Below are 214943 nucleotides of genomic sequence, written 5' to 3'. Positions count from 1 at the left end.
GAAATATGTAAATGAAAACATAGTTTAAGGTAGTTTACAATCTTTAAATAAATGAGACATTTCTATTAACATAGTTGTAAAATGGTATTGTTTATAATTATTCAGGCGATTCTTATGCTATTAACACCTAATAAAAATTTAGAAGGTTTTTCTTGGCTTTTTGCAAACACATAAATTACGGTATATATAAGAGGTTGGAAGAAAGGGAAGTGATCAGAGTTGAAACTCCAGGGGTAAATTACTATGCCAAAGAAATTGCACTGGAAAATTTGTCCAAATGGGAGTCTTTAAAAAAAAAATTTTTTTTTAATGTTTATTTTTGAGAGAGACAGAGACAGAGCATGAGCAGGGCGATGGGGCAGAGACAGAGGGAGACACAGAATCCCAAACAGGCTCCAGGTTCTGAGCTGTCAGCACAGAGCCCGACAGGGGGCTTGAATTCACCAATGGTGAGATCATGACCTGAGCCCAAGTCGGACATTTAACCAACTGAGCCACCCACGTGCTCCAAATGGGAGTCTTTTTGAGGAATTTAACAAGATCGCTTCGGCTGCAATGTGAAGAATGGATTGGGGGTGAAACCTGAAGTAAGAAGACTAATTTAAGAACCTGATGTAGAAAGCAGGTAGGTAGCCTGAATTTGGATTGGTGGCAACGGACAGACAGACATACTGATTCATGAAATACTAAGATTCAATAAGTACTTAGAAGTAGAAGCAAAGATATACTCAAGAAGTATTAAGAAGTAAAAGGGATAGGATTTGGAGATTGCCTGGCTGTGGGGTGGGGTAGGAATAAAGTAGACAAAGTAAGCACAATACCCCAAAGTTCCATATTGGAAATTACAAGATTATTAAAATAGGGAAATAGAGGGGAGCCTCGTTGGCTCAGTTGGTTAAGTGGATGACTCTTGATTCTGGCTCAGGTCAGTGATCCTGGGGTCAAGCCCCATATTGGGCTCTGTGCTGACAGCATGGAGTCTCTCTGCTTGGGATTTTCTCTCTCCTTCTCTCTCTGCCCCTTCCCTGCTCCTTCTGCTCTTTCTAGAGGCAGGAATGTACTTGGGATAAAAGATAATTTAACTGTACGCATGTACTATTTTGGAGGCACTGAGATGTCCAAGCAGGTATGTCTAGTAGACACTTGGAAATCTGAGAATTAAGTAGTCTTGCAGAAATGTCCAGAGTAACAAGAATGTAAGGCCCCACCAGAAAAATTACCAAAAGTTAAGGGATTGAATGAGAAATTTGAGACTGGAAATTCTTTTCTCAATGAAGCATTAAGAAAATTCTGTAAGATAGTCTGTTAAGTGGAAAGATGAAAGGATTTGGAGTGAAATACTTGGGTTCAAATTTTGGCTCTCCTATTTATTAACAATGGGACTCCAAGAAAGTTAATGCTTCTTAGCCATCTGTAAAATGGGGATAATGATAGTGACATTCATTTCATAAGGTTTTTTAAGGATAAAATGAAATAATAACTGTCAACATTTTATAAAGTCCTATGTAAATAGTATTATGAGAATAAGCTAACAAAGAGTTACATTGTCTTAGGAGTTTGTTGTAAATAGGTCCATAAGTAATTCTGAGAAATACATGGGAGAGAACGGGCAACATAATTTTTACGAAGTTCAGAAATCTGGATTTGAATTAAAGTCACAATTTATTAGTGCTAATGTTAGATTTATTGAACAAGGAGAATATACATACTGGCTTCATGGTGTAAAACAAAACATAGCATTTTATGTAATCATAATGATAATCATAGAATATTGTGATTTATCATATAGACTATTGACTTAAAATAAAAAAAAGGTTTATTATTCATGAGGATGTACAAAATGGCTGGGACTAAAGAAAAAGATCAATATCTTTTTTTTTCTGCATTGAGTTTATTTTCACAAAAAGAACTCTTTTTCACTTCTCTCTTGACTGGTGAGACTTTTTGAAGATGTAGGCTTTAGGCGACGTTACCCCTGTCTCCTGGAAATACAACTTCTCTGCCTCTACAGCCATGAAAACTTTGAGGTCCACACTGATACATACACATTTTCTCTCTTCATCCTCAATAGTGTCTTCCAGAGCACACAGAATTCCTACTTGCTTACCACTCATGGCTACATTCACATTGAACACCTCACTACAGAACAGAACAGATGATGGTCAGACCAAAGCAGCCCCTGAAGTTTGAGTTTGTGTACATCATGAGGGCATCTTATTTGGAGTTCCAAATCCTCCCAACTGGCAGTAGAGTACTTGAACTTGTTTCATAAACACAACAAAACCCAGCTAAAAAGTGCAGAATAACGCTTAGCAGCAAAGCCATTGGATAAATGGCATTTTAAATTGTTTTTAGCTCCACGGATAGAGAGGACTTCAGCTCACTGCTATCTGAAAGCTGTATAAATATTTATAAAGTACTCTACTGAGGTGTTCAAAACATCACACTGCTCCAATAGACTACAATTTCAGACTGGAGTAAAGTGGACAGGATAAAAAATTTAAAAAAAAAATGGAAAAAATAAACCAGACTACATCATTTATCCACTTACGCTGTTCTAAAATAGATATGAGTACTATTTTCAATTTCTACTTCTGGGTGGAACATTTACCTTAGTAAAAATGAAACCACCTCACAAATAAAGTGTTTAGAATGTTCTTAATCCATCAGAGGTGAGACAGGGAGTTGGTCTGGTATAGTTTCCACGAGCCAAGGATTGGAAAGCCAGAACTTTTTTTTGTTCCTCATGCTAGATTTTGTCTGTCTCTTCTCAGACTAGTTAGAATGAAAAAAAGTCTCCATTAGCAGAAAGTCTGCTTTTTTAACTTAAAATGTTTTAAAATTCCACACCTGCCCCCGCTATTCTGTACAACATCATTATAATGGGAATTGTGAAGGGAGAAATGTCCATTTATGGCTTGTATGCTTAGCCAGAAAAGGGAAACATAGTATTCTTGAAGGAATAAAGTTAAAAGTGCTACTTCTACCAAGGAGTACAATTATATGTAGATACCCTCAAGTGAAAATAGAATGAGGAATTTGCCTGCTAGCCCAGTTAACATGTTCAAATGTTTATTTTACAGTTGAGAAAATATTTTTCCAAACAATAAAAGAATTCATATTCCTGATTACCCATTTTCCTATGCCATCTTTATTACCTGAATAACTTTCCTTTTGACCATTCTACTTGGGGCAAATAAAATGAATCATCTGAAAATCCATTGTAGATGATAACAAACTGCACTTGCTTTTACAGAAACACCTCGTGGTCTTACCCTCTGTTGTTCCATTCTTTTGTCTTCATTCAAATCTCCAACTTGTTCTTTGAAAGAGTTACTTAAATCATTTTTCCAACTTAATGAAACATGTAGGCTTCTAATTCTTCTAGCCCTTCCAAGAACAGTAAACAGTGAAAAATACAAAATGCAAAGACTAGTAATATGAGACGAGTAATAATAGATACTAGACTAGACAAATAACTTCATATCTGAAGATAAAAAATTGACTATATATATGTATGTGTATATACATATACATATGACCTAAAAAAAAACTTGTCTTCCAAATATGGCTACTTAAAAACATTTTTTTAATGTTTATTTATTGAGAGAGAGAGAGCACGTGCATGTGCATGAGTGGGGGAGGGGCAGAGAGAGGGGGACACCGAATCCGAAGCAGGCTTCAGGCTCTGAGCTGTTAGCATAGAGCCTGACACGGGGCTCGAACTCACGGATCCGAACCACAGACTGTGACATCGTGACCTGACCAAAGTTGGATGCTTAACTGAGCCACCAGGCACTGCCAAATATGGCCACTTTTAAAAGGGCTTTTATACTTGTTGTTTACACATCATTAAACAAGAGAGGATGACTGAAATTGGGCTTTTTTCAGTTTTCAGAAGACATTTATCAAAACATTAAAAAATACGTAACACAAAACAGAAAATAGATAAATATTTTAATGTATTGTTACCTTCATTTCCATTAGAATACATTCATGGTATTTGAACCTTTACCATTTCTTTGCTATTCCTTTTATTTACATATAACTATTCACCTCTTAGAGGTAAGCAATGTTAAGAATGATTATTAATAATAATTTATACTTAATGATTTTCCCTGGGTATAGGATTATCTGAAACTAAATTCATAACTACATTTTGTTGATATTTTGTATTTTATTTTACTATCTGAACATGGAAACCTAGAACTCTGCGATGTAATCTTAGATTCTCTAAGTACATTTGGAGTAAAACTGAACCCCAAGTCATCATACTTAATAATAATCAAGGCACATAATTTTCTACTTACTTATGAAGTTTAAATTTTATTATGTATCTAAATGTCTAATGTAAGTCAATTTTGTCTACAGTCCTGATACCAATCAGCTTTCTTCAATTACTAAGAAAATCATTGTTCTTCAGGAAAGTTTTATCTAAGAAAATAATCACATTTAAGTTAAATGATTTTAGTATCTAAAATTGTAATTAACAATATTTGGTAAATTAAATTTGTTCTTATCATCCCTTATTATAATTTATTCTACCTATATTTTTAGTAGTAGTTTCTACTTCCTATTAGAGGGAGAGTCTTGCAGTGGGCTATCCAGTACAGACCGTTAAAATTAAGTTATTTAACTGTAATTACAATTAATTGTATTAACAATAGTAAGTTGTAATTGTGTAACTTTCATTGATTAATTAGTTGATTCACCTTTAATTGATTAAATTAGTTAAATTCATCTTTCAGGATTTCTTTTTCCTTATCTATAAAAGAATGTCACTGAACTACATATATCATTCTTAAGATCTCTTCCAGTTCTAACATAATAAACAAATTATATAAGTTTATACATTTATAGACTTAATTTCAAGACAGCCTTAAAATATGACAGCTCTATGTTACAAAATTGTGAATTACTATTTTCCTCTGATTCAGTTCTAAAATACACTTATTTTATAAAGGCTTCTTAGAATACGCTGAAAGAGGGCTAAAATCAAAATGTTGCATTTGAGTTTAATATTAGTAATGATTACATAATTTTTTGCTAATGCAGATATATCCCTTATCACAAAATGACATAAAGCCAGTGTTTTTATTGAATACGTAAATCTGGGAAATATTTAGCATCTGATTTTTGAGGTGAATTCCTTTCAAATACATTTAATTTCAGTGAAAAAGCAGAGAATTCTGATTTGTCTTAAGAACAACTTTGAGTATAACAGATTAATTGATTTTAGGTTTCAGGGGGAAGTCGCATACACAGTGGTACGCTCTCACTTAAGGTCTCCTTCCATGAAGGCACAATATTCTGATCACTGCAGTTGTTAACGTAGAAAATTCTTAACACTGATCAAAGCAGACTAGTGGCAACACTATAATAGCACCACTGCTAGAACAAAGGAGCCAGAACAAAAAATGGAATACAATGGGAAGTGAGCAAAAATCAGCTACTGACAACTGAAAGAATCTTTGTAGTAATGAAAAGACTGAAAATGAAGCTTAAAATTCATTAAAATTATTTTGTCTCATTTCTCAAAAACAGAAATATAGTGATTGGTCTAATGCTTAAAAGAGGCACTGGAATTCAGGTTTGTTTACATTTTTAGAACATACATCTTTACGACATGATTTTTTTTTTTTATTAGAAATATGGTTTAGTGAGACAGAACTGTGAAGCACAATCTAAAAAAATGTTTGGAGAAGGCTAACTCAGATTTAAAAAAATCTGAGGTAGTGTTGTATTTTATAAAAATACAAATTCTATGGTTAAGATGGAAAGTACATGTTGAAAATATTTCTGAATCCTAGTATGGTATTTTGTGTTGTGACATTCTAAAAAGCACCAGATTATTTCTATTCTCACTTGAGGAATAAGTGGTATTAGAAGTCAATTAATATTCAAAGTCTAGTTATTTGATTTAGAGATTGGGGTTCATTCCAATCCAGTGTTTGATTAATTGATGTGCAATAGCTCGGCTTGGTGGCACAAAGAATGCCTGCTGCTTCCCTTTGGTCAGAACATCCACAACCTAAAATATACCATAATAAAATGTATTAGGATTTCAACACTGTCACACTTAAATACTATTCTTATGCTTATACAATCCAATTAAACATGATGATTTTTACAGTGAATAACAACAGGAGAAAGTGACAACACCCAAGTTCAACATGCAAAATTTAGTACAGTAATTTCAGTAGATTCAATGAGTTAGTGATTTAATTTAACAAAATATTCCAGAAAGACATATTCTCTTATGAAAGTAAGGTCACAAAAAAGAAAAGTATATGCTCCACATTTATTTTCAAAGTGAAGTCAACTTTTGGAATGGGTTCCCTTTTATAAAATTTTGAAAAAAAAAATCTGATTTCTACTTTTTGAGGTTGAGCATAAAATAAAATTAATTTTGTTTAGGCAAAATCAGAAAAGATTTCAGGTCCTCACTACTAATAGTGTATCCATTTTTTTTCTACACAAATACTTTAGGTCATGCAAAACACAGATAAGTAGTTTATCTTGCCTTCTAGTACTGGAGGACAATGTTTTAAAAAGTTCTTGTGAGTGTATCTTTGTTATATAGTTTTTTTATTCTTGTCCTTAAGCATATTTTAAAATGAACAAGAACTTTTCAATAATTTTAAGCATTTGTATTGATATTTTTTGAGAGCTACTTGTTTTAATGCTGTAAACTAAAATATAAAAAGGTTAAGAATAATATTCCTATTTTTCATCTTTGAAATAATGTTTACCTATTTTAAGTCCATTGAAAGGTATCATTAATCTGAAGGATTGGCATTTGAAATTAGAAAAAGGCACAGAATCATCAACTAGAAGACTCCCACAGAATGAGTTAACATAGGACACATCAATTACATTGTAATCCATGCATGATGAGTGGGCCATAGCCATTCATTCAACTTGTTGAAAACATATATCCTTGCTGCATGCCCAAACTGATACAGTCAGAGAACAATCAATAGAAGAAGGAAATTAAATTGAACTTTACCTGTTCTCTAGTGAACCAGCGGGCATCCTCTATTTCATTCTTGTCAACTTTAATTTCTGTAGACACTGCCACAGCTAAGCAACCAATCATTAAGGAGGAGGGCATTGGCCATGGCTGACAAGAGACATACTGAACATGGCCAACTTTGACTCCACTTTCCTCTTCTACTTCTCTCCGAACAGCATCTTCTATTGTCTCCCCTAATCAAATAGGGCAAAAGAACAAGTAGCTGATGAACATCTCCTAGACATTTTGTGCTCTGCATGGTTCAAACATTTGGAAATCACTTTGGACAGAAACCCAATTCAAAGAATCAGAATGCAGAGCCTAAAACTAGACTGGAATTCAAGAAAACATGATTTCTTTTAGTATATGATCACATGAATAATCAAGATTCCATAATACTTTTCTCAAGGGTCCAAATTTTTAGTTACATTGTAACAATTATAACATCTACAACTATCCAGCACTGATACTGGCTAAACATTATGCAAGCATTTTATATATTATCTCATTTATTTATTATCACTAAATAGTTACAAATTATTATTACAAGATTTTTATAAAAGGCTAAAATTTCTTATGTAAGAAAGTTTTTTTCTTATGTTGTCAAAAAATCATTGCAGATAACTTTTCTCAAAAGAGCTGAAGACCACATAAAACTACAATTCTAAAAACCACAGAAAATGAAAGTATTTTTTCTTTCTAAATGTTTTTGTTCTTCTAGAGGACTGCTGACTCAGCTATGATAAATAATGCCTATAAATATAGTTTATATTTCTGATTTGTTGGAATTGGGAAGTAGAATAAAGGTTTCTAAGTTAAGTTTATCTGAAAGCTTAATAATATTTTGCTATTTAAATGTAGCTTTTTATTTGAAATAGATTTATATAAAGGCATCTGGGTGGTGCAGTTGGTTAAGTGTCAGACTTTGGCTCAGGCCATGATCTCATGGTTTGTGTGCTGGAGCCCCACATTGGGCTCTGTGCTGACCGCTCAGAGCCTGGAGCCTGCCTGAGACTCTGTGTCTCCCTGTCTCTCTGCCCCTGCCCTGCGTGTGCTCTGTCTCACTCTGTCTCTCAAAAATAAAAATAAAAAACACTAAAAGAATTGAAATAGATGAATATATATTTCCTATATTAAAATTAACAACTTATGTTCACCAAAAAATATAGTGGAAAGGTAAGTCATAGACTAGCATTAAGATATTTGCAAGACCATAGCTATAGATTAGCATACTGTAAAACTTGTAAAATAGAAAAAAAAGGTAAACAACCAAAACAAAATTAGACAAAGAATATAAACATGCAAAATTCAGAGAAAATGAAAATTGGATGGCTAAAACACATTTGAAAAAGATGCTCCATCAGCAAAGTAATGAAAACAACAGTGACATTATTTCATACCCATCAGAATGGCAAATTATAAAGTATGAAAATCCTAACTTAGTGAAGATGTGGAATAACAGAACATTTCATATGCTGTTAGAAAGAGTGTAAATTGGTAGGGATACTTCAGAAAACAACTTGGCAACATCTACAAAAGGTTAGGATTCTCATATACTATGAGTTAGCAATTCTATTCTCAAGTATAAACCCTTCATGACTCTTGCAAATGTGCACAAGTAGTAACATAAGAATATTCTTGGGGGTGTTTACAATAGCAGAAACTCTGATATAAATTAAACATCCAAGAGCAGAATGGGTAAGTTGAATAATATTTATAAATAAAATGGTACACAGCAGTTAAAAATATAGTCTAGAATTATTAGAGACAGCAGAGTGGTTAACAGCATGGACTCAGCCAAAATGTCCAGGTTTGTATCTCTGCCCTACCCACTCACTAGCTATTTGATTTTGGGCAAGTTATCCAGCTCCTGTACCTTAGTGCCCCATCTATAAAACTGCTGTAATAGTACCTATTTTATAAAGCTGTATGAGGATCATATGATTCAATATATGGAAAGCCTTCGAAACAGAGTGGCACAATGTATGTTTACTATTATTACTAGTGCAGATTAATACTGGAAGTTAAGATTAAACATGTATATTAATTATCATTTACTCCACAAATTATTTATTGAACTCTTACTGTATATAAGGCACTGTTCTAAGGGTTTGGGCTACAACTATGAATGAAGTAAGGTCCTAGCCCTTATGGAACTTACTTTCTGGTGTGAGTAGATAATAAATAAGTAGATAGATAAACAGATACAAACATACATAAGATAATACATACATACATACCATGTCAGGTGGTGATGAGTGCTGTAGGGAAAAGTCAGGCAGGATGACAGAATTGTGAGTGTAGGGTACAAGGCTAACTAATGTATTTGGGGCTACCTGAGAAGGCCTCTTTGAAAAGGTGACACAGTTGAGTCCAGTGAGGTGTAAGTGATACAGATACCTTGTGTAATAGCAATATATTAAAGAAGAAATGTTGAATTATCAAAACCAAATTATTCTAGTAAAAACAAAATTATACCACTTAAAATACACAGAAAAATAATTTAAAAAGATCCCAATTTCATAGCATGAGAATTTGTCAAATGCTATCTAGAATTTTTATTTGTGAATTATAAGTTAAAGGAAAATTAAAGTTATGAAGAAAAAGGCTTACCAGGTTCAATAAATCCAGCAAGGCAAGTAAACATGCCTGGGGGAAATCTTTTCTGCCTGCCTAAAAGGCATTTGGTCCCATCTGGATGAATAACTTGCATGATTACCACGGGATCTGTTTTTTAAAAATAAGATGAATGAATGATAGAAAAAAATAATTTAGACTCATTGTGTAAAATCACTGTCGAGTACTATAATAAGAAGTTGTATCTCCTAGAACAAGACTCTTGTCTAGTTATGTGATGGTTTCTTTCTGCCTGATGACAAAGTATTTCAGGGAAATTGCACAGAATATTATAAACTAAAGGAAGACCATTTCTGTCTTCTAAATAGCAACAATTATTATATACTTATGGTATGCTAGGCATATTGTTGTTTTTCAATTATAAAAAAGTTACAGAAGATATTACATGGCATAAAGAAAATACAAATTTTACTATGTAAATGTGAATTTCCCTCTCCCTTCCATCCTAATCCTGAACAAAATGTTTTTTTTTTTTTTTAATGTTTATTTATTTTTGAGACAGAGAGAGACAGAGCATGAATGGGGGAGGGGCAGAGAGAGAGGGAGACACAGAATCGGAAGCAGGCTCCAGGCTCTGAGCCATCAGCCCAGAGCCTGACGCGGGGCTCGAACTCACGAACCGTGAGATCGTGACCTGAGCTGAAGTCGGACGCTCAACCGACTGAGCCACCCAGGCGCCCCAACAAAATGTTTTTAAAAGCTAATGTGGCTCTATGATTAAATTTTAAGCCATTAAAAAAATAAAATTTAAATTAAGTAACAGTTTATTTCCCAGAAGTCACTAATCCACTAGGTCATGACTGAGAACAGGAATCAAATGTAAAATGCTCCTGAGCAGTGAAAACAGGGTTCACCAAGTCATGCACTTTACTACCAGGACACCTGCTCAGATATTGCTCAGACTATCTATTTTTTTTTTTTCACAAGTTTTAAAGGACTAGGTTCTCAGATTTCCAAACCTACAGGAGACTCCAAAGCAGCAATTAGAAGGAAGAGAGCAGGAGGCAGACACCAGCAGTGATGAAAAGCTAGTTTTACTGCTTTGGTGATGCCTCAAACAGGCACTGAAATGTTGGGGCTTTTTTTGTTTGTTTGTTTCTGCACTACATGGATCCAGATTGGTGGACTTTTGAAATCACCTATTTTAATACATCAAATTCATATTGATTAGCCATTTCTTAACTATGAGTTAATTATATACAATGTCCCTTACTTAAAAGTCATGAAAGTATACATACTTGTAGTCTTAAGAGTTAAACATACTTTTAATAAAAAGGTAAACCCCTGAACAACTCAAAATCTTGTCTTCAGAGAATGTCTTATTCCCTAAGATTCCAGATGGCTGAGATTTCACTGTAGATGAAAAGGCTTACCAACTCTTGGATAGGATGTATTGTGAACACCATGGAGGCTAGGACAGCCTTCTTTTAAGCATACTCTTTTGTAGCCACCTTCTTCGATTTTAGTTGTACTTCCACACGTTGGGCAGAACTTATATCGACTGTGCCAGGCAAGAACAGATCTTGCTTGAGCTACAACCCCTTTAAGAGAAGCATAAAAAGTTTTAATTCTGTGATAGACCGTAAACAAATTAATATCAAAGTAAAATGTTAAGTCGGTAAAGGCATACTCTATATTTTCTGAGTAGCTCTGTGATCAAGGATGTTAGTATTCCTATTTTTATGATGTGTATATTTCTTTTAAAGTAAAAGATTTAATCCAACAGATGACAAATGAAAATTAGATTTAACTTTAATATGAACTAATAAATACAATTCTAATAACACAGATGTACTAACATCTATCTTATATACTATATTACCTCAGGCTTTTACTATAGATGATTTTTAAATTTTGGATATACAAGATTCTAGTGTATAGTGATTTTATAAAAAATGACTTTATAATAGAGACTTTTACAAAAATACATTACAAAGCCAGTTCCTAATTTAGACTTGGACTATATAAAAAAAAATATTAGTAGGAAACTGTAGGAACTTCTCTTTTCCTGGGTGATTAAACTACTGTTCCTTGTCACTGTGAAACATATCCTGTTTACAACTGGAAACTTAATGGAATGTTAAAAAAATACTGTATTTATAACATTCATGGTTAACTTTGTTCATGAAAAAAAAATGCCTACAAGAAAAAAATCTTAGTATATATATACTTTGGCTAGATACCCTGGTATTTCAAAAAAGAATATGGCCTGACCAGAAATATTACAACTGAAGCAATAAAACTGGAAATGCTACATTTGCATTTGCCTGACAAACTTGCTCTCCCTAAAATACATTATTTGGTCTAAGGATTTTTGAAATAAGCAAAATAACCATAAATAACAATATTTTAAACTGGGAAACAAAAACTAATAAACCATACATAAAAACAAATGTAATACTGAAATTCAATGAACCACAGGCAACATTAAATATTTGTCTACTACATTACCTTGTAGTATGTAATTTATGCTAAATATCTACATTATTTCAATAGTTTCAATAAGACAAGCTAATATTTATTGAGTACATGCTATATGCCAACATCATGCAAAGATGTTTGTATACATGATTTTATGTATGTATGTATGTATGTATGTATTTATGAATGAATGAATGAATGAATGAAGAAAACAGGTATATTTTTATTGGACTACCTGAAACAGAGGATAGTGTGGTATGGATGGATAGTATGAATGACAAATAATACAAATATATTTTATGTGAAATAAAAAGCAGCTCAATGGGTTACATCATCTTATTTAATGGTTAGAGCAATGATACAGGTACTATTATTATCTTTTCCTGAAGGAGGAAAATGAAGCATGAAGAGGTTACATTAACTATGTAAGTTTACACACTAAATGAATGAAAGGTCCTCAGTTTCCTAACTATGAAAAAAAGAGAGAGAGAGATTGTTTTGATATTAAACTTGTATTGCTACAAAGAAATTTTCTTTAAAAAGTGCAGGGTTGGGTAGGTCAGTCGGTTAGGTGTCTGCCTCTTGGTTTCAGCTCAGGTCATATCTCATGGTTGGTGAGTTCAAGCCCTGCATTGGGTTCTGTGTTTACAGGACAGAGCACAGCTGGGGATTCTCTCTCTCTCCCCATCCCTCTGCCCATCCCCCCCCCCCAATAAATAAACTTAAAAAAAAGTGCAACTTTGGGGCGCCTGGTTGACTCAGTCGGTTAAGTGTCCAACCCTTGATTTTAGATCAGGTCATGATCTCACGGTTGTGAGATCAAGCCCTGCATTGCTCTTCATGCTGGGCTTGGAGCCTGTTTAAGATTCTCCCTCCTACTCTGCTTCCCCTGAGTGTGCGCATGTGCTATTATAAAAAATTACGTGTTCTCCACAGATGTGAAGAATAAAACGTATCAATCCAGACATTGGGAGGAGGCATCTAAGCAGCCTCTGGAAGGGCCTACCACACATTTAAGGAAAGGTGGACATTGAGAGTGACCTCTTCGTTACCTCCCATTAACTTTTCAATCAACCATAATTTAGCTTATATTCCTTTCACTCCACTGATATTCCACTTGTTAAATTCATCAATAGCTTCATATTCTAAAACCAAAGATCGTTTAAAAAAATATTTTTCTATCTTACTCAAATTCTCAACAGCATTCGGTATATTTGACCACTCCCTTGAAATACTCTGCCATCTTGGTTTCCATGAGCATTCTCCTGTTTTCCTCTTAGGTTATAGCCACACTGTCAACAATACCTTAGATGGCTCCTCTGTTTCTACCTGACTTCAAAATTTAGGGGAATTTACATGTGATTCTAAGGCTTTTTCTTGCTTGCTCTCAATTCTCTAAGTAATCTCAGTAGTTCCCTGAGATTTAAATATCACCTTCATGTTGATGACTCCCATATGGGTATTTCTAGTTTAGACCTCTCCTCTGTGTTCCAAATTCTAATATCCTTCTCTAAAACTAAATATGCCCAAAGCTAAAATCTTATTTCTTTCAAGTCTGTCTTGCTTCCTTTGCTCAACTTGTCACCCTATGCTATTTTATCAAGAAATATCACTATCTACCAAATTACTAAAGTCTCAAACCTAGCAATTATTCATGATCTTTTTTCTTCATCGTTATATATCCCAAACCCAATCCATCAACAAGTGCTGAAGATTTTCTCTCTAAAATATATCTTGAACATGCCCCCTTTTCTCCATCTCTGTCACCTTCATTCAGGCTGTAGTCCAGGTTACTATCCTCTCTCTCAGTAGTCTCAACCTACTGATTAAGCCCTATCAATTTTACCTCCAGAACATCTCAAACTCTCCCTTTCTCTCCATCAACCCAATGCACTGTAATCTCTTAGCTAGGCTACTGTAACCTTCAATCCCCTCTAATAAGACTTCTGACTTCACAATTAATTACCTACAATTCATGATCTACAAAGCAGGCAGAGTGAGGGGTTTTGTTTTTTGTTTCTTTTTAAAACATAGGTCAGATTACAACATTTAAATGAACTTTAGAATAAAACTCCTAATTTCTTACCATGGCATATAAGATCCCACCTGAACTAGCATACCCAGCAACAGCAAACAAAATAGTCAAGGTCTTTGCCATCAGGCTCAGTGTATAGCAGGTGCTTAATATTATTCAGTGAAGAATCAAATAAAACCAGCATGCAGTAGGATTAATTCTAGGGAAACTAATCTTGGCTGATTAGAACTGCTGTTAACTGCTCAGGAGAGTAGTCCCCTAGAGTGAGAACTTCAGGAAATTTCTAATGAAGATAGCCTAACTTCATGGCTTGATGAAAAAAGTGTGCCTCCTAGAAAATGCAGATACATATAATTCCAACCCAGTTCCCAAAACCAGATTATTACCAATACAAGTAAACCGTATTCACTTCTTACCAGCTTCTTTTTCTTTCAACTGCAGAAGAGCTGGCATTGGAGGATGAAGAAAATAACAATTTTCATGCCTTTGCTTAAATTCTTCAGCAGCAACAGGATCTATACCTAGAGCAAACCAGGCAACCAACCCATCTTCTTCTCTTGGGACTTCTCCAGCATAATTAAATGACTCTTTCTTCACTTCAAGTTCTACTCCAAGGAAAATCAAGGTGATCTTTTCAGGCTGAGCCAAATAATCTTTTATATCTGTGTAGCTCAGCTGACAAAGCCTGACTTCCGGCTGTTGGAAACTTTCTTTATTGCCACCTAGAGTAACCAAGGGATTTAAATCTGAGAAAAGGATATAAACTGTGGCTGGATGGCTTTCTTTAGCTACTAGCCAGTCAGAATTATTTCTTTTTTCACTTTTTCGGTCTAATAGTGTTCTGCTAAAATAATTTTCACATTCTTCCACTTCCTTAGTTAGGAACCAAGGCTTCATCCCACCTTTAGCATTAGCTAGTAAGTTAGCTACATGCTTATAACCCCAAAATTTAGCAATGTCCAGTGCAGTCTGCCTTGATTTATTGACAATGGATCTGTCACACCTACAAATGGAAAGAAAAATAAAATAGGAAATAAAAATTTTCTTTAATATTTATTAAAGTAAAATATTTCCAGATGCACATAATAGCCCTCTAATCATTATTATGTAAGTTTTTTTTTTTTGTACATGATGTACTAACGGGAAGGTTAAAAGACATAATCATAGATGATGCAAAGTTAGAGATAGCCAGATATTTAAAATTTGTGGAGAACTGTAAAATAAAAAACAGTAAGTTTTATGTGCTATAGGAAGAAATTACAATTTTACAAGGGGTTCTTGATAGCCATAGTGGGTAGATCTACATTTTCTACCTGGGAGAAAAAGTAGACTAACTCATAAATTTGCTTTGTTATTAAGTATGAAGGGTTCCTCTCTCAATAGAAGAAAAGTTTTTAGTTAGGTATTTTTCTATGTTTTTATATAATAAAACTGGTCAACAAGTTATTTAGAAGTCTATTGGTATAAATATGGCTACATGAAAAATTTAAAAGGAAATATGTAACCCAGAAATGAAACCACAGAGCCCTTCAAGTAGTAGTGCCTAAAATGTTTACCCTTTGTCAAGTAGAAATTGGACAACATCTGGGTGTCCATTCCTTGCGGCATACATTAAAGCAGTCCAGCCATTTTCAGAAGTTTCGTTGAGAAGAGATGGAGAATGACTGAGGATTACGGTTAACCTGGCAATATCTCCTTCTGCAGCTGAATAGTGAAACTGGGAAATTATTTCTTGCTTTGGGCTTCTTTTTATAGAAGACATTTCTTCCTTAAAAAAAAGGAAAATAGAAAAAAACCTTTCATTTTCATTTGCTTTTTGTTCAATGCTAGAACATTATGTGAATGCTGATATAATTAGAATAGACATGGTTTGTAAAGCTATATACTCAAGAGGTCATTTATAGCCAACTGTCATCATAGTATACATTTCAAAATTGTTATCAGTTGAGAATTTTAAATATAATTCACCATGGGGGGTGTATAACACAATGTATAAAGATCTTTGGCAATAAAAGAGAATGGGGGGGTGCATATCCTTGAGAGGGGGTGTCAAGGTACCTGAGGCAGATCAGAGAGATTTCAATATAGATCAAGGGAATGAGAGGGGTTAAAGCAGACAGAAGTCAAGTCAGAGGGTTTTTAGCAGATGATAACTAGTATTCTCTTAGAGGCAATGTTGTCAGAAATAGGTGCCTGCCTTTAGGAAAATTATGATCCTACAGCTAATTATTCAAAACCTGTGTTACGTTTCACTTGAAAACACTTTTTTGCATTCCCTTGTACAATTAATTCTACAATCCATGTGGGACTATTTTTGTTCATGGTGTAAAGTAGCAGCAAGATTCATTTTTATCCAATGGATAGTCCATTTGACTTGGCACCATTCTTGAAATTACCATCTTTGTCCCATTGTGCTGCAGTCGTCATCCTTGTCATAAATCAAATGACCATGTATTTTGGATCTCTCATTGAACACTGTGCTGGTGGTCACTTTGTCAAAACTTGAATGACAGAAACTATTTAAACCATTAACTTTGTCTGCTTTGTTACTCCATTTTTTCAGTAAGAACAAAATATATAGAAAATGTTTCCTACCTCTTTATAAAAATTGTCTTATTGTGGATTGAATGTGGTAGGGCACAGACTGAGGAATTCTTTGTGGAAACAGTTCATGCTTAAATTCTCTAGGAGTTATGTTCTGAGAACAAAGTACTTTTTAAGGTATGAATTTTCGTTTAGTGAAATGCTACTAAGAATTGATTTGTGATTCTGACTACACTTCTATCATTTTAAGCACGAAGATATTTAGCCTAAAAAGGAAAGGTTATAATCCATACATTTTGACTTCTTTTGTGTCTAGTGTTCTCACAATGCAATTTGGCCAATTTTATAGGAGTATGAACAAAATTTAGGGGAAACATGGGCCAAAAAGATTAACTGTTCACCTTTCCTGTTTGTATTTTTCTGCTACTTATAAAAAAGGTCAAATCTGACTACTCACAAAAGGGGAGGGGTGTGTGTGTGTGTGTGTGTGTGTGTGTGTGTAAACAGGTGATGGGGATTAAAGAGCACTCTTATGACGAACACTTAATAGTGTACAGAATTGCTGAATCACAATATTGTACGCTTGAAACTAACATAACACTGTATGTTAACTATACTGGAATTAAAACAAAAAGCTTAAGAAAAAACTACTCACAGGAACGGTGAAAATATGTTTACAACTTAAATTAGAAGGAGTGATTTCTATATTACAAAACAACTTTTTCTTTCTTTTGATTTACCATAGAATTTATCTCACTGTTCTCTTCATATTGAGATTTCTAAATGCTTTACGAATATTATCAATAAGAAAAACTACAACTTTCCAGGACTTTTATTTTGAATTATTGCTGTATACTGACTCATGTATGGTCTCCCTTCCAAGTTGCCTTTCCCATAAATTGATTTTCCACAAAATATCACACAGGTTCTTCAGTTAGGTTTTCTTTAAGCAATATTTTACTGTCTTACGTTCTGAGGTCATTCATTTCTTCACCTTCCCAAGAGGCCACTCCACAGGACAGAGTGCAAAACTGCCCTCCAAAAATATAGTACTATTCACTATCCCCAGTACAGTTCTTAAGGATTCAATATTCTCAGGAGAAAGGAAGCTTTTTTTTTGGCAGAAAAGCCATCTAGAAACAGAACCGTTTCTCATTCCAGAAAATTACACAAAATCTGAAATACAGCTCGGCTGCTGCATTTATTTTTTCGTTTCTCATTGACGGGTTTTCCACAAGGTAAGGATTTGAAGGTAGGATAAGGTGATTTAGCTAAATGCCGCCCTTGCTTTCCAAAAAGAACACACCATTCTGAGAGGTCGTTTAACGAAGGTTAAAAGGGCCTTAGATTTTAACGAAACCACATCCATTTTTGGGGCGCCTGGGTGGCGCAGTCGGTTAAGCGTCCGACTTCAGCCAGGTCACGATCTCACGGCCTGTGAGTTCGAGCCCCGCGTCAGGCCCTGGGCTGATGGCTCGGAGCCTGGAGCCTGTTTCCGATTCTGTGTCTCCCTCTCTCTCTGCCCCTCCCCCGTTCATGCTCTGTCTCTCTCTGTCCCAAAAAAAATAAATAAAAAGCGTTGAAAAAAAAAAATTAAAAAAAAAAAAAGAAACCACATCCATTTTTACCGATGTGTACCCGGGGCCCATGCCTCGCTCAATGTCACATGGTTCAAGAAACAGGGCAGAGTTCAAGTACGGCTCTGTCAGTGAAGTTACTGCCCATTATTTAACGATTTCCACGTCCTTGGGCATTGGAGGTGGCCATTTAACCAGTCAAGCAACACGTACGCTCTCTCCAAACGCTTAAATGCCTTGAGATAGTTTCTTTTCTTGTTATTACTGTGAGATTCCTTCTTTTAACGTGAATCTACAGTTGAAGCAGCATTTTGTTTTCCCCACCTCAAAGACTGGACTGGAAAGCCAGCAGCAGCCGAGAGGCTGCGCCCCCGTCCCCCATCGGGAAGCTCCCACGCCTGCACCCGCACCGCACCCCGAAACTGCGCCAAACCACCCAGCATGGGCAGGCCGACACCGCTGAGATCAAAAAGCACTGAGAACTGGCCACCCAACCCAGAGCGGGCACCGGGGACGACTAACTTGCCGTTGCTGTTACTAACCAAAGGTAACCAGAATAGAGGAAAGCAGGATACTGCCGCAAGACCGGGAAAACCCCACGCTCACTCTTCCCGGCGTCAGAAAGAGCCTTCCTGACTTCCGGCGGAGGGTCGCTGTCCTCGCAAGGTTTTATGGGAAATGTAGTTTGAGGATCACAAGTTGTGCGTGATCCGTGAAGGGGAGGGGCTTGGGGGTGAACGCGTTCGGGAGCCTGGGCGGGGAGGTCACTGCTGTTAAGGTCCAGCTTCTTGGTGGTGAGTCAGGGGCTGGTTTTCCTTTTCCGTCATACCGAGACGTGTTAAGTGTGGTGCGGACGATGGAAAACCGTAGGTGTGTGGAAACGGTTTTAAGTTTGTCAGTATTTCACACCAGTCACCTAACCTCTCCTGTATGCTTTAATGCAGTGGCGTGTTCAAAGTCGACTTGCGCGTTGAATAAACCTGGTATATTGGCGGGACCAACTTACTCCAGTATATGACCTTAAATAAATTCTGGGCCTCTGAAACTCAACTCCTCATGTGCAAAATGGTACTATATATTGATTCTTCATTCATTTAATCGTCCTTTGAAGGGTGTATATCAAGCTCCCATAACACCTCTTTGGGTTATGAGGTTAAAAGAGGATAATGCATTCAAAGCTCTTAGGAAGTTGAGGGTTTAGCTAGTACTCACAACACCATTATTTGTGCTGTTAATTATTTCATTTCCTAAAGCCTAAAGAAGTTGCGTGAGTTCGAGATTACAAAGCTAGGTTTTGGTAGTCTCCTGGACCAGAGGTTTTTTCTTTACTGAAATGCATCCTTGGCATTCAGCATATTAAGGAGTCTGTTATGTTAAGGTTGACCACTGCTTCCTGCCTGAATTTGAGATATTGGAAGCTTTCTCTCATGACAGTGAAGTTATGTATATCGGTCGACATTTGCTTTCATTACTGCTGTTTTTATTCTTTTTATTTTTTTTTGCTTTTGTATTTTTTTTTTCTAAAGTGAATGAATGAATGAATGAATGAATGAATTTAGTAACCTCTACACCCATTGTGGAGCTTGAAATCAGTATGCCAAGATCGAGAATTGTGTGCTCTTCTGACTGAGCCATCAGGCACCGCATCTTTACTGCTTTTTAAACCTGTGTATGGTGCTTTTTTTTGTGAGTAGTTGTCTTTAGTCTTTAATGATTTCCAGGATCACATAGGACCTCAGAAATACTAAATTTTAGTTAACTCACTTGGAATACCCAATCTTGTATTCAAACTTATATTAAATAGATTAGTATAAGGAGCACTCATATATTAATCATATAGTGTAAACAATTATAAATATATAGTCATTCCAGCCTTTAGTATTCTTGTGAAGTAAACACCAGACACTATATTATTTTATTAATAAATATTTAAGGGTAAGCTTTTTGGAATTATGAATATATATGTAAGATGTAAAATGGCTCTTAAAAAGAACATAACTATGTCATTAGTACAACTAAAATTTTAACAGTAATTCCATAATATAGCAGAGATGTTCAGTATCAAATGTTATTGTCTCACATTTTCTTTAATATATTTTACAGTTGATTTGCTCAAATCAGGACATTAAAAAGTCTCCACATTACATTTGATGTTTTTTGATCTATAGATTCTCCTGTAGTTTTTCTTGCAATTTATTTGAGAATAATGATTATCTGCTCTGTAGAGTTTCCCATATTCTGAATTTTGTAAATTGTATTCTCACATTATCTTATTGCCTATATTTCTTGTAAACCGGCAGTTAAATCTACAGGATTTTTCAGATTAAAAAAAAATTTTTTTCCATGAGGAGACTTTATAGGTGTTATTTATTACCTATTATTTTACATTAAGTGGCATACACTGATTGTCTATTTCATGTTACAGTTGGTTATTGGGTTTAGATATTGTTAGGCTGATAAAGTTTATGATAAACATAAATTATCCCATCAACTTCCCAGCTAATAGTTTTAGCAGCCATCGATTATTATTGCTTACTTCCATTATTTCATTACAAGTCGCAAAATGATGATATTCTGATTTGATCATGCTACATTTATTAACAGAAATTCTCTTTTATAGTGAAGAACTTTACCTCATTTAGTACAGTTTACACAGAAAAAAATGGCATAAATGTGAAATTTTCTCATTTATTTCCTAGTTTTTAGAATGAGTTAGTTCCCTAATATCCTTCAAGTTTGTTTTTTAATTTTTTAAATGTTTATTTATTCTTGAAAGAGAGAGACAAAGAGAGAGAGACAGAATCCGAAGCAGGCTCCAGGCTTTGAGTTGTCAATACAGAGTCAGATGTGAGGCTCAAACTCACAAACCACAAGATCATAACCTGAGCCAAAGTCAGACACTTAACCAACTTAGCCACCCAGGCGCCCCCTTCAAGTTTTTAAATATACTTAGGAACTCATGGATGTTATAAATTTTAATATATTTCAAGTTATTGAAGATATTATTATCTAAAAATATTTCTATAATATTTATTATTTTGATGTTCAAATTACTTGTTTGGTCAGTGGGAACCCTAAGTGGGTCCCTGGGTTCTTTTGACCAGGCTACTGTAGTGTTTGACAGTTTACTTCCTTTCTGGCATGACAAAATGTTTTAAGCTCTTACTGTAAATATTCTGCACAGATCTGGAATCAGTCCTTTTTCCAAGGAATATTGGTTCCTTTTAGTAGAAAATGGTATTTAGATACCATTGGTATTTAGATACCATGGTTCTTTGAATTTCAGGTGCTTATCGCTAATAGGTTACTGAATCCTTTCTGCATGTAATCCTCCCCCAACGAAACTGAACAGATTCAGTTCCTATCCTATAGGATTTTACATTCCAAGGACAAGAATGGTGCCAACATGGATATTAATGCCATAAAGTAATGTTTTTATTTTATTAATTGTCCTGCTTGGACACTTAATGTTCCTCAATATTTGGGGAAAAAGTTAAAACTCTTTAGCCTAGCATTTCTGCCTTCTGTAATATGGACCCAACACATATTTTTTTTTGCCATATTTTCCCAAGAATATCCTATATAAACTGTTTCCATGATCTAGCCAAACTGGCTTATAACAGATCTAGGATGCCTCTTATGCTTTCTTACCTCAATGCTTTTGCTCATGCCACATTTCCTAACTTAAATGCTTTCCCTTAACCAAATCCAACCCATTTCTCAGAGTCCAGCTCAAATCACACTTCTGATGGGTCTTCTAGATTATTTCCATCCACATGTTGATCAGTTTACCACCAATATACCCTTGCTCTTGCCATGTCAGTGTATGCTGGCTGTTACATACAGCAATCGTATTCCTTTGCCTGAGGACTCTTTCTTGTCACCAGAGCCCACTTTGCCTTCCTGCTCAGTAGACCAGCAATGCCAGATAATTAATACTGCCTGGGAGTATCCCTCAGTTAATGACTGACATGAATGACTATATAAAACTATATAAAACCCTTTTCACCCTTTCACATACTGGCTACACTGCTGTAAACTGGTTGCCAGATGTCCCCAGAGGAATTATTATTATTATTTTTATTTCTTTTTAATCCACAGTGGATACTTGATTAATAACCAACCCTTTATGCTTGACTTTCCTTCCAAGTTTCACTTCTGTCTTACCTTACCATTGCTTTTTCCTATATAACCAATTGCATATGAATCTTTGTCTCAGGATTTGCTTCTGGGCAAACGTTAACTAAAACATTTTTTTGCGCTACCTGGGTGGCTCAGTTGGTTAAGTGTCTGACTTCAGCTCTCAGGTTATGATCTCACGGTTTATGGGTTCGAGCCCCACATTGGGCTCTGTGCTGACAGCTCAGCCTGGAGCCTGCTTCAAATTCTGCATCTCTCTCCCCTACTCATGCTCTGTCTCTGTCTCTCTCTATCTTTCAAAAATAAAATAAACATAAAAAATGTCAACAAACTTTTTTTCCTCTTTTTAGTTCATAATCTCTATTATATAGTAGTTAGCCTCCTCTGCATAGTTTGGGAGAATCACCAACTATCTTTAAATATATAAATCCCTATTACCACTCATTCTGGTACACACTATATCCTATTGTATATATGAGAATTGCTGTTATTGCAAACCAGTGCATGGAATTTGGATTGATTGCCTTTGAGTTGAATAATTTGGAGTTCAAGTTTGAAACCAACGAATTTCTCCCTGCCCATCCATAGCATTGTTTTAAATGCTAAAATGGCCTATCTCGCATTATCACCACCCCTTTAAGATTTCATGGTCCTTTTGTTGTACTTTTTAGTTTTAGCTGCTCTGGAAAGTTAGTCTCTACCTTTTTTGGGTGCCCTGCAAATGAATATTGTATGTAACACACAGACTGTTTCTTAAGGCAGAAATATGCCCACTGTATCCTGCAAATTTAGTGAAAATCCATCTAGTCCATCCATTCTTGAAACTTGAGTTTATGGATAATATAGAAATAAAAGTTTATGTAGATAATTTTATTTGGTAATTAGCCTTATACTTTCTGAAGATATGTCTTATTCTTGTCACACATTGCTTTAAAATTTTGGTATTAACTCACACTTCATATATTTTTGCCTTATTTTCTAAAAGATTGTATTTTTTTAAGTGAAGAGTCTGATTTAAAAAAAATTAAATATGATAATAGCTGCTTTTCTTTCACATGTAAGGCACTTAATAACATTGATGGTTGATGGTGATGAGATATGCTGGGAAGCGTGCTTTAACTCTACAATTTAGAGGTTAATTCTGTAAAAGTGAGAGTATCTTGAACTTTACATAAGGTCCTTATTGCAAGATAATTTCACATGTAACTATAGTTAGGGGTGTTTCTAATTTATATGCATTGTATATATATTCTACATTCTTGAATATACTACATTTGCTTTACACTTTGGACTAGCTGTATTCTCCTTTTAAAATACCCTTGCTTTAGATTTTCTAATTGTTGGCTTCTTATCATCATGTGTCTCTCAGATGTTACCTTTATAGAGTGCTTCTCTGATCAACCTGCTTAGGTAGCTCTCCTACTGGTATTTTCTCATTTCTGGCATTCTTGTTTTGGATATTTGTTTCTGATGTTTATTTATTGTATGTCTTTATTAGAATGTGAATTTCTACATGTAAAGGTCTTTGTTTATGTCAATTACAACCGTTCTCTCTGAACCTAGATTTTGATTGGCATACAGGAAACATTCTGTGAATATTTGTTGATGTTGAATAAACGGTTGTTTTCATATTACGTTAAAAAATTATTATTTTTATTTTGCTCTTTTATTTTAGAGAGAGAGAGTGCAAACTGGGGAGAGGGGCAGAGCGAGAGAAAGAGAGAATCTTAGCAGGCTTCATGCTAAGCATGGAGCCTGACACGGGGCTCAATCCCATGACCCTTGGATCATGACCTGAGCTGAAATCAAGAGTAGGACACTCAACCAATTGAGCCACCCAGGCACCCCAAAGTTAAATATATTTTTGATGTTCCTACCATATCTTAGTAATTAGAACTTCTCAAATAATGTTAGACATGCATGCATCAGACTTTCTGTGATTATGTTTGTTTCTGTGTTTATGGAATTTAGTCAGGAAGACAGCATCTGGTTGTTCCTTTCAAAGAGCTATTGACTAATGAAGTAAAATAGATAATAAACAATTTATATTCTATGGTGGAGTGAAGACAAAGTGGAGAGTGCATTGTGGGTACTCAATCTACACTTATAGGATAGGGTTAGAAAAATGTATAGTGGAGACTTAAAGTACTTACCCATGTGTTATTCTTCTCTTTTTCCAGATCTACTGGGAAGGGTATATGGCCCAGGCTCTTTACCGCTAGGCATGGCTTTGTGACTAATTTTAGCCAATGCCCTGTGGACAGAAGTGGTGCCCTTCTGGGCCAAAGCAGTTATGAGATAGTACCTTGCTCTCCAGATATTTATTAACTTTTCATGGCAATATGAGTATGGCATGTTAAGATAACCCTGTCACAGAGATAGAACTGGCACTCACCAGTTGGAAGCTGCTGTGGAGAGCTGCCAGACTTGAAACAGACTTTGTATGAGTGAGAAAGAAAACTTTGGTGTAAGCTGAAGAGATTTCAGAGTTAACTCACTACCTCACCATAACATTCTGAGTAACACAGAAAACCGTGAGGAAGTAACCTGTGAACTGAGATTGGAAAAGCCAGGAAGAATGAAAGGGCAAAATCAGTTCATCAGGGATTACTCCTTTCCTTCTTGCCAGGGTAGAGCCTGGTCCTTTGAAAGAGTGAGAGCGAACTTAGAAATGGCAAGTAGGTTAGTACTCCAGATTCTAAGCTGGCAGTAGGGTTTACTAAGTATCAGATATGTCAGGAAAACACGCCATAAAATCCTGATATTCAAGGGCCCTGGTAGGCAGAGTGCAGACAGCGCTTTGTCAGCAGTCCCCAACTTGTCTGATTTAAGGCCTGTTGTGCTCACTCTGCTTTTGCAAATACATTTCCCCTTACTGAAAATGACAGCATGTAATAGCAGTTGGCAGAGATGACCAAAATAAAACACTTTCCCCTTTGCAATGCGTACATCCAGAAATGCATTTAATCTTTAAATACACTCATTTATGATTTTTATGGGTACCAAGCCACTTTTGTTGAGTTTATGGTAATTTCATCTGTCTCATGATTTTCAAAAACAATTTTCAGAGTTTTTCACTCTTGGAAGTGTATGGAAATGACTGTATTTTTCACATAAACATCAATTTAGTTTATGTATTTTATGAAGAATTCCCAAACAACAGTTTATTCTTATTTATAAATCATTTCTCCTCTTTTGCTGTATGAGTTGTGTTTTATGAAGCAACAACCTTGATATGAGCAGGAGTCTGTCCGATCAGAGGCAGAATTAACACTGCTTTGAAAGAGCAACGTTCTTTCTGTGTACTCAAGTTAATTGATGCAGTCATTTAATCATTGAGCCATTGCTCACATTTCATGTTTAAGTCACTTAAACTTGATTTTTTTTTTCTTTTCTAGAATGTTTAGGCTGATGAGGATTTGAAAGGATTTGTAGCATTTAAAAATGTCCCCAAACCGGATTGCAGCATGACATGCATTCGATTCTGTATTCAGTTTTAGTTTAGTTATTTTGAAGCTATCAGATGAAAAAACATCTACATTTAATATTCTGCAACAGGTTTTTCTATCACCATGCCAAAGCCCAGAGGAGCACAGTATATTTTTTTAGTTTTAGTCTTCTATTTTTCCTTAGGATATTTTTGACCCTAGATACATTTTTCCTTTAAATTTGACTGAGCTGTGATCATGGCTCCGACCTCTAGCCTTGAAAGAAGAGGAGTTATGCCTCTCAGGAGCTATGCCTCAGGCACTTTGCAAGTCCGCTGGCAGGGATTATTTCCCAGGCTGTGAAGCGATGACCTTCTACAGAGAGTGAATGTCTGCAGTGCACGTAAATTCCTTCAGCCGTGATTGAGAGCCTTAGGTTTGTTACCTGCTCTATGAATCAGAGTCCATTCTATCTCTATGGAGGACGAATAATTTAGTGCTATATTTAAAGCCACATGTTATGTGCTCACATGTCAGCTAATTTATTGTTGGTGGTGAATATATTTTGTTTTTGAGCCCCATGTAGGGTTAGTTCAGAAGTAAATCTGTGGAGTTCTGGAATGAAAAACTGGGATGACTTTACTATTGTAGAAGGCACCTTACCTGCTATTTCTAAACAAAGTGCCCCTACAGTGCTCTGTCAGCTGTCTCTAACTTATCTGATTTCAGTATCCCAGAGAGGATTTTTGTTGCCTCCTAAGCTATCATTACAACAATAATGTAATGCTGATTGCCACGATATTCTCAGAATACATTAAAAAGAGGAATGAAATTTAGAATGATTAATAAACACTTTTTGAATCTGTAGGATGGCATTTTGTTCTCTGAGCTGTCAGTCTGCATCCAGTGAATTTCTAGAGCTGTGAGAAATTACAGGAATATACCATCTCTCCCTCTTTTCATTACAAAAAGTAACTATACATTTAATGTTTATTTATTTACTGAGAATGAGAGGGAAAGAAAGAGGCAGAGAGAGAGGGAGAGGGAGAATCCCAAGCAGGCTCCGCACTGTCAGCTGGGAGCCTGATGCAGGTGTGCCGGGGCTGATCCCAGGAAGGTCGTGACCTGAGCCAAAATCAAGAGTCAGATGCTCAACTGAGTGAGCCACCCAGGCGCCCTATACATAAGATAACTCGTTTTTAACATTATATGATGATTTTTAACAGTAATGTTAAAATGCTTTATGTATTTTATTTTTTTCAAGTAATCTGTATGCCCGCTGAGGGGCTCGAATTTAACAATCCTGTGATCAAGTGTCTCATGCTCTACCAACTGAGCCAGCTAGGCAGCCCCAAAATGCTTTATATATTTTGAGTTCTTGTGAATAATCCTTGAGAATCCATTTATTGTCACTACACCATTCAGCCAGTTTCAATATAAGTCTGACTGGCAGAATTGTGGGAAAGCCAGAGTAATTTAAGAGAGGAGCTATGCCATTGAAGGCCACGTGAAATTCTTAGAAAACACTTTACCCTTTAGAAAGCCAGGATAAGGAACCATTACAAAATGCCACTAGGGATATCTAATATAATATTCCATTTTGTCCTAGTTGGAAAGTTATCTGCTATGGTGGTAACATTTCCAGTTTAATCACATGCGGCTTTTCTGGCAACAGGGCCACCAATATGATACTTCTTATGTAGGACCAAGTGCTTTGATCTGAAATAAAATTTGAACAGTAATTGATTTATTCATTCAGAAATAGGTAAGGAATTCTTAAATGTTGATGGAGAATAGTACTCGAAGGTACAACTTAATCAAATTCTATTATCATATCTTTTCCTTTCCCACAGTTTAAACTTAATGGAGATAAGTTATTCAGAAAGTATATCTAATTTTGTTAAATCCAAATGTTTAAACTCTGTGGATAAAGCATAACTTACCCAAGTTATATCTTATTATTTGTTCTCTTTTGTTTGGTTTCTGGCTCTTAGCAAAGGAAATCTGTTATATATTTGGAAGCAGATTTATTTAAAAGTCCCTGGCCTATGAAACTTTCCTGGTAAAACAGAAAAGGAAACTGGAAACAATACTATCTTTGTTCTTTCACCAATATGATGGCATTGGTTAATTAGGGAGTGATGTCAGCATCTTCACTTTCTCTCTTCCAGTTCCCCTCACTTTTGCCTCCCCCTCCTTCCTTCCCTCTTTCCCGTCTTCTCTGATTAAGATTTACATTAGCTTACATGAAAAAAAACTAGAGTGATCTAGTAGGAACAGTGATTATATTGATTTTCAAATATTGGTCCTCATCATGAAATAAGAATATAATTTCATCTTTAAGTTTTAATGATCTCAAATCGGATAATAGTACATTATGACTTGATTTGTAAGCCAGCTTTTGGAAGGGTATAGGAATTATCTTTGTGGAATTGTGTAGGGCCAAAGTGTAACGAATGATGTAAGTTAGTGTGATTTATGGTTTTATACTCTTTTTTTCTTATAAGCAGCCTCCTTGGTGTTCCTCTTGTGCCACCATCATTGTTTCAGATATTCTCATGAGGATTACTACAGTGGCTTTATAACTGTTTGTCTGAGGACTCGTCTTCGAATTTACCCTCTAGAATACAGTCAGAATGATCTTTTAAAATCCTGTCATTACTCGGGGCGCCTGGGTGGCGCAGTCGGTTAAGCGTCCGACTTCAGCCAGGTCACGATCTCGCGGTCACGATCTCGCGGTCACGATCTCGCGGTCCGTGAGTTCGAGCCCCGCGTCAGGCTCTGGGCTGATGGCTCGGAGCCTGGAGCCTGTTTCCGATTCTGTGTCTCCCTCTCTCTTTCTGCCCCTCCCCCGTTTATGCTCTGTCTCTCTCTGTCCCCCCCCCCAAAAAATAAATAAAATAAAATCCTGTCATTACTCATTTGCTTAAAATCCATTGTTCTTATGCATCACTTTCAGGATAATATAGGTTATGAGGTTCTTTCTTTTTCTTTTATTGCAATACCACTAATTAAAATTTTTGGAGGGTGTATATCCAGTGTATATTTATTTATTTACAAATGATACACATGTACAAGGTTTAGAATACTAAAAAGTTATTTTAATTAAATAGTATGTTCAAAAATAGAATTTTTTTAAAAAGGTGGTAAGAATAATTGTAAAAGAAATTTTAATATTTTATTCCTGTACTCTTCTCTTTGTCTTAGGCACCCTTAGGGTATGCACCCAACTTTGGAGAATCCATCCGTTCCTTATTTGCGACCGACCCTAGACCCATAGCTAAGTAATTACAGAGGTTGTGGTATGTCACCTCTCCTATTTCTTCTGCTAGAAATACCTGTCCCACCCCACTTCCTCATCCATACAGCCTACTTGATTTTCACAACTCAGTTCCTGTGTCACCATCTCTGGGAAACTGAATTATATCCCTTTCTCTGCTTTCAGAACACTCTGAATAAACCTTTCTTATAGTATTTTATACTATAGGTATTTATTTTTTTCTCTCACTCAAAGGATTAGGAACTCCATTGGGGCACAACTATTTTGTTCATCTTTGTATCCGTAGAGGCAGCCATAATGCCCAGCACATGTTATACCCTCAACAGAAGTTAAATGAATTCATGAATGAATCAGAAAGGAAGGCAAGATGGACAGAAGGTAGGAAGGGAGTCAGAGGCAGGGAGAGAAGAATTAACAGGTGTGTTCAAGATAAAACAATCTGTTATTGGTGAAAAGAAACTCATAATCCACATCTTCATGGTTCCCTGATAGTCAGTTGGTAAATATTCAGGGAAGGTAATTTGTGTTATTTTTACGTGAGAAATTCTGATTATATATCAGTATCAAATATAGATATTGCTATGTAAATGCTCTCTGCTTTTGTCCAGGTCCTGAATATTCACCTGGTTACTGCTTTCTATTCAAAGCTTCATTTTTGTCCTTTAGAAAAAAAAAAAAGTATGTAAAAAAATTTATGTAATGCCGTAGGACCAGCACAGGTATGTAAAATATTCAAGTGCTTAAAGTTCCTTTTGAAATAAGTGTGAGGATAGAGTGAATCATAGGAAGCAGGTTAAGGATAAGGATAATGTATTTTGATGATATTCAAATTCATGCAGCAAAGACCAAATAAGTCAGAGCAGATTTGCTGGTTCATCAGTTGTGCTTCTTCTGCATCCTTATTAGTAAACTGTAACACATTTTACAAAGACCCATCATTTCCCACAGGGTACAGCTCTAGGTTAAGCCTAAAAAAGCAACTTTCATTATAGATCGTTTATTGAAAGTGGAGTGAAGCAATTACAGTATCTCTCTGAAGAGGTATATTGGCCAAACACTCTACTTTGGAATGGTGCATTATACTGGATTAGTTATTTAATACGTTGCCTATTATTAAAACTTGGAAATGTGTGTAGATGCCCTCCTGGGCTTATTGATATTGTTAGAAAAGCAACAGATACATTCTAGGGGAAAAAAAGATCCCTCACCAAGTTTCTTAAAAGCTGAAATATAGTAATTTCACAATTGTTGTTTTAGTTCCTTGCAGTTTACAGTACTAAAGAAAGTTGTTTTGAGAATTTACAGAAACAATATTTATCCATTTGACTCACTATAGTAATCATTATTCTGTGACACACTGATGTAACCACATTTCTATTCTGTTGATAACTTGCCTTTGAGCAAATTTAGATGTAAAATACAGGGACCCTTCTTTTATATTTAATCTGTCTGAAGTTTCTCATTTGAAAAATTGGAATAAAATGCATAAGATCTACTTTTTCATAATGGACAAATAATAAAATCCTGGCTCATTTTAGGCAAATTAGTTTTTCTAAGGAGTCAAATAGTCTCCTTGGAAATGTTTGACTCTTTTCTCCTAAAAGTAATGGATTTTTGTCACCTTTCTCTCATATTGGGACTTGGATATTTTCTTTTTCATTTCTTTAAATTTAAAAGCTCTGAGTTATTTGAATATGTCAAATTTAAGTTATTTAAATTAAACTGAGTCTTGTGAGTCTTTCTTGAAGGTTTTGAATATAATTCCAACTTGGAAAAAAATTTTTTTGGCTAGTTAATGATTTCTCAAATCACAGTTGAAATTTCAGAGTTGAAATTTTAGTGTTTAAATGGCAGATCTTCTTTATAAAAGTAATAGCTTACAAGAAATTGTCATTAGTATTCAAATCTCAATCTAAAATGTGTTTCACTATATGCATAGAGTTGTTACATATTTACACAGGTCATTCCATGGGATTTTTTTTTTTTTTTACATTGTCATCTGTGCGTATTCATTCATTCTTTAAAAGATATGGTAGATACATGCTATATACACCATTTGGAGTGTATTCTTGCAGAGTACTGTGCTGTATCAAAGATCTGTTCTAGATGCTCTAGCTGTTATTTGTTGTATTACAGTTACTATACATTTATTTGCTCATGATCTTTCAACTTTTTCATTACCAAGAACACAGTCTAACTCAGAGATTAAAATTTCTCAGCCCCACTGGTGAAGCAAAATGGATTTTTCAAAGCTGATTCATCAATAACAATGAAAGAAAGGAATTGTAGCAAGGGAAGTAATGGATTTAGATGAACAACATTTATGTTAGTTGATGCATCTACATGAATTCTACCAATATAAAATTTCAATAATTTAAGTGAAAGAGATTATTTAAAAGACAGACTTGATATGTACTTGTGAAATAGTTTATTACTGGCCCAACTATATTGCATCTTTCCCCAAAATCTTTTTCCTTCGCTCGTACTGGTATGATAATATTAGTTTGAAATGGAATTTTAATACTGCCTGTCTGGTTTCAAAATCTGACTGTGCTACTTATGAGCTGTGACTTTTGGACAGTTACTTAATCTGTGCCTCAGTTTTCTTATATGAATAATGGACTAATTAGTAGTAACTTCCTCATAGGCTTGTTAGAAGGATTAAATCAGTAAATATAAGTAAAAAGCTTAGAAAAATATTAACATATGCAATTTAAAACCTGTTGGGATTATTTCCTAATCTCTTTTCTTAAAGACATTAACGTTGTTGTTGTTGTTGTTGTTGTTGTTGTTGGTATTTAAATGGAGATGTTTATCAAATGACCACCTAGAATGAAAAATAGAATTGCATGAGACAATTCTCTTATTAATATAATTTATTGTGGTTTTAATAGTGAGGTTAGTGTAAAGTAGAAGCAATTTCCAACATTACTTGATTCTTCAACAATTTAGTTTTGTATTAAGGTTTATGGAAACTATATGTAAGCATATATTCTGCTTCTATAGTGAAAATGTGGCATTTTATTTTTTAGGTTAGTGAAGGTGTTATAGCATTTGGTTCCTATAATATGTAGTAGGTATAGATTATTATCCTCATTTTTCTAAGCTTCTCTACTGGCTCATAGAGGTTGAATGACTTCCCTAAAGTCACACAGCTAATCTTAGTGGCACAATGTATAGAATAAGCCTCATATTTTATCTTAGTTTATTTGATAATTATTTCCAGTTATCAAAACTCTATTAAATATGACATTGTTTTCAGAAACAGATACTCCCCCCTCCCGTTTTTTCTTTTCTTTTCTTTTCTTTTCTTTTCTTTTCTTTTCTTTTCTTTTCTTTTCTTTTTTTATTAAAGAGAGAGAGATAGAGAGGGAGAGGGCGGGCACAGGGAGGAGCAGAGAGAGAGAGAATCTCAAGCAGGCTCCATGCTGGCAGCACAGACCTAGATGCAGGGCTCGAACTCATGAACTGTGATATCATGACCTGAGCTCAAATCAGGAGTCAGACACTTAACTGACTGAGCCACCCAGGCTCCCCCTCGGAAAGACATACTTAAAAGTAAAGTTATTATCTGGATTATAGAGGACTTAAGGCCATTGGTGTTATAAAATGACCAAGAAAATTGGAATGGCATTAACAATTTTTTTGGTTTTTACTGTTTGGAAGAATCAGAACCTTTGGCATCAGGTTGTTTTCATAAGGTAGAAGGAAAATATAAAATTTATTCAGAACTTTTTCTCAATCGATATATTGTTTTGAAAAGCCTTATTATACCCACAGGTTTTGGAAAAGTACAAACACTAAAATTAGAATATCTTTGAAATATCCTTTAAGAAGAAGTATGGCTTTTTCATAAATCTGTGGACAGTTCTTAGAAACATGGCAGAAGTAGTAAATTTATCCTTTGGTAAGCATTGTCTTTAAAGATCCTTAAAATCATCAATAGTCTGATAGCTTGAAAACTACAAGGGCGTATTTGAAATATAAGCTTACTGGCAATATTTAAATGAACTTCCAGATGAAGTATTTACTTCCTTACCCATTGGCTTTATTAGTCATGAGCATCTCTTTGAGACTTGTGCCAGTCTGCTTATGCTAGGTATACCACGGTACCAATCAACTCTAAAATTTCCATGACTTCTAACAATAGAGGTTTATTTCTTGTTCATGTCAATCGCCTATTGAAGGTTGACATGTAACACATCCTCACATTATTGTAACACAGCCTCACCGTTGTTTTTTATTGTGTTGTCAGAGAGAAAGGAACGCCTCTGTGGAACTGCAAGATGCCATTCAGATTCCTGCCTGGCACTGGTACAGTCACTTGGGCTTACTTTGGATTGGCCAAAGCAAATCATGTAGCCAAACCTGAGATTGTGGCAGTAGGAAATATATTTCTTTCACAGGGAGAATTACCAGAGAGGGACTTTATAAGGTGGAGGAATGAATATTTTGAAGAAACAATGCAATCTGCCGGTCACCACTGTTATTCCTAGATAGGGACTCTGTTAGGATAAATATTACAGTTTTCTATGGAGGTTGCTTATCTCTAAAATTGTATTTCACAGACAATATCTACATCTTTTGTTGTTGTTTTTGTTGTTTTTATTATTGGATGGGGTTCTAACTTTTTTTTGTTGTTATTGTATCAAAACTTTCCCCGTGTCTCTTGTGTCAATAAATTGTTGGAATCAAGGCTTTTGTCTTTAAGGAACAGAATCCCACTGCAAGCCTGTGTGAGTACAAAGGAGGTGAAGGGCTTTATATGAATACAAGGGAATGTCATGGAGCCTATGGGCAGGAAGTACGGCTGGGCTCAGGTGGGACTGGAAAGCTGTAAGACATTACTCCTTCTCTCTGTGTCTTTTCTTTTTTTCTGTACATGTCTTTCCTTATTTTTCTGTGCAAATGGACATTTCTCTCTGCTTTCCCATGTATTTTGTACTCGATGACAATTCCATAACTCTTGAGTTTACCTGTCACCACTTCAAAAAACATCAGAGACTGAAATATCCTTTCTGATTTCCGATTCTGAACTCCCACAAGAGAGAAGCACTGGCTGGTAGGTTATGACTGGCTAGAGTCATGGAATTTAAATATCTATGATAGGGGAGTTGGGAGGAAACATCCACAGAAAGGGAGTTGTACAGACAACCCAGAGGCTGTCTTTTATGCAGATGTTAGGTTTCTTGGTTAAAAAAAAAGCAGCTTTAAAATATAGTTTTTTTTTCTTTTTAATAGTAATAAAATCTTCATGAATGTGTTTTGAAGAAACTTCTCAGTTATGTTTTTTTACTGTTTGATAGACAGGGAAAAGGCAGCATACTGGTAAAGCTTTCAAGGCAACTAACAGTACAGTCTTGAAGCTGTTAAATTGTAAGAGAAAAAAGTATTGGGTATACTCATGTTCTTTTATACACTTTGTTCCTGCCTTCCCCAAGAGGCAGTGTTAGGTCACTGCTCCAGCTACATGACCAGCCATCTCCCATAAGGCCTGCTGCTGCTGTAAATCATGTTTCTCTAGAATTGGGGGGAAAAAAAGAAAACCTTGATAGTGTTTTAAAAATGGTATTTCAACCTTTCTCAGACTTTAAAATACATATAAACTTGTCTATTATAATATCAGCGTTCCCTTAAATTCTGTGATGTTTAGCTGCATTGGTAAAGCAAATTAAAAAATCAGTGCGTGATAATTTTTTTCTCCAATTTTTTATTTAGAAAGTTAGTAAACTTAGGAAAAGTTGAAAGGATAAAAAATGTTTTCCCATATATCCTTTGGGTGGATTCACCAGTTTTGCCACATTTGCCTGTATCTCCCTACACGTATGCTTGTATCTTCCTTTATTTATTAGGCATGGTTTACTCAATTAAAAGGAAATCATATAATTCCTCCTGAAAGAGCTTTATTACTTTCATTTTTCTGGGTGCTACATCCCTCTCTTTCTTTGTCAAATAAAAAATGCTTTTGTAAAACTATATCTCAAACAAATGTTAATAACCAAGAAGGTTTAGGGCCCTTTACAGTTACCTATTTTGCTCCTTTGTATAGTAAGAGGCTTATTACAATATAGATACAACGTTATCTGTCGTCAGAAAAACAACTTTATCAGTGGTTTTCACACAAATTGTCCCTAAAATCTATGTCGATGCTTGTTTTCCAGACGAATTTGCCCATGCTATTCTAGTTTTATTTTTGATATATGCTGGAAAATGATCTAGAATCAACAGCAGGTGGCAGTGCTACCAAAGGTTGTGACTTTTGGTATATAATCAGCTTGGAAAGGAATGTTACCTTTCAACTCTACAGAAGTAATACAATTAGTAAGGAATCTTTAAATAGATACATACATTTATCACTAATTAGTTTTATTTCAAGAATTATTTTCCCAATCAACTGAATATTATAAACATATTAAAAAATACTGTTTTAGAGACTGAATTTTGTTTAAATTCTGGAATCAAATAACTGAGAAAAACCAGCTTATTTTTTTCCTTATTCTATAACAAAAAAACAAAACCCTAAATACTTACAGTTAGAAAGATTAGGTAGTTTAAATCCTGTTAAAATTTGCAGGAAAAATGTCATGGCAAAATCATTAATTTCTATGGATGAAAAGGTAGTTATTTTGAAAATTTGTGGCAAGCTTCAGGAAAGCTTTTATAAAGCTAAAATACTCTAATTCAACAGGGTAGCAAATTTTAGAAAGCTTAAACTGCTCTGGGCATTTGTGGAAATAATTGAAAATTTCTTCTTTAGCTCTAATTTGTTTCATAGACTATAATTTTGCTGTGTTTGTCTGCTTTCATTTTAAAGAAGAGAAACCTGGAAAGTAAAATAATTTGTTTCCATAGAGGTATTTTATTTGGTTTTTCACAATTTTTGTGTCATTTTACTACAAATGATGAAGACTTTTTAAAAAATTGTCTTAATTTTTTTTTTTTATTTTTGAGAGAGAAAGAGAGAGAGAGCGCAGGGGAGGGACAGAGAGAGAGGGAGACACAGAATCTGAAGCAAGTTCCAGGCTCTGAGATGTCAGCACAGAGCCCTACATGGGGCTCGAACCCATGGTCTTCAGCTCAAGACCTGAGCTGAAGTCGGACACTTAACCGACTGACCCACCCAGGTGCCCCTAGACTTTTGAAGATGATGCATCAAAAACTGTTTATTTTTTCTTAGATTTTAATAGATCTATACATGTGTTTGAATAACTTACACATTGCATATTTACACATTCATATGTTTGTATATCCATGTGTCATCTAGACATTAGCTCACAGCAGACTAGTATAGCTTAATTTAATTTATGAAGAACTCACAACACTTAAAACTACAAGAGAACTGGGAAATCAAGGTCATTGCTTAGATGAAGAAACTGAGGCCCAAGAGAAATATCACTGAAGGAGATTTAATGTTATGAAAAGACCTAGTTATACATTCATTCTTGTGTCTCTGGAGTGACTCAGCTGCAAATTATTATTTTACTTACTTCCTGCTGTGTACCTCCCCCTACCCCAGGGACAGGGGAATGGGGGTACAGTATCATTCTCTAGGTCCTGTTTTTTATTATGAAAAAAAATGATTTTAACAAATACTCTTTTTCCTCCAGGAAGCACATAGTTAGCCGCTTAATTAACTCATTGACTTCATGCTTGATGTGTAATTAAAATAAGATGAGCTTTTCTGAACCCCAGTTTCAGTGCTTTTTGAGGACTACCCTGTGTAGTGATAGCTATTATTATCCTCACTTTTTAAGAATGATATGGAAAGAAATGGCAAAATATTTAAGTTGTATTAAGATAAAACACTGACTCATCAGGAGATTTGAGTGGGACAAAAGGACTCTTAGGCTTAATCACTGTTTGCCAAAGAACAGCTTTTTCCATAAAGAAGAAACAAAACAGAAACAAATCTTAAATTTTTCTTCCAGAACTACACTGGAACTAGGAAATGAGATGGAAACATTCTATACATTGTATGTGGAATAAATTGTTTTGAAATAGAAACACTTTGCCTCTTCTCAAAATATCAATGTCTTATTGAACTTATTTGTTAGACACAATTTTTTGTACTTCTGAACTTTAGTTATGATTCAATTCTTAATCATTACCCTTTAAAACCTAGTTTTTGTACATGGTAGCTTTTTTTTTTTTTTTTTTTTTTAAGTTAGGCAAATCACTGTTTCTTGAAAATTCTCAGGTCAAGTCCATAGTCAAGTGAAGTACCTTAAAAAAAGAACTTTATCAAGTTTGGCCTGCAGTAATCTATGCTTTAAATTACAGCACAACTCATTCCAAATCAATATAATGAATTGATTTGTAAACGTTTCAGGCAGGATTGCTTTCTTTGGATTTTGTCTATTGAATGTGCACTGCAGTTAAAGCATCTTTTTTTCCTGCATAATTAAGCCCATGTTCTTGGCCTTTCACTGAGTTTAAACTGGGTTTAAAAGGCAGAAATGTATGTTAAAGCAAAATTATGCACATCCATTATTCTTAGTCTTATAAATATTGAAGCATTTTTTTCCCCTCTTTTGTTGAGAAATAGAAGAGAAAATAAAGCTGAATGCCCTGAACTTTAGTTCCCATTTCTTGGGATATTTTATGCGTGGAAAAAATTGAACTTACTGCTTTCAAATGCCTAAATTGCCTTAATACACAGTAAAATGCTTTATTTTTATAGCTATGATTATGTTTAAATTATGGTATATGACAAAATATAAGAAGGAACAAGATAGTGCTTTAGATTTTGGAAAATCTGAAGAGATTTTGAGTTAATATATAAATGGAAAGAGCTGTAGGGAAGGATCAGTTCAACTAACATTTATTGAGCGCATGTAACTGCCTTCTATGTGCCAGGCACTGGGTTAGTCACTTTATGGGTACCTTTCTGTTTCCCAGCTATCCTGCAAGGAATAAAATACCTAATCATTTACATACAAGGAAAATGGAAAATTAAGTGCACCTAGGATTAAAACATGGGTCTTCATAATGATGTTTTGGACTAGTAGTTTTCAGATCTGGGAAATATAAAAATAAATCAGTTCAGTTCTTGTCTTCAAGATATTATATATGGTGGTCTACTGGGAGAGATAGACATTCAAACAAATAATTGCATTACCATGTGATAAGTCCCAATATATAATGGTATACTACAATAAGGGAGGGAATTATTTCAGATAGAGGGAGTTAAATGTGTAATCATTGGGATGTGAAAAGGTGTAGTGCTGAAGAAATGAAAAGTAGTGTCCTGTGGCTGATTTTAAGGGCCTGGAATTTTATGCTATGTAGTTTAGGACCCCTAGGATACTCTGCTTTCAAACAACCCTCATTACTGTCTTCCTAAATGGTTGTTTGGGCCAGTAGATTTAACTGTTTTGTATCTTTGTATGCACAATTGAATTATCAGACTTTTGTAGGACATATCAGACTTTTTCTTTTCTTTTTAAAAATTTTTTTTTAACATTTATTCATTTTTGAGACAGAGAGAGAGACAGAGCATGAGTGGGGAAGGGGCAGAGAGAGGAGGAGACACAGAATCCGAAGCAGGCTCCAGGCTCTGAGCTGTCAGCACAGAGCTCGACGTGGGGCTTGAACTCACGAACTGCGAGATCATGACCTGAGCCAAAGTCAGACGCTCAACTGACTGAGCCACTCAGGCACCCCAGGACACATCAGACTTTTGTAGAACAGGATACATTTGAACACCAGTATTTGCAATGCTCATTAGCAAGACATAGTCACTTTTTTAAAAAGATACACATATTTACAGAGTAGTTTCCAGTTGTCAATGATTATAACTGTGAAAAAATGCATACACAAGGAGGTACTGGTAGTGCTCACTCAGCAACTTCGTATCCGATTTTTCAGTGTTTATGAACAATGAACAAAATATTTTAGACCATGTACGTGGCTGTCATGTAGGAGAAATGACTTGTAGGATTTTGGAGTTTTTGAAATGTAAAGAACATTTCTGGAACTGGCAATGAACTGATATTCTGAAGTGAGCACATCTGACAGACTGAATAACATATAGGAAACCTATGAATTGATACCTTACTGGTATTGGCGATCTTTGTAAGTGCTGTTATCTACTGTGAAAAATAATTCCATTTTTCATTTGAACCACCCAAAATTTTATCTTTAAATTTCATTTGTACTTTGAGAATTAACAAAAGCTTATGTATTTGGAACATCATCCTATACAATACTTGACTAGCGTGGTGAAACTGTGTTTTCTAGCTCCTTAAATGTTGTTCAGTTATGGGATCTCTTGCACTCTTGGTTAGTGTATTTTTGTGCCCTTAGTAATAGCAGTTGCATTCTGAAACCAAAGTTATGGATTTATAGATATATGTATTGGTTCTGAGGTACTACTTTTCTGGCAAAAATATGAGTGTAATATAAGTTAGTAATTTAAAATCATATAGTGTTCAAGTTACACTTCTCTTCAAGTTAAAAATATCTTACAATGTGAGACAGTCACCCTGCTAAGAAGAAAGTATCTGGAAACACAACAGTTGTCCCCATAAACACTTTAACCAGTAGTTCTCCCTTTGTCTGTAGAGTTTCAACGTTACTTCTCTTCACCACAAAGCAGATATCCTTATCACTAGCAACAGCATGAACTCAGAAATAAAACTTACCATTAAAACTTTTCACATTTTTCCCAAATGCTTTGTGAACATGAAACCATTAAGTAATAGAAAGAAGGAGATTTTTAGTCAGGAAGCAGTCTTTCTTTTTTTTTTTTTATGGGGGTCAAATTAAAGATAATAGAAAGGTAACAATTGACCTTTTTTTTTTAAGATTTGTAGCTTTTTTTTTAAATGTTTATTTATTTTTGGGAGAGAGAGAGCATGAGCAGAGGAGGGGCAGAGAAAAAGGGAGACACAGAATCTGAAGCAGGTTCCAGGCTCCAAACTTTCAACACAGAGCCCGACTCAGGGCTCGAACTCACAAACCTCCAGATCATGACCTAAGCCAAACTCAGATGTTTAACTGACAGAGCCACCCAGGTGCCCTAAGATCTTAGCTTTAAAGGAATTTAATGTTTCTGAGACAACATATGAGTCAATTAAAATATACTGTGTGTGTGTGTGTGTGTGTGTTTAATCTTGCTGTTGCTACTTTTTAATGAAAAACAGCCACATTTCTGCTGTTTTTTGTTGTTGTTGTTGCTGTTGTTGTTGTTGTTTTTTTTAGGATATTGTCCTGAGTTAGAAGTCATTTTCATGCTTTTTATAAACAGGCCCAAACAAATTCTAAGTTGATTTTGTCATATCAGTATTGGGAAGTAAGAACTGTGATACCTAATGATGGCCTTACTGTTGAATTGTTTTATGCCTAGGAGGCAGAATCTAAAATTCTTATTAGCTTGTTAATATGTCAGACATAATTGGAAAGTATGGAGTGTTTCCTAATTATTATCCTAGTAACCTCAACTCTATCTACTTTGGTTTTCTCAACACTGTGAAGAAATGTGAGCTTCAATTAATATTTGGGATTATGAAATCAGAGATTTAAAGGTGTGAAGTGTGTAAATGTCATTATTCTAATAAAATTCAAATTTACAAGATGAAACCTTTGAATAGCCTTGAATAAATTGAATCTCCCAATAAAGCAAATCCTAAAATGACCATAAGAGGGTGCAAAGGCATTGTAGAAATGAACAAGCCCAATTCCTAGAATGACACAGAAATATACCTTTGTGACCATGAAATATTTAACATTTTAGAAAACATTCAAAGCTTCCAGAGCATTTCGTTGAACATGACATGAGTTTATGCTCATCTGAGTATAATCCTACTTTTCTTGATTTCTTCTGAATGAACAAGTTGTCACTATGTTGGTTTTTAAAAAGCTTAAATAGGATCAAATCAGGAAAGCAGTGTTAAAAGGGGATGTAATTATAGTTGCTGCTATTGAAACAACTGATTCTAAGGTTTTTAAAGTCATAAATACTATATTAAAATAATCTCGATCTTGTTTTATATACTTTATGTGTAAAGATGGACTTTTAACTTTGGGGGCTAGGAAATGAATTCTTAGAATAGGAGGCCTTGGGAACATTTGAGAATCAAAGACAAAAATGCTATCAAATGTCTTCTAAAGACAAAATACAAAGTTTCTATTTGTTAATTTGGGCCTTAAAATTATTTTCTGTTTTAGATTATGTAATTTTATGGAACATATCTGTAGGCTGACTTTAATGGGCTATTTCATCCTTTGCAATTTTTTAGGGCTTTTAAATTTTATTTTAGAGAGAGAGAGAAAGAGAGAGTGTGCGTGAGTGAGTAGAGGAGGGGTGGTGCAGAGGAGAGAGAGGGAGGGAGGGTAGGAGGAAGGGAGAGAGAGAGAGAGAGAGAGAGAGAGAGAGACAGACAGACAGACAGACAGACTCTCAAGCAGACTTCATGCTCAGCATGGAGGAGCCAGAGATGGGGCTTGATTCCATGGGCCTGGAATCACGACCTGAGCCAAAATCAAGAGTTGGATGCTTAATAGACTGAGCCACCCAGATGCCCCTCATCCTTTGCAATTTTTAAGAAATAAATCCAACTTAAAATAGCTAACCTAAGGTGAACTTCAAATATCAATAGATTAATTGACAAAAGGAACAAATGAGGTGTCTCTTTCAGAGCACTGTTTGCATGGTATTAGACATTTAGATGAGATCAAATTTTTTTCCCCAATATAACACCTTTTGTTTGTTTTGTGATAACCTTAGGAAAAATTGAGAATTATATTCTGTGTTATGAGTGAGAGGAAATAAAAATAAATGATTGTTGGGCATTCAGTATTGAGATTATATCTGTAGGAACTACTTTAGAAATAATCTCTTTGGTGATTTCATGTTAGCTTTTCAAAATAAAGTCAACGTTTGAAGTGAAATTTTAGAGATGTTAAGTCAGTGGAGATGTTTCTTCGTAATAGTAAGTCATCTACTAAGAGAAGCCCCAAAGCTCACAACATTCCTCATTTTTTCACCATCAGGATCTTAGAAACACAGGAAACCCCTAAAAAAATCACCATCTTCCTATCTTTTAAGTGACCATACTTCACAAGAGCTGAATTTTTAAAAAATGTGTATTTATTTAGAGAGGGGGAGAGAGAGACAGAAAGCATGGGCAGGGGAGGGGCAGAGAGAGGGGGAGAGAGAGAATCTCAAGCAGGCCCTGTGTTTCCTGCTCAGAGCCCAATGTGTGGCTTGAACCCATGAACTGTGAGATCATGACCTGAGCTGAAACCAAGATTGGGACAGTGAGCCATCCAGGCGCTCCATGTCTTGGCTCTTGAAAATAAAGCTGCAGTGAACATAGGGGTGAATATATCTCTTTGAATTGGTGTTTTTATTTTTTTCAGATAAATAACCATAAGTGGCATCGTTGGATTGTATAATAGTTCTATTTTTAATTTTTTAAGAAGCTTCTGTACTGTTTTCCGTAGTTGCGGCATCAGTTTACATTCCCATCAACAGTGTATGAGAGCTACCTTTTCTCCACATCCTCACCAACACTTGTTATTTTTGTCTTTTTGATTGAGCATTTTCTTCAAGTGCCTTTTGGCCATCTGTATGTCTTTTTTTTTTTTTTTTTAATGTCTATTCAAGCCCTTTGTCCATTTTTAAATAATGTTTGTTTTTTTGATATTAGATTATGTATACTTTTATAGATTTTGGATATTAATCACTTACCAGATGTATGATTTGCAAATATATTTTTCTCATTCAATAGGTTGCATTTGTGTTTTGTTGATTGTTTCCTTTGCGGTGCAAAAGCTTTTTAGTTAGATGTCATCCCATTGGTTTATTTTAGCATTTGTTGCCTTTGCCTAAGTGACTGGTCCAAAAAAAATATTCCTAAGACCAATGTTAAAGAGCTTATTACCGGGGCGCCTGGGTGGCGCAGTCGGTTAAGCGTCCGACTTCAGCCAGGTCACGATCTCGCGGTCCGTGAGTTCGAGCCCCGCGTCAGGCTCTGGGCTGATGGCTCGGAGCCTGGAGCCTGTTTCTGATTCTGTGTCTCCCTCTCTCTCTGCCCCTCCCCCGTTCATGCTCTGTCTCTCTCTGTCCCAAAAATAAATAAAAAACGTTGAAAAAAAAAAAAGAGCTTATTACCTTTATTATCTTTTAAGAGTTTTATGGTTTCAGGCCATACATTCACGTCTTTAATTCATTTTGAGTTTATTTTTGTATATGGTATAAGATAGTGGTTCAGTTTCATTCTTTAACATGTAGCTGTCCAGGCAATTATACTTTGAATAAAAGAGAAAGCAAAGACATATTAATACCTGAAGGAGAGAGAGGTCTGAGAATATTGTGAGGGGCAGTAACCAGTAATCTCAAAAAGACCGGAGGAGAGAAGAAACAAATATAGTTCATTTATTCAACATTTAGTTACTATATGCCAGATGTTGATCAACCTGTTGCTATTTTAAGACTCATCTGGTCTTAGTACTTGGAATTCTAAAGAGATGAACTTACCTTTCCCTTAGATTCTATGTCTACTCAGAAAATGTCAGATATCTAGTACTTTTAATAAACATTCAAATCACCCTGCATTAATTACTGGACACTGCAGACTTGGTATCACTGAGTTCCAAAAGGCAGTTATATCTTCTAATTTAGTGTTGATATGGGTCTTCTGTGGCTCATTATGCTCCATTGGTATTTTTCATAGCAGTCAATTAATTTTGTAGCTCAACTGGACAGAGTTGGTGCTACTTTGACATTTAATGTCAGGGTGGCAGAGAGTTACATTTAAAAAAGAAAAATTGCTACATTGGAAATAAGTATTTAAAGGCATTGTTTTATATGGTGAAGATAGCTAATGTTTTGTTTCATTTTGTTTTTCCTTACTCATAGGGACTAGGGACAACCAAGGGTTTTTAATTCATTCTTCAGCCTGTGGTAAGGATTCCATGTCATCCTTCAAAGGCAGCTTGATATTTATCTTCTTTAAAGGTCTCAAGGGAAGGAAAATCTATAAGCTACCTTGGTGACCCATCTTAGTGTAGAATAGCCCTTATACATTTATATAAGAAAGAGTGAAGAAAATTTCAGTTTGACATAAAAATCATCATTTATAACAGGTCACTGGGAATGAGGGGACAACTACACATTTCCTTCTCTTCCTGTGTGGAGAATATGAATGACCTTTGACAGCCGTAACTTTCCCCTGCGTTCTGCCTAAAATCATTGCGATCTGTGAATGTTAATGAAAGGACATCAAGAACAGCTTTCAGACAGTGTATGTAATTTTGGGCAGATGAGAGGTTGAGGAAAACTCCTGAATATCCTCCTTTTCTCCACCTTTTTTTTTTTTTTCCCTGACTTTCCACAGGTTCCATCCATTTCTCCCAGTTCATTTTCTCCCAATTTCCTGTCAGTGAACACAAGCTTAGGTCATGACAAGTCATGACATTCAGGTGTAGAACTCTCTCAGGCTCTGTGACAGAAAGGAGGCGATTAAAGCTGACTTAAAGTGAATGGGGCTGGGCCAGGCATAAAATGTGGACTGTTCATCTCACCTCTAACTCAGAAGCTGATGCCCTGGGGATAGGATGGACAGCTGGTGGGTGAAGGAAATACATTTTGAGGAAGCAGCATAGTAAATAGACTCTTGGGCCTCTGTGTACATTAAGGCCCTGCTCTGTTAGGTCTCAGGGATAATCTATGTTCTCCTGGCCATATATACCATAGTTTGCAACTTTAAAGGAAACAAGTAAATGCAACGAAAGCAGGAGTTGTATTTTAATAAGATGATAATTTTGAACTACTCTCTTCAGAGATGGTCTATTCAGAAGTTTTGTGGATGTGATGGTATTTTAATGAAAGCAGCGTGAGGGATGCATCATATTACTACATAATCAGGCTGTGACAGTGTCTTCATTGGCTAGTACATCACTGCTCTGTGGTCTGCTCTGATTCCAGAGGGGATTTGAGGTGTCGACTACAGACTATCGAGTTATCTGGGTCTTGGTTACTTTATTCTCCCCTAATGTGATACCTTGTAAATTTAGAGTGCTGGGCAGTTTTGCTGCTAGCCTTCAGATTACATTGATGGATATTGGAGAATGAACCTTGTTTTGAATGCATGAGTCCTTGCTTAGGCAATCAACTCTTTTTTGGGGGTGGAGAGGGATAGAGACAGGGTGGACCTAAAAATGTTGTAAACAGCATCTGTTAACATTGGGCTTCCTTTGAGAGAGGAGGTTTTATTTCAAATGTTAAATATTTAAATTAGTTTAAATAACTGGCTGCTTTCACAATCTCAAGTATTGTTTTGCATATATAATCTTATAGTTACATTGTATGGATTTAAATTTATGTTATAAAATAATGCAATTCCGGCTTAGGGCTAGAGGTGTGTTATAGACTGAATGTTTGTGCCTCTTCAGAATTCCTGTGTTGAAGCCATAGCCCTGAATATGTTGGTGTAGGCATGCTGACCATGTTGGGTTACATGTTCCAGGGCTCTTGGAGATTAATGTACATATGTTAGAAATACATATTAAGGCTGGGATGGAGGGAGGCTTGCTTCAGCCTCCCATGAATCTATTAGAGATAACATAGTCTTGCCCCTTCCTGACTCATAGATGGCCCACAAAATCTAATTAAAGGTTAGCTGTCAATTAGGTGTGCCAACCCTTTGAAATGCATGAGAACTCTTTGATCTCTCTATAGTGCTCCTCCCCTTGCCCCACCACCTGTCCGCTTGCTGTATAAACTGTGTAGACTGAGGTCCAGACTCTGCAGCAAATAGCTGTGCTGCATCTGGGTCATCATCTGCTCAATCCGCCCTGTCAGTAAGATACCCTGTGTAAATTACATGGAGTTTTGCTGGCTGTGTTTTTCAGTCTCAAAGTCTCCTTAATTTGGGGGATAGCTTTCTGTTCCTCCCCCACCTTCTAACAGACAGTATTTGGAGATAAGCCCTTTGGGAAGTAATTAGATTTAGAGGAAGTAATGGGGGGGGGCATGATGGGATTAATACCCTCTAAGAGTAAGTTGCTTTCTCTACCTCTGCCCTGTGAAAACTCAGTGAGAAGGCTGCCTGCTGCAAGCCAAAAAGTGGGCTCTCACCAGGAAGAACATCTGCTAGCACCCTGATCTTGGATTTGTCAGCCTCTAGAATTTTGAGAAATCGATATCTTGTTTAAGCCCCCAGTTTATGGTATTTTGTTATAGCAGCCTGAGCTGGCTAGGACAGGGTAGGAATATCAACATGATTCTAAGATGTAAAATATTTACCCCATTACCTTCTTTTATGAATGTTCTGTTGAACTTTCTAGCTACCTTTCATAAATCCCACGCTGCCACGGACACATCCTGGTGGTGTCTGAAGGTATCCATCTCTCAAAATCTGTACTTTGGAATTTTACTTTTTTCCATTACACAGCCAAAAATGTGTAAGTCATTTGTCAGCACATCCCCCCTTCCTCTTTATCCATATTCAAATTAACACCAGTTTTTGTAACAGTCCCCCCAATTTTTTGATTCTCATCTTTTTATTCTTATCTACTCTATTCTAAATTATCATCTCTTGACTTGATGATTGCAGAAGTCTCCTGATTGGAGACCTACTTCCATTCCATCTCTCCTCCAATCCATTTTATTCAGAGTGGTCAGCATCTTGTTTGGTTTTGTTTTAATGGATTTATTTTTTGAAGGTTTACGGAAAAATTAAGTCATATGTACAGAGTTTCCATATACCTCCCTGACCCCAACAGTTTCCCCTATTATTAACATCTTGCATTTTTGTGCTACAGTTGTTACAGTTGGTGAGCAATAATTGATACATTATTATTAACTAAGATTTGTAGTGTTAGGGTTTGCTGTTTGTAGTAGACATTCTATGGGTTTTGAGGAGTGCATAATGGTATGTGTCCACCACCAGAGTATCATTCAGAAATAGTTTCACTGTCTTAAAAATCCTCTGTGCTATGCTGATTCATCCCGCCCTCTTCCACCTTCTGGTAACCACTGATCTCGCCCCCCTCTCCGTTCACTAATCTGAGAATGAAAATCTCATATTTTAACACATTGTTTTACAGTTTATCCATTTATGCTTTTAACATTATCAGATTTATTTTGTTTCACATTACACACTCCTAGAGCACTGTGTTTTTTATGTTTTTTTTTTTTTAAGAGCAATCCATTTTAAGGATTTAAAGGAAGCTAAGGACCCTCGTCCTATATTCACTGACATCCACTCTATTATGTAGTTTCACATAAAATGTCACTTGCTTCATGGGCACTCTGAATCCATGTTTAAGAACCCTTGTCCTAAAGGGAACAATTTGTGTACAGCTCTTTTTACCCTATGGAATAAAGTACGCACAATTTCTTTCAGTATTAACTAAAATATATAGGGCGCCTGGGTGGCTCAGTTGGTTAAGCGTTGACTTTGACTTAGGTCATGATTCCCCGCCCCCCCCCCCCCCCCCCCCCCCCCCCCCCCCGTTCATGAGTTCTAGCCCTGTGCTGACAGCTCAGAGCCTGGAGCCTGCTTTGTATTCTGTGTCTCCCTCTCTCTCTCTGCCTCTCCCCCACTCCGGCTGTCTCTCTCTCTCAAAAATAAACATTTTGAAAAAATTAAGTATATAAATTTATTGTGCAAACTAAAATTTTATGCCGTTCTCCTGGGATAGCTCTATTCATTGTAAAGAAACAGAATTCAGTTTTCTGAGCACCTGGGTGGCTCAGCTGGTCAAGTGTCTGACTCTTGATTTCAGCTTAGGTCATGATCTCGTGAGCTCAAGCCCTGCATCAGGAGCTGCACTGACAGCGTAAAGCCTGCTTAGGATTCTCTCATTCCTCCTCTATATCTGGCCCTCCCCCGCTCACACTCTTTTTCTTTCTAAAAACAAAAACAAAAACAACCCCATAGACACAGAATTCACTTTTAGAACAAATTTGATGAATGTATTTTTTTCTCTTGCGAATGGGAATTTTTTTCTACAGAGGTTTGAACTTTTAAGATTGTGTATATACTCATAGGTTGTAAAAAAGTCATTCTCATTCTGTGTTTGTGAAAGCCATTTTGATCTGTGCTGTTTCTTATTTGCACTGTTTTCTCTTTTTCATTTTCACTGCTCTGTTTTAACCGATTCAGTTTTTCTTTTAAATTATTCCTTCTCCAAATATGGTATTATGTTTTTCGATAGAATATTTATTGAAGATACTTGAATTCATAGAAATGATAGGACTCCAGATCTAGGAAAACCCTCACATGATAACATTAATTTCCTTGGCTTGTTCCTCTCTCCACCATGACCCCACCAGGTTCCACAGCAGATTGGTGAGAGGTCCACAGCTTCGTTGCCTCTCCCATAGCCATGGTCCACTCTCTGGAATTTGAAAAGGAGGCTTCAGGCAGGATTTCAGCAAGACCTCCCAGTTTTGTGTGTTTGATGAGACTATCTCCCTAAGAGAAGCTTAAGGGAAGGAAGCCCAGAGGCCTCACTTCTTGCTAGTAATATAATCCCTCTTCATTCATCTTATCACTACAAGTACCCAAGATAATAATTGTCAAAAAATGCTGTATTTTGAACTGCTTGCCCTTCTAAAAAAAAAGCATGAGGACAAACCCTATTACACTTTACACTCATGTTTGTCTAAGTCACCTTCAGAAGCCCCCAAATTTCAATTCATAGATCATCACCTGGGCTTATGCTCCATAAGCCTCAAATATCCTGATAGGACCACATCATTTGCCTCTCCCCCATACTTCAAATTCTTTCCCTGTGCTTTTACAGTTTATCATGGAAATCTGAAATCCTTGATATCCACTACTCTGTCCTGTTACCTTTACCCTTTTTCTTTGACTGATACCTTGTCATTCTTGAAGATGTTTCTTATCTAGTTCTCTTTACTGGTGGCAGTTTTTAAATCTCACATTCCACATATAATGGAGACTGAAGATGAGATAGGTGTTCTCCTTCTGTTTCATTGTTCCTTCTGACCACTGTATTATCCTCCTTTCTCCAAAAGATAAGATTCTCTGAAGTAGATACCTTCTTGGTAATGTCCAACCCTCTCCACTCATTCATCGAAGATTGAAAACTCTGGATCATTGTTTTCATTATTGATGGCTTCAGTAGCCTTGCGGATGATCACACTCAACCCCTCTGTGCTTCTTGACCTCACTTTTTCTGACTACAATATAGTCCATGACATACCCTAGACTTAGTCATTACTAATAGGTACCCCCACCTTCAAATACAGAATTCAAGCACCCACTCTTTAACCAACTGTATTAGTTTCCTACTGATGCTATAATGATCTTAGTGGCTTAAACAACACAATTATTTTATCTTATACTTCTGGAAATAAGAAGTCCAAAATGGGTCTTAAAAGCTAAAATCAAAATATCAACAGAGCAGCATTCCTTCTTGAGACTCAAGGGGGGAAAATGTTTCCTTGCCTTTTCCTTGCCTCTTCTGGCTTCTAGAGGCCACCTACTTTCCTGGTTTGTGACCTCTTCCTTCCTGTTCAAAACCAGAACCATGGCATCTTCAAATCTCTGACTTTGACTCTCTATTTCTATCATCACATCTCCTTTATCTGTCTCTTTCTTCTGCCTTTGTCCTATAAGGACCCTTGTAATTATGTTTAGCCCATTTCAATGACCCCAGGAAATCTCCCCATTTCAAAGTATTTAATTTAATCACATCTACAAAGTCCCTTTTGCTATGTAAGGTAACATATTTACAGGTTCAGGGGATCAGGATGTGGACATCTTCAGTGGATCTTTATTTCCTTCTGTCAAATCAACTATCTTGTATTTCCAGGTCATTTACTGATTCTCTGTCTTCAACATTATTTGATTACATTTGGATCTAATTCATTTACTATACTGCTTACTCACTATTACTGTTTTAATGGACTCACTTTTCTCTTTGTGCAATTTATATTTTATGGTCTTTTATTCCCTTTTAGACACTCTCAACACCACTTTTCCCATTCTCCTCTGCATCTCTGCCTTCTGTAGCACTCATCAGACATCGTGTATCCCTGGTTAAACACAGCCAACTCTCTGTCTACGTACTTTGCACCTAGACCTGAGCAGCAGAAGGTGGCTGCAGAAAAACATCTTTTCATGAAGATCTTTCTTATCCCTCTCCTCTTCTTGCCTTCCATGTGGAGGGGCTTTAATAACATAGCTATCCTGTCTCTAGCTTCTTACTTACATTGCAGTGAAGGAGATGTAAATTTATTTACCTGAGAGACTGAGAGGTGGAATTGGGAACATCTGCCTCATCCTCCTTGGCATCTGTCTGCCTGCAAGAGTTCCCCTTCTGTGCAATGTTGCTGTGAGGGAGATCTAACCCTGTGATGTGGACTGTACTTTTCCAACACCGATGATTACTGGGTTGGCAGGTCTATCTAATTGTGAACTTCAATATTAGAACATCCGCTTGCCCACAGGTATCAGACACATTTTCCACGATTAGTGTTACAAAATAAAAGGGAGATGTTAATTTTCTATTTGCTTTTTTCTCATTTGAAACACAACTTGAGTGTATTATTTATTTATTTATTAAAAAATTTTTTTAATGTTTATTTATTATTGAGAGACAGAGAGAGACAGAGCATGAGCATGGAGGGGCTGAGAGATGGGGAGACACAGAATCTGAAGCAGGGTCCAGGCTCTGAGCTGTCAGCACAGAGCCTGACGCGGGGCTCAAACTCACAAACTGCGAGATCATGACCTGAGCTGAAGTCAAACACTTAACCGCCTGAGCCACCCATGCAACCTGAGTGTATTATTTATTGAATGTCTGTAAACTCTGACTGTTCTACCTAAAATATCCCTTTCACTCTCTGATCCTTTGCCCTGCTTTGTTTTTCTTTATAATAATTACCAGTACTTGATATGATATGTTTGTTTATGTGCTCTGTTTCTTCTGCTAAATGTAAGTTCCACAGGGTAAGACATTTCTTTTAGCTATAATCATAGTGCCTGGAACAGTGATTGGCTCACAATGTGTATTTGTTGAATGACTGTTGAAAGAAAGAGTATGAGAACATATTCAGTATCATCTGAAGATTACCTTTAATTTTTAATTGTTTTAATGTTTATTTTTAAGAGAGAGAGTGTGAATGGGGGAGGGGTAGAGAGAGAGGGAGACACAGAATCCTCAGCAGGATCCAGGCTCTCAGCTGTCAGCACAGAGCCCGACGTGGGGCTCCAAATCACGAACCATGAGATCATGTCTCCAGCTGAAGTTGGATGCTTAACCAACTGAGCCACCCAGGTGCTCTTGAAGATTCACTTTAGACACTTGTAGTTTTATTTTGCTTTATTAAAAATGTGCCAATCCTCAATTATCCATGGTGGAGTTAATTAATTTAGAGATTAAACATAGTAAAAAGTAATAATAGTTTATATATTAAAAATTAAAATATGAAAAAAATTTGATATACAGCAAAAAAAGTTTTATATACTAGCATCTATTTTCAATAGAAGTATGCAATAGCTAACATCTAATAAAATATATCAAACATATATCAAATTGTATGTACTTCAACTTGGGAACATCTTTCCTTTTGTCATTCTGAAGTATAGAATAGTAATTTGAATGTTGGAATTGAAGCAAAAAAGCAGAGTGTTTAAAGAAATCATTCAGTAGAGGAAAAAGATACCATTTTTTCTTCACAGCATGTTATAGGGGAACAAACAAATTTTGGTTGGAAAAAAATGCCTTTTTTACCCTTTCTGAGTTCAAGTGGGTTAGAATGTGAAAGCGTGATAAGATAGCTTCTTTTGAGAGCTGTGATGAAATTTGGCCCCATTAAGAATGGTCAGAGCAATGCTGCTAAACAAGAAAAAAGTTTATTTGAAGTCTCAGAGTGAAAGATATACCATATATCTACTGTTCCTCTTTTCTGATAGTAGACCTAGGTTTTCCTTTTGCAAGTCTTCCCTTTTCCATTTGCAGCCCACGTCATTCAGATGGGCCTGACTGCTCTCCTACTTCCAGAGGGTGTCACAAGGATCAGGCTTGAATGGTCACCTTATTCCATATCCCTGACCACAGTCACTGGTACAGAGATGAGCTCATGACCCAAGCAGTCTTGGTCAATGTTAATGCCAAGACTTCAGTTGGAACTCTTGGAACAAAGTGCATTTTAGCTGGGGTTGATTGGCTTGGTAGAATATAAAACCGTGACTCTGCTAGGGCTGACTTGCTGGAAGCAAGCCAACTCACTGAAAATCAATTCTACAAAAACTAATTTTCTGAAATTAAATTTCCCAAATGAAAATTCACTTATATGACAAATCTACCAATTTACCCAAATCTTATTTCTTTTAACTACTTATAAAGACTTCTATAATTTATGCCTAGTGAAATGCTTTTAAAAGATGTAAGTGATTTTTAAAAACTAAGTTTTTATTTTTTATTACTAGTTTTTATTTTTATATAAGCATCTTAAGGAATTTACAGTTGGTAAATTCTAAGGACCATAGGGTAGTTTATTCTTCTAAATATATTATTTGATATTTAGAAAACAGTGTTTCATCATCAATAACCAAGGGCATTTAATGTGAATTTTTTTCAGTTTCTGTTTACTTCATATCCTTTTTAAAAAAATGTTTATTTATTTTTGAGAGAAATAGAGAGGCAGAGAGAGAGAGAGAGAGAGAGAGAGAGAGAATCCCAAGCAGGCTCTGCACTGTCATTGCGGAGTCCAATGTGGGACTTGAACTCATGAACCGTGAGATCATGACCTGAGCTGAGATCAAGAGTCAGATGCTTAACTGACTGAGCCACCCAGGTACTCCCTTCATATCCTTTTAATGTCAATTTTTGTTATTGTTAAGATTTTTCTGCCAGTCTTCGTTTGACATTTAAATCTTAGCTTATTTCCAAGAAGTGGTATAAAATTTAATATTTGGTGTGATTTTTTTCTAATTGCTTTGCAGTTAATTTTATACTTTAAACATATCATTTTTAGGATTTTTAGTCGATTTCTATTTTGATTCTCCAAATCTTTGGGTTTTTTTGTTTGTTTCCTATATGCCAAATAATGACATAGTTATCACATAGTACATTACAGTAATAATAGCAATCACCTGCCTCTGTTCATCCTAATTTTCCTAACACTGCTTTAAATAATTTTATCATTTAAAGTCAAATCTCTTAGCAAATTATTTCCAAGTTCCTATGTCCACATGTGTATTGTGAGAAACCAGAGTAACTTCATTTCTTTTGGATGATTTTTTTATGTCCTATTCCCCCTCCTTTTAGGCATTTTTAGCTTTCTTGTATGAATTCTTCAGATGACATATGAGCTTAACTTTTATTTTTAGCAACTGTTTACAAAATTTCAACAAAGAAAGCAGCATCAACAAAGTCATTCAACAAATTTATTTTAACAGAACTAATTTTGGGAAAAAAGACTTTGTAAAATGACCTAAAATCAACTTTCTACCATAGAGGAGAGATTTGGTAAAAATGAATTTAATGCAGAGCAGACAGATTGCTGACATCTTTTGAATACCTGGATCCTAGTGTGCATTAAGGTAGAGGTTGCAGAGGGGCTCCTGGGTGGCACAGTCGGTTGGGCATCTGACTTCAGCTCAGGACATGATCTCATGGTTCGTGAGTTTGAGCCCTGCGTCGAGCTCTGTGCTGACAGCTCAGAGCCTGGAGCCTTCTTCAGATTCTGTGTCTCCCTCTCTCTGTGCCCCTCTCCCAATCCCTCTCCCTCACTCTCTCTCTTTCTCTCTCTCTCTCTCAAAAATAAAGATTAAAAAAAAAAAATAAAAACCAAAATGATAGAGGTTGGAGATTGGGTTCTCAGGCATGCAAACTGTGAACTAGACATTAGTATATAGGAATGTGTTAGGATCAACACCTGTGGAGGAGAAGTGAAGGAGGCTAATTGGGCAGAGACAGAAGTTGGGCTGTGATGATGTGTCAACAAGGGCCTTGGACAAGCCCACTCTTTTGGGGGACCAGAATGCCTTGATTTAGCTCCACTCTTTTCCTAGCATCAGGGTACCAGGGAAAGGGAATTTAAACAGAAGGTTGCATGAGAAACCTAGAGGGAAAATAAGGGGAAGTAGAAAATTTACTCAGCACACAGTGAAGCCTTACATAATCTTGCACAGTGGAGGATTCCTCTCTCGTGACTGTTCGTGTCTCTTAGAAGTGGTACCCTCTCCCATGGAATGTGCTGGACAGAATCACAGTGCCACTTCTACCTCTGAAACCCCCCTATTTCCAGCATCACTATACATCTTAACTTTTTCATAACAAAAATTTAATTTCCCTTTCTTTCCAGTTCTTTTAGAAGGTTCTTACTAGAACTTCCGTGAATAATAGTGTCCGTGCAACTCTTATTGCCTTTGTTACAACTAAACTTATGTGTGAAGACTGATGAACATATAAATGTTTTCAGCATTGGAATTAGCTATTTGTGGGAGGGGAAATCTCCAAACAGGGTTTGTCTTGTATCCAGTTTAAATGGGTCCTATATTCTTTTAAAAAAATTAAATATATATATATATATATACATATTATAGAGAGAGTGGGATTGGGAGGGGAGCAGAGATAGAGAAAGAGAGAGTCTTAAGTAGGCTCCATGCTCAGCATGGGAGCCTGACATGGAGCTCGATCGCAGAACCCCGGGATCATGACCTGAGCTGAAATCAAGAGTTGGATGTTCAACCAACTGAGCCACCTCTAAAAGTCTTAAAGCATATAAGCATACCTCTTTTTATTGTACTTTGTTTTATCCTGTTTCACAGATACTGTGTTTTTACATGTGGAAAATTTGTGATGACCCTGTGTTGAGCAAGACTATTGGTACCATTTTTTCTTTTTTCTTTTTTTTTAATTTTAATTTATTTTTTAAATTTACATCCAAGTTAGTTAGCATATAGTGCAACAATTGATTTCAGGAGTAGATTCCTTAATGCCCCATACCCATTTAGCCCATCCCCTCTCCCACAACCCCTCTAGGAACCCTCTATTTGTCCTCCATATTTAAGAGTCTCTTATGTTTTGTCCCCCTCCCTGTTTTTATATTATTTTTGCTTCCCTTTCCTTCCCTTATGTTCATCTGTTTTGTATCTTAAAGTCCTCATATCAGTGAAGTCATATGATGTTTGTCTTTCTCTGACTAATTTCGCTTTATATAATACCCTCTAGTTCCATCCACATAGTTGCAAATGGCAAGGTTTCATTCTTTTTGATTGCCTAGTAATACTCCACTAGATAGATATAGATATGTATAGATATATAGATATAGATATAGATATAGATATAGATACACATACCACATCTTCTTTATCCATTCATCTGTTGATGGATATATGGGCTCTTTCCATACTTGGGCTATTGTTGATAGTGCTACTATAAACATGGGGGTGCATGTGCCCCTTCAAAACAGCACACCTGTAACCGTTGGATAAATACCTAGTAGTGCAATTTCTGGGTCATAAGGTAGTTCTATTTTTAATTTTTTGAGGAATCTCCATGCTGTTTTCCAGAGTGTCTGCACCAGCTTGCATTCCCACTATCAGTGCAAAAGAGATCCTCTTTCTCTGCATCCTCGCCAACATCTGTTGTTGCCTGAGTTGTTAATGTTAGCCATTCTGACAGGTGTGAGGTGGTGTCTCATTGTGGTTTTGATTTGTATTTCCCTGATGATGAATGATGTTGAGCATTTTTTCATGTGTCAGTTGACCATCTGGGTGATGGCCACATGGTGCCATTGTTTTCAATAGCATTTGCTCACTTTGTGTCTCTGTGTTGCATTTTGGTCATTCTTAGAATGTCTCAGACTTTTCATTATTATGTTTATTATGGCGATCTGTGATTAGTGATCTTTGATGTTACTATTGTAATTGTTTTGGAGCACCACAAATGGTGCCCATATAAGAAGGTGAAGTTAATTGGTAAGTGTTGTGTGTGTTCTGACTACTCCAGGGCCCTTCCCTTGCATCTCTCCTTCTCCTCAGGCCTCCCTATTCCCTGAGACACAACAATATTGAAGTTAGGCCAGTTAGTAGCCCTGCAACGGCCTCTAAGTGTTCAAGTGAAAGAAAGGGCTGCACATCTGCCACTTTAAATCAAAAGCCAGAAATTATTAAGCTTAGTGAAGACGACATGTCAAGAGCTGAGGCAGGCTGAAAGCTAGGCATCTGTGCCAAACAGTTAGCCAAACAGTGAATGCAAAGGAAAAGTTCTTTGAGTGGTCTGGCTAGATGAAACCAGCCATAACATTCCCATAAGACAAAGCCTAATCCAGAGCAAGGCCCTAGCTCACTTCACTTCTATCAAGGCTGAGAGGTGAGGAAGCTGCAAAAGAAAAGTTTGAAAGTAGCAGAGGTTGACTCATGAGGCTTAAGAAAAGAAGCCATCTCCATAAAATAAAAGTGCAAGGTGAAGCAGTTAAGTGCTGATGTTGAAGTGCAGCAAGTTATCCAGATCTAGCTAAGATCATTAATGAAGATGGCTATTCTCAACAACAGGTTTTCAATGCAGATGAAAACAGCCTTCTGTTGGAAGAAGATGCCATTTAGGACTTTCATTACTAGTAAGGAAAAGTCATAACTGCTTCAAAGCTTCAAAGGACAGACTGACTCTTCTTAGCTGATAACTCTGTTGAAACCAGTGTGCCTTTACCATTTTGAAAATCCTCCGGCCCTTAAGAATTATGCTAAATCTGAGGTGCCTGGTTGGCTCAGTCGGTTACGCCTCTGATTTCGGCTCAGGTCATGATCTCACGGTTTGTGAGTTCGAGGCCAGCATTGGGTTCTATGCTGACAGCTCAGAACCTGGAGCCTACTTCAGATTCTGTGTCTTATTCTCTTTCTGTCCCCTCCCCTATGTGTGCTCTGTCTCTCTCTTGGAAAGTAGGAGCCATTTTAAATAGTGTGATCAGAAAAGGCCTGCATGGGAGGCATTAGAGCTGAAAACTGAATAGTGACAGAGCTGGCTATATTAAGGTCTAAAGTCATAGGAACAAGGATTCCAGGCAAAGAAAATATTTAAATAAGTGATGATGGTGTATAAAACCCTTTGATTTTCATTCATTTTTTTTTAACATTTATTTATTTTTGAGACAGACAGAGAGCATGAATGGGGGAGGGACAGAGAGAGAAGGAGACACAGAATTGGAAGCAGGCTCCAGGCTCTGAGCCGTCAGCCCAGAGCCCGACACGGGGCAGGAACTCACGGACCGTGAGATCGTGACCTGAGCTAAAGTCGGACGCTTAACTGACTGAGCCACCCAGGCGCCCCTGATTTTCATTCTAATTGCAGTTGTATTCTGATGGAGAATTATAAGTCAGGGAACAATATAATCTAATTAATGACTTAAAATGGTAACGCTGGATTTTGGGGACATAAGATTGTCAGGGGGCAAGAGAAGAGTCAGGGAGACTGGTTAGCTATTGTAGTAATCCAAGAGAGAGATGATGGTGGCTTGAAGTGGTAGGCTATCCAAGAAGATGGAGAGAAGTGATAGAATTAAGATGTACTTTGAAGGTGTAAGACTTGCTGGTAATTGAGATAACGCTAGGGAAGATAGTAAGGAAAAGAGAAAAATCAAGGATGATAAATTTCCTTCTTTCTTTCTTCAAGCAGTTTCCTCATAAGGTGATGGTCTTCTTTGCCACATCCATGTCTGCTCCCTCTCATCTTGAGTAATAAACCGCCTTCCAGGTGCTCTTGTGAGAGATACTTTCTGGAAAGAAAAGCCTATCTTTTCCTCTGACTGCCTTGTTTGTGAGAAATAGGCCTACTAGAATTTTGATGACTCTATGTTTCCATCTTGAAAAGACCATATTGTATTTACTTCCTTTGTTTTTGCTGTTATCCCTTGAATATTTGTGTCCCCACAAAATTTAAATGTTAAATCCTAACATGCAGTGTGATGGTATTTGGAGATGAGGCCTTTTATGGGTGATTAAGTCATGAGGGTGGAGCTATCATGAATGGAATTAGTACCCTTATAAAAGAGATCTCAACTTCCTGGACCCTTCTGCCATTTGAGGACACAAGAAGAAGACAGCCCTCTAATGAAGCAGGGAGCAGGCTCTCAGCAGATGCCAAATCTGCAGGGACCTTGGTCTTGGACTTCGCAGCCTCCAGAACTGTGAGAAATAAATGTTTGTTGTTTGAGCCACTCAGTCTATTCTATTTTTTTTATAGCAGCTCAAATGAACTACGACATCCCTGCCTTCGATTGTTTGACCTGTGTTTCTGGCCTCCCCCAACCCTCTCCAAACTCTAGAAAGACATTTTTATCTTTCACATATTAACTCTTCTCTTTACTTTTCCCCACTGTCATTAGCAGAATTAATCACTCTTGGCTTCTATATGTTTTTGTACCTGTCTCTAATATTTTATTAGAATACTTTCTACCTTATATTTGCATTGTTTTAAGTTTTTGTCTCTTCTGTTAGAATGTGAGCTCTTCAAAAGTATGAAAAATGTCCTTTTTCATCCTGGTATCCTTAGCACAGAATATGGCATATTATAGGCTCTGATGAAATGTTTGATCAATTAAAGGCATTGAATTACCTTCTGTTCTGTTTTAGTTAACTTTAATTGCAACCACTTACTGAAATAATAAAAAATATTATGAAGTAGCACCTAAGTGCCATTCTTACCAAAACAGTTTATGTGTTTAATGTTTATTTAAAGGGATATTTTATTTTATTTGAGAGAGAGAGGGCAGGGGAGAGGGGCAGAGGGAGAGAGAATCTTAAGCAGGCTCTATGCCCAGTGAGGAGCCTGACATGGGGCTCCATCTCACAGCTGTGAGGTCATGACCTGAGCCAAAATTAAGAGTTGGATGCTTAGGAGACTGAGCCACCCAGCCACCCCTAGAGGGCTGTTTTAAAATTGTATCATATATTTCTAGTCTCTAAAGTTCTTTGTTATACTAGATCCAACAGATGTCTCAGAAAGCTTTAGCCCTGTGCTATTTGATGGAAACTTGTCAACAGTGTGTCACAGTGTTGCCACATGAACTCTTCTTAAGGAAGACTGTAGAGCAGCTCTTTGTTTTGTTTCATTTGTTTGTTTGTTTATTTATTTATTTATGAGCATCTTCTAAAAAGCAACTAGTTCTCTGTTGCCTTAAGTCTGCAGGTAGAGATGCTGATCTTGAGAGAGATGTCATGTGTGAAGGGTGGCCAGAGGTTTCAGATTCAGATTCATCTCCTGAAGCTGTGTGTATTTCTTCTAATTTTGGAATATTTATCTTTTCTTGCTTTGAAGCAAAAGGCACTAGTGTGTTTCATATTTTGGCAGGAAGGGACTGAAGGATAAATACACCTTTCGTACCTTACCAGGGTGATAATTGTGCTAACTTTAAGTTGAACTGGGAGAAGGCATTAGTTGATAGAATCTTTTCAAAAAGTAATAAATTGTTATCAGGATTGAATAAGCATGTTTTTTACATTAATCACTGAAGGGAAACCAAAATAATTATATTTTGACCAAGAATAGTACTGAGAATCATGCCACTATTACTGTTGTCTAAAGAAATGTGTAAATTGGAGTGTGTCTGTGATTATATTTGAGTCTCAAGCAGCTTACTGTTGATACATATTGGGAACAATGTGGTATTAGTCCATGTTAGGATAAAAATCTCTCTCTTAGCCAAACTTCCTCTCTAGCCAGATTTCTTTGCAGTAAAAGTCCTCAAAATGGTTATCTGCATGTCCAGTCCCTGATTCCTCCCTTTATATGTCTCTACACATACTCTTCTCAGGCTGTTGCTATACCACATCTCACCAAAATTTCTCTGATCAAGGTCAACAGAGAGCCTCGGGCTGCTAAATCCAATTCTCAGTCCTCATCTTATTTGACCTATTAGCAGCATTTTTACACAGTCAAGAATTCCTTTTTTCTGAAAACTCTTCCTTCACTTAGTTCCCAGGATACCACACTCCTCTGATTTCTTTCCACATTACTACTGCATCTTCTCTCTTCTTTTCTGATTTGTCTTATCTGTTCTGACCTTTTATGCTACTTTGGCTCAGGCCTCAGACCTTGGACCTTTTCTCTGTCTCTCCTTACTATGTTGGTGATGTCATCTGGCTCATGGCTTAAATTTCATCTATGTGTTTACAATTGCCAGATTTATATCTTTTGACCTAGACTCTCATTCCAGAATCATATATCCAGCTGACTATTTTATAGTCCCATTTAGACGTCTAATACATATTTCAAAATTAATATGTCCACAATAGGATTTCTACTCTTGTCCTCCCCAAAATTTGCTTCATTCACAGTCTCCCCCATATCAGTTAATGATGACCTCCACTTTTTAATTGTTCCGTTCTGACAGCTTATATCAATCTGTTAGAATATACATTGACTCCACCTTCAAAATAAATCCAGAATTTTGCCTCTGCTTACAATCTCCTTTTTACTAACTGGGTCCGCCTACCAACATCCCTCATTGGGATTGTTGTAATAGTTTCCTAACTGGTCTCCATGTTCCATACTTGCCCCGTTCCAGTGTATTCTCAAATGCCATTCTGAACTGTCTTGCTAAATGTAACCTACATCACATCACTCTTCAACTCACATTCCACCAAGGTCCCTCTGTTTTCTTCAGAGTCAAAGCAAAAGGCCCTACAGTATATTATGTATTAGTCAGCTTGGTTGATTACAACAAACTACTGTAGACTGAGTAACTTAAATAAGAGACATTGATTTCTCACATTTCTGGAATCTGGAAAGTATAAGATTAAGGTACCAACAGATTCAAATCTTAATGAGGGCCCTCTTCCTGGCTTACAGATCCTACCTTCTTGTTATCCTCACATGGCAGAGAGAAGAAACGTGTCTTCCTTTTCCTAGAAGAGCACTAATTCCATCATGGCAGCTCCACCTTCATGATCTCATCTAAACCTAGTCACCTCCCAAAGACCCCATCTTTAAATACCATCACATTGGGAGTTGGGCTTCAGTATTTTTTTTTGGGGGGGGGGAGGGACACTAAACATTCAGCCTATACCAGCTTATAAAAATTTGTTGCCCGCCCCCACCGCCCCACCCTGCCAGTTCTCAGGCCTCCCCTGCAATATTCTGCTGTGACCATTACAGCCTTCTCACTTTTCCTTGAACCTCCCAGTACTATCCCACATCATGGCCTTTGAACAGACTGCTTTTCTTGAAATGCCCTTTCCACAGATACATGTGTGGATCTGCCCATATTTCCCTTCAAGCCTTTGCTCTATTGTAACTGGTTGAATGAAGCTTGCTCTGAGCAAGTTGTTTAAATTTGTGACCGTGTTCCCAATGCTCAAAACATTTCTTACTTTTACTCACTTTTTCCCCATGGCACTTTTTACTTTCTAATATATTATATGTGTGGTGGAGACTGGTTTGTACTCACTGAATATGCTTCTAGGCTGTACCTCTTAGGCCTCTTGCATTTTGGTAGGGCATATTACTCATCTTTGCTTATGGAATATGTGTGGAAGTGATGTGCATTACCTCCAGGCCAGGGTGTTAAGAGCAGTTGAAGAAGAGAAACCACTACAAGGAGAAGTGTGACCCTGTGAATCACAGGAAGGATATCCATAGAACACCCAATTGGAGAATGGTATGAGGAGGGAAAAAATTTTATTGTATCCCAAAGTTATGGTCAGCTTTCATTTTAGTTGCTTAGTGGCCATGCTATTTTAGAACATTTTGAATATCACTCTGGGAACATAAATGGAACTTGAAGCTGAGTGGGATAGGTAATAGCTATTAGTGGAGGGGAATATCAACAAATAATATTCTATTGGTGTCATCACCAATTTCATTGGTTTCCTTAGATGAATTAAATAAAGATCACATGCATTCAGGATCATTAAATATTGACTATAATTTGGGCTAGTTTATGTGAAAGTTGGTATCTTGAAAATTTGAGGAAATTCAAAGCCATTTTCATTATTTTAATATTATGGATGTTCATAAGCAAGCATTTTACTTTAGCATTTATTTCTGACAGCCTAAGTTTGAACAAACCCCATATTAATACATTTGTTGTTTCCTTAGCCATGGCACTTTGCATATCCATGACTTATGCTAACATCTGAACTGTATCCTGCAACTTATCATAACAGAGGCTTAGTTAGGAACAGATATGTCACGTAGGATAAGTAGGGGCAGGAGAAGAGAAGTCTCTACAGTTCTGAACATGTGAAGTAGTAGACAAATAAAGGCATGAAACTGAGTTTTAGACAAAGCAAAAATCTTAACTAGTAAGGTTGACAGATCAGGGCAAAAGGTTTCTGGAAGGGAATTAAGACCGTACCTTATATATCTGAACCAAAGGTAAGGAACCAGTTATTATATTTGGAATTCAAGAAACCAAGTAGATGTTCAGGTGAGAAGAGTCTAGGTTCTACTATGAAGAGCCATATATAGGCTGACTTGATGATAAACTTGGGGCTATGAGTTTATGGTACAAAATTGGTTCCTGCGTCTGATAGAAAGCTGAACTTATAATTGAAAACTTAATGTTCCAAATACTGAAAATATGAGTGATGACAGGCAAGGAGAGAGAGGAGATATTTTCATCATTGCTACCCAATAAATATCCTCACAATGCCTTTAATAAAACAAAGGAATGAATGGGCAGAAAGGTTTAATTTAAATATTTAAAAGATGGTTAACTAAAAATAATCTTAAGTTGCTCAGTGTGTTAAAATATATTTGGTTTTATCTTGGGAATAACCTGAACATGAATTTTATTTTCATAATGTCAACTTGCTCTTAAGTTTATGTGGGCAAGTTTTTGGATATGAACTATATGTATAAGACATCTTGTGATACAAAGTATGTAGAGTTGATCCTTGAACAATGCAGGGGGTAGGAGTGCCACACCCTCGCTTCCATCCCTACCCCCCCCCCCCCCCCATTTCCAGTGCAGTTGAAAATCCATGTGTAACTTTGACTACCCCAAAACTTAACTGTTAATAGCAAGAACCAGGAGAGAGCACTTTTTACTGCCATGTGCAGTTTACTGGAGAGATGAGCTCCTCATGCAGAGATGATTAGTGTCACACAGCATTTCAGGCAGATACTGGCAACACTTGAGCTCCCTACAATAGCAACAGGAAGTGACTATGAAATTATTAAGTAGTACAGTATGTACTATATGTACTATAGTTAATCTTATGCATCTTGATTTAATTATTCATCTTTATATTTGTTTACATTTCTCTCAACTGTGAATGGCACCATATATGGTCTGTAAATGTTTGTGTGCATAATTTGATAAATTTTAACTTTGTGTAATAAATTTGTGTATATTTTATGGTAGTAAATGATAAAATAGCATAGTATCTACATTGTATCTTATGCATATATGATATACCTAACTTTTTCTTAATTTTAAAAATATTTCTAGGCTACACGGTTTGTCTCTGAGTTTTTTCATGGTTAAAAACCTTCTAATAGGGGTGCCTGGATGGCTCAGTCAGTTAAGCGTCCTACTTTGGCTCAGGTCATGATCTCCTGGTTTGTGGGTTCGAGCCCCACGTTGGGCTCTGCGCTGACAGCTGAGAGCCTGGAGCCGGCTTCAGGTTCTGTGCTACCTCTCTCTCTGCTCCTCCCCAACTTGTGCTCTCTCTCTCTCAAAATTAAATAAAAGCATTAAAAAAAAAATAAAAAAAAAATCCTCATGTAAGTGGATCTGCACTTCAAATCCATGTTATTCAAGGATCAGTGTGTATTATTTTTTTAAGGAAATTTTGTTTATGTATTTATGTATTTATGTATTTATGTATGTATGTATGTATGTATGTATGTATTTATTTATTTATTTATTTATTTATAATTTATATCCAAGTTAGCATATAGTGCAACAATGATTTCTGGAGTAGATTCCTTAATGCCCCTTACCCATTTAGCCCATCCCCCCTCCCACAACCCCTCCAGTAACCCTCAGTTTGTTCTACATATTTATGAGTCACTTCTGTTTTGTCCCCCTCCCTGTGTTTATATTATTTTTGTTTTCCTTCCCTTATGTTCATCTGTTTTGTCTCTTAAAGTCCTCATGAGTGAAGTCATAATTTTTGTCTCTCTAATTTCACTTAGCATAATACCCTCCAGTTCCATCCACGTAGTTGCAAATGGCAAGATTTCATTCTTTTTTGATTGCCAAGTAATACTCTGTTGCATGCATATATATATATATATATATATATATATATATATATTATAATATATATATATATGCTATATATACAATATACCACATCTTCTTTATCCATTCATCCATTGATGGACATTTGGGTTCTTTCTGTAATTTGGCTATTGTTGATAGTGTGGCTATAAACATTGGGGTTCACGTGCCCCTTTGAAGCAGCACACTTGTATCCTTTGGATAAATACCTAGTAGTGCAATTGCTGGGTCATAGGGTAGTTCTATTTTTAATTTTTTGAGGAACCTCCATACTCTTTTCCAGAGTGGCCACACCAGTTTGCATTGCCACCAGCAGTGCAAAAGAGATCTCTTTCTCCGCATCCTCGCCAACATCTGTTGTTGCCTGAGTTATTAATGTTAGCTATTCTGACAGGTGTAAGGTGGTATCTCATTGTGGTTTTAATTTGTATTTCCCTGATGATGAGTGATGTTGAGCATTTTTTCATGTGTTGGCTGGCCATCTGGATGTCTTCTTTGGAGAAGTGTCTATTCATGTCTTTTGCCCATTTCTTCACTGGATTATTTGTTTTTTGGGTGTTGAGTTTGAGAAATTCTTTATAGGTTTTGGATATTAACCCTTTATCTGATATGTTGTTTGCAAATATCTTCTCCCATTCTGTCAGTTGCCTTTTAGTTTTGCTGATTGTTTCCTTCACTGTGCAGAAGCTTTTTATTTTGATGAGTTCCCAAAAGCTCATTTTGCTTTTGATTCCCTTGCCTCTGGAGACATGTTGAATGAGATGTTGTTGCAGCCAAGATCAAAGAGGTTTTGTTCCTGGTTTCTTCTCAAGGATTTTGATCACTTCCTGTCTTATATTTAGTCTTTCATCCATTTTGAGTTTATTTTTGTGTATGGTGTAAGAAAGTGGTCCAGGTTCATTCTTCTGCATGTCGCTGTCCAGCTTTCCCAGCACCACTTGCTGAAGCACCACTTGTCTTTATTCCATTGGATATTCTTTCCTGCTTTATCAAAGATTAGTTGGCTGTATGTTTGTGGGTCAATTTCTGAGTTCTCTATTCTGTTCCATTGATCTGAGTGTCTGTTTTTGTGCTGGTACCATACTGTCTTGATGATTAAAACTTCGTAGTACAGCTTGAAGTCCAGGACTGTGATGCCTCCTGCTTTGGTTTTCTTCTTCAAGATTGTTTTGGCTATTCAGGGTCTTTTCTGGTTCCATACAAATTTTAGGATTGTTTTTCTAGCTCTGTGAAGAATCCTGTTGTTATTTTGATAGGTATTGCATTGACTATGTAGATTGCTTCAGGTAGTATTGACATTTTAACAATATTTGTTCTTCCTATCCAGGAGAATGGAATATTTCTCCATTTTTTTGTGTCTCCTTCAATTTCTTTCATAAGCTTTCTATAGTTCAAAGTGTATTATTTGTAATTAAAGCCATTTAATTAATAATAACTGAAAAATAAATAGGGACACCTGGATGGATCAGCCAGTTTAGTGTCTGACTCTTGGTTTCAGCATAGGTCATGATCTCATGGCTTTGTGGGTTTGAGCCTTGCATTGGGCTTTGTGCTGGCAGTGTGGAGCCTGCTTGAGATTGTCTCTCTCTCCCCCTCTCTCTCTGCCTGTCTCCCACTCACACTGTCTCTATCTCTCAAAATAAATTTAAAAACATAAAAAATAATAACAAAATTTAAGAATAGGGATAGCATTTGTTTAAGAGATGGTATGGATTAGCCATTTGTACCCTGAACTGCCAACACTTAGTGTGTATAAAAGTGGCCATAAAATGTCAATATTTTCAAAAGTCCACAGGATAAATTTCTTCAAAATGTAGAAAACTAATAGTTAACATGCAATCTCATATGTTTGATTTCCTAGGTCAGGAAATTAGGGTTTGGTTCTCAATGAACAAATAGGAAAAGTCAGGATTATATACATGCTTATTTTGTGTTGAAATAGACTTTTGTTTCAAGATGGGTGTGTGGCCCGCAGCCCCTTTGGGTGGGATTTTAGTGTCTAGGTGTATGGCTCTTTATTAGCTGGAGTGATAGGTGATAATAAAAATTATATTAACCTGCCTTTGCTTTGTTAATTAAATCCAGCTCCTAATGGTGACCTGGAAAGTTTTGTTGATCTTCAGCCTGTTCCTCAAAGATGTGGCTGGTGTTACTGCCTTATTGTCAAGTTTGTCTGTATTGTCTCCATATTGCCCCCTCTTAGTCCACAGGCAAATGTGAGAGTTTTGATGAATTGCTTAGAGATTGTGTGTTTTTGATTTTATGATACAGTAACTCAAAACAAATAGCTTAAGAACACATTCTGTCCTCTATTCTAGTCAGTGCTTTGTTGGGTCAGATCTGTGGACCAGGATAATCTTTTGAGGTTTTTAAAAACTATTTCTTCCCATGTATTTTCTCCTTTTTCTTTTATGCAGGTAAAATGATTAGGTGCTTCCTTTGTTCAGAGAAGGATTATGGAACAGCATCAATACAAAAATAGTAGCTAAAACTTACTGAATATCTACTCTATGCTAAGGACTTTACTACTTTCTAAATGGGAGCTACTTTAATTCTCACAACACCTTATGAAATGAGTACCATTATTATTCTCAATATTGAAGATGAGAACAGAGAGCTGCAGTGACTATATCACAGTTGCATTATGCAGAACAGAAATTGCAAGGGTACTTTCCTTTCTAGTGTGAATTTCCAAAGCTGCATGGGAAGCCACCTGAGGGGACTGAAACTGGTACTCTTGAAATAGCAGAGAGACGGAGGATCTCTAAGAGAAAAACACCAAGACAGAGGAAGGTTTTCCTATGATTAAAGTGAGATTCCCCGCACTGAGAAGAGGTTTGTGATCTCAGAAGCTGCAAGAACTTGTCGTCTGATTCCTGATCCAGGATTAACATACTCTAAGGGCAGGTCATCAACCTGCATTCAGTCTGTAAGCCAAGTCCAGTTGGCTGCCTATTTTTGATTTGTTTGTTTTTTACTAGGCTTTAGTTTTTGGAACAGTTTTAGGTTTGCAAAAGTAGTGATCATAAGGTGCAAAGATTTCTCATATGACCTCTTCCCCCATACATGCATTGTTTCTCCATTATCAACATCCCCCACCAGAGTGGTACATTTGTTATAATTGATTAGCCTACATTGGCACATCAATAACACCCAGTGTTCATTGTTTTCATTAAGGTTCACGTTTGGTGTTGTACATTCTGTGGGTTTTGTCAAATGCATGGTGATATGCATTTACTATTGTGGTATCAAAAATCCTTTGTGCTTAACCTATTCATCCCTCCCATCTCCCTACCCCTGGCGACCACTGGTTTTGTTACTGTCCCTGTAGTTTTGCCTTTTTCAGAATGTCACATAGCTGAAATCATATAGTACACAGTCTTTTCAGGCTAGCTTCTTGCACTTTGTGATATGCATTTAAGTTTATCCATGTCTTTTCATGGCTTGATGGTTCATTTCTTTTTAGCACTGAATAATATTCCATCATCTAGATGCACCACACTTTATTTACCCATTCACTACTGACAGACATCCTATTGCTTTCATGTTTTGGCAGTTATGGATAAAGCTGCTATACACATCTGTGTGTAGGTGTTTGCGTAGATGTAAGTTTTCAGCTCCTCTGAGTAAATACCAACGATCATGATTGCTGGATTTGTATGGTAAGAGTATGGTTGGTTTTGTAAGAACCTGCTAAACTGTCTTCCAAACTGGATATCCCATTTTGCATTGCTACCAGCAATGAATGAGTGTTCTTGTTGCTGTCTACATCATAACCAGCATTTGGTGTTGTCAGTATTTTGGATACTGAACATTCTAACAGGCTACTTGCTTTTGTAAATTTTTTTATATTTTTTTAAAGTTTCTTTATTTTGAGAGAGAGACAGAGACAGAGAGACAGAGAGAGAGGGAGAGAGAGAGAATCCCAAGTAGGCTCTACATTGTCACTGCAGAGTCAGATGTGGGACTGAAACTCATGAACCGTGAGATCATGACCTGAGCTGAAACCAAGAGTAGGACACTTAACCGACTGAGCTTCCCAGGTGCCCCTGTAAATACATTTTATTGGAACACAGCTATGCCCGGTTGTTGACATAATGTCTATGAATGCTTTTGCACTATAATGGCAGAGTTGACTGTGATAGACGTATGACCTACAAAGACTAAAACACTTACTGTCTGGCCCTTTACAAAGTATTTGCCAACCCCTGTACCACAGAGTTGCTGTTACCGTATCTATTCTAGGTATGGCTGCTTTATGTCAATCTGACATCCAGAAAATATTTTCATGTTTCCTATGACCCTATTAAAACTCTTGCAATATCTTAATTGTTGTGGATTAAATGAATTCTTGAACAGAATCCTGAGGCTTAACATTATTTTTTTAAAATCATGCTTTATTTTGATTTCTAGGCACATATCTTTATTTCCTAGAAGTCATTTTTTTTATCAAAGTAATTTCCTTAAGTACATGAATTCAATTAAGGTTTACTTTTAATATATACCTTGGAAGTGTAACATTTTCTTTTAGCATTCTCAGTTGCTCTCCTCCTTTTTTCTTACAAGCAGTTATGCCTTCCCCCGCCCTGACCCGACCCCAGTTTCACTGATTCACCCTCCTATGTAGCAATTTAAAATAGTGCCAAGGAAAGATGCTCGTCCCTGTTGAACCTGTCAAGCTGTTAACTAGTTTCTTCTCAGGTGTCTGCTGAAGATGAAGCAGGTTTTCAACAAATGTGTTTCAGGGACTCTCTGGCTAGTTTTTCATCATTATTTTCACCTACAAGAGGGTTCTGACCAAGAGGAGGTAATAATTTTGTTCTTTGTGCTCTAAATATTATTTTACCAAATTGCCATCTTCGCACGTGTGGTAACTTCACATTTATTTGGCACAGGCAACAGGGCCTACAGAATAATTTATGATCTAAATGCAGCTTGTAATAGCAGAATTGCTGCTGGTGCTTAGAAATTAATTCAGAAATCACTGTCTGTAGCGTAATGATTTACCATTGTTTTTGAACCATGTTATGGAACCTACAAGTATTAATTAAGAATTATGGCATAAGGCCAAGTAGAATCTGGTGAAGTTTTATGTTATAGCAAAACAGGCAGTAATCAAAGTATTTTGAATATAAAACATTTTCATTTTCCAGATCAAGTTGTGAGAGACACTGTGTACCCTGAGGGCTTGAATCATGCCAACACCATATTTAGTCTGCAATTTGGATGGTCTAATAAATCAATATGCCCGCTTTTATGAATTTTTAAAAAATTAATAAGAATAATTTACCAAGTAAGAAGCCATTGAATGGATTTAAAATTGAAGTGAGATTTGAAGAGGAGGATTTTATAAATCAGGTCAACAGTGGTGATTTTTAAAAGTTGGACTGAGTTGGAAAAAATTGGTAAACAGTTGAAATTAGATCAGAATGAAGAAGTGAAGATTCATGGAATGTTTAAAAAATATGGTTTGTCTCAGATGCATGCATCCCTGAAGGCTGAACTCAAAATAACTTTCTCCCCAGGCAGCTACCAAAAAATCCCTACTGGAGGTGACGAGGCTGATGAGAATGGTCATTAACATCTTACAACGTTTTATAGCACTCCAATCTATAATGCCCTTCCTCAAAATGGAGCTCATTTGATTTTCACAGTGTCTCTATAAGGTATCTTCATTTCCCAAACTCCTTTATTTATAATTGCCTGTCAGTGCAAATTCTTCTGTCAGTGCTTCTTTATCAGGGATGTATGTCCAAAATTCTAATTAGGGAAGGTAGGTCTGGGATTAGGCCCCGACTCCTTTTCTAATCTTCCTCATTCTAACATATACCAGGATCAACTTGTATGAAACATTTTCTTTGTTGTGTTGCATATATTTATGTTCAAGTTTTGTTCTCCCAACTGAGGCAACAATTATCCAATGAATTATAAGGCTAATCTAAACAAAACATATCTGTGGAATAGGAATCCTAGAAATTAAACTTGACATTAAAATTTTTACACAAAAGTCCCATTTGTCCAGAATTTAATTCAGTTTAGTTAATTTGACAGCTCTTAGAAGTGCTATGTATTAAGTGTTGCAAAGACCTCCAAGCTGAGTAAAACACAGTCCTTGTCTTCAAAGAGCTGGCAATGTGGGAGGGGAGATAAAACAAAGCAGAATATTATCACAAAAGGAAATCCTCAGGTTAACTGAGAATTATTACAGTTACCCTAAAGAGGCTATCAATGGCCAAAAAAATAAGAATACAGTGTAACATACTGGATACCCAAAGCCCACTTAAGATTTACAATATTCTTTTGATACATGTGGAAGAAGGATAATCTCTCTCTCTTCTAATGTGTTAGAAGCCAGGAAAATCTATCTTCTGTGGGAAAGAACCATACATACTAAATAGAGGAAAATAAAATGGCATCCATGGAAAGTGCAGATTGCAAACAAAGGCAAGTTTCAGAAACCAGTTGAGGGTTAGAAAACTGGAAGAACAAGATGATTGGAAATGGGAGGAAAGTTGGGGATGAATTCTAGATGATAGTATCTCATGGCCTTGCCCAGGTTTCTGTGCTCCCGGGAAATGTTCACAAACAGTATTCTAGGTGCATAAAAAGGCTGTGACAGGTGGACAACTTGGAAATAGCTACAGAACTGTTGGGAGATGTTATGATTATTTTGATATATAATAAATAAACATTTATTTTTTCAATCTAGAGAAAGAAATTCCTGAAGTGTAAACTGCTTCAGTGTCAACATTTTTTTTTCCTAATTTTTCTTATAGTAATTAATTCAAGAGGGATATGTATGGTACAGCTATGCATCACACTTGATCATTGGGCACTACATGATGATATTGTCTGCTTTTACCATCTAATAAAAGCTTGTCATGCAGGGATTTTTTTTTTTTTTTTTTCCTGAATGAAGAAATTTCTGTCAGCTTTGCTAAACCATAGATTTACTGTCTGGCATTGTTCGTTCAGGCTTTCACTTTATGAGGCTTTGTATGTTCTCAATCCTAACAGGGACCCATTTTTGTTGTTATCTTTCTAAATAAGTGGCTTCCTTTTCTTTCACTCATGGCCTGAGATGGATTGGGCTGAAGATAGTGCTACATTAGACATGTGTTCTTTTGAGGCAAATACAGTTTTTTTTTTTTTTTAATATATGAAATTTACTGTCAAATTGGTTTCCATACAACACCCAGTGAGGCAAATACAGTTTGCAAAGAAAGGTGAGAACATACCTTGATGAAGAGAATGTCCACGAGGCAGTATGCTTTTGAAAGTGCTGAGCCTTTTCACTGTATGAAATTGAGATCAGATTCATCCTTTCAGTTAACAATTAGTATTTGTTATAGACCGGGTAGTGTTTTACATATTAGCAGTGCAGTGGTGAACAAGCCAGGCCAGGATTCTAAGCTGAACAAGTTTTTAAACAAATGAGGAAGTACGTGAACAAGATAATGATAATTGCTAAAAGAAAATGAAACAAATTGATGAGATAAAAAGTGATGTGGAGCAGAGTCAGTGGTAATTTAGGTGAACTGGTCAGGGATAGCCTCTCTGATGAGAAGACATTTAAGAACTGAATGACAGAGACTGTGGCGTATGAAGAGCAGGGTTTGTGAAGTTCAGCACAGGGAACCAAACTGTAGCATAGAATGAATGGTTGGATAGAAGGAACAGGCTATACCTGTGAAGAAGCTTGTTGGGCATTTACTAATAATAGTGACGTACAGATGTTAAGGATGTATCTTTAACAAAGGTCCCCATTAAGTCTTATTACTTGACAGTCTTACTGACAATCCTCCAAAACATGACCTTTAACTCTGAAAATAAAGACAATTTCTCAATTGTAAAAAGCCAAATAAGTAATTCATATTGTTTTTATATTTATACTCTTTTTATTTGCTAGGCGAAAGAAAATGGCAAGTGAGGCTATTGCTTAGAAAATCTTCTAAAGCTCTAATCTGCATAATATCACAAGGAGGAAATAAAGACCATGACTAATTCGGAGCTTTTTAGGAGTTGCACTGAAAATTAGGAATCCTAGTAGTAGTAGTAATTATGTTTATAGGTTTTTCCTCTGCACTGTTTTGCAGTCGGGTGAGGAACAGAGATACCATTTCAGCCCATGCAGATTCTGAGCATACTGTTATAGATGAGAAGCCTTAAGTTATAAAAGTCCATATCTAAGTATTATGGCTTATTCAGATGAAATTGAGGGCATGGGGACTAACCAAGAAGTTAAATGTAAAATAGAAGTATTTGTTAATCCAGTCATCGTTGATCATAAATTCTTAATTGTAAAAAATAAGCTTGAGTTACTATATTTGAGACACGTTGCCAGATTTATGTAAATATATATATATATATATATATATATATATATATGCATAATTTCTCACACACACAATTTTTATTTAGTTCTTTTCATTTTGCACAGTGGTATCACTCCAGTTTGACAGATGAGGAAACTGAAGTTCAAACCTCTTAAATGACTTGAACATGTTTAGAGTGCAAAACTCAGATTTACATGCAGCTATTATTTTTGATTCTGAAGCCTATCCTCTTTCAATCTGCCATGCTGAATTTGGAAATTTTTGTAAAAACGAAGACTTTCATTTCTTTGTTTTCTTCATTGTTTCTGCTAACCAGATGAAAGCATAAATAAGTTACCATGGGAGAAAAATTGTTTAATGTACTTAAACGACAAGCAATTTTCTAGACCTCTGGAAATGTTTAATCATATAGAATTCACACCCAAAAAGCAAAATGATTTTATATTATATAAAATTATGGTTTGTGTTATTGAAGCAGAATTGCCAAATAGATATTGGAAATGTTTTATTAGTATTGTATGATTATTGTGAAATATAGAGTTAGTGAATGTTTGTGAGCACTCACAATATTTCAGGATGCACTATCCAAAATTCTTTGTAACTGTTGTCTTCTTTAAACTTGCTCCATTTTATGGACAAGGATTCAGGTCTAGGGAGTTTAACTCATACAAGTGGGAGAGGGGCTCTCAGGGCTCTTAAGCCCAAACCTACCCTGTTACTCCCACCTGGCAGTTTGAAAGTATAAACATTTGTTTGTAAATAGAATAATGAGGATCTTTCACTCATTTGGGTGGGGCTTCTTTTTACCTGGTTCTAAGTAGTGACATTTATTCTTGATATAATAAAATCTATGTTTTTCTTTTACATCTGTAAACTTTGATAAACTTTTTTTTTTTTCCCCTTTTGAGGACATTTGGGAAGCTTTCAGGACACTAGTATCATTTAAAGTTAACTAAAGCTTATTATGTGGAAGCATTAAAGATCAAATGGCTTTCTTATTATTTATCATCCAACCTACTGTTGTAGGAGCAAGATAATAGCATTTGGGGAAAATAGAACCACTGGTGTTTGACTATACAAGGTGTTTCCTATACAAGGACTTGTAGTTCAGAATGAGTTTCATTCCTAATACTGCTTTTGATTCTTTATAGGTGGGTTGGGCTTCCCATTCACAATGCAGCAGAATAACTAAGGTGGGGCCGGTGGTAGCTACAGTTTTGAAACTTTGTGACATAATTCATCACTGTATGACTTAAACTTTCAAAATTATTCATTCCCATATCTACTACTGGAAATGTTTTACTTTAATTAAAAATGTTTGGTCTCCTGAGGGCCTCATACATATAGACTTGTTAATCCATATCCTCAGGTCATGGCTTTGAATTACAACTTGTATTCTCAACGACTAGATAAGTGGTCACCAAGAAAGTTGGCTACTAAATGTGGCTGGTTTAGTATAACTCACAGTATGTCCTAACATGGAAAGTCAGCATATCGTTTTGAGATACAGATAGCACATTAAAAAGAAAATTTCCCATCAGGGTCTATGAGCTAAGAAATCAACGGTTTTTTATGAAGAAATCCTTGGGAAAAGAAACGAAGCCACAGAGATACACTCTTGTTTTACTTAAGTAAAATGAATATCCCCATATATAGAAAGAATATTTTCAATCTTGTTGAAAAGGTAAATGAGAAATGGTGTTTCACTGTCAGGATGTATCTTACACATTTGATGGAAAATTACTGAAGAGAAGCAGTCACATTTCAGAGTCTCAAACCTGTTAGAAAGTAAGAGCAGTTTCTCTCCATGGAATTGTTATTGTGAAAAAATAGGCTAGCTTGTAACACTGGGGTGCTTGATTTCAAGTCCAAGTTTATATTGGGCCTTCAACAAGGTGTGGAACGGTAATAGGATGTGGTGGTTTGATATAAGGTAGTTTATAAGTCTGATCCTTAAAAGCCTGTGACATTCTACTGAGAATTCTCTACTCTGATTTTTCTCAAGTAAGAACTGTGTGGAGGTCATTGCTAGACATTCTTAGTGGTCAAAGAAAATAAATATGAAACAATTACCACACGAATGGGAACATTTCCTGAGCATCTGTGCTATAGTATGTCTTTGGCATGTTTAAGCTGTTGGCAAAAAATGAAAAAACTATCATAGATGTATTGATATTCACAATAACTTTGGGACAGTATAGGCCATATTTAATTATTTTAGAGTATAGCTGTTCTACTCATATTGTCTTCAGAAAAGAGATAAAAATAAGACCAATTATAATAAGAAGACCCAGGTCTCCTGGGATTTACTCTTCAACGGGTAAGATTTCAGGGAAATCCCAATTTATCTGATTTAATGTCTGTGAGAAAGTAATTCCCAGAATACAAATAGTTCTAATACAGATTTTTCATTGCTTTACAAAATTCTCAGTGTTTCACAGTCATTAATTACTGCTTTGCTGACATGTGAATGAAGATCTGTAGCAATCACAGCATATGTCCTAGGCATGCTTACTTTGGCAGACTCTACTCCTTACGAAGTCACATTCTAATTCTCATGCACCTATTTGAATGCATCACATTACATTCATTTTTTTTTGATGTAAAATCTTAAGATAATTTTATTTTCAAAGAATAAATTATTTCTTTTGCTCTTGAGTTTTTTTTTTTTGTATTTGCATATGAGCTAAGTAGCAATTGGCATACATTTTTGTAGACATTATGTGAACATTAATTTTTGGAGCCTATGTTAAACAGTGTTGAGTGGGGAGCTTAGAAAGCTCATAGATCCTAGGTTTTGTGTTTGCAATACCTAACATCAAAAATGCCCCTGGTTGTGCAAAGCTGGTGTAAACCACTATAATTCTATACAGAGGTCTAAGACAACCATTGCGTATCTGGTTTCGTGGTACTTGTGGCAAAGTTGGTAAGTATTTGCTTTCACTTTTGTAAGAAATAATGTTGAAATGCTTGGGCATCTTGAGACAAAATACTGTCACCTTGAGACAAAATACTGTCACCTTGAGAATAGTGTAACTGGCAGAATCAGGTGAAGCTGCTGCTTAAGATGGAACGAGTATTACTCAGTTACCAGGTTTTCAATCTATCAGATAATATGATCATTGGTTAATCACACACACACATACACACAGATGCATGGATGTATAATTTTTGAAGATTTACCATATTATATGTCTTTATAAAAAGGAGACAGAAGCCTTCTCTACCCCCATCTACACTGTAGACACTGCAGATTTAAAAAAAAAAAAAAAAAAGAAAGGTTGAAACTTGTGGATCAAAGATGAGGCAGGAGATATAAAATGGATTAAAGTTAAAATGAAGATAAATTCCTGAAAGCAAACAAAGGCATGACAAAATGCAAAAAGCTTTCAAGGTTAAATAGAGTGATAATCTCAAAAGCCAAATGAATTTAAAGTTCTATTCGGTTTCCTTTCACAAATAAGACCTTAAAGAGATACCTGGGTAAATACAATGAGCTGCTGCCATAGTTCGCCACAGGAATACCATATCTGTCATCTAGTGTCCTCTTTCTTACAATTTCCCCCCGTAAAAAAGTCTCAGTTTGAGGCCATTTTAATGAATTACTGATATTTGGGTCATCTCAAAATATTGCGTATTTTGTTTTCAATTCAAATCATTGTGTCAAAGGCGGACACCATTTATTAATTAGAGAAGGAATAATTGTCTGAAAGTACTTAACATCCCAGTAAAGAGTTCTGTGCCAATGTGGCTGAATTTTGTGTTTAAGATCTCCATAGAACAGCTAATTGTACTGTGGCATTAGTTGACGATTTCTTTCTGTTCCCATTAATCTTTTCCTGTGTACTTGCTGAAGGCTTTTGACCTGTTCACTCAGGGACTTGCCAGCCAGCAGCTGACCAGTATGTGTCCTTTGTTTTGTATTCTGGATGATGTGATGGGTCATCCGGTCAGCGCCCAACTTTATTAGAAATAATAGCTGTAAGTAAATTCGTGGTGAGCCTTTAAAAGCCCATAAAATGGGTAAAAAGCCATTTGATCACATATAATGTTTAAGAAATACCCTGGCAGAAGTTTGGTTGTGTGAAAAATGACAAGTTCACATACTACAACTAACCCTGGACACTGACTCATTTTATATCAATGCTGAGTATTTCTGGTGTTTGACAATGTGAAATTTGATTTTTTAAATACTAGCATAATTGGAAAGGGAATTATAATAAACATAGTACAGAACATCTTCATTTGCTACCATTTATCAGGTGACACAGTGATTCCTATAATGTCAAAAAGAAATAGCTTGCATTGCTTGGCTATTTTCTAGTAGAAAGTATACCACCTTATAAATTTATAGTTTAAGAATACTGTGGATAAGAAAAATATCCTGTCCAAATTAGAATTTGTGAAGATGAGTATGAGTAATGTATTTATTTCAGAGTTGAGAAACGGAGCCTTATTTCCTATTGGCATATGGAATTACTAATATGGAGAATGAAGGATGATAGTTAAAGTTCAAGACAGCAGAAATTCAAGGAAGACAGGCCTTTCAGTTATCTCATTATTTGTGAGAAACGAGTAAACATCTCAAAGTAGCACAGTGAAGTGAAAAAGTAATCCACAGGAGATATGAGTAGATATGGGACCCACTGTTATCTTTTTGACATGGGCACCTAGCCAGAAAGTTGCTAGGTACTGATAGCTGCCAGCCTATAGTGGAGCCAGTGGGAAGCAGTTTCCAGACAACTGGACTAGGCTTTCTCTGAGAAAACACAATACAGACTTAGTGTGGATAGGGAGTGGTAGGGAGAGCTCAGATAAGATTGTAGATGACAACAGTGATACTGACTCCTGGATCAGTTAGATAAGGTTTGGGCTTATGAAATTCTAGATAATTTACAGCAGAGTTTCCCAGAATGCTGCTTGGCTACATTCTGGAGGTACTTGAGATGATTTTAGAAGGTGCATAGGCATAGCATTAGAAAACACTGAGCCACATGGAAAGAAAGTCACTTTCTTTGCAATTTTTTTTTTTTTGAATTAGAATAAGGAGAAAAAAGTCCACAATATGGTACTAATGTGTCCTTAATAGCCCAAAAACACTTGCTAATCTCCCTATTTAATAATTGGAAAGCAGGTCTTGGCAAACAACTTTAGCTAGTTAGAATTTATGGCATTTTAAAAATGACACATGATACTGATTTTTCATTTATAATAATAGTTTATTTTTAATTTATTTAAGTAAAAATAATAATTCCATTTATTTTTCATTTTTTTATTAAAACAATTTTTTTAACATTTTTATTTATTTTTGAGAGACAGAGAGAGGCAGAGTGTGAGTGGAGGAGGGGCAGAGAGACAGAGGGAACTCAGAATCTGAAGCAGGCTCCAGGCTCTGAGCTGCCAGGACAGAGCCCAGCACTCACCTTGAACCCACCAACTGTGAGATCACGGCCTGAGCTGAAGTCGGATACTCAACCGACAGCCACCCAGGCACCCCTAATTTTTTTTATTTTTTAAATGTTTATTTATATATTTTGAGAGAGAGAGAGAGAGAGAGCAGGGGAGAGGCAGAGAGAAAGGGAGACAGAGAATCTCAAGCAGGCTCCACACTGTCAGCATGGAGCCTGATGCAGGACTTGAACTCACCAACCCTGAGATCAATCAGAACCTGAGCTGAAATCAAGAGTCGTACGCCTAACCATCTGAGCCACCCAGGTGCTGCAATAATGAAGCTTCCATGTAAACTAAAATATTAAGTGTGTAAGAGTTTAGGTGTTACAAAGATAAGACACAAGTCAGGATAGCAGGAAACAAATGATGGCAGTTTGGCCAACATTGATGTGGAGAGATGGTTCAAGTCCTCCTTTATTTGTAAGAGATTCTGGAGATATTTGGCCAAGCAGTATATGCTAAAGCTTTCCTGTGTACTTCCACCTTCTTAGTGGTCAGAACTCTTCTTACTGGGAAGAGATGCAAAACTTCCCTTGTCAAACACTAGGGAAAGCAATTAAATAGTTAAAGTGGAAGCTTGGATAGACCACCCCTGCAGTAAGAAGGTAACTTAACACTATTTTCACTTGCAGACACTCGTACTTCATGTTTGTACAAGTTAGCTTGCAGTAGTAATGTTTTTGGTAAGGAAAAGGCGGGGGGTGGGTGGATATTGGCTTGTCTATTGACAAAAACAAAAACAAAAACAAAAAAAAAACAAAAAAACCCAACAGTTTATTATACAGGTTGGGTATTTATTTTTTTTATTTTTTATTTATTTATTTTTTTTAAATTTTTTTTTTTCAACGTTTTTAATTTTTTTTTATTTTTGGGACAGAGAGAGACAGAGCATGAACGGGGGAGGGGCAGAGAGAGAGGGAGACACAGAATCGGAAACAGGCTCCAGGCTCCGAGCCATCAGCCCAGAGCCTGACGCGGGGCTCGAACTCACAGACCGTGAGATCGTGACCTGGCTGAAGTCGGACGCTTAACCGACTGCGCCACCCAGGCGCCCCCAGGTTGGGTATTTAAAAATAAAACATATTTGGCAATAATTAGTTGAAAAATATAGCTAAAATTTGGAACTTAAACAAAAATCATAGATACAGTCCCTCATCTTCAACAAATCATAGCATAAACATTTGTCAAAAAACCTTCCCTTGAGGGGGCAGTGATTCTTGAATGGTCTAGGCTGGTATGTAGGAATCCATAATGGGATGTATTTGGCAGAAGTTAGTTTCCTTACTCTAACTCTCATTTGCACTGTTCTGACCAAACCATGGTCATCTAAGAAATTAACACTCACAGGTTATATGACTTCTCATCAAGAAGCTCACTCATAAATTTAGAGACTGTCACTTAAGTATACAGTGAATGTAAATGGATTATTTTGTGGAGGCTTTGAGGCCTCTCATAGCTTTCTGTAAAGATTCTGTGATGTATTAAGAGAGCTTTTGCACAGCTGATTTATTTACTGCATGCCCTTTACCCTCTGCACCATGGGCATTAAAAAAATGCTTTGAGTGCTAACTAAAACTAGAAGTGGCTGTGTTGAGTATGGTATAGAGAAAAAAAAGCTGAGTTGAATAAAAGCATTTAAGAGAAAGAGAAATATTTCAATATCCATTGGGCTCTACGGGTAACAGATTGGTTGAAAGCAGATCTCAACAGGTTATAAGGTAGTACTGGCAATTTTCATGTCCACCCCCAGCCCTGAAATTGCTTTCTCTTCTGTGGACTTAGCTTTTCTTTTTTCCCTAAACACTCTTTACCCATTTGGTCTGTATCACATTTAGCGGTGTATGCATTGCTCTTTTTTGATAGGTTTTTAAGCTCTATATCTTATATATCTTATTCAACTCCCAAGACAGTGTGTTACTGATAGTAGCCTTTCAATCACTGCTTTTTGAATTAAATCTTGAGAGCTGCTTAGCCTGTATGGGGAAATAAGCAGACTGCCTAGAGCCTCAGATCCGTCCCAGTTTTACCACTAGCTACCTGAGTGGCCTTGGAAAAGTTAATCTCTTTAAGGCTTAGTTTCTCCACCTGCAAATTGGGGTAATAATAGTATCTGTCTCTCAGTGTTTCTGTGAAGGTTGAATATAACAATTTATGTCAAGACTTAGAACAATGCCTAGAGCCATATCTAGGAAGGGAGTCCATATATTTTAGATATTTAATTTTAGTGATGATACCCTAGTACTTTTTTCAGAGACTAATTAAAAGAAATAAAGATTACAATAGTGGAAAGAAAACTATATCAAAATCCAGGAATCTAGATTTTCGTCTTGTTTCTATTGGTATTTATTTAACCTTAGCCTGATCAAGATTTCATGAACTTGATTCTTCATTTATAAATGAAGGTGTTTGGACTTGATGTCTGTAAAACTCCTTCTAGTTTAAAAGTTTTATGATTATTATCCTGTTTGTTCTCATGGAGGGGCATTTTAAGAACACAAATTAATATGTGAACCTTTAGGGGGATGTTGCATAATCTGTGTATGATAGTTGATTAAAAGTTGAAAAATACTAAGATCTTATTGAGACCACAACAATTAAATAATCTTTTAATCTGTATACATCTCATTTAAATAAGTGAAAGTAAGATGCATGCTTACTTTACGGAATTTAACTTTTTTATCTGCTTAACAAAAGTTGAAGCTGAATAGCTGATTCATCAGGTGAAATGACTGGACTAGATATTGGTAGAACTGAATAAAATGCTGAAAAAACTTAATGGATGTGTCCTTTTTCTAGAGGCGGTTTACTAATGCTTTGGTGACTTCTTTCGATCCATTATGTTTGTGTCTGGATGATTGCTGAATGGTTGAGTTGTTCGTCTGGAGTTCTTTCCTTGACTCGGGTTCCAAATCAAATTGACATTTAAATCATGATGACTGGAGAGTGGGAATGACCCATTCCACTGTGTTGTCCTTGAAACCCTGGATTCAAGGAGATTACCCTGGATCTTTCCTGGTTCTGAGTCACAACACATGATTGATTAAATCTTCTTTTTACTCTAAATACCCAGCAACTATAACCCTCTTCTTTCCACTCTGTTGAGTTTTGAAGTGATAACATTTAGTGCTATCTCTCATTCCTTGGGCCCCATTCACTCTCCAAACCCATTGCAATCCGATTTCTGACTTGCCACTTCATTGAAACTGCCTTGGCAAAAGATAACAACTTCAAAATTGTTAACTCCAACAGATATTTTTATCCTATTTTTTTTAACTCTACTGCTTTAGATAATATTGCTACATTCTCCTTCTCTAAACTTTCTTTAAGCAAGTATACTTCCTTTCTTCTGTGTATTTATAACTTGTTTTCTTTTCTTACTGACTGGTCCTTCTTATTTGAGACTTTATTATCTTTTGAACCTTAATTTTATCCTTTCTCACATACTCAGACTCAGAAGATCCTGTGAGCTCTACTTTCAAAGTTACCCAAATCCTACCAGTTCTTATTCTATCCAAAACTACTATCATTCTCTCATGAATTAATGGCACAGCCTTCTAAAAACAAACAAACAGGCAAACAGACAAACCAGCCTGTTTTTGCTTTTGCCTCATACAGTGGATATGGTAGGTAATAGAGTAGGTTTGTTAAAACATAAATCATAGTACTTTGCCAATTAAACTTCTGTCTTCCAATATTATTTAGAGCAAAAATTTACATAATGAAATTTATGTAATATCTATTAAGGCTCTACTTCATGTAGTTCCTGATAATCTCTCTAACATCACTTCCTTCCACTCTCTTTCTCTATCTGTGATATTTTTCATCAGGACTGACCCCTTATTGTTTCCCAGTCCAAGCAAACTCATAAGTTAAGACCTTTGCATTTGCTGTTTCTTTTTCTTGGAAAGCTCTATTCTGAGATATTCATATGACACACCTTTTCACTTACTTTAGATTTCTGCTCAAAAATCACCTTAAAAGAGAAGCATTTTCTAACCATCCCATATAAAATAGCAATGCTCTCCCTCCTCCTGACATTATTTGATTTTTCTCAATTGTGCTTATCTTCATCTTATTATACTATTGGTGGGTGCTAGACATTTGGTCTTGACTTTTTTCCTAAGCTTCCTGATAAACATTTCTACTTAATTGTCCTACAAACACCTTGAATGCACATGTTCAAAACTCATGCACATTTTATGCCTCAGAAATACCTATCTGTAACCTGAACAAAACCTTTGGCATCATGCCTGTATGTAATTATTCATATGTTTTTTCCACCTGTAACACTCTTCTTCACTTGCTAATTCCTACCAATGCTGCAAGATCATATTTCATTTCTTGTAGTTTTTTATTAACATGATTCCCACCCTTAGAATGGTTATTGTTCCTCCCCTCTCTTTCTTTAAAACCTTGAGCTTATCTTTAACGAGTGTCTGTACTGAATTATAACAATGTGATTTCTTTAGTTATCTCTCTCCCTTAATAAACTATAATCTCCTTAAGGATAGGGATTGTGCTCTATATATCTTTCTGTTCCTAGCACGTTAGTATTGTCAGCTTAGAAGGCACTCAAGGAGTGTTTGTTAAACTGCTTAGAGCCAGTTTTCTTTCCCCAAAGACAATGTTAAGGAACTTACTAGCCAAAGAGGACAGAAGAGAGGAGACACAGGAAAAAAGGAACTTTGTGCCCCAACCTGATTCATTACCATAATTCATAATCTCTATGTAACTCCAAAAACTTGAAGGCTTGGGGACTGGAAGTAGGGCATAGGGGTAGAATAGGACTGGCATGAAATTTCTATCCATTGGACACAGATGCATTTGAAGAGAGGAAAGATAACGGAGGCAGAACAACAGAGCCTCATTCTCTTAGCAGTTTCACAGCACTGTGTCAGGTGCCTGGTCCAGTTTTAGCAGTCCTGTTGGGCAGGGGCAGAGGGATAAATTACACAACAGTGAATTCTTAGATCCAGAAGCATCTTGTTAACAGAGGACGATAGAGAACAACATCATGTTTCAGAGATGTGCCATGAAGGAACAATGCAAATTACAAACTTTTAGTATATTTTAAATGTATTGATAATTGGATAATAGATTTCTTTTGATGCACGGCTGTTTACTTATCCTTTTCTGCCTAATGGCAAGTAAATAGATGTTGAATTGAGGCTTAGAGTAGATAATTCATTGGTGAGGTTTCCATACCTAGTAATTACAGAGTTAGGATAGAAATCTACTTCTGACTCTAAATATGTACTTTTTGTTTAATCTCTTGCATCTTTAGAAAGAAATGAGTCCAAAGACATGTATTCAAGTGCTGGCTTCCTTCCTTACTGATCAGTCACTTAACTTACTGGATTCAGTTTCCTGACTCTTGAAATGAGTGTAATAATATTTGTATACCTGGCTCCGAGGGTTGTTGTGAGGCTCCAATGAAAACTACAAAGTGCTATATGGAGGTATTATATTTAAGATCACCATAAAAATATGAGACTATCTTGTTGGTATATTGTCATCTTCATTTAACATTTTATTATTTGATGTTTGGTATATTAAAATGACAAACTATTTAACTAAGCTAATGTTATTTTGTTATTATTACTTCCAGAACAACCAATATGCTCGATAAATTCATTATGCATATATTGAAGCCTTCCTCTGAGACAGTGTCCTCAGGGTCCACGCTCAAATGCCAGTTATAGATGAGCACATGTTCTCTGTTTCTGCTGGTGGCTTATGTTTCCTGAATGGATTCCAAGAAGGAATCATGTTATATTGATTTACTCTTGTAGCACGTTTTTGTATAGTCAGCTTGGAATGTATACATGATTGCAGGAATTCATAATATTTGTTAGAGGAACCAGATCTATCTTTATAACAAGCACTTCACATAACATATTTTGAGGAAGAAATATTTTAAGTTCTTCATAGGAAATTAAGTGCATATATCGTATAGCCATTTATTTACTCATTCAACAAACATGTACTAAGTGCCTGTTAAGTACCAATGTTTTAGGCATTTGGAAATATCAGTGAACAAAGAGATGCCAGCTTCTTGTTTCAGTAGGGGGAGACAAACATTAAACAATAAATATAATAAATGAGTATATTATGTAGTATGCTAGAAGGTGAAAATCAATATGGGGAAAAAAGGAAAGCAGGTAACAGGATCCATAGGCTGAACTTACACACTCATTCAGCTAATTAATGAGTATTTATTAAGTACAACTGCTAAGAAGGTAATATCTAACTCATACTGAGCTAGCAGTACTTAGAGAAATCCAAAATCAAGCTTGAAAAAATCAGCGAAAATGGTAATGATACGGAGACAGGAGGCTAGTTAAAAGATTGCTAGTGGGTATGCAAATTATTCCAACTTGTAAGTAACATAATCTGACATTATCTATTAAATTTAAAATGCACAACTATTTCACCAACTTCTGTGAATTCATCCAATGAAAGAGAAAGTATTAGTATATGAGGATGTTTAAGAATGTTTTTCCAGCATTGTCTGTTGTTGGAAAAGGAGAGAAGGAAAAGAGGTGATTGGGTAGGAGAAGCCTCAGACCATTGCACATCTAAAGCAGAAGATGAACAAACATCTGAATATTACCAGACATTTATTGATAGCCAAATCCATGAAATTTCATGGATAATATCAGAGAAAACAGAATTAAAGAACATTCAGGATTTTAAGGAAGTATAATTGATATCCTTTAAGAGATAAAGAAGCTAATGTAACTATGAAATAATAACAGGCTTTAAAAAATTAGCAAATTAGCGATCATCAAAATAAAAGCTCAGTAAATGGGCTGAATAGTAGAATAATCATAGATGAAGATTTAATTAGTGATTAAGAAGAGTGGACAAGGAATTCATCTAGAATTCAGCACAAAAGACAAAAAGATGAAAAACATGAAAGAAATAATTTAGGTTCAAAAATTGTTATATCCATTTATTTATTTTTATTTTTTTTTAACGTTTATTTATTTTTGAGACAGAGAGAGACAGAGCATGAACAGGAGAGGGGCAGAGAGAGACGGAGACACAGAATCTGAAACAGTCTCCAGGCTCTGAGCTGTCAGCACAGAGCCCGGTGCGGGGCTTGAACTCACGGGCCGTGAGATCATGACCTGAGCTGAAGTCGGACGCTTAACCGACCAAGCCACCCAGGCGCCCCTGTTATATCCATTTAAAAGATTTCTAGGAGAAAAGATTCTGTGACAATACCTGTATACTTGTATACTCTCAAACGTTGGTTATTTTTATTTTATTTATTTAATGTTTATTTATTTTGAGAGAGAATAAGAAAGAGAGTGCAGGGGAGGGTCAGAGGTAGAGGGAGAGAGGGATCCCAAGCAGGCTCCACACTGTCAGTGCTGCTTCACAAATCATGAGATCATGACTTGAGCGGAAATCAAGAATAGGACATTTAACCAACTGAGCCATCCAGGTGCCCCAAACATTGTTTACAAATTTAATAGGTTAAAAATTATGAATGGCATTGAGGTTGAGCATCATTTTCTATATGGAGTATAGGAAAACGTGTGTGTGTGTGTGTGTGTGTGTGTGTGTGTTTTCCATCTATTACCTATTTATGGCCTTTGATTTTTTTCTATTATATTATTGCATTTTAAATATATAAACCTTTGTATGTAAGGGCTAATTATCTCTTACCCATCATATAAGCTATGAATACATAATCTTAGTCTGTCATTTAAAAAATTAGTTATGATATATTTTGTCTTTGAAATTTCTTTCTATTTATTCAAATATGTCAGTATTTTCTTTGTGTTTTCTGAATCTTATGGATATCTTAAAAAAGTATTCCCTTTTGCTTAATCCCCCAACCTAAGCTATATTTTATTTAACTCCTTTATAGTTTGCTTTTTTGGTTTTAGATCTTAAATCAATTTGAAACGTGTGTTTAATTACCATATAAATAGGTAGTTCTTTTCTCATTAAGTCTGCATATATGTGTGTGTATGAGTTTAAAAATTTGATTTCTCTATTTGGTTCTATTGATCTCCTATTTCCCTCCTAGTACCATACCAAAGCTTTCTATTGATAACTGGTAGAGAAAGTGATCCCAAATTATTCCTTTTTCCAAAGTTATCCTTGCTATTCTTCTATATTTATTCTCTCTAGAAAAACTTACGAATCTATTTGTCAGGTTTCTGTATGAATTATGTCTTTTTGTTTTAAAATAAAACAGATATGTAGAACCAGAAAAAATATATGTAGCTTAATGAATTAATGTAATGTGAACACCTTTGAAGCCACTACCTGAGTAGGAAATAGAATTTTGTCTGCCATTCTAGAATCCATCCATGTGCCTATCCAAATCCCAATTGCCCTGATAGAAACCACTACCTTGATTTTTATACTTATTCCCTTGAGCTTCTTCATCAGTTTATCACCCAGGCGTGAATCCCTAAACCACAGTCTTAAACACTGCATATTAGCTGTGCCTTTTATATCTTTTAATATATAGTTCTCTCTATCCATATTTTTTCTTTGGAATTTATTTATTATTGAAGAACCTACATCATTTAACCTGCAAAATTTCCATGTCTGGATTAATAATTTCATACTCATAGTGCTATACTCTTCAACATATTCCTCTGCCCTCTGACTTTCTGCACATTGGCAGCTGGTTCCAAAGGCTTGATGGGTTTGATCCCTTTTGCAAACCTATTGGTGGTGGTAGTTTTCATCGGGAGACACTTAATGTCTGATTTGCTCTCAATTCCTTTCACTCTCTTTTTCTCCCTTTCTTCATCTTCTTTATTGTAATGTTAGCAACCATTCATGCTAATACCTTGATCAGTCAATTCATTAGGGGTTGGAAAATGGTGATATTCTAATTTTTTATTCTTATTTATCAGCTGGAATAATTTTATTAAGAGGTGCTTTTCCTCATCAATTAAGTGATTACCTAGTAATACAATTTATATAAGGAAGGTAGTATAGATGTTTAATTATTTCTTGTAATTTACCAGTTTCTAAGATACAGACTTGATTTCCAGTCATTTTCCAGAGCCCCATTGAGTTTTTCCCTCTCTTTATGAACTTATAAATTTAAATATGTTCTGATATGTTTCAGTCTCTTGGCATTATTATTTTTCTGAAGCTTAAATTGACTCATTTTTGGCCAGTGGGAGCCTGTTCAATTTGGCTTATGAGCATTTTGACAGGATTCTGGTGGTTTTTGATTTCTTCTTTTCTCTGCACTCTGTCCGGTTTGACAGGATTTTTTGGCCTTATCTCTTGTATTTTTCCCGTCTCAGTCCTAGAATCAGACTTTTTCCAAGAAATCAAACTCTGGATTATTTAGTGGAAAGTTGAATTTCAAGTTTAAATTTTGGGTATTAGGGATGCCTATTTATGTTGGGCTAGTCATTGTTTCTAGGCATTTTGATAAAATGAAGTTTGTAGGCAATGGTGGGAAATACACAGAAACATATTATCTTTAAATATATACATTTTGTTGTTGTTTTTGCATTTTTTTAATTTTATTTTTTTTTAATTTGCATCCAATTAGTATAGTGTGCAGCAATTAGTTAGTATATAGTGCAACAATGATTTCTGGAGTAGATTCCTTAATGCCCATTACCCATTTAGCCCATCCCCCCCTCCCACAACCTCTCCAGTAACCCTCTGTTTGTTCTCCATATTTATGAGTCTCTTATGTTTTGTCCCCTTCCCTGTTTTTATATTATTTTTATTTCCCTTCCCTTATGTTCATCTGTTTTGTCTCTTAAAGTCCTCATGAGGGAAGTCATATGATATTTGTCTTTATCTGACTAATTTCACTTAGCATAATACCCTCCAGTTCCATCCATGTAGTTGGAAATGGCAACTGGCAAGATTTCGTTCTTTTTGATTGCCAAGTAATACTCCATTGTATGTATATGTATATATATATCTGTATCTATATCTATATCTATCTATATCACGTCTTCTATATACCATGTCTTCTTTATCCATTCATCCATCAATGGACATTTGGGCTCCTTCCATACTTTGGCTATTGTTGATAGTGTGGCTATAAACATTGGGGTGCATGTGTCCCTTCAAAACAGCATACCTGTATCCCTTGGATTAATTCCTAGTAGTGCAATTGCTGGGTCATAGGGTAGTTCTATTTTTAGTTTTTTGAGGGACCTCCATACTCTTTTCCAGAGTGGCCACACCAGTTTGCATTGCCACCAGCAGTGCAAAAGAGATCTCTTTCTCCGCATCCTCGCCAACATCTGTTGTTGCCTGAGTTATTAATGTTAGCTATTCTGACAGGTGTAAGGTGGTATCTCATTGTGGTTTTGATTTGTATTTCCCTGATGGTGAGTGATGTTGAGCATTTTTTCATGTGTTGGTTGGCCATCTGGATGTCTTTGGAGAAGTGTCTATTCATGTCTTTTTCCCATTTCTTCACTGGATTATTTTTTGTTTTTTGGGTATTGAGTTTGATAAGTTCTTTATAGATTTTTGATACTAACCCTTTATCTGATATGTCGTTTTCAAATATCTTCTCTCATTCAGTCGGTTGCCTTTAGTTTTGCTGATTGTTTCCTTCACTGTGCAGAAGCTTTTTATTTTGATGAGGTCGCAGTAGTTCATTTTTGCTTTTGTTTCCCTTGCCTCTGGAGACCTGTTGAATAAGAAGTTGCTGCGGGCAAGATCAAAGAGGTTTTTGCCTGCTTTCTCATTGAGGATTTTGATGCCTTCCTGTCTTACATTTAGGTCTTTCATCCATTTTGAGTTTATTTTTGTGTATGGTGTAAGGAAGTGGTCCAGGTTCATTCTTCTGCATGTTGCTACCCAGTTTTCCCAGCACCACTTGCTGAAGAGACTGTCTTTATTCCATTGGATATTCTTTCCTGCTTTGTCAAAGATTAGTTGGTCATACGTTTGTGGGTCCATTTCTGGGTTCTCTTTTCTGTTATACTGATCTGAATGTCTGTTCTTGTGCCAGTACCATACTGTCTTGATGATTACAGCTTTGTAGTATAGCTTGAAGTTGGGATTATGATGCCTCCTGCTTTGGTTTTCTTTTTCAAGATTGCTTTGGCTATTCGGGGTCTTTTCTAGTTCCATACAAATTTTAGGATTATCTGTTGTAGCTCTGTGAAGACTGCTGGTGTTTTTTTGATAGGGATTGCATTGAATATGTAGATTGCTTTGAGTAGTATCAACATTTTAACAATATTTGTTCTTCCTATCCAGGTAAATATACACATTTCTAAAGGTAATATACTTCTTGAGCTTATACTGATATTTTCAAATAAATTTAAGTACTACAGGGTTTTTATGTAACCTCTTCTCAAGGACATAGAAGATAATAGGATTAGAATTATGCCATAATTTATTATTTCCTGTATCCTGAATTATACATACAACAGCCTTAGAATGATGTTACTAATATTACCATTATCAATATAATTATGAAACAGAGTTATAAGTAATTTTTGTATATGCTGTTCACATTCCTTGCTCATTTCATTTTTTAGTGGTTGAACTATAAGGTCTGAGTATATAACAATTACATACTATCTCCCTTTCCTTTTAACTTAATTCATTTAGTTTTAGTTCTAAATGTTATTATAAATGTAATGCTCAGTCATTAGTGCTTATGTTGATATTTCTGTAGTCATTTTGGTTGCCAGAATTCTTTCCCTAGTAGATTCCTTAGAAAGAGCTCATGAGAGCATTCCTGAATTCTTGAATGTTGGTAATAGTTTGTCTTATGCCCTCATACTTGAAATCAGATTTGCTGGATATGAAGTCCTTGAGACGCATATTCTGTTGTTGAGATTCTCAAATATATTATTCCATTTTTTTCTCTGGCATAAAGCATTGCTGTCAAAGTCTGATGATAATCTAATTTTATTTTTTTTTATAAGATAAATGCATTTTAAAAAACACCCAAACATTTTTTGTGTCTTTCAAGTTCAGTAATTATACTAGAGTATACCTTAGTGATCGTAGTTCTGAGTCTGTCAGATACATGTGTGCTCTTTTGATATGCAGTTTCTTTTTTTTTTTTTTTTAACTTTTTTAAATGTTTATTTATTTTTGAGAGAGACAGAGACAGGATGTGAGTGGTTTGGGGCAGAGAGAGAGAGAGAAGCACAGAATTTGAAGCAGGCTCCAGGCTCAGAGCTGTCAGCACAGACCCTGACACAGGGCTCAAACTCACGAGGTGTGAGATCATGACCTGAGCCGAAGTCGGATGCTCAACTGACTGAGCCACCCAGGCTCCCTGTTGATATGCAGTTTCAAATATTGAACTCAGAGTTTTTCTGTACATTAGTTTTCAGTATTTGTTCTGTTCTCTTGCTTTGGTTATTTTTATTTCAGCGACTCCTATGATCTATATCCAAGACAATATCCTTAATATTTTATCTCTTTAATATTTGTCATGTCTTTCCTTCTAAGCCATTTTTGTCTTTTCTTTTTCAAAAATCTCTAAGGTATAATTTATATAAAGTAAAATTCATCCATTTTAGTGTACTGTCCTTGGGATTTTAATAAATTCAGTAAATGTAAATTGTGTAAATGTGGTGTAAATGTCACCGCAATCAAGATATGGAAACAGTTCTAGCTCTCCCCCTACCCACCCCCCCCCCCCGATTTCTTTGTACTCCTTTTTAGTTGAGAATTTCCTTTATAGCAGTCCATGGCAACAACTGATATATTTTCTGTCTCTGTGCTTTTGCATTTGCAAGAACATCATATAATTGGAATCATGTAGTGTGTAGCCTGAATTGTTTCATTTAGTAGTTAAATACATTTAACATGCATACATATTGTTGCATTTATCATAGTTTGTTCCTTTATTGCTGATTACTGAATAATATTCTAGCATGTGAATGTACCACTGTTTGCTTCATCATTCCTCAGTTAAGAGACATTGGCGTTGTTTCTAGTTTTAGGTAATTATGAATAAACCTGTAACTTGTGTATGAGGTTTTTGTGTGAACTACATTTTTATTTCACTTGAGTAAATACATAGGCATGGGATTGCTAGTTGATATGGTCAGTATGTGATGAGAAAGGCTTCTACATCTAGAAAGAATGAAGCTGGTGTGAGGGGAAAGGAAGAGCTGAGTGACCTAATGGTGTTAAGTTCTTGGTCTCATTTTCCCCTTAAGATCCAGGTGCTTCTTTGTTTTCTACATAACTTGGTTGTCCAGTTATTTTTTAGATTTCATAAAATAAACCAATGTCCTTTGGATACTTCATTTTTGTCCCTTTAAGGCAGTTCTAATTAGATATTTGACATGTGCAACAAGTAAGACTTGTTTTATAGCAACCTTTTATTGAGCAGTGGAGGGAATGAGTTACTGTACTCAGTCCTTAACATGCATTTTGTAATTTATGCACTGGGATTATCCAGCCCACTGTACATTGGTTGCAATGAAAATTTAACTCATTGTTATGAAGAAGGGAGAGGAGGAAAAAATGAAAATAAATAACCTCATGTGGAACTGATATGCTTACTAAAGGGTTATAAACATCTTGTCAGGCATTGCCAATGTATTTATTGTTTCGGAGAAATACACTTTTGATTACAAATGCCTTTATTGTTTAGTACAGGCATTTTAATGTTGACAAGTCTACTTTGCACAAAAGAACAAGCCACACTGCTATGAATTCACACATAAGTATGTAGATTACTTCTTTGGTGTATATATTAATAAATAAAATATTCATGAACTAAAGTCTTAAAATGAGAGATTTAACACAATGATGGCTAAAATACTTGGCTATTTCCATTACTTCTAACAAATCCAACTTTCTGGTTCCCTTTGGAACAGATTTTAAACGTATAAATGATATAAGAAACCCCTCAATATGGGCAAAACTTTTATTCAGTAGTTTAAGGTATTTTGATTTTCCTTCAGTTTTGGGATGAATGTTGTCTTTTCCTGACATATATGATAGGTGCTATTTGAGCAGTCCAGATGCTAGGTGCTTCTGGAGTCAAGAAGAGGGAGAGGTCAATTTCTAGGTTGGAGGCTCAGGGCAGGCTTTATGGGGACAGTAATACTGGAATGGGGACTTGTAACTTATTTGTGTTCAGAGACCATTGGCACTAAAAGGAAGAGTTTTATTTAATATGTATATAGTATACAAAACTGGTGTTCAGGTAAAAGATTCACCTTTAAAAAGTAATTAAATTTCTTTTCCACAGTATTTTGGACATACAGTTAAAAAACAGTTAAAATTAGTAAACTCATATGCTTGTATTCTTGACTAATTATTAAATGAAAATCATGCCCTCTTTGATCCTATTTTCTGTCATTGCAATTGGAGAAGACAATTTCTCGAATAAAATTATTCTATTATCTAATTCATGATGGAATTTTTTAATATTTAGCCATAATTCTGTATTGCATCATTAATTGTAATTGATTGACATGAGTTCCAGCAAGAGAGTTATTTTTAAATTTTCATGATCTCCTGGAAAAATAATAGGTCATTAAATATGAACATTATTCAGTAGAGATCAAAAGAATCAATGTGGTCACTCAGTAAAGTATACTTTTGGACTTAAAAATGACTCAAATGGATTTTTAGAGTAATAAACAATCCAGAATGCAATAAAAGCACACTTCAAAACAGGAAAAATCATCATGACATTTAGAAGCAATAGAAAAAATAATATATAACCTATTTGTAATTGATTACAATAGGACCTCTGACATTTCTGTGTACTGAGGGGCTTATTCATGGAGCCATTGCTAATAAGCAGGGAAGTGTTACTGATTATTTATGAAACATTTAAGAAATAATGGTTTGGGGCGCCTGGGTGGCGCAGTCTGTTAAGTGTCCGACTTCAGCCAGGTCACGATCTCGCGGTCCGTGAGTTCGAGCCCCGCGTCAGGCTCTGGGCTAATGGCTCGGAGCCTGGAGACTGTTTCCGATTCTGTGTCTCCCTCTCTCTCTGCCCCTCCCCCGTTCATGCTCTGTCTCTCTCTGTCCCAAAAATTAAAAAAAAAAAAAAAAAACGTTGGAAAAAAAAAGAAATAATGGTTCATACTTGGCATAAATTCTAAATTAATGTCTTGAGTAATATAGCATTATCAGCTTGATGTGCTGATACACAGGGATCACTGTAGAAACTTGTGAACAGAAGTTTTCTTAATATTTATAGGATGTTGAAAGATTTGATTGCCTTTACCAGAAGCCACAGACATTTACTAATAATGTTATGTGCCCTTTAGTAAATGTGTTATTTTTTTAAGTTTATTCATTTATTTATTTTTTAATAAGATTTCTTTTTTTAAAAGTTTATTTATTTACTTAGAGAGAGAGAGAGAGAGAGAGAGAGAGAGAGAGACAGCATGGTCACGGGAAGGGCAGAGCAAGAGAGGAGGAGAGAGAGAATCCCAAGGGCTCCATACTGTCAGCAGATAACCTGATGCAGGGCTCGAAGTCAGGAACCTTGAGATCATGACCTGAGCCAAAAGCAAGAGTCAGATGCTTAACTGACTGAGCCCCAAATTTACTTATTTTTGAGAGAGAGAGCACATGCGTGTGGGTGGGGGAGGGACAGAGAGAAGGGAGACAGAAAATCTTAAGCAGGCTCCATACTGTCAGCGTAGTGCCCAATGGAGGGCTCCATCCCATAAACCCTGAGATCATGACCTGAGCTGAAATCAAGGGTCAGATGCTTAACTGACTGAGCCACTCAGGTGCCCCTTAAATGTGGTATTTTATATGGGGTGCCATGTTAAGTATCACACAAATGAATTTAATCCACTCTGCAAATTTTATTTAGTAATACACATACTACATGCTTTGAAATGATTGTATAGTCATTGATTGATTCCCTCAGTCTTTAGATAACATCAGTGGGGCATGTGGTGGCCCCAGACTCTGGGCAAGTCAACCTCTTTCACTTTATCTAGCACACAGCATAAATTCCAATGGTCGTATATACCATGCTATTACAAAGTTTGGGAAACACTGAAAGTAACATTTATTGATCAGTAACTCTGTGGAAAATACTGGCCTACGAACTAGAAGTGATTTAAAAACAACAATATATTTTTTGCTTTTAGAAGTATTTAAAATCTAATGTAAGAGGAATATGTATAAAAGTCACAAACAGATTTGTTATTTCTGTTTTAATGAGCTTATCATGTATTACAAGTCCCCATTTCCACTATAGTGGAAACAATCTTGCCAAGTCAAGGTAACTTCCAGTTTAAAGCTGTATCTTCTGGATATATTCAGGCAACTTCAAGTCTCCCCTCCCGCTTCTCTTCTCTAGGGTGATCTAGGTTCTTAGGTGCTTTCATATCCTCCTGACATTAGAAGGAGGTAATAGGTCTGGGATTGCTTTCTGCTGTGTTCAGGACTGGAATACCTTGCCATCTGTTCTGTCAGCATCAGCAAAGTGTCGCGATTATTCTGGCAAGTTCATTCTGTACTGTAGGTACCCCCTCCCCCATTTCTTTTCTCCTTAACCTTCAGGGATGCTATATCTTAATTTTCACTTATTAGTCTGCCTTACTAGGGCAAGGGAGTCTTTTCTAATTCTCTGTATATCCCACAGGATTCAAGAAAGGATGGTGGAGTGGGCATGAATCTCCAGATACTCCTCAAGATAGAGAAGTATTTGTCCTGTTGTAATTTTTTTTTTTTTAACGTTTATTTATTTTTGGGACAGAGAGAGACAGAGCATGAACGGAGGAGGGGCAGAGAGAGAGGGAGACACAGAATCGGAAAAAGGCTCCAGGCTCTGAGCCGTCAGCCCAGAGCCCGACGCGGGGCTCGAACTCACGAAACGCGAGATCGTGACCTGAGCTGAAGTCCGATGCTTAACCGACTGAGCCACCCAGGCGCCCCAGTCCTGTTGTAATTTATACTCAAAAGTGGTGGCTCCATGTTGGGAAGCATCATACTACTAGGCAGTCTCTCTACAAAATCCAGACAAGAAATGGAGTTTTTTTTCTGCCTTCATATTCTCATGAAAGTTTGATGGTTTCTTTAGTCTCTGCTTCTCTGGATTTCAAGCCTTCAGTGGGAAAAGGAAGACCCTGGTACAACAGTACCTAGCTTTGCTCCCCCAGTCTTCTACAAAATCTCTCTCTCATATCACATGTGAACATACAAAGGTTGGGACAGCTGGAATTACATATTCCTCCTCATGCTCATGTGGTTTATAATCTAAACTAGTATTACTCAAATTTTTTTGATAGAAATCCTTTGTGACAAAAACATTTTCATATCAATCCCGGAAATCACACACTTACCTTAGTCTTAATTGTCTAAATTATAATATACTTTATTCTATTTCATTAAGGAACAAGCAAACAAAACAATGCTAGCCTAGACCCCGGACATTGTTTTTGTGACCTACCTGTGGGCCTTGATCACCAGTTTGGAAAACAATGTTATAAACCTTTGTTCTGAGTGCTTTCTTACTCTTGATAAACAAAACCAGATTTTTAGAATTCTAGTAGAGCTCTTCCTTTTTCCAGTGGCTGGGTCTTGCAAATAGAAAGAACTTTGATCTTCAGACCAGTATCTATGCTGTATGCTTTAAAAATCCATTTGAATTATTTGTTTGGGTCTATATCCCACTTTCCACCTTGGGCAAGGAATATCTCTGAGTATATGGGCAGAGAACAGTAAGAAAAATGAGGGAAAGAATCTATAGATTTTATCCTGCTATGTATAAATCAGAACAGAGAACCATAGAAGTCTAAAATGCCATAGAAACTTAGATTAATTTACCCAGCCAAGCAGTTCACAGGGGGCACTACTATTCAGGGGGTTTATCTGACTTGTTCAAGGCCACAGAGCTTGTTAGAGCCACAACTTGAACCCGTGGCTGTTGGCTGTCATGTAATCAATTATCTTTTCCACGTAACACTATTTGGCCTTTTCTTAAAATTGGAAAATTGGTCAAATGAAAAGTATATAAAAAGTACTAACATGGAGCGGGGGCTGATTTGCATCATGTACTTAATAATTGTTAGTTCTTTTTTCTCTTCCTGACCTTAAAGGGTCTGAGGTTGAAGTATTCATTGTGTCTGATGTGGTTCCTAATTTTTTATATTCCTTCCCTCTTTCTCTCTTTTCCATAATACTTAGGATTCTGAGAGAAGAGTGAATATCATATATACTTTTGTGGGGTCACTATTATGCATATATATTTTTGTGGGGTCACTGTTAAGCCTTGGTATTAGAGAGTCTGACAACTCATGTGCCATAAGACAAAATTTGGGGACTATACTGATAGTCACTTTGTTCTTTGGCTGTTCACCCGGGTCCATTTCAACTCTTCTTACAGAAAACATATTTCATACACTGACATAAAGATATCTGGACAGTTTTGATGATCTACATCAGGCATCAGCAAAAGAGGTTTATTTGAAAAAAATACATATCTAAAAAGAGGCATGTCAACAACTCTTTTAGAAAGTGCTTTATCAATGTGTCAAAGATCTTTGAAATGCACACCAGTATTTATCTCAGAGTTATGTCTAATCACAAAATACTATATTGGATACAACTTAAACATCAGCAGTAGTAAGATAATTAAGTAGATTATTGTACTTGTGTAAAATAAATTATTTTACAACCTTGAAATATGATAAATTGATGATCAGTGTCCATGACTGTGGGGAATGTTTTGTGTTTTTAGTTTTATAAAGGGCATATAAAATTGCATCCTCAGTATAAGATTAACTATGTAAAAACAATTATATAGAAAAAGATGAGAAGGAAACAGATTAAGATATAATAATGATTATCTTTGGGAAATGGATTTACAGTGGTTGTACTTTTTCTTTTCCCTTCCAAATCTTAATATTTTCTTTAATTATGCACTATCTGTACTTAGAAAAAAATTACATAAACAGCTTAAAACAGGTATTTTAGACATACGTAGTGTCAGTTTAAAGTGTTGGAAGCAGGAAAAAATCTCAAGTTTTGAGTTTTTAGGGTTTTTAGGTTGTGTTTGACTAGAATGTTCAAAAAAGCCTTGTGAGTTGGGACATTAGCACCATTTTTCGCATTCAGTATCCTGAGATGTAACATCAGTGCATCACAGCCACTATTTGTAATGTGCAATATGAAGAAAGAATATGTTGAATGGAAAGAACATCAATCTTTAAACAACAAGTAGAGTTATTATTTAGCATTTTGAGTCGGCCACAGTGTTTGTTTATCTCCTGCTGCTATTTATAATTCAGGACTGTTGTTATTGGATCCAGAGTAGAGGAGCAAGTTGAAAAGAGAAGAAATGAATAGCTCCTCCCCCTCCTCTCTGAGGAAGCTTACCTGCAATCAATCCTGCTAGATGAACGGCAGCCACAAATGGGTGTGCTTTCTTGAATTCACTGGCTGTACCCACAGTCCATGCTGCAGTAGTTGAAGCAATCTTCCTTTCAAGATATTGATTTCCTATGGAATTGTCATTTGAAATGATGGATCTACAGTTGGGTTGGGACCTGGAGGAAAGATGGTTGTGTTTGTGTTGCAGGCAGGAATCTTGACAAGCTTTGTCCTCCACACAAAGGACAAAAGGAAAGGAAAGAAATTATTAGAGTTGGAAGAAAGATTAAGGAAAATACTTTAATCATTTTCCCGTTTTACAGGCCAATTTCTAATACTTAAGATGAGGTTATTTATGGGTTCCTCGTTTCACAGGAGTTGAATATTTCTGATTATTCCTAAAACCAAAGTAGTAAGACCTTTGGTGATGATGTACTTTACCACAGAAACGCAGAAAGTTTTACTGTTTGGCTAGGGTATTCATGGTTATAATTTTCTTTTTCTCAGAGGTGGTCTGAAGGCTGATCTTTGGGTCACAATGTTAACAGTCCTTTTTCTATAGATCAGATTTCCTGGACCCTGGAGGCTTCCGTTAAGAAGGGCTTGATTCCTGGCTGTTTCCATCCTAAAATATTGGAATTTACTCCTTTTCTTTCCTCTCTCTCTTCTGTTATCTTCTTTTATATAATGTGAGTTTCACATATTATAGATCATCTTTTTCTGTAATGTGTCATCCCTTTTTTTCTGCCACACTTTGAGTCAAGTTATTCTATTCTTTCTTTTTTATGTTTGTCATTTGTTTTTCCTGTATACTCTATTTTTTACCCCAGAAACAACCCAGCCTCATTGGGTTGGGGTTTATTATTCAGACTGATTGTTTGCTTAACACAAATCTCTCTCCTATTATTCTAAGTAGGCCCAAAGATATTAATATACCCTTTTGTTTTCTTACTTTTTAGAGAATAGTCCATGATGTTAAGTGTGAAAATGGGATTGTATAAGCTTGTGTCTTAGAGTGTGTGATATACAAAAACATTAAGTTCCTACAGCAATTAGTGACTACTTATAATCAGTGAATGCAGTATTCTTCATAAATAAATTTTATTTTATTAAAATTTTTTAAAATATTTATTTATTTGTGAGAGAGAGACAGAGCATGAACAGGGAAGGGGCAGAGAGAGAGAGGGAGACAGAGAATCCAAGGCCGGCTCCAGACTCTGAGCTGTCAGCACAGAGCCTGACATGGGCTAGAACTCACAGGCTGTGAGGTCATGACCTGAGCCAAAATCAGACCCTCAACTGACTAAGCCACCCAGGTGCCCCAATAGTCTTCATAAATAAATTTTATAACAACAAAACCTTGGATTTATTATCAGGCTATATTTTAAAAATCTTTTTCTACAGAAAATTTTCTCTCAAACTCACTCATTTTTCTACCTGTGTTAATTATATAAACAAAATTAGATCACTTGTAGGTGATGGAACATCATCAGCATATACCGTATAATAGGTACTTTTGGGAGTTTTTGGGTCATTGAGTTGTCGTGTCCTTAGGCTAAATGATCACTGTGATTCTTTGTTATTGCATTTCATATATATATATATATATATATATATATATATATATATATACTGATTTTTTTGATACTGCATCATATATATATCTTTAAGAAACTGGCTTTTCTGGCTGTCTTAAACATGTGTTTTCCCTCTTCTGTAATTTTCTTCTTTTAATCTATGTTCTAGAAAAATCCTATCTGTTCTAAGCAGAATTCTATCTGAAGTAAGAATAATTAGTCACTAGGTAATATTTAAAAACACAAATTTAAAAACACAATATTTAAAAATGCAAACTTTTGATATACCTATTGACCTCTATTTTTTGCTCTTTAATAAAAGCTCTTTAATAAAACACTTGATTTGGGGCACCTGGGTGGCTCAGTTGGTTAAGTATCTTCAGCTCAGGTCATGATCTCGCGGTTTGTGAGTTTGAGCCCCGAATCGGGCTCTGTGCTGACAGCTCGAAGCCTGGAGCCTGCTTCGGATTCTGTGTCTCCTCCTCTCTCTGCCTCTCCCCTGCTCATGCTCTGTCTCTGTCTCTCTGTCTCTCTCTCTCTCTCCATAATAAATAAAAACGTTAAAAAAACCCAAAACACTTGATTTACTAGGATTGCAGAGATTTGAAGTTGTGGGGCAAGTTGGTGATATTGAAATATGTGACTTTTTCTAAGCAATGCCCATATTAATAGGTAGATTAACTGTCATAATGTTATGATGATTAGATGTATCCTACATGTGAGCATTTGATACGTGATGGTCACATAGTGTCTGTCTGCGGGGGGGCGGTGTGGGGAGAGGGAGAGAGAGATGGAGACAGGTGAGAGGGATGGGGAGAAATCAAACCCAACCTCCCTGTAAAGAATTGACCAAAAAGGGTGGCATAAAACTTCCTTGGTAGACATCTCTAACATCTTTCACTAAATGAATCACAATTTTCAACCCTGTTGTCAGGCAAACAGCAGTGTCACCTTCATTTTTGTTTTGTTTAGCACACATTCCCTACATTTATTTATTTATTTATTTATTGTTAATTTTTTAAAAATGTTTTTATTTTTGATACAGAGAGAGACAGAGCATGCACAGGGGAGAGGGAGGCAGAGAGAAAGGGAGACACAGAATCTGAAGCAGGCTCCAGGCTCTGAGCTGTCAGCACAGAGCCAGACGCGGGGCTTGAACTCACAGACTGTGAGATCATGACCTGAGCCGAAGTTGGACGCTTAACTGGCTGAGCCACCCAGGCACCCCATTCTCTACATTTATTTAGAGAATATGTTTGGTTTGGAGAATGGACTAGGAGGTGTGTATGTAGATTAATGTAAGGTGAAATAGAGCATGAAAATATCCAATTGGAGCAATGATTTATCTGATTTTAGTATTTAAATGAATTTCTTCATTTCAATTTCATTTCAATTTCACCCAAAAAAATGAAAATTCCCTTGGCAGATGCTTGCTGATGATCTCCTGTCATCATAGCAATGTCTTATTACTGAGTAATTAAAATCACACTTCCAAACTAGAGAAACCTTTCCATTTTGGGCATAAAGATGTAGTAGGATTCAAGTAGATTTCAGTCAATAAAGCCTTAATTAATCAGAAATCAATATGTTAGGAACTTAAATAGATTTAAATAGTTAATTTCTACTCTATGATAATGAAAAAAGTCTATTTTTTTTTAAAGATTCTTCAATAACAACCACCAAAAAAAGGTATGTTTTTTGGGACACTCTCAGGTAGCCAGAGTTCATACTTCCATTTCTGGTAGGATGTTAGTTTTTATTGTAACAGTATTTTTAAGGGAGAAATTTTTACCCTTCAGGACACTAGACCTGTATGGATCCTTTAAATTCTTACAAATCAAAGTCTGACTAGACATATTTATAAAAATTGTCTGATATCCATTTTCTATATTAAGAGAGAGATTTTTGTATCAGTCTTCTTCATGCATGTGCATTATTAATGGAAACAATGTGATTTGAAAAGCTATTTTATTTAGACTGTCACTTTTTTTTTTTTTTTAACAAAGTAAGTAGATTCTATTTGGTGTTCAGTGAAATAGGCTAAGTTATGTTGCTGGATGTTTATGGTAAATATGTGCCATTTCTCACTCATCTTTGTTTAGACAAACATTTATTTCTGACATTTATCTACTTTATTTACCAGTCACTGCTATTTATATTAGTAGGCAATGCTATTTCCTATTTAACTTTGGTATGATCACTATGCAAGTATAATTTTGAGCTCAGCCACCTGTTTACACATTCTGTCATATGGCAAAACAAAACCCTTTCTAGAGTAAGTATTTAAGAGGAGAGAGGCAATAGTGTGAGTGAGACATTTGGCAATCCTAATCCTAAAGCAGCCTTAAATTACATTGTTTAAACTGTTAGCCTGCATTAATTCCTGAGGATGCTTATTGGTAGGCAGTATAATTAAGATGCTGGTGAGTGTGAATGGAGTAGCAGGACCATTATTGATAACACTTGCATCTAAGCTTTTAGCTTATAAATATTGAAAATGTGTTAACATGTATTGATGTTTGGTCATGAACCCAGGGGCAGTGAAATACATAAAGAAGGCAATGAATACATAATAAATAAAGAGCCACAACTCTGCTGTTACATTGGTTATGTACTTTTCATATGGATTTTTTTTTTTTTACTTGGAGAATATTCTTTCCTGTCAAGTTTTTTGGAAAGGAACTATGAAATCTTCTAGTCATAGATTTGCCAAATTTTAACAGTTTATAGAAAAATCTGAGTAAGCTTCTCAGTAAGTGTAGTATGCTAAAGATTCTAGTGATCCAAGTTTAATCCTATTACCTGTGTTGTTTTCCACCTTAACACCAGGAATCCATTTTGGGCATGATTTCAATGAGCTATTGTTAGGTGAATGTCATTTTAGTGAGTGATCTAAAACTGAATGAAGTTCCCCAGTCAAATGTTTTGCCCTGTATACAGCAGTAAAAGCTGTATGAAAAGAATAATTTACTGTGAGAATGTGGAAATTGATAGTATAACATAAGGAGTTATCTTTTCCTAAATTAGGAGTAATCTGAAAGTATAAAGGAGATGGAATTCTAGTGAGCGAAAAGTTAATATATTTTTCCTAATGGAAAACATTTATTTCTGATATCTTTTTTTTGGGGTGGGTGGGTGGAGGGAAAAGCTATTAGATCAAACTTTTGGTAGTGGAATGAGAGTTTTGACCAAGGTTTTGTCTTCCTGTCATTGAAAACAGTTTTCTGAGTATGAGTTTCTAACAATATGGGTAATCAGAAATTTAGAAAAGAAAAGACTAGTCTTGTAGGATGTCAGGAAAGGGCATGAGCAAGCATTAGACAAAAAGAATGCACACAAAAAAGACCCCTAATGGAATGAATACCCAGCTTGTCACAAAAATGCTTAATGATGGAGTAAAGATAAATTTGTCACTTTCTCATATGTTGAATATTCATCATATAGTCTATGCAGCTGTATCTTAGAATGCCATTTCCTTTTTTTTTTTTTTTAAACATAAAGCAGATTACTCCACTAGTTTATTCTTAGGAACTGCATTGTGTACCTTGTATGCTTAAATGAACTGTTGTAAGACTTTAAATGGCATTTTGTTATTAGTATTTTTTTCTTACTATATGATCAGGTTTATGGTATGTAGGCTACATTTCTTTTTGTGAAATAGGCAAAAGGTTATATGAAAATGAGCATTGCCCTAGTTGGTACTCAGGTATTCTGATTGATATTTATTCAATGTTAAACCAATGCTATATTAAAGCATATATGCACATATGTATTAAGATACGGACATTGTACCTCATTATTTATTAGTAAAGGAAGTGATCTTAATTATTTCTCTAGTAGGTTTCATAGGTTAATGCAAAGTCTAATCGTCTCTTTTCAGACCCAATAACATGTGTGGTTCAAATTTTATAACACTGTAACTTGGGAATAATATTTATAATATCTAATTGGTGTTTGTAATCTTATATTACAAACTAATTTAAATGACCAATTTAAACATTTAAAGTAAATTTAAAAATGTGTGTATATGTAATACCTGACTCCGGACTTGAATTTAAGATGAAACTCATGTAGCTTAAACCTCAGGGCCCCCACTTGCCTGACTCCTTTTCATTTCCAGCGTATAGCCCTCCCTGGATATAGAGAGGAAGTGCTGATAATGCTCTAAGTAGTAGTCCTGGGCCTCTAGGTAGTTGTGGGTCACCAGCATCTCCGCATCTACCCACGTCCTCAGTGAAAACCTTATCTTGGTAGAACTCATTGTTCATCTAGACCGTACCATTGTTCATCCAGAGGATCTGAACAGATGCCTTTCTCTCACTCCCTGGATCAGAGGCCTCTAAAGATCTTGATTTGTGGCCACTTGTGCCCTCTCCCAACCAGGACCAGGTCACAAGGGGGCAGGGAGGCCCTAGCTCAGTCCATGGGGTACATCTAGGGAGAACCTAGCCAAGTCCTTGGGGTGATGCATATATTACAAGATCAAAGTGCTGAGATTCTTCAAGAGCTTGCCCACAGTGATCATAAAACACCATAAAGCTGTGGTTTTATAGTAAACATCAAACAGTATAGTAAACATAAAACAACATAAAAACACATAAAACTCCCTCTGTGCTGCAGCTTGAAAAAACCATCTAAGCTATCAATAACACAAAACAAATTTCCATTAACCATGCTAGAAGAAAGACTGAGTTATCATTTTATTGAAAATGATATACAAATTATTGCCAGTCAGAGAGAATGAACCCAAAATGTTGGGCAAAAGTATCATACAGGTATTACAGAAGTGGCAGTTAATAATAATGATAAAAGTGATAAGTTATTTTCCTGGATTTTGTTCTGTTCATAGTATTTTTCAGCTTTTTAAAACTTTATAATTTGTTACAAATCCTTTCCTCATTCTAAATACATAACTCACTTTCACAGCTACTTTTTTATTCATAGTTTTATATTATTTTCTAAAAAATAGGTCTCCAGGCTATGCAAAACCTGGATCCCTCTCTGCCTGGTACATAGTAGCTATTTAATACGTGTTTTTTTATTCTCCTCTAGACCCATTAAATTTCCATTGACTGTATAAATATGATGACTTTATCTACTAATATTTGTTACGTACAATTACTAGTGTCTATCGACTATTTTTTACTTATGCCATTTTAATTTTTTTTATTTTTAAATATTTATTTATTTTTGAAGGAGAGAGAGACAGAGTGTGAGCAGGGGAGGGGCAGAGGGAGAGGGAGACACAGAATCCGAAGCAGGCTCCAGGTTCTGATCTGTCAGCACAGAGCTCTACATGGGGCTCGAACTCACAAGCAGTGAGATCATGACCTGAGCCAAAGTGGGCCCCTCAACCAACTGAGCCACCCAGATGCCCTGCCATTTTAATTTTTTTTAAATGTTTATTTATTTTTGAGAGAGAGAGAGCACGAACAGGGGAGGGGCAGAGAGAGGGAGACACAAAATCCAAAGCAGGTTGCAGGCTCTGAGCTGTCAGCACAGAGACCGACACAGGGCTTGAACCTACAAACCATGAGATCATGACCTGAATCAAAGTCGGATGCTTAACCGACTGAGCCACCCAGGCATCCCTGGAAAATGGGTTTTTGCAACTGAAATTAAGTTGAGAATCTTGAGATAAAGAGATCATCTTCCATTTTCCAGATAGGTCCTAAATCCAATGACAAGACACAAATAGAGAGGACAGACACAAGTGGAGGAGGAAATGTGACTATGGAGGCAAACCACAGAGAAGCAGTGATGGATTCACAAGCCAAAGAATGTCAGTGGCTACTCAAAGTTAATAGAGGCAAAGAATATAATCTTTCCTAGAGACTTCAGAAGTTGATGGCCCTGCTGACTCTTTGATTTTGGATTTTGTGTCCCCAGAACTGTGAGAGAATAAAGTTCTGTTCTGTTTTTTTGTTTTTTTGTTTTTGTTTTTTTTTAATTTAACAGATTAAACATATTCCCATTAGGTTTAATTTCTGTTTTTAAATTTTTTTTATTTTAACTTGTTTTATTTTTTATTTATTTTTTTAATTTACATCCAAATTAGCATATAGTGCAACAATGATTTCAGGGGTAGTAAACTTCTGTTGTTTTAAGCCACCTGGTCTGTGGTAATTTGTTATAGCAGCCACAGAAAACTAATATAGCTTTCATTTTATCACCAACATTTTCTAATGTTATCATCAAAGCACAGTTTGTTGTAGTAAACAAGTGACCAGATGGGATCAAATGACCAGATGGAGCCTGGGTGGCTCAATTGGTTGAGCATCTGACTTGGGTTCAGGTCACGATCTCAAGGTTCGTGGGTTTGAGCCCCATGTTGGGCTCTATGCTGACAGCTCAGAGCCTGGAGTCTGCTTTGGATTCTGTGTCTCTCTCTCTCTTTGCCCCTTCCCTACTCATGCTCGCTCTCTCTCTCTCTCTCTCTCTTTCAAAAATAAATAAACATTAACAAAAATTAAAAACAAAAACAAATGACCAGAAATTAGGTGAAGAAGATGGTATTGGAGGCTGAGAGGGATAAACAGAAGAACAAATTTTGAAGAAAGAACAAACAGAAATTTACATTCATGAGACAGACAATTTTGTTTTTTCCTTTTCCTGTTGCACTCTTTTTGATATTGTGGTTTATTTTTTTCTATCTGTATTGGGGGAGTGGTTAAAGAATAGACTTTATTAACACTTTGTGAAGCAGAAAAAAGCCAGGGATCACAATGGTAGTTCTCGGTGCAGAGTCACAAGAGAAGTTGAGAAGAGGTAGTTACAAATCTTTTGAAACTTTTCAATTGCACAAGGAGGTACACTATGTTTTATCCATATGAACAATCGGCTAAAGTATATCTTTTTCACATATACAAGATCCAAAATGTTTCTCTACACCAAGAGGTTGTGCATTTTTTTATTTGTCCTAGGTGTGACCTATTAATGCTACTGATTACCTGAGTATATGAAGATCTTGTTTTTGTTCTTTTATAATGTATTTTTTAAAAAGTATTCACTTAAGTAAGTTAAATTACATATGTTTTTGCTTCTTTAGCTGTACAAATGTTTTAATGTAAATATATATAAGATGTAAATACTTATAAGCTAATAAGTATAATTCTTTTTCATTAAATAGGGACAGTGATCTACACTTAAGGATTGAATTGATGTGTCTGTTAGAAAAAATATGTCAATAATTTAAATACATTTAAGAAATATACTGAACTAATATATATAGAAAGGTTATTTCAATTTAATGCAAGAAAGTAATTTAACCATTTATAATTAATAAAGCTTCCTATTTTGATGTTTCTATATGCTGAATTTTTATATATAATCTTTGGAAAGTATAGTAGTTTTTCTTAAAAATTGATGAGGAACTCAAGAATTGTATCCATGGAAAATCAGACACATTGTCCTTTGTAAGAACAGAGATGTGAAGGAATGTTTGTATGTCTTGTTTATATTATAACACATTTTTTCTAAGGGGATTTTAACATATTTTATTAATATTGGCCCAGATTCTGTTGCTAGTCTGTCCATTAGAAAGACAGGTGAGAGATAATGGGTTCTCGTATTTTATTTTATTGTATTTTATTTTATTTATTTTATTTTTTTTAATGTTTATTTATTTTTGAAGGAGAGACAGAGTGTGAGTGGGGGAGGGGCAGAGAGAGACGCACAGAATTTGAAGCAGGCTCCAGGCTCTGAGCTGTCAGCACAGAGCCTGATGCGGGGCTCAAACTCACAAACTGCGAGATCATGACCTGAGCCGAAGTTGGAAGCTCAACCAACTGAGCCACGCAGGCGCTCCTATTTTATTTTATTTTTTGAAGTCTATTTTGTCTGACACAAGTATGGCTATTTTCTGTTTTTATTTTTAATTTTTATTTATTATTATTATTATTATTATTATTTGTTTTTATTTAAATTCCAGTTAGTTAACATACAGTGTGATATTAGTTTCAGGAGTACAATATAGTAATTCCAGGTGTAGAGCTTACTTTAAAAAAAGGGGTTCTCTTCTCTTATTTATTTATTTATTTATTTATTTAAAAAATTTTTTTTTAACGTTTATTTATTTTTGAGACAGAGACACAGCATGAATGGGGGAGGGTCAGAGAGAGGAAGACACAGAATCTGAAACAGGCTCCAGGCTCTGAGCTGTCAGCACAGAGCCTGACGTGGGGCTCGAACTCACAGATCGTGAGATCATGACCTGAGCCGAAGTCGGCTGCTTAACTGACTGAGCCACCCAGGCGCCCCAGGGGTTCTCTTCTTTTAGATGAATCTCCTATGTTTCCCCATCCCAATATACCCTCTGAATCCAAGTCTATTTATAAGAAATATAAATTGCTTTTCATTGTCTTCAAGGTAAATTCCAATTGTTTAACGTTCATGAACAAGCCCTTTTTAGTTAAATGACTCCATCTCCTACCATTGCCTCCCTCTTCATCCTCTATGATTTTATTTTGCAATTATACTGCTTAATAGAGCCTATGCTATTCTATGTCTCTATGTGTTTTTACATGTATGGAAGGATTCTATGTGAGATGCCAACATAATGTAATTTGTCTGGAAAACTGGTGGGGTGGGCACTTTTCCTACATTGACAGAACTTTTAGAAGATCTTATCCTGAGAGAAACAGAAGGATGGGTGTGTTGTAATAAGTGAACCTTGGCCTCAGAAGGACAGAGCCAACCTCAAGTTTAGTATGGTGCCCATGACTTGTTCAGCTCCCTGTTGGGCACATGTCTGAATCCTATGGAGACTAAGTAGGAGAGAGATCTAGAAAAATCATAAAAAATGTGCTTTTTGCATCTTCTTTTTGAGTGGAATTCCTACTATGCTTTGCCATAGAACTCCCTAAAGTGTGGATTATATGAAGGTCCAATGATCGCCCCCAGAGAGCTGTGGTTCCCTGTGGTATGATATTCCCTTCATCTGTTGATGCCAAGGAAATGCTACTAGGAACATCCTTTTTTCATAGGTATCTATAAGACACTTTCTCTGATCTCAGAAATATCTGGTTGTTGTGGTGTTGGTGTTGGAATTGGTAGGAACTGGATGTTCTGAATTAATAGATGGAGAAAATTTGGAAACTTTTGGATGTTTGGAAGTTCCAAACATAATTATTTGGTGTCCTAATCAATAGAATCTTGCTAAGTGAATGAATCTTGTCTGATATACTCACCTCTGTTATTATATTAGTGGCTAAAATATGTTCCTTCCCCTACTATTTAAATTTTATCAAACTGTGAAATTTCTCTAGAAATAAAGTTCTTTAACTCAAAGACTTAACGACTTAACTATTATGATGGGATTTTAGTCTCTGTGGCAGGGTCGCAGATCTGATTTTTGTTAAGGAGGAATTCTCCAGGTGTCCTCCCAAATCACACCTCCTAACTTCCTATAGTGTCAGTCCTTCCACAACTGCCTGCAAATAAGTAAATTGCTCTGGGATCTAAGAGCTGATGGCTCTCTGAGGAGAAGGCCAGATGCTCCATTTTTGACTCGTCACTCTCTTCACTGCTCCCATCTTCACATGAGAATCCTCACATTTATCACTCAAATCATGGAATATCACTGAGCAGGAAAAGATCAGTGGTGATGGTAGCTAGAAAAGCCAGTCCGAAGCACTCATCAAGAAAGATCTGCTTTTTATTATCTTTTTTGCTTTGGTTTATGATAACTCACAGAAGTGAGGAAACAATCTTGGCATAATAACATTGTGGGCTGACATCTACTAGTTTCATGCAGGATTTAGCTTTTTGCTGTGAAAGAAGTAATTGGTGCAAGAGAACTTGAGAGACCGGAAGCAGCTATTGCATCCCATTCAGGAATAATAGAGCTAGCTAAATTAACCAGTGGGGTTTATAAAATCCAAACTTTCATCTGTTAAACCTAGATTAAATCGGACAGACCAAACACAGTCTTAACACTTGACCCATGTGAATGGAAGAGAGTTTAGATAGCATCAGATGAGCTAGGAATAAGAATGAGCATCCAAGGCTGTGAGCATCCCTGTAGACAGAGCTGATTATTGGGATCTCTGTCTGTGTATTGTCTGTGTATTGCTGTGGTGAGGTCCAAAGTGAACCTTACTTCATATCCTGTTAGGCCTGAGATACTGCCAGATACTTCCTGCCTCTTTAGTACATTTTTGTGGCCCAGTTTTCATATTTTTAAATAGATCCCAACAACCATGGATACTGTTCATGAAGAACAGTATTCTTTCTGTTTTAATGGCATTCAAATGTTTCCCTCTTTGAAACTGACCCAGTCTTATCACTCTGTATATGAGGCAACTGGAGAAGTTAAGCAGCTTTTGGTTCATGTTGGTTGCTAAGACCAGGAGCCAGGTCTTGACTGAGACAGACCAGAGCCAGGACTTTTGTCTGCCTCTCAGTCCGCTCAACCTTTTTTTATAGGATGCATTTTTTTAATTAAAACCCAGAGTAAGTGGCTCCTTTTCTATCTGAGAATGGAAAAGATGTCTGAGATGCTCTTGGAAGTCATTAGAGTCTACTTCTCTGGCAAAGGGAAAAACAAAGCTAAGTCTGATCACTTACTTTTAGGGCATTGAAAAATATAAAACCTCAATGAAGACCATACTATAAGACATGGCCTATTATATATTTGTTTGAAAAAGAAAACAGTGACATTATTGACAAAGCACATAATGGCTATATTTAGCTGCAGTTTGGAAATTTGAGGGCATTAAAATTTTTTTTTTTGTAAATATTAAAGAGGAACCTACAAAGTGTCAGGTATTGTGTTAAGTGTTTAGGATGCAATGTCCATACTGCTTATGGACATGACTCCTGCCTTCATTGTACGTACTGTCTACAGGGGGTATATAGACAAGTAAGAGGGTAAGTAAGGTGCAGTGTGAAAATGAGCATCATAGGGGAAGTATAAGGCATAGGTGAAGTACTTAGCAAGGGAACTACATCTAGACCTGGGGGGTCTGAGAAGTTTTGCCAGTAGTAGTGACATTTAAGCTGAAAAGTCAAGGATGAAGAGAAGTTAATCCAGTGAAAATGGGAGTTGGATGGGGATGGGCATGCGTTATAGATAGAGGGGCAGCATGTGGAAATTTTCCAAATTAAAAGAAGAAATAATTTTTCAGGAGCTGAGAGAAGTTTGCTGAAGTATGCCGGCTACAAACTTTCCTGCGGTTATTTCAATGGTGAGAATACAACGTTATTTTTTTCCCCTAAGGGCACACATTATTTAGCAAATTAATACTTTTTCTAGACCTAGACATTTAGGAAACAATTTTGGCTCCCTTTTGTCTTCTGAAGAGGGGCAGAATGTTAATCTCCAAACATACTGGTTGTTTATTATCTCTACCTGATGTGTGTGTGTGTGTGTGTGTGTGTGTGTGTGTGTGTGTGAGTGTTGCCGGGAGGAAGGGCTACCATGCTTCTACATAACTTGCACTCTGTGGATCATGACAAATGGATACCTTCTGTTGTCTACCTACTGGCTGTTGTCCCTTGCAACATAGAATGCAGGCATTGTGGTCAAAAACTTTGTGTGACGAGTCATATACAACTGTTAACATGTTTCCATCTCCTGGCTTTCCTATACTTTATCTATATTATAACTTTCTTGTTTGCATACAACACCTCAGAATCCTACTTTAAGTTTCTGAGAATTCTGCCCCTGGACAATTATACTTGACAACGGAAAGGGAATAAAAGACACATTAAAAAAGGATTGTAAGCAACTTATGCCTATCCAAAGCAAACTGGTGATGAAAAATTGTCCTGTGTATGTTTCTCTGTGCTGAAATAACTTGCTCCCTTCTGGCACAGCTGAGGATTATATATTAGGTCATTCAATATTAAAGTGATTGTGAAGATTCCTAATTCACAAATATGCCCTAATAATGTATAGTAATTATTAGCAATTATTTTCATCATTATTAATGATATTAATAGCTAAAATTTGTGTCATATTACTATATATCAAATATTGAGCTAAGTGTTTCATGCTTATTATTTCATTTAATCTGCATAATGTTCTTATGAAGAAGGCATTATCCTTTTCTTTATCTTACAGTTAAAGAAATTGAAGGATAGAGAGGTTATATACATTGCCCCAAATCACAGAACTAATATGTGGGAGGAAGAATTTGAAACTAGGCTGGCTGACTTCAAAGGTCACTTGTATACCAAATAGAGTCTGTTGCTGAAGATAGTGGCATCATAAAAGTTTGCAAAAAGAGAAAACTAACAGCATGTGCAAGAAACTGGTTGGGTATGATGTTAATTTAAAGGATAAGTTTCCGTGGCATGATGGACTGTCTTCTTATGGGTATTTTCAGGATATTTATTAGGTTAAAATTAACTTGCAGTTCTTGTGGATGCTAATAAGCTGCCCTGTTTACCTTGAAGCTGAACTTTACAAATGGTATTGTACCTTCATAACCTTGACATTTATTAGGGTTTGAAAAGTGCTGCTCACTCCTTGAGAAAAGAGAGTAAATGTACTCTTAGAGTGCTTTGAAAAAAAAAAAAATCAGTGCTATATGTGTGAATTGTTTGAGTGGTTCTTTATGGTTTACCAAGCACTTTTGCATTATTTTCTTTTATTCTTATAGCTCTCTGAGAGAGAGAGAGAGAGAGAGAGAGAGAGAGAGAGAGAGAGAGAGAGAGGGAGGGAGGGGGAGGGAGGGAGAGAGGGTATTATTGCCTCCATTGTGCTGAAAAGGAAACTTATTCTTGGTGAGTGAAGGATAAACCGGAACCAGAACATGAAACTCTACTCTTTTCCTTAAATACTTCTTTCCCTCTATATACCTATATATAGTTTGGAAGAAAAATAGAGGAAATTTTGTAGGGAATAATATGTAAGAAGATAAAGTCAGCTCCCCATAGGTAAGCTAGAATGTGACTGCCTCTTGGCTGCTTACCATTGCCAAAAATAACTTGGTTAATAACCTCACTGCAGACAATGAAATTCCCAATTACCACAACACATAAATGTGGCATATAGCTTCTTTGCTGGCACCTACTTTTATGTCATTAGAAGAAAGTGGGGTCTTCATGGACTTCAGTTCTCCCTCTTTCCCCAACCCTGATGCCACCAGGGAGGGAAGACAGATGTTTGTAGAGAGGGGCTTTATAAACCTTAGGAAATCTCGGGAGCTCCTTCACTTTTTATGGAAGAAACTCATGGACTATGTGGCAAGGATTTAAAAAGATTTTGTTATTTTAGTAGATAGAGCTAAGGTATATTTTCTGTTTTAGAGCCCATTGTAGGGAGAAAACTCCATTCCAATGATTTGCCAACATACTCAAATTGTTGCTAAAATTTGTATTCAAGTAATGTATGTTTTTTAGAAAATGTTGGTCTTGGCCAAAATTTTCCATATTGAATTACAGAGATAAAAATGAGGCACGTGGCACAATAATTGAGTTGAGAGTGTAGATTTTGATAAAAAACAGGCAAGAACTGGACACGAAGACATGTTGAAGGAGACCTTGGTAGCAGTCCCAAGAAACAACAATGATAGCCTGAAGCAAGTATCTGAAGTGACCAGTGTGCCTAGAGATTGTGGCAAATAGAAAAGGCAAAAATCAGTGTACGTCAGCTAATTGGATAATACCTTTTTTTGTTGTTGTTAGACATACTTTGTTTTTAATTTAATTTTTTTAAAATTTACATCCAAATTAGTTAGCATATAGTGCAACAATGATTTCAGGAGTAGATTCCTTAATGCCCCTTACCCATTTAGCCCATCCCCCCTCCCCCACCCCCTCCAGTAACCCTCTGTTTGTTCTCCATATTTATGAGTCTCTTATGCTTTGTCCCCTCCCTGTTAAAACAGTATTAGCAGTAATTTTACAATGATCACATGTTCTGGGAACTTGGTGATCTTCAAATGTGATAAAAAATAATTTCCTCTGATCGAAGAAACACTTCATTGTTAGACAAGTACTTATAGTCAGAGGCTGGGTAGCAAAATTGTCCATTTTATTGGCCAAAACATCTAGTTTGATGCAGACCAGGAAAATACTACAACCCAAACAACTGGAAGAAAGTAAAATGACTCAGGGGCTGAGGGGCTGATTTAAGGCTCCTTTAGAAAGAGAGATTGAGGTCTACCCAGGGCAAAGACTTCATGACTCTGGTGAGGACGTCGAGTCTCTGCTTCAGAGATGTAGGCCTTAATCAAATCTGTTATATCTGGGTTTAGCTCACCTCTAGTTTATATAGTTACCTTTAGCGATATCTATCATTGGTCTGCTGCAGACTAGCTCTATGACCTTGGTCTAATACTTAACCTCACTGGATCTTTTTCTATAGCTCAATCAATGTACTTCCCATTCTGTTTCATTCCTCACAGGAACGCCTGTGAACAAATAACATAGTGAATGTGAAGTTGTTTTGAATTTCTCGGAGGAAAGTCACATTTAATACTGGAAGTTATTGCTATTATTAAAGTTTATTGAAGTTAATGATTATTATTAGAAGTTCATTGGGATAAACAACACTGCCAGTCAAGATTTGAGTAGCTCTTAGCTAAAAAATCAACAAGAGTTAAGCTTAAATGTTATGAGGGTTCTGCTGAAGTAGATAAAGGTTTAGGTAAAAGACATTTTTTTTTCTAGGAAAAGCATTGAACGGTAGGTTTATTTAGGACCCACAAAAACATTTTCTTAGATTTTTTAAAATCGGAATTGGAAGGTGCTCAGGTACCAGGTAAAATCTATTCTGTTAGATGAGATTTACTCATTTCAGGGATGGCTGACTGGCTTCAGTTTTGTTTTCTGTTCCCTCCATACATCTTCTTTCCTCCTAGCCTCCTTCACACACAACTATGAAATAATTATAAAAGCAGTGCATTCAACAGCCTCAACTCAGCAACATACAGATATATATTACTCATTTTTTTCCTATGTTTTGTCAGCATTACTTTTCTGTTCCACTACCCACTGATAAGACTGGGGAGTAGAGAACCTTGATATTTACAGTAGAAGTATCTCAGTACATTCAAATAATTTTCTTCAGGTCACATTCACTACTCATTGTGGTCAATGTCTACTTTCAGTGGGGGGGTAGGGCCCTGCATTCCATTTCACCTGTATTTGCTAATGCCTAGGGTCTAGGTAAGGACTGACCGACATGTGAGGGACATGAATGATCTTTGTGAGGACTTTGGGTCACCTCTCTGATTGGCCATTGCCTCTTCTCCCTCTAACACTGACTGCTTGATAGGATTTGATGCAGCTGGTCCCTAAGTTCTGGTTCCTTGGTAGGACACTTGAACTAGGCATTGGTGACTAGGGGGCATTCTCTCTGCAGCCCCCTAACTTGAAGAATCTTATGGGGATGCTGCCACCTCTTTTTCCTCAAAACTCCTAAACAGATGGTCTTTGAGTTCCTCAGGTGACCACCTATCCTTGCCTGACATTATTTTTACAGCCTGCTCTGAGCCCTCAGAAAGCCTCAGAGCCCCCACCATGGAGCTTCAGCTTAGGGAGAAATTCAAGAGAGTAATCTTTGCCCTATTCCCAACTGTTTGCAGGTCCTGGTGCTTAGCAAACAGCTAGCTGTAAAATCAGCTGCCTATGAGATATCTATGTACTCCCACAAAGGAGAGAAGAGAAAGGAGGAGTACAAGTGCTCTACAAATTCTCTCCTATCATCTCTCCATGGATACCCCTTCTTTCCTACTACTAGGCTTTTAAAAATTTTTATTTATTTATTTTTTGTTGACAAAATTTTGGTTTCTTTGGAAACTCCTAATGCCAGGTAATTGGCATAAAAACCATTCCATTTCACATCCCTACATGATTCTTGAGTGGGTCTGAATCTTTATAAATTAGTTTTAAAAGTTGTTTTTATTCATTCTCTTTAATTAGGCAAAACAAGACATAAATTTTTCATGGTAAATGAAATCTCTCTCCTATTATAAAAGATGCCAAGAGATAAAAATCTAGGCTAATGAGTTCCAAATTATGTATATGTGTGTGTGTTTTTCTCCCCATAAATCAGAAATGCATACATTGTTTTCCCAGTTTTACTGATGTGGAAAATGAGTCTCAGAGTTGTCTACATATCTAATAAAAGGCAGAGGATATATTCAAGTTGAGATTTGGCAAACTTCAAATTCTGTATTCTTTCTGCTAGAGGAAACAACCCTTCAGCGATTCCACTTGGTAGGCCAGCATTTGAACCCTATTCCTAAGTGTGAGAATGGTCTTTTCTTTATGAGTCTTGGAAGGGGCATACCTGCTTCCCATTATAGAAAGTGAAAATATTGGTTGCTCTCTTCGCCTCCCTTGCAGCTAGGACAAGGACATGTGACCTAGGCACTTCCAAGTCAGATGTGATCCTCCTAGAATAGGGGGCACTTTGAGGAGTTCTGTCTGGTCAGCAGTAGCAGTGACCTTGCTTGGTTGAATCTTAATGGTACCAGGGCATGACTGCCAGTGTCTGTGTATGCTGTTGAGGGCTCACAATGATGACAGTGCAAGCTGCAAAGTGCAGGATTTTGAGATGGTAATCGTGGGGTTCTGACCAGGTCAGTGGCCTCATCTGGGCATATTCTTGGCTGTCTATCTATGCATCTGTTTCCCCCAATTTTCCAATGGATCTGAGACCTATCTAATATTCTTTTCATAAATGTCTTCCTATTTAAATGAGCCAGGATTGGTCTTATTTATTTATTTATTTATTTATTTATTTATTTATTTATTTTCAGGTTCCAATCTATAGTCTTCTGAATCCTTTTTAGCCCAATTCTTCTGTGTTTGATTTATTTTTTTTTTTCGGGGTTTGAGGTCTATGGAGTTTATTAGAGAGCTAGATAGTATTACTATTGGACACGTTTTGCAAAGTACTATCCATGGTTTCCTTAAAACTAAGGGTGATTATTAGGATATAAAGTGTATAATTGCCACAACATACTAGGCAAAATGCAAGAGCACAAATGATTTTCCCCATAACTTAACAAGCATGGGCTTTGGAATTTGTGAAAGGGGAGCAAAATAAGCATTTCAAGTGATTAATTTTATGAAGTGAAGCCCTTCAGTTGCCATCTGCCTAGCCGCATCCACTCAGTTCAAGAGTTAATGCACATGGGAGCACCTGGTGTTTAAGTCAGTTAAGCATCGACTCTTGATTTTGGCTCAGGTCGTGATCTCATGATTCCTGAGTTGGAGCCCCACGTTGGGCTCTGTGCTGACAGTGCGGAGCCTGCTTGGAATTCTCTTTCTCTCCCTCTCTCTCTGCCCCTCCCTTGTGCGCGCTCTCTCTCTCCCACAAAATAAATAAATAAACTTAAAAAAAAAAAAAACAAACAGAGGCACCTGGTGGCTCAGTCGGTTGAGTGTCCGACTTCGGCTCAGGTCATGATCTCATAGCTTGTGAGTTTAAGCCCTGCCTCGGGCTCTGTGCTGATAGCTGAGAGCCTGGAGCCTGCTTCGGATTCTGTGTCTCCCTCTCTCTCTGCCTCTAACCCACTCGCATTCTGTCTGTCTGTCTGTCTCTCTCTCTCTCTCAAAAATAAATAAACATTAATAAAAAATTTAAAAATAAAAATAAAAAAATAAAAAAAGGCTTAACACACATGAAGCCCCTTCTACTCTGTCCACCATTCCCTTTCCTACCATTCTTTATTACTTTATGTACTCTCTCTCTTTTTTTTGGTAAGCCTACTCCAAACACACATCTATACATGGAATAGATTCAGTGGCTCCTCAAGAGTGGATACTGTGTCTCACTTGCATGTTTCTCTCCAAAATCCAGGCCGATGCCTGGAACAGAGTTAGCAATCAGTGAATATTTATTTGAAGGAAACAGTAAGCACTGTAAATTCTGGTATGGTTAATTTCTTTCCAATTTAACCCTTTCTTAAGTTAAATTTTCAAAAGAGATTTCTCTACATGATTTATTTAATTCTTCATTAAACTTCCATGATTTGTTTGGCTTCTTCCAAAACCTCTAGCTCTGTCTTAACTCCATACTTTCCATATTCTCTCCCACCACCACCCCCTCCATGTAAACCCACATATAACCAGCGTGCCCTACACAACAAGGTGGCCCAGGGGTCATGGCTATATTCTTTTAACTTTAAAAATCTCCTCTGAAAAACCTTGGTATTAATAGCAGCACATTTTAAACTACCTTGTATGTTTACTTTCTCTAGCCCCACTTCACTGCTGCCACTTTCAACCCATTAAGACTTAGGAAAAGGGTTTTGATTGCTTAGTGACACATGATTATGTTCAGCATTTTAAATATAATTTGGGGAAGAGAGAAATTTAGATTGGGCTTAGACATGCCTTTAACTTTATATGTTTAGAGCCTACGTCCCAAAGTTCTCTGGTACAGTCATTATCCTAGTCTATAGTGTAAAACTCTATTTGTGTTATCTGTCTCAGAATTCTGAATTTCATGCTGTGAAATATGGGGTTCCATTTTGTAACACTCCCTTTCTAGAACCTACTCTTTATTTTCAAAGAGAACAAGGATTATAGTGGAAGAAAAGAATGAGGATAATAATGGCTCCATTTTTACAAGCACCCTGTCAGGTTTTTGTGATGTAACCTTCGTCAATTTAAGTAAAGGCAGGTGAGAAAGACCCAGGGGCTCCAGCCACACAAGGCTGCCCTACATGTCCCTACTGTTCCATCTAACCCTAACTCTCTCCCAGTCTTTTCAAAAGGAGAAAAGAAAAGGACATGAATAGTTCCTGCCTGTTGTACTACAAACTGGATAGAATATATCAAAGAGGAAATTACACGTCTGGGATTTGGAAAACATTCATTAGGACTGATCATAGAGCAAATTGACATGGACCGGTGCAATGTGCTGGCCTTATAGTAGATTTAAATATATAGAACAAAGGCAAGGACAGGCAGTGGCTTAACCTTGATTTTCAGTCAATTTCTTTAAATATCTTTTTAACATTTCTACTGTATTCGGGCATAAAAAGTACTGAGACCTGTGTCTAAAAAGAAACTATGTTAAGTGTCACATTGTATAAACATACCTTTGGAGGCATTTACAGTTTAGTCAGGGAAGAGGCATGGAAGAGGCATGGAAGAAATATAACAAATTATAATACTATGTAAGATTTAATAGTAACTACTGTATAGTGATTAATTACCTTGTGCCTTAAACTGTTCTAAATAGTATACCAATAGGACCTCTTTTTAATCTTCATAACAACCTTATTATTAATATGCATTTTACAAAGAAAGAAACTGAGACACAGAGAGGTAGCCCAAGGCCACACAGAAAGTGAATGGTGGAACATAATTCAAACCCAGACAGTCTGGCTGGAGAGCATGTATGCATGTTTTAGACAGTAATATGAGGTGACATAAGGCAGTACATGTTAAATGAATGTATATTTCAGAGGTGGCAAGACGGTGGGTTGGGCTAAACCTGTTCCTTAAGTGTTTGGGTCACACTCAGTTTTGCCTGCATGTTGTTTTGAAAAGTTTGTGTGTATTTTTAAAAATTTTAAATTAATTTCCAGTATTTAAAAAGTAAGGGATTTTACATACATATTCAGATTCTGGCTTTTCCTGATAATTCAGACGGTATGGATATCCTCTACCCACATTCTTATGAGGAAACATGGTCTGCAACTGAGTAGCTGCTGTTCAGTTTAAAAGAGACATTCCTTGGGGTGCCTGGATGGCTCAGTTAGTTAAGCATCCCACTTTGGGTCAGGTCATGATCTTACTGTTGATGGGTTCAAGCCCCACATTGGGCTCTGTGCTGACACCTCAGAGTCTGGAGCCTGCTTTGGATTTTGTGTCTCCCTGTCTCTCTGTCCCTCCCCTGCCCACACACTCTCTCAAAAATAAATATTTAAAAAAATTTAAAAAAAAAGAGGCATTGCTCTTGGGGCTCCAGGGTGGCTCAGTCAGTTGAGCGCCCCTTGTCAGGCTGGCTGTGTGCTGATACTGTGGAGCCAACTTGGTATTCTCTCCCTCTCTCTCTGCCCCTCCCCTGCTTACAGTCTGTCTGTCTGTCTCTCTCTCTCAAAAATAAACTTAAAAAAAAAAAGAGGCATTGCTCTTCAGTTTGCTGTAGTCCTTACCACTCCCTTTTATTTCCCATACAAATGTATGTCAGCAGCCATTTATCTTCCTGCTTCAATATTTTTTGTTTCTTTTGTGTTAGAGTTAGGAGGAAAATTATATCTTGTACTGATGTCTATATCAAGTATGAGAAAAATGAGAAATGTGCATAGATACCCAGCATTTACAGTTACTCATGCATGTATGTTTTTGGTCAGGTTTGTGAATTTGAGGTTGTAAACTATGTAGGCTACAACACAAGGCTCACTTGTATAGAAAAATTACTAAATATAAAACAGGAATTTGCTTGGGCCTTACAGAGTGGATAGGATTGTCATAGGTAGAACAAAGTATGTTAGGGACGGTAGGAAGCTTAAATGGGTAAAAATCAAATTGTAATTTGTATAAAAAATAGATTCAGTAGCAAAACAATCATTACTCAGTTTTTGACTGGAGTAATTTGTGATGGTTTTGGTGGCTTCTGAGGTTGCAGTGAATGGAAGGCATAAACAAATCTGAGAATTGTTTCAATGAAAGGACATATTATGTCTCCCCTTTCTCTGCCCTCTGTCTCTAAGACAGATAGACAACGTACTCAGATATAAACATAAATACCCAAACATACAATATGTGCACACACACATACAATCTTTACCCCTTTGAATTGTTCAGTGGATTTAAGTGACAGGGTAAGACGTAATCTTGATATAACTGCCACAGTAAGTTAATTGCTAGACCATAATTGTACCAAAACGTTCAGGTAATAGCATTAGAGATATTATTTTCCTTCAGGCAGGCACTTCTGGCATCCACAGGGTCATAGAATCAGTAGAGAAGAAGGGATGAACCCTGGATGCCTTGCAGACAGAATCAAAAGGTAACCTTTTCCATGGGATTGCCAGCCAGTCAAGGTCTGGCTTTTCAAATTACCTGGCAAGGTTTTCTGTTGTCATCTTATATCTACAAGCCCTAAGTGTAGTCTCCTCCAACCCGTATTCCAGTTGGAAAAAATAGTTTTAAAAAATATCGTTTTGAATAGGTTATTACCTGGCATCTTTCAGAATAATAAAATAAAGAACAATCTCAGAGCTGTCCTTGAGTGCATTTGACTGCAGCATCTTCATGCACAGTGAGGCTCACTGAGCATCAGTTTGCTACACTTCACTGTACTAGAGGTAGTTCTCAATGCAGTCGTCCATTTCAATTATCTTATGCCAAGAAAATGAGTATTTTTTAAACTCTAGTGGCACAATTTCCCCCCTTACGTATTCTGTCTTAAAAGAAAATATCACTTCCAAACAAAAAGCAAATACTTAAATCTCTCCCTCACTCCTGTCCATCCCTATCTTTAAAAGATTAGATATCAGAGCAAAATAATTTGTAGTAACTGTGTAAATTTTTAAGATGTAGCCTGGCTGAGCTACTTCTGTTCGATACATAAAATTTTTCTTAATAAACTGCTTGAAGCAAAATAGGAATTTCACAGGTGGTAAGTCTATTTTTCTCTCTTCAGATATAACTGCTGATTTCAAACATGTGCATTTGGGACCCATGGACAATAAAATTACTGTTTTGCAGATGCATAATAAATAAATGTTAAAGGTTGAAAGTATATGCAAAGCACACACAAAAGCAAGTGCTAACCAGGTTTTAGAATTCGGAAGTGTCATAGCATTTGCTGCAGTGGAAAGGGCCTAGATATTTTGAGGTTTTATTCTGTGGACACTCATTTCCATCTGTAAGGGACTCCCTTCCTTTCTTCTCTCCTTCATCTGTCCCTTCCTTTCTTTGTAACTTGAACATGTGTGCTGCCCTAATAGTTACTGTCCCAGGTGCTAGGACACAAACTCCTTCTATTAGTCTGAGAGGTGTTAAAACAGGTTGTTTTAACAGAAATTTATTTTCTCACCATGCTGGAGGTTCGAAACTGGAGATCAAAGTGTTGGCTGGTTTGGCTTGTGCTTGGGCCTTTCTCCTTGGCTTGCAGACAGCTGTCTTCTTGCTGTGTCCTCTCATGGTCTTTCCCCTGTGGACATTCATCCCTGGTGTCTCTTCCTCTGTTGATAAGCATACCAGTCATATTGGATTAGAGCCCCAACATTATAACCTCATTTAACCTTAATTCCCTCTTACAGTCTCTATCGCCATATGCAGTCACATCCTAAGGTTAGGACTTCAACATATGAATATGGGAGGTACATGCTTCGGTACATGTCACACCCTAATACGAGGTCCCTACTTTGGAGAGGCTTATGGAATAATAGAAGGAGATAGAGAAGGGAACAAAAATATGAATCACTTGACCAAGGATAAGTCATCTTACCTCTCACCTTCTCAGCATCTTTCCTGTAAGTGATGGACTGGGTGAATAATATCTAAAGTTCCTAGGTCTGATGGTCTGTGATTCCTAGTCTGTGACTAAAATGGTGCCCAACACACAGTGTGAAGTAAATATGGAGAATGGGAAAAGACTGGGCAGGGGAGATAGCAGCAACTGAATGGTTTCTACTCCCTCTCCAGGAGCTACTGGGATGACTGTGATCATTCCCCTTCAGTTTTCTAAGAATGGTTCCCTGTCTCCCACGTATTTCAGGCTGTTGGTGATTTTTATTAATCAATCACCTACCAACTTTATATTCTGAAGGAATGAAGTAACATTTAACAAATTCTAAATAGAACAAAACAAACCCCAAACTCTCTCCTGGGAGCTGAGTAGACATTTTGTTGCCTGAATTTAAGGACTGAGTCCCTGAAAGAATGCCCATGTACCACCAATCAATAAAGTCACTTCTCCCCTACTATAATATCAAATGCATGCAATGGAAACCCTTAGTGTTGCATATTCTGTGGTATATATATATATATATATATATATATATATATATATATATATATATATTTGATCTTATATATATATATGTCACATTTTCATAAATTGTGATTCCTTTCTGAAAATGAATTTTCCTTTTTCTTTTTACCTTTTATCCAGTGTGAAGTAATTTAAAAAACCCATTAACACATATTGCCATGTTAATTGGATGATATTCTTCAAGGTCAAGAAACTATCAATAGATATTGAATAGTGACTATAAATAAACTCATCACAGTAATTAGATTTGTCAATTAAAATTGGGAACAGCTAGCTCTTTATGACTGGATTAAAGGTGGATCACTTTGGGAAAATAATTTTACTCAACATAATAGATAAAGATTGGATGATGATCTCATATGCAAGTTTGACCCCATGAGTGAAATAAGCTTTTGATTTTTTTTTTCATATCAACAGATTCAGAAACTCTCGCAAGTGTGGATGCTGCTGAATTTTCTCTAAAAATATTTTAAAAAATTGAAATAAGTGAAAACTCCAACATAATATTTACAAGACACTCAAATAGCAAGATCTAACATTTGTTAAGAACTTGGTCTGTGCTAGCTTGTGTACTAAAAGTTTAACGCATTATCTTTTTTATTCCTTGTAAAAACCACATGGGATATATAATTATCTTTTTTTTGCAGGTAAAACTTTTCCAAGGTCATTCATACAACTAATAAGTGCCAGAGCTGGATTAAAATTTAGGTCCATCTGACTCCAAGCCCAACAGTCTTGTCATCTCTCTGCATGTCCATGACTAGATAAATACTTTAATTAGTTTCAATTTGTTCATTATTCTCTCCAAGTGAGAAGGTTTTTGGTGAAGAAAAATATAACCCTTGTTGTTTTAGTTTTAGCAAATTTGGCAAGGTTATTCTGAAAACCAGATTGCATAATTTATTGCATAGTTCTTCCTTTTTTAATTTGGATATTTTACAGTGTATAGAAATTTGTGACTACCATTTGCATTCAATTTTGTTGGTGACACAGGGCTATATATTTTCCCACATGTTCTTTCTTTGTAAGGGGGTCTAAATTGCATAGCAACTTTGGCATCACTGGTCTGTGGACGTCAAGTGTTTTTATGTATGGAAGAGAGGTGTGACTGTTAATGTTTGATGCTGCCAAACTGATATATTCACTCAGCAAATGATCACTAAGTGCCAATCATGTGCCAAGACCTGGTCTAGGTGCTGGCAATATAGCAGTGTGAGCAAAAGAAAAAAATGCCCAAATTCAAAGAATTTGTTCTGGGGGTAGAAAGACAGAACCAGTGTGTGATCTCAGAGCTTTCTGACCCCAAAGTGCATACTTTACCAGTAAGCTATTCTGCCTTTATATCCACTGAGTCACTTTTTTTTTTTTTTTACATAAAACAAATACATTTGGTGTGCCTGTGTGGGGTGTAAAAGTTTGGGGGAGGATATAGAATGTATGGGTGGTGGCTGGGAAGCAGTCTACTAAGCTACGTCTGTCTTAGTTTATCAAAGTGTGACACTAACTACTGACATGTGAAAGCATGATGCAGTAAGGCATGGTTCATACTTTCTGATTGTTGCAGAAAAATGTCTAGAGTTTTTGGTGTGCCAGATCCCCATAGGGAGTGGCCCCCAAGAACATCTGTGACAAGTGAGGGATTATTATATAGAGTAGTTGTCAATGCTGATAATCAACTTGAACACCAAGTTCTTATTTATTATTTTAATAAATATTGTCATTGCGTACTCCTTCTGTTTTAGGTTCCAGATAGTGGAGATAAGCAAAGATTTGGGGAAATGACAGAATGGAGCATATATGGCAATTATCAAGTATTGTGACATGGATATAATATTGACTGGAAGTGTAACCAAAAATAAGGCTGAAGAGAATAGAGTGTGTGTTGTACTAAATGGTGTTTGATCTTATGGCAGGGAATATGATCATTCATGCTTCTCATACTGGGAAACAGACATCACCGGGAATATATTGTTGATGCTAAGTGGTACAGAGGCTGATATATAAAACTGTTCTTTCTGTAATACCAATTTTTTTCTTGATTACCCCAAGGAAAAAAATTAAAAATATTAAACATGGATACATTAGAAAGACACATGCAAAGTCTATATGCATTTTAACTTTTATATCTATTTTTGAAGTATGCTACACATAGAGAAAAGAGAACATATATGTGTAGAGATGGTAAATTTTCACTGATAACAGCCAATATCCCATCAAGAATTAGAACATTACAAGCACCCTGAACCCCTGTGTGTACTTTCTTGGTGTCTCCCTCCTTTGACCAAGAGTAAGCATGCTCTCCTGACTTCTAAAAACACAAACTTGTTTTACCTGTTTTGAATGTTAGAGTCATGGAACCATACAGTGTGTGTGTTCTTTTGTGTGTGTCTGGCTTCTTTCACTCATCGTTACGGGAGAGTCATCAACATTTTCTGTATAGTTGGAGACTATTCATTCTCTTGGCTGTATAGTGGTCACTGTGTGAATATACCACATTTTGTTTATACAATCTGCTCTTGATGGGCATTTGAGTAGTTTACAGTTTTTGATTAATACAGATAGATGTGATATGACATACAATTCTGTCTTTTCAGGGACATGTGTGTGCATTGCTAAGAGCCAAGTTGCCAGGTGATACATTTGTACATGTTTGGCTTTAAAAGATAGTTTTCCAAAGTGGTTGTGCAATTTATACTCACACTAGCAAGATTTAGAGTTCTGGTTGCTCTAAATTCCTTGATAAAATTTTCCATCATTTTAATTTTAGTTATTCTAATAGGTATGCAGTAATACTTGATTGTGATTTTTAATTTGCATTTCCCCAATGAAAATTTTCATATTTTTTGTCATTTAGTTATTCTCTTTGGTTAAGTGTTCATTCTTGTCCACTTTTTACTTGGATCTTTTCTGTTTTTATTTTTTTTTCTCAGTGATTCTTAGAGGTTCATTATGTATGCTGATATTAGCCCTTTGCCAAATATCTAAATTAATAGTATCTTCTCTCAGACTATGTGTTGACATATATATATATATATATATATATATATATATATATATATATACACACACATATATATGTTTAGCTAATACATAAGACTTCAATAAAATACTGCTCACAAGAAGTCATTTTGGGTTATGCCCCAATCAAAGGATGAAACTTTTCTCATGTATTTGCTCCATTACCACTTCTGGGTCCAAGTACCATATATTCCAGCCTGTCCTGGCTTCCTTTCAATCCAGAAAGATTTGAGAAGCAATGGACAAGGCTAGATTAATAATGCTTGCTAGTATACTTCACAGTCTCAGGAATATAGAGTTATATTAGATTTTGGAATCTATAGAGTTAGAATGTAGAATATATATATATATTATGTATATATATACATATACATTTATTATGTATATATACACACATGTATTATGTATTATGTAGTTTTTAGAAAATGGTGCATTTTTTGTTAGTAGACATGTGGTATGTTTTAAATCCTAGAATGACCATCACTATTGTTCTATTGAAGCCCAGTCATAAAGGTCCTTGATACCTTGGCCCATATCTTTTGTTTGTACACAGTGTAAGTACCTTTTTCTTTCTGTCACTCCTCCTCACTCTTTATTTAAATATACGCATCAGTTAGGAATGCATTCTGCTGTGAATAACAATTTAAACCCATGATGGTTTATTGGTTTCATGAAACAAATTCAGGGGTGAAAGTCCAGAGCTGGAGTAGCAGTTCAGGATGGTTACAAGGGACCTGGTTGCTTTCCATTTTTGCACTTTCCTCTCTTTTAGCATGTAGGTCTTTGTCCTTATGCTTCCTGACTCAGGGTCACAGGATGGCTGCTGAACCTACAGGGAGGGAATATGTTATTCAGGCAGGAAGAAGTCAGAGAGCAAAAGAACTAGTAGGCTAGTTCCTAGTAGGCTTTATGTTCATATTGGAAAATTCTGGGGACTTCTGTCCATTTCTTATGGCCTGAACTCTGACGTATGGCTGCACCTGGCTCCAGAGCAAGCTAAAAAGTGGGGTATTTTTGCTTTTTAGCTCAGAGAGCAAGGAGAGCGAGGACAGAGGACTGTGAAAGGGTATAGTCCCAAGAACAGGTCAGAGAACCTTCACCTCCCTTCTTTCTTATCTTCTTTTAACTATTGGTTATTGTTATAAGAGTATTGGAGGCTTATTAAAGAATACTTGAGAAATATTTAACATCCTAAACAATCACTATAGACATCTCAGCTTTCATTTCCTAGTCACTTCAGAAAACAAGACTGGGGTCTCAGTGTGCTCATTGGGGTGTCACTGCTCACAGGTGGTCTCAGTGGACAGAGGTAGGTAATACACACACACATTCCATCTGTATTTATGTCTGCATGTTTATTATGAAATAAGTGAGCTCACATTGATATATTTAATTCCAACCCCACATCATTCCAGCTGTATCTTTTTTTCCCCTCTATTTGTCAGCCCTTTTCCACCCTGAGTAACCTGACTCACTCCCTTTATCCTCTACTTATTTGCTTATTTCATCAATCTGTCTGCAACCAATCTCCTAGCTTACCACTTTCCTCTTCCATTCCTCTGGATGTCTTCCTAGCTTTATTCGGCCTTTAACATCATGTGCCAGACTTCTCCCTCACATGGACATGACCTTCTCCTGCTTGAGCTCAGACAACTATGCTAGGCTGCTCATCTGTTCTCGCTCTCTTCCTGCTTCCTAGAGGAAGCTGAATGCTGCAGCTTCTCACTGGTTCAGCGGACCATCTGCACCTACATTGATGGGCCCCGTCAGTTATTTTTGGACTGAATTTTGCAGGAAAAGAAAGGAAGGAGAGAAGGATATGAAAGAAAGTTATTTGCATTTTTATTGTATGCTGTTTTCTGATGTTAGAAATTTTACATTTTCTTTAAGTTTACTTGGTTAATCTTTTTTGGATGATTTAACATATTATTTTAAGGTTCAAATATAATGCCTACAGAGAGACTGAAAAAAATATTGTTTTCCTTTTAGTTATGGAATTAATTGGACATTGATTTTGTCATTTAATGTCTAAAAGGGGCAGATCTAAGCTAATTTTTTCCATGTTATTGCAATATCACATTCCTTTTGTTTACTTGTGGCTCCTCTTATCCCATTTCTGTTTCCTTTTACTTGTATTTCCTTTTCCTCTTTGCATCTCTTTCTATAGTCTCTCAAATCCTGCCACCAGAGATCACAACCCCTGCCAACTCTGGCCTAGAATGCCCTTTGCTCTCCCCTCTGCCATCCTCTGAATACTCTCTCTTACGCCTTGAATAATTGTCAACTAGGTTTTAGGCAATCAGGCTGAGTTATTCACAGTAATGAATGCCAAATAAATCACAGATATGTAAGGCTCTTCCTAGGAGAGGTTAGGGAAAGAGAACCCTCTGAGTCTCTAAGATCTTCCAGTCCTAGCTTTCAGTCTGCAGTCGAAGTCAGCAGAATTATTTTTTCTTATTCTTCTCTGGGAGGTGACTATCTTACCTTAAGCAATGTGACTTTCTACTCCAATAGATTTCTACTCTTGGAATGCACTGGTCCAAAAAGGCTTCCCCTAACATCTAGGTCAAATATTTTATCTATTGGAGAAGATGAGTTTAGAGGTTCCAGAAACAGGGGCGCCTGGGTGGCTCATTCCGTTAAGTGTCTGTCTTGGGCTCAGGTCATGATCTCACAGTTTCTGGGTTCGAGCCCCACATAGGGCTCTGTGCTTACAGCTCAGAGCCTGGAGCCTGCTTCAGATTCTGTGACTCCCTCTCTTTCTGCCCCTCCCCTTGCACTCTGCCTCTTTCTCCCTCAAAAATAAATAAACATTAAAAAAAAATTTAGAGGTTCCAGAGACATCCCAGGATGGCTCCCTCAGTCCTTTTGCTTTGAGTCCGCTCCCCCAGATAAACAGAAACATGCTTCGCTTACGTGTTGGGAACAGTCATGGATGTGAAGCACTTTGCGTTTATGTCTCAGTAAGATACCATGGACATGCCAGTTACTCATTTTATTACTGTAGGTTTTATGTTACAATATTACTTACATTCTCTAGTAGATTTCCAGTCTTTGAAGTTCTAGGGCATAGTTCTCAGACCACAACTTAAAACACGTAGGGATTAAGGGACTAAAGAGATAAAGATGAAGTTTAATGAAAATGAGTTGGAAGGGCTAAAGGACAGTGAATAGGTTTCCTCTCCTCTTGATTCCCAAGCAGATGCATGTGTGAGGAACTCTGTTTTAGAAGGTTGTGTATGTCCTGAGTAAAGTCAGAGAAAGTGCTAAAATGATGTGGTTATAATTAGGAAGTGGTTGGGGTTGGGGAGGGATAGAGAGTATATAATATGTTTGTGAGCTGAGTGATTTTTGAAACCACCTTCAAGGTGAAAGTAATAAGCCAACCCTATGTCAGTCTTTCTGGAACTTATAGTCAACTCTTGATTATGTGAGAGAGCAGTGGAGTGGATAATTAGCAAAGAATAGATAGTTCTCTATGCTTTTCTGTTAATGTGGGCAAGAGGATGATTGGTTCAGGTTGTTTAATAGAGGGGAGAGAGAATCTTTTTTTTCTCCTCAACCGTCAACACTTCTTTCCTTCTCATTTTATTAAACTATAACTTTATTTCTCATTTCACAGAAGTAATCAGGAGAGAATTTCTTGATTGTCCTATCATCACATCATTCAACACCCTACATCTGTACACAGAAACTCCACCTTTCATCTTGCACTATGGATGAAATGTATCTAGTGGCAGCCCCCTCTATCTCCCCGCCACCCCTACAACTTACTCTTAAGACCCTATCCTCTCTGGCCTAGTCAAGGGTGTTGTTCTAACAAATCTTTTCCTTATCATTTCTTGCTTTTTACCAGAGTATTCCAATGAATAAACATATAAGCTTTCTCCTATCTTTAAAAAAATAACAATAATAATGAAACCCCCAAATTCCCGTCTCTCCATTTATTGATTCTTTTGCGTAAAACTACAAGAAAAGGCTGTTGTATACATACTGTATACTTTTTGGCCCACGATGATGACCTTGAAACCACTCTCATAAAGTACATCTGAGTACATAAAGCCACATCTTTTATGTGGCTAAATGGGATGGTCAATTATCACCTTGTCTTACTCAGCCTCTCAGTATCATTTTACACAGTTAAACACTTCCTCACTCCTAAAATACTGTAACTGATTTCTAGGATGCCCCTTTATCCTGGTTTCCTACATCACTAGAGATAACCTTCTTAGTCTCTTCTTCTGGCCTTTAAAATTTGGAGTGCAATTTCTCATTGTTGTTTTCATTCTTGTGGCTTTAAATACTATCTCTGTGCCAAGGACTTCTTTACCCACATATAAACAGCTTGGTTTTATTTATTTATTCAACTTTCTCAAGGCCCCTGATCATACTGGATTTATAGTAATTCTTCCCTGGCCAGCCTTCATAGAAGAGTGAGTCTCCCCAGTCACTTCCTATAGTCTCTGATCTTCCTTTTACTCCTCTGCCTTAAGCAATATCTGACATACTGTATATTTACTTGCTAAAGTTTAAATAAGAATGTAAACTTACTGAGCCAGCATCTTTAATTTATTGTCTACTGACTCCTAGCACCTAGAACAACACCTGTCACCTAATAGGTACTAAGTAAATATTTACTGAATGGATGGATGACTGGATGGTAACAGAAACAAACATACTTCTTATTTTGATTAAAATTGTAAGGGCTGGAGTTGTATCATGTTTGTGTAGCAGTATGAGAAGGTGGGAGAAGGACATGTTGTGAGAAGAGAATGGAGGCCAGAGTCCACATGTCAGCTGGTTAGCACCAAACCAAACTCTTGGGAAGGGAATTCTAGCTCTGTCTGAGTGGTGATGAAGTGATTCATGCAGCATTAAGATGGGTGATAGACTTTGTTAGGCATCAGGGTAACCCATTAGGATATCCTCATGTGGGGGTGGATAACATGAGATGTGCTAGGTGGAAGAAACAATTTCTAGGACTGACTGGCCCCATGAATTCTTCAAGTCTATTTGTCACAAACTGTAACTTCTTCAATAATACATATTTTTTAAAAAGATGAGGGACTAATGTTCTTTTCTTAAGAAGTGTTTCTGGCTTACAAAGAGAGGCAGCAGAAAAAATAACAACACATTATGTATATGAAAATCAGCAGCTGCAATGCGATGAAAATAAGGCAATGGGATTTTTAAATTAAAAATATTCTAATTTCAAACCTCCTGTCTCTTACTATTAAAAAATTCTCTAAGGCAACAAGATATAGCTATAAAAGCTCAAAATCTGTTTTAATCTTAGCTCTACTGCAAAACTAATGGAATAGCAGAATGGGGAATTACTTATGTTCTCATTATTTTAGTTGTCTTTTTTTTGTTTGTTTTGTTTTGTTTTTTGTTTTTTTGTACATTGAGGATGCTGGACTGGAGTAGAGTTAGCAAATATATTTCATCTGCTGTTCCAACTGTGATCTGTTGGTAAAGGCAGCCTGGAGCGCTGTGTGGATAAGCTTTGGAGACCACACCTAGCCTCTGCGAAAGAGAAAGTTGAAATTGATTGGTGCTGTCTGCCCTGGGTTTAGAAAAGATGAATGGCAGAAAGTATGCACTGTATCTTTGCTATCCTGCACTATACAGTGTATGAGATATTTTCAGTTCTAAAATTCAGTGATTGGGAATGCCTAGTATGTTATGTGCAGTCTTTGCAATGAAGGCGATGATAAGATTTTATATGTAAGATATTAAAATACTATTTTTAGTGTATGTTTTTGGAGAATCTGAATATGTTTCATAACCATTTCTCCTAGGGATTTATATATTAGTCATAATATTTTTACATTGTGTGCTAAGTGCGACATGATAAGTCTATATAAGCCGCATATTGAAATAGTATTATTTTGCCATGGAAAACTCAAGTTAGCATAATGAATATAATTTTTTTATAGATTGCCATTTAATTTCAAAATAATTTTGCAGTTTTTCCCACTGGTTTTTCCCACTGGTAGGTTCATAAAAACCTACAGGAAGTACTGTTTTACCATCCAGGAAATGAAGCATTTCAGCTACAATCTTTTCAAACTACTATAGAAACTTCTAGAAATGAGTGATGCTGTCTATGTTAAAAGAAATATAAGGATGAGATATAAGGAAAACTAGAGATATTTAGAGATAATTCAATTTTCAACATGGGGACTTCTTCAGTTTGTATTTCTTAGAGCAATTCTTCTCTGCCCTCCACCCCCAACATGCCATGTAAAAGAAATTGGAAATTTTGGGTCAAGCATATGGGTGTGATATAATTTAATCTCTTTTTCAAATAAAGTACTGGAATAACTGGATGAAAAATACCATTATGTTTTGAATGTTTTTGGTGCTAGCAAATGTAAATGATCACAAGAAAGAAGTATCAGTTTATAAGTGTGTGTTCTTCATGTAACTATGAAGTGTGTTTTAATTCATTCTTCAAAACCGGCACTGAATTTGGCACTTAAGTTCTTACAATTTTTGAATAGAAATAATTTAAATATGACTTTGAATAAATGTAGTCTGAAATACATTATTCTATGTATAATCCTGGAGTTATCTGTGATGTTTGAGTGGCCTGGACTTATTTTCTTTAATTTCTTTTTTTTTTCTTTTTTACATTTATTTATTTTTGATAGAGAGAGACAGAGCACAAGTGGGGGAGGGGCAGAGAGGGAAGGACACAGAATCAGAAACAGGCCAGGTTCCAAGCTGTCAGCACAGAGCCTGACGCGGGGCTCGAAGTCACAAACCCTGAGATCATGACCTGATCCAAAGTCGGATGCTTAACTGACTGAGCCACCCAGGTGCCCCTTTTCTTTAATTTCTAAACTTGATAATTAATAATGAAGGGATTTTTTTTTTCTTTTTTACTGAACAAGGACAGGGGCGCCTCAGTGGCCTAAGTGTCCAACTTTTGATTTTGGCTCGGGTCATGATCTCATGGTTCATGGGTTCGAGCCTCATGTGGGACTTTGCACTGACAGTGTGGAGCCTGCTTGGGATTCTCTGTCTCCCTCTTTCTCTGTTCCTCGGCCCTTGCACGCTCTGTCTCTCTCTCTCTCTCTCTCTCAAAATAAATAAAGGAGCTGAAAAAGGATGTTTAGAAATCATCTAATTCAATTTTCTCATTTTCTTTTCCTCTTCTTTCTTTTTCTTTATGTTCGATGTGATTTCTATATTCATCTTGATCATTTGTTTTTCTTTTGTTTTCCCATTATCTCATCTTGCTCTAATTATTTTAGAATAAATACAATGAAACAAGCCAAAGCCCACTTTCTAGATGAAGCTTAGTGTCAGCCAAACACCTGGTTCAAAGTGAAATGTCTGTTAAATTAACCGAACAGTGGTTTGCTTTCACACCCTGGCCAAATTGTTTGATTTTAGTCTGGACTGAGTTTATGGTTTTCCACTTAGACTCACCGATTTAGTCCTTTTAGTAAGCTGATTTGATCAACTGAGTTTATTTTGCTCACATCACTGTAATTTCCAACTAATTGCCTCAAGGTGTCTATGGTCTGCAAGTAGCTCAAGGGCTTGAGGGTGTTTTGTTGTTGTATTTTTTACAAAATGTTTATTTTTGAGAGAGAGCACATGTGCTAGTGGCAGAAAGAGGGGGGGAACATAGAATCTGAAGCAGACTCCAAGCTCAGAACTGTCATCACAGAGCCCCGTGTGGGGTGCAAACCCATAAACCGTGAGATCATAACCTGAGGTGAAGTTGGACGCTTAACTGACTGAGCCACGCAGGCGCCCGTGTTGTTGCTCTTTTTTTACAAAGCTGTCATCTCCGGCTGGACAGGTCCCCACCATGTTCATCTCTGTTTCAGCATCCTTGACAGTGCTTTCTACCCAGTAGGCTCTCAGTATTTGGTTTATTTTAATCTCTGCATATTCTCTTATGATGTTTATTTGAGATATAGGTTAAGAGGTCTTAGCATGAATTAGGACCTCACTCATGTGGTTCTGCTATGAATTCTCTGGAGTCATAGTTGACTCACTTGGATATTCTCCTCAGCTCTTTCAAAGTGTTCCCAGATTTTGACCATCTTTGAAGATTTCATGTTAATGGAGACTCCCATCTTGTATCTGAGATTCTTTCAACAGTTGCAAATACCCCTTTCTTGTCACTGTTTATTTTTTAGATTTATTGAAACTCCAAAATTGTTTTTTCACGGAGTATTATCGATATGCTCATAGATGAAAATTTCTGAATAAAGTGTACCTTAGGGAAATGCAGGTAATTAAACCCGAAATATTTTGTCAATGATAAGCCAGTACAGAGGGAAGAAGAGAATGCTGGTATTTAAGAACACTGAAGGAAATGCAGAAGTGGGAATCTTGTAGTCATTACAGGGAATGTCAAAAATGGATGTTGACAAGCCTCTGCCTTTTACATATGCGGAAATTAAATCAAAGAAAGATTAAATATTTTGTTCAGGATGCACACTGTTTGTGACTGAAGGATCCTCAGGCTCCTATTCCAGTGCTCTTTTGATGCTGCTGTTCTGGGAGGTAATTTCTAAGTTCCTTAGGAATGTTCACAGCTCTCCGTCTCTATTCCTGCCCTTTCTTCTGTCTAGAGTAAATCAGAAATTGCCGGGTGACCCTAAATCTTTTATGAAACTATTAAAAGAGAAACAGTGGAAGATCGTGCTGAGCTGGGGATGGTTAAATGTGGGAGACTGGGTAAGAGCGAGTAGTGAGTGGTTAAACCTGAAAAACGTCATAGGTCATGTTTATCTGATATTTTCAAAGTTGTTAAAAAAAAAAACAAAAAAAACAAACAACTCACCAAGTTGCATGGGCTTTTACAGCAAAGCCTAACCTTCCCATAACCATCAACACTCTCCAGCAATGATTTTCTTCCTTATTCTGTTATATAGGAGTGCATTCCAATTTAGGGCACTTTAACTGTCAGAAATATCAGAAAGGGCTTTTGCACTTTAAGCAATCTTCCCGAACCCCTCTCCAGTAGACACACAGTGAGAGCAATTTCGAAGCAATCCTTGTTGTGCCTTTCCCATTGCCCTTTCACCCCAGATGTAGTTTTCAGCTAATTAGCTCTTCCTGACATCGTGATGAGAGTTATAAGGTGCTCTACCTAGAGAGGTAAATTGGGGAGGTCACACAACTCTAGCCTTGGTGGGATTTATTTGTGAAAGCCATATTTTGTTTGCTTCTTGACACCTAACTTTTCAGTTGCCCAAGTGCTCGCCATTTCAAGGTTCCAATGAACTGAATGAAACTTAACCATTTTAACTTCAGGTCAGCGTCTTTACTCTGCGTATGCTTCTTATCCTTAGGTATTATCGGTCCCAATTGTAATGAAATCCATTTTTATTTTGCTTTTTAAAACTTTGAAGAAACATTGAGTGTCAGGAAAGAATCACTACACTTACTTTATAGGCACGTTACTTAAAGATTAAAAGGCAAAGAAAGAACCAGGACTCTCAATATTTTCAGCATACAGTATGCGTTGGGTGGCATCAAATCAGAGGACCACGCTCTGCTAGACTTTCAGAGAGGAATGAAGCCAATTAATGTACAATCACCAGCAGCAGTGCTTTATTTGAAGGGTCTTTTACAATGAAACTTTTTAACAGGGTAATTGTAGACATCTGCTTCGTGTACCTTAGCAGCAACATAGCCAGTATTTGCTAAGATCTTCTGAGCATTTACAGCTTTACACAAAAGGACATATCGGCAATTCTGTTTTCTGTATAATCGGCAGACTATGCAAAATACTGAGCTAGAATTCAGCATTGTTGTAGAAATGCTCAATGTCACCAGAGCGATTGACTCGTTCCACCTGGCTTTCAGACATTTGGAGAAGCAAAACATATGTACCTTAATTGCAAAATGTGGGCTTAATGAACATGCAGGCGTTATGTTATACCAAATGCAACAATCGACATGATGGCAAGCTGCTTAAGAACATGTCACAATGTTTGGTTTTTAAGAGGTTTGCCTTTGGCAATGTTTCAGAGAAGAATGTGTTCCTTACATTTGCAGTCCTGTGAGCCAATAATAAAATGTTCAGCATATGAAACTGGTATTTATTTTAAATTGCTATGTCAATATTTTTGTTTAAAAGCAGGTTTGATTCCCTGTGTGGACTTTGTTGAAGCCTTCTATCACTGCTTTTTATTTGAGTTTGATTTAGCTTCTTTTCCCCCTGATTTTGTGTTTTGCAGAATGGCTTGCATGAAAGCCTTCTGATTGGGTTGAGGGGGGATAAAGTTGCTATGTGAATTTCAAAGCCCAGAAAATGTAAAAAAGAGCAACACTTGCTGAAGGCATCAGAGAAGTGAATGCAATCAAGCAGTGTTGGTTCTGTGACCTTGAAGCTTCCCAGAATAGCTACCACATTTGGAATAATGGGAGCCCCGGATTCAAATGCCTCGGGATGACCTCATCACTAGCAGCCCCCTTCTTCCTACTGTGATGTCTCTAGGCTTTATGTCAATGTTTAGTCCGTTAGCAGGAATCCAGAAAATCAGGCTTTTGTTTTCAAAAATACAAAATAAAGGCAGCCATTATGGAATATTTCATAACTGATTTAATCCTAATGTGATGTCAAATCAAATTTCCCCTGCAGTTGAGTGCATGCTTTATCTACCACGAATACCATTGCTCTGTGGATGCTGGGTGCTCTTCCAATAAATTGTTGGGCAGTTCTGTTCATGAGCTCTCACAATTCTCCATACCAGGCACATTTCTGTGGGGTAATTAAAACAGTCTTTTTATAACAGCAGTATGAAACGGTATGCATCATCTATACACACTGAGTTGAAAAAATATTGTATTCATAAATTAAATTGGACATTTTGAAAGGTTAACGCAAAAAGCTACTTTGCTCTTGGTAATCAATAAGGAAAAAAGGATTTCAGGTAATTAAAATCTGTGAAGTGAACATTTCTCATTGGGAACCTATTAAAAAGAATATAAGCAGACAGAGGCAAGAGATAAATATGGAAAACAAGTGCTTCAAAATTTTTGTTAAATGTTGGCAAGGGAATATAATAACATATACTCAGAGGTCTGAAATAGTATAACATGTTATTACAGATAGTATAACGAAGTATACAGTCTATGTATAAGTTATGTATATACACTATTGAAACATTAGGTTGTGATTTTAAAATATGTTCTTTGTATATTTTGGGCTCCAGTTTAGCTACTGTGTATGTCTTCCTTACTCAAAGTGTGACTCAGTATGAACCATGGATGCTGGTGAAAAATGAAGAATTCCAGACTCATCTCTGACCTACTGAATCAGAATCTACAATTTAATGAGATCCTCAGGTAATTTATGTGCACATTACAGTTTGAGAACATGGCTTTGGGTGATTGTCTCATAGTAAGGTGGGTTGCCTCTTAAAAACCTGTGTTCATTTTTTAGATGCAAATTAGTAGTGTTTTTGTTGGCTAAATGCAAGCATGACTGACTCTACAGAGGTTCTTCTAGACCACCAGACTTCCTGCATTGTAGCAACGAAGAAAAATACTCTCTGAGAGTAGAGCCAGATTCCAACACGACTTGCTTCTGAGCCCTTGTTGACACAATTTTTCTTTTTGTTCAGTGGCGGTGCTCTTTCCTCTTTCTTTACCATTTGCCTATCAAAATTTAATGTGCCGGTTCTAGGTTATAGTTGCCTTTATCTAGACTTCAGGAATTGCCTCAGTAGAATTTTTTTTATACCTTTGTTGGAATATTCTCAGTTCTTTAGAATTTTTCTAGAATTCTGACCGTGGTTATAGATGCTAGACTTTGAAACATTTGAATACTTGCCTTCTGTGGTGGTTAATTTTGTGTCATCTTGACTGGGCTAAAGATTGCCCAGATAGCTGGTAAAATATTATTTCTGAGGGTGTCTGTGAGGGTGTTCGTGGAAGAGATTAGCATTTGAACCAGTACACTGAGTAAAGCAGTTTGCTCTCCCTAGTGTGGGTGGGTATTTATTATCTAATCCATTGAGGGCCTAAATAGAACAAAAAGGCAGAGGAAAAGTGGATTCACTTTCTCTCTTTGAGCTGAGACATCCATCTTCTCCTGCCCTTGGATATTGGACATCAGCTCCTTGTTCTTGGGCTTTGAGACTCAGACTATGAGCTCCCCCACCCTACCTCCAAGGTGGGTCAGTCCTTAGATTGATTGCCTGCCTATGATTCCTGCTTCCCTCATTTAACCTTCTGGTCTCAGGCATACAGCCTCTGCTAGATACACTATGCTAGATTATAAAATTCATTTTGCTTTCTCTTCAGTTTTCAAATAGCTCTTAGAACATTGAAGTAGCATATGCTTCATTTTAGTTTTGACATAGAGTTGCAAAGATGTATCGTTTTTATGATGGCAGACTTTTTTTTTTTTTTGCTAAGGATTAAAATATATGGCTATGGCTTATGGATAATAAATATTTATCTATTTATCTATATATAATTTTTTCCAGTGAAGAATAAGGCCCTGTCCTGTTGCTATGTGGTATAAGGATAATTTATAAAAGACATGGTCTAGGGCACCTGGTGCACGTTAACTGTAATACAGGTAAGCCAGTATATAAGTGCTGGAAGTGACAAAAAGGTCATCAGGTACTCAGAGTAGGAAGAAATCGCTGCCTGATGTTCAGGAAAAAGCTCAGAGAGGAGGCAGTGTTAAGAATAGAACCAAAATGGGATAGAGAAATGGTATTCCCAGACCAGGGCATAACAAGGACACAGATGCTAAAAGAGATTTATAGAGGATGGACCCAGAACCATAATGGACATTTAGGTAAGCTGAACATATGTGAAGGCAAACGGTGGGAGACAGAGGGATCTGAACACAATGTGCCAAGCGTGTGAACTGGACCTCTGGAAGGAACATAATTGTTTGTGACAAAAAAGGGAGAAAAATAATGCTGTAGGGAGAAAAGACACAAAGTACAGCAACTTTGTGCCTGAATACCTGGCTACGAAAGGCTGGCCATGGAAGGGTCATGCTTAGCAATGAAGAAATGTATATGAAGTCTTTCCTTGTCAGCCTAAACAAGATTTCTCATCCAGAGGGAAAAATGATATATTAGAAATGAATGGCACCATCAAGTGATGGGGTAGCCACATTTGGAATAATGGAAGACCTGGATAGACAGAATAATACATGGGTCATATGTTTGGCCAAATGGATTTAATAGATTGAGAATCCAGCAAACCCATTTATCAAACTTTGCAGCTCAGGACGATGACTTGAGTAAAGTGGTTCTCATGTATTGGAAAAAAACAGGTGAGTTAGGGGTAAATGGAGAATAGTGTAGTGGAAAAAGCCTTGTAAGACAAAGACTACAGTACAAATTCTGCCTTAATTCACTGTGTGACTTTTGGCAAGTCACTTAAACTCCCTGGGCTTCAGTGTCCTCATGTGTAAAATGAGGACAGTCTCTATTCTTGACCAATGTGAAGACTTTTTGCCTAATTTTCTAGTTCTTTTGAAGATCACAGTGAAACAACAAATTCCATTGGGAGACTATGCCACTCAGTATGATGAGGTGGGCAATTTGTACTTATTTTCTGAATATCAAGATAATAAACATTTTGTCGGATCTACTTTCCAGATTATTGATTCACATGGAACCATTGTGGGACACTAGGGGCATAGTGGTAGAAGTGAGGTGCTTGAGAAGTACCAGTGGACCCAAGACCCATATTCACTGCCTTACTGAACACTGGACCTGCTGGAGGAATCAGAGGAGGGTGGGAGTTAGAAGCTATTACTTGGGGATATCCTAAGGTCGCTCTCTAGAATAGGGTGTGATATTGGGCCTTCAACAAAAATATCCACTCTTAGCTTACAGTAAGTTCTTGCAACAATTTGTGATTGAGACTTTTGCTCCCAAGTGTGATATAGTCAGTTTATGCACTGCAGGGAATATTTGCCAGTCAGGTAATATATCTCATTGTAATATTAAAAAAAAAAAAAAACTCTCGTGGCTGTAGTCCCTGCTCATTATAGTTTTCTGCACAGTCTACTCTAGAAAGAAAACTGCAAAAATAGAAAAAGGTGTATTTTCAGAAAATTATTCACAATTAATGCCAAGTGAGTCAAATTCCTAAGTGTTTAAATGTCAAGGGAAAGACAATGCTAACTTGACCTCCTTCAATTTTCATATGGAGGCTTGTGAAGTTTGGGTAGGATAAAGAGAAAAGCACCTTTTATTCCCAAAAGCTTTTTAAACCTGCCTTTAGTAGGCACTGTGTGTCTTCTTTTTGTAATCTCGGGTTTTATAGTCTCCTTTATCAATTGTGAGAGGTGTGGAAGGGCTAGTTTATATCTTTCAGAAGGGACACCTGGGTCAACAGGTTGAAAGAACTTTGAAAGTTATTTGTATCTTTGCCAGTCCCTGCATTGTGTGAGAATCACTGTAGCTAGTGTGTAAACTACCTTTGAATAAGAGACAGAAAATGGAATTTATCAGGGGACAATGCCTTTTGTTTAGAAGGAGCAACAAAAGATGAATAAAAGACCACAGCCAGTCTTCTGTGTTTAGTGTCCCATTTTTCCAGATAAAAAAGGGGATAATATTCAATCTTGATTGTGCACAGAGGCCTTTGGTACTTTAAGGAGATGGAGGAAGAAGGGAAATGAAAAAGAAATAAAGCGACCAATATGTTCTTGAACTGTGACTTCTGGCAGCTGCATTTAAAAAACAACCATTACATTTTGTGGGTATATCTGTGAGGCTTATCCATTATGTGTGCAAACACAATCTGATTAGTATTTGTTATAAGCTCGTCTTGTCTGCTTTTATTACAGACATCACCTTCAGATGTGGGGCCACTGCAGCTATTAAATCAGGAATATTTAGCTATTATTTGTAATAAATGTCAGCAGGGCTGAACTGAAGCCAGCAGGAAATGTTCAGGGCAGAAAACACACTGACATTCATTCATGCAAATTTGTACCACTGGTAGAATTAATCATAAAGAGGGAGGGTAGAGCATACAATGCATTTATATTACTGGTTTGGCCAATTCTCCTTCTTCCTGAATATGAGAGTTATAATGAACAGAAAGCAATCTGCTGACAAATAGTCCCATGTGAAGTGCAGGCAGCGAGATTAACTTTCCAAAGCGGACATGTCTGGCTTTATAGTGGACCACCCCTCCTTCCCTCCACACCACCCCAGCCCTCTGAGGCAGCTTTGCGGTGTCCTTTTTTCTCTTTAAAAGACTTCTAGATTTAGCATGCACATAACTATTACCTCTTGAAATCACAGGGATGCTCTAAAGAACATTCTGTGCATAGTGCTGAGTATTGGGCCAGCCTTACCCTGTTACAAAGCACCCAGGGTGCTTATGTCACACTGGGAAGGTATAGTGATAGGAACTGGGTTGTCGACTATGAAGAAAATGTGGTTTGCCAAAAGGAAGAGAATTTAATTTTTTTTTTGAAAAGCTGCATCTGTGCAAAATGAATTGCAATAACCCATATAACGGATTAATGCAGTGTCATCCGAGAAGATTGCAGTCACCATCAGCAACACAGCCACAGCTTGCCCTGAACATCGACTATCATTTAATTTGTAGGAGTGAGTAAAGTTAATACCAGAAAAGAGTTAGTGCATTTATTTTTAAAAAAAGGTGAGAAAAATACAAGCCAAACGCATACTTTAAAACGTTTCTCATTTTCTCACAGCCTGAAATTATTATTCACCGGGAAACAAAAACTTCTTGAAAGAGCTGACATAAAAATTATAGGTGACTTCAAAGATATTAATTATTCTTAGTTGTTTTAGTCCTATGATTGGAACAGAAAATACAGAGAACATGAGATAAAACTATGCTTGATAAAGTAAACACAAAAATTCTTTTAAAAATTATATACTAATATTGGTCAAAATTAAGGAAAAGTCTTCTAAAATGTTTCATGTATCATAGAAGTCAGTTCAAAGTAGTGCTTTGCTAAAACATGTCATTTTCTCCCTACTACATTGTATCGTGCCCATATTTACAGAATGCATATTGTAAACTGAATACTTCTCTCCCTAATTTTTTTATTTTTATTTTTTTATTTTTATTTATTTATTTATTTATTTATTTATTTATTTTTTAATATATGAAATTTACTGTCAAATTGGTTTCCATACAACACCCAGTGCTCATCCCAAAAGGTGCCCTCCTCAATACCCATCACCCACCCTGCCCTCCCTCCCACCCCCCATCAACCCTCAGTTTGTTCTCAGTTTTTAACAGTCTCTTATGCTTTGGCTCTCTCCCACTCTAACCTCTTTTTTTTTTTTTTTTTTTTTTTTCCCTTCCCCTCCCCCATGGGTTTCTGTTACGTTTCTCAGGATCCACATAAGAGTGAAACCATATGGTATCTGTCTTTCTCTCTATGGCTTATTTCACTTAGCATCACACTCTCCAGTTCCATCCACGTTGCTACAAAAGGCCATATTTCATTTTTTCTCATTGCCACGTAGTATTCCATTGTGTATATAAACCACAATTTCTTTATCCATTCATCAGTTGATGGACATTTAGGCTCTTTCCATAATTTGGCTATTGTTGAGAGTGCTGCTATAAACATTGGGGTACAAGTGCCCCTATGCATCAGTACTCCTGTATCCCTTGGATAAATTCCTAGCAGTGCTATTGCTGGGTCATAGGGTAGGTCTATTTTTAATTTTCTGAGGAACCTCCACACTGCTTTCCAGAGCGGCTGCACCAATTTGCATTCCCACCAACAGTGCAAGAGGGTTCCCGTCTCTCCACATCCTCTCCAGCATCTATAGTCTCCTGATTTCTTCATTTTGGCCACTCTGACTGGCGTGAGGTGGTATCTGAGTGTGGTTTTGATTTTTATTTCCCTGATGAGGAGCGACGTTGAACATCTTTTCATATGCCTGTTGGCCATCCGGATGTCTTCTTTAGAGAAGTGTCTATTCATGTTTTCTGCCCATTTCTTCACTGGGTTATTTGTTTTTCGGGTGTGGAGTTTGATGAGCTCTTTATAGATTTTGGATACTAGCCCTTTGTCCGATGTGTCATTTGCAAATATCTTTTCCCATTCCGTTGGTTGCCTTTTAGTTTTGTTGGTTGTTTCCTTTGCTGTGCAGAAGCTTTTTATCTTCATAAGGTCCCAGTAATTCACTTTTGCTTTTAATTCCCTTGCCTTTGGGGATGTGCCGAGTAAGAGATTGCTACGGCTGAGGTCAGAGAGGTCTTTTCCTGCTTTCTCCTCTAAGGTTTTGATGGTTTCCTGTCTCACATTCAGGTCCTTTATCCATTTTGAGTTTCTTTTTGTGAATGGTGTGAGAAAGTGGTCTAGTTTCAACCTTCTGCATGTTGCTGTCCAGTTCTCCCAGCACCATTTGTTAAAGAGACTGTCTTTTTTCCATTGGATGTTCTTTCCTGCTTTGTCAAAAATGAGTTGGCCATATGTTTGTGGGTCTAGTTCTGGGGTTTCTATTCGATTCCATTGGTCTATGTGTCTGTTTTTATGCCAATACCATGCTGTCTTGATGATGACAGCTTTGTAGTAGAGGCTAAAGTCTGGGATTGTGATGCCTCCTGCTTTGGTCTTCTTCTTCAAAATTACTTTGGCTAAAAAAAAAAAACAAAAAAAAAAACAAAAAAAAAAAACAAAATTACTTTGGCTATTCGGGGCCTTTTGTGGTTCCATATGAATTTTAGGATGGCTTGTTCTAGTTTTGAGAAGAATGCTGGTGCAATTTTGGCTGGGATTGCATTGAATGTGTAGATAGCTTTGGGTAGTATTGACATTTTGACAATATTTATTCTTCCAATCCATGAGCAGGGAATGTCTTTCCATTTCTTTATATCTTCTTCAATTACCTGCATAAGCTTTCTATAGTTTTCAGCATACAGATCTTTTACATCTTTGTTTATTCCTAGGTATTTTATGCTTCTTCATGCAATTGTGAATGGGATCAGTTTCTTTATTTGTCTTTCTGTTGCTTCATTGTTAGTGTATAAGAATGCAACTGATTTCTGTACGTTGATTTTGTATCCTGCAACTTTGCTGAATTCATGTATCAGTTCTAGCAGACTTTTGGTGGAGTCTATCGAATTTTCCATGTATAATATCATGTCATCTGCAAAAAGCGAAAGCTTGACTTCATCTTTGCCAATTTGGATGCCTTTGATTTCCTTTTGTTGTCTGATTGCTGATGCTAGAACTTCCAGCACTATATTAAACAACAGCGGTGAGAGTGGGCATCCCTGTCGTGTTCCTGATCTCAGGGAAAAAGCTCTCAGTTTTTCCCCATTGAGGATGATGTTAGCTGTGGGCTTTTCATAAATGGCTTTTATGATCTTTAAGTATGTTCCTTCTATCCCGACTTTCTCAAGGGTTTTTATTAAGAAAGGGTGCTGGATTTTGTCAAAGGCCTTTTCTGCATCGATTGACAGGATCATATGGTTCTTCTCTTTTTTTTTGTTAATGTGATGTATCACGTTGATCGATTTGCGAATGTTGAACCAGCCCTGCATCCCAGGAATGAATCCCACTTGATCATGATGAATAATTCTTTTTATATGCTGTTGAATTCGATTTGCTAGTATCTTATTGAGAATTTTTGCATCCATATTCATCAGGGATATTGGCCTGTAGTTCTCTTTTTTTACTGGGTCTCTGTCTGGTTTAGGAATCAAAGTAATCCTGGCTTCATAGAATGAGTCTGGAAGTTTTCCTTCCCTTTCTATTTCTTGGAATAGCTTGAGAAGGATAGGTATTATCTCTGCTTTAAACGTCTGGTAGAACTCCCCTGGGAAGCCATCTGGTCCTGGACTCTTATTTGTTGGGAGATTTTTGATAACCGATTCAATTTCTTCACTGGTTATGGGTCTGTTCAAGCTTTCTATTTCCTCCTGATTGAGTTTTGGAAGAGTGTGGGTGTTTAGGAATGTGTCCATTTCTTCAAGGTTGTCCAATTTGTTGGCATATAATTTTTCATAGTATTCCCTGATAATTGTTTGTATCTCTGAGGGATTGGTTGTAATAATTCCATTTTCATTCATGATTTTATCTATTTGGGTCATCTCCCTTTTCTTTTTGAGAAGCCTGGCTAGAGGTTTGTCAATTTTGTTTATTTTTTCAAAAAACCAACTCTTGGTTTCGTTGATCTGCTCTACAGTTTTTTTAGATTCTATATTGTTTATTTCTGCTCTGATCTTTATGATTTCTCTTCTTCTGCTGGGTTTAGGCTGCCTTTGCTGTTCTGCTTCTATTTCCTTTAGGTGTGCTGTTAGATTTTGTATTTGGGATTTTTCTTGTTTCTTGAGATAGGCCTGGATTGCAATGTATTTTCCTCTCAGGACTGCCTTCGCTGCGTCCCAAAGAGTTTGGATTGTTGTATTTTCATTTTCGTTTATTTCCATATATTTTTTAATTTCTTCTCTAATTGCCTGGTTGACCCACTCATTCGTTAGTAGGGTGTTCTTTAACCTCCATGCTTTTGGAAGTTTTCCAGACTTTTTCCTGTGGTTGATTTCAAGCTTCATAGCATTGTGGTCTGAAAGTATGCATGGTATAATTTCAATTCTTGTAAACTTATGAAGGGCTGTTTTGTGACCCAGTATATGATCTATCTTGGAGAATGTTCCATGTGCACTCGAGAAGAAAGTATATTCTGTTGCTTTGGGATGCAGAGTTCTAAATATATCTGTCAAGTCCATCTGATCCAATGTATCATTCAGGGCCCTTGTTTCTTTATTGACTGTGTGTCTAGATGATCTATCCATTTCTGTAAGTGGGGTGTTAAAGTCCCCTGCAATGACCACATTCTTATCAATAAGGTTGCTTATGTTTATGAGTAACTGTTTTATATATCTGGGGGCTCCGGTATTTGGCGCATAGACATTTATAATTGTTAGCTCTTCCTGATGGATAGACCCTGTAATTATTATATAATGCCCTTCTTCATCTCTTGTTACAGCCTTCAATTTAAAGTCTAGTTTGTCTGATATAAGTATGGCTACTCCAGCTTTCTTTTGGCTTCCAGTAGCATGATAAATAGTTCTCCATCCCCTCACTCTCAATCTAAAGGTGTCCTCAGATCTCAAATGAGTCTCTTGTAGACAGCAAATAGATGGGTCTTGTTTTTTTATCCATTCTGATACCCTATGTCTTTTGGTTGGCGCATTTAATCCATTTACATTCAGTGTTATTATAGAAAGATACGGGTTTAGAGTCATTGTGATGTCTGTATGTTTTATGCTTGTAGTGATGTCTCTGGTACTTTGTCTCACAGGATCCCCCTTAGGATCTCTTGTAGGGCTGGTTTCGTGGTGACAAATTCCTTCAGTTTTTGTTTGTTTGGGAAGACCTTTATCTCTCCTTCTATTCTAAATGACAGACTTGCTGGATAAAGGATTCTCGGCTGCATATTTTTTCTGTTTAGCACACTGAAGATATCGTGCCAAGCCTTTCTGGCCTGCCAAGTTTCAAAGGAGAGATCAGTCACGAGTCTTATAGGTCTCCCTTTATATGTGAGGGCACGTTTATCCCTTGCTGCTTTCAGAATTTTCTCTTTATCCTTGTATTTTGCCAGTTTCACTATGATATGTCGTGCAGAAGATCGATTCAAGTTACGTCTGAAGGGAGTTCTCTGTGCCTCTTGGATTTCAATGCCTTTTTCCTTCCCCAGTTCAGGGAAGTTCTCAGCTATAATTTCTTCAAGTACCCCTTCAGCACCTTTCCCTCTCTCTTCCTCCTCTGGGATACCAATTATGCGTATATTATTTCTTTTTAGTGTATCACTTAGTTCTCTAATTTTCCCCTCATACTCCTGGATTTTTTTATCTCTCTTTCTTTCAGCTTCCTCTTTCTCCATAACTTTATCTTCTAGTTCACCTATTCTCTCCTCTGCCTCTTCAATCCGAGCCGTCGTGGTTTCCATTTTGTTTTGCATTTCGTTTAAAGCGTTTTTCAGCTCCTCGTGACTGTTCCTTAGTCCCTTGATCTCTGTGGCAAGAGATTCTCTGCTGTCCTGTATACTGTTTTCAAGCCCAGCGATTAATTTTATGACTATTATTCTAAATTCACTTTCTGTTATATTATTTAAATCCTTTTTGATCAGTTCATTAGCTGTTGTTATTTCCTGGAGATTCTTCTGAGGGGAATTCTTCCGTTTGGTCATTTTGGATAGTCCCTGGAGTGGTGAGGACCTGCAGGGCACTTCCCCTGTGCTGTGGTGTATAACTGGAATTGGTGGGCGGGGCCGCAGTCCGACCTGATGTCTGCCCCCAGCCCACCGCTGGGGCCACAGTCAGACTGGTGAGTGCCTTCTCTTCCCCTCTCCTAGGGGCGGGATTCACTGTGGGGTGGTGTGGCCCGTCTGGGCTACTTGCACACTGCCAGGCTTGTGGTGCTGGGGAGCTGGCGTATTAGCTGGGGTGGGTAGGCAAGGTGCACGGGGGCGGGAGGGGCAGGTTTAGCTCGCTTCTCCTTAGGTGATCCACTTCAGGAGGGGCCCTGTGGCAGCGGGAGGGAGTCAGATCCGCTGCCGGAGGTTTGGCTCCGCAGAAGCACAGAGTTGGGTGTTTGCGCGGAGCGAGCAAGTTCCCTGGCAGGAACTGGTTCTCTTTGGGATTTTGGCTGGGGGATGGGCGGGGGAGATGGCGCTGGCGAGCGCCTTTGTTCCCCGCCAAGCTGAGCTCTGCCGTCCGTCCGGGGGCTCAGCAGCTCTCCCTCCCTTTGTCCTCCAGCCTTCCCGCTTTCTGAGCAGAGCTGTTAACTTATGACCTCCCAGACGCTAAGTCGTGCTTGCTGTCGGAACACAGTCCGTCCGGCCCCTCCGCTTTTGGCAGCCCGACTCGGGGGCTCTGCTTGGCCGGCGAGCCGCCCCTCCGCCCCGGCTCCCTCCCGCCAGTCCGTGGAGCGCGCACCGCCTCACCGCCCTTCCTACCCTCTTCCGTGGGCCTCTCGTCTGCGCTTGGCTCCGGAGACTCCGTTCTGCTAATCCTCTGGCGGTTTTCTGGATTCTTTAGGCAGGTGTAGGTGGAATCTAAGTGATTAGCAGGACGCGCGGTGAGCCCAGCGTCCTCCTACGCCGCCATCTTCCGGAACTCCCCCTTCTCTCCCTAATTTTAATCCCTGATGTGATTATATTGCTTGCATTTTTTCTTTGTCTTAGTATAGGTTTTAGAAGAGAACTTGTACAAAATGAAATGGAAAGGGACGTTACTGTTGATTAAGTGAAGGTCATAATAGGTATAGTAACTGAATTGAATGACATACTATAATTAGTGACATCGGTAGTGACATCAAGGTGAGGGATGGAATGTGTTTTCACCTGTGGGATTTCTGCAGTACCAATGGAGAAAACCAGAAAAGCTGATGTGGCGTTGTGACTTCATGACTTTTCAAAGCTGAGCTATTCTTTTTAATAATGCCCTTATGGTACAATTATTGATTCAATGTCTTATTCTCCAGAGGAATTTTAGGAATTATGGGAACATATTTATTAAAAATAAATGGAGAAGAGATGTATAAATCACTGGCAACAGCTGACATCTACCTACAGGGAAGGTCAGTATAAGCTGATATTTATATTACAGATACACAGACTATTGGACCTTATATAGTTTCTAAAGCTGAGTCAAAATTTTGGGTTTGGGCTTCCTGGTGGCCAAAGAGAAAGAGCAATGTAAGCCTTAACATAATTAAAATTGTTAAAAAGAAGAAAAAGTATTAGTAATATGAGGCAGGCAGACTCTATGGTGGCTCCCAAATTTTTGTCTTCTGGTATTAAAGTCCTATGTAAACCCTTCCCTTTGAGTTTGGGGAAGATCCATGACTTCTAACTAGTAGAGTATGGCAAAGGTAACAGGACATGCATGAATACATGTGAGTGATTATATTACATAAGGTTTTACCACCCATCTTGCTACGATTTTCAAATTCTCCCTTGCTGTCTGTAAAAAGCAAGATGGCATATTATGAGCCACCATATGGAAAAACCCAATGGCAGAGGGAAGGTAATCTCCAGCAAACAGCCAGCAAGGAACAAAAGCCCTGATTCTGGCAGCACAAGGAACTGAATGCTGCCAGTAATCACATGAGTGGATCATTTCCCATTTGAGCCTCAGATGAGACTACAGTCTTTGCTCACACCTATATTGAAACCTGATATGACTCTGAAACACAAAGCCCAACTAAGTCATTCTTGAGCTCCTGACCCACTGAAATTGTGAGGTAGTGTGTCTTGTTTGTGCAGCAATATATAACTTATGCATAAATATGAGGAGAAATCTTCAGTTCCTTTGCTGTTTGGGTCCTAAAACTATCTTTATGTTTAATTTATCTTTGGGACCCAAGGATTTTTTTCCTTCTCCCCCATCACATTGCCTGCATACTTCTTCCTCTTAGAAATTGGTTCCCTTTTCTCTCTAAAGACATAACTTCTGATTCCATCCTTTCTCCCTTTTCCATCTTGAGACAGTTTTTTTCTACACCCCTAAATAAATGAATGTCCAGGGGCACCTGGGTGGCTCAGTTGGTAGAGCATGCTACTCTTGATCTCGGGATTGTGAGTTTGAGCCCCACATTGGGTGTAGAGATTACTTAAAAATAAAACATTTTAAAAATCTATCTTAGAGAGATATCTAGAGAGACTACTTACTGCTTTCTTTTCCTCTGTAAAATATCTTGATGCCACTTTGAAAGATAAACATAGAACAACTTTCATAATAAAAGTATTACAAAGACTTTTGTAAAGGTGATAAAAATAATAGGTGTCAGGCTCTGTTCTAAGTGCATACATGTTAATTCATTTTACATTAATAAAAACCATTTTAAAATGAAAAACTTGAAACTCAGGATAAAGAATTTTCTTAAGGTCATGCATTTGTTAAGTTTAAACTGGAATCTGATTCCAAACAATTTGGTTTCAGAATGTGTGTTTTAACTAGTGTGCTATCCTCCCTCTTAAAGTATCATAGTAGGGAAGACAGCTGTTAGAGGGTGTGTGATTGGATATAAAGCTGAGTCTAAGTTTCCTGGTGGTACTTTCAAAAGATGAAATATGCTAAGTCATTTAATTTTCATTGTGTAAGAATACATTTGTGAAATGGGCAATGAATCAACCTCCATAAAATAAAAGGAGATTCTAAGAGTTGTTTTGGCTTCCCTTTTGGGCATGTGGCCCAAATCACCTCATCAGGAGGCTCATTTCAGTGGCAATTTTGATTACTGTGAACTTTATTTAAGAGGGCAGCATTTTCTTTTTCCTTGATTATTCTCTCTGAAGCTTCAAGTTTAATTAAACAGGACCGACTGATGTGTCTTTCAGAATAAATCACCTTCAGTCTCTAGTAGCCATTCCACCATCTCTATCTTTACTTCCTTAATTGTTGAAGTTTTGTATAGTGTGATGGTTCATTTTCTCTGTCACCTTGGCTGCGCTAAGTACACAGACATGTGGTCAAACATTATTCTGCGTATTTGTAAGTGTGTTTTTGGATGAGATTAATATTTCAATCTATGGACTCTGAGGAAAGCAGATTGACCTCCCTAATGTGGGTGGGCCTTACCCAGTCAACTGAAGGCTTGACTCCAACAAAAGACTTACCTCACCCCAGCAGGAGGGAATTCTGCCAGCAGATAGCCTTTGGACTTGAACTGAAACATGAGCTCTTCCTATATTCCTGGCTTGCTGGCCCACTCCACAGATTTTGGAATTGCCAGCCTCCATAATCATATGAACCAATTCCTTAAATACATCTTTCTACTTATGTATACACTCATCTGAATCGTTCTGTTTCTCAGAACCTTAATGTAGTAGCCATGTGGCCTCCTTTCAGCTATAGGAAGTAAGACTGAGATGTTAGAGGAATTCTGGGGATTTTTTAGAAAATGTATCCTCAGTAATAAAAAGAGATACAAAAGAGGAAACCCTCTCTTTTTTCACTTCGGACTTTATTGGCTGGTGGGATACCAAGAGCAATACCCATCAATGTGGGACGAGAGAAGGTAGCCAGAGGAAATGAGATGATATGCCCAGGATGGCAAAGCAGGACGCCGAGAGATTGTTGTTGCTTGAGATGTCATTGAACTGATGAACTAGCCAACTTAAGCACCGAGTTCAGAACTTCTTTGCAGGATAGTAAATGCCTATATTGTTTAATGAATTCTAGTTGGGTATGTATTTTATTTGCTGCTGAAAGTACACTAATGGATATTTTTAACCACAATATATGTCTGTAGAGAGTTGAACAAATAGATGTGGTATGTGAAATTATTAGATATTGATGACCAAATCATGTTACAACCTCATAAGAATATAGGGTTTAGGCAGTTAATCTATTTGAGTGAACAGTAGGGAGTGGTGAAGACTATAGGGTACCTGAAGAGGGTATAATCTGCCTAAAGGGCAGCTACTCAGCTCCTATGAATTGCTTCTTATTTGAAATTGCAATCCTGGGGAGCACCTGGGTGGTTCAGTCAGTTAAGCGCCGACTCTTGATTTTGGCTCAGGTAATGATCTCACAATCGTGGGATAGAGCCCCACATTGGGCTCTGCTATGAGTGTAGAGACTGCTTGGTCTCTCTCCTTCTCTCTCTCTGCCCTTTCCCCTCTTATCTTCTCTCTTTCTATGTCTAAATAAATAAATAAACACTAAAAAAAAAAAAAAAAAGAAAATGCAATCCTGGCATTGTCAATTTTTTAATTGTTGAGAGAATCTGCAAATCTGGATTTTTCTTTGAAACGTCCCAATTTTTAAAGATTTATAATGAATTCAATTTATAAAAAATAAAACACGAGTAGACCAAATCAAAAGTTGAATGCCAGAGTCTACCTATAAGCTTCCAGTGTGCATTTCTGGCATAAAAAGTAGTAAATTTCTGCTAAATATAATGATTTCTTGTTTCATCTTATGTTATTGTGGTTAATATTTACCTCTGTTTCTTTGTACTGCATAGGTATCACAACTAATGATCTCTTAAGGCCACTCCTGGATTGTGATAATAAGATCACATTATCTGAATATATCCTAATCTGCTTATCTTCCCATCTGCTTTAATTTAAGGCATTAAAAAGTAATTATGATATAAAGTTTAAAAGACAGAAGGAATATAGAACACATTTTTTTACTATCATTTAAATTGATACCAAGACACTATTTCCTCTATAGAAATTTTCTATGATTTCTTATTTTTCATTTTGTTTAGAAACATGCTTGTTGAATTAGCAACACAGTCCATCTAGATTTTAAATTCTAATCAGATGAATATGCAGAAATTCCTATCCATGCTCACCACCATTTATTTGACTCTGGGAAATTATTTAAACTTTTGAAAGCTATTTTTTTTTCCATCAGTAAAATATGGAAGTTGAGAATTTAAGTAAGTAACATTCCTTTTGACTGTAAGATATTGTGAGTCTTCATTTATGGCAATAGCACACAAGTTACATTTTGGGAAGAGTTTATAGTACTGTCTTTGTAACATTATTCTCTAGTTCAAGTATGTTACCCTTTAAATAACTTGTAAGGGAGTTGATCTGTTAATCCACCTAAACTCTTAAACATTTTCAGAGTCCCAATTTGAATAACATTTTTTTTTCAACGTTTTTTTATTTTTTATTTTTTATTTTTTTTATTTTTGGGACAGAGAGAGACAGAGCATGAACGGGGGAGGGGCAGAGAGAGAGGGAGACACAGAATCGGAAACAGGCTCCAGGCTCCGAGCCATCAGCCCAGAGCCTGACGCGGGGCTCGAACTCACGGACCGCGAGATCGTGACCTGGCTGAAGTCGGACGCTTAACCGACTGCGCCACCCAGGCGCCCCCCAATTTGAATAACATTTTGAGGTAATGAGTTCGATGTGTTCTGTAACCAGTAGACAATGAAGTACTTCATTTATTTGTTCCCAAATATAGATTTTAAAAATGAACCACAAACATAAAAATATTTACATAACTTGTCCTCATAGGTGGGACTATGAGACTCATTCATAATTTCATTGCATAATTAAACCTGTAAAAGTATAATGAAATGGATGTAGTGATATTGCTGTTATTCACTACAGTGATGGAAAAAACAGCAGCAACAGCATCTCACCAGCATAGTATCATTTATCAAAAGATGACTTATATTTTTTCAAGACAACAGGTTCTTCAAGCACACTCCAAAGGCATTCTGAATTTTCTTTTCGATATGTTTGTATCTATTTTCAGGCTCTTGACTAATTATGCCAAATTCTATATATCAATATTCTGTGTGAATAGAACAGATATACAGTAAATAGAATAGCAGTTTCTTATTGAATGTGTATACAGAATTCAATGACTAACAAATATGACCTGTTTAGGGAAAGAGAATAAAATCAACATGTGTCCAAACACTGAGGCTTGCTGTTCACAGTGCATTGAAATAACATGGATGGTCTTCATCAGATATGGAGTTCTCACCAGCTTGAGATTTTTATTATGTAGAGATTTTGATGCCCTCTACTTTACATTCTAGGTGTTTAATAACCATTTGTATAAGAGAGAATTTTTAAGGAAACACTGCACCAAATTGGTTTATTTTGAAGTTGGAATATTTAAAAAAATTATCCTCTTCTGGAGATACTTTTTGCTGTATTCAGGATTAGGAAACTTTTAGAGCTCCTGGAAGCAATAGGGGTGAAAGTTTTTGCATTTATTAAATCTAAGTTAAAAGCTGTCACACTTGATTCCTTAGCTGGCAGTTCTAAACTAGAGCATTTATGTTTGTTAAAAATTGATTTTTACCATGGCTAAAAAGTTGATTTATTTTTGTTTTTTTTTCCTCAACCATTCTTATGAAAAGGAATGAATATGAAGTGTTTTTATGAAATTCATATTGTGCATCCGCTTGATTTTTTTGGCAGCTGAGATTTCTCTGGTTATTTGAATATGACCTTATGATCCCATATAACCACGATCTGAGTTTCTTAAGTGTCTTCCAGTTGAGGTAGGAAATACGTCAGAACTCATTAAGAGGTTACCTGCATACTATATTGATTTTTATAAATTGCTCCTTAAATTATACTGGGCATGATGACACACATAAAATCACTGAGGTCAGGTAATATTTGGATGAAATTGATGCATTTTGCTAGTAGTTATAAACACAGCTATTCTCTGGTACTGTGTCACGAATAATTGTACTTTGATAAATTATTTAAAATAAACATTTTTATCTTCATTCTCAGTGAAGGTTCATGTTAAGCAAATTGTGCTCATTGTTATGTTACAGCTGTCAGCCTTGATGCCTAACAAACTATGATCATTCCCAGGCCAATCTTACCTGTCTACAGCCATTGCTGAAGAATTTGACCTATGCAGATAGTGGAACTCTGTCTGCCCCCTGATTCGACTGATCGGGAAATAGGGAAATAATTAGTGGTTAAGAGGGGAGCAGAAGCTGAAAGATGTCATGAGGGAATTAGAACCCTGAGTGATGATCAGAAATTGAAGTTCTGAGGAGACAGAACTGTGAGTAATCAGTGGTTACAAAGAGGAGAAAGGATTATAGATCCGTCTCTAGGTATATGAATAACACTAATGGAGCATGTAGTTGGCAAATAACTGAGTTAAGGTAATGCCAGAAGACTGGTGCAAAGATTCTACCATGTTACAAGCATTTTATCCTTCTGAGCACCAGATAGTCTGGGTTTTTGTAGCTGTACATCTTTCCAGTACACTTCCTGTTATATGAGATAACTCAACTTTGTTTCTATTTCTTGACGTACAGTGAGAATTAATCCATTGTTTTTTCTAGCAGTGGAACCAGTTCTTTACATGAATTTTTTTTTTTAGCTCACTATTTATTTATTTATTTATTTATTTATCTAATTATTTATTTATTTTTAAACTTATTGTCAAGTTAGCTAACATACAGTGTAGTCCTGACTTCAAGATTCCCATGATTCATCACTTCCATACGACATCCTTTGCTCATCCAATATTTTAAAGCAGATGAACGCCTGCACACTTGAAGCAATGGTGGGGAGTTAATGTGTCTCTCACACTTTTCCCTTAATGTGTCTCTCACCCATTTCTTATTTTCTCCTGCTGAGACAATTCTGTAGACACTAGTCCCCTCCTCCTGTAATTTAAAACCCACTAATCTGACCTGAAGATACAGGTAAACCCATAAACAGGTAATGAAAGGAACAGTGGGACCCAGAGGAGGCATGTATTTTTCCTGGTGGGTTTGGATCATTATTTCATTGTGATTTCAATCATTATTCTTTGGATATGGGACCCTTTCACTAACTACCCTCATTCCTCCCATTATCTCACAAAATACCACAAAATTATGTTCAACTGTAAGCCTAACGTTTCTAGCCTAAACCACTTCCCTGAGCTCTGAACTTCTTTATCTAGTTGCCTACCAATCATGCTCTTTGTGTGGCTTATAGAAGTCTCATAAAATAGTGGGAAGAAAGAAGTCATTACACAAAGCAGATGTGTACTTATACTGAACGTGAGAGAAACTGTGTTATAGTAGCCAGTAATGTAAACATGTTGGACCTGGTAATTTGACTAAAGCAAAACATCATCAGACATTATGTTAAATTAATATTAATTTTAATTTATTGCTTTTATATCTTTGATCATATTTAATTCATTTTGTCATTATATGTTTATGTAAAGAGTTTATAGTTTTAAATATTTTAATTACTGTAAACACAATTGAAATTATTACTGGTTAAGGTACCATGCTTTCTTTTTCTATAAAATAAATCATCTATGAGAACCACTAACTGACACCATGTTGCATGCTATTAACATTATTTATGTAGCTCACAGCGTGGTCTGTTATCTGTAAGCACGCCAATAGCAAAACTTTTTTTTTTTTAATTAGTTTAAATTTTTTTTAAAACCTTTACTTATTTTTGAGAGAGAGAGAGAGGGAGACAGAGTGCAAGCAGGGGAGGAACAGAGAGAGAGAGGGAGACACAGAAGCCAAAGCAGGCTCCAGGCTCCAAGCTGTCAGCACAGAGCCAGATGCGAGGCTTGAACTCAAGAACTGCAAGATCACGATCTGAGCCAAAGTCGGACGCCCAACCGACTGAGCCACCCAGGCGCCTCTTAATTAGACAGTTTTAGAATGGAAAGTGTCTATTTTTGCTGAATAAAACAGGATAAACTGATGAGGCCTTTTTTTTATGTGTCAAAGTAGAAAAGCACTATTTGAAACCAAATAAAGTATACAAAGGTATACTTTACATCCACTTTAGTTTTGACCCTTACCATGTCTTTGGAGATAAAGGTTATATGTAGAGTGTTTGTTGGGAGTCACTTACTAATATGAGTAAGAAGTTAATAGGTTAATTTTTGAGGTATCTTCAGATGTCACAGCTTCAAAATATGTGAATTTGCTGAAAATACTTGGTTTACTTGCAGACAGATTTCCTTTTAGGAATACATGCTTTTGTTGATACCAAGAGACATATGAGTTTACATTTCTTTCCATATTCCCCTCTTTAACTGTGATGTGGCAAAAGGATAGAGATAATGTGTAATTGGAGGAAGCTAAAGTGAAGTAGAGAGGAACGAAGAATATTATTTAAAAAAATATAATTTCATTGATACTGGCAATAAAAAATAAAACTTCCTCTTGCCACTAGCATTGTTTTTATCACCAGCAATATTAGTAAATTAATCTTCCAAATTAAACTCAAAAGAAGTGTCTCTGCTTTTGCATTTTATGTAATTGTGGAGAGGTTGTTTATAGACAAATAAGATTTTTTAAGCAGTGTCTATGTATAAGAAACTGTGAACAGTATTTCTTACATAATTTTATGCTCACAAAAGTCTTCCAGGTCTGTCACTACCCTTGTGCAGACTGTGAAACAGAAGTGCCAAGTAGTTAAGTAATATACTCTGGTTCAGATAATATATAGCAGATGTAGGTTTCAAACTCAGAGTTGTCTGGCTCCCATATTCATGATGTTGCCATTATATCTCTTTAATGAAAATGAGAAAGATGAATATGGAATACTGTGTATTTAGTAAAACATAAGTCCTGTGTTCTTGGAAAACTAGTTCTAAAGATAATTCCTGTATTAATACTCTATTAATATTTGGAGCACTGTCTATATTTTAAACCTTCCAGGATAGATAGTTTAAAGAAAACAACACACTTTTATGTTTGTAATTTTAGAACATCAAAAATAAAACAAATGGTTGAATTATTTTTTAGTTGCACTCTGTAGAATATATACTAAAAAAGTTGTGGTGACTGAAATACCTGTCGTCGTGAGATGGTTGTCTTTCAGGATCTATAATTACATGTTTAATGTTCTTAAAATATGTAGACTAGTATCCTAGTTGCTTGTTGTTTCTAACATTATTAGTATTAATAATACTACTAGTTTCCAAAATTGGAGACTTGACTGGATCAGTAAATAAGTTTGAGGATTACTGGACTCTTTCTCCAGCCTAAAGCATTTGATCCCATTTAGGTCATGGTTATCAATACCAGAAGGCGATTACAATATTCATTTTTGGGACCCCTGTGAACTTAGCAGAAATGAAGAAAAATTGATGGCATGTGTTTCTTAAATGATTAAGGAGGAATTGGAGAATACAATAGTTCATGCCACAGCCCTTTACCACTGGCTTCTTAGAAATCTAGAGTTAAATTTATAGTACACATTTGTTATAATTAAGGTCCATTCTTCGAAAAAAAAATACTTTCTCATCTTTAAAAGATTTTTGTTTCTCTCCTGAAGTCTATTAAAAAATTTTTAATGTTGATTCATTTTGAGAGAGAGAGAGAGAGAGAGAGACAGCGTGCACATGCAAGTGAGAAGGGGCCGAGAGAGGGAGGGAGAGAGAGAAAATCACAAGCAGGCTCTTCACTGTCAGCGGTAGCCTGACATGAGGCTCGATTTCCTGAGCTGTGAGATCATGACCTGAGCTAAGATCAAGAGTTGGATGCTTAACCAATTGAGCCACCCAGGCTCAGGCGCCCCTGAGAATCTAATTTTATTGTTCTCTTCTCATAGGTACATTTTTTGGTAATGTGCTTATAATTCAGATTGTGTCCAATTCTTTTTAGAAAGAACAAATATTCTCCTTCCACAGAATAATATAGCATTACCTTGTCAAATAAAAATAAAGGATAATTCAGTTGTTGAGTCTATAAGGCCAAGGAAAATTATGACTAGAGACATCATTGATTGACTGTATTAGTGAAATTTATCATTGTCTTTCGATACTTCCTGTGTAACAGTACTACCTTTCACAAAGTTGCCTAAAAGGGGTTGCCTTTGTAAACTTTCTTTGGAATATTACTGGCTAACTGCTTGAAAATTGTGAAATGGCGAACCACAAACTGTGTGCATGTTGTAAAGTTGATCTTCACAACTAAGAGGAAATAGTGGCTTTTGACTTAGTTATTCATTCCACACAGCAGTGGACTGGTGGTTCTTGTATAACACCAAAAATTCTGAGGCGAGATTTGCTGTAATCACACAAACCAACAGGTTAAAACCTCAGAAATGACCTTTTAAAGGGCACGCATTCAATTTTGACAAAAATAATCAACAGCAGGCTTGAGGGTAAAAAAGAAAAAATTTACCCTACAATTAGGTAGCTTATTTAAAAACACAGGATGAGAGGCACAGTTGGTTCATATTAATGAAAGCAAACAAACAAAAGACTAAACACAGGAATATAAAATTAGCAATAGCCAGAGATGAACTACTTTAACAGACTGTTTCTAAAAATATGTATCTGTTCATGGATGAGCATTGATTGGAAACTGGAAGTAAAACAGAAGTCTTTGCTTTAAAGAAGTTTACCCTCTAATAAGGGTGGTGGAGTTTATATCAGTTTTATGAATACATGTGCAAATGAAATTTTAACCTTTATTATAAAGTTATTTGTATAGAAGTATGAAAAAAGTTTTGAAAAAGATTTTGAAAAATCTCATTCATGGATGTAGATACAGGTGTAAATTGTGCTTCTGTATGTTCCAAGAGCTGTATTTTTCTCTCAATCTGTTCTTCTGCCAAATTATGTAAAATCAAAGCATAGAAAAGTGATACTTGTTTCCAAGAGTAATCACTGGATCCAGATAATTGAACTTACAATCAGGTTACATTTATGAACCAGTGAACCATCTACTATGTCTGCATGATACTTAATTAAAAGCTATGTGGGAGTGAGAAGATAGTGGTTTGGACAGGGGATGGGATGTTCATAAAAATAAGAATGGTTTCTGTCCTTAGGAATGTAGTAGTTTGAGAAATGTAGTAGTTTGAGTGGGGGAAAATATAGGAGAAGCATGAGTGAATGCTTGTATTCCATAAATTCATTCACTTTTCACTCTTTGTTCTTGGGCTTTTTCCTCCATTATATTTTTAAAATTATTTCCTTTCTCTTATTTCTCAGATAAGTATGGACTGAGCTCAGAGTGGTTTAAATGGAGGCAGTATATGGTTGCATTACGTATGGAGTGGCGTTTTAATTTTTCTTTTCTCTTGGCCTCAGTTCTTGACTCGGTTTCTAGTCACACTTTTGTGACTGTTTCTGGTTGTGTGGGGAAACTGGAATTTGATACTTTTGCTTGTCTACAGGCTTGGAATTCTTGACTTTTCTTAATTTGAGGGCCTGAGCAAAGGAGGAGGAGAGGCCTTCTCAAATGCCAACTAACTCTGAACCTCGGTTTTATGAATGCCCTAGGCATTTGATTGTTGTCCTTCATAGATACTTTCTGTGATAGTGTGTGAGGCTGTCAATAGGAAGCTAATCTATTTGATCTCTTAAAGTGAATGGTTTCAAGGACACCTGCTTATATGGAGCACTATTCTATATCAAATTGCTTTTATTAAGTTATTTTATAGATTGAAAAACTGAGTAGCATAAAAAGTTTAGTGACTTTACAGCACCGCTCAGCAAGTCATTGTCAAGATAATGCAGACTCCTGAAACTGAATGTAAAGCCTAACAATCAGGTAATTGTATACGTGCATTTTTTTGCCCAGGCCTCTTATGGGCTCCATTATATTTTTTGTGGTGGCTTGTTTCTTTCAGCTGGCCATACATCAAAAGCACCAGCTCTCAGAAGCAGTAACTCTGGGAGTGGCACCATTGGCAGCATCTGGCTCATCATTGACCTGGAGACTCTGGCTCTGTATAGCAGCCCATCTACACAAACACACCTATGATTGACCCACAAAATGAACTCACTCCATGAGTGAGACTGAATGACTTGAATGGGCCCGGGGTAGTAACGTGTGCACAGAAATCTATAACGTATTTCTCTTTTTTGAAGCTGTGAACACCACTTGTCATAATAAAGAATTTTCTTTTCATTTGCAAGATTTCTCTCTGCCTCTGACTTCTCCATGTTTCCTCTCTGCTACATTAGCCCTGAATGAGCTGTAAATGGGATAATGTGGAGCATGGGAAGGATAAGATGTTCAAGGCGAGCAAGGCAGGGAGGGGATGATTCTTTTCACAGCTGATCTTCTAATGACTTGTTCAGTCTTCCAGGTGGCTGGCCCCGTCATCAGTACTAGCACTTTAGACAGTGTACCCTTCCAGCTACTAGTATCTTTGTCATACCTACAGTTGCATTCAATGCCAGTCTGACAGGGCAGTGTTGCCGGAATTTTTCTAATCTCAGGTACAAAAGCAAAGCAAAACAGTTATATGATAAATGGATCAGAGCCATCTCCTATCTCTCCTTGGAAGGGAGTACTTATTTTTCTTTATTCCTCAGACAAATAAGGGTGAAATAAGGCAGGCTTGTTGTGGGGAACGAGATGAATCCAAGAATTTCCTTACGTTTCAATCAATACCAAATGCTTTGACATATGTTTTCCACTGGGAGGGTGGAGCTGGGGTTGTCATAGAGTAATTAGAGGCTGGTGTACTGAGCATTGTTTATGCCCTTCAACCAAATACCACAGGTAGTAAGCCTTTTTGTGTGTCTGTCTGGCAGGGTTTTTCCTTCCTGGGGGTGATGGAGAAGTGTCTACAGATGTTTTCTACAGATGTCTCCCAGTGGGGCTCCATTTTACTGATGGCTTTCTTGTCACCTGCTTCCTTTCTTCCTTCTCAGATCTTTCCATTTCCTTCCAGTGAACTTTTTGCTGCTGCCCTGTCTGTCATGCCTGCCTCCTGGATCTCTTGTGTCTGACTTAGCTTCTCCCCCTCTTCTTCCTTGCACCTGCAATTTGGCAAGAAGACTGACTGTTCTTTTCCAGATCTCTTGTCAAAACTCCTTTTTGGAAAATGTTTTCAGTACAGTATCATAGTCAGTGCATTTCTTTCTGAAAATTAATAGTTGGGTATTCAAAAGGAGAAAAAATATATACATGCATATGTAAAATAAAAATAGTGTCTTTAATTTAAACTATGCACTAATTGTGAACCATATACTGTACTCAGTGTGTTCACTTAATAAATATTTGCTGACTTAAAGGGCCTGCAAGTCTAGATTTAGAAAGAAATTTTCCTGACCTACAATAAAACAGTATATGAAAGTAAATAAATATGTTACTAAAAATCAAAAGTTGGTCCATCAGGGTTGAAGCTGTATTTTGTCCTACAAATATGATTACCACTAGACAGATTACTATTATACTAGGAAGAATAGGAAAGTCTAATTTAAAAAAAAAAAAGAACAGCTGGTGGGTCAGATAAGTTATCTTGTCAATAGTTAGATTTTTAAAAGTATTTTGCAAAAAAAATAATATATAGTATTTTAAATTTGTTTAGATCCCCTGGAAAACTATTTTTCTTTTACTTCTTTGTATTTTTATTTCTCCTCTAGGTTTTTCTACAAAAGGTACTGTTTTGCCGTTCATTATCCTCATATTATTGCTAACTTCTATTCCCTAATATTTTTATACTTCCAGTCAAATTGTACAGGCCCAGAGTTTTAAACCGATGTTTTTAAAACGGTAATTTATATTACTTTTTGTGGTCAAATGTGAATACATAACAAAGATTTATCATTTATTGTTTTTATTCTTTTAAAAAATTTTTATGTTTATTTAGTTTTTGAGAGAGAGAGAGAGAGAGAGAGAGCGAGCATGAGTGGCGGAGGGGCACAGACAGGGGGAGACAAGAATCCAAAGCAGGCTCCAGGCTCTGAGCTGTCAGCACAGAGCCCAATGCAGGACTCGAACTCATGGACCGTGAGATCATGACCTGAGCCAAAGTCAGATGCTCAACTGACTAAGCCAGCCAGGCACTCCATTTTTATTTTTGTAGTAGGTGACATATAGGTCACACTGATACCCCTTGGAAAGCATTTACCTATAATTGTTGTGTATCCTATCTTTCCAACTCTAACTAGTTTTAGAGCCTAAAAAGATAGGAAAGGTATGTACCTTGCTAAAGACAAGAGAGGCACACACTCAGCTGGAAGACAAGTTTGTACAGATGTGGAAACTCTGTTCCGTCGTGGCTGTCACAATTGAGAATCAATTCTTTAGAAAGGGAGTGCTCTGGAGCAATCTAAAAGTGCATCATCAGCTTCTTAGAAATAATTAAAAGTGGAAGCAGAGAAGAGATGAAATGGGGTGACGAGAACAGGGAGTAAAAACAAATGCCAAACTTGGAGGTGTTAAAATCATACTCTAAGTGTATTTTTTCTTTGGGTTCTCATTCTTGTTAGGAGACATTGTCTTCTTAATGGTAATAAACTGATCAATATCTTTAGCTCTAATTTTTATCCTGGGTGAAATTTATAACCATGAATGCAAATCAGAGTTGTTTAGAAAATATTCTAGGTGTGGAACCATTCTTTTGCTTCTTGTATTTTTCTGTTACAGTCTGTGGGGAATGACTGAATTTGGGAACCCTGTGGATACCTAACCATTTTATTTGCCATGATATTTGAAAATAGGTTACTAAAGACAATATGTTACTAAATTCTCACTGTAAACCAGCAAGAATTCTTCCATTTGCCTTTTTGATGCCTGAGGACAGAAGAGAAGCAAAGATGATTCACAGTATGTTCTGTACCCAGATTTTTTTTTTTTTTTTTTTTTTTGCACAAATACTTAGCTACTTAATTGGGTGCCTTCATCTAGGAAGGAGAAATTAGTACATTTTATTTTTAAAAAAGTGTACACCAAGGACAAACAAAGCTTTAATGAAAATTCATTAAAACATTTTAAAAAGTACTTTTTAAAAAATATATTTTAAAGAAGGTAATTTAAAAGTCCTTTGGTGGAAATGTGCTCATTTTCAGACATAGGCACCTCTCTGGCATCGTTACACGAACACTAAAGAACCATTAGGGCCACTTAAACCACAAAGGGGAACAGAGACTTCAGCTGAAAACAATGAGTAAGTCTCCCTACTGTGGGGAGTTTTTTGTTTTTTGTTTGTTTTTTTTTTTTTAATTCAGATCTTTTCCTGCTTTCTAAGGTGGTAAACAAAGTTTCAAAGTTATCTTTCCCATGAGGCAGGTGACCCAGTTCAGTAACATTGTAAATATAATGGTAACTGTTCTGATATTGCTAGTGAGAGAGTCCTTATGAGAGAGTCCTTATCTATGGAATGCTCATAGTAGGATGTCCTTGTTTTAAGATAGCCAAACGTCTGGGGGCCTGGGTGGCTCAGTTGGTTAAGCATCTTGGTTTCACCTCAGGTCACGATCTCACATTTCATGAGTTCCAGCCCCACTTCAGGCTCTGTGCTGACAGCATGGATCCTGCTTGTGATTCTCTCTTCCTCTCTCTCTCTACCCCTCCTCTGCCCTCTCATTCTCTCTCTCTCTCAAAATAAATAAGTAAACTTAAAAAAAAAAAAAGATTGCCAAAGGTAAAAAAGCCTAGAATCTGAACATTTATGAGACATCCTGTCTGGGAACTTATCTATTAATGTGGGCCAGAAAGTTTGTTGTATACAGAAGGGAAGGGCTTATAGAATTATGTGGGGTATCCCAGAGTCCTCCCAGCTTCAGCTTTGCCTCTTGATTCTGGGTAGTATATCTGATTCATGTGAATCTCATTTGACAATCTAAACCTTTTTGTCAGCCCCAAAATTGCTTCATTGTATAAGAGAATTCAATTGGGCAACATACAATAATTTTACATATGTGATCTCACTGGATTGTCACAAGAACCAAGTCATGGCTCTCATCTTACAGAGGAAATAACAAGTTCAGAGAGGTCACTAGCTTGCCTTAAATTACACATGAAGTGTAGAGCCTGGCACTATGCTAGATCCCTTGCAGGCAAATGAAAAATATAAAACCTAGTCTCTGTTTTCCTGCATTAATCCTCTGTGTTTCATACAAATGATATTCCCAGTCACTGCAAATAATACATTAGATTTTTACTAAAAAGGAACATGAGTATAAGTTTGCAGCAGTAGTAGGGTAAAAGCTATTTAAATCTGCATGTAAAAAAGGCTGTTAAGGAGGGGATTTAACTGGAGAGGAGACGGAGAAGACTCTGTAATTTCAGGGTATTTGAGAGAATCTGAACTTTGAGTAGCTGGGATAAAGACTAACAAAAGAGTAGCCAACTTAACGTATATTCTGAGATGTGTGAGGAAGTAGAAGTGTTTAAATGGATGTTAGAAATCATTTCATGCCATCTACTCCGGTAGGGATGTAAATCTTAGTCGACAAAATTGGGTGTGCTGGAAATGTAACTTTACTTTTTATTACTTCTTTTAACCTACTCTAGCCTCTTTTTCACTGGGTAATAGAAAAATCTAAGTGAAGCCACAGCTCTGATCCCTTCCTCGAAGAGAGTTGAAGTTCTAGGGGGCTTTGAAGAGCCCAGGCAATGCACTGATACTGGAATACCCTTGGGTTCTTGATACCTGCTGAGCTCCACATCAACTTATTGGGGTACTGGCCTTTGCATTTTTTTTCTTTTTTCTTTTCTTTTTTTTTTTTTTTTTTTTTTTTTTTTGAGGTCATTGCTGTGCCTTGCCTTGACTTTTGGCTAAGAGGCCTCTTACAATGTGCTTAGGACTCACTCTCATTTGTTCTATCATTGCATTGTCCTAGTGAATGGCAGAAACTGCAAGCTGGTCTCAGGCCCATTGTTTTATTTATTTATTTATTTATTTAATTTTAGCTCATAATTTTTTTTTTAATTTTAGGGAGAGCATGCAAGTTGGGGAGAGGGGACAGAGGGAGAAAGAGAAAGAGAGAGAGAAAGAGAGAGTGAGTTCTAAGCAGGCTCCAAGCTGAGCATGGAGTGATGTGGGGCTCAATCTCAAGCTCATGACCATGAGATCATGCATAGGCCCATTGTTTTAAACTCACCATGCAGCCACTGCTCCACTGTCATGTCCAATGTGCTGGGAAATTCGGGGTCTTCCCACCTCCTTGGGCTCTACTGGGCAGTGATATAGTTTCCCTTTGATCTGAACTCCCCCACAAGTCTTTGGAATTGTTTGCTCCTAATACAGCCTCTTGGTCTAAGACAAGAGTCATGCAAGGGCATGCAAGGGCAAGTCATGCAAGGGCATGGTTAGTTCATGGCAGACTTTTCTTCAGGGCACATCACTATCTAAACTGTGTTTGCTGCACTTCTGAATGGAAGTAGAAAGTTTTACTTTTAATTCTGTATAGTTTGTATTCTGGAAACCCCGTTGGCCCTAGGTTTTAGATACTTGAAAGCTTTTTCTGTGTTCTCTTGCTGTCCTAAACTTTTCAGAGATGCCAAGTGTTTAGCCGCCTAAATGGGAAACGTTTTAAGAAGTAACAGGAGGGGCACCTGGGTGGCTCAGTCTGTTAAACTCTGACTTCCGCTCAGGTCACATCTCACTGTGAGTTTGAGCCTCTGCATCGGGCTTGCGCTAGCAGCGCAGATTCTCGCTGAAGCAGAGCCAAGACTATTAGGTAGGTGGTCCACCTTTTCTTCCTTCCATGATGCCATAGCACAAGGACAAGAGAGGAGTGTTCTACCAACAATAATAACGCCAACTTTTATTTAAGGCTTACTCAGCTGGGAACTCCTCTAATATGCGTTTATAAACCATCTCATGAATCCTCACAAGTCTATGAGGTGTATATATTTTATGCATTTTACAGATGAGGGAGCAAAGAGGAACAATAGCCTATGCAAAGAGAGACAATAACAGCTACCTTCTAAGGTATTATACTTTAGTGGTTCATAGGCAAGATGATTGTATTAGTTATAAGTTGCTTCAGTTTAGCAACTGAAATCAGTAAACATCTTACATTGTTTCTGTTTGTCAGAGATTAGGAGCAATTTAGCTAGGTGGTTCTGGCTAAGGGTTTTTCACGAAATTGCACTTAGTGTGTAGGCTCCGTCTACATCACCTGAAAGCTTGAGAGGTGCTGTTGAACCTCCTTCCAGTGAGGGTCACTCACATGCCTGCTAAGTATTCTGGCCATTGGCAGGAGGCCTCAGTTCTTTGCCATAATAGACCTCTCCACAGAGTTGCTTGAGTTTCCTCATGATATGGTAGTTGGCTTCCAGAGAGAGTGATGAGAGAGATAGAGAGGAAGAGGTGCTGCAATAATTTTATGCCTTAGACTTGGAAGTCACACTCTGTCACTCCTTTCATATTTACCTATTAATATGTTAATTTTATTTCATTTGTTAGAAGTCAAACATTAAACACAGCTTATAGTCAAGGGCAGGACACTTAGTCTCCACATTTTGAAGGGAAAATAGGTAGGCACATTTTAAAAGCACCATAGTGGACCTTCCACATTCATCATGAATGTTGTAATTTAGTTCAGTTTGACTTCTAACTTGCTTTTCACGTATGTGTGAAAAAATAGTGTTTCTATAAAGAAACATATCCAAGACCTTATTAGGAAGAATGTGTTGTATATCATCAAATCTGCCCATACTTTGTGCTAGTACTGTGGTATAAAATGATCGTAGCTTTGGGGCTCCTGGGTGGTTCATTCGGTTGGTCATTGGACTCTTGATTTCAACTCAGGTCATGATCTCATCGTTGGGGAATAGAGCCCCACATTGGGCTCTGTGTTAGCAGGGTGGAGGCTGCTTGGGATTTTGCTCTACTCTTCCCTTGCTCATGTTCTCTCTCTTTCAAAATAAATAAATAAACTTAAAAAAATGATCATAGCTTTTATGTGTACTATATGGTGCTTAGGAAGCAAATTTTTAATTTGTAAAGTTGTTAGTTTCCTTTGCTTTTATTTATGGCTATCTTTTATGAGATTTCCATTGTTCCCTTTGATATATTGAAGCCAGTCTCTGTGGTACATTTATCATTCTTAGGTTACATTTCTAGGTAAAATGCAGTTTATAGGCTCTGGCTCTACACACATAGGTTCAAATCCCAGCCTCACCACTTAGGAGATTTGTGATCTTGAATATGTTAATAAGTCTAAGCCTCAGTTTCCTTCTCTATAAAATGGTGCTAATAATGGTACACATGAAAGATTATGCTGATTAAATGACGTAACTGCATATATGTCGTTCAGCCCAGGGCTTGATACATAAGTGCTCAATGTGGGTTATTGTGTTGTCACTGCTGTTGTTTTTTTAATTATCTCCTAACAGAACTAGCAGCATAATACCTGCCAAAAGACATACTAATTAAAAAACAAACAAACTTTTTTTCTGAGCAACAAATGATATGAAACTATCAATCTCTTTCTCATGGCATCACGATATTTAGAAAGTGCTTCCTCTTTAAGAATGAAGCTTTAAACCTATCAGTTGTCAAGCACCTGATTTTCAAGCACCTGACTTTCAAAAAAATTTTTTTTATTCCTATTCCCATGGGATCAGGCCAGATGACTTAATTGATTTCCCTACTTCCTGGTAAGGTCAGCTGGTTAATGATGGTAAAACACTTAATTGTGGTAGAGTCACAGGTCAAACTTCCCAGGTCATTCCAGTTCTACTGAGAATTCATCTTTTGTTTTCTCTTTTCAGCCTTGTTCTCCGGTAAGTCAGATCTCAGATGATTGTGTTATCAATCACTGTGGCAACATTTACTCTATATGCTCAGCAAATCATGTACATTCTTTTCATGATGCATTTCTATAACTGTTTTCATTGCACATGATAAGCAAAGCAAAATGCAAGTTTCTGAGCTGGGAAGTGGAATGTACCAAGACATGGAATTGATTCTCTTTTGTAAATTCAGGAACTAGTCAAAATACTTAGTTCATGGGCTTTTAAAGACTATGATTCTTGGATTGAATCTCTGGAAAAGTAAATAATTTAATTATCTGAATTCAAATGAGTGTGTGCTATCCCTTCTTATTATGAACATCATCACTATTTAATGATAACATTGGAATATTCTGTTGCATAGAAAGCAATGAATCATCGAGCTATCTATGAAGGCAGGGTATGATAGATGTGACAGTGCACAGAAGATTCTGTAAGGTAATTTGGCTTCAATTTGCCTAGACCAGCCCAGTTCAATGCTTAAAACTATATATCCCTTCAGCATATAAATGGTACTGTTGTCCAAGGTAGGCTATGGAACTTTTTCCATACAGGCTGTTTTTCCAGAGAAAGTAGTGGGAGAGAAGAAGATACTTAAAACGTTTTTCTTTCAGTTGTTTTCTAGAGATTCTCAATTCTGGGTGTGCATCAGAATCATCTATGGGGTTTTAAAATATCTAGATACAGAGGCTCCAACCTAGACTTAATGTGTCCAGAACGTAGGGGTTAGGAACAGAGATGTATCAATTTAAAAGTCTCTTGTTAATTTTAATGTACTTTTAGATTTGACAGTTATCACATACATTGAAGTTTTATTTGGAAAAATATACCAGGAGTCACTTTGCAATTTCCTTTTACTAAAAGCATAGAGTAGGAATTGATATTCTATCTAGTATGCAGTAAACATGTTCTGTCATGGGTAGAGATTTTGCAGAGTTTCCAAGCCAGTGTTGAAGAAAATAAGGAAATGAGGAAGTGACAATAGGGAACCTCTCTGTTCCCGTAGCTTGGATTAGAGGCATTACTGGTGAAAGTTCTGTTCTTATAGGAAATCTTATCAATTTTGAGCTGTGTTTCAACTTTATTTTTGATGAACTAACATTTCAAAATTATTTTTTCTCATATTTGATTTTATAGACTTCATTGACTTGAGATTGAAAATAAGGTTACATAATGATTGTGTTTTTGTGACAACTAAACTTCCTGTATAAAATCTCTTGGGTTCTATAATCTTGCAGAGATCATTTACTAATTTCAAGGTTTAAAGTCTCAGAATAAATAATCTGTTACATCAATCTTACTATCACTTGTAAATTTCGTGAGGAGAGCTACTGTGTTTGGTTCACAATTCTGTATCTATTTGTTTATTTTGCTCACTATTTTGGCTCTATCCCCAGTATCTGGCATAGTGGTTGGACCATGGTTGGAGATATTCATTTATATCTATTGAATGAATAAATTTTCCAAACCCGCTCAGTTTGTGCTGTATTATTCTACTTCTTATTGTCTTATCGAAATGTGTGACATATTTATTATGGTAGGTTTTTTTCTTTTTCTTTTTTTTTTTTAATACCTGCTGTGACCATCTAGTACTTTTTGGAGCATGAAGAAACATTCCCACTGAGAGCATTCCCTCTGAGATATGGTTTTAAGGGTTGAACTTGAAACGTTAATCCATTTGTGTTCATGAGGTAGACAAATTCTTTACAACCATCGCCATCCTGCTCTTCAGAGTTATAATTAGCCACTTTGCACTTATATTTTCTGGTGCCAGACTACATATATATTACTCTGGGAAAACATTTTGGCTTTTGTGAAAGATGGCTTGGGAGAATTAAATATGTGTGAAGTGAATGAAAGTGACAATAAAAATTATTTTTAGAAAGATTGTCTTTGAAAACTAGTTTTCAAAGACAATAAGAGACTTTTGTTCCTTAGTAGTTGTATATATGTGGCTTCTAATAATTTTTAGTGATTTTGCATATTTCATCCTGTTTGATACCATTTTTAATCCCCAGACAAGAAGGGGTAAACTTGAAACTTTGTACCTGGAAGATTAAACAATAGAGAAAGTGGGTGCCTGGGTAGCTCAGTCAGTTAAGCGTCTAACTTTGACTCACGTCATGATCTCATGGTTTGTGAGTTCAAGCCCTCCATTGGGCTCTGTGCTGACAGCTCAGAGCCTTGAGCCTGCTTTGGGTTCTGTGTCTCCCTCTCTCTCTCTGGCCCTCCCCAGCTTCTACTCTGTCTCTCTCTCTCTCTCTCAAATAAATAAAAACATTTTTAAAAAATTTAAAAAAAACAGTAGAGAAAGTGTTGTGGAATTTCTTATGACAGTTAATAGTTTTAATGATATCTATCATTTTTTTTTTTTTAATTTTTTTTCAACGTTTTTTATTTATTTTTGGGACAGAGAGAGACAGAGCATGAATGGGGGAGGGGCAGAGAGAGAGGGAGACACAGAATCGGAAACAGGCTCCAGGCTCCGAGCCGTCAGCCCAGAGCCTGACGCGGGGCTCGAACTCACGGACCGCGAGATCGTGACCTGGCTGAAGTCGGACGCTTAACCGACTGCGCCACCCAGGCGCCCCAATGATATCTATCATTTAATGAACTGTTATAATGTATCGGCAGCTCTGCTGCTTGCTTTATAAATATCATTTTATTTAATTCTTAGAGCAATCCAAAAAAGTAGGTATTGAAAGTAGTCAAACTGAGACTCAGAGCAGTTATCTTGTTGAAGACCATGCTCTAAGTGGCACAGAGTCTGGGTTCGGCCTCAAGTCCGTTGAAAAGTTCTTGTTCTTAATCACACTAACATGCTCTTAGGGGCTTGAATGCAACTTTCCTAATAATGAATTCTTATGCTCCTCATCATATCATGCTTTGTAGGCCCCAGATCAGTGAAGACCATGGAAATGTGTTGGCCACATTTATAAACTGTGGATTTGTTTTACTTAAACCAAATAAAGCATTATAAAATTTATACAATAATGAGTTAGATAACAAATTTCAGTATTGATACTGAAAAGTAATTATCATTTGATTGGATTTTACTGCTTTACTGCTTCCTCACGTGCAAAACAATAACCTGGCTATTGTTTACATTGAGATTTGTTTTATAAACTATAATTCTCAGAGAACAGATATTAATTCTGACAAAATAATATCTTTCCTCTATCCTAAGCATAACATTATTCACCAGCATACTCTAAAGAAATCCTATTGGATTGTAGTGATATAAGTAGCTAGTACTTTAGAAAATCCACAGAAAAGTAAGCGATGGAAAGGCCAAATGGGCTGGTTTTGAGAAATATCCTTTATTTTTTTTTAACCAGTCCTCACCTTCACCTCTTACCCATTGCATGGCTGGATTTGCAGTGCTTCTGTTAATGTGCTGTTTCTCTTTGTCCAATTTACTGGCCAGATGACTGTGTCATAAAACCACCATCACCACCACCACTCCTGGTACTAATTAGCACCCCGTTTGTCAGCCTCAGTGCAGTGGTGAGGACTTGAGTGGTTATAAATACTGTAATACCTTTTCACCTGTGAAAGTAGCTCTTCCAAAGACAAAGAAGAAAGCACAGCAGGCAGGAAGCCTGCACTATTGGCACCTGAGCTGTTCCTTTCTCTGGACAATTTCAAGCTTTAACATCTGTTCTAAACACTACATTTATTAAACTGAATAACAAAATACATTCATCTGTGTATAATAGTCCTCCCAGGGGATACAGAATGGGATTTCCCTCTTTTTAAAGAAAGTGAAACACAGTTGACAGAGTCTCAGGTCTGTTTAATGTCAAGAAAAGCAGCCTGGGAAATAGGAAAGGAACTTATTAGGAAAGATTTTTTCCCCTCTTTGACCGTGGTATGACTGCTGCTGAGGATACGCTTATGTGTATTCTCCTACAATTTTTAATTACTGGGTTTAATTGTTGGCAGGTGGGTAAGAGTTCTGTTACATGTAATGTTTAATTGTTTATCCTTTGCTCTTTGTTAGAAATTGAATGCATTAGTTTGAAAATGAGACTCAAGAGGTCTGTTGTGGTAATGTGTTCTTTTCCCTGCTAGAGGACAAAATAAACTCAGATTATAAAGTTCTGATTCTTGCAAGGTCAGAGACTTTCCTCACAAATAGAAATCACATGACTACCTATGCATATGTAGGTCACTTACTTTACATTCTTAATAAAAGTAAAAGATGGCAGGAAAATATAGCCATTTTTTAGATGAATATAAAAGTCCTTTCTGAAACTAACATAGAGAGCATCAATAAATATTCCAACTTTCTCCCTTTATTATACAGTTAAGACTTACACCTTTACTCTCTTTCTCTCATCTTTCCTCCACTTTCCTCCTTTTCTCCTCAAGATTTCATCCAGATTCTGAATATACTTCCTTACTTCACAACTCATTTAGAACTCCCATCCTGTCAAGCCTCAATCATCTATAGACCACAACCTCTATCAGGCTACAGGGCTTATAGGGAGGGAGTGGCTTTTAGAAAAGGGACTGGAAGAGCAGGACAGTCTATAGGGGTTCAGAGGCTATGAACATTCTAGGCTATGAAAGGTGGTGAAGAGTTGGAGGTAGTGGAAGATAGCACTTAAGTGGTAGCAGTAAATTAGGGGAGAAGTGTTGGGGATAGGCCTGATGGAAGATGAAAAATAATGTATTTGGTGAACACTGGAAGAAAACATACTCTGGTAAGGTTTTGAAATGAAGGAGACAAGAAAAATAAGGTTCAATACTTCTTGATCTTGAGCAGTGTCTCTAGTGTGCCTGGGTTGATTATCACATTATCTGCAAATACACTGTTTCTCTTTGTGACCCACACGCTATTGTACATTTATGGCACATGCATAATACTGACTCACCTATCCAGGTGGCAAATGGGAGCTTGATCCTTTGTAAAAGCACACCTGTGGTGTGAAATGCAGCAAAAATACTGAGTGGTAGGAATTGCAACTTTGAGTTTGACAAAAAAAAGTCTTTTATTTAACCAAGTTAAGCAAAAAGGTACTCTATTTCACTTACAAAGAACTTTATGGATTTTATGAATCCAATAGGGAGGTGCAGTTTGCCGGCTACAGACTTAATTGCTAACCTATTGTAAAGTGGATTTTTTTGGTTGTTGTTATTCATAGATGCACGAAAAAAAACTTGGATTATTCTTCTTAGATGTAGATCTTCCTCTGTCAGACCCATGATAATCATTAATTCACATTCTCACACAGTTCCTCCTATTCATTTTTAAATGCCTCAGTGTGATTCTTTGATATCTGCCTATATCTTTAAAGACCATCTGTAATTGACCTTTAGTTTAAAACATTTTTTATTGAATTTTCATTAAGAAATGTAAGGATTTAGGTGTTTTCATTTTTTTTAAGTAGGCTTCATGACCAATGCAGCCATGACTCTGAGATCATGACCTAAACTGAGATCAAGAGTTGGATGCTTAACTGACTAAACCACTAAGGCGCCTCAAGGATTTGGTTTTATTTCACCTGCTATAGATGTATGTTTCACAGTGATGTGTTTCTTTGAGCTGGGCATTCAGCTGGGCAAGAATTAGAAATTCTCTTTCTTCAGCTCTGGGAAAATTGCCTGATTAATTTCGTAAATGATTTTCTCCTTTCTGTTTTTTTCTGGCATTTCCATTATTTGGATTTTAATGATAGTTTTTGAGGTTTTCTTCATCTGGAATAGTCTGTTTCTTTCTATTTTTTTAACAATATGATTTTACTCATCTTCATGTTAGAGACTTTCCAAAGATGTCTGTTCACATTTACAAGGTGAGGTGGAGAGCAAAGACCACAGGAAAAAAAGTTAAATTTGACAATTCCATTGACAAGTCCTTGAGACAGGCAGAGTGACACTCCTTGAAGAACTCAACTGTCTCGAAGTTAATACTTTGCTCAGGGCAAAAGGCAATCTTACCTTCACATTAGCCTGACCTCCAGGATCCTGTAAGTCTCTTTTAACATATAAAAATCCCCTTGGAAACTTCCTTTATCCCTACCTGCCTCCCCCAAGATATATGCTAGCAATCATTCTTTAAGCATGTGGGCCACTGATAGACAGTGGAAGGGTCTCATGACAAAGGTTTTAGAATACTAGACAGTAGTACATAACATTTTCCCAACAACAGCTAGCCCCTCAAGGTCCTAGAAACCTTGTTTATAAATTCCTTAGAGACTTATACTATCCCTAACCCCCTCCCAACTTGAAAGTATATGATCAGTCATTCCTCATAATCCCAGTGCAGCTCTTTTCACCCATGGGTCCTGTCCCTGTGCTTTAATAAAACCACTCTTTTTTGCATCAAAGATTCCTCAAGAATTCTTTGTTGGCTATTCACTCCCAAACCCCAACATTTCACATCACAAGATGATAAAATGTTGATTGGCTATTCTGAATATTTAGGTGGAACTTATCAATTGTGCATTTAAGGTGGTCTCAGATGGGCTATTTTCTCTAGGAACCCTGATACCAGTATTTTTAAATCTTTTCCTACGGGATGGCTGGACTCCTAAGATGAGTATCATCCAGCCATCTTCCTGAAAGGTATTAGGCTGGCTGCTAGATTCTGGAATCCAGCTGAGAGAGGAGTCCTGCGGGTGACAGGTAGGGCAGAATGTTATATTCATTTATTGCTCCTATTTCCAGTAGAGTCTTGCTGTCAACTGTGCCTGTAAACTCAAAATTTAAAGATTCTCTTCTTTGCCCTCTGTGAAAATAAACTTCCAGTCTTTTGCAGGGATGAGGAGTTCTTTGGCTGCACAGTGTGGGAGAGAGGGCGGTACTCTAACTGCTTCTAATGCAGATTTCAACCAACCTTTCTTTCTTTAGTTCTTCTTTCAGCCTGCTTCCAGTGGTAACTAGGTGTAACCAAATTCAAGGGGTTCACTGCTTGGGGAGCATCAAATTGAATACAATTCAAGGAAGTGCTGAAAGCAAAGAGACTTTTTATTACTTGTTACAAGTAAGAAGACAAGGAGATAGTCTTTGAGAGCAAAGCACTCTCTCCCTGTTGGGTTAATACAGGAAGCTTTTATTCATTGTATTAGGGGGTGGGGACAGGAAGCTTGCATAGGCACTTCTGATTCTTTTGCACATGTGAACATGCTTGTGCATACATGGTATGTTCAAAAAAGGGTGGAAAACTCTGCCCATAAGAGGAGATCTTAGTATTATAATGAGCTAAGGGTACCAAGGTCAGCTCAGGGAGCTTTGGTGTAAGCTCTCAGATTCTCTGACTTAAGGTGGCTTACATAAGGGGCTGTCACATGAGATAAACTTACCAAGGGGCCATCCAGTGAAACAGCTAGTCTCCTTGTCTAGAAGTGTTGGTTCTCCAAAAACAAAACACATTCCTTCCCTGCTTTTGTCCCTTCCCCTCCTCCCTTCAGTTCAAAGCTTTCAACCCTCTTATTTGGGTTACTTCCCATTGCATCCTAGCTAACATAGGGAGGGGTTCCAATTCCTGAGTTTCTGTGGATTCTGAGTGTGATTTTTTTCTTTCCTTACTGTATGGCCAGCTTAGGATCTAGTTTATCATAATTCAGTTACAACTCATCCATCTACTTTCCAGCTTCAAAATGTCATTGCTGCCATCTTCTCTTATTTCTTTTTTTTCTTCTGAGTTTATACCTTTAAATATCACTTTATTATCATTTTAATGGGATTCCAAGAAGGAACAAGAATAAAAGCAAATATTCTGAGAACTTTACCTGGAAGGTGAAAATTCTTTTAACAGTACTATTCCTCTCTGAAATGTTTATTTTCTCTCAATTGGGCCAATATTTGATGTATTGTTCTCAGAATATTAGTGGAAATATTCCCTCCCATGCTGGACAATAAGAAAAAATGTCTTAAAAAATTTACAAATGTAGCTGAGCCTCTTTACATTGCTGGTTATGCAATATCCACCTAACCTCAAACTGTTACCCTAGACATGTATGTTGTACATATTTTGACTGACTACTTCGCAGTAGGATTAAAAGACAACGTGAGTTGCTTTTAAGATAGTTCTGATGAAGCTAAGAAATTCTAGCATATAGAATCAAGTATGCTGAAGTAATAATTGCCAATAGCTCAAGAGGAAAAAGAAATACTTTGGATCTTCAACATCCGGGCATAAAAAGTACCCATAGTACACACAAATCAGTAGTAACACATTATTCTTGAAATGAGATTTTATTTAATGAATGACAACAAGAATTTAATCCCTGCATTTCATTGAAAAAATGTTTCATCCTTTTGAATACATTAGGTATGTTTTTCTTCTTAATTTGTGACTCTAAAAAGATTTTGCAGCCATAGAACAGCTGCCAATGTTGTGAATTATGACATACACTAATTAGAGTTGCACTATTTAAAAGGGAAAGAAAAGAAATGTGCAAGCACCTTTAAGGTATTAAATTGTTCAGAAAGGCATACTTGTTACTCCCAAATGTGGGTAAAACTTCATAAAACACTACCTAAAGTTATTGTCTGCTTGGTTACTTTGGAAAGGAATTTGTGAGTAGTTCAAACAAGGCATTTTTAAATTTTGTTTGTAAGATATTTCTCGATCATGGCTGCTCTTACTAATTTTTGTGTGTAATACGTGTCTGTGGGAATTAGTGATACTTGAGAGATTAGAGCCTGTTTGAAGACATGCAAGAATCATACTTTCAGGAATTGATGTTAAAACAGCCTGGAAACTCCTGATACTTATGGTACTCAAGAATTACTTTCAACATTTTAGAATTCTGAGCCAATATATCTATGCAGGAAAACAATCAGTCTTTGAGTTTGGCTTTCCCTTGCCTTATCCTTAGCCTACTTGGTTCAGGAGAACAAAATGCCTCTTTGTTGATCTAGATGAATTGACTGATATAAGTTAATCAAAGCAGCAGTTCTTCTGCTTAAGACAATTCCAAAACGAAAAGAGCTTAATTTCACCTCCTGTAGTTGGATCATAACAGAGAACCAAGAAATGAATGAATAAGGTTTGTGGGTTGCCAACATTTAGGCCCATGTACTAAATAAAACTCATGAACTCTACTCATAGGAAAGCTTCTTAGATCTTTTTATAGCAATTAAGTTTCTATTATAAAAGTCCAATAGGTTATTTTCTACTCCACTAATATTATTTCAAAAATATTTTAAAGTCTATTTATTTATTTATTTACTTATTTATTTAGAGAATCCCAAGCAGGCTCCACACTGTCAACATAGAGACTGACGCAGGGCTCCATATGACATGAATGATGAGATCATGACCTAAGCCTAAATCAAGAGTCTAACTTGTAACCAACTGAGCCACCCAGGTGCCCCTATTTCAAAAATATTTTAAAAGAAGCAGAAAGGCTGGTGAAAAGCTAGATGCCGGCAAGCTGAAGGGACAGTTACTGTAGGTGAGAGGGGAAATAGGCTGATAAACCCCTAAGACTCCTGAGGACAGCACTGCACAACTCAGAACAACAATGATGATAATGATAATGATAGTCACTGTAATGGCTTTAATATCTGAGTGGTTTCTAAGGGAGAGGATTTGCTTTATATAAACTTTCACCCTTGATATTTATGATAAATCTCTGAAATACATATTGTTTTCCTTATTTTCATAAATGATATAACAGGTACCAGGAGTTTAAGTCATTTGCACGGGGTTACACAATTAATGATGCAGAGGCAGATCCTAGAGCTGAGTTATGCTCTACTAAATAGCTTTCATTTGATGGCTCTTGGTCATCAATAAAATGTTAAATTGTGTTCAGGATTTTTTGGTTAAGAAGATAATACAGTAGCATGATTGGAGGGATAAGTGTCAGTTTTCTTAGAAGAAAACTCATTCCCTTTTATCTAATTGCACATATATGTGAGGGACAACTAAACAAGGTGCAGTGACAAACTTCTCCAGGGTAAGGGAGGAAATGGTAGAAGTGCATTTATTATGGATGTTAGTCAAATCAGCAGGGTCTGATGAATGACATTTGGGATGCCTGAGACAAGGGTGGATACTGCTGTGAAGCCATTAGGGGCTGTTAGTGAGGATTTATTTGAGGATGGCAAAGGCTTTGAAATTTGTGCAAGGGAACATTTGTTTGTAGAAGAAAAAGCAATCTTGTCAACATAGATGAATAGAATAAATTTCAAAAATAGGAAAAGTACTAGAATAGTCAATGTAATCCATAACATTGGGTGTAGACAATGACACCATTTTTTTTCCTCCTATGAATGAGTAATGTCTTAGGTAATTAAAGAAAAAAAATTAGTTGATGTCAGTCTCTAGGTGGGTATGATTAAGACTAGAAAACCACATAAAGAAGGTGTGTTATCTCAACCTCAAAAGTGGGGCAAATCTTTGATGTAATTGATTTTTATCAAGTTAAAAAATAATCAGTGTCTTTGATGAAACTTGGTACATATGCATCAAGATGCTTATGACAGCTAACAGCTTGGATGACAAATGTGCTAAAGTTGAACAGATCATGAAAAATTAGAAAAATAGCCAACAAAAGCTAGAACTGTCAACTAGGAGTGATTGCTTGCAAATATATTAATAACCAAAAATTAAAAATACATATAACGGGCGCCTGGGTGGCTCAGTCGGTTAAGTGTCCAACTTCAGCTCAGGTCGCGATCTCATGGTCCGTGAGTTCGAGCCCTGCGTCAGGCTCTGGGCTGATGGCTCAGAGCCTGGAGCCTGCTTCTGATTCTGTGTCTCCCTCTTTCTCTGCCCCTCCCCCCTTCATGCTCTGTCTCTCTCTGTCTCAAAAATAAATAAACGTTAAAAAAATATAAAAAAAAATAAAATAAAAATAAATAAAAATACATATAATTGGAAAAAGCCTGGCTGGAAGAAATATGGCTAGGGTTTTCCTAACGGAGAAGACTATAAAGAGAAATAAGAATCACAAACCTAAATATAAAATATATACATGAGTTTATAACATCTGAGGTTATTAGAAGTTATTAATTTAGTACCTTTTCTGATGGCTTCATCACTGAAATTAAACCAGGATTGGAAAAAGACCCTGGTCAAATGTCCAAATACCAAAAGAATGGCTGAACTAAAACACACAAAAGAACAATGTTAAAATTCCTAAACTTAACACTCTCTAAAAAGTTTTTAAAAGTGTACCATGTATCTTTTAACAAAATTTTTTAACATTTATTTATTTTTGAGACAGAGAGAGACAGAGCATGAATGGGGGAGGGTCAGAGAGAGAGGGAGACACAGAATCGGAAGCAGGCTCCAGGCTCTGAGCTGTCAGCACAGAGCCCGACGCGGGGCTCGAACTCACACACCGCAAGATCATGACCTGAGCCGAAGTCGGACGCTCAACCGACTTAGCCACCCAGGCACCCCTGTACCATGTTATCTTTTTTATGGCCATAGTTTAAATGATAATTTTTAAATGTCTATTTTTGAGAGAGTACAAGCAGGGGAGGGGCAGAGAGGGGGACTGAGGATCTGAAATGGGCTCTGCAAGGACAGACTGACAGCAGCGAGCCTGATGTGGGGCTCTAACTCACAAACCGTGAGATGACAACCTGAGCCAAAGTCAGACACTTAACCGACTGGGCCACCCAGATGCCCCTAAATGATAATTTTTTGAAAATAATGTGGTGTTATAGAATGGAATATAGAAAAATAAAGTCTGCTCTTAAAGGTAATTGCATGTTCCATTTTTTAAAACATGTTGTAGACTGACATTTATACGGCCTTTTTTTCCGTATTTCATACCTTTTGTTCACTGCCTTTCAATATACTTACACTTTATATGCTATGTTGTGGTAGTGACTATTGGTTTTTAATGCTCTCAAGTTGAATTGTAGTGATTTAGCTTCATAAATAGGCCAAAGTCATAAAAGGCATGATTTAATGTATTTTCTAAACAATATATGACATTGTATAATTAAACCTTAAGTAACTTAACTCATAAACATTGTGATTCTAATGTGCGGCAGAGTCTTTGTGTAAAACAACACAATAAAAGTTCATTAAAATCTATTGTTTAGCATGGCTTTAAATGTCTTAAGCCCAGAGTTCATTGTATGGTCAATAGGCTTGAAATATTACTTGTAAGAGAAATTTAGACATACTTAGCATACAGAGCATCCATAGCATCCAAAGTTTGGAAACAGTTATTTGAAGTTAGGGAGGTGTCGAAGTAGGTAGTATAATGTAACATTTACGCACATGTACATACACAAATCCCACCATCTAGCACTACTTATTTTATAACTCATGATTTATTTGTACTGGGCGTGTTTATCATGTGCAGCTCTAGTAAAAGCCAGACAGTGTTGGGAATGACTAGAGGGACAGTTTCTGGGTTGTTTTTTGTTTTTGTTTTTGTTTCTTCTCTGTGAGGAATTTCTTGGAGGAAATAGCTTAGTAGCACACAGAAAAGTTCTTCTTATTTTTGGTAAAATCAGATATGAAAGCAGCATATGTATGCTTTGTGGACATTTGGATTTAGAAATAACATAGATTATATCCTGTCATAGACAATAAGACATTTAGAGATGTAGTTGTCACTTTTCATTTAAACCACACTCTTCCTCCTTTCCCTATCTCTTATTTATAGTCATAAAATTCTTCCTCCCATTCCTTAGATTTTGATATACTTCTTTCTGCTGCAACTTAGCTTGAGAAATACAACTTTAGAACATGACTTTGAAAACAGTGACTCAGTTTTTCTTTTGGGAGCCGCCTTGCCCTATTTTAGTCCATATAGTTTGAGCTAATTCCAACCTAATCTAGGGAACTGGGAGTAGCTCATGGATTTTTTTTTTCTTTTTTAATCTCTGGTTGCAGTTTGGAGATTGATACATGAAGAATGTAGGTATACAAGATTCAGTTCAAAGAATTTGGCATGAACTTGTACAAAGAGGCTCCTTTTATTTATTTATTTATTTATTTATTTATTTATTTATTTATTTATTTATATTTTTTATGGGATTGCTTTCTGTTAGGATCCTGCAAGGCTGGAAATGTCAGTACTCACATTGTAGAGAGGTCATGCTTAAAATACAGTCATTGCAAAATGAAGCTGTGCTAAGAGATGGAAAATGATGGAATACTGATCATATTGTTTGAGCTTCTGGGTCTAACCATGCCTAAAACTAACATTTTTTTTTCTGAAATTTTCAGTCATAGAAAATAGCAAAGTAATGCCTTCCATTTTTTCCCTCTTTGCTTTAATGAATTGTGTTGGTTTTCTGTCCATTGCAAACAAAACATCCTGACTAATACAGAAATGACTCATGGAGATATGCATATTCTATTCATTAATTCTTTACTTACCTGTTTGTCACATATATATACAATGCAATATAATTTTCCTCTAGCTTGTTACCTCTCTTATCCACAAGCTTTCTAGCAACATGAATACTGATTTTATATTCAGTAACCATAATATAAATTATTCTAGAAGCACAATTACTTTCTTCAGATTGGATACTAACAGTCATGCCCTCTTAAACCAGTGTAGTTAGCTTATTATCATGTTTACCTGCAACCTCTTTATCATTGAAACTGACACTATTCTCTCATGCTCAGTTTATGGTTCTCTTAATTCATAGCACGGCTGTGGCTTGGCTGTTTTGTTCCCTTATTCTCTTTCCAGCTGAGTTTCTGTTTTTGAGGTGTTGTTGACTCATAGCTCCCTTTCCTTTCTCATATCTACTATATCCCTCACTGTTAACATTTAACTTACCCCTTTCATAGCTTCTCCTTTGCTGATCCCCTTCCTCTTCTTTTTCCCTCTACAAGTCTTAAAGCATCTTCCAGGAGATACATGTATGAAAGGAGTTTTGTGGAGTAAGTGTGTTTGGATTTCTTACTACAGTGTGCAAGGGCATAGCAAGTATTTGATACATGTTTATTGAATTAGTATAAACCTACCTTACTAAAATAGCATTCTGGAGTTCTAAGAAAATTAATGCTGTTTCAAAGCTGCCTGATTTATGCCTAGAGAGCAGATTAGACAAGGAGAGAAGTGAGTTTATTAATCTTACCTTCAACGTATAGTTAATTTTGATGATGCCTGTTAATCACTCGCTACTGTTTGCAAGGTAGTAGCAGCAACCATGTCTCTCTTTTTAATGAGGTTAGGTCTTCCTCCAAATGCTTTAAGAGCTGAACAATGAGACTTCAAATGTTGGTAAGCAATTGTATATCTTTCAGTACAAGGTCCTGTACTATTTCATCCATTTTTTTTAAGTTTATGAGACTCTGGGGAGATTATTAGGAAGAAACAACAGCTGTACTTTGGCGTTCTGATATTGCTGCACTCTATTTCAGATCCTCTCCAACACTCATTGCCCGGGTTCTGCCCTTACAGAGACCTCTAATGGCCCGGTTCCTCATTTCCCTCAGTCATTATTCCCTCTGACTGCACTTGAGTCCTTGCTGGCTTAGAATTTTTTTCAGTCACCTTTATACAGTCTTAGCGCCCTGGATTGCCTGTGCCTTTAACCTATAGCCACATCTGCTGTGTCTGGATCAACTCCTGGCCCAGTTTATCCTTTTTTATGTTCCTGGGGCTATAGAACATCAATAGTGAATCATTAGCAGGTGTTGATTTGACTTGCTGTGGCCTCTAATTTACTTTCTAACTCACTGTGCATAGCAAGACTTTTTATTCATCTATCAATTTCCTAGTAACAACTTTTCTAAATTTCTGATTGCTTCAATCCTTTCATCTCAATCCTTTCACCAGCCCCAATATTGTCAGATAATCTTCCCTCACTTCACAAAAGGATAGAGACCACCACTTTAGCTATAACTTTGTCCATCTTCCCTCTTGACTTGTCATGAGTACCTTCTCTTGATAGGTAGAGATACCTTCATCTTTCTTCTTTGCGTCCTTTCCTTTCATGTGGGAGGAAGATGTGTCCTGTCCTTTTTTTAAGATTAGCTACAATCTGTTTACTCCTCAAAGACCTTGTTTACTCATTCTTTTCTTAATCTATAGCATCTTCAATCTTTTCATCACCAAACTCTTCTTCCTTGAAGCCTATAAATGTACAGAGGTCTCGCCTCTTGTTCACCATTGGACAAGGCTTGTTCACCTCTTGTTCACCATTGCCGAAATTTTGGTTTCAGAATTAACAACCATTGTCCCTTCATAGTTATGTACTCTAACTTTAAGCCACTGTTTATTTAGCTTTGCTGTCTTGAGTCTACCAAAATCCTTTCTTTCAATTCACCAATTAAATTACCACATCTAGCAACTTTTTCTCTGTTTTTACTCTATTAATATTTGGCTTTCTCTAACATGCCATCTTGTTATTAAAATTCTTTCTACCTTTGCTACAACATCCTAAGCACCTTATTTTTCTTTTTTTTGTTTGTCTATATATTTTTGAGAGAGATGGGGGAGGGGCAGAGAAAGGGGGAGACAAAAGAATCCCTAGCAAGCTCTACGCTGTCAGTGCAGAGCCCAATGAGGGGCCTGAACTCACAAACTGTGAGATCATTACCTGAGCCAAAACCAAGAGTCAGATGCTTCACAGACTGAGCCACCCAGCTGCCCCAGAATCTCGTTTTTCTTATCAATAGACTTTTCCTGCAAATCTTTATTCCCATGTCCACTTAATTTCCACCTTGTATCTGCTTGGAGACCTAGTATACTACTGTAAGCATCATTTTTTATAATACTTCTTTATTATGACTCTATGATGGTTGAAAAGCAGGATGAGGTCGTAACATCACAGCTGGGCAGATAAGGGTAGCGATTTTGATCTCTACTACTTACCCTACTTAACCTTATTTCACCGAGTTTAGCTATTACCCCATCCCAACAGGAATTCCATGCTACTTCTAAACAAATTTTCTCACTTTTCTAAAATAATTCCCATAGAATTCCTTCCCTTTTTGCCACCTAAAATCTCTATGACTGGGAAAAGATACTCTTAGAAGCTAACAATTTCCAAACATCTGTGATGAACAGAAACATTAAGTCACTCTTGCTTGCTTTGAAATATTCCCTTCCTTTGATGGGAAAGCTAATATTAACTTCCAGATGAGACATCTACAGAATATTAGTCTGTGCTGTTGAATATCTAAAAAGTGTACCAGGACTGAGCTAGGATTGCATAAATGGAAAAAGTTTCCTCTCTAAAGGACCTCACAGCTAGCCTGTGCATTAGGGCATTAAGCCTAGCTTTAGCTCATATTTGAAAGCTTTAACTAGTTTGAATATGGCTACTTTTTTAAGTTAAAATATTCCTACTCATGGGACATAAGTAGATGTTTAATTGGTATTCCTAAAATCATGGCAAGATTTCTTTTTTACCCTAATCAGTAACACTTTTGGTTCAGCATGTGGAATTTAATTTTTTTCCATGAAGTATCATTGTTCTTTATCTGATTATAGAATATGGGGAAAAATCCATGTTAGTGAATTTATAATTACTTTATGACTTACCACCTTACTATATCAAAATCATATCCATTCCTATTTAAAGGTTTTCAACAAGAGAATCATTTATGCTGAAAAGAAAATAGGTTAGATACATACTTGTTCTATTACCTGATAAAAACACAGAGTCATTCAAATGAACATTTACTCAAATGAACATTTAGTTATCTTACTTCCCCATCTTTAATTGATTATTATTGATTCAGGTGTTATGCTATGTTAACTATGTAATATTACATCATGGAATCATATTCAGAGAGAAACAGGAACACTCACTTTTTTCATGTGCTAAATACCAGACATTTGCTATAAATGCCAGTGGCGTGCATCCCTCAGTTTAAAATGTTTGTGCACCGTCACTTTTGAATTTCTCCAAAATATATAGGTGTATAGTTATATAGTTGTATAGGTCACAACCATCACTAACATGAGTCCTGTGAATAGCAAGAAAAATTGAATTTTTTTCCTTATAATTCAGCTACACTTCTTTGTGAAGAATCATTATTAATTTATCTGATGACTTCAAATTAAAATGCTTTTTTGTTATAATCATTTCATACACAATAAACTAACTGTCATAAATTTTATTGCATTCTTTAGGTTACATGAAGGTGGATAAACAATACATGTTTTGGGGCTCCTGGGTGGCTCAGTTGGTTGTGCGTCCGACTTCAGCTCAGGTCATGATCTCGTGGTTTGTGAGTTCAAGCTCCGTGTCAGGTTCTGTGCTGACAGCTCGAAGCCTAGAGCCTGCTTCAGATTCTTTGTCTCCCCCTCTCTCTGCCCTTCCTCCACTCATGCTCTGTCTCTCTGTCTCTCTCTCTCAAAAATAAGTAAACATTAAAAAAATTCTTAAGAAAAGAATACATGTTTTGTGTATATGTTATATATTGTAATATATATGTATGTATAATTTGTTTTCTCTTATACTACTCTTAAGGAAATTGTCAAGATTAGTTTTTTTTTTTTTTTTTTTAAATTTTTTTTTCAACGTTTTTTATTTATTTTTGGGACAGAGAGAGACAGAGCATGAACGGAGAGAGAGGGAGACACAGAATCAGAAACAGGCTCCAGGCTCCGAGCCATCAGCCCAGAGCTTGACGCGGGGCTCGAACTCACAGACCGCGAGATCGTGACCTGGCTGAAGTCGGACGCTTAACCGACTGCGCCACCCAGGCGCCCCTCAAGATTAGTTTTAAATGAACTATGTCTTCCCATGGAATAGTTTAAAACTCCTAGTCCATTTCATAACAATATATTGATATACCTCCCATAATAACTCAGAAAGAAGTTTGAAAAGTGGCATCTTGGGTCCTGAAGAATATGAAATATGGATTCTTCTTTCTTCTTACTATTTGAGGTTGATGTGTGCCAGTGTACAAGTCACAGAACTTCTTCATGGTTTGGCTTCTTTACCTTCCATTAATGAAAACATTTGTGAGGGTCATGATGTCACATCTGCCACAAAAATCTCCCACTGGTGTCCATCCTAAGTTTGTGAAGAAGTATCTTGGTGGTTGGGGTTGGATTTAGAAGATGTGAACTTTGTGGCCTTTTTGAAGTGTAAGGTTCCAATAGTTATGCTTGCTTGGTCAGCCTCTGGTCCTCTGCAGTATAAATTTGACTTCAAAGATAGTTTGGTGCAAGATGAAGTAAAGCCTTTGTATACTGCAATAGTGACTGGCTCAGGTGCCTCTGCTGCAGCAGAGGTCTGATTGCTTGCTTGCCTTGCATCCTACATAAATGCTTTTTTATTTGTAACTGAGAGAGTCTGTTTCCCTTGATATGGAACTCCTTTGGACAAGTCCTCTGACCTGAACCCACATGTCATTTCTTGTATGTTAGGGATCTAATGAGGCATTTCTAGGATGTCTGAAAAATCTCTAGAGCATAAAATCTTTGAAATTACTACTCCTGATAGGGACATAATGTGAATACATGATTAAAAGCCTGGTCCTGTTTTTGAAGTGTCTAATCACAGAACAGATAAGAAAATGGTTTTCAAGGCAGATTCTCCATTCTTCCTTGTACACTTCGCCAACTCAGAAAAATAGCCAGCACTCTCCATTCTGTTCACAGAACATGCTATCTTCTGTCCAGGTCCTGCTGAACACACAGGGCTAACAGGCTAGTGGCCTGCTCTAGGGTCTGGTATGTTTTTACACTTGTACCACCAGTTGGTTTATAAGATTACAGCAGTGTATTCCCAAACTGATTGTGTCAATTATTATTATAATTATGTAATTTACTTGATAATCTATGAGTTAATGTAGTGTGAGTGTGGAAAGAGTTGTTTCCATGATAACTAATTAGAATGCTCTGGAAAGGCTTGATAAAGGTGAATTGCTAAAAATACCGTGTTCACTGTCAAATTAGGTATGAGCATGATAAACATAAACAATTGGAGGACAAGTTATTAAAATGGAGAAATTTGTTTTTTGATAGAATTTTAAAATTCTTGCTTAAAAGACAAAGTAGAAATTACATATCATGATTTATATGTATGGTTGATGAAAGAAGGAAAAGGGGAAATCACAATCAGGCAGATCCATACATTTGTTGAGAAAAAGCCTTGTCCTACATCAAAATATTATATATGATGAGTAGGGTTTATTTTTCACATAAAATGAAATATTTAAGATATTACATACTTTTTCTTTGGTTTCCTACTTTTTCAATTATCTGACCAATCACTGTTGTAGATAACATAAGACCTTGTCTACTGTAAATGCTTTGGTCCAAGTAACTGTCTTTCACTGCTTATTTTAACTCAGAATCCCCAATTCTAATCAGGAAGCAGATTTTTTTGCTTGGTCAAATTGAATTTCCTTAGCGTACTGTATTCTACATGGGACCTCAACTACCTTTCCAGCATATCCCCCCACCCGACCTTTTCTTTACACATCGGAAGCGACAGCCACATCTCACTTCTGCCTATTCACTAATGATGTCATAGACTTCATGCTTTTGATCATACTGTTTGGGATTCCATCAGCCTCTCACCCATCTGACCCATCTACTTTGTCCAGTAGTGAAGTCCTACTCAAATATTCCAGCTGAAATATTCATCTCCTCTGTAAAATCATGCCAACAGGTAACTCCCTTAATATGCCAGGAATCCTTTGTTTTAGCACTTACCAATGGTGTTGCAAGATGATTTTTTTCATGCAGCCTTTGTTTCAGCCAGAGTCTAAGCTCCTTAAAGGGGAAAGAAACCATGTATTGATTGTTTCTGTATCCTCAAATCCTAGCAAATACTAGGTATTCAGTAAATGTGTGTAGAATGAAGTAACAAAGAGATCAGATTTGTTTCAAATTGAACTAACAACTAGAATCTTCAGAGAATAAGGTCTCCTTCAGAAGCTAGTGAACTCCCTTGTCTTTCCACCTTAAGTTACTTCTCCTCTCTTTTCCTTTTATCCCATTCTTGAACTTGTCCCAACTTCTATACCTCTCATTAGTCCTAAACCCACTGTATTTCAATTTCATCCCCCACAAATTTATGGGAGATTTTTAAGAAGATAGGAAACAACTACTGACAGGGAATTCTAGAAGGAATTAAACTATCAGATGGTGGGTTTGATCACATTAAATTTAAAGCTCCCTCTTACCCTAATATTCTGTGAGTTATCTTTCAGCAGGTATTAGTGCCCTCACAAATTTATCGTGCCCTTCACATTACGCCATATGGGCTGCCATCTATTCTACTTGGTAATGATGACTCTCTTATGGAGGCTTTCTTTTATCATCTAATTAGTGATAAATAAGAAGGAGTGGGTAAAGTATCCATTTACCATTCTACCTACCTCTTAATAAATCCACAGCCAAGGGAATGGACTGTGAAGAATTGTAGGTTTGTCCTGGCAGATGGCTGGCCATGTACTACTGTCTATTATCTGAGATTATGAGAATGCTAAAACTTCATGTGTTTGTGTGTGTGTGCACGCACGCTTGCCATGTGTATGTGCATGCACACGTTTCCTACTTTGCATCCATAATTTACACGAAACAGAATGGACAGTATACTTCCAGTGTATAAAGGAAGTAGCAAGAAGAAGCAGACCGAGACAGATTCAAACACTGTCAAATGTATTCAGATGGAGTGGGGTGAAGACGGTCTAATGCATCTTTACCGATTGATTACCCCTGAGCGTAAAAACTAACATCAGCAGATTCAATTTAGGATGAACAGTTCTCTAGGATGAAGTGGGGGCAGTGGGATCTTAAGTACTCAGTGTAAGTGTCAATTTCTGTCACAAGTATTGTCACAAACTCAAAGTTTCCCCATTGTTAAAGAATAGTAGCTTTTTTTTATTGGTAGGGCACTTATTAGGACTACTAAGATCATGGAAATTACCTAGAGCCCAGTATTTGTAACAGTCAATACTTAATGTCATGATGCCCTGTAGAAAATTCTGCTAGTTCTGGATACTGGGTGATCATTTCAATTCTTTGCTGATTATTTCCTAAAGACATGCTCTACACTTATATTCTACCACAAGTGGTCAAAAACTCTGAAGTCTTTTTTTTTTAATGATTATATGTAGCTGATGATTTTATTTCTCTAAAGCTACTCTGTTGGGAGAAACTTGGTTTAAGATTTCCAAACAAAAAGTGGTGATTTAACCATATGAATTTCCACTGTATTTACAAACATAAAGTTTCACTAAATAAGTTGATGTAGGGCTCTGAAATTTTACCTTTAGTGAGACTAGAAAATAAGCATTTTGAAATATGTTTCCTGGAAATCTGGTTAATGCTAACATCGCAAATTGTGTGTGTGTGTGTGTGTGTGTGTGTGTGTGCACGCTCATGCACGCACGTATGAAAGAGAGTCCTACAAGTAATAAGAAAAAAATGTAGTAGACCCACCATCTGTAAAGTCAAATAGGACACAGACTAGAAACAAATGAACACTTTCAAAACTTAATAAAAAACCCAAGTGAGGGTATGTAAGCTAGCATACAGTTATATCTTTTAACCACAAGAAATTGCATTTCAAGTTCCTGTCAAACATAGCCACATATATCAGACACTTAAAACGAAAACTGACATTAGTACCAGCCATTGCACAAAGGCATGCAACAGTCCTCAAGTTTGGCTGTTTGCAGCATCTGTAACCTGCAGTTAGCTGTGACTGATTCAAGTTTATGTCCTTGAAATAGAAAGCGAAGCACCCTGGTAGATAAAATTAATTGATGAAATTTAGGTATATGATTTAATGTACCAAAAAATGAGTCACATGGAAAACAGAAATTAATATATATTCATAACAAAATTACCCTTTGGCTCGTTGACAGCAGGGAGCAAAATAATTCTGGGATCGAGAGGAATTCAGGTTAGAGCTGAGGGACTTTGCCTGTTACACAATTACCTTGTGGCCTGAAGGAGTCAGTGTCTTGCCCTAGGCAATGCTATCACTCTCAAGTATTCCAAAGCCCTAAACAATTCACTCACTTCCTCTCCAAAATTGTATGCATAGATGATAATCCAGGGGAACTGGGGAGGTCCAGATGCCCTATTATTAATATCTGGCATGTAATATTTCATTCATAAAGTAATGACTTTGGTTCCTTGGACCCTCAGCAAGAAGCTAAAACAAATGTGACTACACTTTATAATAAGCGACAAATCTCTCCTTGCTCCCTTTTGGTATTCATTGTGATATCATTAATCAGTGCTGTACTCCTGATAATAAATCGTGATGTTCCCGAGAATACGAAAATGCATTATTCCTCTGTTGTCCAGTATTCTGTGTGCTATACTCTTAGTTAAAAACAACTAGAAGGTTAGGAAAAGCATTTAGTTTAAATTCAGTTATTCACCTATTTTACTTTTGAGACCATCACGATTACCTTGGGATCTCATTAAGAACTGTGAAGATTGTTTTGTCATTTGTCTATGGTCCCTGGAAGGAAAATAAAATTCCTTCTTTTTGATTTTGAATCTGTAGTCTAGGAATGTTTGTTTTTTTCAATCTATATATTATGAATATGCATATTTCCCTGTTCTAGTATCCATTGCAGATGATGGACATAAAAAGGGAGGAAAAATCATGTCCATTTGATCCCCTTCCTAATGGGAACATTATCCATCTGTTCTTAATAGACTGTAATCAGCCCTATTTATTTTTGATTTTTTTCCTAAAAGAAATTGACAAAGACAAAATAAAAGATGCATTTAGGATTTGAGAAAAATAGCTTCCTCATCATGAATCTCTACTAGATCTAATTTGTACCATGTCACAGATCACAACATGAAAGCAATATCAACAGATTAAAATAATACTCGTACAATCTGCAATCAAAACAGAAACAGTTGGCATTTGATGTCTGACACTCATGCTTTCCAAGTGTATTTTTAAAATTGAAGTAACAGTAATATCTACTTACTAAAAAAAGTAAGATGGGTTTATAAAACAAGGCTTAGAATGAGTTTTCTTTTGCACCACACCCCAGGCCCTATTCCTAGAGGAACTATGTTCAAACCTGTCAGCTGTTTTACTCCTGATTTCTACCCCATATTTCTAAATTAAATGGCTTCTGTATGTGTATGTTCTTTTTCTTCCAATATTATCCCAGCACAGTTACATAGTAATAGTCGATTAAATTAGTATTCAGTCTTTGTATTAATGATTATATAAATACTGTTAACCGATATGTCAAATGGCATAATCTATTACCTTTCTGGTGTTATTCATTTTTTTTTTTTTTTGAAAATTGCCTTTTACATTTTCTCCCTATCTAATTGTTTTCAGACTCTTCTACAGAACTGTGAAATACCTCTTGATACCTTTTTCCATGTGGTAAAATATATTAGATAATCTGTTAGTTTCTTTCTTTCTTTCTTTCTTTCTTTCTTTCTTTCTTTCTTTCTTTCTTTCTTTCTTTCTTTCATCAGGACACATTGGACTTGGAGCATGCTCACTGTAGGCATGAGGCGGTTTGTGTTGCACAGTGGCAGGGTGTATATTTATACAGACTATTATTGAATGGCAACTTCTACCTCCATTCCAAGATAGTTTTACAATGCAGTGGCCCTGAACTCCTTGGACACCTGATCTACACTAGTTGTTCCTAACCACACTAAGTTGTTCTCCACCCCTGATGCATGTCTGTCGCCCAGGATCTTCTCTTTATCATTATTGTCATATCCCTTTCATTTGTCTCTGTGTTTTCCTGGATTTTAGGCTTTCATTGTTCTTGGTTCTCTACCTCATTTTAGTGGAGCTCTTTTCTAGTTGGTACCGGAAAGCATGCAAAGGATGTAAAACTTGCATGTTTAACAGTATTTTCATTTTGCTCACCCACTTGCTCGATTGGCTGGTTATAAAATCATAGTTTGAAATGTTTTCCTCAGAATTGTAGGGCATTTCCCTCTGTAGATGTTCAGAATTGCTGTGTTATATTGTATCTCAATATTTGTGTATAATCTTTAAATTTTTTTCTATGGAAATAATTCATACAAAATGTTTTAGAATTTTATGATAATGGTATTCATTAGTCTCTTTCAATGTGGCAAGTAACCTTCAGTTGTGGGGAATATTATTTCTTTAAAAAAAATTTTTTTTAAGTTTACCAGTTTATTTTTGAGAGAGAGAAAGTACGAGTCAGGGAAGGGCAGAGAAGGATAGAGAAGATCTCAAACAGGCTCAGTACTGTCAGCGCAGAACATGATGGAGGGCTTGAACCCACAAACTGTGAGATTGTGATGTGAGCCGAAGTCAGAGGCTTAATTGATGGAGCCACCCAGGTGTCCCAGGAAATATTATTTCTTATATAATTCCTTTCCTTTTTTTTTTTTTTTAATTTAGCCTAGAGTACTTGCTAGGTAAATGTTGCTAGGTACTTCTTGTTGTGACCTTATAATTTTCTTATCCTTTCTGCCTATTTTCCAACTCGCTCTTTCTTTCCTTTTTTTTTTTTTTTGGCTTCTTTTTGCAAAGTAGACTCGATTAAATCTTTCAAAGTTTTTCTATGTTTCCACTATCCTGTTCTAACATTTCCATATGCTCTGTTTTTTATACACAATTTTTAAAAAGTCCACCTTTTTTTCTTTTGTTTTGAGGATGCAATAGCTTCTTTTATTGCTCAGTGTTCTTTTTTTTTTTTTTTAATCTCATTGCATTGTCTCTGTTTTTCCCAAGTTCCTTTTATCTGCTCTCTCTTTTTAATGTCGAGACTTTTTTTCAGATCTCTTTGTTTCATGGCAACCATTCAAATGTAGGGCTGAGGGCTAAAAAACTGATAGGAAACTTTATGGTATGTGTATATGGAGTAGGTGTTATTTATAAAAAGTAGATCTAACACAGATCCACAAGATTAATTGTGGGGCCCCAGAATGTCTCATTGGCCTTTTTTTCTGATAATTTTCTTTCTCCAGAGATTAATTTACTCTATTGCTAGAGTGTCTGGCTGCTAGCATAATGAGAGTTTAGGTGAGAGGGAGGGCTGAAAACTCATTGGTCAGTACATAGAAATTAATTTATTCTCCATTTTAGTAATAGAATTTAACTTTATTCTCCTCACCTGTGCCTTGCCCAAGTTTTTAGAATCTCTGGTCAATTTCTTTAATGACTAAAGCTCTCCATCTTTTTATAAAGGGAATAATTGCTTGGTTGCCCAGGGTAAGGGTCTGGGCTTAAGGAGAGGGGTTGTCTGAGGGGAAGCATTGTTCTATATACACCTCTGGCTTTTACCCTACCAGTCGCCAAATTCTACACTTTCAGACGCTTCCTGAGGCTATCTAGAATTCTGAAACATCAACTGGCTTTACTCACTGGTGTGCCCCACTGCATATGTTGACATTTTTATTTTCTGCCCTCAATTAATTATGTTACAACTCATTCACTTCCTTTCCACATCTCAACACTTGTTGATATCTATTGCCTACTGTTTCCTCATCTTATCTTCCTTGTGGTTTAAAACTCTTTTATTATCTTGTTATCATCATTTTGGTAGGGGTTCAGAAGGGAAAAAAACATAAACACAACTGTAAAATCTGCCAGTTGAACAGGACATTCTCTAACAGAATTTTGTTTATCAAAGAAATTGCCATATTGAAAGTACCTATGTGTTTATATATAGAGTATTTTCACTGTGTTGAAAATCCTCTGTACTCTCTTCATCTCTTCCCCTCTAAAGCCCTGGCAACCAGTGATCTTTTTACTATCTCCATTTTCAGTATATCATATGATTGGAATCATACATTTGTAGCCTTTTCAGATTGGCTTCTTTCACTTAATAATATGCATTTAAGTTTCCTCCATGTCTTTTCATGGTTTAATAGCTTATGTCTTTTGAGCACTGAATAATTTTCTATTGTCTGCATGTACCACGGTATATTTATCCCTTCATCTACTGTGGGACATTTTTGGTTGCTTCCAAGTTTTGACAATTGTGAATAAAACTGCTATAAATATCCATGAGCATGTTTTTGTGTGGACATAAGTTTTCATCTCCTTTGGGGAAATACCAAGGGGTATGACTACTATATATGATTAGTTTTGTAAGAGTCCTCCAAATTGTCCTTTAAAGTGTTTGTACCATTTTATACTTCTACCAGCAGTGTATAAGGGTTCCTGTTGCTTCACATCCTCACTAGCATTTGTTGCTGTCAATGTTCTCATAGGGTACCACGAACCATCCTGTGAGGTGAGATGCTGGGGGCAAGAATTACAGGTGTTGAATTTCATCCCACTTAGTTGAGAGGTTCATAGTCAAAATTACTTTGAATCAAAGACTGTGAAGAAATTTGATAATCTTTATATATCTGGTATTGTGGGTTCTGTTCCTGCTCTATTGCTGCTGTAACAACAGATTACCAGAAACTCGATGGCTTAGAACAACCCAGATTTATTATCTTATAATTCTGAGGTCAGCAGTGCTAAAATCAAGGTGTCAGCAAGGTTATGTTCCTTTTGGAAACTCAAAGGAGGAATCTGTTTCCTTGCCTTTTTAGCTTCTAGATGCAGCATGCACTCCTTGCTTCTTGGTCCCTTCCTCCATCTTCAAAGCCAGCAGTGGAGTATCTTGAAATCTCTCTTTCTGGCTTTAACTCTGAACTTCCATTGCCACACCTCCTTCTCTGATTGTCCTGTTTTCCTCTTTGCTTTATAAGAATCTTTGACCTGTTTCAGATTCTGTGTCTCCCTCTCTCTGACCCTCCCCCATTCATGCTCTGTCTCTCTCTGTCTCAAAAATAAATAAACGTTAAAAAAAATTTAAAAAAAAAAAAAAGGGGCGCCTGGGTGGCTCAGTCGGTTAAGCGGCCGACTTTGGCTCAGGTCATGATCTCGCGGTCCGTGAGTTCGAGCCCCACGTCGGGCTCTTTGCTGACAGCTCAGAGCCTGAAGCCTGTTTCAGATTCTGTGTCTCCCTCTCTCTGACCCTCCCCCATTCATGCTCTGTCTCTCTGTCTCAAAAATAAATAAACGTTAAAAAAAAATTAAAAAAAAAAAAAGAATCTTTGTGATTACACTGGGCCTACCTGAATAGCCCAGAATAATCCACAACTCAAGATCCTTAATTTGCTCATATCTTGAAAGTCCTGGTTATAATGTAAGATAACATACAGGTTCTGGGGAGTAGGATGTGGATACCATTGGGGGAGATACTATTCTCCCAACTGTATGAACTGAAACCTTTGCATACAATTGTAATTTGGAACAGAAGAATGTAATTTTAACTCAGGGAGGAGAGGACCAAAACCAACCAAACCAGCAGATAAACAAGGGTTTATAAATCATAGTTGAAATATTTTATACTTTTTATTATGAAATAATCCTATCTTTATTGTGGCTCATCCCATTTGTAAAGAAACAGTATATATAATAGGAAGTAAAAATTAACTTAAAATTTTAAGGCCTATTGACAATCACTGTTAAAATTTGTTGTTTATAATTCCAAATCTTTGTCTTTCAAAGAGGAATGTCAATCCATGAACATAATAATGAAATCTGATGCATGTTTCATTCATATTTGTAGACTGCATATTTCTTTGATGGAGATCCAGGTAGGATAAGTTTGGCTTCAGGTCAAGTTCTATATGTCTATTATTCTAAATAATTAGCTGATTATTTAATGTTTTATTGACTTATTATGAATTTGAAATGTCGATTTTAACCCTCTACTTTTACTAGTTATTACTTACCTCTTGTTAATCCTCTACATATTACCTATATCAATTGAGGAACAGACTGTTGTTTAGATCATCACTTGACTGAATCTTAATTCCTTCTAACATGAACTTTCTTGGTATTCATGTCATTTTATTATATTCTTCCATAAATTTTATATTTAGATTTTATTATACAGAAAATCGTTTTGAATTGGATTAAAATTGCATTGAATGTATAGAGAGATTTGAAAGAGAATGTATTCTTTAAACTTCTGTATATCTACTATAAATCTGAAGTTTTCTTCTGGCTGAAGAATTATGAGTTTTGAAGATTTAATAAATAGAAAACAATCAACTGAGTAAAAAATAAGCCAATAAAATCAGATCATATTACTTGAAAGGCTAGCAAAACAGCTGCAACTGTACCAGGATAGATGAAGAAAAAAAATTAAATAAAGTGTATTTATAATAAAGCATAGGCATAAGATAGCACTTCTTTTTTTTTAAAATAGATTTAATGTTTATTTATTTTTTGAGAGAGAGAGAGAGACAGAGAGACAGAGACACAGAGAGACAAAGTACGAGTCAGGGAGGTGCAGAGAGAGAGGGAGACACAGAGTCCCAAGCAGGCTCCAGGCTCTGAGCTGTCAGCACAGAGAATGACACGGGGCTCAAACTCACAGACTGCGAGATCATGACCTAAGCCTAAGTCGGACACTCACCAACTGAGCCACCCAGGATAGTACTTTTTTTTTTTTAATTTTCTTTGAATTTTTTATTTTTTTATTTTTGAGAGAGAGAGAGACAGAGTGCAAGCAGGGGGAGGGGCAGAGAGAGAGGGAGACACAGAATCCGAAGCAGGCTCCAGGCTCTGAGCTGTCAGCCCAGAGCCTGACGCGGGGCTTGAACTCATGAACCATGAGATCATGACCTGAGCTGAAGAGTCCGAGTGAGCCACCCAGGCACCCCCAGGATAGCACTTCTTAAAAAAAATGTTTATTTATTTTGAGAGAGTGTGTGTGAGGGAGGGGCAGAGGGAGAGAGAAAGAGAGAGAAAAAAAAAACCTACGCAGGCTCTTCGCTGGCAGTGCAGAGCCTGATGAGGGGCTTGAACCCATGAACTGTGAGATCATGGCTTAAGCCGAAATCAAGAGTCAAATGCTTAACCGACTGGGCCTCCCAGGCACCCCATAAAATATCACTTTTAAAAAGAAACAACAAAACTTTGTATGCCCAAAATTCACATGAAATGTAAGGTTTTCTAGATATAAATGTATAATCAATGGTATCACTCTCTACTGAATTAGTAGTAGGAATCAGCAGCCATCTGAAAGGAGTACCAGGCCCAAATAGTTTTATAAATAATCTTATTCAAAAGTTCAAAAGCAATGAATTTTATGTTTGACAAATTGTTTCTGTTGTCTATTTTTATGTAGGTATTAATACCAGGGATGCAAAAATAATTCAACATATCAATGTAATTTTCTACATACAGTAAAATAGAAGAAACAAGTGAACACCTCAAATGATGTAGGAAACAATTTGATAAAACTCAACATTTATTCATGATAAAAATTTAACATATTAGGAATAGAAGGGAACATACTTAATCTGATAACATTATGCATTAAAAACATTTAACTGATGGTGAATAAATAGTACAATGTTATTTTTGGGACATGAAAGCAACCCTTGTATTTCTTCCTACTTTTGAAAGTAAATGGTCAGTTGACACAAGAAGAAGAAAGGTAAACATAAAATATAGCATCTTTATTACTGACAAAGATTCTTGGAGAACATGATTTGTATGTGCACCCATAGTGGCTTTCTAATTTTTTTCTCCTATATTGAACTTGTTTCTAAAATGGAAGCCTTCCTCTGCCTGTTACAATATGAGTAATGTGTAGATGACTATAAACCCAGGATTCCAAAGGGAAAGTGGTTTTGAGGAAGAGTACCCCAGAGAGGGCGATTAGAGCATGCTTATTAGTTCCTTCTCTTAAACATACCAGTTTCATAAAGTAGTGGCAATAGTCACATAGTGTTGTAAACTTGGAAGTCTATGGAAATGTGAGGAGTGAGAGAGAAAGTTGTGCCTTAATAGTTTTTATTGAAGCCAGGAACAAGGTGGTGATTCCTACATTATACCCACTATTTGATATTGCACTAGAGAACCAGGACAATAGACTAAGTCACCAAAAATAAATGTGGTTTAAGGAAATGAAAGAAAGACACAAAGATAACATAATAAATCATCTAAATGCAAAATCAAGAAAAAATATATAAGGAGTTAGAAGCATTAAGAAAGTTCCTTAAAGTTGCTGGATATAATATGAACAATGAAAAAATGGAAGAAAATTGTACAAAGGGATAAGAGAAAACTTGAAAATGGTGAAATGTGTTGTTTATTAATGAGAATATATATTTGATAAAGGTGATGATTTTCCTTCAAATCACTCTATACCGTAGATGTAGTTTCAATTACAATCCAAAAATAATTTTTTTTCTGTGTAAATTTACAAACTGATTTAAAAATTCCTGTAGAAGAGAGTAATGGTCCAATAATAGTTCAATAAGAAAATGTAATAATATGGAGATTGGTTGATACAACAGAGAAGGAACTCAGAAGCAGATTCATTCTTAGATGGAAATTTGATGTATTTGATATGAAATAAGAGAAGAGAGCCAGATTATTCAATAAATGACATTAATACAATAGATTATTATGTGAAAAAGAAACGTTACTGCACCATATACAAAAAGGAATAATGTAATTTATAGAACTAATGTAAAACATAAAATTTTAAAACAATTAGAGGAGGTTATGGGTAGATTTTGTTATACTTTTTTGTAGGAAAATATTTATTGAACAAGACACTAAAAATATCAAACATAAGTGGAAAACTGATATGTGTGTCCATTTTAAAATGTTAATATTTTGAGAAAATATTTCAAAATATATGACGAAAGATTATAGCTAAAGTTTTATGGATTTTTGCAGGCCCTGAATCCCTTGAAAATTATACAAAGTTGAAAAATTATGTTCATAGGCATTCATAGAAACTATTTTATCAGTCTGTAAAATGGGTGCATGACTCCCAAAATTAATTATAAGAGACACTATTTTAGCAATCTGTGCTAAACTATGCACATACACACATATACATACATCTCAAGCGAGAAGGAGAGGGGTCTTTATTTGTTCCCCAAATTCTAACATTTTTTGGCACTTGTCTTGTCTCTTCCACTGGCCCTTGGCTTTCAGACCCAATACATTTATATCATTGTCCTTTTCAGGAAGAATTTGTTAGACTTTTTAAAGGTGTATCTGATGATAGTCTAGGAAAGACATCTGTTTCCCTCAGTTTTGCAACAGGGCTATGGGGAGGTCATTCTTTCTGAGGATTAGAAATTAGGAGCAGCTATACCTGGGAGCTTGAGTGCTATACCTAGATCTGGGGAAGGATTGTTGGGAATAAAGAGTTGTTTCTTTATTTCTTTTTTTCTAATTTATTTTTTTAATGTTTATTTATTTTTGAGAGTGAGAGAGAGAGAGAGAGAGAGAGAGAGAGAGACTCTGAAGCAGGCTCCAGGCTCTGAGCTGTCAGCACAGAGCCCAATGCGGGGCTCAAATTCAGAAACAGTGAGATCATGGCCTGAGTCAAAGTTGAACACTTAATTGACTGAGCCACCCAGGCACCCCAAAAAGAGTTGCTTCTTAGGGACATATGGAGTCAACTTTATTCTTCTCCAGGATTGCCAGATTTAGCGAATAAAAATAGAGAAGGCTCAGCTAAATTCAAATTTCTTATGAAATGGAAAAAACAATGAATATTTTAGTATAAGTATATCCTTTGAAATATTTTGAATAAACTAAAAATTTGTGATTTATGTGAAATTCACATTTAAGTGATATGATATATTTAACAACCCTATTCTTCTCTGGTGTGAAGTTTCTCACCATTGCCCACCCCAAAGTAACTTGGGTAAGACCAAGGTGTCCATTCTATGGAACATAAGCAGGGATTTTATGAATATTGCTCTCTGACCCAGAAAATTATTCAACCCTGGAATCCTACATTAAATTTATTGCAGAACAGAAACCACTTATCATTTATTTTTCATCTTCCAAGATAATTAAACACACACACACACACACACACACACACACACACACACACACACACATGCTTTAGTCCACTAAGATCACCGAAAGCATTCACATCATTTAAAATTATAATTTGAGAGAGCCTCGATGATTCAGTCAGTTGAACGACTTACTCTTGATTTCAGCTCAGGTCATGATCCCGGGGTCAAGGGTTTGAGCCCTGTGTTGGGCTCAGTGCTGAACATAGAGCCTGCTTAACTCTCTCTCCCTCTCTCTCACTCCCGGTGCTCCTCTCCCTGCCCTCTAAAATAAAATAATAAATTGAAAAATAAAACTATAAATTGAGTCAAGTACCTAAAACACTAAGAATCATAGATTTATGGATTCTCTTTGAGAATGTCTCTTCTCTCACATTTACCCTTCTATCTCCCGGAAACAGCCCCCCCCCCCCCACACACACACTATTATTACCTACAAGTCTCTTGTTTGACTTTCAAGTTTTATATCCCAAATACATTTCAGGTGTGGATTATGTGGGAAATCAGGCAACTAATATATAAAGACAAGATGTAGGAAAATTTAGTCAAAATTAAAGAATTTAACCATACAGTACCTATGGGTGTAAGAAATTTAAGGTTCTTTTTAAATCTACGATCTGTGACGCATAGCGTTTTAAAATATTAACTCAAGGTGGCTGGGTGGCTCAGTTGGTTGAGTGTCAAATCTTGGTTTCAGCTCAGATCATGATCCCAGGGTTGTGGGATTGAGCCCTATGTTGGGTTGTATGCTGGCTGTGGAGCCTGCTTGGGATTTTCTTGCTTCCTCTCTCTCTGCCCCTCTCCAGCTTATGCATTCATGTGCATTCTCTTTCTCTCAAAAAAGAAAAAAAGTTTTAAAACATTGACTCAAATGATAATTTATGTGATTAAATTATTTTGACAACCTTGGTGTTGTGTAGCATGATTTTATATTTTCAAATCATCCATGAAAGTAAATTGATGAATAATGAATAATTACATATTTGAACTTAATTACTGTAGGAATCCACGGTGGGTGTGTTTTCTAGGCCAGTAGGAAATATGAATAATATAATGGTTTAAGGTGAATTCTAGAAATTGTCATTTTGCAATTCAAAGAATAAATGTAAGGATAGGTGCTGTGGTAAGCAGAATAATGGCTCTTCAAAGAGGCTTGTGCTCTAATACACGGAACCTGTAAATATGTTATATTACATGGCAAGGGAGAATTAAGGGTGCAGATGAAATTAAAGTTGATAATCAGTTCACCTTTTAAATAAAAAGATTACTTTGTATTAGCAAGTGGACTGAATATGATCACAAGAGTTCTTCAAAGTATAAGAGGGAAGCAGAAGAGGAATCAGAGTCAGAGAAAGATTTGAAGATCCTATTCTGCTTGTGTTAGAGATGGAGAAAAAGGCCTCAGTCAAGCAGTGCAGGCCACCTGCACAAGAGAGAAAAGGAAAGGAAATGGATTTTCTCCTAAAGCCTCCAGAACAATGCAACCCTATTAATATCTTAGTTTTAGTCCAGTGAGACCCTTTTTGGACTTCTGATGTTCAGAACTTAAAGATAATAAATTTGTGTTGGTTTAAGCCATTACATTTCTGCTAATTTTCCACAGCAATAATAGGAAACCAACACAAATATATAATTTATGTAATACAAAATATTTTCAATTCTAGGCTAAAGTTTCACTCTTTTAAGGTAGTGCACTGGGTTGGTATATTTACTTTTTAGCCATCATTTATTGGGGCTCACTATAGGGGAGTACTTTGCTAATGCATTTAACATATTTTACTTCATTTGTCCCCCAACCAGTTAGGTCAGTTATTATTATGCCCTCTTCATGGATAAAGAGACTGAGCCTCAGAACGATGAATTAATTTGCCCATCTTTGAAAAGTGAAATATATCTGAGTTTAAAGTTTGTCTATATTATTTATAATATAATCTGGGTAGACACTTCTGAAGAGACATTTTACATGTTTTCTGGTGTTCTAGTAGTGAAAGAGATATATTTTACATGGGTTGAAAGTTGTGACTGTTCTTGCTTCATGCTAATGTTGGCATTTTGTTATACATTTAAAAGAAAATTTTGATATTAATTCAAGTTGTGACCTTAAATAATATTGGTTGTACTTTGGTCCTGATAAAAATATGAGCCATGAGCATGACACTGGTGGTAAGGTGGCTAGAAGAGAAATTAAATGATCTAAGCAGTTTATAGGACTAGCATCATTTTGGCCTAAATGAAATAAAACTTATTTTGTCCAACCTTAGCCATGTATCAGGGCTTGCTAATGGAAAAAAAGATGTGGGAGGATATACTAGTTAAATCAAAAATTTTCTGATACTGTTTTTCTACTTTGTTTTATGCTGTTCAACTTTATTTTAAAATAATCAGGAACCATGAATAGAATGACTTCTGTTTTATTATTTGCCTTATTTCCTACCTAAATGCAATCTCCTTTACTGCTGGGGATTTGTCTCATCAACTCTTTATTCCCAGACAGAGAACATAGTGGACCCACAATTAATGATAAATAAGTGTATTCAGTATTTAGATAAAGTTTATATTACTTATAATGGGCATTTCAGAAAGTGTTCAGATTCTGGGGGAAAAAAGTAATTGAAATTAAGAAAGCAGTTGAATTATTCTGATAGACATCTTTTTTCCCCTTTTCTTTTTACTAATTGAATATTTTATTTCTCTTTCTTGTATCAAAAGTGATGTTTTGCATCTGATGGGTGATGTCTCTGTCTTTACCAGAGTAGATTTCAAGAACTTTTTGTTTTCTAATTGTGATGTCCACATGCATTTCTGCCATTTGTATGAAAGAAACCCTGACCCAATCTGGCTGAAGCAAACTGACCTATTGAAAAACCCTAGGGTACAGCTATCTTCACGGGCTGAAACATTATCATTAGAATTCAACTTTCTCCCATATTTTACCTCTGCTTTTCACTGTGTTGGCTTCATTCCTGTGGGAGCATCAAATTCCTATCATCACGAAATCAGTTTCAGGGGAAAGAAAGCTTGCTTTTAAGATTTGAGGTCTGTTGACACAACTGGCTTAATGTGGATCTTGTGCCCTCACCGCACCAGTCCTGTGGTGGACCAGTGGAAAATCCCAAGTAGCTAAACATAAATTATGCGTGTCATTTGTGGGGATAGATTTAGCCTCACTAGATCCACATGGAATGAGGGTGGTGGCATCATTATTGTAGGAAGCAGGGACGGATGTTAGGTTGGAAAACCAACAAATAATCACCAGGTCGTATTTCTCTTGACCCTGTTTTACCAACCAAAGTGTGAGGAAAACAGTCACACTTGATTATTTTGACAAATGGCACTGTGCACTCTCTTTGCCTGGTTAGGATGAGTTGAGTTTAGTGTTTCCATTGAGGATTGTGGCAGTGACTTGACCTTTGTAAGAATAAAAGTAGCACCACTGACATCAGCTCAAATGAAACTAGTTCTCCATAGTCAAGTGAAAAGTTGCTGAACAGTGCCTATTCTAAATGCAGATTACAGTGAAAGATGACACACAGAAGAATTAAAGTAGCTGTTAATTTTAGATTCTTGGTAGTTTTAGTTACAAGAAAGAATTTAATTAACTTCAGTTTAGGTAGATAGCAGAAGAGAACATCTGCTTTCTTGATCTAGAGGGAGTTAAAATCAAAGTTTTGAGCCATTAAAATAGAAGGCTTGGGAATCCTGATTGAACTTTATAGCAGATGAACAAGTGCAAGTACATAACTTCCCTAAAGCTACATAGATGACTAGCTCGAGTTTTTTTGGATTGGTTTAAAGGCAGAATGGGTTTATTATTAATCGAGTGAGAACCTAAACTTGTTCAGCTTTATATATAAATGTCATGTCATTTAAAATTATGAGTAACTTTCTTGGAAGACGATTTGAGGAAATCAGATTTAATAATTTAGATGACCACGTATATTCAATCATTGAAGTGAACTTTTAATCAATTTATTTTAAATGACAATGCAATTGGGATCCAAGGAAATGAATCTCGTTTACCACTTGCATTATCCAACTAATTGAAGTCAAATGAGTAAGACTTATGCACTGCCTTTGGTGCTCTGATGTGTATAGTTTTCTGGTTTGATTTCTAATCCAGAGAACTCATTGATGTGGCAATATGATGTGCTGAGAGCTCTGCTAGCTAACAGAAAAATGGTACACAATGTATAAGAGACTCCTCTGAAATCCAGTTCAATGGAAGATAGTGTTTAGGGCTTCCTGAATGAATTACAGCATGGTAAGATACTGCTATAAAAGCAGCGAAACCATTAGCATAGACAGTAGAGATGCTAGGCTGGAATGCTTTTATATGCCAATTTAGTGTTTGTGATTATGCTGCACAGATTCAGTCCTTCATAAACCCATTTCTATGGCAACAGAGAAATGTTGAAAGCCCATAGCATATAACTAAGACTTTTGAAAATTCTGACTAATCTAAAGGAATACATTATCTTCTTTTAATGCACAAATTTTGAGAAATTGAAAATTACTGAATAACACATGAAGCAGAAGATCTGACATCTTATAGTTAAGCCTGCTGAAAGCCTTATTTGATAGCTTATTAAATGCAGCTGGTATATTTAAAAGTAAGACTAGAGGGGGGAAAAAGAGTTGAGTCTGTGAAATGCTTTAGTCCAAATATGCCTTTAACACATTGGTGATAGTAAGAAAATGCAGCCAACCTTCCTGCAGCAGTTTACTTTTAGGATTCCTTTACAGTTTTTGAATTGGATATTGTGATATGAGGCACAGAGATTTCAATAACAAATAAATAAACGGTAACCCATGGAAACTTTTAATAATCTGATAGCCTTGTAAACACTTTCTTCAGAAATTAACTTTGGGGACTTTGACATTTATTTTCTTATAACAAGGGTGAATCGATTATTGAATGGTTGAAAGCACACAATGCATATTGATCTGTTCATGCGTAGCCACTTTCTCCCAGCAGGCACCTTGCTGCCTGCAACATATTTTTAAATAGGATTACTACTCATTAAATTACAATGACCTGAAGCAATGGTCAACAAAAATGAAATTGCCTCGGTTCATCATGGTTTGGAGTACTGCCATGGACTTTCAGTGTTTTGCTTTCCCTGGTGGAAGTCGACCTGAAGAATGTATATGGATGACTGCTTTGATGTCTAGAATTTAGCTAAGCAAGATCCCAAATTTTGTACCTATAACCAAAACTGAAATATGACCGAAATTTTATATCATAATGACAACTAGTTTTAAGGAATATTTATTAAACAATATATATTTTTAATCAGATATCTGGTATTTTGTGTAGCACTCTATCAGCTACTGATGTAAGAGATTAGAGTTTAGTTTTAGTCCATATCAGAATTCTGTTGAATACAAAAACCTGTTTTCTTAAATGAAAATAATCATGTTTTGTAATATAGACTATATAAGGCAACATTTTAAAAGACAAGTAATTGTCCTTGATTTATAAACTAAGGGGACTTTTTTCCTTTTGGTTTTTTTGCTTTTTTTTAATGGCAGAGAAAGCATATAGGCAATCGCTTTTAAAGAATGTCTCAAGATATTTATTGAAGCATCTAGATTAGATGATCATAGGAGGTTGGAAGAGGTATAATGTAGACATGTTAACATTTTTCCAGAAGGTATGTGTCATTCATGTAGTAATTCTTGACCTTTGGGGAATAAAGGCTGTACGTGCCTTGTTACTCTCTTCCTGTCTATATATTATTATTCCATGATTTAACCTATATTTACATGTTATGGTCTGTCTCATAATTTCTACATTCTTAATTAATTTGCTGGCACATGAACACTTGGTTTTAGTATATGTATCACATTTTTCTTAGAATTCCAGGGCCTAGCTTATGATAAAAATTTTGGTATCCCTAGCCCTCATTCAGATATAACTCTATATCTGCCAGACCCCCCCATTATATACTTTTATGCACTGAGAATTTGTTGTTGGTAGAAAGGTCATGTAATCTCTTCATTTCCTCTGAGAAATTGGGGGCAAGTCAAAAACTTTGGTGATAAAGTGTCAAGACCATAAGGTCAGTTGCAAGGTCTGAATTTGCTTTTTTTTTTTTTTTTTAAATATCATGTAGTACAGCTACAGTTATACCTCCAGAACCACGTTTGGTTCCGCATCTTCTGTCTCTCTGAAGGTCCGGTTATTGTCACATGTCTTGGTTCGGTGTGACTCTGACTCCTGTGTCTATTTGAACTATTGGAACTCTTTGGAAACTCAGAGATGTTGTTTTTGAGTTAGGTCCCTGAGGTTCTGGGCTGGGATAGCTACCAGCTGAGAGTTCCTTGATGCCACACCAGTGACCTTACTGTCTAGGCATGGTCTTAGTGTTTGCACTTTGTCTCTGTATCATACTATTTCTCTACACTCAGAGTGGGACCGTAATAGGACCTTTAACACACCATTGACTATACTATATAGAGTGACAACCTCTTTGTCCACTGTCTCCAGCATTCCCTATTGTGTTATTTTGGTTTGCTTTCCTTGATAGCACTTTTCATCTGACACACTATACATCTAATGATATATTTATTTATTGTTGATTTCCTTCCGTTTGAGCTCCTTGAGGGCAGAGACTTTGTTTACTGCAGTTTCTCCTGTGCCTAGATATAAATGCTAAGTAAATATTAGTTCAGTGGCTGACTAAATGCATGAAGGGCAGGGTTTTGAGGGTTAAGAGCCTAATCACAGTCTCATCTCTGCAATTAGTAACAATTCATTGATAATGAGATTTGTGGGTCTTTGAGGAAGATACAAAAATGAGAGACCAAAATGCATTCTTGATATTTAGAAAATGTTATAATTATTTTAGCTTAATAGTTTCATGTTTTACCCATTGGTGCCTTTTGATAATTTAAATCTGCATAAATTGATATTATCTGTGTTACAAAGAAACAAGAAAAAGTGGAAGGTGAAAACTGATGTCTACCTAAGAATGATGTCCTTTTGGAGAGTAATGTTAGGTAACATAGGTAATAAGTTTCTATGTAATAGTTTTTACTTTATTCTGGGTGCTGAACTAAGCTATTCATTTTTATTGTTCAACAGCATAACTACTATTTAGGCATAAATATAAATGGATTATGACCTGGATAATGTAATATTTGGAAAATTTAGCAGTTCTTTCACCATAATCCTAGTAGAAACTGCCTCCTGGTGTTGGGTCCCATGCAGCCTTTCTGTTGTGGAAATAAATAACATGACCACTTGTGAAAAAGAACTATCACCACAAAAGAGAGATCATTGCTCAATCAGGGTGAATGTAAGTATGGCAATTTAAAATGCAACAAAAAATGTCAGCTGTTTAGTAATAGTTGGTCAAATGGAACATTCAGCCTCACTTGAATGATTTTAGATTATGAGTCATGATTTCATCTCAAAAGTTAAGTATTGCAACCTTCTGTGAATTTTAGAGTTTAGTAAATAACCCCCCCCCCAAAAAAAAAAACAAACAAAAAAACCGGAAAACTAAGCTTGTTGGAGTATAAAAAGATGTTAACAAATGAAAGTTCACTTGAGGATATGAGCAAATGTGAAGTTCCAGAAAATATCTGGAATTGATGATCTTTCCGTTCTCTATGCTGCTCATCATTTCCTTCTAGAAATTATGTTGATTCCCTTCTTAGAATTTTTCCCTCCCTGATTTTATTACCCAAATCTTATCCATAATGAGGGTTTTCTTCTCCAGGAAACCTACCCTGTAAGAATTTACACTGAGAAATCTCTTCTTGTATTAAATCTGGGAGACTTTATATTTATATATCATATTTCTAAAATTTAGTTCTTTGATTCTTGAGTAGGATTTTCAGTAACTAGGGGGCAAGCACCACAGTGGTTTTTCTTCCTCTTCCTTTTTCTCCTTTTCGTCTTTCTTCTCCTTTTTTTTCCTTCTTCCTTTATTTCATTTGCTTGCTGGCCCATTGATAGGGTTGATCATGTTTTCTATTTAAGATGCTTGATATAGTTTGGGGAATAGGTGGTACAGCTGGAGTCAAACAGGCTTAGCTTTTAATTAATTTTCTGCCACCTACTAGTTCTTTGATCTTTGGCTAGTTTCTTCTCTTTATTTTTCAGTGGCCACTGTAAAATGATATACCTGTTAATGTCATTGTGAAAATTAAACTTGGTAATGTATGCAACCTGTTTGACGTAAAGAATGCATCCAGCCATGTCCTATCTCTTCCTATCTTTATTTTACTCATTTGACTTTGTGATGATCCTGATTTTTTGTTTGGGTCATAAAAATTTATATGGCAATCCTAAATGAAGATGTTCTGTTTGATCACTGTGGTGCTACTTAGAAGTATTTGAGAAAGTGGAAGATAACAAGAATTATTTAGTGAATTGAATGATCATTTGGGGGCTACTAAATATGGTTCTTTTGTTTCAGTTTCCTGACTTCTCTTCCTTGCTCCTTCCTTTTATTCCTTACTGCTTACTTTATTTTTCAAAAGCATAACACCTTTCTCCAGAGATAAAAAGCAATTTAAAACTTTAATATAGTGGTTTATAAAGTGGTATAGGCATATAATTCAATTTTATAACACTTCAGACAAAAAAATAATATTTCATTACTTCAATCCTTCTTTAGCTTGACAAACAGAAGCAGTATACCCATAATACATTCTTTTGACTGACAAAGTAAATTCTCCAGAAACTCAAAACTGTGAATTTGAAACTATATCTGGCTATGATTAGGCTATCATTTTAAATTTTAATCTGATTCTTGTGGTTCAACTTGACATTTCTTTCCTACGTTTCCCACTGATGATTTACATTTCTGATGATGTATAAAATTAACTTCAATTTTCCTAAATTTAATTTAATTTTATTTCTTGTCCACACTTCTCTTCACTCAGGTTCATTTGTCTAGATTTACTGCCCTTACGAAATCTGCAACATCATCCAATTTATCACGAACTGAACACTTAATGTTCTTTCTTCCAAACTATTCCTATTTCTGTTAAAATGAGACGGTTTCATTTCTGTCCTTTAATCACTTCCCCGGTTGGCCCTATTTTCATCATTATTTACCTTTATTTGTAGCCCTTAAAATAGTTTTCATTCTCTATTATAATATTTTTATGAAGGTCAATTTAAATTTTTGAATATTTTATGGAATTTTGAAAATTTTATGATACATAAAATTTTAACAGAATTGGAATACGTTATGTCTATGGCACTTTCTTTTCTTTCTCAATCTTTCTGTGCGCGTGCGTGTGTGTGTGTGTGTGTGTGTGTGTTTATGTGTGTGTGTATTCTCTTATAATGGACCAATGTTGCTTTGTATTAATTTTTTAGTATCTTTTCAATTTTTATTTTGCTTTTTATTTGCTCATTCAAGAATGGAAAAAGTTTGTGAACTAGAAAGTATGGACAGGATTAGCCTGGCTATTTGCTTTACTTCACTTTTGGGCAGTATTTTTAATAGCATCTTTCTTGAGAAAAATTTATTTGGTTGATTTTTATAAGTACTTTACCATAAGAGAGAAATCCCTATACTTTTGGGACTCTAAAATAACCTTGTGTAATTTAGAAACAGTATTTCTAATTACTGAACTTTTTGTAACTTTGATGAGATTTATTTCTAAAGTTTTCTCATATTCATATAAATAGATTATTTAGTGTTTATTATTGATCTCATGACCTAATTTTTCTCTCTGGGTCATTTTTTTTTTCTTTTTGTCTGAGGAAAAAGATGCATTTTCAAAATACCTAAGGGCCAGAGTAAATTTATTTCCAGCATTAAAATTTTAGTTGCACCTGCAGTCACATATTTTGGCTAACCATTTGGAATAATTTTGCCTAAAACAGCTCCTTTTTATTACTTTCTTACTGGCACTTAAAAAAAATACATGTGTTGCCATCTGAAACTGGCATCCCTCCCTCAGCCTTAATGTATTCACTTACGAGTAGTTGTAAAATTCCAACTGAAGGTACTTTGGGGTCTGCTCCCTATTCCAGAAATCTCTGCTGGAAAAGAAAATACCTGGGAGGGGGGTATACGCAGAATTGATTTAAATATAAAGGTGGTAACTAAAATTTATTTGTTATTTTAATTACTGCATAGGGATTCTAATTACTAATTCTCTGTCATTATTTTATTTTATTTTTTTTTTAATTTTTTTTCCAACGTTTTTATTTATTTTTGGGACAGAGAGAGAGACAGAGCATGAACGGGGGAGGGGCAGAGAGAGAGGGAGACACAGAATCGGAAACAGGCTCCAGGCTCCGAGCCATCAGCCCAGAGCCTGACGCGGGGCTCGAACTCACGGACCGCGGGATCGTGACCTGGCTGAAGTCGGACGCTTAACCGACTGCGCCACCCAGGCGCCCCTCTTTGTCATTATTAACTATTTTTTCATGTGGCTTCTTTTGGCACCAATTTAAGGAAATGTTTTCTAAGAAGTAAAGCACTTTCAGGATATTGTGATCTTTAATAATACATACAGCTATTTATACAGATTTATAATCAGAGATTATTTTGAATTTCTTAATTCCTTGATGTAAATGGGCCTTTGACTATATATTTAACTTTTTAAAAGCATTTTGATTATGGTTGACACACAATGTTACATTAGTTTCAGGTGTACAACATAGTGAGCATTTGACTATATTTAATAAACCTTCTATATTCACTGCTCAGGGCTAATCTTATTCAAAATTTAAAATTAAACCTAATTTTCTTTAAGGCTCCTAACTTCTGTTTAAATCATTCCCTTTTGAATGTTTAACAGCTTAGTAACCAGGTAATGGGAGTGTCTATTTCTTATATCCAGTAGATCTGGCAAAGACTCCAGATGGTTCCAAAATTTTCCTCTCTGCAAGAATAAAATTTTCCTGTGTTATCTTTCTTTGATTTCCTGAGCCTGGCCATAATAGATTCTGTTAAATTATATGATCTAATTTATGTTGCTGTACAAACTATCCAATATGTTTTAAACTTCTGCCCAAATAATTTTTCCTGTATCTTATCAATAGGGAGAACTTCAAAAGGTGTAACTTAACAGAAGTGGTAAATTTGATCATGTTGATATATATTGTATCTCCCACTTTGTAAGGCATCTTTATCTGCCTATTTTTCCCATAAGTAAAATCAGTTCTGTTGAGTAGACTTCAGTGTTAGGGGCTCATCTGGGTTAACTGAACCTGATCATGTTTATCTCATGAGATTTTAATTGGTTTGATATAAGTATGATGCATTATGCATTCAGCCCCAAATTAGTGACAATCTATCTATGGAGAACAATATAGTTATTGTAACTATATTGATTGCATTTCTCACATTTTAATATACTAGCAATTCAATATTTCAAAAATTTTAAAATTTAAAATTTAATATATTTTTGAATAGGTAATCATTTACATGGCTCAAGCACTCAAAAAAATATAAAATGATAATAAAAGTTTCCCTAAAACCAATGTTTCTCAGCTACTTGACTTTTCCTCATATAGGCAACCACAGTTATCCTTTCATTTATATCCTTATGAGAATATTGTATGTATATATAAGTAAGCACATAAATATGCACACATCCTTATTTATCTTATTTAAGCCAAATGGTAGAATATTATAATCATACATATCAGAGATAATTTTTCATATTAGTACATAAAGATGTTAGTTATCCTTTTACTATGGTTGTAATATATAGATATCCCACAGTTTATTTAATCCCCTATTAACAGATTATGTATTTTTTTCCCAAACTTACTCAAGTACAAACAATTCTGTATTGAATAGCTCTGTACATAAATTATTTGTACCCATCTGAGTTGAATCACATTTGAATTAGGTGAATTAATAGTATTTGAGTCTGATTTAATAATATTTAGTGCTTTGCCTTATTCAGTTTGTGGAAGTTCAGTTTTCCTTTTATTGACTTAAATTTATAAGCATTTCCAATTAAAACATTTTTTTGTAACTGAAAATAAAAGAATGTTATACCTTTTTTGTGTGAATTATCTCTTAAAGAATGCAGTATTGAATGATTGATTTTATTAGATTCAAGAAAAAGGACAACCTATTCAGTGTTGGGTTTTACTTATTCAACTAGTAGAGCATGAAAATATTAGAAGTAAAAGGATTTCTAGGATGCTTTTCTGTAGTACGCCAAAGAATCAATGAAAGGGGATAAACTTGCTTTCCTTCTTATTTCTAAAGCCAATTACAGTATGAATTTGGATCTGGATATGGCAGTTTTTGGTTTTCTTGCTTCCTAGGCTTGGTGTTTACTATGAGAAAGAAAAGCAGGCACTCATTTGAGGCTGATTACATTATGGATACAGGGACAAAATCATAACATCTCTCTTCCTATAATCACATTTTCACCTCCTCACGCAGTGCACACCTGTGCCTTGTTGGCAATTGTACTCAATGGGAAGTCACACATCACATAGCTCCAGTAAGGGAGGAAATTAGTTTCTTGCAATATGTGTCCTTTCAGATGACACTGGGTGTTTCTTACTGTAGGTCTGCAAACTAAATAAATAAAAAGTCAGAAGAGAAACTTTGAACAGAATTCAATGCAAAGAGCTTCTGGCATGATGGGTACAGATCTCCATGCCATGGGTAATGGAATCATAATGACTTTAGTAAATGCTCATGTCTCAGTTTATTTAAAATTTAATAGCAATTCAAGGAAGAAAGCTTTAGAATAAAATTATGTATACTAACTTTGCACTTTGCATGAATTTTCAGGCTGGCTCAGCTGAACAATTAGGATGTGGCAGTGCATTCATTTGCCATATGAGTTCAACATTGTCTTCCCCTACCCCACCCCACCCCCTGCCCAGCCCTCACTGGAAATACTTTGCAGCTGTGTGACTTTCACATTGTAAGAATAAGTCTGAATTTCTCTTGTAAAGCCAAGATAGTTCTTGGAACTTTTAGTTTGCTGGATATTTTTCAGCCTCCCAAATGTTTAATCTTCTTTTCATTTTTACCTTATTACTCTTAGTTACATTCAAACTCTCTCTCCTATCTATGACTTTGTTTTACATATTTTACAATACGATACAATCTATCGTATTCTTGGATGTGTTTTGCTACCTACTTAAAACAATTAATGTCTGTATATAAAGGGAAATTGTTGCTTTTATGTATTCAATTTGTCAACTTGGATTACTCAACAAGCAGATTAGATGTATGATTAGAGTGAAAACAAAGGAGGAAAATTATTGAAAATTTCATTTGAAGTCATGGATATTTCTCAATGAACATAAAAGTAGTCACAATTAGAAAAATCAGGATTTTGTTGTAATTTCTTACTCTTATTTTATGACCTAATGTTGTTTTTATTTGGAATTATGTCCAGGAGACCATGAAATGTCTTGTGACCCTTAGGATCTTTAATAATTTTAATCTGATCCTACTCATGCATTCTCTCAACCATTATTTTCTCTTTTTCTGTAGTCTCTAGATATTAGAAAAGAGAAAGCTATTTTTTAAAAAAAAATTTTTTGATTGTCTACCTTACCCTTTTAATGTACAGGCTATTGTGTCCACTGAGCAAAAAGAGTCATAGTTCCAATCTTGATCTATTTTAGGCACTGACATTGATAGCACATGAACTAAATCCAGTTTGCCACTAATTGCTGTACGGCCTACCTCCTAAGAAGGGTTTTACATTTTTTAATGGTAGGAAAAAATTGAAAAGATGAATAATATTTCATGATAGATTAAAATTATATGGAGTTGGGAGACTTTATTTTCAAGAAGATGGAGTAAATGAACTTTTAAGTAGTCCTCCTCTTGCTAAATTTATCTAAAAACATTACATTTGAAACAAAAAAAAGACCTTGAAAAATAGAAAAAGACAGACCAGTTAGGGTCCACAGGATCCAAACAATAACACTATGATGCTGTGATGAGTTTCTTTTCTTTTCACCTCTTATAGCCTATACTTGGAGCTGAAGGAACTGGAAATGTCAATGGTCACACAACAACATCAAAAGCCTCATCTCTGTATCCATACACTAGGAAAGGAACAGCTTAGCAAGACAGAAAATTTTCTGACAATAACCACTATACTCAGCCAGGCACCACAGAGAAGACTAGTCCAACTCCCAACCCTTCTGACAAAGGCTGAGAATGAAACCCTTGCAAGGCTGTAATGAGGCATTCCAAACTCCCTGGTTTTTCTACCAGGGACCATGTGTGTGTCCCTACTTCCATCTCCCTAGTATCTGTGGAAACCATGTGGGGAGTCTAGACTGTTATCTAGTAGTAATGAGGTAATGAGTGGGGTCTCCACCATCCCACTGTGATTGTGTCAGAGGAGGCTTAGTGGTGATTTGGGACTTTCACCAGCACCCAGGTATGATAAGGCCACTCCCTACCAACTCATGGTGTCAGTGGAGGTACTCCTGTTCCACTCAACCAGGATAGTATTTGTGGAGGCCTCATGGGGATACAGAACTCCCATCCTTCCAGCAGTATCAAGGAGGCCCTTCTGCTCTTGAGAGTGAGTGGATCTCAAGTGAGGAACCTGGATTTCTACCGTCACCTTAAAGTAATAAGGGGGTAGTACTCCACATTTTTCTTTTGGAGTAGAGGCAGAAAAAAGTCAGCTAAAAATAGAGGGTTTAAATAACACCCAGAATCTCATAACATAATACTGAATATGTCCTATTTCCAGTTGAAAATCCCAATTTCAATGAAAAAAAAATCAATAGGTACCAATATCATGATGACAAAAATCTTAGAATTATCTGACAAAGATTTTAAAGCAGCCTCATAAAAATGCTTTCTTGAGAAATTACAAACACAGTTGAAATAAATGAAAATAGTCTCAACAATGAAATCGAAATTCTCATCAAAGAAATAGAAGATATAAAGAAAAAAAACAAATGATAATTTTAGGACTAAAAATACAATAACTGAGATAAAAACTCAATGAGAGGACTCAACACCAGAATAGAAAGATCAGAGGAAAGATTCACTGAACTTGAAGATAGAACAATAAAATTAACATAGTCTGAAAAATAAGGGGAAAATTGATTGGAAAAAAAAAAAAAACCTTAGGACATGTGGAGTATAGCAAAAGATCTAATGCATCATTAGACTCTTCAGAAAGGAGAGGAGAAAGAGGGTGGGACTAAAAAGGTATTCGAGAAATAATGGCTAAAATCTTCCTAAATATGTTAAAAGTCAGCCAAGAAGTTGTTTAAGCCCAGAACACGAAGAAATTCACACACACATTATAGTCAAACTTCTGAAAATTAAAGATAAAAAAAGAATCTTGAAAGCAATGAGAGAGAAAAGACTACTTACTAATAGGGACAAACAGTTCAAATGACAGTGTATTTCTCATCACAAATCATGTAGGTTAGAAGGAAGTAGCACACATTTTTCAAACCCTCAAAGAAAAGGGCTATTAATATGGATTTATCTACCTTGTGGAAATATCCTTCCAAATGTTAGGGAAATCAATACATTTCCAGGTGAAAGAAAATTAGGATAATTTGTCACCAGCAGATTTACTTGAAGAGTATGACTGAATAACACTCTCTAAATGGAAAATAAATGGTAAAAGAAAGATCTTGGAACATCAGGAAGAAATAAACAACATGATAATAGCAAAAATATGGATGACACTATAAAATTTTCTTCTCCTCTTGAGATTTCTAAATTATGTTTCGTAATTAAAGCTAACATTATAGTACTGTCTTGATAAGGTTCTACAAATATGTATAGGAAATATTTAAGGCAATTATATTATAAAATAGGCAACTATATTTATAAATTATAAATTGTATTAATAACTGGTAAAATGTTAACAGCAGTAGACTGTGATGAGTTATTTATATTACTGTAATAGATAGAAGTACTACTATATAAACAATGTAAACAGCATACTGAAAAACTGTAGAAAAATCAAAATGGAATTCTAAAAGAATGTTCGAGTAATCCAGAGTAAAACAGGAAAAAGAATGAACAAAAAGAAACCAAAAAATAAAATGGCAGACTTAAGCTGTACCATATCAAAAATTACACTAAATATAACTGGTCTAAATATACCAGTTAAGAGAGAGATTTGCACAGTGGATTTTTAAAAGACACACATATAAAAACTTGACCTTGCTTTTATGCTGTCTACAAAAGCTCACTTTAAATATAACAAAACAGTTAGGTTGATATTTAAAGATCATCTGAACATTAGTATATTAATAGCATATATATTAAAATCCTAAATATGTATGCACCAAACAACAGAGCTACAAACTGTATGAAGCAAAAACCGATTGAACTTAAGAAAGACATAAACAAATTCATAATTATAGTTGGAGACTTTGACACCCTTCTATTAGCTTCCTAGAGTTCTTAACAAAGTACCAGAAACTTGGTAGTTTAAAATAATAAAAACTTATCTTCTTTCAATTCTGGAAGTCAGAAGTCTCAAATCAAAGTGTTGGCAAATTCTTTTTTCTCCTGGAGTCTCTAAGGAGAATCTGTTTTATGCATCTCTTTTAGCTTCTGGTAGTTGC

At 36.4% G+C, this 214943-nt stretch overlaps 1 protein-coding gene and 1 long non-coding RNA gene across 3 annotated transcripts; one reads left to right on the top strand and one right to left on the bottom strand.

Moving 5' to 3' along the window:
* Positions 1–3940: 3940 nt before the first annotated feature.
* NUDT12 (nudix hydrolase 12) lies at positions 3941–18893 on the bottom strand. 2 transcript variants are annotated; one of them, XM_058725482.1, is made up of 7 exons: positions 18772–18893; positions 15665–15876; positions 14525–15111; positions 11026–11193; positions 9629–9742; positions 7010–7209; positions 3941–6031 (listed from the first exon to the last, which is right to left on the bottom strand). In XM_058725482.1, the coding sequence occupies exons 2-7, from the start codon at positions 15868–15870 to the stop codon at positions 5921–5923; spliced, it is 1386 nt and encodes a 461-aa protein (XP_058581465.1). In that variant the 5' UTR covers positions 15871–15876; positions 18772–18893; the 3' UTR covers positions 3941–5920. The 2 variants fall into 2 exon arrangements, with proteins under 2 accessions (XP_058581465.1, XP_058581473.1); XM_058725490.1 differs by having other exon boundaries at positions 15665–15872; positions 18772–18878.
* Positions 18894–18973: 80 nt separating this feature from the next.
* Positions 18974–147374, top strand: LOC131509613 (uncharacterized). Its single transcript, XR_009260608.1, has 4 exons — positions 18974–19099; positions 110025–110084; positions 136027–136159; positions 147285–147374. It is a non-coding gene; the product is annotated as an uncharacterized LOC131509613 (long non-coding RNA).
* Positions 147375–214943: the final 67569 nt, after the last annotated feature.

Source organism: Neofelis nebulosa, chromosome 1, assembly GCF_028018385.1.
Source record: "Neofelis nebulosa isolate mNeoNeb1 chromosome 1, mNeoNeb1.pri, whole genome shotgun sequence".
Lineage (NCBI taxonomy): Eukaryota > Metazoa > Chordata > Mammalia > Carnivora > Felidae > Neofelis > Neofelis nebulosa.
The sequence above is the reverse complement of the archived record's forward strand: the minus strand, read 5'-3'. Positions and strand labels throughout refer to the sequence as shown.

What these genes read in the sequence shown, in the direction of transcription:
- NUDT12 (XM_058725482.1), bottom strand. Translation starts at nt 15,870, where the DNA reads ATGTCTTCTATAAAAAGAAGCCCAAAGCAAGAAATAATTTCCCAGTTT. An exon ending in CAATTTCTACTTGACAAAGG is followed by an intron (nt 15,112 to 15,664) that starts GTAAACATTTTA and finishes TTCCATTTGTAG; the next exon opens with GTGTGACAGATCCATTGTCA. An exon ending in GTTGAAAGAAAAAGAAGCTG is followed by an intron (nt 11,194 to 14,524) that starts GTAAGAAGTGAA and finishes CTTCTCTTAAAG; the next exon opens with GGGTTGTAGCTCAAGCAAGA.